The sequence below is a fragment of the Salvelinus namaycush genome, chromosome 2, assembly GCF_016432855.1.
Source record: "Salvelinus namaycush isolate Seneca chromosome 2, SaNama_1.0, whole genome shotgun sequence".
NCBI lineage: Eukaryota > Metazoa > Chordata > Actinopteri > Salmoniformes > Salmonidae > Salvelinus > Salvelinus namaycush.
The window spans coordinates 58,035,950-58,241,355 of NC_052308.1; the positions used below are offsets into that span (position 1 = coordinate 58,035,950).

Sequence of the window (205,406 nt, forward strand, 5' to 3'; positions counted from 1 at the left end):
CCACACAAAACATAATACAGAACATCATTAGACAAGGACAGAATTACATACATTTTTAAAAGGCACACGTAGCCTACATATCAATGCATACACACAAACTATCTAGGTCAAATAGGGGAGAGGCGTTGTGCCGCATCTGTTTTTTGAAACCAGGTTTGCTGTTTATGTGAGATGGAAGGAAGGTCCAATGCAATAAGGGCTCTATATAATACTGTACGTTTTCTTGAATTTGTTCTGGATTTGGGGACTATGAAAAGACCCCTGGTGGCATTTCTGGTGGGATAAGTGTGTGTGTCAGAGCTGTGTGTAAGTTGACTATGCAAACAATTTGGAATTTTCAACACAATGTTTCTTATAAAAACAAGAAGTTGATGCAGTCAGTCTCTCCTCAACTCTTAGCCAAGAGAGACTGGCATGCATAGTATTTGTATCAGCCTTCTGATTACAATTAAGAGCAAAACGTGCCACTCTATTCTGGGCCACCTACAGCTTAACTAGGTCTTTCCTTGCCGCACTGGACCACACGACAATAATCAAGATTAGACAAAACTAGAGCCTGCAGACCTTGCTTTTTTGAGTGTGGTGTCAAAAAGCATGTGTGTGTGTGCTGCGGGGTTGAGGCTACGAACCCATAGGCTTGGCTCTCATCCCTTCCAGGCTTCTGGGAGGGAGGGTGGACAATAATTCTGTTGTAGCGAATGTACGCAATGTCCCAACGTGCTCTGGCAGCTTTCATGGCTGGGATCAGTTCTTTCCTCTTCTGGCGCACAGCTTCAGGATAGTCCTTTTTGAGGAGGATATACGTTCCTCTCAAGTTCTTGGCCCTTTCCATAACAGCTATCTTGTCTTTGAACCTCAGGAACTTCACCACTATCGGCCTATCACCTGGGCCGGTGGTGGGTTTTCCAATCCTGTGGGCGCGCTCCACCTCAATCTTCCTGGGGTCCATCTTCAATTTCTCAGATCATTTCCCTTACTTTGTCCACAGACTCCATCCAGGTCTCATGTGGGTTTTCTGCAATTCCGTCCACAACCATGTTGTTTCGCCTTGATTGTCTCTCGAGATGTCCCTCATGGATTCACACACAGAACTGATGTCCTCTCTCAATGACTTAGAGATTGCTGTCATCTTGCCATTCTCATGTTTCAACTCGTTGAGCTGACCCTGAGAGAACTGCAAACTGCTCTTCAGGTCCTGGACCTCTCTGGTCAGGTTGTCCATTCTTAGTAGAATCCACAAGTATTTGGACAAAACACTTGACTATTTTCTTGTTTTTGTAACAACTGCTATAGGTCTCTTTTTTTTGTTTGTTTAAAGATCCTTCACGTGTGATAGACACCACTGGCACTGTCCTCAATGGTACTCCCACCAGCTTTGGTCTTTGTCATGGTAGCTAGCAAAGTGTGTTTGGCTGTTACTCCTTGCAGTTTCAGACAGGGAAGGTCACAGGGAAAATTGAAAAAATCAAACAGGGATCTAGATAGCCACAAACCCGGGCCAATCCGCGGTCCCAGCCACAATGGCTAACAGCATCGCGGGCTGCATTCAAGAACTCCTCGCTAGCTTGATGTCCAGCTGAATAACTCCTCAGACCCGTCCTTGGTCGGCAGGATCACTGGAAAGATACAAGCAATCCCAGCAACTGATGCAAACTGCGTCGTGGGATCCAACATAAGAAGCTAGGTAGCTACCAATATACTTTTAAACAACAAACAAAACGGAAATCTTCCTCGTTCTGAGTACAACAGGAAGTGACGATGTCATGTGCGGTGAGACTCTATACAAAAATCTATACAAACCCACTTCTCGTGATCCTCACAGCCTTTACTTTATCCACTGCCTCTTCCACCAGTTTGGATATCTGAAACAGCTTTCGCAAGTTTGATATTTTATCCAGGTGCTCGTCTTCAAAAAACTGTGCTCCTACAAGATAAGTGGGGACTCCGTCAGAGCTCAACATTTTGTTCTCCAACACAATTGTAGTGGCGATTCCCTATGAACTGCCACTGGCAAAGGAGAGAGCTGTCTATAACATGTCCACAAAAATCACCTTTCCAAACGTTATTCTTTTGGTGTGAAGTTCCCATTTATTGCGTATATAAATAGCTCCAAAACACATTCCTATACAAAAGGTGTAGAGGGATGCATTCTGTAAGCTGTATCTGTGATATGGTAAGAACTGTATGTTTTCTCCTTTCACTTGTGCTAACCCTTCCTGGTCACTTGTTTTATACACTAGAGGACACTATATGTTTGGGTTACTGGTTACGCAACCAGTGACAAATGACCCAAACATATATAGTGCCCTCTAGTGTACAAAACAAGTAAAAACAACCCTTGACAGACAACGTATGTGACACACCACCTGGATTCGGTCTTATGTAGCAACATTTTAGTTTCTGTTTTTTACATTGGATAAAAGTAGAGACGCAGAGCTACAAAATGGTATATCATCCACTGCATTTGAGGAAACAATGGGAAAGTAATTCTGCTTTGAAAGTTGATCAACTTGTAAAACTCACTTTTGAGAAAACAGTCTTTCAATGTTTTGGTACTACTATTGGAGAGCCCTTTGTCTACACCCATTCAGTATTGTTCACACCGTCTTAAGCCTTAGCCCCACCCATCTCTTTAAGGGTTGATCCAACCATTCTGTACTAACTTGCCAGGTACTTCCAGACATCTGAGAGGGCGAGTAATGTTCAGTGAGCTGTTCTCTCTCTATCTGTAGTTTCGCATTCAGAGCGCACACCGGACGGTCTCTGGCCAATAAGTAGGGTTGTTCTGAAAACTCTGAACTCCCAACTACAGTTAAGCACCCAAGCTAACATTGGCTAGTTACTTCCAGACACATAATGAGAGAACAACCCCACTCTGACCATTTTACTCGCCCTAGCAGAGCTGGTTAGGCTTTTTTCATGTTATCTAGTGTTGGTGACTAACTGTGCTGCTGGCAACAATTGAATTATTCTTTGTTGCCGACGTTTACTGACAACGGACATATTCAACGGGTGTTGAAAAAAATGCGTTCAAAGCGTTCAAAAATGCATCAGTTTTTCTGCGCTCTGGCACACTAAGATGAGTCTTTTGATAAGAAATGTAGCTAGTTAGGTAAACAATGAATCCCAACGCATGATGTAACGTTAGTTAGCGAGCCAGCTAGCTAACAGTACACTAACTTGAAATAAATACTTTTTTCAAAATTAGTGGAGTCTTTTGTTAAGACATTTAGCTAGCTAGCTAAACAATGGACCATAATCACAACTCATGATGTTACTACCCTGCATGAATCTGTAGGTAGCTAACCAACCAGGTTATATGGCTATAACTAGTCAAGCAAATGTGTCTGAGCTACGAAGAATAAGATCATACACATAATGTTAGCTAGCTAACAGTACACTTGAAATGAAACCACTTTCTGTCAAATTTAGAAATGTGTAATATCTGAAAATCTTACCAGTATACATTAGTTTGACAATGTAATCCAGACTGGTGTTCTCTCCATCTCCTTAGCTATCATACTCGAATTTCACTGATTTCAAAACTTGGTCCTCCAGAAAGTGGAGAGCATACACATAACGTTAGCTAGCTAGCAGTACACTTTAACTTGACATTAGGTTTATGCAGTTTTACTACGCAATTTGTATTTTTTAAAGCCACGTTCCACACGATTACCTAAACATACTGACCAGCTCCAATAGACAGACGTGTGCTATATGGTAGACCAATCCAAACTCATCTCTCGGCATGTCCAGCCCACTCATTATCTCAGGCTAGCAAGAATGTTGCTCACTTTTTCTGTGGGTAAACAAACTATGCTCTTTATTTAACAATTTTATTCTTATTTACAGATGGCGTGAAAGTTCACATGTTCCGAGAAGGCATTTCTGCCAAAAAGCTCATTTTGATCATTCAAACAGCTCTTCTGTGAAGTCATGACTTGCGACATATGCCTAGTTTCCTGAATCAGGTCACATATACGCAACTCATAAACAGGCCAAAAGGGCTCCTACAACAACTTCATCGATACGGCTTCCACCGCCATTAGACTCAAGATCCACATCTGCTTCCACCATAACTCAGCCTGTCCACTGACTGTCTGTAATCAGCCTCCTCGTTTGTCTTTCAAGCCACCCCATGGGTTTGTATCTTCGTGAAAACCATTAAGGAGGTGGGACTTGCAGCCTGTCGTGCATCTCAAATATAAGTTATTTATTAGCATTTGGCAACTCAGACGCTCTTTGACAAATGCAACGTAGTCAGGGTGATATTCTATTACTGTCAATGATTGTGACACCACTATGTAGCTATAACTAACCGGGCTAAAAAGTTACCCTTCTAATGTATTACAGTTGATACAGCGTAACAAAGTAATGCTTCTATGGGCATCAAACTACCCACCTGTTTCACTGAGAAATCGCAGGCGTCTCCAACCCTTTTTTCCTACGAATAAATACTACAATATTCTCTACTTTAAAGAGTTGGCAAAATAGTCCTATAATTCAATTAAATCACTGACAAATCTCTAATTTGTGAGGCTGCAGTGGTTACAAAGAAAACCCACGTCATTGATTGAACTCGAGCTGTCCAGGTGGTGTTGGGACAATGATGCGACATTTCAGAGCATATTGCCACCTACAGCTTAGAGTCTTGCCAGTTGCTTCTCCATCTCCCTTTCTCCATCTATCTCACTGCATGCGCGCACACACACACACAGGAAGGTCTTTCAGTTCTTTCTTTATTTGGTGTAAAGCGTAGTCTACAGTAAAATGATTTAGTTTCATTAACATGATATATGAAATGAAAAGCACACGGTTGGATAACATACAGTGGGGCAAAAAAGTATTTAGTCAGCCACCAATTGTGCAAGTTCTCCCACTTAAAAAGATGAGAGAGGCCTGTAATTTTCATCATAGGTACACTTCAACTATGACAGACAAAATGTGGGAAAAAAATCCAGAAAATCACATTGTAGGATTTTTAATGAATTTATTTGCAAATTATGGTGGAAAATAAGTATTTGGTCACCTACAAACAAGCAAGATTTCTGGCTCTCACAGACCTGTAACTTCTTTAAGAGGCTCCTCTGTCCTCCACTCGTTACCTGTATTAATGGCACCTGTTTGAACTTGTTATCAGTATAAAATACACCTGTCCACAACCTCAAACAGTCACACTACAAACTCCACTATGGCCAAGACCAAAGAGCTGTCAAAGGACACCAGAAACAAAATTGTAGACCTGCACCAGGCTGGGAAGACTGAATCTGCAATAGGTAAGCAGCTTGGTTTGAAGAAATCAACTGTGGGAGCAATTATTAGGAAATGTAAGACATACAAGACCACTGATAATCTCCCTCGATCTGGGGCTCCACGCAAGATCTCACCCCGTGGGGTCAAAATGATCACAAGAACGGTGAGCAAAAATCCCAGAACCATACGGGGGGACCTAGTGAATGACCTGCAGAGAGCTGGGACCAAAGTAACAAAGCCTACCATCAGTAACACACTACGCCGCCAGGGACTCAAATCCTGCAGTGCCAGACGTGTCCCCCTGCTTAAGCCAGTACATGTCCAGGCCCGTCTGAAGTTTGCTAGAGAGCATTTGGATGATCCAGAAGAAGATTGGGAGAATGTCATATGGTCAGATGAAACCAAAATAGAACTTTTTGGTAAACTCAACTCGTCGTGTTTGGAGGACAAAGAATGCTGAGTTGCATCCAAAGAACACCATACCTACTGTGAAGTATGGGGGTGGAAACATCATGCTTTGGGGCTGTTTTTCTGCAAAGGGACCAGGACGACTGATCCGTGTAAAGGAAAGAATGAATGGGGCCATGTATCGTGAGATTTTGAGTGAAAACCTCCTTCCATCAGCAAGGGCTGAAACGTGGCTGGGTCTTTCAGCATGACAATTATCCCAAACACACCGCCCGGGCAACGAAGGAGTGGCTTCGTAAGAAGCATTTCAAGGTCCTGGAGTGGCCTAGCCAGTCTCCAGATCTCAACCCCATAGACAATCTTTGGAGGGAGTTGAAAGTCCGTGTTGCCCAGCAACAGCCCCAAAACATCACTGCTCTAGTGGAGATCTGCATGGAGGAATGGGCCAAAATACCAGCAACAGTGTGTGAAAACCTTGTGAAGACTTATAGAAAACGTTTGACCTCTGTCATTGTCAACAAAGGGTATATAACAAAGTATTGAGAAACTTTTGTTATTGACCAAATACTTATTTTCCACCATAATTTGCAAATCAATTCATTAAAAATCCTACAATGTGATTTTCTGGAATTTTTTCTCTCATTTTGTCTTGTGTAGTGTTGAAGTGTACCTATGATGAAAATTACAGGCCTCTCTCATATTTTTAAGTGGGAGAACTTGCACAATTGGTGGCTGACTAAATAATTTTTTGCCCCACTGTAAGTACTCTCCATAGTGTTTGAATATGCTAAATATTAATAAATGTATATATTTTATGCACATGAGCTAAAAAAATGCACATGCCTTTCAAAACACCCATCGACACTGGCACTGCACGTAATGAAATAGAACAGAGAAAGTAAACAAAGTTCACAAACATGCTCTGATGTCTAGATTTGGATATGCAATTTAATTCTAGGTCTAATTTAACCACTCTTTACACATAAGGGTTATGAAGAGCATGACAGAGATGAGGTAGATGGTGAAGAAGGCGGCGTTGAGGCGCCGTGCCACTCTGGTCCAATAGCCAGGTTTCCCTTCCCTCCTGCCACTGGCGAACAGCGCTAATGTCCGCTCAACCGCCCGTAGGTCCCCCAGAATCAACAGCAGCAGGTGAGACTCTCCTTGCTCGCTACAGATGACCTGGAGATGATCAACATGAGATTATTATTAGTACTGTGAGATCATTAACATGTGAGAAAAAGGAACTCTACACGTGTAAAAAATTGTTGCTGAAGTATACTGAACAAAAATATAAACGCAACATGTAAAGTGTTGGCCTCATGTTTCATAATCTGAAATAAAAGATCCCAGAAATGTTCCATTATGCACAAAGATTGTATTTCTCTAAAATGTTGTGCACAAATTATTTTACATCCCTGTTAGTGAACATTTCTCCTTTGACAAAATAATACATCCACCTGACAGGTGTGGCATATCAAGAACCTGATTAAACAGCATGATTATTGCACCTTGTGCTGGGGACAATAAAAGGCCACTCTAAAATGTGCAATTTTGTCACACAACACAATGTCACAGATGTCTAAAGTTTTGAGGGAACGTGCAATTGGCATGCTGACTGCAGGAATGTCCACTAAACCTGTTGCCAGAGAATTTAATGTTAATTTCTCTACCATAAACTGCCTCCATCATTTTAGAGAATTTGGTAGTCCGTCCAACCGGCCTCACAACCGCAGACCACATGCAACCACGCCAGCCCAGGACCTCCACATCCGACTTCTTCACCTGCAGGATCGTCTGAGACCAGTCAGCAGGACAGCTGATGAAACTATGTGTTTGCACAACCGAATAATTTCGTCAGAAACCGTCTCAGAGAAGCTCGTCGTCCTCACCAGGGTCTTGACCTGATTGCAGTTCAGCGTCGTAACTGACATCAGTGGGCACATGCTCACCTTCAATGGCCACTGGCACGCTGGAGAAAGTGTGCTCTTTGCAGATTAATCCCGGGTTCAACTGTACCGGGCAGATATAGCAGAGTGTATGTTGTGTGGGCGAGTGGTTTGCTGATGTCAACGTTGTAAACAGACTGGGCCATGGTGCCAGTGGGGTTATGGTATGGGCAATGAACACAAATGCATTTTATCGATGGCAATTTGAATGCATAGAGATACCGTGATGAGATCCTGAGGCCCATAGTCATGCCTTTCATTGACTGCCATCACGATAATACACGGCCCCATGTCACAAGGATCTATCTATACACAATTCCTGGAAGCTGAAAATGTCCCAGTTCTTCCATGGCCTGCATACTCACCAGATATGTCACCCATTGAGCATGTTTGGGATTGACGTGTACGACAACTTGTTCCAGTACCCGCCAATATCCAGCGACCTCGCACAGCCATTGAAGAGGAGAGGGACAACATTCCACTGGCCACAATCAACAGCCTGATCAACTGTATGCGAATAAGATGTGTCGCACTGCATGAGGCAAATGGTGGTCACACCAGATACTGACTGGTTTTCTGATCCACGCCCCTACCTTTTTTTTAAAGGTATCTGGGACCAACAGATGTATGTCTATTCCCAGTCATGTTAAATCCATAGATTAGGACCTAATGAGTTTATTTTAATTGACTGATTTCTTTATATGAACTGTAACTCAGTAAAATCTTTGAAATTGTTGCGTATTGCATTTGCATTTTTGTTCAGTGTAGTTGGTAATCTGTAAGTGCTTGGCTACATCAAAAGATTTTGCACCCTGTTGATACCCAGGACCAATATTAAAGAACGTTGCTATAGATGTTTGCATCCCAAATGGCACCCTCTTCCCTATAGGTCCTGGTCAAACGCAATGCACCACATAGGCTGCCATTTGAGAAGCAACCAAAATAAAATAGGCAGTCTAACCTCTTCTGCAACAGGCAATGGTTCACGTGGAGCTTTTCTTCCAGACACATCACAGACACAGCAACCACGCCTCCTCTCCTCCTCTGAAACCAATCAGCAGCTCTGTCACTGACATTATCAGCTGATCATGTCTTGTCTGTGTCCCAAATGGCACCCTATTCGTGGTGCACTACTAGGCTTTTGTCAAAAGTAGTGCAATACATGGGGAATAGGGTGTCATTTGGTGATGCAGTCATGATGATTTTACTCATCACCAGTTCTATTTCCCCCTCTATAGGAAACTACCCTGCACACAAACGACAGTACAAAGTGAGGCACTTGTGTCAGTGGCGTACCTGGGTCACAGTCATATGCGGGGGCATGGTCTATACCTGTCTCTTGGTGTACAGAGTCTCTTTCCATCAGGTGAGTCACTAAGATGGTCTCCAACAGGCTTAGCAACATGAAGGCAAAGATCACTATACAGTAGGTCGCTGTGAGGGAGAACACACACAGACAATAGAAGATCACTACACAAGCCACATTGTTGGAGGTGACACATCCGTTAGACACCAATACTCTTTGTGTGTGTGCGCGACTGTGCATACTGTATATACATATATATAGATTTTTGTGCGTTTGTGCAACCTATGAGAGGGGTCCTGTTTGACATGGAGGGCAGTATGTCATTGAGGATGAGCAGCAAAACAGAGATGGCCAGCAGCACGGTGACCTTAAAGCCCAGTTTCTCCCCCCGCTGGTCTGAGATCAGGAAGGAGGCCAGGTCCAGACACAGGAAGAACAGGATGGGAAGCAGGAAATTGATGACGTGGAGGAGGGGCCTCCTCGCCATGGTGATCTAAGAAAAAGAGATGAGCCAGGAAGAAGGATAGGACAGTGATGTCAAATGTGGCATAGTAATGTCGGGCTTGGTCATAGATCCAGCTATATATGGAGTGTGTGTGTGCGTGAGACGTACAGTGTATGAGATCTGGTCCCACTCGCGATCTAAGATTAGTTTGCCCCTGGAGACAGTCATGTCCAGGAACTCCCACTCTCCCTGCGTCTGCATGACTTCACGAGAAGCCTGGGTGACCCGGGACGAGTTAGAGAAAGGAATGAGCTGTATATCTGTCACTGAGGGAAGGAGAGGAGTGAGAGGAAGATGGGAATAGACGAAGGGAAGAGAAGAGCCACTCAAATGTGTGTTGTGTGTGTATACATAGTAGGATGATTTGATGAAGAGAGCAGATGCAGTAGTTGCACGCCAATTGCACTAAACCTCAGTTTGTTTAGGATATACACCCCCCATCTCCCTTTCCCCTAAAGCCCCCCTACACCTTACACACACACATCACACTCACTAGGGTTGAGGACAGGCATCCAATCTCAGTATGGAGCGCAGTTCACAATGCATTGACCCCCCCCCCCCTTTGTTTTTACAATGCTGCTACTCGCTGTTTATTATCTATGCATAGTCACTTTACCCCTACATACATGTTCATATTACCTCGACAAACCTCAACACCCGCACATTGACTTGGTACCGGTACTCCCTGTATACAGCCTTGTTATTGTTGTTTTTTACTTAAGTTTATTAAGTACATATTTTCTTCACTCTATTTCTTGAACTGCATTGTTGGTTAAGGGCTTGTAAGTAAGCACTTCACTGTAAGGTTAGAGTGTTGTATTCAGCACATGTGACAAATAAAATGTGACTTGATTTTATGTAGACCTATTATTTCATGGTAACTTTCTTTCTTTGACAGGTAGGCCTGCATTTGCTATAGTAATATAAAGACAATGTGTGTCTAATTTACCAATCCCAATCTGGCTTTCGGGGGTTACCTTATTTTTATTTTTGCAAATATATATTTTAAAACAGCCTGTCTGTCACGCTCGTTGGAAACACTCGGAACAAAGTGCAGCATCATCTGGGGTTCCACAGGTTTATTAAATGAAACTCACAATAAAGAGCAACGAAACGTGACATTCACAGGCATCAACACAAAAACAAGATCCCACAAAAACCAGTGGGCAAATGGCTGCCTAAATATGATCCCCAATCAGAGACAACGAAAAACAGCTGCTTCTGATTGGGAACCATACTAGGCCAACATAGAAATAATAACCTAGATAGGAACACCCCCCCCCCTAGTCACACCCCGACCTAACCAAAATAGAGAATAACAAGGCTCTCTATGGTCATGGCGTGACACTGTCACTGGAATATCATTGCTTAAATCAGTCCACGCGCGAGCACACTCTCTCTCCATCAACTCCATTCAAATTGCATCAAATAGATAATCCTGTTCTAGATTGATATACAGTATAGCCCTATATTTATATATAGGTGTCCTAGCCTACCTTTCAGGTAATACATTCAATGCAGTATTATTACTCCGCTAGCCTCTTTTCTTAAATGCTCCTTAGCTCTTGAAGTCGCAGGAAAAGCAAGACTAGATTAGTTTGCTGGGAATTACTCTTTTAACATTTCTTATACCAATAGACTATTTGAAGAGGGACGCAAGTTCTTGTTTACTGAAAGTTAAGTACAGCAGCCAATAGAACTCACGGGTAGTTTGATAGAAGAGCAAGGGCTCATAAAATGTATTTAATGTATGGCTCAGGTAGCATCAGGCTTGAATGCCTGATCAAAGCTCGAATCAAATCCAGACGGGCCTATTCATATGCTTTATAATGCTTTTGAATGTCACTTCTGGTTTTGGCGGGAAATACTTGGTTACCCGGGAGAAAAGGGATTTATTCTCGGGATGGAACATTTTGTAAAATACCAGGAAAAAATTCAAACCTAACACTCACCGATGTGTATGGCGGAGCTGAATGTGATGTTACATCTCTGTGTGTCAAATGGAAACTTGTGGACATCCATCTTACAGGTGCTGACCACCTTCATTTCATCCTCTATTAAGACGATCCCATCATGAGACACATACAGGTATGGGCTGTGAGGGCCATCATCCTTCTCTGTCCTGAGACAACAAACAGACACACACGTACCAGTCAAAAGTTTGGACACACCTACTCATTAACCTCTTTGGGCTGCAGGGGCAGTATTGAGTAGCCTGGATAAAAGGTGCCCATTTCAAACGGCCTCGTACTCAATTCTTGCTCGTACAATATGCATATTATTATTACTATTGGATAGAAAACACTCTCTAGTTTCTAAAACCGTTTGAATTATATCTGTGAGTAAAACAGAACTCATTTTGCAGCAAACTTCCTGACAGGAAGTGGGAAATCTGAAATCGATGCTCTGTTCTAGGGCCTGCCTATAAATGTCCTTGATATTTATTAGTATAGATGCACTTCATACGTCTTCCACTAGATGTCGACAGGCAGTGAGAGAAGAAATGGAGTGTATAACTTGATCTGGGGTCGAATAAAAGCTCTTTGTATGACGTGTCACCAGTTTCCTGTAGAGCGTGAGAAGGGACCTGGTATTGCCTTCTGAAAAGCTGTCGTTATAGACGACTAATATCTCCGGCTTTGATTTTATTTGATACATGTGACTATCATCGTAAAGTATGTTTTTTCAATATAGTTTTATTAGATTATTGAAATTTTTTCGGGACGTTAGGCGTGTTGCTTTGTCTGCGTATGTTCAGGAAGGAGAGCTTCGCGCCACTTTGCTAGCTTTCCGTGCTAATTGACTGGAGAAGAGGACATTCTAAATCCAAACAACGATTGTTCTGGACAAAGGACCCCTTGTACAACATTCTGATGGAAGATCATCAAAAGTAGGACCCATTTTATGATGCTATTTCATATATCTGTCGAACATGTTGTACTAGTAGTTTGCGCCCAGATTTTGGGCACTCTCTCGCTATAACTAAGCTGGATGTCGTAATGAAGTTATTTTTAGAATTCTAACACAGCGATTGCATTAAGAACTAGTGTATCTATCATTTCCTATACAACATGTATTTTTTAGTAACGTTTATGTATAGTTATTTGGTCAGAATAGTTGAGTGTCATAAAAATATCCGCACATTCTGGGAAAAAGATGCTACATTAGCATAATGGATAACCACTGATTTCAGCTCTAAATATGCACATTTTCGAACAAAACATAAGTGTATGTATAACCTGATGTTATAGGACTGTCATCTGATGAAGCTTATCAAGGTTAGTCAAAAATTATATATCTTTTGCTGGTTTGTTACGATCGCTAACATTTGGTGCTGGTAAATGGCTTGTGTTTCTGGCTATTGTGGTAAGCTAATATAATGCTATATTGTGTTTTTGCTGTAAAACTTTTAAGAAATCGGAAATGTTGGCTGGAATCACAAGATGCCTTTCTTTCATTTGCTGTACACCATGTATTTTTCAGAAATGTTTTATGATGAGTATTTAGGTATTTGACGTTGGTGTCTAATTACTCTGGCTGCTTCGGTGCTATTTCTGACGGTAGCTGTGATGGTAGCTGCAATGTAAAACTGATTTATAGCTCAAATATGCACATTTTTCGAACAAAACATAGATTTATTGAATAACATGTTATAAGACTGTCATCTGATGAAGTTGTTTCTTGGTTAGTTTGGTTGGTTCTTGGTTAGTTAGGTTGGTTTTGTGCATGCTACCTGTGCTGTGAAAAATGTCTGTCCTTTTTTGTATTTGGTGGTGAGCTAACAAATATACGTGGTGTTTTCACTGTAAAACATTAAAAAAATCGGACATGTTGGCTGGATTCACAAGATGTTTATCTTTCATATGCTGTATTGGACTTGTTAATGTGTGAAAGTTAAATATTTCTAAAAAATATATTTTGAATTTCGCGCCCTGCACTTGAAGTGGCTGTTGTCATATTGTGCCCGGCTTCGGGCTTGCAGCCCAAAGAAGTTAAAGCGTTTTTATTTATTTTTACAATTTTCTACATTGTAGAATCCCAACTATGAAATAACACACATGGAATCATGTAGTAACCACAAAATTGTTAACCTGTTTTGGAGACTGGTTTTTGTTCGGAATTTCGGATGACTGACGTGCCCAAAGTAAACTGCCTGTTACTCAGGCCAAGAAGCTAGGATATGCATATACTTGGTAGCATTGGATAGACAACACTCGGAAGTTTCTAAAACTGTTAAAATAATGAACTGATATGGCAGGCGAAAACCCGAGGAAAATCCATCCGGAATCTTTTTTTTTTTTTTAGGTCACAGGCCATTTCAGTGCTAGCCTACGGGAAATACAAATAGATAGAACCCAGATTGCAGTTCCTATGGCTTCCACTAGATGTCAGTCTTTAGAAAGGGTTTCAGGCTTGTTTTTTGAAAAATGAGCAAGTAGTGTGCAAAGCTGTCATCAAGGAAAGGGAAAGGGCTACTTTGAAGAATATAAAATATGTTTAACATGTTTTTGGTTACTACATGCTTCCATATGTGTTGTTTTGATGTCTTCACTATTATCCTCTGGCAACAGCTTTGGTGGACCTTCCTGCAGTCAGTATGACAATTGCACACTCCATCAACTTGAGACATCATGCTGTTTAATCAGGTTCTTGATATGCCACACCTGTCAGGTGGATGGATTATCTTGGCAAAGGAGAAATGCTCACTAACAGGGATTGAAATAAATAACTTTTTTAAATAACCTGTTCACATGTTACGTTTATATTTTATATATAATGTGTATTATAAAGGCCATGTTTGAAAAAGAGACCTAGGTCGGTCTTTCCTGTTAAAATAAAGGTTACTTTTTTTTAATCAAAGATCCAGATGAGATTTAGGGTTGAGTGAGTGATTTGTCCCAAAAATAATGCTTTTCTTTAGATATTTAGTACCAGCCTATTGCAAGCTATTCTATGTTGAGGGTGTCAGTTTTTTATTTTACTGTTGCAGCCAAAGTGTATACTGTTAAGTCGTCAGCATACATGGACACACACAGGCTTTATTCAAGGTCAGTGGAAGGTCATTAGTAAACACAGAAAACAACAATGGTCCAAGCCGGCTGCCCTGCGGTACACCACACTCAACCGAATTTGCATTAGACAGGCTTCTATTAAAGAGGTAACTGTCCATCCATGATAAGGCAGAGGATGCTAATCCATAACACCTTTGTTTTTTCAGAAATATGTTATTATCAATGATATCAAAGGCTGTTTGAACCATTAAAGGGTGCTTTGCTATTTTGGGGCAGCGGAATGGCCTTTGCCATTCATCCAGACCTGAGGGCACACTTAGATTGAAGATGTTGCAATGTATTCCACTACCAACCTCAGTAATTTACCATCCAGGTTGTCAGTTCTGTTTTTTCCCCCCCTATTTAAAATTAACAGCACTGGTGCTCCCAACTTATAAAAGTTAGGCACACACCAAATTAGGAGCACCGGAAATATATTTTTAAATCAAAGTATTATAGCTACTTCTGAAGCACATGTTGTGCCCTAGAAATTAATATGTAACCCTGTAAATACATTTGTTCATTATAAAAAGTTCTAATGTTTCTAGAAATACTTGTCATTGAAATTGCAATGTAATTTGTTGAATGTTTGGTTTCTACATTGTGTAAAAACACTATTTTCCTATCAAGATGCATTTAAGGAAGCACGTTTTGGTACATTTTGCTGCCGACTAACCAACCATCGGTTAAATTCGTAATACTATGCATGCGTGGGCCTACAAGGAATGGAGCTTAATTGAAACAGGCGTGCTGCTGTCGCATATCGTCTCAGCCAAGAGGCTATATTATTGAACATACAAACTACTGTAATAAAGATGCCAATGTAGGCTAGTAGGCCAATGTAGGCTCAGTTAGAAACTTAGAAAGAGGGTAAATCTAAAGATGCAACAAACAGAATGGGTTGATTATAGGATTGTGCTTGTGGACAATAAAGGAAAGTTGATATTTAAACCAATAGAACAGGGAGAAAAGCTGGTTTCAATGGCAAAGGAGGTCAAAAAGTATTTACTAAATAATTCCCTCAATGTTTCTGGTAGGATTTTGGCTAGGCTACTTTGAAGCAAGGTAAAACATGCATCCCACTTAGACAAAACGTCCAGTTTTCCCAAAGTTAAGTATGTTTTAAACAAGCAAACTGCCAGAGAATATATTTTACTCATCAAAGAACCAAAACCACCAATTAATTCATTTTAAACTTAGTCATAGATCGTACTGGACACAACTTGTATGATTCCATGCAAAACAGGCTCACAGCCCGTACTGTGACCTATACAAACAAACTCCGGGATTGTCCGGAGATTTATGAGTTCTGGAGGAAAGTGTCGTATATTCTCTCTGACATGAGTGATAAAACTGTACCCCTTGAACCAATTACATTGTTGCTTAACGATGATACAGGTATGCAGCTGAATAGGAAACAGCAAAGATTTTGGCTGGGTTGACTGCTGCCAAATAACTTGTTGTTCAGCGCTGGTTGCAACCACATGAACTTCATAAGGAAATGGCTAGCATAATTTCAGGATGTAATTATGTTGGAGTTATGCACTGCCCGTATGAATAAAGCCATTCCTAGCACTCTGGAAACATGGAAAGTAGCCGCCTCAGAAATCTCTAAACTGTTGGATGTGATGTAAAATGCTTCCTTGGTGGTGTTGTATTGGCAAATTACTTTGCTTTGTGTGTTTATTTTGAATATGAAACACTTTTTTGTGGGGGGGGCAGGGGTACAGTTGATGTCGGAAGTTTACATACTGTCACGATCGTCGTTACTTGAAAGAGAGGAGGATCAAGGCGCAGCGTGAAATGAACACATATTTAATCAATGAAGACGAAGAACACTTACAAACTCAACAAAACAACAAACGTGAAGCTATATAATGACAAGTGCAGACACAGGCAACTTACACATAGACAATCACCCACAAACTACCTAATGACTATGGTTGCCTAAATATGGCTCCCAATCAGAGACAACGATAGACAGCTGTCTCTAATTGAGAACCAATCTAGGCAACCATAGACATACATACACCTAGACTAAACATTGCCCCATAAACATACAAAAAATCCTAGACAATACAAAACACATACATCCCCCATGTCACACCCCGACCTAACTAAAATAATAAAGAAAACAAAGATAACTAAGGCCAGGGCGTGACACATACACCTTAAACTCAGTTTTTCACAATTCCTGACATTTAATCCAAGTATAAATTCCCTGTTTTAGGGCAGTTAGGCTCACCACTTTATTTTAAGAATGTGAAATGTCAGAATAATAGTAGAGAGAATGATTTATTTCAGCTTTTCTTTCTTTGTTCACATTCTCAGTGGGTCAGAAGTTTACATTCACTCAATAAGTATTTGGCAGCATTGCCTTTAAATTGTTTAACTTAGGTCAAATGTTTCGGGTAGCCTTCCACAAGCTTCCCACAATAAGTTGGGTGAATTTTGTCCCATTCCTCCCGACAGATATGGTGTAACTGAGTCAGGTTCGTAGGCCTCCTTGCTCGCACACGCTTTTTCAGTTCTGCCCACAAATTTTCTATAGGATTGAGGTCAGTGCTTTGTGATGGCCACTCCAATAGCTTGACTTTGTTGCCATTTTGCTGCCATTTTGCCACAACTTTGGAATTATGCTTGGGGTCATTGTCCATTTGAAAGACCCATTTGCGACCAAGCATTAACTTCCTGGCTGATGTCTTGAGATGTTGCTTCAATATATCCACATCATTTTCCATCCTCATGAAGCCATCTATTTTGTGAAGTGCACCAGTCCCTCCTGCAGCAAAGCACCCCCCACAACATGATGCTGCCACCCCCGTGCTTCACGGTTGGGATGGTGTTCTTCGGCTTGCAAGCCTCCCCCTTTTTCCTCCAAACATAACAATAGTAATTATGGTCAAACAGTTCTATTTTTGTTTCACCAAAAGTACGTTCTTTGCCCCCATGTGCAGTTGCAGTTGATCTTCCAAGGTAGGCCTAGAAATACATCCACAGGTACACCTCCAATTGACTCAAATTATGTCAATTAGCCTATCAGAAGCTTCTAAATTGATGACATCATTTTCTGGAATTTTCCAAGCTGTTTAAAGGCACCGTCAACTTAGTGTATGTAAACTTCTGACCCACTGGAATTGTGATACAGTGAATTACAAGTTAAATAATCTGTCTGTAAACAATTGTTGGAAAAATGACTTGTCATGCACAAAGTAGATGTCATAACTGACTTGCAAAAACTTTAGATTGTTCACAAGAAATTTGTGGGTGGTTGAAAAACGAGTTTTAATGACTCCAACCTAAGTGTACATAAACTTCCGACTTCAACTCTATGTTTGGAATGGGTGGGAGGGTGTGTAATAGAAGAAAAAGGGGGCAAAAGTGTAATTCAATTTTTATGATTGTAGTGCCCTTATGACCCAATAAAAAACTATGGTTCACCTAAAAAAGAAGCAAACTGCCTCCAGCTGAAATGGGTGGTGGGTCATGCGTTGATAGCCTACTGTATTGACCACTTTAATGGAGAGTATGCACGTAAGTGCTTTTGTTACTCACATCTCGTAGATTGAGAGGTCTGGTATCCACAACATCTCTTTGGGAATGGAGACCCTGGATATTCCACAGAACTGACTAGGATCCCACCAGATCCGCTCATTATTCCAGGTCTGGAGGGAGGAGAGGTCATGAGAAGCAGGTACATGGATCAGTGGAAAACGAGTGGAACATAACAGTGGAAAAAAATAACTCACCAGTTGTATCCAGATGAAAGGAACAAAGGTCTGGGACTTCTCAATCTAGAAACACACACACACCATGTGAATATCACCAGATAACACACACCACCATCTCTCTTAAACACGCACATACTTACCCCCCCCCCCCCCCCTCCTCCACACACACAAACACACACACACTGACCACGGCGAGGATAGCGTATAGGTAGACATCCAAGTGCACCATGGTTGGGTGTGTGTGGTCAAGCACGGGCCGCGTGGAGGTGAACACATCGTTTCCTCTGGTCAGGTTCAGGTGGTCCAGAACATCCTGATAACTACACACCCTCTCAGGTGACACCGTACCTAGAGGGACAGACACACACTTCATACACACTCTCAGGTGAGACTGTACCTATAGGAGAAGAGACACACTTACATGTTCAGGTATTAAGATTGAACATAAGTACAACCTCCATGATCAAGGTTTGATTGAACGCTAACAAATAATTGATGATGATAATTTCCTTTACGTTCTTTAATCGTTTCCTAATTGCCACCTCTGTCAGATTTGTTGGTTACTACATGATTCCATATGTGTTATTTCATAGTTTTGATATCTTCACTATTATTCTACAATAAAGAAAAACCTTTGAGTAGGTGTGTCCAAACTCTTGGCTGGTACTGTATGTGACTTGCTCTATCATAATCAGTCACATTGACCCCAAAATACATGTTTATACAGTGCTGGAAAGAGAATGTTAGCTTTCTAATGAGACCAACATGATCACGACCGGAATATGTTAGGCCTATAAGTTTAGTATAGCTGCTTTTTCATAACATTTTAGTTTAAGTACAGTGGGGAGAACAAGTATTTGATACACTGCCGTTTTTGCAGGTTTTCCTACTTACAAAGCATGTAGAGGTCTGTAATTTTTTATCATAGGTACACTTCAACTGTGAGAGACGGAATCTAAAACAAAAATCCAGAAAATCACATAGTATGATTTTTAAGTAATTAATTAGCTTATTTTTTTTTTTTAGCAGTACGAATGTATAAGCAGTAATATTTCTAGAGGTAGTATCATCTGCTTTGTCTGATAATGAAATAATTGTAATTGAAGAAAATGTATTTAATGTTTTAAATATATTAACATTTTTCATCATACATTTCAGATTGGTTGTGACCGCTGCCCACGATGGTTCCACCAGTCCGGTATGAAAACCATACCATCATTGGAGGATTATGTCTGCGCTGCCTGTCAGGACTAGGTTAGGCTTGAGTTCCAGGCGACAGTATCACTGTCACGTCCTGACCTTAGATATCTCTGTTTTCTTTATATTTTGGTTAGGTCAGGGCGTGACTACTGTGGGTACGCTAGTTTTTGTATGTCTAGGGTTTTTGTAGGTCTCGGTATTTGTATGTCTATGGTGGCCTGATATGGTTCCCAATCAGAGGCAGCTGTTTATCGTTGTCTCTGATTGGGGATCATATTTAGGTAGCCATTTCCCTTTGGTGTTTGTGGGATCTTGTCTATGTGTAGTTGCCTGTCAGCACTCGTTTGTATAGCTTCACGTTTCGTTTTGTTATTTTGTTAGTTTGTTCAGTGTTCATTCTTTAAATAAATAAAAATGTACGCATACCACGCTGCGCCTTGGTCCGATCCTTATAACAAACGTGACAATCACCTGGAAAACTTTCCATAAAAAGTGGACTAAATGTTCAGTCGAGCTGTTGCAGCTTTCCAATATTTGTTTGTTATTTGTCTTTTTATAACTTATTATGCAAAGATCGAAATTTATATTAATTGTTTAACAAATGTAACTATCTGTGATGTTTTTGTGTTATTGTGTGATATTTGTGTATTATCTTTATTTTCTTAAACATTACAACATTTTTCTAAAATAAATGTATGTTTCTTTTTACTCTAATTTTGCTGTCTGTGGCACACACTATTGGTCAACATGAGCTACCAAAATGATTCTGAAGTGTGCCGGCCTTGCAGTCCCAAGATAGAAGGGGGAGGGGGATTTCAGCAGGCAAGAAAATGGCCTTGCCGATATCCCCCCCCCCCCCCCCTTCTAATTTCCATAATTTTGTGGCTAGAGTCAAATACTTTCTATAGAACAAACTTCACGTCAGGATAGGCAACCAACTACTAGTAGAATAAGACATGGGAGAGATGACGAATTTTGTCAAAGAGATTTATTTATAGACTAATACACTTGAAACAAATAGCCAAACCCGAAAACTGCAGACATTACTAGTGCCCCCCCCCCGCGATCAAACCGACATATAAAATTAAACGCAGCCAAACGTGATCAGAAATCTCAACTAGCAAGCAAGTCGCATCAATGAATAATTGAGTGCATGCGCGTTCACACGATGGGGGACGGGGGAGAATTCTGGCAAGGGGTAGCTTTTCGGCACAACACGGTCCCATCTAGGGGTGATGGAAGAAAGTGTCCAGTCTACTGGACGTTTTCAGTGCTTTTGTGGCTATCTCAGGATATTCAGCCTAGATTTTAATCCAGAAGGTCGGCAGAGGTGAAGTTCTCAAACATACTTTTAAGGCCACCGTCATTTGATTTGCAACCTCAAGGAGTTGATCTTCTTCCTGCACGGACATGGACGATTCACCTGGGACATTCACAAATGGGTCGCGGATCCATTCCTTCGCACTTCGTGGGTCTTTGGCAGTTGGGAAGTAACGCTCGAACTCCATTGACAGCGAAGCTAGGTTGATCGCGCACCAGCTGGGAGAAAGACAGCCCAGTCTCAGTCTCTCCCAAAATCCCCGCTAATGTTTGGAACATGTCAAATATGCCCCTGTCCACTCGCCGACCCCACAGTTCCAGTTTGACTTTGAATGCAGCCACTTTACCTGCCAACTTAAAGACAGTTGTTATTCTCCCCTGAAGTGACAGATTGGCTAGTACAAAGTTGGTGGGCAACACAGCTCACGCAGACCGCATTACTCAAGTTAAAAATCTATAAACTGTTGTAGGCGTGACAGAGATATTAGAGTGGTGAGAAAATGTAATTACTGCACAAATAGCCTATCATTTTGTATAATTATTATTGTATTTTACTGATTCAAAAAATGTATTATTTATCTTTTCCGTGCGTTTGTGGCCCGCTGGGTTAGAGTCTTTGTCGCTCGTCCACTGGCTTGAGCTGTTGAACGTTTGATACAAATTTAAGTATCAAGATTTAGGAAAACACAACATGGTGACACAATGCACTTCCGTGCTACCTGCCAAACTTTTGCTTTTTACTCTTTAACCATTTAATCAAACTCTGTATTTAACAAGATTACCAACACCTTAGTTTTGTCCTCACAGAACTTTCTAAATTAAACTTTGTCACCCCGGACGCTTTATCTGGACATGGATTTGCAGAACCTCTGAACAAAAAAGCTCAATTACATTATGCCTTGTCATTGCAGTCGCTGTATTCAAAATAGACAGGAGAACTATCGCCTTATGGGGAGGATAGCCGAGTTGCAAGCTTGGATTCAAACGCAATCATTATGCAAGGGCAATTTAAGTGTAGGAAAGCATGATACAGCGTCTGGGCTGTTAACGCAAAATGACACAACGACAAGGTTCCAGTTTAGCAACGTTTACTAAACTGTATTAGCATATTGCATGCAGGCCAGGTTCATCAACAACGAGACTGCTGTGCAGGCGCACTAATAACAGAGTGATAGCCCCATAATAACAGAAATATAGGGATAATTAAAGACAAAATAAAACATCAACAACATAATTAAATGTCCAAGTATTATTCAAGTCCCCCATTACAAATGGGTTGTGTGACAAAGTTTTAATTTGTATTACTCAAGCTGCCACTTTCCATTACTGAGTGCCTGAAGGAGCACAAGACTGGATGCTCCCTTTTGAGTCAGACAGTCAGCAAGCTGTTCCTTTGTGGTCGACCACAGAATCTGCTGGATTCTCTGTGTTTGAATAAGTTCCTTGATGCTGCTAATCTCAAGACGAAGTCTTTTCTCTGTGACAGACTTGGTTGACTTCACAGCATCAACTAAGGAGTAGTTGTCAGTGACACAAACTACAGGTAGAATGTGCCGTTTTGTCTCACCAGTGGTAAGCTCTCTAAACATCAAGAAAGATAGCATTGCAAGTGTTTCTCCAGTAAGTGTGCTTCGGACAACCCTTCTGATCCTTTTTGACTGCCAACAGATAGGTGAGAATCTTCCTCATTCACCCATTAACACGATTAGATGTCCACCTTGTGTGCCTCCATCTGTAAGGTTCCCTAGGGAAGCATCACTGAAGACAACTAGTTTCGGAGAGTCATCTTTTCCAACATGCTGAAACTTTAGAGTCACTTGTTGTGATTTCAGTTTATGAACAACTTTGTTTGCCTCATGAATGGTTTGTACAGTGACGTGTTTTGTGTTGGATGCCAAGTTGCAGCCATCAAACATTACATCAGGTCTACGCTGTCTAGCAACCCATAGAATTTGACCTATCTTTGACCTCAATTGACCAGCTTCAATTCCACAGAGGGGAGAATTCCTTTGTACAGCGCTTGAAGAATCCATGTGGATAGGTTGAAGATTCTTAATATAGCTCTCCTGTTGCATCAGTATTTTTCCATAAACTATATACCAACATAACAAAAATGATCATGCTCCTCACGGCCGACCTGGAAAACAGCTTTGCGGTGTGGAATCACAGTTGTAGCAAAGGTCTGTGACCCACCCCAGATGAAGTCATCAACATGACAGGCAAGTACTCCAGTCACATTGCAGTCTTGATCAAGCCAATAAAAGACTGCAGGATCCACTTGTGACATGTTTCCACCTGTACTCAGCATTGTTTCCTTGACTTTGTTGTACCAGTAGAGTGATGCATCTGCCAGGCCATACACACACTTTTTTAGTTTCCAGTGTTCCTTCGCTCTTAGCTTCAGGCCGAGGTCAAATGTGAATGTCCCTTGACAGCTCTGTTCCCTGCAAAAATGCAGATTTGATGTCTACGGCATGAAGGTTCAATTTTTTTCTGGCAGATCATTGTCATCAGCAATCTGAGAGACTCTGAGGCACATGTAGGTGAGTCTTTTGGAAGTTCTTTAGCAGCCAGCTCCTCAAAACCTCTAGCCACTAGACATGCTTTTGGCATTATTCCAGTTAAGTATTCTTCAAGGGTACACATCCACCTTGTTGAGACACATTTTTGGCCAATTTCTTTGACTTCCTCACACTCAATTTTTCCTCCAATTACTGAGCTCATCTAGCTTAGCTTAGTCAAATGACACATTCTTTGTTTCAAGTACATCATCATTTTGAATGTCATTCTGTTTTTCTTGATTTTCCATTGGTTCAATTCTGAGATTATCTACAAGTGACAGGCCAGCTGACCCTGTTGTACCAGAAAGTGTAGCTGGTTTAGAGTACTGGAAGTTGTACCAGTTCCGGTGTTTTCCTTTGTGTTCATGTTGTCTGTGACTGTCAGAATCTCATTTTTACATGGACTCTATGATGTCTTTGTCTAAAATGTTTACACAATAGTGGCCTGAGGTAGTAAGTTCAAGGCTCACTGGTTGCTTAAACATCACTGCCTTGTCATTTTTTATGTCTAGTACAGCCCCTTCCTTCTTGAGGGAAGTTTTGCAGGGACCACCTCTGTTTCAATGTGACTCTGACCAATTTTTGCTGGTATCTTAACTCTCTTGGTAGAATGGACGATTCTACAAACTAATTAAAAAGCAGACTAACTAAATGAAGCGCAGATATATATATACCATTAACGGCTAGTGTTCCTCGGTTGCCTCCTCGAGGGGCTCATCGGTGTCTGTTTAGTCTGTGGAGTCGCTGATGGAAATGCTCTCTGGCTCAGGTGCCAATAATTTGACGCTACAGATCGTCTGAACCAGCTCCCAGCACAACTTTACTATTTAAAAATCTAGCGATTTCTTTCTCCCGGGAATCCATCGATGCAGTAAAAAGCTAAACTAGCCAAGGTGTAGACAGTAGTGACAGTGTGAAGGGTTTTTGACAGATCTGAAGAGCGGAGAGAGAGAGAGTGTAGCCTGAGGTAAACTTTTTTATTTTCCCGTGGATGATGCGCTACAGTAGCTTTGATTGGGCAAACAGGAAAATCATGCAGTTAAATAGCCTATTGCAGTTTGATTCAAAGTATATAGCTAGCTAGTTGGTAACGCTAATTAGCCATATCAACTCTGACTGATTACGATACAGCACGTCACATATATAATGTATTATTATAAAGAGTTTAATTTAATGATAACATATTCACTTGGACACTTATTTTGGAAAAGGCTACAGAACTGAAAGTCACTGAATACAACAACCATGTCTCTGTAGCTAACAAATACAGTCATGGGTAGTAACTACAATTCGCTCTAAAGGCAAGGCACACAGGGAAATAATGTAGAATAAATTCTCAAGTAGAATTGTATGTTCACTCAACCTAAAATTCAAAGTTCAGTGAACATACAATTCAACTTGAGAATGTGTGTTGGTTCAGCTATATGCCCAAATGTTGGGCAAACTCACAATCCTATTGTAGCTGGTCACGTATTTTTTTTTACTACAGTGTATGTGAGAGTGCTCCCGAGGCTTCAAAAAGTATAACAACCACTCACCTGAAAGAAAGAGTAGATGGAGTAGAGTAACCCGGAGCATGACACCAGCCGTGAGTGTGGAACAGTGATACAGAGAGTGTGTGTGAAACAGCAGGACCATCAGAGAGTGTGTGTGACGAGTCCAATGTGCAGGCGTGTCTGAGTGTCCGTGCTGTGTGTGTGCAGAGAGGTGCCAGAAATGACAGTCATCCATTATCACCTGCAACGACATCACAGGGAGAGAGAGAGGGGAGGGGCTTTGAGACACTTGACCAGGGCACACTGATTTGGTTGTGTGGGCCAGCAATACTTTTGATTGATTTAAAATGATTAAAGTGACTTTTTATTGGTTTAGGGTGGTCTGAGTGAGAGATGGGTTTAGACACAGAGAGAAAGAGTCTGTATCCCAAATGGGCTGCAGCTGCCTGTAAACATGGATCCAAAAAAGGGCCCATGGGACTTTGGTCAAAAGCAGTGCACTATACAGGGAATGGGTGCCATTTGGGACAGAGCCCTTAACCATTGAGGGAAGGAGAGACAGAACTGTTCTGAGATCAGTGTCTGGTAAGATAAACATCATCCTGCTCAAACAGAGGAAGAAAGGAGTGAAAGATCATTCTAGGAACACTTACAGTAATATCAACCGACTACCCCCGGCAACAGCCCCTTCTAAACCAGCTGTACAAGATGGGTTTGTGTTGAGTCAACAACCGGACAACATAACTGCGTGTGTGTGCAGAGATGGGAAGTATTTCTGTTTACATGTATTTGAAATACCTATTTTGATTACTTTTGAGTTTTGTCATTTGTATTTCACTGACCTGAACTACAATCCAATGTACTGTATTTTGTAACAAGATACATGAAGTGCTTTGAGAGGCAAGTCAAGGATCATATCACAACCACCTTACCGGTCACCCTAGACCCACTTCAGTTTGCATACCACCCCAACAGATCCACAGATGACGCAATCACACTGCACACTGCCCTATTCCATCTGGACAAAAAGAATACCTATGTAAGAATGCTGTTCATTGACAACAGCTCAGCATTCAACACCATAGTACCCTCCAAGCGCATCATCAAGCTGGAGGACCTGGGTCTCAACCCCGCCCTGTGCAACTGGGTCCTGGACTTTGACGGGCCGCCCCCCAGGTGGTGAAGGTAGGAAACAACATATCCACCTCGCTGCCCCTCAACACTGGGGCCCCACAAGGGTGTGTGCTCAGCCCTCTCCTGTACTCCCTGTTCACCCACGACTGCATGGCCATGCACGGCTCCAACTCAATCATCAAGTTTGCAAATGACACAACAGTAGTGGGCCTGATCAACGACGAGACAGCCTACAGGGAGGAGGTGAGGGCACTCGGAGTGTGGTGTCAGGAAAACAACCTCTCACTCAACGTCAACAAAACAAAAAGGAGATGACCGTGGACTTCAGGAAACAGCAGAGGGAGCTCCCCCCTATCCACATCGAAGGGACAGCAGTGGAGAAGGTGGAAAGTTCCTGGGCGTACACATCACAGACATTGTGGTGAAGAAGGCACAACAGCGCCTCTTCAACTTCAGGAGGTTGAAGAAATTTGTCTTGTCACCCAAAACCCTGACAATCCTTTACAGATGCACAATCGAGAGCATCCTGTCGGGCTGTATCACAGCCTGGTACTGCTACTGCACCGCCCTCAACCGCAAGGCTCTCCAGAGGGTGGTGCGGTCTGCACAACACATCACCAGGGGCAAACTACCTGCCCTCCTTGACACCTACAGCACCCGATATCACAGGAAGGCCAAAAAGATCATCAAGGACAACAACCACCTGAGCCACTGCTTGTTCACACCGCTATCACCCAGAAGACGAGGTCAGTGCAGGTGCATCAAAGCTGGGACCGAGAGACTAAAAAACAGCTTCTATCTCAAGGCCATCAGACTGCTAAACAGCAATCACTAACTCAGAGGCTGCTGCCTACATTGAGACCCAATCACTGGACACTTTAATAAATGGATCACTAGTTACTTTAAATAATGCCACTTTAATAATGTTTGCATATCTTACATTGCTCATTTTTTAAATGTTTTATTTTTATTTCACCTTTATTTAACCAGGTAGGCAAGTCGAGAACAAGTTCTCATTTACAACTGCGACCTGGCCAAGATAAAGCAAAGCAGTTCGACACATACAACAACACAGAGTTACACATGGAGTAAAACAAACATACAATAGAAAAATAAGTCTATATACAATGTGAGCAAATGAGGTGAGACAAGGGAGGTAAAGGCAATAAATAGGCCATGGTGGTGAAGTAAATACAACATAGCAAGTAAAACACTGGAGTGGTAGGTTTGCAGTAGATGAATGTGCAAAGTAGAAATACTGGGGTGCAAAGGAGCTAAATAAATACAGTAGGGGAAGAGGCAGTTGTTTGGGCTATTTATAGATGGGCTATGTACAGGTGCAGTGATCTGTGAGCTGCTCAAAGCTAGTGAGGGAGATAAGTGTTTCCAGTTTCAGAGATTTTTGTAGTTTGTTCCAGTCATTGGCAGCAGAGAACTGGAAGGAGAGGCGGCCAAAGGGGGAATTGGCTTTGGGGGTGACCAGTGAGAGATACCTACGGGAGCGCGTGCTACGGTGACCAGTGAGCTGAGATAAGGGGGGACTTTACCTGGCAGGGTCTTGTAGATGACCTGGAGCCAGTGGGTTTGGCGACGAGTATAAAGCGAGGGCCAGCCAACGAGAGCGTACAGGTCGCAGTGGTGGGTAGTATATGGTGCTTTGGTGACAAAACGGATGGCACTGTGATAGACTGCATCCAATTTATTGAGTAGGGTATTGGAGGCTATTTTGTAAATGACATCGCCGAAGTCGAGGATTGGTAGGATGGTCAGTTTTACAAGGGTATGTTTGACAGCATGAGTGAAGGATGCTTTGTTGCGATATAGGAAGCCAATTCTAGATTTAACTTTGGATTGGAGATGTTTGATGTGAGTCTGGAAGGAGAGTTTACAGTCTAACCAGACACCTAGGTATTTGTAGTTGTCCACATATTCTAAGTCAGAACCGTCCAGAGTAGTGATGCTGGACGGGCGGGCAAGTGCAGGCAGCGATTTGTTGAAGAGCATGCATTTAGTTTTACTTGTTTTTAAGAGTAGTTGGAGGCCACGGAAGGAGAGTTGTATGACATTGAAGCTCGTCTGGAGGGTTGTTAACACAGTGTCCAAAGAAGGGCCAGAAGTATACAGATTGGTGTCGTCTGCGTAGAGGTGGATCAGAGACTCACCAGCAGCAAGAGCGACATCATTGATGTATACAGAGAAGAGAGTCGGCCCAAGAATTGAACCCTGTGGCATCCCCAGAGAGACTGCCAGAGGCCCGGACAACAGGCCCTCCGATTTGACACACTGAACTCTATCAGAGAAGTAGTTGGTGAACCAGGCGAGGCAATCATTTGAGAAACCAAGGCTGTTGAGTCTGCAGTGATTGACAGAGTCGAAAGCTTTGGCCAGGTCAATGAATACGGCTGCACAGTATTGTTTCTTATCGATGGCGGTTAAGATATCGTTTAGGACCTTGACCGTGGCTGAGGTGCACCCATGACCAGCTCTGAAACCAGATTGCATAGCGGAGAAGGTACGGTGGGATTCGAAATGGTCAGTAATCTGTTTGTTAACTTGGCTTTCGAAGACCTTAGAAAGGCAGGGTAGGATAGATTTAGGTCTGTAGCAGTTTGAGTCAAGAGTGTCCCACCCTTTGAAGAGGGGGATGACCACAGCTGCTTTCCAATCTTTGGGAATCTCAGACGACACGAGAGGTTGAACAGGCTAGTAATAGGGGTTGCAACAATTTCTTCAGATAATTTTAGAAAGAAAGGGTCCAGATTGTCTAGCCCGGCTGATTTGTAGGGGTCCAGATTTTGCAGCTCTTTCAGAACATCAGCTGATTGGATTTGGGAGAAGGAGAAATGGGGAAGGCTTGGGCGAGTTGCTGTGGGGGGTTCAGTGCTGTAGGGTTAGCCAGGTGGAAAGCATGGGTAGCCGAAGAAAAATGCTTATTGAAATTCTCAATCATAGTGTATTTATCAGTGGTGACAGAGTTTCCTATCCTCAGTGCAGTGGGCAGCTGGGAGGAGGTGCTCTTATTCTCCATGGACTACAGCGTCCCAGAACTTTTTTGAGTTTGTGTTGCAGGAATACATTTCTGCTTGAAAAAGCTAGCTTTGGCCTTTCTAACTGCCTGTGTATATTGGTTTCTAACTTCCCTGAAAAGTTGCATATCACGGGGGCTGTTCGATGCTAATGCAGAGCGCCACAGGATGTTTTTGTGTTGGTTAAGGGCAGTCAGGTCTGGAGATAACCAAGGGCTATATCTGTTCCTGGTTCGAAATTTCTTGAATGGGGCATGCTTATTTAAGATGGTGAGGAAGGCATTTTTATTAAATAACCAGGCATCCTCTACTGACGGGATGAGGTCAATGTCCTTCCAGGATACCCGGGCCAGGTCGATTAGAAAGGCCTGCTCGCTGAAGTGTTTCAGGGAGCGTTTGACAGTGATGAGTGGAGGTCGTTTGACCGCTGACCCATTACGGATGCAGGCAATGAGGCAGTGATTGCTGAGATCTTGGTTGAAAACAGCAGAGGTGTGTTTAGAGGGCAAGTTGGTTAGGATGATATCTATGAGGGTGCCCGTGTTTACGGCTTTGGGGTTGTACCTGGTAGGTTCATTGATAATTTGTGTGAGATTGAGGGCTTCAAGATTAGATTGTAGGATGGCCGGGGTGTGAAGCATGTCCCAGTTTAGGTCACCTAGCAGCACGAGCTCTGAAGATAGTTTGGGTGCAATCAGTTCACATATGGTGCGCAGAGCACAGCTGGGGGCACCATATATACAGTGGGGCAAAAAAGTATTTAGTCAGCCACCAATTGTGCAAGTTCTCCCACTTAAAAAGATGAGAGAGGCCTGTAATTCACATCATATGTACACTTCAACTATGACAGACAAAATGAGGAAAAAAAATCCAGAAAATCACATTGTAGGATTTTTTATTTATTTATTTGCAAATTATGGTGGAAAATAAGTATTTGGTCACCTACAAACAAGCACGATTTCTGGCTCTCACAGACCTGTAACTTCTTCTTTAAGAGGCTCCTCTGTCCTCCACTCGTTACCTGTATTAATGGCACCTGTTTGAACTTGTTATCAGTATAAAAGACACCTGTCCACAACCTTAAACAGTCACACTCCAAACTCCACTATGGCCAAGACCAAAGAGCTGTCAAAGGACACCAGAAACAAAATTGTAGACCTGCACCAGGCTGGGAAGACTGAATCTGCAATAGGTAAGCAGCTTGGTTCGTTGCAGATGTTAATGTGAGTGTATGTGACCATTAAAATGTGTATTTTTTTAGCCCCCTATTAACCCACATTTGCATCAATAGAGCATCTGCTAAATGACTAAAATGTAAATAAACTCTGGGTCCCCATCAGTCTCAGAAGGAAGGGGTGAGTATAAAAACCTCTACTATGCAGGATCAGCTCCGAGATCTACAATTGGGGATGATCTCACTCCTCAGTCAAAACAAACAGCAGAGGAGCAAGAGTCACCGGAGCACAGCCGGCCACATCCCACAATAGAGAGTGGTAAGAGAAAGGAATAGGCCACACTCAGTGAACAACTTCAACTGTTGTAGGCAGATGTGGACAGTAGGTGTGTGTGGGTAAAATCACTGGGGAACCCAAGACCTAAAAAAATGACGTAATTGCGTTGTTTGCTCTGCGACCGTGATATATAGGCCTAAGGCCGAGACAATAAGAAGACAGTAGCAGAATAAGCTTCATCACGAAACCGGAAAGCAGTGAAGTCCACAAAGTATATGCATGTAACAAACAGTTACATAACCTACTGCATGGTCAAGCAAGTTAATGTTTCCAACATTTTCAGACCACTAAACAACTATTGATTTAAAACCACAGAGTTACCGCATGTCGCAAAGAAAACAGGAGCTGCCTCCTATTCCAGCACCTTTTCAACATCATCAAATCACCTAATGCTTAGTCTAATACAGTGACAACTAAAAGATGCCAAAAACAATTTAAGCCAATCAATGTAAGCTAAATATGTATCTGTCCATGGTTCTGATTTGTGTGTGTGTGCGTGCGTGCATTTGTGCAAGTAGAAAAAACATGTTGACTCACCCTACTTGTAGAGAAACTCCAATGCCATCCTCCGTTTCTTTCATGTTGATGAAACGGCCTATGACTTTGTCAGACAGTACATGCTTTTATCTCTTAAATCAAGAGAAGCCAAATGCTTGCTGGCTTCCCTTGCGCTCAATGCTATGGGAGGCAAAACAATGTCATACTCTTTATGACCAGATAGCATCAGATAGATCGTCTACACATGCAGAGATAGAGGGGTGCTGTTTCGCTCGCTCAGATGCTTTCTCCGGTGAGATACAATCAGCCTCTTACGAATTGAAGGACAATTCTGAAAACACAGAGGGACGAAAGATCAATTATTTGATGTCTTTTTTTCTTGGTCAATTTTTGGGGGAAGCCTGGCTTCACTTCACATCCATGAATACACACCATTGTGTGTGGATATCATCAGGAAATGCCAATGAGGCACAGTAACTGAGCAGACTGTGGCCCCCACTGTAGAAAACAGCTCCACCTTGAAGGCCTTTCCCAGTTTGACTTCTTCAGCTCCACTGCCCAAGGGGCTTGTCGGGCCAGCTACTGTCGTTCCAGTTAAAATCAATGGGTAGTTCTTTTTACATTGTAGTCATAGTCTTGTGAGATAGTGGCTCCTAAGTTACTCAAAATTTTTTAGGACTGGTTCCAAGCACACTTGGGGCACTTGCCTGGAAGCCAGTAGTGTTTAGCTATATGGGGACTCAGCCACAATAAGGGTAACTACTGTCACTATGTGGTCATTGAGTTAGAATTCCCTGAGGACGTAGCTGGGGACCAGAGACGAAATGCCAGGACGGGGTTCCCATCCCATCTCTTAAGTGCCTGAGCCAGCTGTGTGAACAGCCTGAGTTATCCGGGGTATTCTACAAGGTGTCGGGGAAACGTTCCATAGGGATGTTGGTCCATGCTGACGCAGTTGTTGCAGATTGGACGGCGGTACATTCATGCTTTGAACAGTCTGCTCTATTGGTTTGAGGTGTGCTGGCCACTCAAGTTAACTGAACTCGCTGTCATGTTCCAGGCAATATTTTGTCTGCTGCAATAGCCCATCCGTGACACGGGTGGTGTACCTAATAAACTGGCCCTGTTTTGCTTAATCATGTCACATGACCCAGATTTTTTATTTACCCCCTTTTCTCCTCAATTTCATGGAAACCAATTGGTAATTAGTCTTCTATCATCGCTGTGAGAGGCGAAGACATCCTCCAAAACACAACCCAACCAAGCCTCACTGCTTCTTGACACAATGCCCACTTAACCTGGAAGCCAGCCGCACCAATGTGTCGGAGGAAACACCGTACACCTGGCGACCATGTCAGCGTGCACTGCGCCCGACCCGCCACAGGAGTCGCTAGTGCGCAACGTGACAAGTTCATACCTGCCGGCCAAACCCTCCCCTAACCCGGACGATGCTGGGCCAATTGTGCACTGCCCCATGGGTCTCTCGGTCGCGGCCGGCTGCGACAGAGCCTGGACTTGAACCCAGAATCTCTAGCGGCACAGCAATGCAGTGCCTTAGAACACTGCCGCCACTCCAGGCCTACATGACCTGGATTTGAACCTTTATTTAAAGCTTTTCCATGAAACTGTCCCCTTTTCTTTTTATGTCAGATGGTCCAGCACCATCCTCAGACAATTGCTTTAATTTTTGGTCTAATTCTCATTTCAGGAAAAAGTCATGTGACATGCTTAACCAAAACACAGGGCCCTACTTACAAATGCTTCCAAACAATAATGTAAACCATGTATAGCTTCCAAATGTTATAGGATGTCAGTCCTTACATCTAGAGCATGGTGTACATTTGAGGTGTTACAGCCATCACTCAGCGGAATTCGAAAACAGATTTAATGTCAAAATGTATCAAATGATTGCAGCTTCACGATAGAAAGAAAAATATTGCAAACTCAAAGTAAAGGCATTGTTAATCTTGTGGAGAAAAAAATCCCCACTTGAGTGGGAATATAAAATAAATCAAATATCTATTGATTTAACAAAAAGTGATGTGAAAACAAAACTGCAGGAAAGGTTGCTGATGAGTATATGTCTGTTGCTCTGCTCCAAGGGCCCAACAGACTGAGACAATGAATTTATGTAACTGCCACAATGAGATGAGTGGCATTGTGAAGTTATCAAACCAACTATGACGCAACAGAATTTTCTGAATTATGATGCCTTGCCGTTTAGAACTCTGAGCGACAATGGGACCAACCTTTTTACTGCAGTCACACACAAGCAGAGGTTTAGTTTATTAGGATTATCATGAACTACTGCACATGCAGCACTCTTCCTGGGGTCCACATAAAACATACAAATACATGACCAAGTACAGAAAGACAATAACATAAGATATTGCATTCAATTCAAAATAAGAGTTATATATATATAGGAAAGACACAAAGAGAAAACAAAAACACTTGACATTTGACACTATTTTTATATACAGTACAGTTAAATGTGTTAATTGGAAAGAGGAGAGACGCTTTGATACAAGAGGTTTTTTAAAGCTGAACTAGATTTTTGCCTGTGTAACCTCTTATGGCAGAGCATTCCATGATGACATGGCTCTGTACATAACTGAGCGACGCATTAAATCTGTTTTTGGTTTGGGTACCGTGAAGAAACCCATAGGGGCATGTCTGTTTGAAGTGTATGCAAATATATTATACAAGTGGTTAGGACTAGAAGAGAAGTAGTCAATTTCTCCTCAACCATGAGACTGTCATGCATGTTGTTGATGTAAGTTGTGTGTGTGTTAAGTGCAATGTGTGCTGCTTGTTTTGAGTTTTCTTTGCTGAAACCTGACCAGATGACCTGTGTTTTGTTCTTATTTTTCAGAGTAAATAACTCACGGACACTAGAGAAGCTTAACCAAGTTTAATTCTTCCCAAAGGGTCGTTACAGCTGTAATTCAGACAAAAAAAATACATTTCACACAAGCACTTATATTTAACCCTTTCTCCTAGGCTGAGTCTCCTCCTCCACAACTGAACAGCCAATGCATCCCTGTTGCTCGACAGAACCTTAGGGATATCTGTTCTTTCTCACTTCATCTGACCTGACCTCTACCCCAAAGTGCTCACCCCAACTCAAGGCTTTCATGGTTATTGATACCAGACTGTGTCTCTTCTCCTCCCAGAGGATCCCTGATGGCAACAACAACATATCCTGACACAATGTAAACGTTATACATTACCCTCTCTCCCTCAGTGACATTGTTCGTTTCTAAGATCTCCACCCATCTCCCCTTATCAATGCCTGCCACATGTAATCACTTCCCTGCACTCAACACATTCCAAGCTTAGTTGCACCCACTATATACCTTCCTCCTATAACCCTTAACTTCTGTTGTAGACCCTCAACCTTAGCACTCCATCAGTGACACGAATAAGTAACATTTCATATTCTCAACACCTGACAGTAATCAAGATGGGACAAGATCAAAGCCTGAACAACTAGTACAGTTGATCTTTGTGTCAAAACACAGAACATCTTTTTCATAAGACATACTATACCTCTCCGCATCCCCACGACTTGACCATAATAACTGACCATCCAATGTTCCCTTAGATAAATTAATAAGTACATTTTGAGTCATTATTTTGAACCCTGGACTCAACTAATCATGGATTTGATTCAATGCAATGACTGGCAGGCTACATGGCAGGCACATTTTTTTTTTTAAAGACACATAGTAATTCTACAGAATTTGGAAACCTACTGTAACCACCCAAACAACAAGCCTGACGTGGCAAGTAATAAGCGGCCATTGTGTTTTTAAAAGTCGGACAACTCTCACCCTATTGACATAAATATCTGCACAAATTCCCATTTACCCTTAAGTTGCTTTATCGGTTTGCTTCTACCCTTGAGTTCAGACAAAATTATGTAGGTCTATACCAAATTGCTGCTGTAATGTTTTCATCACAGCAATACCTTTGCATAGCTACAGCACTCATGGATAATAGTTTTAAGAGAAACTATTTCTCATCTTATCTACCAACATAGACAGGGCTCTAACTCCTCTAGCTCCACAATGAAATAGGGTGCAGGCCAGGCAGCAGGCTGTTAGCCAGCCTGCCAGCTTAGTGGAGTCTGCCACTAGCATAGTCAGTGTAGTCAGCTCAGCTATCCCCATTGAGACTGTGTCTGTGCCTCGACCTAGGTTGGGCAAAACTAAACATGGCGGTGTTCGCCTTAGCAATCTCACTAGGATAAAGACCTCCTCCATTCCTGCCATTATTGAAAGAGATCGTGATACCTCACATCTCAAAATAGGGCTACTTAATGTTAGATCCCTCACTTCAAAGGCAGTTATAGTCAATGAACTAATCACTGATCATAATCTTGATGTGATTGGCCTGACTGAAACATGGCTTAAGCCTGATGAATTTACTGTGTTAAATGAGGCCTTACCTCCTGGTTACACTAGTGACCATATCCCCCGTGCATCCCGCAAAGGCGGAGGTGTTGGTAACATTTACGATAGCAAATTTCAATTTACCCCCCCAAAAAATGACGTTTTCGTGTTTTGAGCTTCTAGTCATGAAATCTATGCAGCCTACTCAATCACTTTTATAGCTACTGTTTACAGGCCTCCTGGGCCATATACAGCGTTCCTCACTGAGTTCCCTGAATTCCTATCGGACATTGTAGTCATAGCAGATAATATTCAAATTTTTGGTGATTTTAATATTCACATGGAAAAGTCCACAGACCCACTCCAAAAGGCTTTTGGAGCCATCATCGACTCAGTGGGTTTTGTCCAACATGTCTCTGGACCTACTCACTGCCACAGTCATACTCTGGACCTAGTTTTGTCCCATGGAATAAATGTTGTAGATCTTAATGTTTTTCCTCATAATCCTGGACTATCGGACCACCATTTTATTACGTTTGCAATCGCAACAAATAATCTGCTCAGACCCCAACCAAGGAGCATCAAAAGTCGTGCTATAAATTCTCAGACAACACAAAGATTCCTTGATGCCCTTCCAGACTCCTTCTGCCTACCCAAGGACGTCAGAGGACAAAAATCAGTTAACCACCTAACTGAGGAACTCAATTTAACCTTGCGCAATACCCTAGATGCAGTTGCACCCCTAAAAACTAAAAACATTTGTCATAAGAAACTAGCTCCCTGGTATACAGAAAATACCCGAGCTCTGAAGCAAGCTTCCAGAAAATTGGAACGGAAATGGCGCTACACCAAACTGGAAGTCTTCCGACTAGCTTGGAAAGACAGTACCGTGCAGTATCGAAGAGCCCTCACTGCTGCTCGATCATCCTACTTTTCCAACTTAATTGAGGAAAATAAGAACAATCCAAAATGTATTTTTGATACTGTCGCAAAGCTAACTAAAAAGCAGCATTCCCCAAGTGAGGATGGCTTTCACTTCAGCAGTAATAAATTCATGAACTTCTTTGAGGAAAAGATCATGATCATTAGAAAGCAAATTACGGACTCCTCTTTAAATCTGCGTATTCCTCCAAAGCTCAGTTGTCCTGAGTCTGCACAACTCTGCCAGGACCTAGGATCAAGAGAGACACTCAAGTGTTTTAGTACTATATCTCTTGACACAATGATGAAAATAATCATGGCCTCTAAACCTTCAAGCTGCATACTGGATCCTATTCCAACTAAACTACTGAAAGAGCTGCTTCATGTGCTTGGCCCTCCTATGTTGAACATAATAAACGGCTCTCTATCCACCGGATGTGTACCAAACTCACTAAAAGTGGCAGTAATAAAGCCTCTCTTGAAAAAGCCAAACCTTGACCCAGAAAATATAAAAAACTATCGGCCTATATCAAATCTTCCGTTCCTCTCAAAAAAAATTGAAAAAGCTGTTGCGCAGCAACTCACTGCCTTCCTGAAGACAAACAATGTATACGAAATGCTTCAGTCTGGTTTTAGACCCCATCATAGCACTGAGACTGCACTTGTGAAGGTGGTAAATTACCTTTTAATGGCATCAGACCGAGGCTTTTCACATTGTTTGTAAATTATTTTGTACATTGTTTCTGATTCCGTCTTATGACCGAAAAGAGCTTTTGGTCATAGAAAACAATGGCGGAAACATTATGTAAAAAACCCCTCCACAAAATATCACAATTACGGAGCCCGTAAAGCGGCAGCCATCCCCTCCGGCACCATTCTCACATTTGAGATCGTGTCTCAATGTCATCAAGGTATGAAATTATTGTTATTTTCAAATACAATCTCTTTTTGGGCTTAGTTGGTCAATGTGCAGTGTAAAAAAAAAATGGCAGATATGGACGGGACATGAATTGCGGATGTGGTGATTTGTGCCTGTGCACATAATTAGGCCTACATAGCGGACAGTCTAGGCTCCACCAACAGAGGGGAGCAGAGACCAGACTTTGTGGAATCTAACTGACTACATCGATTAGCCCAAGGTCAATACTTCAAAATGTTATAATTATGAAACGCCTACCTTGTACTTATGTTTGTCCTCTAGTTGTGTGCCTTTCTTTGCTTAAATACATAATTTTTCAATAAAGGTTAATCAAATACAACCAGACTGTTGATTAAATTGGCACATGCGCTTTAGCGCTGAGTTGTCATTTTAGAGCAACAGCAATGAGCAAACAGTCAGTGGTTGCATTTGATTAAGCTGGTATTTTTTTAATTCGGCTTTCATATTGGCAGGTTAACTAACAACAAACTCCACAACCAAAAGTATGTGGACACCTGCTCATCGAACATCTCATTCCAAAATCATGGGCATTAACATGGAGTTGGCCCCACCTTGCTGCTATAACAGCCTCCACTCTTCTAGGAAGGCTTTCCACTAGATATCTGAGCATTGCTGCGGGGACTTGCCTCCATTCAGCCACGAGCATTAGTGAGGTGGGGAACTGATGTTGGGCGATTAAGCCTGGCTCGCAGTCGGTGTTCCAATTCATCCCAAAGGTGTTCTATGGAGTTGAGGTCAGGGCTCTGTGCAGGCCAGTCGAGTTCTTCTGTATGGACCTCGCTTTGTGCACGGGGGCCTTGTCATGCTGAAACGGTAAAAGGCCTTCCCGGAACTGTTGCCACAAAGCACAGAATTGTCTAGAATGCCATTGTATGCTGCAGCGTTAAGATTTCCTTTCACTGGAACTAAGGGGCCTAGCCCGAACCATGAAAAACAGCCCCAGACCAGTATTCCTCCTCCACCAAACTTTACAGTTGGCACTATGAGGGAAATTGTGCTGTAACTGGTATTACACTACTATTAGACTGGTCATTGAATATTGACAGATCATCTATTTGCTAGTCAGATTAGTATGGCCCATGTTCTTTCTATCTGCCCATAAATCATAGATTGAGTGTGGTGGATTTACTGAGAAATCAGTATAATATGTCTTCTAACCATGGTTCAGTCTGTACTCAGCATAGCTGACGAGAGGACTTGAACTAAGTGGAAAAACTGCAGGACCGATGGACCGGTTTCCTTCAGGTCCGCTTTTTCCTGTTAGTGACTATGACTCCTGACTGAAAGATCAGTACAGTAGAGGTCATGTATTCTAACCTGCCCACAAGTCTATGACTATGTTTGGGCAGAAGGGTGAGGGAAATAGTTCCTGTAACTAGATTACAGTGCTATTAGACCAATCATTGAATATTGACAGGATATTGAAGCATGAGCTATCTGAGATTAGTATGGCTCATATTCTGTTTATCTGCGCACTAGCCATTGACTATGTCTCTGGACTGAGTGGGGCGGATTGTACTGAGGACACAGTATATTGTGTGTGTCACAGTACTGTGGGACTTGGTCGCAGCCATTGCTGGGCCCGACCTTTTCATTAAGTGGGAAGTGTTAGGCTCGGCAGGGAGTACATTTTGGAGCGTTGCGCTCCACGATATAGAGCGATAGTTACTAGAGTTGTAACTCCAGTTGGAATAGTGGACCCGAGCCCCATAGGACTTAACGTCGCTATTGCAGAATGCAGCCATTTGACAGCATGTACTAAAGTCGATTTAATCACATTAGTCCCCACGTTTGGTGATTGTAATTTAGGCCATTTAAAAGCAGCAGATAGACCTACAGTATATTTTAGCATGAAGTTTTGTAGGGTGACCTGATTTGTAACTATTAAAATAATTTTGAAAAGATTGTGAACCTAAGTGTCAATTTCGTCCCCAAAAAAATCTAAGTCACAAACTCGTCAAAGTTTGAGTGTTAATTTAATGTTCAAAGCATCCTGAATACACCTGACCTATGTTTTTTTATTTTCCACCCTGGTCATAGGCCTAAGCTATGTCAAAATACGTAGAATGGCAGGAAATTCGCTGTAAAAAAAATATATTCCCCAATCTCCTGTCTAGGGGTTGTGCCAGGGGGCAATGAAATTCACATCGCAAATCTCACTCTAAACTTTCAAAGTTGGCAGCCCTGAAAGCAAACTTTTCTAGCTATGCCAGGAAGAATCGGGCATCATCCGCTCGTTATGGATGTGTCCAAATTAATGTGAATAGAAAGCAGCTTAAACAAACGCAAATGTAGCTACCAGCTGCAGAGGTCGTGACTGTGTTAGCCGTAGCTAGTTGGCTAGCTAGCAAGCAAGGGGCAAGAACGTTGCCAGCGACAATGGAACATAGCTATAGAACGAACAACTGCTTGGGCAGCGTCCTTAAAACTAAACTAACGACTGGGTCGCATCTTGTAACCCCCGGTAACTGTACTTTAGTATTGTTTTATTTGGCAACTGTGTTATATAAGCGGTATAAAGGCCTGAGTTCTGTACATTACCTTGGAAATATTGTCGGCGTTTATCCCCTTACATAATTACATAACCCTATCCCCCGGTAGATCTCTACAATCTACATACGAACCAATTCTACATAGTTTTATCTTCGGGGTGATCCTCAGCAATCTCCGTAGCCGATCATTCTCCTCCTGGTACTCTGCCACCGTTTTCTCAACTGCCGCGAAAATCTCCAAGGCAGCCGCTGTTAAACGCTAATTTAAAAACTCACGAAACGACTGTAGTTTAGACATTTTTCGACTGAGAGAGGTGGGTAGTCGGCGGGTCTTCAGTCCGCAAGGAATTTTCATAACCAAAACAAACCAGTCTCTACTTTCTCTCCCAAGAAAAAAAGAGATCTTCTGTTAAATCTGACAATTAATCTTGATGGTTGTAAAGTCGTCTCAAATAAAACTGTGAAGGACCTCAGCGTTACTCTTGACCCTGATCTCTCTTTTGACGAACATATCAAGACTGTTTCAAGGACAGCTTTTTTCCATCTATGTAACATTGCAAAAATCAGAAATTTTCTGTCCAAAAATGATGCAGAAAAATTGATCCATGCATTTGTTACTTCTAGGTTAGACTACTGCAATGGTCTACTTTCCGGCTACCCGGATAAAGCACTAAATAAACTTGAGTTAGTGCTAAATACGGCTGCTAGAATCCTGACTAGAACCAAGAAATTTGATCATATAACTCCAGTGCTAGCTTCCCTACACTGGCTTCCTGTTAAGGCAAGGGCTGATTTCAAGGTTTTACTGTTAACCTATAAAGCGTTACATGGGCTTGCTCCTACCTATCTTTCCGAGTTGGTCCTGCCGTACATACCTACACGTACGCTACGGTCACAAGACGCAGGCCTCCTAATTGTCCCTAGAATTTCTAAGCAAACAGCTGGAGGCAGGGCTTTCTCCTATAGATCTCCATTTTTATGGAACGGTCTGCCTACCCATGTGAGAGACGCAGACTCGGTCTCAACCTTTAAGTCTTTACTGAAGACTTATCTCTTCAGTAGGTCATATGATTGTGTAGTCTGGCCCAGGAGTGTGAAGGTGAACGGAAAGGCTCTGGAGCAACGAACCGCCCTTGCTGTCTCTGCCTGTCCGGTTCCCCTCTCTCCACTGGGATTCTCTGCCTCTAACCCTATTACAGGGGCTGAGTCACTGGCTTACTGGTGCTCTTTCATGCCGTCCCTAGGAGGGGTGCGTCACTTGAGTGGGTTGAGTTACTGAAGTGATCTTCCTGTCTGGGTTGGCGCCCCCCCCTTGGTTTGTGCTGTGGTGGAGATCTTTGTGGGCTATACTCGGCCTTGTCTCAGGATTGTAAGTTGGTGGTTGAAGATATCCCTTCAGTGGTGCGGGGGCTGTGCTTTGGCAAAGTGGGTGGGGTTATATCCTTCCTGTTTGGCCCTGTCCGGGGGTATCATCGGATGGGGCCACAGTGTCTCCTGACCCCTCCTGTCTCAGCCTCCAGTATTTATGCTGCAGTAGTTTATGTGTCGGGGGGCTAGGGTCAGTTGGTTATATCTGGAGTACTTCTCCTGTCTTATCCAGTGTCCTGTGTGAATTTAAGTATGCTCTCTCTAATTCTCTCCTTCTCTCTTTCTTTCTCTCTCTTGGAGAACCTGAGCCCTGGACCATACGTCAGGACTACCGGGCATGATGACTCCTTGCTGTCCCCAGTCCACCTGGCCTTGCTGCTGTTCCAGTTTCAACTGTTCTGCCTGCGGTTATGGAACCCCTACCTGTCCCAGACCTGCTGCTTTCAACTCTTAATGATCGGCTATGAAAAGCCAACTGACATTTATTCCTGATTTATTATTTGACCATGCTTGTCATTTATGAACATTTAGAAAATCTTGGCTCTCTCTAATTCTCTCCTTCTCTCTTTCTTTCTCTCTCTCGGAGGACCTGAGCCCTAGGACCATACGTCAGGACTACCGGGCATGATGACTCCTTGCTGTCCCCAGTTCACCTGGCCTTGCTGCTATTCCAGTTTCAACTGTTCTGCCTGCGGTTATGGAACCCCTACCTGTCCCAGACCTGCTGTTTTCAACTCTTAATGATCGGCTATGAAAAGCCAACTGACATTTATTCCTGATTATTATTTGACCATGCTTGTCACTTATGAACATTTTGAACATCTTGGCCATGTTCTGTTATAATCTCCACCCGGCACAGCCAGAAGAGGACTGGCCACCCCTCATAGCCTGGTTCCTCTCTAGGTTTCTTCCTAGGTTTTGGCCTTTCTAGGGAGTTTTTCCTAGCCACCGTGCTTCTACACCTGCATTGCTTGCTGTTTGGGGTTTTAGGCTGGGTTTCTGTACAGCACTTCGAGATATTAGCTGATGTACGAAGGGCTATATAAAATAAACTTGATCTACTTCAACTTCCTTTTACTACTTCTTTGGGTTTCATGACGAACTACACACACATGGTGTATTGTTGCCACCAACTGGATGGGGGTGAAAACATTTACAAAATAAACAATTCCATAGGGGAAGGGAAAATGAAGATGAATCCACACAAACTGCAAAAAAGTATTAATAAAAAATATATACATTCCCACATCTGCAGTCATGAAACTCAAATACCCTGCTCAGGATCTGGGGCCTGAGAGGGTGGGACTGCATGAGACAGTAACACACATGCATGCATACTCCCAGATGTTGTTGGTGTACCAGCCATACAATAACCAACTATTAACAAGTTTACCATGGCAGACAACCGTTTCCCTTCACACCAATACATATAAGCTGTTCATGTGACATCACCATAACTCATATTCGTTACAACATGTGCTTTTCCCATATTTATTTAAAAGCTCAAATTTTCTTTCTCCAAGGAATCATCTTTTATGCCGTGCAAGTGAAATGGATAATCAAACACGTCCGCTGTTGCTGCATTGAATAATACAGTTGCCATGCAATCTGATATCTTGTGCTTTCTGTCCATTCCTTTGAAAGAAAGTGGATTGTCCTACGGGAAATTCTCTCTGAAGGGATCCTGCAGGTTGTCCTAGAGGAAAATGTCCATGAAAATCTTGTGAAATAACCTGCAGGAATCTTACCTACAGGATATCCCAATGTATTTTGGTGCCAATTCCTGCAGGATTTATTTGACGACTATCTGCAGGATTGTTTTCCTGCAGGATTCCTGTAGGAATGTTTTTGTAAGGCCAGTTAAAACATTTTGCTCCTTGGTCATTCTCTTCTTCTAAACTAATTCCAGTTTTGTGGTTTTCTTCTTCTTTTGTGTTTAACAGCGGCAGGTGAACCCAGAAATGTGCAACAGCGCCACCAGTTGGATGGGGTTTACTAATGTACAAAGCAGGCAGACCAGTAGTAAAGGGAATACCATAACTAATTAAATCCAAGCAAACAGTGGTTATCATAGACTGGCTAGCCAGTTGGTTTGCTAAGACAACAGAGGCTAGTTAACTAGCTAGTTAGCTATTGTTTTTATTTTAACAAGAACAAAAGAATTGGCTTGGAAATGGCATAAGCTTGCTGAAATGGAGCGGATCTCCCGAGTGGTTACTCCAAGGTGGACTTTTCCTGTAACTGAGGTGCAGTGACCCTTTGCCGCCCTAGCTGGCATCACCCAGGTGGGTGCTAAACAATGTTTGAGAAGCACCTGCCCACAGAGCCTACAAAGAGGCTGGGGATGGCAATTAATTCACATGAACTCAACTAGTGAACACACAATGTCAGGACGAGGCCAGTAAGCCGTGGTCCACCTTCCTTATCTCCCACAGTGATTAGCCAACCCTTACCATCAAGGCCAGTACTGGGCCCGGCTGAGATATGTAGGTGAAGTCGAGGCCCCTAACAGAGTGCCTTCGGAAAGTATTCAGACCACGTGACTTTTCCCCAAAAATGTTACGTTACACCCTTATTCTAAAATGTAGTAAATCGTTTTTTCCCCCTCATCAATCTACACACAATACCCCATAATGACAATGCAGAAACAGGTTTTTATAAATGTTTGCTAATTTATAAAAAAATAAATATCAAATTTATATAAGTACTCCAGACCCTTTACTCAGTACTTTGTTGAAAAACCTTTGGCAGCAATTACAGCATCGAGTCTTCTGGGTATGATGCTACAATGTTGGCACATCTGTATTTGAGGAGTTTCTCCATTCTTCGCCGCAGATCCTCTCAAGCTCTGTCAGGTTGAATGGGGAGCGTTGCAGCACAGCGATGTTCAGGTCTCTCCAGAGATGTTAGATGGGGATCAAGTCCGGGCTCACTCAAGGACATTTAGAGACTTGTCACGAAGCCACTCCTGCGTTGTCTTGGCTGTGTGCTTAGGGTTGTTGTCCTGTTGGAAGGTGAACCTTCGCCACAGTCTGAGGTCTTGAGTGCTCTGGAGCAGGTTTTCATCAGGGATCTCTTTGTACTTTGCTCCGTTCATCTTTGCCTCAATCCTGACTAGTCTCCCAGTCCCTGCGGCTGAAAAACATCCCAGCAGCATGATGCTGCCACCTCCATGCTTCAACGTAGGGATGGTGCCAGGTTTCCTCCATCTAGAAGAAAAAGAAACGCACACCTATTTAGGCGAGGTGCTGGCTAGCGGAGTAGAAAACTTAAAAATAAAAGAGAGCCGCACACTCTAGGAGCTCAGATGCAAAAATATTTAATTTACCAACGTTTCGACAGGCAAGCTGTCTTCATCAGGGTACAATCACAGACACTGCGGGATGACTCGTTTATATATAGTGTCAAGGCACACAGGTGTCTGTAATCATGGCCAAGAGTGGCCTAATATCATTGGTTAATTTCTCAAATATTAAAATGGCATAGAAAGAGCAGCATACAACAAATACAAATGGATAGCACACGACCATAGACTCACCCAAGATCACGCAAGCCTACAAACAACCACAATGGCAAAGTCACAACAATCACAAGAATGGCTTCAGATCAAAGTCCACGTTGAGACCGAAGGGAGCAAGGGTCTTTAAAATGAAATGAGCTCTAAAAGGGTGTTCCTTACATAGAGCCTTATATACGGCTACCTAAACCTACATATACATGATTCATTGGATTGGTTCCTACATGTGACTGGCTCCATCTCCTATCTTAACTTCAAGAACATATTCTGCCAGATGTTCCTCTGGAGGGGGCCATGACCCCCCCCCCCCCCCCCCCCCCCAGTCATTTGCAGGAATTGTCAAATTAATGTTAATTTCTCTACCATAAGCCGCCTCCAATGTCGTTTTAGAGGATTTGGCAGTGCGTCCAACCAGCCTCACAACCGCAGACCACAGATCCGGCATCTTCATCTGAGACGAGCCACCCGGACAGCTGATAAAAAAACTGAGGAGTATTTCTGTCTGTAATAAAGCCCTTTTGTGGGGGAAAACTAATTCTGATTGGCTGGGTCTGGATCTGGCTCCCCAGTGGGTGGTCCTGGCTCCCAAGTGGGTGGGCCTATGACTAGTCTTGTGAAATCCATAGATTAGGGCCTACTGAATGTATTTCAATTGACTGATTTCCTTATATGAACTGTAACTCAGTAAAATTGTTGTGTTTATATGTTGGTTCAATACACTAATGGTCAAAAGTTTTAGAACACCTACTAGGGTTATTCTTTATTTTTTACTATTTTCTACATTGTAAAATATTAGTGAATACATCAATACTATGAAATAACACATATGGAATCATGTAGTAACCCCCCCCAAAAATATATATTTTATATTTGAGATTCTTCAAATAGCCACCCTTTGCCTTGATGAGAGCTTTGCACACTCTTGGCATTCTCTCAACCAGCTTCACCTGGAATGCTTTTCCAACACTCTTGAAGGAATTCCCACATATGCTGAGCACTTGTTGGCTGCTTTTCCTTCACTCTGCGGTCCAACTCATCTCAAACCATCTCAATTTGGTTGAGGTTTGGGGATTATGGAGGCCAGGTCATCTGATGCAGCACTCCATCACTCTCCTTCTTGGTAAAATAGCCCTTACACAGCCTGGAGGTGTGTTGAGTCATTGTCCTGTTAAAAAACAAATGATAGCCCCAGGTGAACAAAATATTGAGATTTCCTTCACACTTGAAGCCACATACCAGTTGTTATTTATGATAAAACACCTCCTTTCGACTTCTCCAAAGTTGCCGTTCAATCCTGCCACCGCATGGAGAATCCACCGCGTACTACGTACATAGCGTCATCATCCAGCCACATTTCAGCAAGACACATAATATTGCAGCTTTTCAAGTCTCTGATAGGAGACTCGACACAAAGCTCATCAATCTTATTTGCCAATAGAACGGAGGGGAGAGATGTTAGGTTTTCTCTTTGCCTCAATATCACCAAGACGCCACCTCAACTCCCGCGTCTACGCCTGCAACGTTTTGGTAGCCCATGAAACAAAGGAATAAGGTCAGGTATGAACAGTGGAACAGCTGAGTCAGAGTTGAAGTCGTATTTGAAATCGAGGTTAGTAACTATCGATCTGATCTCCAGAACTGCTTGACGGTCATATGTGATAACTTTCTGTAAAAACAAAGTAGAGTGCCTTCAGAAAGTATTTTCACCCCTTGACTTTTTTTGTGTGTTACAGCCTGAATTTGAAATGGTTTAAATTTAGTTTTTGTCTTACTGAATTATGTTTTTAGAAATGTATACAAATTAATAAAAAATAAAAAGCTGAAATGTCTTGAGTCAATAAGTATACAACCCCTTCATTATGGCAAGCCCAAATAAGTTCAGGAGTAAAAATGTGCTTAACAAATCATATAATAAATTGCATAATATTGTTTAACATGAATTTTGAATAACTACATCATCTCTGTACCCCACACATACAATTATCTGTAAGGTCACTCAGTCAACACAGATTCAACCACAAAGACCAGGAAGGTTTTCCAATGCCTGTCAAAGAAGGACACCAAATTGGTAGATAGATAAAAAGTAGACATTGAATATCTCTTTGAGCATGGTGAAGTTATTAATTACACTTTGGATGGTGTATCAATACACCCACACGCTACAAAGATACAGGCGTCCTTACTATCTCAGTTGCCAGAGAGGAAGGAAACCGCTCAAGGATTTCACCATGACGCCAATGGAGTTAAATGGCTGTGATAGGAGAAAACTGAGGATGGATCAACAACATTGTAGTTACTCCACAATACTAACTTAAATGACAGATTGAAAAGAAGGAAGCCTGTACAGCATAAAAATATTCCAAAACATGCATCCTGTTTGCAATAAGGCACTAAAGTAAAGCTGAAAAAAAATTGGCAAATTAACTTTATGTCCTCAATACAAAGTGTTATGTTTGGAGCATATCCAACACAACACATCACTGAGTACCACTCTTCATATTTGCTTGTCATTGGCAAGGACTAGGGAGTTTTTTAGGATAACAACAAATGGAATAGTGCTAAGCACAGGCAAAATCCAAGAAGAAAACCTGGTTCAGTCTGCTTTCCAACAGACTGTTTCACCTGTCTTTGTGCTTGTCTCCACCCAGGTGTCGTCCATCTTCCCCATTATCCCCCCTGTACTTATACCTGTGCTTTCGGTTTGTCTGTTGCCAGTTGTCTTGTTTGTCAAGCTGATCAGCGTTTGTCCTGTCAGCTCCTGTTTTTCCCAACCTCCCTTTTTCTCGCCCTCCTGGTTTTTGATCCTTGCCTGTCCGAACTCTGAACCCGCCTGCCTGACCACTCTGCCTGCTCGCCGTCCTGTACCTTTGCCTCTGTTACTGTATTAAACATTGTTACTTCGACACGGTCTGCATCTGGGTCTTAATAACTTACCCTGATAGTACGAACTGGCCCTGACTGACCCAGCAGACCCGGGCCAGCCGCGCGACGCCATCTCCTCCCAAGGAGCCACCATCAGGAGGCACGAGGAACTGCTTCGTGGCCTTATGGAGGGGGTCCAAATGTTGACTGAACGCCATGACCGGCCACTGGATGGTTGGCTGGAGCAATTCCACGGGTTGTCTGGGATGAAACCTACCACGGTGGTAACCCCACAGCCCCTCAGTAACCCAGCTGCTAGCAGTGCCGTCTCGGCCACTCCACCTTCTCAGAAGCCTGGTTTACAAACCCCCGGAATGCTTCAATGGAGAGTCGAGCACCTGTCGGGCGTTTCTAGCTCAGTGTGCCCTCATTTTCGAGCTTCAGCCCTCCTCCTTCCCCTCGGAATGCTCCAAACTAGCCTATCTCATCACGCTAATGTCCGGGAGGGCTCTCACCTGGGCTACTGCTGTATGGGAACAGCAGCCGGCCATATGCGTTAGTCTGGAGGGATTCGTGGCAGAGGTGAAGAAGGTTTTTCACGCCCCGTTCTCCGGGGGAGAAGCTGCCCGGAGGCTAATCCAGTTTCGGCAGGGCTCCTGCAGTGTGGCTGACTATGCGGTGGTTTTCCGCACGTTGGCAGCAGAGAGTGCTTGGAACCAGGAAGCACTGATAGATATATTCCTGCACGGCGTCTCGGAGGTGGTCAAGGACGAGCTTGCTGCCCGGGAGTTACCTACGGATCTCGATTCCCTCATTGCTTTGACCATCCGAATTGATGGGCGACTACGGGAACGAAGGAGGGAGACAAAATTCGATTTTGCTCGCACGCCCAGGGATCCCACCTTGCCTCCGAGTCAAGAACGGAATCTACCAACGGTCTTGTTGCCGAGAGGACCCGAGGCTTCCCGACCTGCCCCGAGGGCTGCTGAAGACGGCCGAAGCACCGTTTCCTGAGCCTATGCCACTAGGCAGAGCTGGGCTGTCGCCAGCGGAACGGCAATATAGGATCAACACAAAGAGTCTTTATTGCGGGACTCTTGGTCATTTCGTGTCCTCTTGTCCTCTAAAGAAGCCAGGCTCATCAGTAGGAGCAAGGACTCTGGTGGGCCATATTGAGAATATTCCTGCTTCCCCTGGTGGCACCCCTTTTCATAACATTCTGCTGTGGAAAGACCAGTCCAAATCTGTCCGGATTTTCTAGTAGAAAGAGGAGGAAGGGAAGCGCTACTTAGGTACACAATAGTACATTTTGGTAGACAGAAGGTGCTCTTTGGTAAAAGGGGTGAATTGGTCATCAAAAAGAAAGGAGGATCAAGGCACTCTTCATATAATTAATTAAAATGCCTTTATTTGTATGGCATGTTCAATAGAAACAAAGTTTTTAAAATCCAACGCGTTTCGGCTGCATGGCCTTCGTCAGGGAGTACAAAGAAATAATACAATGTCCTCTTTTGAACAGATTTTCCAATTAGCCCTAATTTGAAGAGGGAGTGGTTACAAAATTGATTGGACACACCTAGTAAGCAATACTATACACATTAAAAAGTGAAATACTGTAGCTATGTTATCATAAAAATACAACTCCAAGCTAGAAGTATCAGAACACTTAGAAAGGTAGTTCTAACCTTAAATATGACTGGGAGAAGTGTCAAGAATAAGAAAGCAATATATTCCATAGTACACAGCAAAACATGAACAACAACAGTCTAAACATAGCTGAGGGCATTGACTCTGGGGCCGACGAGAGTTTTTTTGGATGCTACCCTGGTGTCTGAGCTGAACATCCCCACTCAGCCCCTCTCCATTCACATGGACGTTAGAGCGCTGGACGGGCACCTCTATAGGCCGAGTCACCCACAACACCACTCCCATCCACCTACGGGTGTCAGGGAACCACAGCGAGTCTATCCAGTTCCTGCTCATCAAGCCCCCTCTGATTCCTGTGGTATTGGGATTCTCCTGGCTCCAACGACACAATCCCCTCATTAACTGGTCTACTGGTGCCATCATGGGCTGGAGCCCAGTCTGCCACGCTCAGTCAGCACAACCTGCCCTGGGACATCTTGCTGAGGGCTCGGAAGGTGCCCCTCACCTCTCCGTCATTCCCGCGAAGTACCAGGACCTCTGGGAGGTGTTCAGCAAGGCCCGGGCCATGTCACTTCCGCCACACCGACCCTATGACTGCGGGATTGACCACCGCCCTGGGGACGTCTGTACTCTCTGTTGGGACCGGAGACTAAGGCAATGGATACCTACATTGGGGACTTCCTAGCTGCTGGATTCATCCGTCCCTCTTCCTCCCCCCGCCGGCGCAGGCTTCTTCTTCATGGAGAAAAAGGACAAGACCCTGCGCTCGTGCATTGACTACCAGGGACTCAACAACATTACTGTTAAGAACCATTACCCGCTACCACTCATCTCCTCGGCCTTCAAGCCACTCCAGAGGGATACTGTGTTTTCCAAGCTGGATCTACGGAACACTTACCACCTGGTGTGGATACAAGAGTGGGACGAGTGAAAGACCGCCTTCAACACGGCTAGTGGCCACTACGAGTATCTGGTCATGCCCTTTGGCCTCACCAACACCCCTGCTGTGTTCCAGCCTCTGGTGAATGATGTTCTCCACGTCATGTTGAACTGGTTCATCTTCGTCTACATTGATGATATCATCGTCTTCTCCCGCTCCCCTCAAGAACACGTGCTCCACATCTGGCAGGTCCTTCAACGCATTCTGGAGAATCAGCTGTTTTCTGGGTTACATTATCTCTGCTGGGAGTGTCCAGATGAATCCCGGGAAGGTGAGAGCAGTGATGGATTGGCCTCAGCCTATGTCCAGGGTGCAGCTGCAACATTTCCTGGGGTTCGCCAATTTCTATTGCATCTTTATCTGGGGTTACAGCACCCTGTCAGCACTCACCTCGCCCAAGGTTCCGTTCACATGATCCCCAGCTGCTGATTGGGCGTTCCGGGACCTCAAACATCGCTTCACCACAGCTCCCATCCTGTTTCATCCGGACCCAGCATGTCAGTTCATGGTGGAGGCCGATGCTTCGGACATCGGAGTGGGGGCTGTCTTGTCCCAGCTTTCTGCCCTTGACCTCAAGCTACATCCCTGCGCCTTCTTCTCCCATCGCCTCAATGCCACGGAAAGGAACTACGATGTGGGGAATCGGGAGCTTCTCACGGTGAAGATGGAGTTGGAGGAATGGAGGCACTGGCTGGAGGGGGCGGAACATCCGTTCATCGTGTTGACTGACCACAAGAACCTGGAGTATCTCCGCACCGCCAAACGCCTCAACTCCAAGCAAGCCAGGTGGGCCCTGCTGTTCACACGGTTCAACTTCTCACTCTCTTACCGGGCCGGGATCCAAGAATGTCAAGCCGGATGCACTGTCCCGCCGCTATAGCCCCACAACTACTACCCCAGAACCCAAGACCATCCTTCCCACCTTATGCCTGGTGACAGCACTCAGCTGGGGAATAGGGAAGCAGGTCCGTGAGGCACAACATTCCCAGCCAAACCAGGAGGGGGCCATAATAACCGGATGTTCGTTCCCGACATCGTCCGCTCCGCGGTCCTGGAGTGGGCCCACTTCTCCAGGCTGGCCTGCCACCTGGGTGCCCGTCGGACCCTGGCCTTTGTGCGACAGTGTTTTTGGTGGCCTACCATGGTCCCGGACGTTGCCGCATTTGTCGCCGCTTGCACAGTTTGTGCACAGAACAAGACACCTCGGAAAGCTCTGGCTGGTCTCCTCCAACCTCTGCCTGTCCCCCACCGTCCCTGGTCTCACATCTCCCTGGACTTTGTCACGGGTCTTCCCCCATCTGATGGCAATACCGCCATCCTGACTGTGGTGGATCAGTTCTCCAAAGCCACACACTTCAGTCCTCTCACCAAACTACCCTCTGCCAAAGAGACGGCCCAGCTCATGGTGCAGCATGTCTTCCGGATCCATGGACTGCCCGTGGACATGGTCTCCGACCGGGGTCCTCAGTTCTGGAAGGCGTTCTGCGTACTCATTGGGTCGTCGGCCAGCCTGTCCTCCGGGTTCCACCCCCAGTCCAAAGGCCAGTCAGAGCGAGCCAACCAGGACCTCGAGATCACCCTGCACTGCCTGGTCTCCGCCAACCCCACCACCTGGAGCTGGCAGCTTGTGTGGGTCGAATACACCCGCAACACCCTTCCCTGCTCTGCCACGGGCCTATGTCCCTTCGAGTGTTCCCTGGTTTATCAGCCCCCGCTCTTCCCTGAGCAGGAAGAGCATACCTTCTGCCCAGATGTTTGTCCACCGCTGTTGTTGAATCCTGAAGGAGAGCCCGGTCGGGCCTCCTCAAGACCACCTCCAGGTATTAACGACAAGCGGATCGCCATCGCAGTCCGGCTCTCCGTATCATCTCGGGCAGAAGGTATGGCTCTCCACCCGGGATCTTCCCTTCTGGGTGGAGTCTCGCAAACTGTCCCCCCGGTTTATTGGCCCTTTCCCCATCTCCAAGGTCATTAGTCCCTCTGCAGTTCGTCTTCCGTTGCCCCGTACCCTTCGTATACACCCCAACTTTCGTGTGTCGCACAGTCCCTTGTCTTCCATTTCCAGGCCCGCCCCTCCTCCCTGTGTTGTCGATGGCCATCCGGCGTGTTAGGTTAGACGCCTCCTGAGGGTTCGACCATGGGGCAGGGGTTTCCAGTACCTGGTTGACTGGGGGGGTTATGGCCCGGAAGAGAGATGCTGGGTCCCTGCTAGAGACATCCTGGACCCAGCCCTATCGCCGACACCCCGGTATGCGCCCAGGTAGGATGCCAGATGGCGCCTCTAGAAGGGGGGAAACTGTCACGCCCTGATCTGTTTTACCTGTCTTTGTGCTCCACCCCCCTCCAGGTGTTGCCCATCTTCCCCCGTGTACTTATATAGTCCAAGATGGCGTAGCAGTAGGACATGTGTGTTTGTCTTTGTCACATCCCGTGTCTTATCCCGTGTAAATAGCCGGTCTTTTCGTATATATCTTAATCTCACTTTCTATCTACGAACTAAATATACTTTCCTGCAACCCGCCTCACCCAATGTGGTACGGATCTGCTATTTTTATTCCTTATTACTGGAACTTCCATCAGGAGCTAGCCAGCTGACAAGCTACTAGTCTTTGTTAGCCACGGCTAGTGGTCTTCACCTTTTTTCACTGTCACCAGCCAGCATGATATCAACCCAGAGCATATCGGACTGCTTCTCTCTGGGTCATTACACCGGATCATCGCAGCTAGCTAGCTGTAGCTACTGTTAGCTAACGCCTCTGTCCCGAAGCAAGCACCAGCTAGCCTTGAGCTAGGCCCATATATCAACTAACTCTAGGACTACAATACCTCCTTTGCCAATTGGCCTGGACCCTTTATTGTCGACACGGAGCCCCGCTGATCCATCACGACTGGACTGCCGGCGTGATTGCCTGATGTAGTCTCAACAGGCTATTCTGTTACGATGCCGCCGAAGAACCATCTACTAGCCCTGGCCTGCTAGCTTTTCTGAACCCTGTGTCCCCTGCTTGCCTAGCGTAGTAGTGACTACCGAACGGCACCCTGACTCACCTATTGCTGCTCTTTTGACCCTATGATCACTCGGCTACACAGCTGATGCCCCCTGGATTGTTTCAATAACACGGTACCTCACTTTGTTTACCGGTTGGCCCCAGCCTCGAACTCAGGTCCTGTATGTACCTAACTGACCCGCTCTTGCCCATTCATCGCCATTTACCTGTTGTTGTCTTAGCTCTCCCGATCAACACCTGTGATTGATTTATGCCTCTCTCTAATGTCAATATGCTTTGTCTACTGCTGTCTTGGCTAGTTCTTATTGTTTTATTTCACTGTGGAGCGCCTGGTCCCGCTCAACATGCCTTAAATAGCTCTTTTGTCCCACCCCACACACATGCAGAGACCTCACCTGGCTTAACTGGTGCCTCCAGAGACAACCTCTCTCATCATCACACAACGCCTAGGTTTACCTCCACTGTACTCACATCCTACCACACCATTGTCTGTACATTATGCCCGGAATCTATTCTACCACGCTCAGAAATCTGCTCCTTTTATTCTCTGTCCCCACCGCACTAGACGACTAGTTCTTATAGCCTTTAGCCGTACCCTTATCCTCCTCTGGTGATGTAGAGGTTAACCCAGGCCCTGTAGCCCCCAGTTCCACTCCTATTCCCAGGCGCTATCAATTGTTGACTAATGTAACCGTAAAAACCTTGGTTTCATGCATGTTAACATCAAAGCCTCCTCCCTAAGTTTGTTTTATTCACTGCTTTAGCACACTCCACCAACCCTGAAGTTAACCAATTAGGTTCAATGTTTGACAGCTAACATTATGCTATAACTAGCAATGCGAAATGGCAATCTGAGAAAACATCGCTAACATTACACACAGTTCATACACAATGTTAGCTAGCTAGCTAGCCATCTAACGTCTAGCTAGCTAACAGGAAGCTTTAACTTGGGGTCTTTTGTTGACACATGTAACTTTAACATAAACTAGCTAAACAATTAACTATAATCCCAAATCATAGAGTACTAGCAATACAAACCGATTGTCATAGCTAGCTAAAGTTAACCAAATAGGTTCAATGTCAGCTAGCAAGCCAGCCATCGAACTTCAGCTAGCTAGTTAGCTAACAGCAAGCTTTAACTTGCAATGAAAACAACTTTCTGACTAAATCAGAAACGTATAATAACAAACTGTAAGTAGACTCTCTTACCCGTATACATGGATGAAAGCTTCACGGCAGACTGCAACCCCTTTCATTAAATAAGACCTCCTGTGTCGTTTCCATTTTGTATGTACAGCTTGCTTGGTCCATTGTTCATGTGCAATGCCACAAGAATCATCTTAAGCTTTAGCCCCCACCCAAACTCTGGCCATTTTACTCACCCTAGCAGAGCTGGTTAGGCTGTTTTCATGTTCTCCAGGAAATCTTCCACATTTTGGAAAAGTCACTGTAGTCATGACAGATTACTCTGATGACGAAGTAGTGGATGTAGGCTAACATCACCAGATTGCTGCTTTCAATGTCACTTACAGCAGGTCTTTGTGCTGAATATTTTTGCTTATGAGTCACTTGACCGACAACATGGTAATTGCTTAATAATTTTTATTCTGAAAATATGTCTATGTACTGGTAGAAAAATGTACACACTCCAATCCAACTCATAAAAATGTACTTTTCTGACATGTTGCAGACTGTAGTTGTAAAAAGTTGTATTTTTGTCAAAGTTATTTCAGAGATTGGCAGCACAACTGAAAAAAAGACGAACTGCAGACCCTTCCATTTCGATCACAACCATTGACCTGACACTACCAGGAAGATCGATACCAAAGATTATTTATATATTGACAAGATATTGGACTGTCTGCTCAAACAATGGGCATACATGTCCGCAAAGGCAGAAGGGAACCTTCTAGCCGATGAGAGGGCATATAAGCATTGGCTCAACTTATATCAGTACATTCGTAACAACCTAAACATTACGAAACTTATATGCGATCAAATACGCCTCACTTAGCAATTACATTTAATATTGACCAAATTCGACACATTATACAAAAAATCCCCACTTGGTCTGCTTCTCGCGTAAAGATTTGGGACGGAGTCTGTCCTCTCGCTTCTCCCTTTCCGCCAGTCGATACCATAGAGAATGATAGAAGCCTCTAGTGTCCAAAAGGTCGTTTTAGCATGGGCGTCCACCTTGCTTCCGTCATTTTAAAGTAGTAAAAAAGTTGTCAACTGGGTGGGAATTCCTATGGGTTGTAGGCTCGATGGCGCTGCCCATTTTTGTCAAAGACGCTCTAATAGCACAGATATAACGATGAGTCCTCTGTCTATATGCGCTGCCCATGTTGTCAATGACGCTATAATAGCACAATTATAACGATGAGTCCTTCATCTATCTCTATGGCCAATACACTGTCGAAATGCTTGCTGGGATACCTGTCATGGCTGCGTCCTGTGAAGGGTTGAAATGGATGTTTGATATCGCTGAACGTGTAATGCTTATGGGATTGAAAACCACATTAACAATGTGGTGAAACGGGGTAGCCTAAATCACAAGGTGAGTTCCTCGGATTTCTGTTATTGCTAGTGGGTAGCTAGCTACACAAAATCATGGCATCTAGCTAACTCCCCAAAATGACTCCAGTTAGAGTTAGCTAACTTACTATGAAGTCCAGTGCAGTGAACTGTAGTGTTTTGGACACTGTCGCCACAGAGTTTGACAACCATATTTACAGTCTCTGTTATTAACTGCAGTGTAACAGAACAATTTTGTACGGGCGTGGCTAAAGTGCGTCAAGGTTTGATTTGCCAGATAACCCGGTTCAAGTTTCCCATTTCCTCCATCTTTGAAGTGGGTGCAACAACACAAGCTGTGCTAAGGTCAACCACGTCTGTTGCGTTTCAGGTTCTTTTTTTCTAGTGTCTTCAGGCATTCTATAAATCTTTGCAGCCTGACTGTAATAAAGACAATCTGGAACTCGATTTTATAATCCTAGCTCGATATTTTTTTCAAATGTTATTTGTTCCTTATTAAACTAAATGGGCAAATTAGCTTCCCAGAAGAAACTGACCCTACCGTTACACTTGTTTACACTGAGCTGCACTGGAGTCAGAACGCAATCATGGTTACATTAAGACACAGTGGAGTCAGCGTGAGATATGTCAGAAAACATACCTCAATGCAAGGCTGGAATATGTCACTGTACTTCAAATTTGATCTTTATCCGCACTGCTCCACCGAGAAGTTTGAAATGCTGCAAATTTTCCTGGAAAACTGCCCCTTTAGTCATCATGTTAGTTAATAGTAGCCACTGCTGCCATTTTGGAATGGCAGTGTTAGCCAGTATGCAAAGTTGATATTCATGTAATAATAAGGAATTCCCTTTGACCACGGCCACAAATTGGTGGGAAAGAAACATTATTTCCAAATGACCCACATTGTAAAAGAGCCAACTTCGTGTTGATTTTTATGTTATACAGAAATAACAAAACATGGTGAAAACCTACGGTTCGTAATGCTCCCACGTAGGGAAATAGAGGCACGGTGGCTTCAGGTTTTTCGATGTGGGAAATGTAGGGACCCACAGGCCCTGTTTCATGACGTTGCTAGCAAACCGCATGGCAAATGGTAGTTGCAGAGCCCCGTAGTTAACCTACTGTACAGCACGACTGCAGATGCCAATGTGAAATTAAAATAACAACTCTGTTTTTTTTAGCACTGAAATGAATCGGGCAACCTCCCTGATAAGGAGGGTGAGACTGATAACCCATACCGACCCTACACTGGTTGCAAACTACCTCCCTTTCCCTATCTTTGCTCCAGCTTGGACCCCTGCACCTCCACTGACCTGCCACCATGCCAGATTCCTTGCTACTAAGCAGGTGAGACATAGGGGCAAGTTTTAAGTTGAAGAAAAACATATTCAGACCCCTTGACTTTTTCCACATTTTGTTACGTTACAGCCTTATTCTAAAATTGTAATTGTTTCCTCATCAATCTACACACAATCCACAATTAAAGCGAGAAATTGGTTTTGAGGAATGTTTATAAAAACAGAAATACCTTATTTACATAACTATTCAGACCCTTTGCTATGACACTCGAAATTGAGCTCAGGTACATCCTGTTTCCATAGATCATCCTTGAGATGTTTATACAACTTGATTCGATTGATTGGACATGATTTGGAAAGGTACACACCTGTCTATATAAGGTCCCACAGTTGACAGTGCATGTCAGAGCAAAACCAAGCCATGAGGTTGAAGGAATTGCCGTAAAGCTCCGAGACAGGATTGTGTCGAGGCACAGATCTGGGGCATTGAAGGTCCCCAAGAACACAGTGGCCTCCATCATTCTTAAATGCAAGAAGTTTGGAACCACCAAGACTCTTCCTAGAGCTGGTCGCCCGGCCAAACAGCAATCGGGGGAGAAGGGACCAAGAACCCAATGGTCACTGACAGAGCTCCAGTTCCTCTGTGGAGATGGGAGAACCTTCCAGAAGGACAACCATCTCTGCTGCACTCCACCAACCAGGTCTTTGGTAGAGTGGCCAGACGGAAGCCACTCCTCAGTAAAAGGCATATGACAGCCCGCTTGGTTTGCCAAAAGGCACCTAAAGGACTCTGACCATGAGAAACAATATTCTCTGGTCTGTTGAAAGCAAGATTGAACTCTCTGGCCTGAATGCCAAGCGTTACAACTGGAGGAAACCTGGCACCATCCCTACAGTGAAGCATTGTGGTGGCAGCATCGTGCTGTGGGGATGTTTTTCAGCGACAAGGACTGGGAGACTGCTCTGTTCATCTTTTCATCGATCCTGACTAAAGTACAGAGAGGTCCTTGATTAAAAACCTGCTCAGGACCTCAGACTGGGGCAAAGCTTCACCTTTGCACACAGCCAAGACAATGCAGGAGTGGCTTCGGGACAAGTCTTGAATGTCCTTTAGTGGCCCAGCCAGAACCCGGACTTCAACCCAATCTAACATCTCTGGAGAGACCTGAAAGTAGCTGAGCAGCGACGCTCCCTATCCAACCTGCCCGGGTTTGAGAGGATCTGCAGAGAAGAATGGGAGAAAATCCCAAAGTAAAGGTGTGCCAAGCTTGTAGCGTCATTCCCAAGAAGACTCGAGGCTGTAATTACTGCTGAAGGGTCTTCAACAAAGTACTGAGTTAAGGGTCTGAATACTTATGTTAATGTCATATTTAAGTGTGTGGATTGATGATGGAAAAAAACAATCAATTTTAGAATAAGGCTGTCACGTAACAAAATGTGGAAAAAGTCAAGGTCTGAATACTTTCCTACTGCACTGTAAATGCAAATGATAAGAAATGTAATAGGCCTTGATCTCTATTGAAAATAGAGATCATGTGGTTGTGGTCTTTCCTTATGCTTTTAGATCCATTAACATTTTCTTTCATGTCTTTTTTTTCTAGGGTAAAGGCCATAGTAAAGTTCAGAAAGTCAAACCGAAGCAGGACAAACAGGAAGTAGAAATAAAGCAGAAGATGACGGTGTCTGCACTGGCTGAAGCTATGAACAAAGACTTTGGTAAGGCTGATTTAATTTAATGTACACTGTTCAAAAAAATAAAGGGAACACTTAAACAACACAATGTAACTCCAAGTCAATCACACTTCTGTGAAATCAAACTGTCCACTTAGGAAGCAACACTGATTGACAATAAATTTCACATGATGTTGTGCAAATGGAATAGACAAAAGTTGGAAATTATAGGCAATTAGCAAGACACCCCCAATAAAGGAATGGTTCTGCAGGTGGTGACCACAGACCACTTCTCAGTTCCTATGCTTCCTGGCTGATGTTTTGGTCACTTTTGAATGCTGGCGGTGCTTTCACTCTAGTGGTAGCATGAGACGGAGTCTACAACCCACACAAGTGGCTCAGGTAGTGCAGTTCATCCAGGATGGCACATCAATGCGAGCTGTGGCAAAAAGGTTTGCTGTGTCTGTCAGCGTAGTGTCCAGAGCATGGAGGCGCTACCAGGAGACAGGCCAGTACATCAGGAGACGTGGAGGAGGCCGTAGGAGGGCAACAACCCAGCAGCAGGACCGCTACCTCTGCCTTTGTGCAAGGAGGTGCACTGCCAGAGCCCTGCAAAATGACCTCCAGCAGGCCACAAATGTGCATGTGTCAGCATATGGTCTCACAAGGGGTCTGAGGATCTCATCTCGGTACCTAATGGCAGTCAGGCTACCTCTGGCGAGCACATGGAGGGCTGTGCGGCCCCACAAAGAAATGCCACCCCACACCATGACTGACCCACCGCCAAACCGGTCATGCTGGAGGATGTTGCAGGCAGCAGAACGTTCTCCACGGCGTCTCCAGACTCTGTCACGTCTGTCACATGTGCTCAGTGTGAACCTGCTTTCATCTGTGAAGAGCACAGTGGCGAATTTGCCAATCTTGGTGTTCTCTGGCAAATGCCAAACGTCCTGCACGGTGTTGGGCTGTAAGCACAACCCCCACCTGTGGACGTCGGGCCCTCATACCACCCTCATGGAGTCTGTTTCTGACCGTTTGAGCAGACACATGCACATTTGTGGCCTGCTGGAGGTCATTTTGCATGGCTCTGGCAGTGCACCTCCTTGCACAAAGGCGGAGGTAGCGGTCCTGCTGCTGGGTTGTTGCCCACCTACGGCCTCCTCCACGTCTCCTGATGTACTGGCCTGTCTCCTGGTAGCGCCTCCATGCTCTGGACACTACGCTGACAGACACAGCAAACCTTTTTGCCACAGCTCGCATTGATGTGCCATCCTGGATGAACTGCACTACCTGAGCCACTTGTGTGGGTTGTAGACTCCGTCTCATGCTACCACTAGAGTGAAAGCACCGCCAGCATTCAAAAGTGACCAAAACATCAGCCAGGAAGCATAGGAACTGAGAAGTGGTCTGTGGTCACCACCTGCAGAACCATTCCTTTATTGGGGGTGTCTTGCTAATTGCCTATAATTTCCACCTTTTGTCTATTCGATTTGCACATCAGCATGTGAAATGTATTGTCAATCAGTGTTGCTTCCTAAGTGGACAGTTTGATTTCACAGAAGTGTGATTGACTTGGAGTTACATTGTGTTGTTTAAGTGTTCCCTTTATTTTTTTGAGCAGTGTATAATCATTCAATAGTCTTTAAAGTTATTATTTATTTTACTGAATTATGGTATGGAGTTTTGAGTGTGTTCCAAGATGATTAAACTTGTCCAATAAGAAACGCTTGTGTTTGTTTTCCATTCCAAAACGTTTCGCTATGGTGTACACTAATGAATACAACGCAGGTCTAACGTGTAGTACTGATTTGAACAGCGTACCATTTCTTCCACAGATCATGTCTTTGAGGCTCTGCTCAACACCTCAGTGGACCTGGATTCCCTAGAGCCCCACTCTGTTCTGGAGGAGCAGTGGATCAAGGAGGTTGTGAAGAGGTCTGGGATGAAGTACAAGTGGGCCAAGCTGGTGGAGTCCAAAGAGCGTGAGAACAAAGACACTCAGAGAAGGTACAAGACCTGTCTTGTCGGCGGATTGTTAGAAGGGTGGTTAATAGAAGGGTGGTTAATAGAGTATTTTGGTTGACAGAGGCCCCGACACCATCAGCAAGATGTTGGACATTTCAAAACAACAGGACAACCCCTTGAGAATTGGTTGTTGGCCGTCTGTAGGCGTTAGGGTAGAAAGGGCTCAGTACCATCCATGTACTGACATTCCCATTCAAGCTCAAACCTGGATAAAACCCAAGTTATACCACCTTGAATATGAACTTTTTTTATTTTCACATGAATGAACATACAAAATAGAAGTTGAATCTGAATGTAAATCAATGTTTATTCTAGAGCTCCACCAGATCCGGCCGTCCTGGTGTCTCGTCCTCCTGTCGTCACCATAATGGGCCACGTAGATCACGGAAAGACCACTCTGCTGGACAGCCTTAGGAAGAGCCAGGTGGCTGCGGGGGAAGCAGGGGGCATCACCCAGCACATTGGGGCCTTCCTGGGTAGGGAAACACCTAGACTCCACAATATTTTTTTTTTTTTTTTGTGGAATGTTTAGTGATCATAAAACTAGCTGCTAGTAGTAGTGAATCTTACAGAATCTAGCTGAATGAATCAAGGGAATCATATTAATATTGTATGAAAATGTTGATTAACACCGGCAGCTCCCCTCAGACCTGTCCCCCATATCCACTCTTTGCTTGACGCTTGAGACCACCTGTCGATGCAGATCATTGAAAGGCTAAACTGTAAATGTTCTTTCTCTACCTGGTGCTATAATGCCTCATAGCAATACATATTTTGAATATACCAAACTTCTCGGTGAGGTTAGATTTATCTTCACAGATTTCAGAAGGTTCCATCCTGATTTCTCTCTGCAGTTCAACTTCCTTCGGGGGAAAAGATCACGTTCTTGGACACCCCAGGGCACGCAGCCTTCTCCGCCATGAGGGCCCGTGGAGCTTTGGCCACTGACATTGTCATCCTGGTTGTTGCTGCAGATGACGGGGTCATGAAGCAGACGATTGAATCCATCCTACATGCCAAAAAAGCCCAAGGTACTGTCATTTCATGTTGGTATTTCTCTGCGACTATAACACATTTTGGGCAACATCTTTGAGGGACATAATATTTTTTATAGATTAAATAACCCTAACTGTAACTTGAAGGCATTCAATCCAAACTGCAGCTGGCGATAGCATCATGTACAACACATATTCCTGCTGTTCACTTTAAATCTATATACACTGAACAAAAATATAACCGCAACATGTAAAGTTTGACCCATGTTTCATGAGCTGAAATAAAAGATCCCAAAAATGTTCCATGCGCACAAAAAACATTTATTTGTACACAAATGTGTTTACATCCCTGTTAGTGAGCTCCTTTGCCAAGATATTCCATCCACCTGACAGGTGTGGCATATCGAGACGCTGATTACACAGGTGCACCTTGTGCTGGGGACAACAAAAGACCACTCGGAAATGTGCCGTTTTGTCACACAACACGATGTCTCAAATTTTGAGGGTGCGTGCAATTGGCATGCTGACTGCAGGAATGTCCACCTGTGCTGTTACCAGGTAATTGAATGTGCATTTCTCTACCATAAGCCGCCCCCAATGTCGTTTTAGAGAATTTGGCAGTACGTCCGACCGGCCTCACAACCACAGACCACGTGTATGGCTTCCTGTGGGCGACGTCAACGTTGTGAATAGAGTGCCCCATGGTGGCGGTGGGGTTATGGTATGGGGAGGCATAAGCTACGGACAATGAACACAATTGCATTTTATCGATGGCAATTTTGAATGCACAGAGATACCGTGGCGATGTCCTGAGGCCCATTGTCGTCCCATTCATCCGCCACCATTACCTAATTTTTCAGTATGATAATGCACAGTCCCATTTCGCAAGGATCTGTACACAATTCCTGGAAGCTGAAAATGTCCCAGTTCTTTCATGGCCTGCATACTCACCAGACATATCACTCGTTGAGCATGTTTGGGATGCTCTTGATCGACGTGTACGACGGCGCGTTCCACTTCCCGCCAATATCCAGCGACTTCGCACAGCCATTGAAGAGGAGTGGGACAATATTCCACTGGCCACAATCAACAGCCTGATCAACTCTGTGAAGGTGTCGTGCTGCATGAGGCAAATGGTGGTCACACCAGATACTGACTGGTTTTCTGATCCACACCCCTAACCTTTTTTATTTTATTTTTATTATTTTAAGGTATCTGGGACCAACAGATGCATGTCTGTATTCGCAGTCATGTAAAATCCATAGATTAGGACCTAATGAATTTCAATTGACTGATTTCCTTCTATGAACTGTAACTCAGTAAAATCTTTGAAATTGTTACATATTGTGTTTTTTATATTTTTGTTCAGTATAAATCATCACTGCCTTTTCATGGCTAACGAGACATAACATTGTTGATCTGATCAAGGCTCCCAATGAGCTCATTTAATGACAGTTCATTATTGTATGACTTTTATGTACCTGAATAGTAAAATTGGTGTTTTTTTTTTGTGTATCTGCAGTACCAATCATTGTGGCAGTGAACAAGTGTGACAAGCATCAAGCTGACCCAGCGCGTGTGAAGCAGGAACTACTATCCCATGATGTGGTATGCGAGGAGTATGGAGGAGAGGTTCAGGCTATCCGCGTTTCTGCCCTTAAGGTTAGTTCCTCATCCGTAGGAAGGAGGTTTACTTTTTTAATATATCATTGAATATATAAAATGGACTCATTTATTACAGCAGACCAGGTGGGAAACAAAATGTCAGACATTTAGCAAGCCTAATGTGTGTGTGTGTGTGTGTGTGTGTATGCATATGTTTGTTTGTTAATTTGATTCTGCCCCTTGTCTCATCTTGGGGGTTGGGACAGTCCCACAAACATGGTTCAGCCTTAATACAAGCACTACTGCCCACTTAAGTCATTCCCGTCTGTTTGTGTCCGTCAATAGTTGTCTAAATGTGGATAAAAAATGTCTGGCCCCAGCCTAATTCACCTATTTGTGCAAGTCGGGGCATAATGCCAAAGCCATGTAATTTAAAGAACAACAATATGATTCCATAGGGGGACAATCTGATGGCGCTGGCAGAGGCCACGGTGACCCTGGCGGAGGTGATGGAGCTGAAGGGTGACCCGACAGGCCTCGTGGAGGGCACCATTATCGAGAGCCGCTCGGATAAGGGCAAGGGGTGGGTCTCCCCATGGCACAGCCACGGATTGAAGCATGAGCTTAGCATTTGGTTGTTGGAATGGTTGCACCAAGCCTTCTAGCTTGATTTAATCAGGTTACAAAACTGCCAAGATTCACACAAAATCACAACCTAAAAGCATTATATTGTCAAATGCATATAGTCCATTACAATATGAGTGAAATTATTGGAGTAATGGAGATTAAAAATAGCTTTGGTAAACATTTAAGATGTTTAAACTATTTTTAAATGAATGTCAGTTCAATAAGATGCTGCTTACAAATACATTTTTACAAATTATTTCCTGTTTTGCAGGCCAGTTACGACAGCAATTGTCCAGCGAGGCATGTTAAAAAAGGGCTGCACTTTGGTTGCAGGGAAGACATGGGCCAAGGTGCGCTTCTTGTTTGACGAGAACAACTGCACAGTGAAGGAAGCTGGGCCGGGCACTGCTGTGGAGATAGTGGGGTGGAAGGAGCTCCCCTCTGCCGGCGAGGAGATCCTGGAAGTAGAGTCTGAGGTAATCTCTCCTGGACAGACATAACATAAATGTAACGTCTGTCCTAGGACCGTGAGATGAGGAATAATTGTTCCGGTGCACCTATTTACGGTGTACCTCTCCCCCAGAACCTTATCCAGTAGCCAGCGTTTCGGCAAGATTTTGGTTGTGTGTTGCCGAGATTAAGTCTGAGGTGACATATATTGCATTATTAGAAGAGTAGAGGAATTCTAAAGCCTGTGTGATTCAGCCAACTCCGAATTTGGTAGTCATACAAGCCAGCCTCAAAGCAATAGCTGGATGTTTTATTTATTTATGAGAATGAGGAGTAATACAGTTGGAATAGACCTTATCTGATTCATTAATTGCTTCAGCCACGATCCAATACCATGCATTGTTGACGTGTCACGTATGCAGCCGGCCAAGTCAATCCCTGTGTTGACTACTCCCACTTCAATTTGCAGTGAAGATTGTTTAAAAACGGCTTGTTTGGATCCTGGATGCTGATTGGACAAGCAGCGTTCCATGCCGCGCTGTATTGGCCATCACAGGTGCACTATAGATACACACGGTGAGGTGTGGCTTAGTGTGACCACGCCCCAGAGCAGAGTACTCCCATGTAATTAGCCTAGCTTTGCCGTCAACCTAAGCAAACTACTGACACTTTTTGTTAGTTTCAATAAACGTTTTCAGTAGCTTCATTATTAACATAATTCGCTGTCACAACAAGTGATTTGAGTGATACTTATTCTGCCACTTTGCGTTACCCGACCTGCTAACACTGACAGTAAACCTGTCACGTTATACTTACGTCACTGTTTGTTTACCCCTAGCTTTTTCGCTGATTAGCCGGCTGGCTAGCGAGAGAAGTTCATCTCAGTCTAATTCGCTAGTTTTAGATATGCCAAATAACTACTTCCAGTCTTTTTGCATTAGTCAGTGCATTCAACTAAGTTTAGTTTATCACCGTGTAATGTTGATGTTCCTTCTGCACACAGCAGCATAAAACATAAGGCTAGTCATCATACACTGATAAAATATTAATATCAAATGTATTTATATAGCCCTTCTTACATCAGTTGATATCTCAAAGTGCTGTACAGAAACCCAGCCTAAAACCCCAAACAGCAAGCAATGCAGGTGTAGAAGCACGGTGGCTAGGAAAAACTCCCTAGAAAGGCCAGAACCTAGGAAGAAACCTAGAGAGGAACCAGGCTATGAGGGGTGGCCCGTCCTCTTCTGGCTGTGCCGGGTGGAGATTATAACAGAACATGGCCAAGATGTTCATAGATGACCAGCAGGGTCAAGTAATAATAATCACAGTGGTTGTCGGTTGGCTTTTTATAGCTGATCATTCAGAGTATCTCTACCGCTCCTGCTTTCTCTAGAGAGTTGAAAACAGCAGCGAGTCATCAGGCCAGGTAGTCCTGAGGCATGGTCCTAGGGCTCAGGTCCTCCAAGAGAGAGCATACTTAAATTCACACCGGATAAGACAGGAGAAATACTCCAGATATAACAGACTGACCCTAGCCCCCCGACACAAACTACTGCAGCATAAATACTGGAGGCTGAGACAGGAGGGGTCGGGAGACACTGTGGCCCCATCCGACGATACCCCTGGACAGGGCCAAACAGGCAGGATATAACCCCACCCACTTTGCCAAAACACAGGCCCCACACCACTAGAGGGATATCTTCAACCACCAACTTACCATCCAGAGACAAGGCCGAGTATAGCCCACAAAGATCTCCGCCAAGGCACAAACCAAGGGGGGGCGCCAACCCGGACAGGAAGATCACGTCAGTGACTCAACCCACTCAAGTGACGCACCCCTCCCAGGGACGGCATGGAAGAGCACCAGTAAGCCAGTGACTCAGCCCCTGTAATAGGGTTAGAGTCAGAGAATCCCAGTGGAGAGAGGGGAACCGGCCAGGCGAAGACAGCAAGGGCGGTTCGTTGCTCCAGTGCCTTTCCGTTCACCCTCACACTCCTGGGCCAGATTACACTCAATCATAGGACCTACTGAAGAGATGAGTCTTCAATAAAGACTTAAAGGTTGAGACCGAGTCTGCATCTCTCAGATGGGTAGGCAGACCGTTCCATAAAAATGGAGCTCTATAGGAGAAAGCCCTGCCTCCAGCTGTTTGCTTAGAAATTCTAGGGACAGTAAGGAGGCCAGCGTCTTGTGACCGTAGCGTACGTGTAGGTATGTACGGCAGGACCAAATCGGAAAGATAGGTAGGAGCAAACCCATGTAATGTTTTGTAGGTTAGCAGTAAAACCTTAAAATCAGCCCTTGCCTTAACAGGAGGCCAGTGTAGAGAGGCTAGCACTGGAGTAATATGATCAAATGTTTTGGTTCTGGTCAAGATTCTAGCAGCCGTGTTTAGCACTAACTCAAGTTTATTTTGTGCTTTATCCGGGTAGCCGGAAAGTAGAGCATTGCAGTAGTCTAACCTAGAAGTGACAAAAGCATGGATACATTTTTCTGCTTCATTTTTGGACAAAGTTTCAGATTTTTGCTATGTTACATAGATGGAAAAAAGCTGTCCTTGAAACAGTCTTGATATGTTTGTCAAAAGAGAGATCATGGTCCAGAGTAACGTATTGTCTTTCCTTACTTATTACTGGTAATGCCCCAATTCAGACTTACAAGCGTTGCATGCATATCTCAGACCATAGTCACTTCTGAGCTCTGAGTTATGTTTTTGTCTCATCTGTTAATATATCTGTTGTGACACCATATTACCCCATTCTATCGATCTTTATCCACTCAACTATAGAAAAGAGCAAGGGAGGTGGTGGACTGGCGGTGCTACCAGGAGGAACAGGACAAACTGAAGGAGGACATGCAAGCCATTGAGGTAAAGCAACGGGAGCACCAAGAGAGCTACAAGAAGGAGCGAGAGCCCCTGGCCCACCTCAGCTGGAGGCAAAGGAAGTCTGCTCTGTACAAGGCCAACAAAAAGCTCATGGCCATGCGGCCCAGCGAGAAGTTGGAGTCCCAAGAGCTCTCACTACCACTCATTGTCAAAGGTGACTAGATCAATTAATTAATCTGAATAACTCAATGACATGGCTAGACAATTCAATTACAGAATAGAAATAATCTTTCAATATTTATATTAAATACATCATGAAATAACTAAATTAATCACAAAATATAAAAAGAATCCATGAATAATATAATAAAGCATATGCCATTTCATACCGACTTGTCTTTTCACTGCAGGTGATGTGGATGGCTCTGTCGAGGCTATCCTGAACATCTTGGAGAGCTACGATGCGCATAACCAGTGCCAGATGGAGGTGGTCCACTTTGGCATCGGAGATGTTTCCGAGAACGATCTCAACCTGGCCGAGACCTTCTCAGGTGCATCTTCAGCACATCACACCATGTCATTGAAAAGGGAGATGTTTGGTCTCAATAGAAGACTAAAATGCCAGCATCACTGCTGTAGTTAGAATGCCCCATGAGTACATTCTGTCTAAGAATTATTATCCAATACTCAACTTAAAACACATCTGGTTTACTTTCACTTCAACAGACTTTCTTTGTAATGATTTTAACCCTTTACACTCATGGGAATTGGCCTATATGGATGTTTCTTACAGAATACATTTGAATGGTATAAGCATGTTGGCAATTGAAAGGGAACAGTTTGGTGATTATTGGGAAATTATTAGACCAAAGTTTAGGACAAAGTAATTCACCTGACAAAAGACTGAATCCAAACATTACACTGTTGATTGTATGTGTATTTTACATTTACTGTACTTTTCACAGCATTAGCCAATAACGAAATCTGAAAATACTCTGGATATATTCAGTAACATAATAAGAATATTAATTGAAATGGTGGAGTAGGTGCAACATAAGACAATAAAATGACAAAGGTTAGAGTGAGAGGACTAACTGGTGTCTCCGACGTGACCACACACTTCTCCAAAGTCATTTCAATGCACTTCCATGACATTGAGCTCTCCTAGTTGTGCCGTTGAAGATCTAGAGCAAGCATACTTGTTTTGTTTGGAACACAACCCTGCATCCCCGCCATCACACAATTACTGTTGTTTACACAATCCAAAAACGGACCATTTTTAAATCGCCGAAAGCAAACATGACTAGATAAGGTATGAAATACAATCTTACAGTGGTTAGACTTTCACAAGGCAGTTCAGAGAAACATAACCTAATTTTGGTGCACGTAGAAAGGAGTCATGAGTGCTGTCAGGTGTGTGTTCCGCTGCAAATTTTCTTCACAATAGACAAACAGGCTCATTCTGTTCAGAACAACCCAGGGTATGACGCCATGTAATCTTCTAACTACATCAAACATGGTGATCATAAATATATATGACATCAAATCAAATCAAGTTTATTTTATATAGCCCTTCGTACATCAGCTAATATCTCGAAGTGCTGTACAGAAACCCAGCCTAAAACCCCAAACAGCAAGCAATGCAGGTGTAGAAGCACGGTGGCTAGGAAAAACTCCCTAGAAAGGCCAAAACCTAGGAAGAAACCTAGAGAGGAACCAGGCTATGAGGGGTGGCCAGTCCTCTTCTGGCTGTGCCGGGTGGAGATTATAACAGAACATGGCCAAGATGTTCAAAATGTTCATAAGTGACAAGCATGGTCAAATAATAATCAGGAATAAATGTCAGTTGGCTTTTCATAGCCGATCATTAAGAGTTGAAAACAGCAGGTCTGGGACAGGTAGGGGTTCCATAACCGCAGGCAGAACAGTTGAAACTGGAACAGCAGCAAGGCCAGGTGGACTGGGGACAGCAAGGAGTCATCATGCCCGGTAGTCCTGACGTATGGTCCTAGGGCTCAGGTCCTCCGAGAGAGAGAAAGAAAGAGAGAAGGAGAGAATTAGAGAGAGCATACTTAAATTCACACAGGACACTGGATAAGAGAGGAGAAGTACTCCAGATATAACCAACTGACCCTAGCCCCCCGACACAAACTACTGCAGCATAAATACTGGAGGCTGAGACAGGAGGGGTCAGGAGACACTGTGGCCCCATCCGATGATACCCCCGGACAGGGCCAAACAGGACGGATATAACCCCACCCACTTTGCCAAAGCACAGCCCCTGCACCAGTAGAGGGATATGTTCAACCACCAACTTACAATCCTGAGACAAGGCCGAGTATAGCCCACAAAGATCTCCACCACAGCACAAACCAAGGGGGGGCGCCAACCCAGACAGGAAGATCACGTCAGTAACTCAACCCACTCAAGTGACGCACCCCTCCTAGGGACGGCATGAAAGAGCACCAGTAAGCCAGTGACTCAGCCCCTGTAATAGGGTTAGAGGCAGAGAATCCCAGTGGAGAGAGGGGAACCGGCCAGGCAGAGACAGCAAGGGCGGTTCGTTTTATGATATGGAAATGTGAAGTGCACATTTGGACTCCATTGGAGGGATGGGGGCAACTTCTTGTCACGTGCAGTGCTCATGTTCAGAATGGCTGTCAGTCAAAACCAATACAGCGCTGTGAAGCCTAAGCCCTGACGTCATTTATAATATTTTACTGTACAGCCACTGCGTTCCAATTTAGGCGCTTCTCAGTGCCCAAATGTGCCATTTTTCAACCCGTCCAAGGGTACAAGTTTTTAAAGGGCTATGTTTTAACCAGTTAAATATAATCGAAATATTATTTCCCTCACATTCCATTGTTTAATGTCACTTCAAGCATGTGCTCTTGTATCCCCTCGATCTGTCTGCTTACCTGTTATATAAGTGTTTTATTATATCCCCTATATTTACACTTTTGAAAATGAAAAATAAGTCTTTATTATTAGTAAACAAATGTTTTAAGACCTTTTTTACTTTATGTTGACAAATGTTTTGTTTATTGTTATAGTAACACTTGCTATTTCTTCCCATGACCAGGCACCATATACGGCTTCAATGTGGGAGTCAATAAGTCCATTCAGCAGATGGCCACTAAGAAAGGCATCATACTAAAGATGCACAAAGTTATCTACAAACTCATCGACGACCTAAAGGACGAGCTGAGCAGTAAACTCCCGCCTTCTGTAAAGGAGAATGTGATCGGTGTGTGTGTGGTATTTTAATTTAATAAATCAGGATAGTCAACACAGGCAATTGTTACCGAGTGTTCTTGGGAGTCCTGGGATACATCGAAATCAATAAACATACACATGACATAGTAATTGTCAAAAATGACATACTGTAGTGGTCAAATAAATTGGCACTTTTGCAATGGAGCAGAATATTCAGTTCTCTTTCAAAACATGTCATATGGCTATTTTTACTGTGTAGGCACCTGCAACTCACACAGGTGAGGTAAATTATACCGTTAACAAGAATCATTTAAGTCTCCAACCATATTAATTTGAATTCTGAGTAATTCAGTTCAGGAAAAAAAAATATTCTTTGAATTGAAAAACATTTTCTGTAACTTTTTGGCGATCCTATGCAGTTGTAAATCAAACACATACACGTGGGAACACAAAGTTTTCCCCATTTCAACTTATTTTAGAAGAAATAGTGAATCATGCAAGGATGTCTATTTGACCGCAATCAAAAATGTATTCCTGTATATCGGTAGTGTTAGTTGCTTTGTTTGCTGGTTTGCATGCTGTTTAAAAACACTGGATAACTGTCTTTTCACTGAACTGGGAATAGACTGTGCTAGAAACCCTAATGTATTGTTTGAATCTCACAACGTTTGGGTTACTGTATTGAATCCCAGTTCTGACGGGTGGGGGGAAAAAAGAAAAAAAAATCTGGTGGTAGTGATCTTAACTTAACCCCCTAAACTGGTCATTGGGCGCTGCATTGTGGCTGCCCTCTGCTCCAGCCTCTTCAACCTAATGTGTGTTTGTGTAGCGGAGGGGTTAGGTACAGCAGAAGACCGATTTCTGTCTCGTCTGGATTTAAAGTATTTTTCTTCGTCTTCTCTTTCCAGGAGAGGCATCTGTCCTGGCCATGTTTGACGTGACCGTTGGGAAGAAGAAAGTGTCCGTCGCCGGCTGTAGAGTTCAGAAAGGTCAGCTAGATAGAAAGATGAAGTTCCGACTGGTCCGAGGCCGAGACGTCATCTGGGAGGGTAAGCAAGATAGTGTGAAGACCTACTACCATACCGAATAGCTAAAGGGCATGTCACTCATCAGGGATCCTTATTGAGGTTCAATATCTAGCTGATACTTTTAAATACATTTTTTTTTTTTTAAGGAGATACCAACACCTCTGGTTCCATGGTTGCCATGGCACTAGCCTAGGCAGAGAGCTCTGTAAATATTGTACATATGTTTATTATTGAAGTTTTTTTTGTGTGCATTTTTTAAATGTATTTTGGGACGTTTTGGCTGCTCTAGGGTTTGATCACTATATCCTGTGGACTCTCAGACTTGCAGGATTGTGATAAAGTCAAAATTTGGGCTTGTTGGCTAGCTAGCTTGCTGTTTGGATTAAAATGTGACTTTTTGTTTAATCTGTTTGGAAGTATTACACCAAGGATTGGATGCTGTGTCCAGAGGTAGCTGAGGAAGTTCAGGGAATGCGCCTAACCACTGCCAAGATGTGGTGGCTTTTCATGCGTTTTTCAGACCTAATACTTTGTCTCCATTTCTATTTTTTGTCTGTTTTACTTTTTATGCGCTTTGAGATTCTTTGTAAAGCACTATACAAGTTCCAAAATATATGAATTATTATTAGATCTGTAACCCAAGTATGCCTAGTAGGCTAGGTCTACTGTGTAGCTTATGTTTGTAAATTCTTTGAGACATTTATTTAAGAGGACCACAATGGTAATATGTTTTTTGTCCTCGATTTTAAAAGCATTATCCACATGTGTGGTTGTATTGTGTTTTAAATGATCAAATCTATCTAACCTTTTCCTTTATGAAATAGGATTTTATCTAAATGAGCACCTCATTCCATAGAAGCCTTTTAGGAGCGTCTGCATATCTAAACTATACTTTCAATTATGTGAAATGCTGTATTTACTATCAATGCTCCATACTGGTAATTAGTCAAACCGGTTGCTTGGTGTATACAGATAATGTCGTGTGATAAACCTGTGGCTTATTTTGTATGTACTCTGACGACGGGTCACCCTTATTCTTGAGTCAGTCACAAATACATTTGGTGAAAGTTGGTTTCTTATTCTTGATTGAGTGAAAACTGTGTGGTGTCTTGTATTACCTGCAGGCTCCTTGACAGCACTGAAGCACCACAAAGATGATGTCCAGATGGTGAAGACAGGGATGGAGTGTGGCCTCTCTGTGGATCAGGACATCGAGTTTAGACCGGGAGATGAAATAGTGTGCTACGAAGAGACTGAGACTAGGCAAACAATTTCCTGGGATCCAGGATTTTAGGACGTGCTATAGATATTGGCCTCATCAGGTGAACAATCCATGATCTGAATTGAAGGAGTATTATTTATGCTAGAGACGGTTGAGCATTCCAAGACTTTGCATTTACATGTAAAATTGTGAATGTCATGACTAATTGAATTTGAGGTGTTATACTGACTACTCTGCTTGATGTAATAAAATTGTTTCTAGTAAGATAAAAAAAAAAATCTTGTGATATGAGAGTGCAGTACTCATATCTGTTCCAGCAGCGGCTTTATTTGTGTAATACAATTGGACAGATTTTCTTTGCTTTGGGCTCACTGATTTTGAGTTAATATTCTATAAGAGGAACAGGAGCTCAAGCAGTGGAAAATGAGGTGCTGGTACTCAGCTCCAGTGAGCTCCTGCTCAAGTCAAGCACTATATATATATATACAGCACATCATTTTCCAAGAGACAAGTGTAAATCTGTATTACAATAAAAAAAAAAGTAATAAGGTAATAAATATGCTGTTATGTTGAGAAGTTATGCACACACTACATGTAGCAGGGCCTCACTCCAATCACATCTCTCAGCTGTCTGTGTTTCTGGCCAGTTTTTTTAGCTCCTAAAAAAATACACAACTGCTGAGTCAAAATGGGCCAGCATCCCTGTGGAACGCTTTCGACACTTTGTAGAGTCCATGCCCTGTTTCGCCCTTGTAAGAAAAAAAAAGAACCTGCAGCAGATTGGCTAGTGAAACGCACACTCGGCACTCTGATTAGACCAGCAAGTTGTCAATCAACACAGGTCGGGTGAGCTAGCTGATTTGCTGTACAGCTATAGGATCGCGTGCAGCGCAAACTTCAAATTGTAGGAAGAGGGGATTGCCATAAATAAATACGCAGCTCCAAAAATTGGTCCCGGCGGGAGCGCAGGACACTGTGTTAGCTTAGCCAGCTAGTCCTAAAGAGGACTCCGTGTCCGTCGCTCCCGCCTGTCAGGAACGGTTTTCTCCTGAACACAGCAGGCAGGAGCGACACTGTGTGCTAGCTAGTTAGCAAGCTAGCACATGGTGTCGCTAGCTAGTTAGTTCGCTAGCACAAAGTGTTGCCCCACCCTCCCACCTGCTGTGCTAGCGTAAGGAGGGGATGACCCATAGACAGTGTTCTTCGCCCCCCTGTCTGTTGGGCACTGTTTTTCCACAGTTCTGTTAACGACGGTGAAGGCAGGCGGGAGCGAAGGACACTCTACCGGTATCGCTCCTGCTAGCTAGCAAGAATGACTGGTAGGTGGGAACGAAACAATTCAGATAATACTTTTATTGTCCGTTTGACCCACATTCAAAAGCGTCACACAAGCATGATCCAAAGATTAGGCAGAGACTCATTTAAAGTATAATAGTTGGGCCAAATTGAACCTCAAAATATCATGGATGAGGAGGACAAGATATCTCTTACCATTAAGGCCTGGCTGGAAAACAGACGGTCCCTCAGAGATTTTTGAATAAGGACTCTTACCTTCTTAGTTGTGGCCGGAGGGATGTTTGTGTCTTAGCCGAGTGAAAAGGGTCAAGAAGTCAGGTTGCTCTCATCTGGGTCACGGCACCAAATGTTGTTCACACTCATATTCGTCATGTGACCTTGTATTGAAGGCTGAGCTTCTTCAAATTACTAAGATATTGCATTATTAGAGTGCTATCTGAAAGCTGTTAATAACAAATTACCATTCACCATACTGTCAACACTCATTAAATGTGACCTCAACTGATAGATCCTGTCTTTGTTACTTTCACTAGTCTCCATATCTGTTTCCTTCAACTCAGATCCTTCTACTCTTTTCAATAGGAAAGCCCTCTCAATCACTACTGCTAATACACATAGATCACTTTCAAACAATGTTCTGCTTTTACCCCTATTGTACCAAGAGCTACAAACAAACAAAACATGATCATTTCTGTTCACCTGGATGCCGCTGTCCCCTTTTCCCCTTTTACTTTCTCCTTATTGGAAGTCATTGTCTGTATTTTAGTCTACCCTAACAATGTTACTGTATATATTTATGACCAATTTCACTTTATTCTTCACACTCATTGAAAGTCTAATATTTTGAGATTAATACTGTATGTAATGCGCACAAATTCAAAAATACATCAGCCAATTCAGAAGAGGAGAGAGAAACTTTTGAGGGAGCTTACTTTTTAAGGTAGCTTTTGAGACCAGAGGCAAGGATGGAATAGTCAGGAATCCACTGACGACAGTAACCTGCCGTTCCCAAAAATGCTCTCATTTGGCGGGTTATAGTTTAAAAAAAAATGTTTTAACCTTTATTTAATTAGGCAAGTTAAATAAAATATAGGACAAAACACGCATCATGACAAGAGAGACAACACAACACTACATAAAGAGACCTAAGACGACAACATAGCATGGCAGCAACACATAACACAGCATGGTAGCAACACAACATGGTAGTAGCACAAAACAGGGTACAAACATTGTTGGGCACAGGCAACAGCACAAAGGGCAAGAAGGTAGAGACAACAATACATCACGCAATGCAACCACAGCTGTCAGTAAGTGTCCATGATTGAGTCTTTGAATGAAGAGATTGAGATAAAACGGTCCAGTTTGAGTGTTTGTTGCAGCTCGTTCCAGTCGCTAGCTGCAGCGAACTGACAAAAACAAGCGACCCAGGGATGTGTGTGCTTTGGGGACCTTTAACAGAATGTGACTGGCAGAACGGGTGTTGTATGTGGAGGATGAGGGCTGCAGTAGATATCTCAGATAGTGGGGAGTGAGGCCTAAGAGGGTTTTATAAATAAGCAACAACCAGTGGGTCTTGCGACAGGTATACAGAGATGACCAGTTTACATAAGAGTATAGAGTGCAGTGATGTGTCCTATAAGGAGCATTGGTGGCCGAATGGTAAAGAACCTCTAGCCACTCGAGAGCACCCTAACCTGCCGATCTATATCCATAATCTAGAACGGGTAGGATGGTCATCTGAATCAGGGTTAGTTTGGCAGCTGGGGTGAAAGAGGAGCGATTACGATACAGGACACCAAGTCGAGATTTAACTTTAGCCTGCAGCTTTGATATGTGCTGAGAGAAGGACAGTGTACCGTCTAGCCATACTCCCAACTACTTGTATGAGGTGACTACCTCAAGCTCTAAACCCTCATAGGTAGTAATCACACCTGTAGGGAGAGGGGTATTCTTCTTACCAAACCACCTGAACTTTGTTTTGGAGGTGTTCAGAACAAGGTTAAGGGCAGAGAAAGCTTGTTAGACACTAAGAAACCTTTGGTAGTTGGTGCGGGGCAGTCTGAAATAGACTTAACTCTAGCATTGGTGAGTGAACGCTGACAACAGGAGAGGTGATGACCCAAATACAAAACCTAAGATTGGCACAGCTGTAATTTATTTTTGGATGTCATGTGGCCTTTGTGTGCTAATGTTTGTAATACCGTGGTAACATACTTAATGTGTCTTTCTCTGCTCCTAGATGCCACCAAGATGTCATCCATATAATGCAAACAGGTACTGACTATCCTTGTGCACTCAAACAGAGAAAAATGTGCTACAGAGATATATTACAGAAAACGATTCTGCCTCCGGGTGAACTGATGACAGGATGGTAACTGGGTTGTGTACCACGGGATTAACTGGGATTACCACATTATTTACAGATCTCAGGTCCTGAGCCAGACGCCACTTATTTCTTAACAGGAAAAATGGGTGTATTGCAAACACTTTTTGGTTACAAAATCAAATCAAATTTTATTTGTCACATACACATGGTTAGCAGATGTTAATGCGAGTGTAGCGAAATGCTTGTGCTTCTAGTTCCGACAATGCAGTAATAACCAACAAGTAATCTAACCTAACAATTCCACAACTACTACCTTATACACACAAGTGTAAAGGGATAAAGAATATGTACATAAAGATATATGAATGAGTGATGGTACAGAACGGCATAGGCAAGATGCAGTAGATGGTATCGAGTACAGTATATACATATGAGATGAGTAATGTAGGGTATGTAAACATAAAAGTGCATAGTTTAAAGTGGCTAGTGATACATGTATTACATAAAGATGGCAAGATGCAGTAGATGATATAGAATACAGTATATACATTATATTAAGTGGCATTGTTTAAAGTGGCTAGGGATACATTTTTGATCAATTTCCATCAATTCCATTATTAAAGTGAGCTGGAGTTGAGTCAGCATGTTGGCAGCAGCCACTCGATGTTAGTGGTGGCTGTTTAACAGTCTGATGGCCTTGAGATTGAAGCTGTTTTTCAGTCTCTCGGTCCCTGCTTTGATGCACCTGTACTTACCTCGCCTTCTGGATGATAGCGGGGTGTACAGGCAGTGGCTCGGGTGGTTGTTGTCCTTGATGATCTTTATGGCCTTCATGTGACATCGGGTGGTGTAGGTGTCCTGGAGGGTAGTTTGCCCTCAGTGATGCGTTGTGCAGACCTCACTACCCTCTGGAGAGCCTTACGGTTGCGGGCGTAGCAGTTGCCGTACCAGGCGGTGATACAGCCCGACAGGATGCTCTCGGTTGTGCATCTGTAGAAGTTTGTGAGTGCTTTTGGTGACAAGCCGAATTTCTTCAGCCTCCTGAGGTTGAAGAGGCGCTGCTGCGGCTTCTTCACAACGCTGTCTGTGTGGGTGGACCAATTCAGTTTGTCCGTGATGTGTACGCTGAGGAACTTAAAACTTACTACCCTCTCCACTACTGTCCCGTCGATTTGGATAGGGGGGTGCTCCCTCTGCTGTTTCCTGAAGTCCACAATCATCTCCTTTGTTTTGTTGACGTTGAGTGTGAGGTTATTTTCCTGACAAGCAGTATACCCAGTGCCAGCTGTGATTGAATAATTGGTGTAATCCCTTCTGGCGGGAGTTTCTTCTTGGGATCAACATTAATTACAACTGGGCTGGCACTATCAGTCCATTTTCATTGGAATGTTCTGTCCATAAGGTTTCTGGCAACTGAGACAGAATAGACTGGGAGGCAGTGTCAGAACCCCACTCCTCCTGGGGGAGTGGTTCAATTTGCCTACTTACACATTGGTTCAAGACCTCATCGTTTGGGATGTCAACGAAAACTCCATTAGGGGTACAATAAATTGTAGCATTAAGTTTAGTCAACAAGTTAAACGGTTGAGTAGGTGAATACAGAAAATCATGTTCAACATTCAGTGGTCCTATTGAACAGGGCATGGGTTTTGTTTCAAAATGTATTACCGGGGTGGAGGGAATCCCATAAGTGTTTGGTTAGGGGCAGGCCAATTCCGGTTCCACCAAAAGTGGATGCAATGGCTCCCGTATCTACCAACATAGGAATTTATTTTCATTGTATTTTTACCATAATGTCTGGGCCAGATTGATCTACATTAACCTGTGGATATTGTTGTGTTAAGGGTGTTGTTTCCCCTGAGGGGCATCCCTATTGTGGCTGGTTATTCCTTTAATTCTTGAAGTAGGCTCTGAGTAACTTGGCAATTACATTTTTAGTTGGAAGGTGTTTTAAAAGCATAGAACATTTGCCAATGTTTGTCTGAGACTTTATTTACATGCAGGCTATCCAATTCCTGTTAATATACTCTTCCAACACTATTTTTCACGTGATTGTAGGTAAACCAATCCCTACTATCAGAGACACAATGTCAATCAGTTTCCTTAGACCCTCTGAACCAATTTCCTTAAGTGTTACTGTGCTGCCATTGATCAATGTTAACTCTGGATCAATTTCCTTAAATAGTCAGGATTCTCTTCATGTTGTAAAGTACACTAAACAAAAAATATAAATGCAACATGTAAAGTGTTTCATGAGCTGAAATAAAAGATCCTTAAAAGATCCTGATCAAGAAGCTGATTAAACAGCATGATCATTACACAGGTGCACCTTGTGCAAGGGACAATAAAAGGCCACTCTAAAATGTGCACAATGCCACAGATGTCTCGATGCAATTGGCATCCTGACTGCAAGAATGTACACCAGAGCTGTTGCCGGAGACCATGTGTAACCATGCTAGCCCAGGACCTCCACATCTGGCTTCTTCACATGTGGGATCGTCTGAGGGGCGGTGGGGGTGGTGCTGAGGAGTATTTCTGTCTGTTATAAAGCCCTTTTGTGGGGAAAAACTCATTCTGATTGTCTGGGCTTGGCTCTCAAATGGGTGGGCCTATGCCCTCCCAGGACCACCCATGGCTGCACCCCTTCCCAGTCATGTTAAATCCATAGATTACGGCCTAATGAATTTCTTTCAATTGACTGATTTCCTTATATGAACTGTAATGCATGTCGCATTTCTATTTTTGTTCAGTATAGCTAGCTAGATGTGTCATTATCTCCATTAGCTATACATCCTGCTCTCGCATGAAAACATGCATTGAAAAAATATCTCTCAATATTAGCCCACAATTTCTCTGACATTTGTCTCATAGTTTTGAGCAGGAAAGAAGTGGAGACTACTTTCAGGGACCAGTCAAATCACAACAAACGGTGAACAGCGGGGAGGGAGAGGGGATAAAAGATGGTTAGAGAGAAATCAACTATACAAGAGACTACTTTCAGGGACCAGTCAAATCACAACAAACGGTGAACAGCGGGGAGGGAGAGGGGATAAAAGATGGTTAGAGAGAAATCAACTATACAACCACTAGGTGTAATCGTATCCCCACAAATCAAATTGATTTCAACAGTACTTGACAGAGTTCACTGGCTTGATGCACTGCTGTAAAATGTCACTATTGCATATGATTTGTATATTAACCAGTGGCGGTTGGTGCCGTTAAAGATAAGGGAGGACAACAACAAAAAATTCATGCGCATGGCCTTATTTCCATTACAGCATATTGGATGACTGTCATTCATATTCCATTCACCCTGTTCAATATAACAGTGATAGGTTTAGGCTACTACATGATAACTCATGAGGTTGTTACAACCTAGCCTATGAATGAAAGTTTACAACGTAGGTGCACACAGGTGGAGAGACAAATGTGCACACTCTTGCTTGCATCTAGCTGATATAAGGTGTAATAATAAACAGTTGCAAACAAGAGTTTCTATTGGACAAATTCTGGTATTTTTATCATTTAGTTTCGTTTTTCAACAGAAATCGGCGGAATGAATACACCCCTGATCACGCGTAAACACAGTTCACTTTCATAGCAGCCACGTTGTATTCCTTCTCGCATCCATGCCCTCTCCTCCTCTCACCTTTTCCCTTCACTTGAAGACTTCAATGCACAACACATCAGTTGTATGTGACCTGTTGAAAAAACCTTTCCAAGCCAAACCGCTACACACAGCCTACATCGTTATCACCATATTACCTAAAGTAACATCATAGTCAACAATCATGCAGTAACGTTAGTAATTATGACATATTCCAAAGGACGTCCTCCAACCTAACGTTAGTGTACAGTCAGTAAGCAGTTTAGCACTTAAACCGGCGGGCCCCGGTGGCAATAAATTAGTAAAACCCAAAAGCTTACCTTGACTTGGAAGAGTTACAGTGTTGTGTTTGATAGTCTTAGCCAGCTAGCTAACATAGCATCCCTCTGTTTGAGCAGGGTGTTTGAGTAGGCTAAACTAGCTGGCTGCATTTGCTAGCTAAGTAAGTGAAACTCTCTCTCTTGCTTCTCCTTCATTTTGGAATAAATGAATTTGTTCAAAACTGTTCAACTATTGTCCTTCTCTTTGAGTCAAATTCTCACCACATGTTATGCACTGCAGTGCTAGCTAGCTGTAGCTTGTGCTTTCAGTACTAGATTCATTTTCTGATCCTTTGATTAGATGGACAACATGTCAGTTCATGCTGCAAGAGCTCTGATAGGTTGGAGGACGTCCTCCGGAAGTTGTCATAATTACTGTGGAAGGGGGTGAGAACCATGAGCCTCTTAGGTTTTGTATTGAAATCAATGTACCCTGAGGAGGACGGAAGCAAGCTGCCCTCTGGTTACACTATGGTGCTACCCTACAGAGTTCTGTTGAGGCTACTGTAGACCTTCATTGCAAAACAGTGTATTTTAATAAATTATTTGTTGACGTGAATATATTTATAGTTTTATCTAAAAAGGATAACTTTAAATGTTTTACTATTTTTATGAAATTCAATGAGGAGGATGGTCCTCCCCTTCCTTCTCTGAGGAGCCTCCACTGTATGAAACAACAATCCCCAAGATTACTTTCTTGCTAATAAGTTGATAAATTGTGTCCCTACCCCAACATTGCCGTGTTCATATGTTATTCAAAAACGAACATCTTGCATGATGCTAGCTAAATAGTTAGCTAGCTACACTGAGCATGAAAGTTTGCTGTACAGTCGTGGCCAAAAGTTTTGAGAATGACACAAATATAAATTTTCACAAAGTTCGCTGCTTCAGTGTCTAGATCATTTTGTCAGATGTTACTATGGAATACTGAAGTATAATTACAAGCATTTCATAAGTGTCAAAGGCTTTTATTGACAATTACATGAATTTGATGCAAAGAGTCAATATTTGTAGTGTTGACCCTTCTTTTTCAAAACCTCTGCAATCCGCCCTGGCATGCAGTCAATTAACTTCTGGGCCACATCCTGACTGATGGCAGCCCATTCTTGCATAATCAATACTTGGAGTTTGTCAGAATTTGTGAGTTTTTGTTTTTCCACCCGCCTCTTGAGGATTGACCACAAGTTCTCAATGGGATTAAGGTCTGGGGAGTTTCCTGGACATGGACCCAAAATATCGATGTTTTGTTCCCCGAGCCACTTAGTTATCACCTTTGCCTTATGGCAAGGTGCTCCATCATGCTGGAAAAGGCATTGTTCGTCACCAAACTGTTCCTGGATGGTTGGGAGAAGTTGCTCTCGGAGGATTTGTTGGTACCATTCTTTATTCATGGCTGTGTTCTTAGGCAAAATTGTGAGTGAGCCCACTCCCTTGCCTGAGAAGCAACCCCACACATGAATGGTCTCAGGATGCTTTACTGTTGGCATGACACAGGACTGATGGTAGCGCTCACTTTGTCTTCTCCGGACAAGCTTTTTTCCGGACGTCCCAAACAATCGGAAAGGGGATTCATCAGAGAAAATGACATTACCCCAGTCCTCAGCAGTCCAATCCCTGTACCTTTTGCAGAATCTCAATCTGTCCCTGATGTTTTTCCTGGAGAGAAGTGGCTTTGCTGCCCTTCTTGACACCAGGTCATCCTCCAAAAGTCTTTGCCTCACTGTGCGTGCAGATGCACTCACACCTGCCTGCTGCCATTCCTGAGCAAGCGCTGTACTGGTGGTGCCCCGATCCCGCAGCTGAATCAACTTTAGGAGACGGTCCTGGTGCTTGCTGTACTTTCTTGGGTGCCCTGAAGCCTTCTTCACAACAATTGAACCGCTCTCCTTGAAGTTCTTGATGATCCGATAAATGGTTGATTTAGGTGCAATCTTACTGGCAGCAATATCCTTGCCTGTGAAGCCCTTTTTGTGCAGTGTTTCCTTGCAGGTAACCATGGTTGACAGAGGAAGAACAATGATTCCAAGCACCACCCTCCTTTTGAAGCTTCCGGTCTGTTATTCGAACTCAATCAGCATGACAGAGTGATCTCCAGCCTTGTCCTCGTCAACACTCACACCTGTGTTAATGAGAGAATCACTGACATGTCAGCTGGTCCTTTTGTGGCAGGGCTAAAATGCAGTGGAAATGTTTTTGGGGGATTCAGTTCATTTGCATGGCAAAGAGAGACTTTGCAATTAATTGCAATTCATCTGATCACTCTTCATAACATTCTGGAGTATATGCAAATTGCCATCATACAAACTGAGGCAGCAGACTTTGTGAAAATTAATATTAGCGTCATTCTCAAAACCTTTGGCACGACTGTACACCACGGTACACCACAAATTAGTTTACATTTGCTAATGTTAGTTAGCTATCTACTAGCCAATATTGCTACTCTGATGTACAGCAAACTCTTATGCTTGGTGTCTGCTAAATGACTGGGACATTTTGGAGTACACTTTTATGGATCTGTTAGACACATAAATGCATCTATGTATTTTCTCTGTAAACTGATTTGCATTTCTGCGGTGAGGTGGGGCTAACTAAATGAGAAATGGCAATCCAGGAGAAATTGAAGTACAGCATACTTTGTGATATCAAATGCCTTCTTTTCTTACATTTTAAGATTGGGTATGCAACCAAGCTCACATGAAACATGCAGGACCTTCAAGTTCTTCCACGCCGATCTCAAAAAACTATTTCAGTATGGACCTCGCTTTGTGGACGGGGGCATTGTCATGCTGAAACAGGAAAGGGCCTTCCCCAAACTGTTGCAGGAAAGTTGGAAACACAGAATCTTCTAGGATGTGACTGTCTGCTGTAGCATTAAGATTTCCCTTCACTGGAACTAAGGGGACTAGCCCAAACCATGAAAAACAGCCCCAGACCATTATTCCTCCTCCACCAAACTTTATAGTTGGCAATATGCATTCGGGAAGGTAGCATTCTCCTGGCATCCGCCAAACCCAGATTCGTCCGTTGGATTGCCAGATGGTAAAGCGTGATTCATCACTCCAGAGAACATGTTTCCACTGCTCCAGAGGCCAATAGAGGTGAGCTTTACACGACTCCAGCCGATGCTTGACATTGCACGTGGTTAGGCTTGCGTGCGGATGCTCTGCCATGGAAACCCATTTCATGAAGCTCACGATTAACAATTCTTGTGCTGACGTTGCTTCCAGAGGCAGTTTGGAACTTGGTAGTGAGTGTTGCAACCCGAGGACAGATGATTTTTCTACACTCGTCGGTCCCGTTCTGTGAGCTTGTGTGGCCTAACACTTCGGGGCTGAGCTGTTGTAGCTCCTAGATGTTTCCACTTCACAATAACAGACCTTACAGTTGAGCGGGGCAGTTCTAGCAGGGCAGAAATTTGACGAACTGACTTGTTGGAAAGTTGGCATCCTATGAAGTCACAGCCACGTTGAAAGTCACAGAGCTTTTCAGTAAGGCCATTCTACTGCCAATGTTTGTCAATGGAGATTGCATGGTTGTGTGCTCGGTTTTATACATCTGTCAGCAACGGTTGTGACTGAAATAGTCAAATCCACTAATTTGAAGGGGCAATCAGAGGTTAATCCCATCCTCTCTGACTCTGTCTCCCATACAACCTCCATGTGTAATTTCTTATATGTCTTCCCTGTAAGTGTGTCCTATATCTCTGCTACTAGCCCTCTTGAACTCCTATCTGGACCTACCAGGCTGCCATTGGGTGTTCTGACAAGGGCATATTCCAGGGTACACCATAAGCTTTCCTTGCTGACCTTAACTGCAGATACAGAAAGTATGAGGATCCTGGCAGGGAATAGTAGTCTTTAATATCTTGAAATGTGCGCAAGCCAATCTCACTATAAATGTCCTTCAAAACATAAACATCTTTTGAAGACCACGAGGCCTGTGTGAAAGGATGTCCACCTGTCAATAAATGGATATAACGGATGGAATTTTGTCTGACCTATGACCTTTTCCATCCTCTTCGATATATTCAAGGAGTTCAGAACTATGCTGCCAAACCTAAGATATTTTCTATCATCCCCAGCAAATACTAACTCTTCTAGTCTATGTGGTTTAACCAGAGCAGATTCAATAGCTCTCCAAGGTAAAACTGATTGACGGTCCAGCCACACTTGTAATGCTCTTATTTGAAAAGCTGAATAATAGAAATTGAGATTCGGAACAGCTAATCCTCCTGTGCATTTCGACGCAGCAAAGTAGTGAGTTTGATCCTAACCCACTTTCCACCCCATATAAAGTTATGCATGTGCTTCTTTTATAAACGTTGGAGGTGGTGACAAAGGGATCATGAAAAATAAAAAGTTAACCCGGGGCAAGTTATTCAGTTTCACTGTGATAACTCTGCCCTGTAACGATATAGTTAGATTAGACCACCTCTGCAAATCTATAAATATCCCCATTCTAACCGGTCGAATGCCTTTTCAGCATCAAGTGACAAAACAGTGCAGTCATGAGGTAAATTGTAATGTCAATAACATGCAGTAACCTGCGTACATTATCTGCAGCTAATCTCCCTATAACAAAGCCAGTTTGGTCATGGTGTATTAACTTACCAAGAGATCAATACGCATGGCTTATACTTTTGCACACAACTTTGCATCCCTACAAAATCAGGGAGACAAGGTGACATTCATGCGGGTCTTTTCCCTTCTTCAGTAACAGAGTAATTAAAGCAATGTTCTGGAGTGACCCAGTCTCAATTGCATAATTAATGGAGTCCAAAATCAGGGGACCAACTTTATCCCATAGAACCAGATATAGTTCAGGGATCCCATCAAGCCTGGGAGATTTCCCTTTTTGTAGAGTCCTGACCACATCCCCTAGCTCTTCTAAGGTTATGGGTTGTTCCAGCAGCTCACTGTCTAATAAATCCAATTTAGGTAAAGCCAAATTTTGCATAAATAATTTGCACCATTGCATATCAAGTGTAGCTTCTAAAGAGTAAAGGGCACTATAAAAACGTCATGTATTGCTTTATGCTCTGTGACTACTTGCCCATCACTTGAACGTAATAGCATTAATTGATGCCTTAGAGATTGCTTGCTCTGCGGCTGAAGCAGAATGAGTCTAAGGTCTGTCCCCATCAAAAATAATTTTTCTGTTTAGTTCACTGCATAATAAATTAATCTTTTTGCAATGAGTGTGCATTGAATTTGCCTCTCAATGCTAGGAGTTTATTTGATCCGTCTGCTCTTTCTCCAACGGTCAACCTCCGCCTCAATCTCTGTGTATCGCTTATTCGTGGAAGAGTTTCATCTAGAAGAAAATGCTATACAATTGCCTCTGATAAAAAATTTAGTTGCTTCCCATAATGTCTAAGGACTTTCACACTGCTCCCTATTGATTACCAAAAATTCCTCCAGCTGTTGACTAATCTGCGTAGTAAATCTTGGGTTCAACAACAAATAATGATTGATTGAAAAGCCATCTACGAACTCAAGGATACTTATTAAAGAGGGTTATTGTGCACATCACAGGAGAGTGATCAGATATAAAAATGAGCAACATCTCCAATGTTGATATATTTTCGATCAGTGAAGGTGTGACAAAACTATAGCAAATTCTAGAATATGATCTATGTCGAGAAGAGTAAAATGAGTTAGCTTTGACCTGGTCCTTATGAATCCACCATAGGTCTATTAAATTCAGTTCTGTAATAAATGTTCTCAGAGCAAGGGAGCAGGAAGAAAATCCTGACTATTTGAGGATCTTTCTGACGCTGGGTTAATCGTTGCATTAAAATCTCCCCCCACCATGAGATGACCGTCATGGAACTGTAGCAAAAAGTCGCTGATGGAAGCCAAGAACATGCTGTCATATTCATTTGGGCCGTAAATTGAAACTAAAATAAGTGTTGCATGATTCATGGTTGGAGGTGGCGACAAAGTGATCATGAAAAATAAAAAGTTAAACCGGGGCAAGATATTCATTTTCACTGTCACCTATACATAAACAAATCGCCCCCACAATAATCATTTCCTGAGAGCTCAACAGAGATCTGGAGTTTTCTATCCACCGAGATCAGTACTCCCTTTTGACTTATTTGCAGCACATGAATGGGCAATTACTTTATAGCGTCTGTTTTATAATCTGTGCTCATCTTTATCCAGCAAATGAGTTTCCTGAATCAATGCAATGGATACTTGCGGTGTAGATATTCGAAACATCATGTTTGATTGGTGCATTCAAACCCATTAAATTAAAGCTCACCACATTCAAATCAGTCATTGGGATATGTACATTAGATTGTGTTAGGATTTATGTTTATACATTATGGCCCGCTACCATATTGTTTGAAGATGAATATTGTTTTGTTACACACACACACAAACAATGCAGGTGTGTGTATGTGTGTAAAGACTGAGCAACATAGAGTGACTTGCTACAAAAGCTGTGGTCAATCTGGAGAGGGGAGGGGTGCATATCTCCAGGCCAACCAGGGAGGGTAGGACACTGGACAATACCATATTAGGAACTGTTTGAGTGTAGCATCTGGGGAGCGGAACAAGACAGATCTAATCTACCCAAAGACCAGATGCGGACACCTGCGAGCACCAAGGGACTGGGACAAGTCTGAGTGCCAGCGATAGGCTGAGCAAAGTTTAAACCACGCTCAGCCTCTACTGTGATAGGCCAACGGATGGCTGTCATAGTATAATAACTGTTGTATGCGCACATTCCAGAGTTCTCTGTTTTACCCTGCGCGGTGATATAGTGAACCCGTATATACGAAAATTGCATTTGCCATTTATTGCTTGCATTAATTAAACATAATTAAAGAAAGTTAGCAGACCTTGCTTTTTATTTATCCTGATACCGGATTCGATTAACGCAGTGCTTACAATTGACATCAGTGAGTAGCGGGCATGGCTGTGAAAGTGGAACAGTAGCTGACCAAAAAGATAACAAAAACAACGCATGTACTGTAATGACTAACTTAGGCATGAAGTATTGACAAAAACAACTACAGTATATACAACAAAAAGTGCAAACCGCCAGGGTAGGTTCCCTAACGTTAGCAAAACACAAAATGAACTCAAGAGTTGTGGCTTTTCTTTAAGATATCCTAATGTTGTTTGTTTTTGTATGCAGGGCAAACAATTGGCTACATGTATTTCACATTTTCGCAATATCAGAGCTTGCCATATTGGGTTACATGAGCTTCTGTGGCCAACTCCCCATCCAGCCAGTCACTATTCTGCACTGTTAGAGTTAAGGGGGGGTGTCACAATATCTATCATTTTAACCACATCTGCCGTAAAATACTTTGCAGTAAAATATGTTGAGTTTTGGCCACATGAGAGAAAAATGGAACCATTCGCACAATCATCCTAAAATCTCATTAGAAATAAAGGGATGTTAATTTAATTACATTTGTTTTACAGTAGCCTAATGTTATACTATGCTATTATATTCACTACTGTTATGTTGAATACTCATTATGTGATCATGCTTTGATCTAACTTTATTAAACGAGCACAATTCACCAGAGTAGCCTGTTCTCTATGAGTAGAGCAGACTGCGGGATTCTCTACTTTGCGCACACATGCGCAGAAGATTTGGGACCTTTAGTTATCGGGAAGAAAGGTCTGGAAGCCACTCCAAACAGAAAATGGGGTGGTGTGAGAAATTGAAATTGAAATTGGCTCTTTTCAGTTTGCTTTTACCTTTTTACTATTATGTTTAAACTTTTCTTTTGTCATTTTCACTTTACAATGACCTTTATTCATTTTCACTTAACAATTTCATTGTGGTGCAAATCATGCCCACTGTTATGAAAATATTAATGCGTCATTTTTGCATTTACATTGAGCATTTAAGCATTGCCTTTTCAATCTGGCACTCATCATTCTCTATAGAAATGGGTCTTAAAAAATACCCCAACAAATTTAAATTCCAGTGTGCAGGTCGTGCTTATGCTTATGAAAGGTAAGACAAGTAAAGGGAACATATACAAACAGGTGAAAAAAATATATAATAATAACGTGACAAAAGCAAAACACAACACACACAGAATGGGTAAGATGTACAGTTTCATTCCAGTTGACCTTCAATGGTTCTCTTCATAAAGAGGAAGAGGTCATTGATCAGACACAAACCCTAATCCCACTGATTCTCCATGTTCTCAGTGAGTAGTGACCATTTGTCCACAAATTGTTCTTGCTTTAACGTGAATTTAAAACGTACTTTTTTCCATTATGTAATTCTTAGAAATGACATCCACTCCGGCAATGAGAAGTATGTGTAACAAATACCATTCCATCCTATCTAGCACCATGTCCAACTTGGGTCTAAGAATGGCTAACATAGAATCTCTGGGCAATTGAAAACTCAAATAATTAATTCTGAATGAAAATTCAGACAATGTTTGGCTAACGTTACCTTATCAATCCAGTATGACAGTCTCTGTTAAACTAATGCCAGAAGGGCTAGACCATTTTTTTGTTGGGTGTGCTTGACACACAAAAATACTTTCTTAATAAAAAAATGTAAAATGTGAAAAGGCCGGGGTGCCCTGGGGCTCATAACATAAAAAAAGATATATACACTGCTCAAAAAAATAAAGGGAACACTAAAATAACACATCCTAGATCTGAATGAATGAAATATTCTTATTAAATACTTTTTTCTTTACATAGTTGAATGTGCTGACAACAAAATCACACAAAAATTATCAATGGAAATCAAATTTATCAACCCATGGAGGTCTGGATTTGGAGTCACACTCAAAATTAAAGTGGAAAACCACACTACAGGCTGATCCAACTTTGATGTAATGTCCTTAAAACAAGTCAAAATGAGGCTCAGTAGTGTGTGTGGCCTCCACGTGCCTGTTATGACCTCCCTACAACGCCTGGGCATGCTCCTGATGAGGTGGCGGATGGTCTCCTGAGGGATCTCCTCCCAGACCTGGACTAAAGCATCCGCCAACTCCTGGACAGTCTGTGGTGCAACGTGGCGTTGGTGGATGGAGCGAGACATGATGTCCCAGATGTGCTCAATTGGATTCAGGTCTGGGGAACGGGCGGGCCAGTCCATAGCATCAAAGCCTTCCTCTTGCAGGAACTGCTGACACACTCCAGCCACATGAGGTCTAGCATTGTCTTGCATTAGGAGGAACCCAGGGCCAACCGCACCAGCATATGGTCTCACAAGGGGTCTGAGAATCTCATCTCGGTACCTAATGGCAGTCAGGCTACCTCTGGCGAGCACATGGAGGGCTGTGCGGCCCCCCAAAGAAATGCCACCCCACACCATGACTGTCCCACCGCCAAACCGGTCATGCTGGAGGATGTTGCAGGCAGCAGAACGTTCTCCACGGCGTCTCCAGACTCTGTCACGTCTGTGAAGAGCACAGGGCGCCAGTGGCGAATTTGCCAATCTTGGTGTTCTCTGGCAAATGCCAAACGTCCTGCACGGTGTTGGGCTGTAAGCACAACCCCCACCTGTGGACGTCGGGCCCTCATACCACCCTCATGGAGTCTGTTTCTGACCGTTTGAGCAGACACATGCACATTTGTGGCCTGCTGGAGGTCATTTTGCAGGGCTCGGGCAGTGCTCCTCCTTGCACAAAGGCGGAGGTAGCGGTCCTGCTGCTGGGTTGTTGCCCTCCTACGGCCTCCTCCACGTCTCCTGATGTACTGGCCTGTCTCCTGGTAGCGCCTCCATGCTCTGGACACTACGCTGACAGACACAGCAAACCTTCTTGCCACAGCTCGCATTGATGTGCCATCCTGGATGAGCTGCACTACCTGGAGCCACTTGTGTGGGTTGTAGACTCCGTCTCATGCTACCACTAGAGTGAAAGCACCGCCAGCATTCAAAAGTGACCAAAACATCACCCAGGAAGCATAGGAACTGAGAAGTGGTCTGTGGTCACCACCTGCAGAATCACTCCTTTATTGGGGGTGTCTTGCTAATTGCCTATAATTTCCACCTTTTGTCTATTCCATTTGCACAACAGCATGTGAAATTTATTGTCAATCAGTGTTGCTTCCTAAGTGGACAGTTTGATTTCACAGAAGTGTGATTGACTTGGAGTTACATTGTGTTGTTTAAGTGTTCCCTTTATTTTTTTGAGCAGTGTATATATATTTGCACAATTTCTTTGTCATACTAATCTATAATGAGTTTTTGGCTGATGAGTGGGCAATGGCCGACTCTGTTTTCTGAGCTGAGGTCATGCGTCATCAGCTAGACAATGACAGAATTGCTGCAGCAAATGTCACAAAAAAACCTGCAAAATCCTGGATGGACTGACATGCACAGGCACTAATTTGCAATATAGCCTAAGTTGTTACCTTGGCTTTTAAAACATATAAGGCTTAAGCAGGCAGACAGACAGACATAAAACAAAAGAAGCACAGAATGACAGCAGAGAAGATGCTGAGACAGATAGACAGCACAGCAAGGAGGCAAACAAAATGGCCAGAGCAGAGGCACTGCCTTCAGACATTTCCACAGTTTCTTGTGTCACAGCCTGAATTTAAAATTGATTAAATTGAGATTTTGTGTCATTGGCCTACACACAATTATGTTTTTAGACATTTTTACAAATAAATTAAAGCTGAAATGTCTTGAGTCAATACGTATTCAACCCCTGTGTTATGGCAAGCCTAAATAAGTTCAGGAGTAAACATTTGCTGAACAAGTCACATAATAAGTTGCATGGACTCACTCAGTGTGCAATAATAGTGTTTAACATGATTTTTGAATGACTACCTCATCGCTGTACCCCACACATACAGATAATTGTAAGGTCCCTCAGTCGAGCAGTGAATATGAAACAGATTTAAGCTCAGTTGCCGGAGAGGAAGAAAACCACTTGGGATTTCATGATGAGGCCAATGGTGACTTTAAAACAGTTACATAGTTTAATGGTTGTGATAGGAGAAAACTGAGGATGGATCAACAACATTGTAGTTACTCCACAATACGAACCTAAATGACAGATTGAAAAGAAGGAAGCCTGTACAGCGTAAAAATAAATCAAAAACATGCATTTTTTTGCAGTAAGGCACTAAAGTGAAAACTACAAGACGTGGCAAAGAAATATCCTGAATACAAAGCGTTATGTTTGGTGCAAACACATCATTGCGTACCAATCGTCCTATTTCCAAGCATGGAGGTGGCCAATGGGTATGCTTGTCATCGGCAAGGATTGCAGAGTTCTTTTTAGGATAAAAAGAAACAGAATATAGTTAAGCACAGGCAAAATCCTAGAGGAAAACCTGGCTCAGTCTGCTTTCCAACAGACACTGGGAGACAAATTCACCTTTCAGCGGGACAATAACCTAAAACATAAGGCCAAATATACACTGGAATTGCTTCATTGAGTTAGCGACGTGTACAGTGATGTGGGCTGGTGTGGATAAAATGCCAGGGCCGAATTCTTGTCCCAGTCTGCCCCTGGGTTAAACTTTGGAACTCATCAGGGTAAAACACTAAGGTAATACTTTTGATTGCTCAAAATGAGTAACGTCATCCGATTACTTTCACTTCAAACACCCAGGATTTGTTTTGTTTGTTTTAAACATGCACCTAATAGGATTATTTAATTGAGTTATTTTGGGGACTAGTGAGAGCATGAAAATCGTATAGTTCACATGTTCTCTTCATGGTCTGTGTGAGAGCATACACAGGGTTGGTTCCATACTAACTTTTTCCCATTAACTAATTTTGGTCGCACCAAAATTCACGCGATAGAAAAATTAGATGCTTAATCGTATTATAGAGTGATTCAAAGTCCTTCATTAAGAAGTGGTCCTTTGTACTTTAGCTGGTAGAGCATGGTGCTTGTGACGCCAAGGTAGTGGGTTCAATTCCCAGGATCACCCATGTAAGCATGCATGACTGTAAGTCACGTTGGATAAAAGTGTCTGCTAAATGGCATATATTAAGTGTACTAGAGTACTATTTTATTTATTAGGATCCCCATTAGCCTACGGCCACCAATGGCGACAGCTAGTCTTAAAGTGCATTCGGAAAGTATTCAGACCCCTTGACTTTTCCCACATTTTGTTACGTTACAGCCTTATTCTAAAATTGATTAAATTGTTTTATTCAAACTACACACAATACCCTATAATGACAATGCTCCGTTCATCTTTCCCTCAATACTGACTAGTCTCTCAGTCCCTGCCGCTGAAAAGTATCCCCATAGCATGATGCTGCCACCACCATTCTTCACCATAGGGATGGTGCCAGGTTTCCACCAGACGTGACGCTTGGCATTCAGGCCAAAGAGTTGAATCTTGGTTTCATCAGACCAGAGAATCTTGTTTCTCATGGTCTGGGTCATTTAGGTGACTTTTGGCAAATTCCAAGTGGGTTGTCATGTGCCTTTTACTGAGGAGCGGCTTCCGTTTGGCCACTCTACCATAAAGTCCTGGTTGGTGGAGTGCTGCAGAGATGGTTGACCTTCTGGAAGATTCTCCCATCTCCACTTAGGAACTCTGGACCCCTTCGGGTTCTTGGTCACCTCAATCAAATGTATTTATAAAGCCCTTTTTACACCAGCAGGTGTCACAAAGTGATATACAGAAACCTAGCCTAGAACCCCAAACAGCAACCAATGCAGATGTAGAAGCACGGTGGCTAAGAAAAACTCCCTAGAAAGGGAGGAACCAGGCTCTGAGTGGTGGCCAATCCTCTTCTGGCTGTACCTGACCAAAGCCCTTCTCCCCCGATTCCTCAGTTTGGCTGGGCGACCAACTCTAGGAAGAGTCTTGGTGGTTCCAAACTTCTTCCATTTAAGAATGATGGAGGTCACTATGTTCTTGGGGACCTTCAATGCTGCAGAAATATTTTGGTACCCTTCCCCAGATCTGTACCTCAACACAATCCTGTCTCGGAGCTCTACGGACAATTCCTTTGACCTCGTGGCTTGGTTTTTGCTCTGACATGCAGTGTCAACTGTGGGACAGTATATAGACAGGTGTGTGCCTTTCCAAATCATGTCCAATCAATTGAATTTACCACAGTTGGACTCCAATCAAGTTGTAGAAACATCAAAGATGATCAATGGAAAAAGGACGCGCCTGAGGTCAATTTTGATTCTCATAGCAAAGGGTCTAAGTACTTATGCAAATAAAATGTATTTATTTTTTCATAAATTTGCTAACATTTCTAGCAAAACTTTCTAAACTTTTTTTTCGCTTTGTCATTATGGGGTAGTGTGTGTAGATAAAAAATAATGTAATCCATTTTAGAATATGGCTGTAACGTTACAAAATGTGGAAAAAGACAAGGGGCCTGAATATTTTCAGTATGCACTGTATTTAAAAACATTAACATGTGGTGTGCATCTGTCAGTTACACACACAAGTAGGTCACGCTTTAAAATGGTATGGTTCAATAAATAGTTTAATCTAACATGTTTTAGCAGGAATGCATGATTCAAGATACTTTGATGTGCAATATTTTAATGTCAAAATAGGGTTTAATCACTAACTCTAAATATAGCCTAATATTGATGTCTAACAGTACATTTCATGTATTGGCCTATACATAACTCAATGGTTCATAAATAAAATGTAGACCTACTGAAAGCTGGGACTCTTCTCTTCAACCGTAACAGTGGTTGCTTTCAAAATGGTGTTTTCCCAGTGATTGCATTGCACAATCAGAAAGCATCTTTCTCACCTGCTGCACAGAAAGGAGAGAGTGAAAGTGCACTGTAAACAGCAGAAACTCTGTAGGGGCCATACTTGCTAAGACAACGGTTTAAACCATTGATCTAAAATGGCTAGCTGCTAGCTTTTCTCATAGGCCAAACCTGGCCAAAATTAGCCATGATGCTTAGGATGGCCAGCTGAGCAGAAAATTATATCCGGTAACGAATCAACCAATCAGAGACCTTAAATGGTAGACCCACCATCCAATCGCATTTGTTCAACAGGTAAATTTGGCCACCAAAGGCAGATTGTTAAACCATCCAACTGCTTGGTTTAATTTGTTACCCATGGTCTAAGTGGTATGTGCCAATATATTTTTACATGATGTTCCTTGACTATGTGACAATAAAACATTATTACTGACGTCATAACTTTGTTGTCAACTGCAAGTAATTTACCCATTACTTCTAGCCTGTAGTGGTGAAGTGATGTTGGCATCTGCGAGTTTGAATCCCCTTCGGGGAAAGATTATTTTAGAGGGAGAAAGCCTCCACTGCTGGTCCATGAGTGAAATAGCAGATGATCAAAATGCTTAAAAAACCTTGTACACGTCTCAAGTCATTTCACCTATATTCATCGTAGTGACAAATATTTCTGTATTAGGCCTGTCCTATAATCTGTGTTTTGGTCTGAGTGACTCCAAGAAGCTCCTTTCATTATTGATTTTCTACAACATGTTGCCTGCTCTTCGATTCACAATACAACCACAATTAGTGTAGGCCTAAATTATTTGAAGTGTAGGCTACACTAAAGGTTATAGCAAGGAGGATACTATCTGGTGTGAAATTGTGCAACGTTCAACCTCTAGTAGGCTTGCCTATATCAACACCATAGCCTAACGTTGGTTTAGGCCAACGTGTCCCAAAACGGTGTTATTAGCTGTGCTAGCGTATATCACGTCTATAACCATGAAGATAGTTCAATTTTAATGGGCTAGGCCAGTCAGTCAATAGCATGTGCTACAGGAAAGCACAATCAGATTTACTGTATCAGCTTCAGAAATTGTGAAGCAAGGGGGCCAGGTTGGCCAATGAGAAAAGAGAACAGCTAGCCATTTTAGATCCTCGTTTAAACCATTGGTCTAAGCATGGTTCACAATTTGGAAGCCTTACCTATTCATTCAACCAGTTTGAATACAAAAGACATCATCCACCCTTGGTGGACAATCAGCAGGAAAATATCATGTGAGGGGGTCACTAAATGACAGCAATGCTGACAAAGTAATCATATTACTTTGTGGGAAATCATTACAGTACTTCCATTGTGGAAGTATAATTTTTTATGATTTCTCAATCACACGCGGGCCAGATCCAACACCTCTGAAGTAAAATCCTTTCCCTTAAACTGTATATTTAAATATGTTAAACTGCATATTGTGTTTGTCACGAATAATTCCTCTTTTCCTTAATGCATTTGTGCAATAAACAGTAACACACCCAAATAGATCTACAGTTTATTTGTTACAAATTCTCACATTTGTCAGCAGCCCACTACGTAAAATATAAGGCATTACATTGTATTGCATCTGCGTACCATGAAATAACCTCCCTTTCCAATGTCATACAAAAAGGACAGGCAAAAGGACAACAAGAAAGTGATTGCACTAGTTGCTGCACGTTTAACGCACAGGCAATAACACTGAACCGCTGCATGTTCTGGGAATGTCAGGACAAATAAACAAGTTTCTGACACAGCCAGAGACTCCAATTGATTGTTGGTTCCAAAATAATAATAAAAAAGGCATACAATATTAAAACGCTTCTGAACTCCCCCATCCCTTAACAAAATGATCATTTTTGACTACAAACTAAAGTAAAAGAGAAAAGAGGGGAAAAAAGGAATAAGTAAAATAATGACGGCATTTTGGAATGTTGTGGGATGTTCATTCGGTCTTAGACAGATGTCCCTTCCTTTGATTGCTCGGGCTTCTCCTGGTGGAGAGAAAGTACCAAAAACAAAGGACTTTAAATAATCACTGTCAAGAAACATAAAGACAATCTGATAAATAGTAACAGTCTAAACCACTGACAACTAGGGATGGGTGTATGTACAGTATACCAAAATATCATGTTCTGACATGTTATTCAGCTTTTAACCACACCTCTAAAGCCTGTTATGCACCTTAAAAAAAGGTACTCCAAATTCATGGACATTAATATGGAGTTGGTCCCCCCCCTTGCTGCTATAACAGCCTCCACTCTTCTGTGAAGGCTTTCCACTAGATGTTGGAAAATTGCTGCGTGGACTTGCTTCCATTCAGCCACAAGAGAATTAGTGAGGTCGGGCACCTGCAGTCGGCGTTCCAATTAATTCCAAAGGTGTTCAATGGAGTTGGGGGTCAGTGCTCTGTGCAGGTCAGTCAAGTTCTTCCACACCGATCAAGACAAACCATTTCTGTATGGACATCGCATTGTGCACAGGGGCATTGTCATACTGAAACAGGAAAGAGCCTTCCCCAAACTGTTGCCACAAAGTTGGAAGCACAGAATCATCTAGAATGTGCACTGTAGCATTAAGATGTCCCTTCACTGGAACTAAGGGGCTTAGCTCAAACCATGAAAAACAGCCCCAGACCATTGGCACTTTACATTGGAGTCAGTAGCGTTCTCCTGGCATCCGTCAAACCTAGATTCGTCCATCGGACTGCCAGTTGGTGAAGCGTGATCATCACTCGCGTTTCCACTGCCTGGCCGCGAGCTTGGCATTGCGCATGGTGATCTTAGGTTTAGGCTGACGATCTTAGACTCCCCTGACAAACAGTTCTTGTGCTAACGTTGCTTCCAGAGGCAGTTTGGAACTCGGTAGTGAGTGTCGCAACCAAGGACAGACGATCCCGTTCTGTTATCTTGTGTAGCCTACCTATTCGAGGCTGAGCCATTGTTTCTACTTCACAATAACAGCACTTACAGTTGACCGGGACAGTTCTAGCAGGGCATACATTTGACAAACTGACTTGTTGGAAAGGTGGCATCCTATGACGGTGCCACGTTGAAAGTCACTGAGCTTTTCAGTAAGACCATTCTACGGCCAATGTTTGTCTCTGGAGATTGCAAGGCTGTGTGCCCAATTTTATACACCTGTCAGCAACAGGTGTGGCTGAATCCACTAATTTTAAGGGGTGTCCACATACTTGTGTATGTATATATAGTGTAAGTCTTTATACCAACTACTGAGAAGTGTGTAATTTCCTATGTTGGAATCAGGCCTCTACAGCAAAGTGCATACTTCTTGGATCTGCAGAGCATTAAAAAAGGCCCATTATACTCTGTTGAATATAGCCACATACCACCAAAAGAGTTGAGCCCCCTACCTACACTGGCATTCAGTTGAAACCCAAACATGGGAAAGGGGTTTTCCATAAAAGAGTCTACACCCACACAGTGTAGGTCTAGGAGCTGTGGTGGGCCTGCTAAATAAGGTGGTGCAGTGTGGTTGGCCTACCTTCCCAACAAGTTGGCCCTGCAAGGTTTTGACGGTGTCCCGCTCTTTGACGAGCTGCTCCTGGGTGGCCTTGAGCATCTGCTGGAGCTTAGTGGCCGCCTGGCCAAGGTCCTTGGTTAGCTTCTTCTCTTTCTCCAGCCTCTCCTGGATCATTCAGACAACACACAAAATAAAGTTATTCTAATTCTTAAAATACTTATTTAAATATCAACGGAGAGGGGAGGTAGCCTAAAGATTAGATAGGTAGACCAGAAGGATGCATTATTGGTAATTATGTGGTATTTATTGTGAAATTATTTGTACTTTCAATCATTGAACCAAACTGGTAACAATTGTGACCGAGAAGTACTAATTGAGAAATATTTACCAGGTAATTAGTGGGGTAATACCCCAATTTCTTTTTTTTACTAAAAGCTGCCGGACTCACAATGGCAACTATGAATTTGGGATTTGGCATAAAGCCAGTAATTTCCCACCACGCAGTGGGGAACCATCACAGCCTAGGCCTAGGGGTTTATAAAAATGTATATTCTTTTTCATCCTTACAGTATTTGTAATAATATTCTGACTTAATCTCTTCAGTTTGTGTTAGAAAGAGAAGGCTTAATACTGAATATCGTTGTTTGGCGTTCTCTGGGTAGAAAAATCTAGCTCAGCCAGCCATTGGCTAGGCCTTTAGAAGCTGGACAGAAGGCCTCTGCCATTCAAATGTATTAGAGCAGAATTTTGGAGTGACAGTGGAATGAACCAATCATGTTGACTTGCAATGTGTGGGCCTTTTTTTATATATTTTTTGATAGAGAGAAGGCCTAGACATGTTACTACTGAGAGTGCAAGAGGTAATGAATTCATAATGGTTACGGCAATACACTAATAGGTTATCGTCTGCCAGAAAAACTTAAACAGAGAACAAGAGAAAATAACCAGTGTTGCAAGCAGTAGTTTTTCCACGCTAACGCTAGTAACGTTAGCTGCAATGGGAAGTAATAGCTGGTTTATTCATTTAATTTGGGACCTGAAATGGTTGTGTTTCTGTATTGGTATGATTTTATGGGTCCTACTGGAGTGAATGAGCTGCTTAATCGTTAACATTATTTGATGCTGTGAGACTTGTCGCCTGTCTATACGTTTGACAAAAATTCTCTCGTTCAGCGCAACGCAGTGCACAGGCATTAGAGCCGCTGTCCTTTCAGCATCATGAGCCTGTCACCTTTGATGTGACACTCGTCGCTATTGGTGATAGTGGTATTGGCTACTATAAGTTGTGTAAACAGTGCAATATTTTATACTTTTTGTCATGTGTCCATGCCGGTTGTCGCTGTGTGTGCGGCAGCCCAAAGCACGGCCAGGCCTGTTTGGTTAATTCCTAAAGTTATCAAAAAGTATTGCCCCTTCCTTCACTAGAACGGCCCGATTACAGAAGATATGATGTTGGGCGCATTAAGTGATGCTATGTTTTCTGTTAATTTCTAAATTTTTGGGGTTTGATAACATATTGGAAGATTTTTGGTCCCTCTGAAGGCCTAGGTCCTAAAGTCACGGTTCGCCACTGCCACCACCACACTAGCAGGTCCAGTTTGGTGTGCCATTACAGAACCATGTCGGAGTCTGTTGATAGCTTAGGAAAGCTGCCGCCGACTCAAATATATCTAATTGGAGGACCTATGAAGTCCATGTCGGTGAGATAGGTAGAGCGTAAAGGAATAAACGAAGACAGGGGTAAGCACCTTGACTTCTCCTGTGGAGCAGTCTCCTGCTGCCTTCATTTGGTCCATCTGTGTCTGTAGGTCAGTCACGCACTTCTGAGCCTGCAAGGGGAGCGCAAAAAGATTTGAGAACAAAGATTAAATAAACAGTCTTAGAAATAAAAATGCCATTGGCAATACATCCCAAATATAACGACTGATTCTATCCAAAGACTGACAGCCAAAGGATGTGGTGATATCAGAGGAGGTTCGGAATAATATCAGAATGTCCAATTCACATTGGACAATAAAGTTGTACTGTATTGTATGACCGATGGGTCACGAGAGAGCTGTTTGAGTTAAAAAAGCTGTACGATTTTTGTTCCATACTGTGCTCAACCAGATGTGATCACTGGTGCCCAACTAATGATGAAAGATGCAGCAGAAATACTGTGGGAATGCATTGATTGAAACATTGAATCAATTAACACTTATCTAATGTTCATTTTTTTTAAGGACATAGGAATTCTAACCTTATATGTTTATTTTTGGACAGCACAGCTGGAAATGTAGAGATGGAGACAATAGGGGCGTAGACAAAAGGGTGGCCGAGATAGTGCTCCAACCCCAGTTGACAGGGGTATATGTTGTTGGGAGTTTAGACTTCTACACCAGTCTCCGGCACATCTATCCTCATTCTTACCATGTCAGTTGTATGCTCGCTATATCGCGATTTGAAATTAGTTTCAGCAGAATGTCTTTATTATGACTTACCTGGTCAAAGTCAACGGCCAGCTGCTGTCTCATCTCTTCCTCCGTTTGCAACTTGTTTGTAACCTGCTGCAGCTGGGTTTGGACCTGAGATAATACACACAAAGAGGTCAGTCAAATCACCCCCCCCAGATAGATCACATTGGGGGGGTGGGGTACTGTAGGATACAATGTGGTGGCGTATGGGCCAGCCCCACTCCAGTGTGCAGAGGTTCTCCCAAACGGTTAGGTTAGAACAAGTAGACTCCTGAAGGGCAGTTTCTGGTTCAGGTGAAACAAGCAAGCTGCACTTGTCTTCCAAAGTGGTCCGTTACGCAATGTACCAAACAAGCATCAACAAAGACAACCTCACACACTCCTGAGCTCTGGCATTTTGAAAAATAAATTTGAAGGGTGCTAGCGTTTTGCCGTTCCCCCCCAAAAGTATTACAACAGCCACTGGTGCAGCACCTCAGAGCATAGCAAAACTCCAATGTCAACTCAGTAAGCATGGGACGTGCAAACACACACAGGCATACAGTTTCATGCAAGACAACGAGTTAAAATAGGGATTTCGTTGCTGTAAAACATTTGTTTTATAAAGCACATACAGTGTGGTTAGTGTATAGCAAAGGCTGCTGCCTTTGAGAACTGTCAGACTGAATAGATGTGGTGGGATTCTACTGCCTCTGATTTGAATGAAGTCAAATATGTGTCATAATTTAAATATGAAATATTATTTATTGTATACGGGCATAATTAGTATGCCATCATGCCGCACATTATTATTTAAATACGGATTGGCCTCTAATATGCAAGTGAACACTACATTGGTAGGGTGCCCTAGCCGAATCCTTAAAGGGATATTACAGGCGAAAATTAAGATGAGCACCACAAATCTGAAAATTACGCGGTGCTTATCGTTTCCACTCAGGATTGCGGCTTGTAGTCAGTTCGATTAATACATTCTGAGTCTGATAGTTCTCGGCTAGCTTGTGCAGGGTGCACCCCGTCGGTCAGGCACCCTGACCTGTGTTGACTCGGAGGCCTCCTGGCTCTGCACGTGCTCCGTCGTCTCGCTCAGCTGCTGTCTGACCTGCAACAGGAAGCAGTCTGCTGCTCAACACAAAGGCAACGTCGCAATGCTCCAATTATCTCTCCTTCCTCCCAAAGTGTGCACGTGTTCACTTCCCTTCAATGATTTGAAAAGAAATGACGTATGAGAAATATGGTGGAAACTCCCACTAGCCAATGCTTTTAGATTTGAAGGATGTAGTGAACAAATGCACCCTTCAGGAGGAAGGAAATATTATTGGGATGCACCCAAAGCCCTGGGTCTCCCTCAGTAGGGTGCTTTCACTGAACATTGCAGATAGAAGTACCACAAATTGAGCTGCCATTAACTCTACACATCAGAAAGCCATGTCTGTTCCACACAATGTCCTTCTATCAGAACATTCCATATCGTTGCACCCTTCTGAACTCAAACTTCTGTTCAGAGGCCGAAGAGCCTTGTTGATCATTGCCCCCCTAAGGGTGCAATACAGTTGGTAGAAGTGACCACTAATACAATATCAGATATTTTTCATAAGCATAATGGCAAAGGTTAGTGTAATCTGATCCTAGAGCTGTGGTTGAGGGAAACTTCTACTTCAAGCAGAAGGTCAATAGTAGATTGCTCATTTAAGCCCCCAAACAGCGGAGTCCATCACTGCTGGAGTGGAAACGGCATAATTTTATGGCACCAAAATGGCGACTGGCGCGTCAAACTTACCACAGAAAGTTCCTTGGCCTGCTTCTGTGCTTCCAATTGGGCCGTCTCCAGCCGACTCTGGGTCTTCGTTAACAAGGCCTTCAGCTGCAAAGGCAAACAAGATGTAGACTGTAGCTACAAGCAATCAATGGACACCCAAGTAGCAAAAAATGCATACAGGTGGATGTAAAAATCAGGGTTTAAACAACTATTGCCACAGTTGGAAGACTAGCCCCTGGTGGGCTACAAGAGATCCTAATCCAAAATAAAATCTATGAAAATAAAAGCGTAACGTAGGTTGTGTCCTTTAGGCACAGACTACAATGTGACAATGACAGAGTGAAAATATTTTCAACCTGAAAACATCATGACCCAGGTGTAATGGCGTGTTTTGCCTACCTGGGCGACCTCCTCGGCGTAAGTCTGGCTAAAGCTGATGGACTCCAGCTGTTTCTCCAACTGGGCCTCCAGAAGCATCACCTGCTCTTTCAGCTGCACAAAACAGGATAATAAATCACTCTTTAATATCAAACTAAAAACAATCAAAAAAGGTCTCATTGGTTTACTTGAGTCTGTGACTGGAAGTAAATCTGACATATTAAAGTTTAGATTGAGCTCTGTATACACCCATCCCCATTACAATACCGGTACTAAAGCTCTACCTGGTCTGTACTTTCATTGTTCATATCCTCTGCAGCTTGCTGCAACACCTTCACCTGATCCAAAGCCTGCAAGACAAAATAGCTTTTAACTTCGTATCAAGTCATCTTATAGGAAATCATCTCGTCTGCTGCTATTCAGTAAGACCAGAGAGAGAATTTTAGAAAAAGAACTCACTGCTTGCCCTTGCTCCTCAGCCTCTACAATTTTGAGCTTCCACACGTGCTCCTCTTCCTCCACACTCTTCTGAAGGTCTTTCAGCATGCCCTCCTAAAGGAAGGGTGATAATGTGGGAATGCAGTTATCTTACATCATAATACCTACTTCTAGGTGCAAAGCAGGAGTACAAGTATGTTAGTGGGGCTAGCGATTCTTGCCTGCTTAATTTAATAAAGCTTACACATTATTCATGTCACTCCACCTTCTGTATTACACATTCTATTCCATATAAAGTGCACATAGTAGGATATAGGGTGCCATTTTGGGGACACACGAGGGTTTTATCACAGACACCAAAGTCAAGCTGTGTCCCCCTCAAACGGACTGAAGTTGGATGGAAAGTCAGGCGTTCACACGCAGGACCATGGATTGACTTACCGTTTCAGCCAGGACAGTTCTGTACTGCTCACACTCCGCCTGTAGTGTTTTCTGAGACTCCTCGGCTTCTCCGAGTTTTGACAAAAGCTCCTAAAGAGAAAACAAGCACACCGTCATGACTGTCTGGGGATCATCTGAAACACCAGGGCAGGAAAAGCCAAGAAGCACTTTTGTTGTCTGTTTCCAGAGACAAACATGTAAGTAATGGTCAGCAGTAGGCAACTAAATGTCTTGATATAGCAACAGGTGTAGAGGAACCTCTACTGGTATCTTGAAGCTGTCCAACCTTACAATAATGTTGGTTACTTCAAAATGCAATGCATACACTATACCAGGGTAAAACACAGGGTCCTCACCTCAGAGTCTGTGGGTTGCAAATGCTCTTGCTGGACTTCTTGGCTCTGTGGAATTTCAGTAGCCTGTGCTTTCTGGATGAGTAACTCCAACCAGTTATTCTGTAATTAGTAATTGAGGCATTTTAACTACAGAGCTGGGGGGGAAAAATGGCTGCTGGTGTAATCATGTTTAAGGGGAATTCCATTTACATTGGCAAGTTTCCAGAGTGATTTTATTTTCCAAATCCATTCCTGCTAACATAATATATTACTGACCACCCTGTTGGTAACGTTTGGGTATATAAATAAGGAACGAGCTCCAATTCAGACTAGCAAAGAGTATCCACACTGAACAACAAGCTTTGTGGCGGAGAATAATAATTTGAAAAACAATACACCTTCCAACTCCAAGTCTGTGTCGGCGATTGCAAACCCAACTAACTTACCTGCTCAGCTTCTAAAGAGACGTCAGGGCAGATCATCTGAAGAGCCTTTTGAGCTTCTGTCTGGAACGAGCTCAGTGCTTCCTCGGCTACGTGCTACAAATAGACGCAAAGTCAAAGCATCATGAAAGCCATCCAACACAAACCGTATTCACAACAGTGTTTGTCAATGGGAGTGTAGCCAGAGTATTTAGCTAGAGTCCAAACAACCTTAGTGCCAGACATGTTGCTGTCTTTGAGCATTTCATTCATGAAAACTTGGATTTCGTTCCAATTTTAGCCATTCAGATAGCCTTTTTGGAAATTCGGAAGATCCCTGACCAATGGCCAATATTGATCAGGAGGCAGCACGAAGCAGAGCGCATATATACACACACACACGACTCTGGGTGTTGCATGCCACTGACCTGCGCACCCTTCGCCACAGCCAGTCTTCCCTCATTCAACTTCTCAGCAGCGGTCAAGGCTTCCATTGCCACCCAGTTCTTTTCGCGGAGATCCTGTAGGGTAGAGCAGAATTCAGCTAAGCTAACACAGTCAAGGGGCAACAAGCATACCTCTTTGAGCAACGCAAAACCCTCAAACCATTAAACTTACATTGCTTTTGTTCCTAACTTGTTCCATTTCCTCCTTTAGCCTTTGTAGCTCCTCTTCCAGAGATAGCATCTGGGAATCTCTCTCAAGGCTGAAAATATAACACTCATTAGGAGGGAAGTGGGAAAAGTCCATATCAATTCCAGTACCAGTTCAGGAATTGAAATTCATTCCTATGGGGAAATACCATGTCCAATTCTACAGACAGGAATAGACCCCCAACCCTGATTAGATAATGCATGCACTATGGGGTCAAATAATACACCTCAAGTGCTTAAAGACTTAGGAATGGACGCATACCATTCAAATGGCTGTTCCGCTTCGGTCTCACTTCCAGACTCCTGTGTTAGGGAATTGAAAGAATATGCATTGTTCAAGATGCCAATGGTTATGTTTTTCATCTGACAAAAGCACATGTGTAAAACTTACATTTTACACAGTAAGTCTAATTCTAGGCCTTACAGAGTAAGACTAAACCTTAAACAGTAAGGCTTAACACCAAGCACACACACACGTGCACATACACAGGAGAGAGAATAGAAGACTTACAGCGTTTGCACTCTTCCCTTGCTCCATCTCCTCTCTCAGCTGTTTGAGCTCTTCCTCTAACGAGGCCACCTGGGTCTCCCTCTCCTTCAGACTGCTCTGAAGCTGCTCTGTGTCCACCTGCACAACAGATTCAATACAATTCAAATAACTTTATAATACATTTGTCCCATGAGGGACCTTCTGGTATGGAACATATAGTACATAGACAAATATAGGATTGTAAGAGAGCAATGTTGAATTTGAACTCGAAAGTTGCCAACAGGTTTGCTAATTTACAGCATCAGTGATCTTCACCTCCATCTTGGCTCTCAATGTCTGCAGTTGCTCTTCGAGGGACGTCACGATGCTCTCCTTTTCCTTAAGGCTGACATGGAAAAACTGAGTTTAGGTTGTGATACAGTAAGACAGACTTATTTAAAGCACTACATAGTAGACAGGGCTAATCAATTATTGTCCTAGAGGGCCAAAACTAGGCAAATGTTGCAGATAGAATTGTCATGAATAGAGCTGATGTGATTTCTTATCCTTTGCGTGTACATAGTGTTACTATCTGAACATTACACAACATTGTGTTCTACTGAACACTGCCCTGGTTTCATTCAGGTGAGTGAACTCACTGTCTAGTCAATGATAAACTGACCAATTAACAAATACAGGCAGTACTTCTTCCCTAGAAGGCCAATAATTGAATACCGTAATAGGCTTGTCATTGGAGATTTGTGCGTACCGGCCAAGTAAAGTGAATAGTTATTAATAGTATTATAACCGGATAGAAATAGCAGATTCCTCCCATACCTGTTCTGTAAGAGTTCGATCTCTGCCGTGTTGTCTATCTGCACGTGCTGTTCTTTAACAGGTGATTGCTCCTCCTCTTCCTTCACACTGACGTGCCAGAAAAACAAAACTTTATGTTTTTAAACATATGACTTCAGATTCTTGACCAGATTTGATAGTTTTTGGTTTTGGGCAGGGATCCTTCCCATTTGTTCATTTATTGGTCTACGTATGTCGATAAAGCACCAGTAAGCTTTATTTCCCGAAGAGTGGGAATTCCAACTTTTGTAGAACAGAGACTGTAGTATAGTTAGAGACAGACAGCTAAGTGAGATGAGGCTAGATGTGTAACAATAGCAGTGGGGAGCAGAATTGGAACCCACAAGGACACGGTTGTACACATGCGCTGAGGACCGCGGCGCTAACCACTTGGCTAAACCAACCCCAGGCTACATGGTGTCCCGGTAAAAGTGAACATACCCGTTGACCTGTGGATCCTCAGTCTGGGAAGATTTCACCAGCTCCAGTTCAACCTTCAGCTGTTGGAGCTCCTCTTCTAGAACGGCCACCTGACTTTCTTTGGTTCTCAGACTGAAAGAGGGAGAGAAATAAATATCCCCATTCGGTAGAGAAAGTTGGATACGGAGATTCGATACATGGTATCTAACAGAAATATGACTCAACGTACCTGTTCCTTAGCTCTTCAACCTCTCCGGAGTTGTCACCCTGTTTAGAAACAAGATGGATAGACTAAACCTCTGAGCATGACGTGTGGTGTAACACTAGAATCGCTGGGCCACGAGGAACCCCCCCTTCAAGCTAATGAGCGGTCATTCTAACAAGGGTCATTAATACATTTCATATACAGTATATGCAACAACAAAAAACTTGAAGGCCTTATGTAACATTACAACACATTTTTATAACAAAATAGCATTTATTATTTTATGTTACTATAGGTAGGCTGTGTGTGTAAAAAAAATTAAGTCAATTTTATTTGTGGAGTGCCTTTGTTACAACTATGAAACAGAAAACATGTGTTGGCACGCGGTAACAGCTTCTTTTTATAACAAAAAAATGAAATAACCCAAACACCTAGACGCACGTTCGTCAAAACTTGCTTCAAATTATGAAAACATCATAGCCTAATCATTAGTGCCATGTGTGCGTGATAAAGTCAAAATCAGCAAGCAATAATGGCATTATAATGAATATGTTTTTTGCTTGCGATGTAAGGGATATGCGCTCAGTGTTTACATTTTGTGCTGATAATCGGCCGTGGCAATGTCGCCGGCTTGTTCTATCCAAATGGGCGTGGTCCCTTACTCTCTCCTGCCTCACCGTTTTATTTGGTGGTGGCGCGGACACCTGCTCAGTGCGCACCATTCTGGATTTTTTTTACGCTTAGGCGTCTGAGGTGTAGGTTCAGGCTGAAGCTCAGAATCAGAAGAATAATCAGACACGTCATGATTCATTTCTTCCACACCATAAATCGTTTTCAGATTTTGTAGCAATGCTAACGCAGCATGTGCAGCCATTCTTGGTCTTCTTGCCATTGTAAATTACGCACGCACTTACTGTGTACTCCAAGAAGACCAGAGGAGACTGATAAGACTGCTTGGATTCGGTGGACTGATATAGGGTACATAGCATTTTGAGATAATTAGAATAGATCAATGCAATAGAATAGCCCGTCCTGTTCTTCATTCACAATTGGTGCATTGTTCACTTCCCCTCGCTCATCAACTCACCCATTCTCCCACATCATACTTTACTTCATTTATATAATCTGTTATGTTCGAAATTAGCGTTGGTGTAGTTTAGGCAGTGGAGGCTGCTGAGGGGAGGACGGCTCATAATAATGAATGGAATGGTATCAAACACACAAAAGATGTGGTTTCCATATGGTTGACACCACTCCATTGCAGCCATTATTATGAGCTGTCCTCCTCTCAGCAGCCTCCACTGAGTTTAGGTTCAGAAAGAGGCAATTATCAACTGGGCACGGCACCTCCAACTGTCGGGAGGAGGAGGAGGGGAGCAGCCCTACTGTCGGGAGGAGGAGGAGCAGCCCTACTGTCGGGAGGAGGAGGAGTAGGCCCTACTGTCGGGAGGAGGAGGAGGGGAGTAGGCCCTACTGTCGGGAGGAGGAGGAGGGGAGTAGGCCCTACTGTCGGGAGGAGGAGGAGGGGAGTAGGCCCTACTGTCGGGAGGAGGAGGAGGGGAGTAGGCCCTACTGTCGGGAGGAGGAGGAGGGGAGTAGGCCCTACTGTCGGGAGGAGGAGGAGGGGAGTAGGCCCTACTGTCGGGAGGAGGAGGAGGGGAGTAGGCCCTACTGTCGGGAGGAGGAGGAGGGGAGTAGGCCCTACTGTCGGGAGGAGGAGGAGGGGAGCAGCCCTACTGTCGGGAGGAGGAGGAGGGGAGCAGCCCTACTGTCGGGAGGAGGAGGAGGGGAGCAGCCCTACTGTCGGGAGGAGGAGGGGAGCAATGGGAGAAAAACAAAATGGCATGCCCTCCTAAAACTGGTTATAACTCAAGTTGTTTGTGATATTAAGATAACAACGACAGTGTGTTAGACTTATTTAGGACAATCAATGACTTTAAAAATGGCAGAGTAATAAAAAAAAGTGTTAAAAACAATGGATACTGATAGGGTGTCTACAGGCTTTTAGTATACGGTTTAGGGTCAAAGCTGCCTCATTTATGAACCGTGAGTAAATGTCTTACTAAATTCTGGCATATGTCGAGATTCTAGGATTTGCGTGCGCCAAAATTTATTGGGATTTATCAAACTGTCACACGCATGTTTTCATTGATAAAAATCAGAGCTACAACACAATCAGGAAAACATTCACCTTTTAGGGTAACAAAAACACCCTCATTTGCGCTATTATTTTTAAATGTTGGCACTGAGCGGAAAAGCAAATATGATACAATTTCTGTTGAGGTGTGGGCAGAATCTTTTAAAGTGACTTTTTCAAAGATGCTGCCTATAGCATGCTGCCTATAGCGAGTTCCAAACACTGGCGGTGCATTCTGCAAGTTTGGTTGTCTATTGAAGAATTTTAAATGTAAATTCTGCCTACAGCTCACACTTCTATGCAAAAAACTAATTGTTTAATATTTTGTTTATCAATACATGGTGTTTCCATCTCCTGTCTTGCTATAGGCTCTTAGATTAAATATGCCATTATGTCACGGTCCTACAGCACAGCAATACTGTAGCCTACCGACCTACTTATTTTCGAGCATGGTTGGCTATTGAACGGGCGATGGATAAAGGGTAGCCTAATATTTGTTATGTAGTGGGTATAAACCAGTAAATTCATAATTACGAATCAGGCCTATATTCTAAAAGTAAAATAAATATATTAAGCATAGGGATGACCCCATTTAGTCGACTGGTCGGTCGATAGGCTGTTGGTCAACCAAGATTATTTTAGTCAAGCAGTGGCAAATAAATTATTTTTATGTATGGCATCTGTTAATGCATTCAATATATTATTGGAGGAGTGGACACATTGTTTGCAGAGCGCACAACCTAGACTACACAATTATTTTGTTTATTTTATTCCATTTATGAGTTGTCAATTTATTGTCTTTGGAGCGCTCCTGTCAATCTTGAGTAAGGACACGCACCTGATTACAAATAGAAGTAGCCCCAGGCTACCTACCTGGGTAGCCCCAGGCTACCTACCTATGCGCAAATGTCAGCCTATAAATGTGCTCTTTTGGGGATCTGGTAGTATTTCTGATTGGCTTACCTCAAAGTATTTTTTTCTTCACCTCAAACGGCAAGTAAACAAAGTCTGTTTTTACATCCGTTGAGAATGACAATAGTTCAACATAGAATATTTGAAAAATCTTTCCAGCAAATTAATCTGTTTAATCATTAGGCCTACATTTAAAATGTGTTTAATTAGCCTACCATTATTATAATTTGTGCATTAAACACCTCAATTTCCCCCAAAACAACAATATTTGCTTGCAATACAATTGATCAACCACCAGAAGTTGTGAATACTCATGATCTGAGATTTGAGTGGAGATGCGCACACTTTCGTCCAAATTTCAAGAGTAGATAAATACCAACCTTCGCGGGAAAACTGGCGCACACAAGGCTCAGAGTATTTTTGTGTGCATGCACCTTTGATAAATGAGATCCCTGAGCTTTGACAAAACAGGTAGATCTGAAAGTATTGGAATTGTAAGCAATATGGGTACAGCTCCACCTGTACTCTGACAAGTGGAATGTCGGCCATCTTGCTTACACCTATCCAAATCATTTCCGATCTACAAGACTGCTTAGGGGTTGATTTGGAATTGGGTCTACTGCCTAAACTATTTGCAGCTGAGGGAAAGAAAAAAAACAGGCCCTTGGAGATTACATTGGTGGCCTCGGTAACACCTTCCGTCACAGTCTCCTGCTCCTCGGGGGGAGGTTCTATGGGAGACTCCAGTGGGGCAGCCTGCTCCTTGGCAGCCTCCTCCACAGCTGACACTACTGCCTGTTGGGCCTTCAGGTCCTCCAGCTCGGCAAAGCGCTCCTTCAGCTCGGCCTCCGTGGTGGCCATGCGCTCCTGGAGCTCTGTGGAGATCAACGTTTTATTCAATTCAAAGCCAGAGCCTAGTCAGACACCTTTTTATAAATCCACACAAAAAGGACAAAAAAAAGGAGAAATTTGCATGTATCTAAATAATAAGGTATCGGGAACATAGCTGTGTGAGAGGGACATCTCTCCCACTTAGTGCAAGGGTTTTCCTGTGATGGTTAGTGTTAAAATAGAGGTTAGAGTGACTGGGTTAGCGAGACTAGCATGTTATCATGTGGTCAAGGTATGTAACCAGTGAGAGGTGGGTTCCACTGACCGGCGAAGGCTTTGGCCTCCTGTTGAGCCTGGTCTAGTTGGGCCTGCATGGTGTTGCTGGTGTCCTGGGACCTCTGGAGCTTCTGGCTCAACCCCTCCAGCCTCTGCTGCCAGGCCTGCTCGCTCTTCGCCTGGCACGCCTGTGGATGAGCACAGCAACAGCTTATTATCATGTGCAATGCATCTATTATGCATGCATATTCCTTATATAAGATATCTGGGTCTGTTCCAGAAAGCTGTATCAATGAGTTAGCCAAAAATTCCTTGAAAAACCTTAAATCATTGAGAAATATAGACTTAAAATATTTGACAGCAACAACCAATATACATATTTAGATTTCTTAATCAACCAGGAAATAAAAAGCTATTTGTGGTTGCTTAGCAAAGTTAGCTGGCTAATATACCTGCTTTCTGGAATACCCCACTGTATGACCTGGGCCCGGTTTCCCAAAAGCATCTTAAGGCTAAGTTAATCGTAAGAACATTGGTCCCAAAACCATTGTTAAAGTAGCACTTAAATGCTTGTTAATAACCGACTGCCGTAGAACAGCTAAGTGAGCCTTTAGAAAATAAAGTCTTTCCGCTAAACATAGAATCAAGACGTTTATCGGTTTCTCGGTGACCACCGATAACTTCAGAACAAAATGGACTACAAATACAACGCTGCAAAGGATAAAGACATGCTTCAAATTCAAACCGAGATGAATGCACTAATATATATATATATATACAGACAGGTACACCACACTAGTCAGGGAGTGACGTGGCCATGGCTTGCTATATAGAGCAGGCAGACATCGAGGCACGGTTTGATTGAACGTTAGACTGGGCAAAACAAGTGACCTAATCGACTTTGAGCGTGGTATGATCGTCGGTGCCAGGGCACGCCGGATCCAGGATCTCAGAAATGTCCACCCTCCTGGGCTTCACACACACGACAGTGTCTAGGGCTTCCCGAGAATGGTGCGACAAACAAAAAACGTCCTGTGGGCGAAAATAGCTCTAGTTGATGAGATGTCGAATTGCAATAATCTTGCAACCTAACAGGCGGGCCATAAACAGACAAATAACGGTGCAGTACAACAGTGGCGCCAACGGTACAGGCTGGTGGTGGTGGTGTATGGCCGTCCAAACTGCAGCAACTACACGATGCCATCGCGTCAGCATGGACCAACATCCCTGTGGAACATTTCCGAATGTAGAATCCATGCCCCAAAGAACTCAGGTCTTTCTGGAGGCAAAGGGGGGTCCGACTCTGTACTAGATGGGTGTATCTAAAACGGTTCAATCATTTTGACATCAATTTCATGTTCATTCAAATCGGCTTCTATTTTGCCAATTATAGGCTACCGTCTTGTGCCTCAACGTATTTCATGATGTGTAACGTGCGCAATGAGCTGTGTATTATTATAGGGTAAGCATTAGAATAAGCCGCCTCAATATTTGCAGACATAGGTGATAATACATCTATAGGAGCTAATCCATCGTCAGCATTGTGGAATAATTTGTAATGTTAAGGTAAGATGTCAACGGAGAATGCTGAACCTTTCCATCCTATCATGCTCCAACGACGCACCTAGTGAAAGTTCTAGCCTAAAAGAAATGTGAGATAATGCCTAGATGCTTCTTATAGTGGAGATCAAGTTCATAAATTGCCTGGTTAGGTTGATGAGACAGTGGATTGTGCAGTCAGATGGAACAGAGTAAATATGGATTTTAACATCAGATTTAGCCGGTGGTAACTTGTGGAATAGACACCGGCTGAAATGCGGTTTTAGGGGCCTCCCGGGTGGCGCAGTGGTCTAGGGCACTGCATCGCAGTGCTAACTGCGCCACCAGAGTCTCTGGGTTCGCGCCCAGGCTCTGTCGCAGCCGGCCGCGACCGGGAGGTCCGTGGGGCGACGCACAATTGGGCTAGCGTCGTCCGGGTTAGGGAGGGTTTGGCCGGTAGGGATATCCTTGTCTCATCGCGCTCCAGCGACTCCTGTGGCGGGCCGGGCGCAGTGCGCGCTAACCAAGGGGGCCAGGTGCACGGTGTTTCCTCCGACACATTGGTGCGGCTGGCTTCCGGGTTGGAGGCGCGCTGTGTTAAAGAAGCAGTGCGGCTTGGTTGGGTTGTGCTTCGGAGGACGCATGGCTTTCGACCTTCGTCTCTCCCGAGCCCGTACGGGAGTTGTAGCGATGAGACAAGATAGTAATTACTAGCGATTGGATACCACGAAAATTGGGGAGAAAAGGGGATACAATTTATAAAAAAAATAATAAAAATAAATTTTTAAAAAAGCGGTTTTAACCAATCAGCATTAGACCCACCCGTTGTATAATATGTCATAACAGCTGACAGTGCCATAAACTGTTATAATATGGTCATAACACATATAGACCTGATATTGCATTTTATGGCTGGTTATGACACCTACATAGTGTCACAACACACAACCTACCACACAAGGCAAAACATTCCATTACACCATACATGTGTCAACAGTACGTTTGTTATATATACACATTTAAAATAAATGTACCATACTAAATGAACATTGTAATTGCGCACATATTGATGTAGGACAAGACACCCTCTTTTTGACTGATGATTGACATAAGGGCATGTATGTAATAGGCCTATCTGGCTAATATGATTCGGACGGTCATAATGCTTCGTCAGTGTATTTTCTTCATCCAAGTAAAGTGCCACAGGACGGTCATAATATTTCATGACAGTGTCATACTTTATTTTCTACAAGTTGTTTAAAATATGAAGAAAAAGTGTGACTAAAGAATTCATTACAACAAAAAAGGATTTAACAAACTTTCAAATGAAATAAATTCTTGGCAGAAACGTTGACACTTAAATTAGGTGTCATAACCAGCCCTAAAATAACGCAATATATGTCTCAACAGGTGTAAAAATATGGGTAATGATAGTGTTATGACCATATTTTGACAAGTTATGCCAGCTGTTAGGGCATATTATGACAAGTGTTACTGCGGAAATCGACTCTAGGGGGTTAAGTAGTTTGTAGTAGTTGTAGATTAGTTGGTAGCCTGGATGTCAGTCTGTGCATGCTCAGTCAACTCAGCTGTTTGACATTACATCGACAGGAGTTGACAAAAGCACAAACCGACTGGAATCAAAGCTAGAATTTTGCAACGGAGTATAGAAACACGATAAGTGAAAAAAAATGTTTTGTCTCCATTCTAAACAACGTATGAATAAAGTTAGTAAGGCACACTGTAGCAAAACAACAGAATGGAAAACTAAAATATCTGTAATTATGCAACACATTTAGGTATTACCTCCATATTTCACTAAAATTCTCCCTACTTGAACACGCCTCAGTTGTCCACATCTGTTCTAGATTTTAAAAAACTGACTGACCTTAGTCCCAAATTAATTGCCACCCATGTTCTCATGTAGTCCACTACTGGACAAGCAGTGCACAGATGCAGGTGAACTGAATTGACTAAAGCCAATTGACTAAAGCCCAAATCATGATGCCGAGTTGTTACATTCTCAACTTGTTTTGCACTCCAACTTTTAAAATCGTACAATGCATACTTTCCCCCCTTCCAACTAAAGATAAAACATGAGGAATGCAAGGCCACACCTCTTTCTCAACTGTTGTCCTCCATTGTGATTGGTCCAAATTAAAGGTTATAGGTCACTTGGTGCAGTGGCGATTGGGGGGGGGGGCAACTTCACCCTACTCCGCTCACCTTGAACTGGGCAAGTTGCTCCACTGAAGCTGCCACTTTGGCCTCCAGCGCCTTCCTGTGCTCATCGTCAGCCTGCAGAGCTTCTGTCCTCTCGCCCAGGTCCCGGTTCAGACGAACACAGTCCTGCCTCAGCTTGGCCAGCTCCGCGTTCTGCCTGGAGGGGGAAAGAGAACAGAGGGAGACTTGTCAGACTTGATGAATTGGAGTGTGGCTAGGACAGTTTTGCATATGCAGTAACTGTATATCTCAGTTGCTGGTGTCCAAGAAAGGACATAATTGATGCTCTTTAGGCATGTTTTATTTCTGCATTATGTTAATACTTAAAATGAAATGGCATGCTAAGCAAATTGTGATACATATTGAAAATGCTAGATAAATCATGCTCATTTTTGGAGTCGCTTTACCATGTCTGTACAGGCTAGAATGAAATATTTATCCATCCAGCCAATACACGCACTTGGACCTCATTATACTTTATAACAAAAAAGAAAATATTTCTTATTGGGAAAAGTCCAGGTAGTTCCACCCTATTTTACTCAATTTGTTTACATTGGGTGCCCACTGAACAAGACTCAGATTTCCCCATTAAATAGAGAATAGGAGTTGTATTGTTAATTTCCCCATCTACCTGCTCTCGGCCTGGCTGGTGGCCTGATTGAGGGCGTCTCTCAAGATGGAGTTCTCCTGCTGCAAGCGGGCCAGCTGAGCAACTGGGCCATTGTCCAGTTGCTCCTGCAGGCTCACTATCTGTATGGAGGTGTTGGCAAAAAACATTTACATACATTTTTTTGCAGACAGTTAATAGTTCCTCATCTTGTCTGCCTTGTACTTTTATAAACAAGTCCAACACATTTTTACCTAGGGGTCACAATATGTCATTACTGTCAAATTCAGAGGCTGCTGTCAATATCACACAAAAAGGAAATGGTGGTAGCAGCAGCTCCATATTCAGTCAAGCACAGGAACATTGTGGAACGTTCAGATGGAAACACTGTAGAACAGACATGCCTCTGATGTGGAGTCAGGACTCAAGTCAGCTCTATTCATTGCATTTCTGTCAGGACTGTTCAGTACGTTTAATCACTCCACCCGAACACGACCCTGACGTTTATGGGGTCGTGAACTGACCTTAAGGTTGAGCAGCTGGGTCTCAGCCACGTGGTCCTGGGAGGAGGCCTGCATGCGAGCCTGGAGGGCAGTTATCTCCTGAGTGTGAGCACTCAGCTCTGCGCTCAGACGGGTCTCGACCTTCGCCATCTTCGATTTCTCTGCGCTCAGCTCCTGTGTGGGCATTGGGGATCGTTAGTGACATCAGCGAAAAACACTTGGTTAAAGTCGGTGTCCTGGGGTGCACATTTTTGTTCTGCTCCTTTTTTGGGGGTTTGTTAATCTGTTTCTCTTCCTGAGTGTTCCAACAGGCACAGTGTGAGCCAGTGGCATAAATACCACAGGAAGATAGTTACTGTAAGCACCAGCTACCAAATCCTGGCCTACTGCACTGAGGCCAAGACCTGTTTAAGATGCTACCTAGCCCAGCACTAGCACAGTTAATTAAATTCATCAACTTATCATTATGCGGTTTCATTAGTCGAATAAGGTGTATTATATTGTACCCTGTCCCTGGAAGTCAGTAGGATGTTTGTTTAACCAATTCTCTCCTTCCTCCCAAAGTGTGCCCTTCATTGATATGAAATTACATTACTGGTATAAGAAAAAAGGTGGAAAGTACCCAGTAGCCCATCCCTCCACCAATCAAATGCTTTTAGACTTGTGTACACTTCAGGAAAATTAAGATATTATTGGACCCGTGGTCTTTTACCTTGGTGAGCTCCCTCAGTCGATTCTTGGCGGCGGTGACACCCTCCTGCTCAGTAGACAACTGCTTCTCCTTCTCCTCTAGCTGTTTCTTCAGGGCAGCCGTGGGATCCCCCTTCTGAGAGGCCTAACCAACAGATACGACACAAGTTCACCACCATTGATCGGCTACAGTTGATGTTAAGACAAGCCAGAGAATGACTACACCCCAAATAGCAACCTATTTGCTATATAGTGCACTACTTTTGACCAGTGTCCACAGGGCCATTTGGGACTCAGCCAATATAATCTCTGTTGGGAAATATCGGAAAAAAGGTGCTTCCAAAACTACTAGGAAAAATCAACTTTAGAATATTAAAATTTGTTAACAAGTGTGAAAGGCTAGGGGGGGGGGGGAGCTACAGTGTTCTTACTTGAAATGTTGCTAAGCTTAATTAATTCAGGCTTCTGCAGTTTAGAAGTGTGTGTGAAGACAGTTTGACTCAGACAAAAGATATTCCATGTACAATCATGTCTGAGTCATTTTAACCGTAGCCAAGGTTTCTCAATCTTGTCTCAGAAAACACCTGTTCCTTTTTATTTATGCATGTATACAGTGCATTCGGGAAAGTATTCAGACTCGTTGACTTTTTCCACATTGTTACGTTAGCCTTAGTCTAAAAATGATTAAATTGTTTTTTTCCCCCCCTCATCAATCTATACACAATACCCCATAATGACAAAGGAAAAACAGGTTTAGAGTATTAAGATTTTTTTTACATAAGTATTCAAACCCTTTACTCAGTACTTTGTTGAAGCAACTTTGGCAGCGATTACACCCTTGAGTCTTGGGTATGACGCTACAAGCTTGGCACACCTGTATTTGGGGAGTTTCTCCCATTCCTCTCAAGCTCTGTCAGGTTGGATGGGGAGCGTTGCTGCACAGCAATTTTCAGGTCTCTCCAGAGATGGTTCAAATCTGGGCCACTCAAGGACATTAAGAGACTTGCCCCGATGCCACTCCTGCATTGTCTTGGCTGTGTGCTTAGGGTTTCTGTCCTGTTGGCAGGTGAACCTTCGCCCCAGTCAGAGGTGCTGAGCGCTCTGGAGCAGGTTTTCATCAAGGATCTGTACTTTGCTCCATTCATCTTTCCTTCAAATCCTGACTAGTCTCCCAGTCCCTGCCGCTGAAAAACATACCCACAGCATGATGCTGCTGCCAGGTTTCCTCCAGACATAACACTTGACATTCAGGCCAAAGAGTTGAATCTTGGTTTCTGAGTCTGAGTCCTTTAGGTGCCTTTTGGCAAACTCCAAGCAGGTGGTCATGTGCCTTTTACTGAGGAGTGGCTTCCGTCTGGCCACTTCACCATAAAGGCCTGATTGGTGGAGTTCTGCAGAGATAATTGTCCTTCTGGAAGTTACTTCAATGTCCACAGAGGAACTCTAGAGCTCTGTCAGAGTGATCATCGGGTTCTGGTCACCTACTTGCCCAAGGCCCTTCTCCCGCAATTGCTCAGTTTGGCCAACTCTAGGAAGAGTCTTGGTGGTTCCAAACTTCTTCCATTTTAGAATGGAGGCCACTGTGTTCTTTGGGACCTTCAATGCTGCAGAAATGTTTTGGTACCCTTCCTCAGATCTCAGCCTCAACACAATCCAGCAGACATTTTTTGGCTTGGTTTTTGCTCTGACATCTACTGTCAACTGTGCGGCCTTAAATAGACAGGTGTGTGCCTTTCCAAATCATGTCCAATCAATTGAAATTACCACAGTTGGATTCCAAGTTGTAGAAACATCTCAAGGATGATCAATGGAAACAGGGTGCACCTGAGCTCAATTTCAATTCTCATAGTCTGAGTACAAAAGGTATTTTTTATTTTGCAAATATTTCTAAAAAGCTATTTTCACTTTGTCATTATGGGGTATTGTGTGTAGATTGATGAGGATTTTTTTTTAATTTAATACATTTTAAATTAAGGCTGTAAAATAAAAATTGAAAAAGTCAATGGGTCTGAATAGTTTCCGAAAGCACTGTATGCCTGCATTTCTACTAAAGGGAATGCGGAGGTGACTTGGCCACGAGCCACTGTTTAATGATTGCGTGTGTCAGTCAGTGTCATTCTGGAGAGGAATACTGTACCAGTTGCCAGGAGTTGAGGCCAGCCTTGACACTGAGCACTTCGATGAGCCTTTGGGCCTCTCCCTCGCTGAATGTCATGCTGCTCACAGTAGACAGTAGAGTCTTGTATGGCAGGAGGAGGGGAGCATCAGCAGAGTCGCCGGCAGCAACCACTACAAGGAGAGAGAGTGAGTTGGATGATATGTGTGCCAGGGAGTTCCCTATGTCAGGGGTTACAGAATTACTACTTGCCTATCATTTGGATGACTTAATAGTTTATAAATTGAATAATAAACATACTTTTCTATAACTTGGATGGTTTACTTTATTACTTGGATGAAAGACCAGTTTTTAACTTCGATGAATTACTTGATTGTTTCTTACTTGTATGAGTTACTGTAGACTAGTAGTAAACAAAAAATAAGTTGGGGATGGTTAGAGGGGGAGGTCTTGGGAGAATGAAGGGCCATGTGATCTTCAATTCTATACTGAACAAAATTATTAGAACGCAACATGCAACAATTTTGAAGATTTTGCCGGGTTACAGTTCATAAGGAAATCAGTCAATTTAAATAAATGCATTAGGCCCTAATCTATGTATTTCACATGACTGGGCAAGCTACCCCATGGGTGCCCCCCCTCTGACGATTCCGCAGGTGAAGAAGCCGGTGTGGATGTCCTGGGTTGGCGTGGTTACAAGGTGGTCTGCTGATGTACGTACTGCCAAATTCTCTAAAAAGGTGTTTGAGGCGGCTTATGGTAGAGAAATTAATATTCAATTCTCTGGCAACAGCTCTGGTGGACATTCCTGCAGTCAGCATGCCAATTGCATGTTCCCTCAACTTGAGACATCTGTGGCATTGTGTCGTGTGACAAAACTGCATATTTTAGAGTGGCATTTTACTGTCCACAGCACAAGGTGCACCTGTGTAACAATAAGGATACAATCTTCACTGTCAGTGATGTAAACAAATTTGTGCACAAAATTTGAGAGAAATGAGCTTTGTGCTTTAAGGAACATTTCTGGGATCTTTTATTTCTCCTCATGAAACATGGGACCAACACTTTACATGTTGCGTTTATATTTTTTGTTCAGCATAGATGACATAGGGTCTAAACCAGAACCCATTGCTTTCAATTGACCTTTCATCATAATATCAATGCTTCACTAGAGAGACACTGTGCTAACAACTTCCTCTAGGAATGCAGAGGTTGTTAGCAGGGCTGGGGTAAATTACTAATTCAATAATTGAAAAAAAGTGCATTTATTTTCAATGACTTCTTGATTAACATAAAAAGGAGAATCTATTCATGTTAAGTTTTTTAATTCCTAAATGTTATATTAAATAACTTCCTGAATTGACTTAACTGAATTTGGCAAGTATCCTAGTGGTAAAGAGTGTTGGGCCAGTAACCGAAAGGTCGCTGGTTCAAAACTGAGCCAACTAGGTGAAAAATCTGTCGATGTGCCCTGAAGTAAAGCACTTATTGATCTTGTAAGTTGCTTTGTATTAGGGTTAAGAGCGTTTGCTAAATTACTAAAATACAAAAAAAAATGTACAATGTCATTCGAATTGACCCCAATCCTCATTTATAGAGTACATTAATTGCAATAGTTTTATATTAAGAGTTATCATATAAATAAAATAAAGTAAAAATGTGATCATAGCAAATTATTTACTACCAACCTGGCTCAGCCTTTGCTTTGGATTTTTTCTTCTTAGCAGGTGCCTCAGCCTTGAGCTCCTCTGCCTTGACAACGGGTGCGGCGGGAGTGTCACTGGACACCAGAGTGGGCGCGGCAGTCAACGGGGCAACCTCAATCGCCACAGGTGGCACGACCATGACAGGCACTTCCTTGGCGATGGTCTCCGGGACAACGGTAGGCTTGGCAGGGGCCGGCGCCACCTTAGCCACCTTCTTCTTCTTCTTCGGGGAGGGGGCGGCAGCCTCCACGGCCACTGGGGCAGGGGCAGCACAAGCGACCATGACAGGATCCGGTGTAGCAATGGGCTCTGGTTCAGGTTCAGGCTCAGGCTCGGGGGCAGCGAGAGGCTCAGGTTCGGGTTCGGGCTCGCTAGCAGACTCTCCGACCGGTTCTGGGAGATCCCCGTTGGGCCGCTCTTCCTTCTTCTTGGCTTTGCTTTTGTTCTCCAACGCCTTCTTCTTCTTATTCTTCATAGAGAGCTGGGTCTGGGCAGACTTGCCCAGTTCATGGCGGTGCTTGGCCAGGGCCTCCTCGTACGATGTCTCCTTCATGGAGAGCGTGGAGACCAGAGCAATGCCGATGGCGGAGACTACCATGAATCCACCAAAGACCATGAAGCCGAGGGTTTGGGGGTCGTAAACGTCCATGTCTTCTTTTTTTTAAATCTTGTCCCTCCGCAAAGCCTAGCACAAAAAAAGTAGAAGTCGCGATTAGTTAGGTGTCAAAGGATGCGAGCCATAGTCATCAAAAGTCACAACATAATGTTTAGTAAATTGGTTCAATAACGGCAAGTTCACGATTTAGTTTTTCCCCTCTCAATATATTTATCAACCACCAGGGTGACATTTCACAGAGAAGGATCAATGAGTTAGCCAGCTAACCGCTAAAATATAACTCCTATTTTTCTGGTTTATCAAGAAGGCTGATCTACGGCGATATAAATTAAGAAAACATGTGATTTCAGAATATTTACAAGAGTTACACAAGCAAAAATAAGTTGATGCTGGTAGCAAAACTTCCAAAAATGTGCTCGCTCATGTGTAGTAATGTTTAAAAGCCTTAATTTATTTAGAAAAATGTGTTGGCTGGCTCACTGATCTAATATATTACAATGATCAGTCAAATAGGAAGAAAATCACAAGCAGGAGTAGAGATGGCACGCATGAGTGTCTCGCAGAAGTTGAGAAGTTCATACCAGTAGGCTATTCATCCCCTGTGGTGCAGGAGATGACTGACACACGAAAGGCACTAATCACAATAATTATACATTTTACTGAATCTGTAACCCTTTGCATACTTTTCAAAATTAAGTAATTGATTATCATCCTAATCTAACAGTCACCTACCTATCCATTGATGAATTTATTGGGATTTTATAACAGTAACCAGATTCTTATAGTTTAGGGTTAGGCTTTCTTGTTTTAGTGGCTCAGTTTTGGTAGGAGTCTTCGAGGAAAGGTTAACATTGAGGGAATAATGTTGAGGATGGGCAAAAATAGGGATAGGGTCTATGCGTCTCACACATTCGTAAAGGTGGACCAAATTTTGCTGGGTAAAAACAACAATCTCTCCATTGCTATACGACCAGCTCCTGAACTTCTAGTAGGGTTAAAGAAAAACAGATGTCTGAGAAAAGCTTCACAGCCCTTAATTTCTCCCCTGGACAAAAAGCTCTTCTCACAGAGGACAGAGAGTTCAGCATGCAAATTTTCATCCACAAGAGAACTCATGTTACGCAACACCCTCGAAAGACATACACACCCCCCCCCCCTTCCCATCTACATTCATGTATATATAAAAAAAAGCACTTTGTCTCCAGTTTGCAGAGGATACACCTGTACGCAGTTGCACTGCACAAATTCCCTATGAGTTACTTGACCAGGAACCATTCCGGAGAAGGACTCCTTCAAGAGTGGGCTTTCAGCTACCCATAGGCCTGAGAGGCAATGCTGACTCTATACAGTAGATAAGGTCTGTGTACCAAATGGTACCCTATTCCTTATGTAGTGCTCTACTGTTGACTAGGGCCCTCTGTCCAACAGTAGTGCACTACATAGGGAATAGTGTGCCATTTAGGACATAAACAAGGCCTTCGGGTGAAGAAAAAAATGCTGACTCTAAAGGAGTGAAGACGTCCATGCTTTCTCCCTCTTCAATAGTCAAATGCTCATAATCAATCGGAAAGCAATAGTAGCAATCTTATGGAATACAAGCATTTGGGTATCCATTCTGAAACTGATACTTTGGGATAAAATGCTTTAGTGTTGAATTGAAAATTACTTGACAAGGTGATTCGAAGACATTCGATCAAACTGAAATAAACTCCTAAAGGAGCAAACAGTTGATTTACATCAACATTAGCCTATAGATAAAATAGGGTCACTGATCAATCTATCGGTTTTGCAATAGGCAACAACTAGTCATTCTAATAATGCTATAAAACAAAAGCGAACCACGTGGGTGTGCACTGTGCAGTGTCTAGCTACAGATTGTTACACCAGATAATGTGATTTAACAAAATATTTTTGGTGTCCATTACTGGGAGTTGCACGGAGAATTTGACCAACCTTAACTTGGCAATACTATTTTCATTCTCGATTTGGCCAAACATGTATCTTCTAAAATGTCCGTGTTCAGTTGCAGATGGTGGGTTTGAATTTAGAAAATGCTCCGTTATTAAAACAAAAATGTTGCTCCATGACATAATCCAACAATATGTACACGCCATCTTGTCCAGTTCAAATCTTCTTAGATCAAGACAGGTGAGTCTCATCATGACACTTTGGGGTGGACCCACCTGTCTCAATCAATGGTAGAAAATGATTTGTACTACACCAAACAGTACCTAACCTGTAACTCCCAGTAATGGATACCAAAAATCATTGGATAAATCACATTATCTGGTGTAACAATCTGTAACTAATCATTCTAATGTAAAAATGCCCAATGTATCAAAATACACTGCAGACATTTACCCTAACTGTAGATAATGCTGAATTCTCGAGAGTGTAGAAGGGGCTACGTGTCTCTACAAACAATTAACCCCTTGTGATGTACCCCTCTTGTTATGTAACAAGAGGAGAACAGTTGCCTTAACGTTTCTACCTATAGTCTACTTGACCACTTGCCAGTTTCAAAGTTTATTGGCACCATACAACTTTACAACTTACAGTACCTCAAATATGCTACTCATTACAGTTAAACAAGTAATCATTTAAAAGCGTTGTAGAGAATATTATTGAGAATAGGTTTATGCAGTGTTTAAACGTTTCACCACAGGCAGGCCTACAATAGACCATTCTCCTTATTCTCATTATGTAGTGTTTTAAATTTTAAAACATCTAGCATCCCCTCCACAAGAAATAAATGTCTAGCATCCCCTCCACACGAAATAAATGTCTAGCATCCCCTCCACACGAAATAAATGTAACTGGCCAATTTGTTTTCGTTGTCTCTAGCGAAGAAAACTTAACTCGTGTCCAGTGTCCTTAGCTACGTGTCCTCAAGAGACGGCCTACAACCATCATTAGAACCCGTTGATTGATCACTCATTGACCGCAGCATCTCAATGTGTTTGATGTTGAGCCCTTTAACTCAAGAATATGAGCGAGGAGATAAGGCTATCCCGATACCATCAATACAGCCATTACAATGCATCTCAATGCCAAACTTATGATATTTGACACGTCACTTGGTTAGACTACGTAATATTAAAAAAATATATACATTAGTCTGGGTCTACAGATGCAGTTCATTAGAATAGGGCACCAAAAATGAGTAAAAAGTAGGCTTAGGCTTCCCCAAACATTAATCAATACTGTCTACTCTTTCAAACCGAAAAGATCAAGCAACATTGTATCACGAAAAGTAACGATAGTTCCTAAGTCAAAGTTTCAAGAACATCATTTTTTTTCTCTCAACGTGAAAAATTATCAATTCATTTTCCGACATGCATTTGTCTATTCGTACGAGGCTGGGTTACGATACAACTGTTCCTTACACTACGCTCAGTTAAGACCATTTCCTATTCTTTTAAATGATTCATAAATTTTTTTTATATAAAGAATCTCTTACCCCGACCACCAATGTTCCCTCTTTCTGAATAGCCGCTGAGTGTGGAGTCGTGGCACTTTCTCTGAGCTGGCGAAAAGCCATCCCGTTGCCCAAAAAACTAATTTCAAAGAGCGATTTCATTGGGTAGAGGGAGATCAGTCAAAGGCATTTAAACTAACCACGTCACTTTTAGGGTTTCAACTAGTTACCACAGCCACAAAGTCAATATATCACAAAAAAATCATGAAAACAAATATATATTTTTTGGTCTTAATTTAAGGTTAGGGTTAGGCATACATTTACGGTTGAGGTTAGGGTTAGGTTTAATCTCAGATTTTAAAAAGATAAATGGTATAAATAGGCGGGGTTTATGACTTTGTGGCTGTGGTAAGTAGCGAAGACAGTTTTAGGCTGCACGAGACAAAGGAGGCGTGACTGTTCAATAAAGCCAGACTTTTGGGATTTGTAGTCTCAAATCTAGGTCTCCGTATCTATTTCTGTTGGACTGTTCCATCAGTATCTATTTATCGCTCTCTCTCCCACACACACACACACACACACTTCACTCTGTTCCCTCCTATTTAAGTGAACCTGAATACCCAAGTACTATGCATATCCACATAGCCCACATGCAAAAACACCTGTAACAATACACACATTGCAACACCCATACACATACACACGTACGCATGCACACATGCACGCACACTTAACTTTGTTCCCTCACATTTAAGTGAACCTGAATTCCCAAGTACTATGCATATCCACATAGCACACATGCAAAGACACCTGTACCAATATACACATTGCAACACACACACCTCACCTACACCCAACTGCAGACACACACCTTCAAAGCACAGCACACATCCTTGACATGTGTTTGCTCCCAATTGTAAGGCAAACACAGTTAGGCAAGCAGGCCAGGTAGAACCGGGAAACTCTTGGCACCAGTTAATCATTATCATCGGTTTCCAAACACAACAAGGAGTACTGGCATTGGACCTTTCTTGCAGGGAAGAAAGTAGAGTTGTATTATGAAAAAAAACATGCCAACACTTTACTTGAATAGACTATCTACAGACAAAATACTATATCCACAGATTCAGAGTCAGCTAATCAAGCAAGCCATACTCAATGTCTAATTCTACCTAAGTCTGGCCTACTAATCAAACACAACACAACTACTTTTTGGAGTGGTAAGATATCTCTAAGATGTCTGTGACATAAATTCCTGCATGTCAACAGACTTGCAGTTAGCATTTACTTTACCAATGTTGTCCCATTGCACCATAAGCAGTGGCGGATTTAGGTACAGGTGACATGGGCAGTAGCCCAGGGCGGCATCTTGCCGGGGGCGGCACGGGGCGCCCGCACAAAACATTTTGGAATGGTGACAATTGCGTGATCTGTTTTCTACCGCTCATTTGTATGTCATGTCAATGATATTATGTCTTACTCACATTGGCTGCGGAGAGCGTGATCACACAGTCCTCCGGAACAGCTGGAGCTCTCATGCATGTTTCAGTGGTATTTGCCTCGAAGCGAGCATAGAAGTAGTTTAGCTCGTCCAGTAGGCTCGTGTCACTGGGCAGCTCTCGGCTGTGCTTCCCCTTGTAGTCTGTAATGGTTTGCAAGCCCTGCCACATCTGACGAGCATCAGAGCCAGTGTAGTATGATTCGATCTTAGTCCTGTATTGACGCTTTGCCTGTTTGATGGTTCGTAGCGGGATTTCTTATAAGATTCCGGGTTAGAGTCCCGCTCCTTGAAAGCGGCAGCTGTAGCCTTTAGCTCAGTGCGGATACTGCCTGTAATCCATGGCTTCTGGTTGGGGTATGTACGTACGGTCACTGTGGGGACAACGTCATCGATGCACTTATTGATGAAGCCAATGACTGATGTGGTGTACTCCTCAATGCCATCGGAGGAATCCCGGAACATATTCCAGTCTGTGTTAGCAAAACAGTCCTGTAGCTTAGCATCTGCTTCATCTGACCACTTTTTTATTGATCTAGTCACTGGTGCTTCCTGCTTTAATTTTTGCTTTTAAGCAGGAATCAGGAGGATAGAATGATGGTCAGATTTGCCAAATGGAAGGAGAGGGAGAGCTTTGTATGCGTCTCAGTGTGTGGAGTAAAGGTGGTCCAGAGTTCTTTTTCCTTTGGTTGCACATTTAACATGCTGATAGAAATTTGGTAAAACGGATTTAAGTTCCCATGCATTAAAGTCCCCGGCTACTAGGAGCGCCGCCTCTGGGTGAGCGTTTTCCTGTTTGCTTATGGCAGAATACAGCTCATTCATTGCTGTCTTAGTGCCAGCCTCTGACTGTGGTGGTATGTAAACAGCTATAAGGAATATAGATGAAAACTCTCTCGGTAGGTAGTGTGGTCTACAGCTTATCATGAGAAACTCTACCTCAGGCGAGCAATAGCTCGAGACTTCCTTAGATATCGTGCACCAGCTGTTGTTTACAAAAATACATAGGCAGCCACCACTTGTCTTACCGGACGCCGCTGATCTATCCTCCAGTACATCGTATAACCAGCCAGCTGTATGTTGATGTTGTCGTCATTCAGCCACGACTCTGTGAAGCATAAGATGCTACAGTTTTTAATGTCCCGTTGGTAGTTTAATCTTTCGCTTTTATTGTCCAAAGATTGCACGTTTGCTAGCAGAATGGAGGGAAGTGGGGGTTTATTCGATCGCCTACAAATTCTCCGAAGGCAGCCGGACCTTTAGGCCCTCTTTCTTCACCTCCTCTTCAAGCAGATCACGTGGATCGGGGCCTGTTCCCGATGGAGCAGCGTATCATTCACATCGGGCTCGTCAGAGTCGTGAAAGGAAAAAGAGGATTCTGCAAGTCCGTGTTGAGTAATCGCAGTCCTGATGTCTAGAAGTTATTTTCGGTCATAAGAGACGGTAGTGGCAACATTATGTACAAAATAAGTAACAAACAACGCAAATAAGCAAACACAATCGTCTGGGGGCACGTAAACAGGTCAACATTCACAAGGCCGCAGGGCCAGACGGATTACCAGGACGTGTACTGCCTGTATGCGCTGACCAACTGGCAAGTGTCTTCACTTCACTTTTCTGGTTTGTGTGAAATCGTTAAGAACAATATAAAACCAGTCTGCACACCACCAAGGTGAATTGGTTTAGTCTTGACTCTTGGTTGACAATGTTGGGGGATGGGTAATGTATTGATGCTCAAGTGCCAAATCAACACATTTGTTTCTATTTGTCTTTGTTACTTCTTTTTGATATTTATTAGTCTTATTTTTGTTTATATTTATATTGTTTTAAATGTTAGGATTATTTATTTGTGTTGTTCCAAATGTCTGAATAAAAATTACCGTTAGTACAAGCTAGAACCGCCACTGAGCATAAGCCATCGGTTATCACCACATACAGTAAATCTGCAAGATAGGCTGTCTGTTGATAGTCAGTTTTGGGCATTCAGAAATCATTTGTGGGGCACTATCCAAAGGAAGTGGGACAACATTAACTTTGCAATCCAGTACAACAACATCCCAGAACTGGATATGGTTGTGTTGCTACAGTTGCTCAAATGTTGTAGTTCTTTAATACCAGTCTAGCCTGAAGTCTGGCATTGAGTACACTGGACTCAACAACATTTTTATTTCACCTTTATTTAACCAGGTAGAATAGTTGAGAACAAGTTCTCATTTGCATCTGCCACCTGGCCAAGATAAAACAAAGCAGTTCGACACATAAAACAACACAGAGTTACACGTGGAATAAACAAACATACAATCAATAATACAGTAGAAAAAGTCTATATACAACATGTGCAAATGAGGTAGCATAAGGGAGGTAAGGCAATAAATAGGCCATGGTGGCGATGTTGTCCACAGGACATTGTCCTGTGCCTACACAGCCTGGTCTCATAGACTAGACGTAACATAATGAAACTAAATCCGGGATACTCACTTTAGTAGGATATGTTGTTTGGTTACATAAGACAGATAATTACTTAAGGCAAAAATGAAAGTAGGGTGGTTGGTCGGGGTAGATGGGTAGGCGTATAATGCTAATGTCTAGCAACCTAAAGGTTGCGAGTTCGAATCTCATCACGGAACTTTAGCATTTTAGCTACTTAGCAACTTTTCAACTTATTACTACTTTTTAGATACTTTGCAACTGCTTAGCGTGTTAACTAACCCTTCCCCTAATCTTAACACTTTTAGCAAACCCTTCCCCTAACCCTAACGTTAACCATTTAGCCTAGATAACATTAGCCAGCTAACTAATGTTAGCCACCTTGCTAGAATTCTTAATATTGTAAATTTATCAAATTCGTAATATATAATATGAATTGTAATTCGTAACATAACATACAAAAATGAATACATACCATAAGAAACGTAACATATCAAACTAAAGTACTTGGGAGTATGGCTGGACAGTACACTGTCCTTCTCTCAGCACATATCAAAGCTGCAGGCTAAAGTTAAATCTAGACTTGGTTTCCTCTATCTTAATCGCTCCTCTTTCACCACAGCTGCCAAACTAACCCTGATTCAGATTACCATCCTACCCATGCTAGATTCATTTATAGATCAGCAGGTAAGGGTGCTCTCGAGCGGCTAGATGTTCTTTACCATTCGGCCATTAGATTGGGCACCAGTGCTCCTTATTTGACACACCACTGCACTCTATACTCCTCTGTAAACTGGTCAACTCTGTATACACGTCGCAAGACCCACTGGTTCGTGCTTATTTATAAAACCCTCTTAGGCCTCGCTTCCCCCTAAGATACCTACTGCAGCCCTCATCCTCCACATACAACACCCATTCTGCCAGTCACATTCTGTTAAAGGTCCCCAAAGCACACACATCCCTAGGTCGCTCCTTTTTTCAATTCGCTGCAGCTAGCGACTGGAACGAGCTGCAAAAAACACTCAAACTGGACCATTTTATCTCTATCTCTTCATTCAAAGACTCAATCATGGACACTCTTACTGGCAGTTGTGGCTGTTAGCGTGATGTATTGTTGTCTCTACCTTCTTGCCCTTTGTGCTGTTGTCTGTGCCCAATAATGTTTGTACCATGATTGTGCTGCTACCATTTTGTGCTGCTACCATTTTGTTGTAATGTTGTGTTGCTACCATGCTGTGTTGTCATGTGTTGCTGCCATGCTATGTTGTTATCTCAGGTCTCTCTTATGTAGTGTTATGGTGTCTCTCTTGTCGTGATGTGTGTTTTGTCATATATATATATATATACAGTTGAAGTCAGAAGTTTACATACACTTAGGTTGGAGGCATTAAAAGTCATTTTTCAACCACTCCACAAATTTCTTGTTAACAAACTATAGTTTTGGCAAGTCGGTTAGGACATCTACTTTGTGCATGACACAAGTAATTTTTACAACAATTGTTTACACAGATTGTTTCACTTATAATTCACTGTATCACAATTCCAGTGGGTCAGAAGTTCACATACAGCTTGGAAAATCCAATTAACTCAAATGATGTCAAATAGCCTATCAGAAGCTTCTAAAGCCATGACATCATTTAAGTTAATTGGAGGTGTACTTGTGGATGTATTTCCAGGCCTACCTTCAAACTCAGTGCCTCTTTGCTTGACATCATGGGAAAATCAAAAGAAATCAGCCAAGACCAAGGAATGTAGACATCCACAAGTCTGGTTCATCCTTAGGAGCAATTTCCAAATGCCTGAAGGTACCACGTTCATCTAAAAAACAATAGTACGTAAGTATAATCACCATGGGACCACGCAGCCGTCATACTGCTCAGCGAGGAGACACGTTCTTTTTCCTAGAGATGAACGTATCTTGGTGCGAAAAGTGCAAACCAATCCCAGAACAACAGCAAAGGACCTTGTGAAGATGCTGGAGGAAACAGGTACAAAAGTATCTATATCTGCTGTCACGCCCTTATCTGTTTCACCTGTTCCTGTGATTGTCTCCACCACCTCCAGGTGTCGCTTATTTTCCCCAGTGTATTTATCCCTGTGTTTCCTGTCTCTCTGTGCCAGTTCATCTTGTATGTTAGTCAAGTCAACCAGCGTGGTTTCCCCCGTACTCCTTTTCTCTTTTTGTTAGTCTTTCCGGTTTTGACTCTTGCCTGTCTCTGGACTACTTTCCCGCCTGCCCTGACCTTGACTCTGCCTGCCATTCGGTACCTTTTTGGAGATCTGAACTAGTTATGACCCTTTTGCCTGTCCACGACCATTCTCTTGCCTTACTCTATTGGATTAATAAATATTGTAAGACCCCAACCATCTGTCTCCTGTGTCTGCAGCTGGGTCTCGCCTTGTGTCATGATAGTACGAACTGGCCATGACAGACCCAGCAGACTTGGACCAGCTCTGCCAAGCTGTCTCCCTGCAGGGAGACACCATTGGGAGACATCAGGAGTTGCTACAGGGCCTTTTGGAAAGGCTCAGTTCCTTGACGGAACACCACGACCATGGGTTAAAGGGTATTATGGAGCAAATCAGGGAGTTAGCTCAGACTGTCTGCCACCTCTGGAAAAACCCCAATCACCCAGTAATTCTGTTATCTGTGGTGTTTGCACAGCCTATCCCGACTCCCCATGAACCCCGCTTACCACCTCCAGAGCAATATTCGGGGAATCCTGGTACCTGCCAGGGTTTTCCTTCTCAATGCTTGCTTATTTTTGAGCTACAGCCATCTTTGTTTTCTTCAGACCGATCGAAGATAGCGTATATAATTACGCTAATGCCGGTAAGGGCGCTCTCCAGGGCTACGCAGTTTGGGAACAACAATCTGCCATTTGCGGTCATTTGGAGGAATTCATGGCAGAGGTGAGAGGTTTTTGAGTCTCCGGTATCCGGGAGAAAGGCGGCCAGCAAACTGCTTGACTTACGTCAACTCCCGTAGTGTGGCAGACTACGCGGTGGACTTTCGGACGTTGGCCGCCGAGAGTGCCTGGAATCCGGCGTCTCTTTTCGATACTTTTCTGCACAGATTATCTGAGGAGGTAAAGGATGAGCTAGCTGCTCGGGAACTGCCGCCGGACCTCGACTCTCTTATCGCCTTAACCATTAAAATTGATGGACGCCTAAGGGAACGCAAGAGTGAGAGGTGGTCTGGTCTCGGGCACACTCGTGCACCCGATATGCGCGTTCACCTCCTATGGAATCCGGAAGTTTCCGAAGGCAGCCGAGCTCTCTCATGAACCTACAATGGGTGAGTTGGATACTCCTGAGCCTATGCAGTTGGGAAGAACTAGGCTATCAGTTTGGGAGCGCTCACGGAGGATGAATAATAACTGTCTGTACTATGGAGGGGCAGGGCATTTTATTGCTACCTGCTATATTAGGAAACCCTTGTCTCTAGTGGGTACCAGTACTATGGTGAGTCAGACTGGGAGTTCCCTAATTCCCATCACCCGCACACCCCTTTTTGCTCTTGTGCTGTGGGGAGACCAATCTAAGTCTCTCCGAGTGCTCATTGACTCTGGGGCTGATGAATGTCTTATGGATGCCACGACAGCTTGGTATTCCCACTCAGCCTCTCTCTGTTCCCATGGATGCTAGGGCACTGGATGGCCGCTCTATATGGGAAGTCACCCATAGTACTGTGCCTGTTCAATTATGGGTTTCTGGTAACCACAGTGAGACAATACAGTTCCTCTTCATTGCAACTCCCATGTTCTGGTTGTCTCCGAAAGCACAATCCTGTGATCGACTGGACCACAAGCTCCATCCTGGGTTGGAGCCCATTTTGCCATTCCCACTGCCTTCAAGCAGCACAGCCTTACCCTAGTAGTCTTCCTCAGGAGGTTAGCAAGACAGTGGATGTCTCTGTAATCCTCACGGAATACCATTACCTCCTGGAAGTGTTTAGCAAGGCACATGCTACTTCCCTTCTCCCGCACCGTCCTTATGATTATGCCTTTGATCTTCTCCCAGGCACTACACCACTTCGGGGTCGGTTGTACTGTCTGTCCCGACCAGAGACCATTGCCATGGAGGAGTACATATCAGAGTCTCTGGCCACTGGGGCTGTCTGTCCGTCTGCTTCTCCTGCCGGCGCAAGGTCCTTTGTGAAGAAGGACAAGACCTTGCGCCCGTGCATTGACTACTGGGGACTTAATGTTATCACTGTCTAAAATCGTTACCCCCCTACCTCTCCTCGGCATTTGAACCTCTCCAGGGGGCTACCGTGTTTTTTAAGTTGGACCTTTGGAATGCCTACCACCTGTTTCGGATACGCGAGGGGGATGAGTGGAAGACATCCTTCAACACAGCCAGTGGACATTATGAGTACCAGGTCATGCCATTTGGACTCACCTGTCTTCCAGGCTTTGGTCAATGATGTGCTTCGGGACATGTCCCGAAGCACATCATTGTGCTAAACCGGTTTGTGTTCGTCTACTTGGACGACATCCTGTTTTTTCCCCGATCTTCCCAAGAACATGTACTCCATGTCAGACAGGTCCTTCAGCTCCTCCTGGAGAACCAATTGTTTGTGAAAACCGAGAAGTGTGAGTTCCACCACTCTTCTATCACCTTTCTGGGATGTGTCATTGCTGAGGGCAGTGTTCAGATGGATCCTGGAAAGGTGAAAGCAGTGGTGGATTTGCCTCAACCAATGTCCAGGGTGCAGTTGCAACGGTTTATTGGTTTTGCAAACTTCTACCGCCGTTTCATTCGGGATTACAGCACCCTGGCAACCCCACTCTGCACTCACCTCCCCCCAAGGTACCGTTCAAATGGTCTCCAGCTGTCAACAAAGCCTTTGTGGACCTGAAGCATCGGTTCACAACAGCACCCATCCTCATCCATCCGGATCCCTCAAGTCAATTTGTGGTGGAAGTGAATGCTTCGGATGTTGGCGTGGGGGCCATCCTCTCCCAGCGATCTGCCCAGGACCAGAAGCTTCATCCCTGTGCTTTCCTGTCCCATCGTCTCAATCCTGCTGAGAGGAACTACGATGTTGACAACGGTGAAGATGGCGTAGGAAGAGTGGCGACACTGGCTGGAAGGAGCAGAGCAGCCATTCCTGGTCTGGACCAACCATAAACTTGGGATATCTCCATTCAGCCAAACACCTCAACTCAAGGCAGGTCCGGTGGGCCCTCCTGTTTACCAGATTCAACTTTACCATTTCCTACCGCCCAGGGTCAAAAAATGTGAAGCCTGATGCTCTCTCCCACCTATATAGTTCCTCTGCCACACCCTCGACCTCTGAAACCATTCTCCCTACCTCATGCCCTGCTGCCACTGTGGATTGGGTTATTGAGAACCTGGTTCGCGAGGCTCAATGCTCCTAGCCTGGACCTGAAGGAGGCACGGCTAACCGGCTGTTTGTCCCTAACCCAGTCCGGTCCCGGGTCCTGGAATGGGCTCATTCCTCCAGGTTGACGTGTCATCCAGGGTCCCGTTGTACACTAGCCTGCCTTCGACAACCTTTCTGGTGGCCCACAATGGTCCCTGACGTCTCTGCCTTTGTCACTGCATGCACTGTGTGCTCAAAACAAGACTCAACGGCAAGCTCCTACTGGCCGCCTGCAGCTACTACCTGTTCCTCATCGTCCCTGGTCTCGTATATCTCTGGACTTTGTCACTGGGCTCCCTCTGTCTGATGGCAACACTGTCATTCTGACGGTAGTCAACCGGTTCTCCAACGCCACCCTGTTCTCCAAGAGCCAGGGCGGCTATTCTCAAGACCAACTCCAGGTATCGTCGACAAGCGGACCGTCCCCGGACCCCAGCTCCCCACTACCGCATTGGGCAGAGGGTATGGCTTTTCACTCGGGATCTGCCCCTTCGGATAGAGTCCTGCAAGCTGTCTCCCCGGTTCATTGGTCCTTTTCCCATCTCTAGAGTCCTGAGTTTCACTGCAGTTCCACTGCTGTCCGTATTGTGTTACCCTGTACCCTCCGTAGTCACCCTACCTTCCATGTGTCTAGGATTAAGCCTGTGTTGTGTCTCACTGTCCTTTTGTCTTCTGTTTCCAAGCCCATCCCTCCCCCCTGGATTATCGGTGGCCAGCTAGCGTAAACGGTGAGACTGCTCCTGAAGGTTTGACCACGGGGCAGGGGTTTCCAGTACCTGGTTGACTGGGAGGGTTATGGCCCAGAGGAGAGGTCCTGGGTCCCTGCTAAACACATCTTGGAGCCGGCCCTCATCGCCGACTTCCACAGCCGACACCCCGGTCAGCCAGGTATGTGCCCAGGTAGGACACCAGGTGGCGTCCCTAGGGGGGAATACTGTCATGCCCTGATCTTTCACTTGTCCCTGTGATTGTTTCCACCCCCTCCAGGTGTCACTTATTTTCCCAGTGTATTTATCCCTGTGTTTCCTGTCTCTGTGCCAGTTCATCTTGTATGTTAGTCAAGTCAACCAGTGTGTTTTTCCCATTCTCCTTTTGCTTTTCTCTTTTTGATAGTCTTTCCGGTTTTGACCCCTGCCTGTCTCTGGACTACTTTCACCGCCTGCCTGATAATCCTGCCTGCCCTGACCTTGACTCTGCCTACCCTTCGGTACCTTTTGGACTATGAACTGGGTCTCGCCTTGTGTCATGATAGTGCTTCTAGTTCCAACAGTGCAGTAATATCTAACAACTACCTAATACACACAAATCTAAAGGGGTGAATGAGAATATGTACATATAAGTATATGGATAAGCAATGGCCGAGCGGCATAGGCATGGTGCAGTAGATGGAATAAAATACAGTATATACATATGATGTGACACATGTTAACATTATTAGTGGCATTATCTAAAGTGACTAGTGATCCATTTAAAGTGGCCAGAGATGTAGGCAGCAGCCTCTGAGTTAGTGATTGCTGTTTAGCTGTCTGATGGCCTTGAGATAGAAGCTGTTTTTTAGTCTCTCGGTCCCAGCTTGATGCACATGCACTGACCTCGCCTTCTGGATGGTAGCGGTGTGAACAGGCAGTGGCTCGGATGGTTGTTGTCCTTGATGAACTTTTTGGCCTTCCTGTGACATCGGGTGCTGAAGGTGTCATGGAGGGCAGGTAGTTTGCCCCCGGTGATGCGTTGTGCAGACCACACCACCCTCTGGAGAGCCTTGCGGTTTAGGGCGGTGCAGTTGCCGTACCAGGCTGTGATACAGCCTGACAGGATGCTCTCGATTGTGCATCTGTAGAAGTTTGAGTTTTGGGTGACAAGCCAAATTTCTTCAGCCTCCTGAGGTTGAAGAGGTGCTGTTGCGCCTTCTTCACGACAATGTCTGTGTGGGTGGACCATTTCAGATTGTCTGATGTGTACGCCGAGGAACTTAGAACTTTCCACCTTCTCCACTGCTGTCCCGTCAATGTGGATAGGGTGGTGCTCCCTCTGCTGTTTCCTGAAGTCCACGATCATCTCCTTTGTTTTGTTGACGTTGAGTGAGAGGTTGTCTTCCTGACACCACACTCCATGTGCCCTCACCTCCTCCCTGTAGGCTGTCTCGTCATTGTTGGTAATCAATTCCACTACTGTTGTGTCGTCTGCAAACTTGATGATTGAGTTGGAGGCGTGCATAGCCACGCAGTTGTGGGTGAACAGGGAGTACAGGAGGGGGCTGAGCATGCACCCTTGTGTGGCCCCAGTGTTGATGGTCAGCGAAGTGGAGATGTTGTTTCCGACCTTTAGCACCTGGGGGCGGCCCGTCAAAGTCCAGGACCCAATTGCACAGGGCGGGGTTGAGACCCAGGGCCTCCAGCTTGATGATGAGCTTGGAGGGTACTATGGTGTTGAATGCGGAGCTGTAGTTAATGAACAGCATTCTTACATAGGTATTCCTTTTGTCCAGATGGGATAGGGCAGTGTGCAGTGTGAGGGCGATTGCATCATCTGTGGACCTGTTGGGGCGGTATGCAAACTGAACTGAGTCTAGGGTGGCCATTAAGGTGTAGGCGATATGATCCTTGACTAGTCTCTCAAAGCACTTCATGATGACCGAAGTGAGTGCTACGGGGCGGTAATCATTTAGTTCAGTTCTTTGCCTTCTTGGGTACAGGAACAATGGTAGCCATCTTGAAGCATGTGAGGACAACAGGCTGGAATAGGGAGCGATTGAATATGTCCGTAAACACACCAGCCAGCCGGTCTGCGCATGCTCTGAGGACACGGCTAGGGATGCCGTCTGGGTCAGCAGCCTTGCGAGGGTTAACACGTTTAAATGTTTTACTTACGTCGGGCCACGGAGAAGGAGAGGGGGGGTGCACAGTCCTTGTTAGCGGGCTGCAACGGTGGCAATGTATTATCCTCAAAGCGGGCAAAGAAGGTGTTTAGTATGTCTGGAAGCGTGATTTCCTGTAGACCCTGCCACATATGTCTCGTGTCTGAGCCGTTGAATTGCGACTCCACCATGTCCCTGTACTGGCATTTCACTTGTTTGATTGCCTTACGGAGGGAATGACTACACTGTTTATATTCAGCCATATTCCCAGACCTCTTTCCATGGTTAAATGTGGTGGTTCGTGCTTTCAGTTTGGTGCAAATGCCGCCATCTATCCACGGTTTCTGGTTAGGGTAGGTTTTAGTAGTCACAGTGGGTACAACATCTCCAATGCACTTCTTTATAAACTCATTCAACGAGTCAGTGTATAGGTCAATGTTGTTCTCTGAGGCTGACCAGAACATATTCCAGTCCGCATGCTCAAAACAATCTTGAAGCATGGCTTCCGATTGGTCAGACCAGGGTTGAATGGTTCTCGTTACTGGTACATCCTGTTTGATTTTCTGCCTATAAGACGGTCGGACCAAGATGTGGTGGGATTTGCCAAAGGGAGGGCGGGGGATGGCTTTGTATGCATCGCGGAAGTTAGAGTAGCAGTGGTCGAGTGTATTACCCCTGCATGTAGAGCAATCAATATGCTGATAGAATTTAGATAGCCTTGTTCTCAAATTTGCTTTGTTAAAATCACCTGCTACAATACATGCAGCATCCAGATATATGGTTTACATAGAGTCCAGTGAAGTTCCTTGAGGGACGTCTTGGTGTCTGCTTGAGGGGGAATGTACACAGCTGTGACTATAACTAACGAGAATTCTCTTGGTAAGTAAAATGGCCGGCATTTGATTGTTTGGAATTCTAGGTCGGGTGAGTAGAAGGACTTGAGTCCCTTTATGTCGTTAATCATGAAGCATACACCCCCGCCCTTCGTCTTCCCAGAGAGGTGTTTATCTCTGTCGGCGTGATGCATGGAGAAGCCCGGTGGTTGAACCGATTCTGACAACATATCCCGAGAGAGCCATGTTTCCGTGAAACAGAATGTTACTTTCTCTGATGTCTCTCTGGAAGGCAACCCTTGCTCGAATTTTGTCTACCTTGTTGTCAAGAGACTGGAGGCCGCTCTTGTAGACTTAAGAGTCTGCTACTTCTGCGGCACAGTTGTTTTGGGTCGGCTACTGTGATTAGATCCACTGTCCTGGGTGGTGATCCGAACAAGGGATCCGCTTCGGGAAAGTCGTATTCCTGGTCGTAATGTTGGTAAGTTGCCGTTGCTCTTATATCCAATAGTTCTTCCCGGCTGCATGTAGACTTAAGATTTCCTGGGGTAACAATGTAAGAAATAATACATAAAAAAACGAAATACTGCATAGTTTCCTAAGAACTCGAAGCGAGGCAACCATCTGTCGGCACCATCTTGAAGTGTAAGAGATGGGTTAAAGAAAGATTTTTAAGCCTTGAGACAATTAAAACATGGATTGTGTATATGTGCCATTCAGAGGGGTGAATGGGCAAGAGAAAAGATGTGTCTTTGAACGGGGTATGCCAGGCACACCGGTTTGAGTATGTCAAGAACTACAACACTGCTGACCTTTTCATGCTCAACAGTTTCCCGTGTTTATCAAGAATGGTCCACCACCAAAAGGACATCCATCCAACTTGACACAACTAGGGGAAGCATTGGAGTCAACATGGGCCAGCATCCCTGTGGAGCGCTTTCAACAGCTTGTAGAGTTCGTGCCCCGACGAATGGAGGCTGTTCTGAGGGCAAAAGGGGGTGCTTTCTGGGCACGTTAAACTACATTTGGGATGGAAGAGGGATAAATAATTTAAGAACTAGCTTTTCTGTTCCCCCTGTACTACAAACATAGCTATGTGTACACATTTATAACACAGGGTTAAAGTTTACACCCAAGAATGGCAGGAACAGTGAAAAGCAAATCTCTTACTGTAAAAGTAATTTGCCTTTCTCAACCACACCACTGATGCAGTTATCAGTCAAGACTCTTAAAATACATTTTCTATCAGCAAAGATACAAAGAGAGCATATTACCATCCAGTGATTAAACCATTGTATTTTAGACCTGATTGAAGAAAAGGCAATGATTGACTTTGCCCCCCACACCCCCTTTGTCAAAACTCCCCAGTCATTGGGTGACCTCATTGATGGTGTGTTTTTGCACACGTCACAGTTTAAGATAACTCCCCATATCTGACCATGATCGCAGAAGATAAATTAACAAATTTGTGCAACAAGCTATGTTTGTGTTATACTCAATTGGGTTTTTAAAAAATGCTGTTGTATACTTAAACTATTTACTATATACACTACATATACAAAAGTATGTGGACACGCCTTCAAATTAGTGGATTTGGCTGTTTCAGCCCCACCCGTTGCTGACCGATGTATAAAATCGAGCACATAGCCATGCAATCTCCATAGAACCAACATTGGTAGTAGAAATGCCTTACTGAAGAGCTCAGTGCCTTTCAATATAGCACCGTCATAGGATGCCACCTTTACAGTTAGTAAAATGTCTATGCCTCAGTCAACTGTAAGTGCTGTTATTGTGAAGTGGAAACATCTACGAGCAACAACGGATGTCGATTATGGCAGCCCCCGCATCTCTCTGATTCAGAGGGGTTGGGTTAAATGAGGAAGACACATTTCAGTTGAATGCATTCAGTTGTACATCTGACTAGGTATCCCCCTTTCCCAATGGCAGCGAGCTTTAAACCACTTGCTTATGGTGATCTTAGGCTTGTGTCCGGCTGCTCGGCCATGGAAATCCATTTCACAAAGCTCCCGATGAACAGTTCTTCTGCTGACGTTGCTTCCAGAGGCAGTTTAGCGGTCCCGTTCTGTGAGCTTGTGTGGCCAACCACTTTGAGACTGATCCACGTCTTCGGCGCCCGGGGAACAGTGGGTTAACTGCCTTGCTCAGGGGCAGAACGACAGATATTTACCTTGTCAGCTCAGGGATTCGATCCAGCAACCTTTTGGTTACTGGCCCAACGCTCTAACCATTAGGCTACCTGCCGTTTGACTCTGGAGCAGTGGAAACACGTCTCTGGAGGGATGAATCACACTTCACCATCTGGCAGTCCAACGTACGAATCTGGGTTTGACGGATGCCAGGAGAACGCTACCTGCCCCAATGCATAGTGCCAACTGTAAAGTTTGGTGGAGGAGGAATAATGGTCTGGGGCTGTTTTTCATGGCTCGGGCTAGGCCCCTTAGTTCTAACAAAGGGATGCTACAGCATACAATGACACTCTAGACGATTCTGTGCTTCCAACTTTGTGGCAACAGTTTGGGGAAGGCCCTTTCCTGTTTCAGCATGACAATGCCCCCATGCACAAAGCGAGATCCACAAAGAAATGGTTTGTCGAGATCGGTGTGGAAGAACTTGATTGGCCTGCACAGAGCCCCGACCTCAACCCCATCGTACACCTTTGGGATGAATTGGAACACCAACTGCGAGCCAGGCCTTATCGCCGAACATCAGTGCCCGACCTCACTAGAGCTCTTGTAACTGAATGGAAGCAAGTCCCCGCAGCAATGTTCCAACATTTAGTGGAAAGCCTTCCCAGAAGAGTGGAGGCTATTATAGCAGCAAAGGGAGGACCAACTTAATATTAATGCCCATGATTTTGGAACGAGATGTTTGACAAGCAGGTGTCGACATACTTTTGGTCATGTTGTGTGTAAGAAGTTAAAGTTTTTAAATAGTTAAATGTACTTTAGTAAAACATGTCTAGTGAGATCTATCTCTCTTCAACATCAGATTTGCAACTTTTCTGTTCACAATCTAGATCTGTCTCTTTACACTACACAAGTATCTCTCCTGGACCTAGTTTGTGTCGTCATAGTAGTGTAAAGAGGCCATTACTATACATGGAACAGGCCTGGCATACAGACCTACCCTTGTGCTGAGTACATTGACACAGCCTAGCTCCCTCCCTGGGCCTCCCCGGGGCCATAGTGTGGATGACGTGCCAGTGCCCTACTGGGGTATATGTGATGTTCAGGGGGGTGAAAAAACAAACATGTTTGTGGGACCTTTTTCTCCTCCCTCTTTTGCGCTCTCTCTCTTATCCTCCCTGCAGAACTGGTAAACCTTTGCACCTCAGACTGTCATTCCACTTTAGAAGAGAATCTGTATTTACACTGATAAAGAGGTAGATTTTCATTGTTGTTAAAATGAACCTGAATGAGAGGCAGAGTGAGAAATACACTGTATGGGGGACTGTGGGTCATCTAAAGGTTTTCAAAAGTTGTTTTACAGTAAACATCCAGGGAAAAACTTAAGAAAAACAGTTGTGTCCTGAACAAGTGTGGTCTGCAGTTAATTGAAATGTTTATGCAATAATTATGAACTGATTCGGCACGTAGACCTCACATACTCAGGAATAGACCCAACACATTTCTCTAATAGAACATGGGAAAACAGATCATTGGGAAGATCATTTCTATTTCACATTTCTGAGGAGGACAAAGGACTTTTTTTTTATTTGCCCAGAGGCTACATACACCATGGGACATTAAATGTTTGCTTGAAAAACATATTGGAGACTCCTACTAGTTTCTATAATTTTTGGTGGGTGCAGATGGATGCCAAAAGAACCACATACCAACAAAAAAAAATCACATAGAAATTTATATATTGCGGGTTAGTATTGAATGGAATCATGAGAAAAGAAGTAGGCCTATTTTGTAGTGTCATTATTTAAAAAACATTTGCAACAGTGGAAATTTGGAGTAGGTTTATTTGTAATCAAGTTCGCCCACTCCTAAGTGATATCCTGCCAAAAGAGCAGAAGTTTGCATAGTGCAAACATGTGCCAAGAACACAATGACCAAATACTGTTGATAAACCGGTGAAACGTCAGCCAGATCCCAAATATGAGGCAGGATTTTGGCTCTGTATACAGTACACTGCATGCAGACCTGGGTCATGTTCATTATGCACCAAATGGAAGAAAACGGAAACGCTCATTTTCTGTTGCAAAATGTTTTAAAGAGCATTCCATTGCATGCCCTCATAAACATGACCCAAATCCCTGAGGCTCATGGGAAATGTGACATCTGGTAATTGCACTTTTAGGAAGTTAAATAGAAGAGAAATATAGTTGGGGGCGGTCAAATATATTTGGGAAGTCTGACTATTTGCTTTAGATGTCACAGGCGTGGATAACGCAAGGGAAAAGTTACCCCCACCAACACACAAAAGCAAAGGTGAGCAAACCTCTGGTACATAAATTGCCCTAACATGCCAAAGGCTTGTCAAGACAAGAGAAAGTTTAAGGTCTGGTGTCATCTTAGTAAACTGTCTACTTAGTGACTGCTTCGCAATCCTTTTTGAATATTAGATCAAACTTAATCTTTTACCAACAAATGCAACAATAGCAGAGAGAACGGTTCATTTAGTTTCTGAATGAAGCACTTTAGCAATGAGAAGCTTTCTTATTTGTTATGAACTTAAGTAGTACACTCAGTGTGATTCAGTGATTCCATCTATCAATTGGGCTACATCCAAAATACCAAAAACAATATTTACCAAAGTCATCCTGAAGCAAAAAATAATAATAATAAAACATCCATTTCTGATAAATAATTATTAGATGCTGCAACATCAGTCTTTGCAAGCAAAAAGTATACTCTTTCAGGAAAATGCTGAGTTCCTGTAGTAGTGTGATTTGGAACATTGTGCACTGTGCTGAAACATCCACTTGGGGTTTTAGCTCAAGACACATTGAGGGGAGGGAGGGGTATGTGGGATACATTACAGACACATTCAAGCAGAAAACTGAATTATAGGTAAAATGAGGTAAACAAAAATTGCATCTCAGACCTATCCTTTCAAAATTCAGTCAGAGCAGTATTGGATATTCTGGACGGCTGAGTGCATGAATGAACATTGTTAGATAGGGGAGGTGCTGTACATTCTTCAACTTTTCCCCGAAAGTGAGTTGCCACTGCTGCGTTTTATGTACATTATTATGTAATGTTACATAATGTGCAGAAAGGGGAGCTCCTGTGGTTACATATACCACTAGAAGCTCATGGGATAGGGGCAGTGATAGGCAAGAGCCAAATTTGAGGTCTTGTGAGCGGAAACTTGACCATTGTGAGAACTTTGTGCTTCTTTCGGCACACGTTTACAGTGAACACAGTTTTAGACAGTAGCCAATAGGCTATTGTGGTTATTTGAGCATAATGTAGGCCTACCAACAAAACCAATGGAGCAAATCACATAACATTTTTACATGGAAATAGCTTTTATAAAAGTTTTTACATTATGAAGGGCTTTAATTAATGATGTTTCCTTGGTCTGTGACACCATGGGCCAAATAGGTGACTGTAAATTGTATTGTGTTGTATGATGTAAGAAACCCCTTTACAAAAAAAAATATATATATTATTACCATACAGAGAATTAACCAATGTACAGTAGGCTACCCCTCTGCCTATTGGCTTATTTGCATATTCAAGCCTGTTTCAAAATACAACACTGCTCCTTTAATTAAGACATGAGCGTTTTACCTGACTGGCTTTTCAAAGACAGCTTGAAATGTAGCCTACACATTTTGTAGGAAGCAGTAACTCCCCATTGCTGACCTATACTTATCTATAACTGGGCTAATAACTCGTTAACTAGCAAAGAATATCAACAAATGTGCACACGCGGGGCTTGTGCGCTCTGATCTGGGCCCTGTTTCAGAAAGCGGGATGAGTGTATACTCAGAGTTAGTTGACTCAGAGTTGAAGGAAACTCTGGGTTTTCGGTTTCACAAAGCCAGTTCAGCTTAACTCTGAGTCAGTTACTATGGCAACATACTCCGTGAAGCTAATCTGCTCGCTGGCAGGTTTTCTTCAACTAACCCTGAGTTTCTCCTCTTTAGCTGAAGCCTGCAGACTGAAGGTGTAAGGGTGTGTCTTTTTCTTGAAGAGCCAGTTGATATTTAAGCACAAATACACCGCAGAAATCGCAGTCGGGAAAGGGTGATCAGACCCAGCTTGGATGTTTTATCATTCCCCGATGATTATCTATTTGAGCGTTTCCGTTTTTCTGCACAATTGATCATTCATCTGAACAATATTCTCAGCCCTCATATCGTTCATATGACACATCGTGGACATGCTCTCAGTTCGGAACAAATTCTTTGTGTTGCACTTCGGATTTTTTTGCCAACGAGTTTTCTATATAACATCGGTGACGCTGAGCATATTTCCAAGGCAACCGTCTGTCGGGCTGTCAGAAATGTGAATTGCACTGAAACGTTTACTGTACACTTTTGTGGTGTTCCCAAGTCACAGACCCACAAGACTCAAAGAATTCCACAGAATTGCAGGTGTCAGTCTACTCAATTATTTATTTAGTATGAAGCACTAATCAGTTAATTTTATATTTTTTAGGACTTCCATGTGTGATTGACTGCATAGATGGCACTCATATTCCTATCACAGCTCCTTCAGTAAATGAAGGAGATTATGCGAATAAGAAGTCTTTCCACAGCATTAATGTGCAGGTAGGCCTAAATACTAGCCTTTAGCATTCCAAATGAAAGATACTTCACAATACAGCTACTGCAGCTAATTACTGTTCTGCACTGTGAAGATCATATGTGATGCAGCCCACATCATCAGCAATGTGGAAGCAAAGTGACCTGGGTCTGTGCATGACTCGCACATTTTCTGTGAGTGTACACTGAGCGCTAGATTTGCCCATGGTGAGTTTATATACACTGCTCAAAAAAATAAAGGGAACACTTAAACAACACAATGTAACTCCAAGTCAATCACACTTCTGTGAAATCAAACTGTCCACTTAGGAAGCAACACTGATTGACAATAAATTTCACATGCTGTTGTGCAAATGGAATAGACAAAAGATGGAAATTATAGGCAATTAGCAAGACACCCCCAATAAAGGAGTGATTCTGCAGGTGGTGACCACAGACCACTTCTCAGTTCCTATGCTTCCTGGCTGATGTTTTGGTCACTTTTGAATGCTGGCGGTGCTCTCACTCTAGTGGTAGCATGAGACGGAGTCTACAACCCACACAAGTGGCTCAGGTAGTGCAGCTCATCCAGGATGGCACATCAATGCGAGCTGTGGCAAGAAGGTTTGCTGTGTCTGTCAGCGTAGTGTCCAGAGCATGGAGGCGCTACCAGGAGACAGGCCAGTACATCAGGAGATGTGGAGGAGGCCGTAGGAGAGCAACAACCCAGCGGCAGGACCGCTATGTTATGTTATGTAGGCCCTTGTGTCCTGGGGGGTGGTTGGGTCAGATGAGGTTCCTCCAGAGATGCCTTTAGCAATAGGTCACCCACTGTTTTGACTGAGGGCCATCTCTTTAGCTTCGGAGTGGTGGTGGACCCCACCTTTTTTCAGCCCTCAGCCTTTTTTCTATTGGCTATAATGTCCAGTAAGCACAACATTTGGAGACTTGTATGTATGAAGGAATTTAGGCGTTATTTTCAAATAGACAATATTAAAATAGTGGCAGTGTTGGGATGGCTGCAAAATGTAACTTTTTTTTGCTTAGAAAATTTCACTAACTACTTAAATATATCACATGTTGAATGTAGCCACTGGATGCTGTATAATTCGGTAGGGTAGGCTAAACATCACAATTGCTTGTAATGAAATTATACCTTACCTGTTTGAAGTATATTTTTAGATGTCATCTTCAGTTGATGCCTGTTGGGTTGCACCTGCATAAATATTAAACACACACACACACACACACACACTATATAAAAATTTGAAAAGTGGGACACTCGAGATACATTTTTTTTTTCTTCAATTAATACTCACGCATTGACTCGGTCAGCAATTTTCTGCCACGCCAGCTCACGTTCTTTTGCTGCTGCTACTGTATTGCTTTTTTTCTTAAATATATATTCATAATCTGCATATGCATTCATTAATATTTATAACTCCACTAGGGAGAAGTAGGAGGTTCGAGACATTTTTTCTCCTGTTGTGATGATGAATCATGTTATCTGCGTTCCATTGATGAGGGCTTTTTATCTCCTCATGCACATGCTTTACTCAGGGTTAATTTAACTCAGAGTTGATTGAACTAATTGATATCCGCTGTCTCAAACCGAAAACTCAGAGTTTGACAGCTCAGAGTTCAGGTTTAAACTCAGAGTTTGTAAAACATGCTTTCTGAAACAGGGCCCAGGTGCGACAAAACCAGGGCCTGTAGGACCTACCTTGTTGATAGTGTTGTTAAGAAGGCAGAGCAGTGCTTTATTATGGACAGACTTCTCCCCATCTCAGCTACTGTTGTATCAATATGTTTTGACTAAGACAGTATACAATCCATGGTTACTCCACGCAGTTTAGTCACCTCAACTTCCACATTATTCATTACGACTTGTCCCAAATACAATGTTTTTAGTTTTGGAAATATTTAGGACTAATTTATTCCTTGCGACCCATTCCCGAAACTAACTGCAACTTTTTGGTAAGTGTTGCAGTAATTTCAGTCACTGTAGTGGCTGACGTGTATAGAGTCATCCGCGTAATATAGACACACTGGCCTTACTCAAAGCCAGTGTGGATCACATTTAGCCACTTATGCAACTTATATTGAAGACAACACATTTTGTATGATATTTTGCATGACTTAATGCGTGTTTTATGTCCAGAATATTTGCTAATTATTAATTGCATAAATGTTTAGAAAGTCTATTAAATCGATGTGTTCGACTTTCTCCAGATTCGGTACTCCACTCTACAGCCTAAACTCGTCGACCTCGACGCATAACTGAGATGTCCTGTGCTAACGTTATCCAACTCCTAGTTTAGCAATTCCCTTTGTCTCCAAACTACATGCAATACTAGATAGCTAGCTATGTCTACAACCTCTAAAGTTGTACTGGGCGTGTCTGTGATACTTACGGTGAGCACCGTTGCCGGAGTGCATCTCAAGCAAAACTGGGACCAAGAGGTAAACAATTAACGTTAGCTAGCTAACTACTAGCTAGCCTACGGACCAGCTCAATTACTGTACACTCCAATTCCTAGATAACGTTAACTAGCAAGAAGTCATAGTAGGGTACAATGTGGCCCATTCAAAAGTCCGTTGCAAATTAGCTAGCTACATTGAGAAAGTTGTAAGCAGAAACATTACCTTTAGCTAATGTTAGCTAACTAGAGTTAGCATTTTCATACTTTTCTGCTAGCAGACAGCTAACGGTAGATGGCTACATGCAATACTAGATAGCTAGCTATGTCTACAACCTCTAAAGTTGTACTGGGCGTTTCTGTGATACTTACGGTGAGCACCGTTGCAGGAGTGCATCTCAAGCAAAACTGGGACCATGAGGTAAACAACACCTCTAGCCATAATTTGACAGCTTTTACAGTGTTTTTTTTGTTTGTTCTTCATCAGAGACTTCATGCGGGAGTACTTAGAGACATTGAACGTTTGGAGAGGAAGAGAGAGAACCTGCGAGTGCTCGAGCAACAAAGAAGTCTGACCAAGGAGCTCAAGGCAGAGCGCGATAGGAGAGAATCTGGGCAGCAGGGCTCCGATCAACCCCAGGCATAACAACTTCTTTGACAGCCTTCACAATTGTTATGTAGCCACGTGTAGTGTAGTATGGTTAATGTACGTGTTGAAATATTGATAAAGCAATGTAGTACACCATAGTTTGTTTTCGAACTGGGCTGGGCTGTCTTTATCCAAATTGCCTTTTACAATAGACATCTTTGTAGATTCTCTGGCCAATGATTTATCAATTACGGGTTTGGAGGAAATGTAAACTAGCTGACACTGCAGAAGCCATTGCCACCCTTCTGGATAGCTATTGATTGTCACTGGTTTTGAAAAACATATAGGGCAATGCGTGGCATGCAGTTCGTTCCCTAAAGGTAGGCTATACATAGTGTTTAGTTAGGTAGTAGGCAACGTTATGATTTCTCTCATAGAATAAGGAATCCCTGAATCATACTGCTTTTATTTGAAAATGTCCTTACCCAATTGTGGCTGGTAAAACTAAAACTCTTCACTCTATCTACCCAGGAGTAGACTGTCTGACTCCACCTGGTTATGATGGAAAGCGGTGGTGAGCAGAGGGGCCAAGTGGAAGATGAGGCCATGTGCACCTCTGCCTCGGAGGGGCTGGAGGAGGGTGAGGTGGAGGGTGAGACGCTGCTCATCGTGGAGTCGGAAGACCAGGCCTCGGTGGACCTCTCGCACGACCAGAGCGGTGACTCGCTCAACAGCGATCTGGGGGAGGATGCCGAGGGTGGCTGGAACGAGGACATGGCCTTCTACTGTGACAAGTGCCACAAGTGGATCCCCATCGGTGAGAGGAGGGCCAGGCAGCCCCTGGGGGGGGGGAGCGACCTCTCCCTGCGACGGGGCATCGTTCTTTCTCAATATCACTTAACACTTGCAAATTTGTCACTACAATTTGGACAGAGTATATTTTACGCTGTTATTTCCTCTTTCCCCTCAGTGGGGTTGGCCTTATCTGTTCATCCATAGATATTATAAAGGGCTGCTGTTCCGTATTTGGATGTCATGTCGTGTCCTGTTGCACCGTACATGCTTTTCAAATAAAGAATGAGAATGAAATGAACAGAATGCCTTGTCTCTTAGCAGTCTTTTTATTCTCCTCCGCACCATTCAGCACAGCTGCACGGAGAGCAACCCAGCTACCTGAAAGGAGACAACTTCTTCAAGTTCACCTGCTATGACTGTACAGAAGATGTCAAGGAGACCTTTGAGAGGATGAGACTCACCTGGCAACAGGTACATGTGCCACAATGAAGCACTTTGGCAGTTTACAATAAAGAACTGATTTGCAGTGCAGCTTACGTAAGATAATAACATGAACAGGGTCAAATGAGGAACACCTTAATACAAACATATGGGGCTAAATATATGGGTCAAGATCCTTATCTAAAGTATGACCAAGTATAAAATTGCAGAGTACTATATATTGTATATTGCTGTAGACTTTTTCATTGATTATATTTGTTCTGGGCAACAGCCCTCTGAAATGAGTACTGAACGAATGTCATATATTATTTTCCTGGTTTTCACTGCAGTTCAGTGTGTTTTCTGTTTTATTTCAGGTTGTTATGTTGGCCATGTACAACCTTTCGTTGGAGGGCACGGGGCGTCAAGGCTACTTTAGATGGAAGGAGGACATCTGTGCCTTTATTGGGAGACACTGGACCTTCCTACTGGGCACCAGGTTAGAAAGAAAACAACCTTAATTTGGTTGTCAGTTGGTAAGGTTTTGATAACAGTTTGCATACAACCCTAAAAATGTCAACAGAAAACCTGAATTGTTCAGTCAATTATCAGAATATCAAGAGTGGACATATTTGGAACTTTACCCAACTTTTGTGGAAAGAAGAGCTATGTTTGAGTTATTCTTTACAAGTCTAGTGTTTTGTAAATGGATAGAGTTTTTGATGCATCACCTTCACCTGCAGGAAGAAGACTTCCACGTGGTGGAGCACGGTGGCGGGCTGTTTGTCGGTGGGGAGCCCCACGTTCTTCCGCTCAGGGGCCCAGGAGTTTGGCGAGCCAGGCTGGTGGAAGCTGGTGCAGAACCGTCCACCCACCCTGCGCCCAGATGGGGACAAGTCCTCGGTGGCCTACCTAAAGTCTAAAGGTGAACTGCGGAACACTCATAAATAACATTAAGTTTTCACATTTTCAGACACAACCAAAGGATTATTTTGTGTGTTAAATAGACTTATTTAAGAAAAGTCAAGGGGGGACATGACTTTAAAAATGACAGAGATATTACAAATGTTAAATTATTGTTAGAGGTAGTTAACCCTAAGCAGTTTGCAGAATTGTGCAAAGTCTGTTGTGCGAATCAATTACATGTTTTTGAGGGGTAACCAGCTACTGTTGAAGTGGAGTCCAAATAAATTCACCCCTCCAGGCGACTGTACATGCATGTGTTTTTGATTGAGCATTTAGAGCCCTTTTTGTTTAACCATTTTTGCTTAGCTGGCGTTTGTTACTTTCTCAGCCGCCTCCAAGCCAACCCTGGAGCCCATCATCACGGTGGAGGGCTTACGGAAGCGTGCGGGCCGTAATCCGGTGGAGAGTGCCATGCAGCTGAAAGAAAAGCGCTCACGCACCCACGAGGCCAAGGACATCCGGCGGGCGCAGAAGGAGGCGGCGGGGTACATGGATCGCAGCACCTCCTCCACGCCTGTCAAGTTCAGCGGCCGTGGCGGTGGGAGGCGACCTGACTTTGTCCTGGAGAAAGGCGAGGTGGTGGACTTCTCCTCAATGAGCTCCTCGGACCGAACACCACTCACCAGCCCCTCGCCGTCGCCCTCTCCAGACTTCTCTGCACCCGGCACCCCCGCCTCCCACTCAGCCACGCCCAGCCTGCTGTCGGAGGCTGACCTCATCCCTGACGTCATGCCACCAATGGCGCTCTTTCACGGTAAGAAGTCGGGGTCCCCTTGATCTTGGAATTTTTAGTCTAGATAGAAAATGAAAGGAACCATTCAAAATACAGTTACTGTTTTAGTGGTAAGCAGTCCAAATTTGTCCCACAGGGGCAAGATGAGAAATGGTGTCAGATAGCATTTAATACCACAATGTAAGATTCGTGGGTGTGCCAACCAACAAAAAAACGTCAACAATGGAGCAATATTCCAAGGTGCATTTCATGCCAATATCAATTTATTTCTAGGATATACAGTATCTGTCTGTAGTGCTATAGGAATAAATTACTTTCTGTGAGAACAACGTTTCAGAAATCATATTCCTCAAACTAAATTAGTTGAAATGATCAGTGAATGGCTGGAAATCTCACAGAATGTATTGTTAATATTTCCCATTTCTGATTTGAAACTCCAGATGACGAGGAGCTAGACGGCGAAGGCTTCATCGATCCCGGCATTGAGTACATCCCCTCACCCAGCATGTCCCTGGGCACTGGCGCCCTTGTCGTTCGCAAGAAGCTGCGACCAGGAGCGCACATCAAGCAGGAAGCAGAGAGTGATGAAGAGGAGGGCCGTGACCGGGACGATGAAGACGACGAGAGAAGGGGGCATGGCAAAGGCCAATCCAACGTGGCCAGGGGGGCATGGGGTGGCGGGGAGAGGAGGAGGGGAGTCCTAACAGAGAAGGGGGAGGGTTTGCCTCCCTCAGAGCCCCGGTTTGCCCCCCTCAGCCTTTATGAAGAGCGCGTGCTGCTGCGGCGCCTGGAGGCCTGTCCGCAGGCGCTGGCAGTGACTGCGCAGGCCAAGCGGCTGCACAGGAAGCTACTGGTGAGGCAGGCCAAACGCCAGAGAGGGCTCCCCCTGTTGGACATCGATCAGGCGGTCAGCGCCACCCTCAGTCTGGTGGGAGGGGTGTACGGGGCCCAGGAGGGGGGACAGGGCCACTACGGGGGCTCCGGCACGGGGAAGTACCGCACCACCAGCCAGGATCTCCGAATCCTTGACCGCTTCCAGGTACACCTTCACTACCACAAGCACAGATGGCAAATCCGTTCACAGATCACACACACAAATGTATGCACTCTCTGTACTCTTGGTCGCTTTCGATAAAAAGTCTGCTTTGTGGCATTTATTATTGCGATTAAATTCTGATTTGTTATGAGCGGTCACGAACTAGAATAACGAGAATGAGAGGAATGATTGGAATATTTCCAAACACATTACATCACATGCGTGATACATCTTTTGCTTCGATCACACGTCTATGGAATGCATTTGATCCCTTTTAGACAACGGTGTCCAGCAGAAGAGGGTACCACCAGCCCACAGTGTCCTTCTGGCACCGGATCATGGGCTTGGACGCCAGCATAGACCAGGGCATCAAGAGCCCGTACACCTCCCGCACTCTCAAACCCTTCATAAGGTATGCCACACGCCCTTACCTCCTTCATGAGGCACACCACATGCAGCCTTATACCCCTAATATGATAAGAGACATTTGTGACCACCTGACCTATGACATTAACCTGTAATTAAACCCTGCTACTCAAGGTGAGGTATAACAATCACAGCATGGAAGGAACCAATATTATTGTGGCTCTATTCATGCGGTTTTTCTCTGTTACGTGCAGTATGTAGCCCTCCTGAACGTGCCCCTGAATGTGCCCAATATCTTTATTACGTTCAGATTGAAATGCATTGTGAAGAATAGTCATTCCTCTCTGACACACAAATAAAAAGATCATGTTGCCTCTATTCATGGCATTTGTTTTCTATCCAATCTCCTGGGTCATATTCACTAGACACCAAATCGAGAAAAAAAATGGACTGAAACGGAGAGTGACAATTTGAACTTCTCCAATAAGAAACTTGTTTTTGTTGCGGAATGTTTTCCATTGCAAAACGTTTTGCTACGGTGTGCACTAATGAATCCATCACCAGGAGGGACTACGAGAACAAGCCTATGAAGCTGAAGATGTTGGCGGAGATCCGTGCCTACCCCCACAGGAAGGACCCCCTCTGGGACCCAGATCCAGAGGCCCCCATCGACTACTGTTACGTCCGGCCCAACCACATCCCCTCCGTTAACTCCATGTGCCACGACATCTTCTGGCCAGGTAGGAGACTGAACAGGGCCATGCTATCATGTTTGGATTTTTATTTTTTATTTTACTTGATAATTTTTACATTTCAGACTAGGGCTGGGCATTATACCATATTTTACTAGATACCGGTATTTATGCGCATACCGGTTTGGATTTTTACTTTACCTTGTATAACGGTATTTGAATGTTTGGTTTGTTAAATGTGATACGCCGTGTGTAACGTCCATTTTTATAGTTTACTCCGCTACTTGAGTCATCCCTCTCTCTCTCTCTCCATGCTGCTTTCCACACAGACCTAGTCCCAACCCCTGTCATTCAAGGAGCGCATTTGTTGTTGCTTGACCACGAGACACTTTCGTTCAGTCTGCATGGTCAATGCAGCACATGCAACATGTTGATGACAACGATGTTTCCACTTTGATCTTAATATAAATCCACAAGTGTTCTATAATTACAATATTAGTTTGTGTTTCTACAATCTGCAAACAGCTAGTTTGTATTTTCTTAGCAAGTTAAGCTAAATCGTGTTAGCAACTAATGCTAATCGCTAGCTAACTAGCTAATAAAAGTATTGAGTCAGAGCAAACGTAGCTAATACAGCCTGATACCAGTACTGGTGGAGGCTTAAATCTGCATGTTTGTGCAACATTATCTTTAAATCAAAGAGGAATAGGCAACGCATGAATATGTTGGCTATATGAATAAAGATTTAATGTAGCCAAAGATTATAGGGTCCCCTAGGAAACACTGAACATCACTTTGTTTTTTTCCTACCATGTCACAATAACTCGTAAATGGCATTTTCACTCGTTGTCATGTCAAACAACTGTATTCAAAGTGCCCACTATTATTTATATTGTAACTATAGAATTATAATAAACATATTTACATGATTCCAAAAGTTCACCCAAGTGTTTTGATCTAAATCGCAATTGCAACATTTGGTTAAAAATATGGCATACTATTTTTGCCCATATCGTGGCAGAGTGGAAAGGATCTCAAATGAGGGTAGGAAATGCAGGAAATTATTTCAGGAAATTATTTTTGTTTGAATTGAACAGTATAAAACAATCCGAATGGAGATAGACCCATTGAAATAATTTAGAATATGTGTTGCCACGCACTACTCATGAAGCAAATGTATAACTTTTATTAATCAAAAACATAAAATACTGTCCAAAATTTGAAAAATACCTTGAAATTATATTTTGGCCACGTCTCCCCGCCCTATTTCAGACTGGGAACTTAAAAGGGACATTCATTTGGGGCTGAGGCATATTGCTGGATCTTCACAAACCATGTTGTGGGACATGGAGTCATCTTGACATTAGACTACTTATAAAATGTCTGACAAACATTGATTTAAAGTGTTGAAAGTGTAATATTCTTTTAAATATGTTCGTGTGAATGCAGATGGAAATATTGTCCTTGTAAAATAAATCACATGGAAGCATACAACATTGTGCATATTTATTCTACTTTAAAATATTCCCCTCAAAGTTTTAGATTGCTGGCTGATTTTCTCTCTGGCTCTCTTATCAGGCGTGGATCTCTCCGAGTGTCTCCAGTACCCAGACTTCAGCGTCGTGGTCCTTTATAAGAAGGTGGTGATCGGCTTTGGGTTCATGGTGCCGGACGTGAAGTACAACGAGGCCTACATCTCCTTCCTGCTGGTGCATCCCGAGTGGAGGAGGGCTGGAATCGCTACATTCATGATCTACCATCTCATTCAGGTATGGTATCATAATAACTAAAAACAACAATACTACAGTTGCAAGCAGCAATTAAAGGGTCACTATACTATTGTCTACATAAAAAGTGGTGAAGCACAGCTTTTATAGAGACTCTAAGCCACATTGTATAGAGCCATACTGCCATCATATACATGTCATTGTAATATACACTAAGTGAACAAATCATTAGGAACACCTGCTCTTTCCATGACAGACTGACCAGGTGAATGCTATGATCCCTTAAGGATGTCACCTGTTAAATCCACTTCAATTAGTGTAGATGAAGGGAAGGAGGTCAAAGGAGGATTTTTAAGCCTTGAGACATGGATTGTGTATGTGTGCCATTGAGAGTGAATGGGCAAGATTTAAGTGCCTTTGAACGGGGTATAGTCGTAGGTGCCAGGCGCACCAGTTTGAGTGTGTCAAGAACTGCAACGCTGCTGGATTTTTCATGCTCAACAGTTTCCCATGTGTATCAAGGATGGTCCACCACCTTAAGGACATTCAGCCAACTTGACACAACATTGAAGCATTGGAGTCAACATGGGCCAGCATCCCCGTGGAACACTTTTGACACCTCAAAGAGACCATGCCCCAACGAATTGAGGCTGTTCTGAGGCCAAAAGGGGGTGCAGCTCAATATTAGGAAGGTGTTTTGTACACTACTGGCGCTTAGTGCTTTTTAGACCAGAACTAACTTGACCCTACGGCTACATTAGATTTAGTCAAGTTAGCTCAAGACTGCTAGAAATACCTATAAATAAATAACCGTAAAATGAACTTAAATTGTTTGGATCGATCTACAACCGCACAGGTTAAGTGGTTGAAAAAAGGGAAGATGTCTTTTCAGGCAAGGTTCTCTTTTCCCCCACAGACCTGCATGGGAAAAGACGTCACTCTACACGTCTCGGCCAGTAACCCTGCCATGCTCCTATACCAGAAGTTCGGCTTTAAGACTGAGGAGTACATCTTGGACTTTTACGACAAATACTACCCGCTGGACAGCAAGGAGTGCCGACACGCCTTCTTCCTGCGGCTACGGCGGTGAGACAGGAAACGGGACAGGCCAGTATTCAAGCCATAGAAATAGAATTACTAGAATGTACAGTCCCAAGTAAATTAATGTTCCATTGGTGAACTGGTAGCCATATTGAGTGTACTAGTCAAATTGTCGTTGTCTGTTGTAGGGTTTGTATTTCTATACAGGCAATCAGTCAGAAGGAGTAAAAAATTAATCTGGAAGTGCCTGTGCTATTCAGTGTAGCCATTGTATGAACCTATGGTGAGGTGTATTTTTGTTGATCCACAGAAGAGACTGAAGGACGATATTTTATTGTAATTTTGTACACTCGCATTTCTGAATAATTCTGCAGCCCAAGTGGCAATTATATAAAGAAAAAAATCATTCACATTCTGAATTCTGTCTTTATTTGCTTGCTGGAATATACTGTATAGTGAGATCCAAAAGTATTTGGACAGTGACAAATGTTTTGGTTCTGTATTCCAGCACTTTGGATTTGAAATGATACAATGACTGAGGTTAAAGTGTAGACTGTCAGCTTTAATTTGAGGGTATTGTCATCCATATCGGGTGAACTGTTTGTCAATTATGTTAGTATTACGGAGTAAAAGTACTGTAATTTCTAGAGTGAAAAGGATGCCTGTACATAATAAAAAAAGTATACAGCAAAAAATGTGGCAAAGCAATACATTTTTTGTTCTGAATACAAAGTATTATGTTTGGGGCAAATACAACACATGACTGAGTACCACTCTCCATATTTTTAAGCATAGTGGTGGCTGCATCATGTTATGGGTATGCTTGTTATTATTACGGACTGGGGATTTTCAAGTTAAATAAAAAATGGAATGAAGCTAAGCACAGGTAAAATCCTAGAGGAAAACTTGGTTCAGTCTGCTTTACACCAGACACTGGGACATGAATTTACCTTTCAGCAGGACAATAACCTAAAACACAAGTCCGAATCTACACTGGAGTTGCTTACCAAGAAGATAGTGAATGTTCCTGAATGGGTGTGAATAGTTATGTAAATGAGATACTTCTGTGTATATTTTTCAATAAACCATTTCTAAAAACATGTTTTCACTTTGTAATTATGAGGTATTGTTTATAGATGGGTAAGAGAAAAATATGTAATCTATTTTAAATTCTGAGTGTAACAACAAAATTTGGAATAAGTCAACAGGTATGAATACTTTCTGATTAAGTGTATTTGTCCAAATACTTTTGGTTCCTTAAACTGAGGGGACTATTTACAAAAAGTGATGTAATTTCTATGGATGAAAATACCCTAAAATTAAAGCGAACCGTCTGCACTTAAACATAAGTTATTGTTTTATTGCAAAGCGCTGGAGTACAGAGCCAAAACAACAAATCTGTCAGTGAAGGCATTGGTTCGATTGTTTTGTTAGTATTAGCAATTTACAAGAAATTGGTGTTTTTCCTCAAACGGTTGTAGATGTTTGTAGCACTACAGTACATAAGGTTGGGGTAAATTCCTTATCAATCCAATTTCTGGAAATTATAATTGATTAACAGAGATTCAAGATAATTGATGAATGGTCAATTCAGAAAATAAGGCCACCATGGAGAAAAGGTTGCATGCCAAATGGGACCCTGTTGCCTATTTAGTGCACTGTTGAGCAGGGCCCATAGCAGTGAACTTTAGGGTGCCATTTGGGGGCCGCTCACAATTCTCTCTGTCATCAGAATGCATCTAGGCTTGGGTGAGTCCTAGGTTTGACCAGTCTGTCTAGCATGCCCTGACCCATCTTAGCAGCTAGTAGAGACACCAAAGGGCTGCAATCTGAAGTGACCGCCAAGTCATAGGCCGTCAGACCTCTGTCGTTCTTCTTCCGAATGCTGGCGTTGCATCTGGAAGGATTGGGATGGGATAAATTAATTGACCCTGGTTATGTACAGCAGGGTTTCCCAAAATCTGTCCAGGGGCCCAACCTGGGGGCACATTTTGTTTTTTTGCCCTAGCACTACACAGCTGATTCAAATAACCAACTCATCATCAAGCTTTGATTATTTGAATCAGCTGTGTAGTGTTAGGGCAAAAAACAAAATGTGGCCCAAGGACCGAGTATGGGAAACCCTGATGTACAGTATTTTGGAAATAGTAAATTCCTGATATGGGCTATGCAATGGCTTGGGGCTGTCCTACGTGCACTAAACCAGAGCATGCAGATATAAAGTATATAGCTGGTAGTCTCTTACCCTAATAGTGTCTCTGCACACTGTAAGCCCTTACTCCCAAGAGCAGCAGCCTCATGCAGAGCGGTGTTGTTCACCCTATGAAAGAAGAAAGAGAGAAACTTAACCTTTTTTAAAGTGGAAAGACACAGGAACGAGAATCCCAGGTCCAACACCTCAGAGTATTTTCAGCATGAAATTTATACCGGTGCGATTAATGGTTGGATGCAGCTCATGCACATGTAAAGGCTGCTACACACTACGCAGACGGGGCTTAGTTTGCGTAGAGTTTTTGTGTAGCACTTCGGGAGACAACTTCCGACAAGATTCTCCAGGGGAATCAATAAAAATCTGAATTACTTTAATCTGTTAGCACTGTACTTACGGCCCAGACTGCCGGTTGACGTCAGCTCCCCTTTGTACCAGCACAGGGAGGACCTCGTGGTGCTCGTGCAGCACAGCAACAACCAGGGCAGGGTGTCCGTCGCACCCCTGGCATGAGGGATCTGCACCCTGGCACAATATCGCAATGTTAGGGGCATTACAAGCAGGGGAAATTAGAATTTATTTTTTTACCATGCCGACCCGAAAGCTACAGTGCTGGCTCTGATATTCCTTTCACATGGATGTAACAAGATTCCAGAAACTCTGGAATCTGTGCAACCAGGTCAGCCTAGTACAGTTCGGTTCGGCTATATAAGTCGGTGTAGTTATTTCATGGTCCTTCAAGACAGAATCTTAAAAAGCATCTCAATATGAACATTCCTTTTACCAGCTTTGATTAAGTTACCTCATCAAGCAGTTGCTGGACCACAGAGATCTCCCCCCTCCCGTCTGGACCAACTTCCCTCAGAAGCAGACTGTCTTTGGATGGCTTGGAAATATAAATCAATTATTGTCATAACAAATTAAGGTAATTGGACATTAACACCATTCACTTACAGTTAGATATGCAGTGACCTAGCACTATTGTGAATGTGTGCATTGAAACAGATCATGCCCGTGAAATAATGCAGTTGGATTAAACTGAACTGCACTGCGGAAAGTTTGCACTTTTCCAAGGGCACAAACGACTGTAAACAAAAGTATAAAGCTATGGTTCGGTCCAGAAACAACCCCAATCCCTTAAACCTTCGGTACCTGTGGCGATCTGAAAGGATTTGACAGGGAAAAGCAATATGCCTAAAGTCCTACCAAGCCTATTGGAGAGCGGGGTGGACCATATGTGATCCTCTCAGATCTCCACAAGGGCTTGGGGTTGTTTCTGGGTTGTTCCAAGTCCGAGCCAAAGCCTCAGCTAAGAAAAAGTCCAACTCACAGGCGGTTTCTGTGCAACGTCAGAGGTCCAGCTCTGACTGAGGTTTTTCACTGTTCTCCTGGAAGCTGCAGACTTTGAGGTAGCGTTCTCACTCCCTAACAGCAACATCACAGCCAGACAACATGAATATACATAAAACTGTACCTAAAATAAATTCACATGAATATAAAGAATGATCTAAAACAAATAATAAACCAATACTTCTGAGATGTCAACGAATAACTATGGGTAGTATTCTGGCTTAAAAGTCAAGCATGTAGTGTCGTATTCTGGTGTATTGGTCTACACATGCCCCAATGCGACGGGGGTCAGGCACGTAAATTTAGTAAGTCTCTCGTAAAAAAATCTAAAGTCTCTGAATAAATAAAATATTGCGTCAGATGCTCAATTAGGGTCTGGCAGGAGAAGTTGAGAGAAAGGTACTAACGAAGTCTCCACCCCCCTAAACAGAAACGTAGTCTGTCCCCGAGATATAAGTATAAGATAGACAGTAGATGGTATTAATATCTCAAGTTGAAATACAAAGTAGGTAGGTTTACCTTTCTCACCCAGGCTGGTCTGTCTGGCTGATAGGCCGCTCATGCCTTCCGTCACACTGCTGAGGTTCTGGTTCTCTGATAGGATAAGGGGCTTCTCAGTCCCGTCTACCTGACAGGACTAAGAAAATATTTGTTGTGGGCCTTATGTTTGGCCTGAAATATGCTCCAGACAAGACAAAGAAGAATTTACTAAAGGAAAGATTTTACACAGGACAAGGAATCCCATAATGTTTAGCAAATTAAAAGTGATTGACTGGTGACATGTTACAATGTATAACAGAAATGTCTATTTAAATGTGTCCATTTCAAAGTGTCATAGCATAGCAAAAATGAAAGACCTTAGTTTTTTCAAGTCCAGCGGAGACAAAGTTGATCCTCAAACTGACTTCATAGTTGTCCTCCTGGATCACAGCTGAAACCATCTGAACCGAGGGGGAAAAAACAAGAAGCACATGAACATACATCAAAGATCATTTTCCCCTATTGTCCTGGGGATAAGGAATACTTTTATGAATACCTTCTTAGGGACATTTGCATGAATTGGAACCAATGCTACAGATAGTGTTAGGTTCCAGATAATGATAACACCTTACAGATATAATGTGTTGTAAGACTTGTCATAAACATCTATGACACACCCCCCCCCCCCCCCCCCCCACAATTTTGTCATATCCAATTGGTAGTTAGTCTTTAAAACAAAAATGTTTTATTTAAAAAACATATTTTTTGAATTGAATATTCGAAACATACAATATACTTGCAGTGAAGCCGCTCAATAACTACATCATACCAGTCATCCAACAGATTCGCATTCAGAGCGATACACAGAAGCATCCAGGGTCAATGCCCTGCTCAAGGGCATGTTGACCAATCTACCACCAGGCCAAAAAACGTGAACCCGAACCCTCCAAGATCCCCCCACAGTTCCCCAATAGCTGTCCCTCAACCATTTGAGACCCCTCCCACAGTCCCCCCCCCAGGAAGAAAAATAAATTAAAAATACAATTAATTCCATTCCCCACCCTCCAATGCACCAATTACAGTCCAATTACAGTCTTGTCCCATCGCTGCAACTCCCGTACGGACTCGGGAGAGGCAAAGGTCGAGAGCCGTGCGTCCCCCGAAACACAACCCCGTCAAGTCGCACTGCTTGACACAATGCACGCTTAACCCTGAAGCCAGCCGCACCAATGTGTCGGAGGAAACGATGTACACTGCGACACAGCCTGGATCAAACCAGGATCTGCAGTAACGCAGCTAGCACTTCAAAGCAGTGCCTTAGACGGCTGCGCCACTCGGGAGGCCAACACCCTTTTTTAACGTCTTAGTGACACTAATGATCTTATGATGATCCTGTCTAACTTACAGTTATAGAAATACAGTTGATGTGGGAAGTTTACATACACTTAGGTTGGAGTCATTAAAACTTGTTTTTCAACCACTCCACAGATTTCTTGTTAACAAACTATAGTTTTGGCAAGTCGGTTAGGACATCTACTTTGTGCATGACAAGTAATTTTTCCAACAATTGTTTACAGACATATTATTTCACTTATAATTCACTGTATCACAATTCCAGTGGGTCAGAAGTTTACATACACTAAGTTGACTGTGCCTTTAAACAGCTTGGAAAATTCCAGAAAATGATGTCATGGCTTTAGAAGCTTCTGATAGGCTAATTGACATGATTTGAGTCAATTGGAGGTGTACCTGTGGATGTATTTCAAGGCCTACCTTCAAACTCAGTGCCTCTTTGTTTGACATCATGGGAAAATCAAAAGAAATCAGCCAAGACCTCAGAAAAAATTTGTAGACCTCCACAAGTCTGGTTCAGCCTTGGGAGCAATTTCCAAACGCCTGAAGGTATCACGTTCATCTGTAGAAACAATAGGTCGCAAGTATAAACACAATGGGACCACGCAGCCGCCATACCGATCAGGAAGGAGACGCGTTCTGTCTCCTAGAGATGAACGTACTTTGGTGCGAAAAGTGCAAATCAATCCCAGAATAACAGCAAAAGACCATGTGAAGATTCTGGAGGAAACAGGTACAAAAGTATCTATATCCACAGTAAAACGAGTCCTATATTGACATAACCTGAAAGGCCGCTCAGCAAGGAAGAAGCCACTGCTCCAAAACCGCCACAAAAAAGCCAGACTACGGTTTGCAACTGCACATGGCGACAAAGATCGTACTTTTTGGAGAAATGTCCGGTCTGATGAAACAAAAATAGAACTGTTTGGCCATAATAACCATCGTTATGTTTGGAGGAAAAGGGGGGAGGCTTGCAAGCCGAAGAACACCATCCCAACCGTGAAGCATGGGGGTGGCAGCATCATGTTGTGGGGGTGCTTTGCTGCAGGAGGGACTGGTGCACTTCACAAATAGGAAGGAAAATTATGTAGATATATTGAAGCAACATCTCAAGACATCAGTCAGGAATTTAAAGCTTGGTCGCAAATGGGTCTTCCAAATGGACAATGACCCCAAGCATACTTCCAAAGTTGTGGCAAAATGGCTTAAGGACAACAAAGTCAAGGTATAGGAGTGGCCATCACAATGCCCTGACCTCAATCCTATAGAAAATTTGTGGGCAGAACTGAAAAAGCGTGTGCGAGCAAGGAGGCCTACAAACCTGACTCAGTTACACCAGCTCTGTCAGGAGGAATGGCCCAAATTCACCCAACTTATTGTGGGAAGCTTGTGGAAGGCTACCCGAAACGTTTGACCCAAGTTAAACAATTTAGGCAATGCTACCAAATACTAGTAGAAAGAGGAGGAAGGGAAGCGCTACTAAGGTACACTATAGTATATTTTGGTAGATAGAAGGTGCTCTTTGGTAAAAGGGGTAAATTGGTCATCAAAAAGAAAGGAGGACCAAGGTACTCTTCATATAATTAATTAAAATGCCTTTATTAGTATGGCATGTTCAATAGAAACAAAGTTTTTTTTAAACCGATGCGTTTCGGCGGAGTACTCCCTGACGAAGGCCATGCAGCCGAAACGCGTCGGTTTTTAAAAAACTTTGTTTCTATTGAACATGCCATACTAATAAAGGCATTTTAATTAATTATATGAAGAGTGCCTTGGTCCTCCTTTCTTTTTGGCTACCAAATACTAATTGAGTGTATGTAAACTTCTGACCCACTGGGAATGTGATGAAAGAAATACAAGCTGAAATAAATCCTTCTCTCTACTATTATTCTGATGTTTCACATTCTTAAAATAAAGTGGTGATCCTAACTGACCTAAAACAGCTAATCTTTACTGGGATTAAATGTCAGGAATTGGGAAAACTGAGTTTAAATGTATTTGGCTAAGGTGTATGTAAACTTCCGACTTCAACTGTACATAAAGGTTCATACAAGCTAATAAAACATTCTATATCTGTTTGTTTTCAGTAACGTATTACCAAGATTATAGCCCGGATTAGTTATGAGAGAGGCTGGTCATACCCGGCCCATGCGAGGCTCCCCTATGAGAGCTCGAAACTCAGTGTTGTTCTGAGTGTAGCTGCGCAGGTGAGCACACACATGGTCCAGCTGCTTCCTCCAGTACCCTAGAGAAGAGTGAGAGAGCGATAAAAGGGAGAACGAAAGTGTCAGAGACAGTTTCTAAAAAAAGAGTCCCCAGCATTTATTTTACTACTTCGTGGTGCAAGCAATAAAACAGTAGAAAAGATCCTTCCTTTCTATGGGAGATTTTCCTAGCCACCGTGCTTCTGCATCTGCATTGCTTGCTCGTTGGGGTTCTAGGCTGGGTATCTGTATAGCACTTTGTGACAACTGCTGATGTGAAAAGGGCTTCATAAAATAAATGTGCTTGATTGAGAAAGTGGTCAGCTCTGTAGCGTTGGTTAGTCCTTGTACTGTATAACCTCCGTCTATGCAGGTGTCTTACTAACTCTGCCGGGAGGCCTGGGCTTTTGGGGCACAAAAAAATGCTCTCGCCCTGTGCTTTTGCCCTGTAACCACATGGTCGCCAGTTCAAGCTTCACTGCGGCTTTTCTCCCTCTATCGCCACATTAGGGTTAGTAGTGCTCTAGGATAACGTTTCCCCTAGGAACCGATCTAGGATAAACTTCCTCTCCCCCAATCCTAACCTTAACCATTATTGGGGAAAATGCTAAATTGACCCAAGATCAGCATCTAGGGGCAACTTCACCCTACACCAGTTAGCCGTTATTTAGGCACTGGCAAGCAGTCACCTCTGCCTGGGCTTATAGCTGTGAGCAGTGGTCTGCGGTCCCTCATCTGCTCCTGTCTCCTCAGCTCCAGCGCCACCTGCTGGCCCTTCCTGTGGACTTCAGTGCCCGACGGGTAGAACAAGCCCACCGTCTGAGTCTGCTGGTCCGCCCGTGCTGGTGCCGGGGCCAACGCCACACCGGGGGAAACGGAGGAGGGCACAGCCTGCCAGTTGGCAGTGGCACCGTCAGAGGTGTGAGTGGACATCTGTTGAGAGAGGGAGAAAGAAAGAAAGATGGGGAGGAAGAGTGATAGACAGAGAGAGGAGGGGGGTGAGAAATAAGGAGAGATTGAGAAAGATAGAAATGGAGAGACATTTTTATTTATTTAATTGTGGGAAGGATGGCTCTCACAAAACACTCAGAGAATGTACCACTGTATCACATTTGGTGACTAAGAGTGCGTGCACACACGTGTGCCCTTTTAACAAGGGTTATTAGAATCAGGGAGGGGCTCAATATCATTTAAATTCAGGAAGTAAACTGAAATTCCAATTTTCCTCAATGATTCTCTGTGAGAAGAATATGGAATTGGAATTTAAGTTTACTTCCTGAATTGACTGAATTGAAATGAAATTGACCCCCCAACCCTGTTTAGATATGAGTAAATATGGCAAGGTGAGGGACGTACTCGCTCCAACTCCAGTTTCCCCCCCATGGAATAGGCAAGGCTGGCACGTGACTCCCCCCTAGGTGGCCCCTCCAGAAACACCCCACAGGAGCCACAGAAGTTGGCATAGGGGTGGCTGCTCGCTCCGCACCGGGAGCAGATCAAACAGCTGACTGAATGGCCAGGCTGGCAGGGAGGGGTACCAGTTTACAACAGAGAATGAAATGGACAGAGGATGAAAGGTACACTTTGTGAAGAAAATGTGCGTGCTTGCTTCAGCTGTCTAAAAGTATGTTTATGGTAGTGGAAGAAGTTTAAATTGCTAGAGGCTAATGTTAACCTGGTGGAACCAGTCTCATTGCTGCTTTCAACATTCTGTTTTAGTGAAATGGATGGAAGGTTGAATGGATGGAGGAACAGATGGTTGGGGCAGGTAGTATGCTTACCTTGGAACCGCACCAGTCACAGAAGCGCGCATCCGAGTGGTTGACCCGGCTGCACTTAGAACAGGACATCATCTTGCCTGCTCCAGATGGAAGTGGCGGGGCACTCTGACCACCCAAATCAGCCTAGACAGAAAAATGTCAAAAAACCTACGGTAGCACCTTGACTTCTCAAGAAATAAAATCTAATGTGTACAATCACAATATGTAGGCCAACATCTGATCATGCACAAGAGTCACTACGTCTCTCACAGGGTGGGTGCTGGAGAGCTAGTGGATGTGCAGGCTTTCGTTCCAGCCCATCACTAACACCACTGACACCAGTTGTCCAAACTGAAACCATGACTAGATCATTATTTGAAACAGGTGTGTTAGTGATGGGATGGAACAAAAGCCTGCAGACCCAGTGGCTACGTACTAGTAATAGTAGGAGCGGAATGGGAGAAACCTGGTTGTATAAACTCCTCGTGGTAGTTCACGCTCTTAATATGTTGAGAGAGATACTTCTCAGAAGGTAAGTGTGATATTCAACTATAAAATATTTGAAGTGTAGTTACATTAAACTGGCTGTCTGGAGCATATTATACAATAACTAAAGTATATATGTACAGTATATATGTTTTATTGTCACATACACCGGATAGGTGCAGTGAAATGTGTTGTTTTATAGGGTCAGCCATAGTACAACGGCGACCCTGGAGCAAATTAGGGTTAAATGCCTTGCTCAAGGGCACATCAACAGATTTTTCACCTTGTTGGCTCGGATATTCAAACCAGGCAGCAACCTTTCGGTTACTGGTCCAACGCTCTAACCGCTAGGCTATCACGAAAATCTTATGTCTCGCAAACTAATGTAAACGCCCTCTTGAAACACTAGCTGCACCCTTGAAAGGCTTGTAATTATATGCTGCGGGTGGAGGTTTTTCAACTTGAGAAGTGAGTTTACCCAATTCAACTTGGTTACATTTCTTTGTAGTTTGCTTGCTTTCTGACTAATTTCATACTACAACAAAAACCTAGGCATTTATACAAGTCTAAACTAAGCCTAATAAGGATAATTAGGCTACTATAATACAATCAATGAACTCTTACAGTGGGTGGCTGCAGTAGTTTAGTTTCACAGGTGACACAATTTGAGATATGCGGAGGGTTTCCAGTTCCACATGACGGACAGATCACCTTGTTCTACAGCACAGAAAAAGGAAGCGAGTGGACAGGTGTACACACACACACACACACACACACACGCACACACAGAGTGCAAGTGAAAAAAACTATCCATTTACACTGCTTTGGATTGAAAAGGTAAATGTTAACACACCTGCAAATAAAGTAATCTATATTCAAACGTGTATATGTGCAAAGTCACAAGGTGTTTGAAAGCGGAGTGTTTGTGGCAGTAAACTTGATATTTACCTGGAGTCTTAAGCTGGCCTGAGGCTGGAGCTGGGGGCTCATGGGGGCCTCACATACCACACATGTGGGGGTGTTGACAGGCACCATTGTTTTACAGTGGACACACAAGCCCATCTAAAAACAAAAGAGAACCCAAACCTGGGCTGGTAAACATTGAATTGAAATGCCAGAATGAACACACAGGCCAAATTGAACATTGAATTGAAAGGCCTGAATGAACATACAGACCTGTTATCCTTGGGTGACTTAAGGGGGGGAAACTACTGAAAACACTGAATAACACTAAACTGCATTTCAATTTTGCAGCTATATACTGCAATATTCAAAAGTATATCCAAATCCTTTTTGTGATTTTCCCTGAAATCATATTATTTTGTGGTGGCATTTTTCTGCATTTTAAAACAAACACAGTCAAATTAACCTAATGTTAAATGCCACACTGTAAAATGTGCATACAATCAAAGAGTAGGCCATCAACAAAATGTTAACAATAGTAGCAGTATCAATAGTAGAAGGTGGTTTTAGAACTGGGGTGATACCTGTCCACCCTCTGTGGGTGGCAGCCTCTGGCCTGGCACAGGCAGCACAGCGGTGCCACACTGCAGACAAAAGCGGGCAAAGGGGTCTGAGGGGCGATGGCTCAAGCACTTCGCACACCTGGGGAAAGGTAGAAGTTGCGAGAGATCATTCGCTTCTCCATTAGAAACAATCTCTCTGCATCTTTGTCTCATGCTTTTTCTCTTTCTTTCTCGCTCGCTCGCTTTCTATTCACTCACCTCAGAAAGTCTGTCTCCCTTTGGATCCTTGACATTTGAGTGCTGGTTAGGTTTTTGAAGGGACTGTCTTCCAAGCTTGCATTCTGAAAGACCATTTAACACCAAATAATGAATGTTCTGTGGCGTTCTAAGTAAGGAGCTGTATTTGCTCATATGATTGTCATACCATCTATGCATGGTATGACAATGACAATAGGCTAACTTGGAACACCAGGGTTGTGGGTTTGATTCCCGCATGGGTCACAATGTATTTGTTAACGCTTAGCAGATTCTGATAATTGACCATATTAACACCAGTCACCATCATCCCCGTAATAATGATATAATATAATTGATAATATAAATATAATTAGAAACCGGGTGGTTCGAGCCCTAAGGGCTCTGCGTTGGGTCGTGCCTAAGAACAGCCCCTAGCCGTGGTATATTGGCCATATAACACACTCCCTCGGGCCTTACTGCTTAAATAATATTCACAATATATTTTTGCTGAATGTACCAGTGTCTGAGAACGATGTGAAGACATGGGCTCCGGAGCAGGGGACACAAGCCCTAGACGGCTGCTGAGGAACCGTGGACCTTTAGGGGGCCGGTAGGTCTTTGGCACTAAAGAGGACACACATGACCTATTACCAAAACGTACACGCTCTTACACTGCATAACATTCATAAACTATCAAGAATCCACTTCATATTATAAAGGGTATTATTGATAGCTTATGACAGTTATAAGGTTTATAAGTATTATATGAATCTCCATATATATAGTAAATGTCCGTTTGACAGTGTTCGCACCATTGAGATCCTATTCTAATTCCCAATTCTATGGTATGCACTGACACAGCAGCTTGCACTTATTGAGACAAGCATTTCGAAATGCTGATATTGAGTTTATAACAGTGTTTCACATTGCACATAAATATGATATTTAGTACTTACATTACAGTATGACAATTGTATGGTCAAGTAAACACAAATATTTTTGTGACACTAATATTTTTATAGGGGAGGGGGAAATAGCCCTTTAGGGAAATTGGTATTGAGCTATCTTTGTGATGTTGTTGAGGCAGTGTAAATTGCTCATCAGTAAAAGTTATTCAATTAGACATACCTTGAAGTTTCAGTGAGGCATCTCCAGAACCGTTCGCTGTCCCCATCTCCTGTGAGAAACAGTACAATACAATAGACCCACAGTAACAGTATACTCAGCTTCCCCTCAGCTTGTTCAGAACACATATTGATGCAGATGACAACACATTTGTTTGAATGCTCCATCATTGTAATGCATACAGTTTTCATGAGAATGCCTTAGCGCTTGATGTAGCCTAACATGCAATAACAGTTGTGTCAGTTATGTCACGTCATTGCTAGGCTTCCCCAGAAAATCTGTAAAGAAGCATGACGTTTTAGTAAAGTTTTAGAGATTCATAGCGAATTTAATGCAGACTGGCAATGTGACATATCTTGTCATAAGCTGTCGTTACATGTCAAACTTCACACAACATTGAAATGAAGTGTTAGCATGCAAATATGCCTGACTATACCTGCCTAGGGAGGTCTCGTTCATACTCCTTCAGAAAGTGATCTTCCTTGTCCTCAATGGAAGGTGGCTCGTTTGAGGGCACATACTCCACCAGAAATAGCTTGGTGACAATGGCACTCTCTCGACCATCCCTAAGGCAGATAAACATAAGGTCAGTTGCAGTCATCAATTATCCATAATAGCAATTATTATAACATAACAGCACCAGACCTCAGTCAAATAAGCATTTAGGGTACCCTTGATTTTGCTTGGGAGTTTGCACTTTTGGGACTATTATGTTGATTCAATTGTACAGGGAAAACGAAATAATATTTGACCCAAGACTGAATGGCAATGAAACAATAAATGTCTTTGTGTGATATATTTTTGTAGAATCCTTTCACAATCCAACCTGGTGATAGCCAGAGCTTTGACTGACACTTTGCCCTCAGGTAAGCGTATTGGTCCGCTATACTTCAAAGTGCTGTTCTCTCCAAACCCTGGTCTCTTCGTCACCTCTGGTTTAGTACCATCCAGAGTGTAGTAGATAGTGACATCTGGGGTATCTAGGCAGCAATATATGTTGTTTGTCAAAAACCTTTGAATCTAGGGCAGATGTTATCTATCAGTGCATTGTGGATCTCATTTTTAAAAATGAAACAATGTTCAAACATAAAAGTGGTACATAATATATATTAATGTTTACTCTAGCAACATCCACACATTATGGATACACGCATGTTTTCACCTGATTTGAGCTCAACAGGAGTTGTGGTGTCTATCTCATGCTTGGCTTTACCAGGAGGGGGGATTCGAATCGGTATGATGAGAGGCACCACAATGCAACCGGCTGCCATATTCGGTCCTATAATAAAAATGCATTCGGCTATAACAACCTTTTCATCAGTACATTGCAAAAGTCACATGTTTTATTATAAAATGTTTAAGCGGGATAAAGGCGTTTTTCTACCTGATATAGATGCGTTGATCAGTGACCACTGATGTTTCAGTGCCTATTCGACGCAGCAACGGAGAAACATACTCCTTAGCAACCACCACAGCCAATGGCAGGATTCACAATGTTTTCATTGTTTATTCTCAACTTTCATTATATTAGTTATAATTTTGCAATTCCTGAAATACTTGTTGAACTTTGAATGCTCGCGCCATAGAAATGTAATTAACTGCGTTCTATGCATGTCTTGCAGGCTCTTTCATTATATTCAAGTCAACCAATATCTAAGCATCTTTGTTATTGTTACAAAATGCACCGACTGCTTTGCTATCACTCACTAAATAGAAAAATACTGATGACAATAGGCTGAGGAAAGAAATCTAATTATAAATTAATTTAACTACAGTGAAAAGTATTTTCTACAGGCAATTTCCGGCCTTCTATATAGCCAACCGAATGCGACTTGGACCCAAAGTCACATGTTCAAATGTGGATTAATTGCATTGCTAGCTAGCTACCTAACTAACTAAACAAACAAACAATATTTTACAATTCTCCACGATGGCGGATGTTAAAGTAAAGAAAGAATCCACAGATCCTGTAGACATTGAAAACAGGTTTGTCGCTATCAAGAAGGCCCTAGCATAGGCTAGCTCGCAACCTAGTTACCTAGGTAGCTGTCTATTTTCACTTGCTCAAATGGGCTACATTTGACCAACTATAGTAGCTAGCAAGACTTAGACCAAGGGACTTAACATTAGCTACTTTTAAATATGCCTTATACAACTAAACAAAGCTGCTAAAGAAGGCGTTTCAATTAATTCAGCCATGTTTTTAATCCTAAACTCCTAGACCCACAAGTTTGACAATGACAGTTTGATTCATGTAGCTAGCTAGCTAACTACTGTATAATACATGAACTAGCTACTGTAATGCTCGTCATCTACTAGTTAGACTAGCTATCTAGCTACGTCAATCATTATTTCTGAATAAGCAGTAAGACATTTATAGTTGAACTTATAGTAAATCTGATGTCCTGACTACCTAGGTTCCTAACTAACGTCAATGTTCTCCTCTATTATAAAGGATAAAGGCACTCTGTCAACAGTTCCCTCATGGAATAACAGACCAGGTGATCCAGAATGACATGCCTCATTTGGAGGGTCAACAGAGAGCCATGGCCATCAACAGACTACTGTCATTGGTAAGTGGCACAGGTGTAGCCGTGGTGCCAGTCCGTTTCTGCTCTCTTAACGACTCCTTATGAAATTGTGATGCCAATAGGCTCAATAGTTCTGGTTGATAGCGCAATGCTGAGGATAAGAATATTGTAAACAAGTTTGTTTTTGTGCACACAGGGTCAGTTGGACCTTCTACGAAACAGCTCAGGACTACTATACCGCATGAAGGATGCCCAAACAGCAGGGTAAATGTCAGCATCGTCATTTAACAATGTTTTTTTTTAAGGAAGCCTTTAGGAAGGACTTTTATTTTTGGATGATTGGTGACTTTAACTGTGTTTTATTATGTCCCAAAGCAAAATGAAAGGCTCTGACAATCAAGAGAAGCTGGTGTATCAGGTCATTGAGGATGCAGGGAACAAAGGTAGCCCCTGTCCCCTTAGGTAGCCTACTTGGGTAGATCAGACGGAATTGGATAGGTATAAGCTAGTCTAGGTGACTAGGCTTGGTGACATTTTCCCCATATTGTTTACATCTATCCAATCCTCTCAGATCTACCCAAGTGCTATGGGGTAAGAGATGGGAGTTGTCTTTGGATGGGGCCATCAAGTTCATTCAAACCTGGCCAACTCACCCAGTTCACACTTGACACTTCACACTTGACACTTCACAGTATCCACAACCACATTATTTTCCATTAGTGTATTTCTTTGTGAAATGTTCTTTCTTTTAGTATATTTATGAACTGTCCTCTTGCTTTTACACAGGGATCTGGAGCAGGGACATTAGATATAAGAGCAACCTTCCTCTGACAGAGATCAACAAGATCCTCAAGAACCTAGAGAGCAAGAAGCTGATCAAGGCTGTGAAATCAGTGGCTGTGAGTCGAGCTTCAAACACTAAAATATTCTGAAATGCATGTTTTAAAAACCAGCGATAAATAATTGAATCAAGAAAAGCACCACTTAATAATATGAATGCATCAGCAGTCATGCTATCCAAACTCTGTATAATTGTTTAGTCTCACTTATAATGAGTTATTGTTGTTGTTTGTCCAGGCGTCAAAGAAGAAGGTTTACATGCTATACAACCTGCAGCCAGACCGCTCGGTGACTGGGGGAGCATGGTACAGTGACCAGGACTTTGAGTCTGAGTTTGTGGAGGTTCTCAATCAGCAGTGTTTCAAATTCCTTCAGAGTAAGGTGAGGGTTCCACTGAATGGGAGTGGGACAACTGTCTTACAATGGACAAGTCACAGAAATTAAAAGGGTGTGTTCTGTACTGAAAATGTTTGGAAATAAGCTACTAATTACACTGATTTTATATGAGCACATCAACGTTGGGAACCGTGCAAAGCATGCTTCAACCTAATAGATTATGCCATGAAGAAAAACTTTACGGCTTCTGGAGCACTTGCATTTGTTTTGGAATGCATCCTACAATTCTTCCAATTCTAAACGCAGGGCTGGTTGACATAGCCAGAAACGACTCTGGCTCTTAGTTATAAGCTATCTGGTAACCAAGAGTTTACTAAGACATAATTTCTACGGTCATGTTGGTTTGTTTGTCACCCTCTAGGCCGAGGTGGCGAGGGACAGCAAGCAGAACCCCATGGTGCAAAGAAACAGTTCCTTTGCCAACTCTCACGAAGTGTGGAAGTATATTTGTGAACTTGGCATCAGCAAGGTGAGACTGCTGCTGGCTACATTCTGTTTGGTTTTGACTGCAATTTTGTCACGTTTTTACAGGTAATGGCCAAAGTTGTCAAGACCAGGGTGGAATCCTCCACTGGTTGGTCAGGACCGGGGCATATTTGTCCATACTTAGTACTATTTTCACACTATTGACCAAACAGAGCTGTACTGTCTGCACTGGCCTGGTTATGAATCTGCTATAGTTGCAGGAAATGGTCTGGAAAGGTCCATGCAAAAAGAAAATATCAGAGCCAACAAAGTATGGTTGGTACTCTGTACAAATAAGGTGAAAAGGGTACAATGTGAGGAAGTGAAATGTAACAACTGTCTCACCTTTTTAGCATACAGTTGCTATGTATTTCCTATGGAGGTTGTAAGTCTGAATATTGCACTTTGTGTACAGGTGGACCTGTCTATGGAGGACATTGAGACTATTCTGAACACACTCATCTACGACGGCAAGGTGGAGTTGACCATCATCGCGGCCAAGGAGGGCACTGTGGGCAGTGTGGACGGCCAGATGAAGCTGTACAGAGGGGTCAACCCCATCATCCAGCCCACGGGCCTGGTCAAAGCGCCCTGTGGCCTCTGTCCGGTGAGCCCCCCTTCACAGGCAACAGCAGCCAAGTGGCTCCGTTTCAATATCCATACCAGCATATCACTTGGTATTAAACATCGCATTGGGGACATACACCGAGTGCACAAAATATTAGGAACACCTTTTCCGTGACCGACTGACCAGGTGAAAGCTATGATCCTTATTGATGTGACTTGTTAAATCCACTTCAATCAGTGTAAATGAAGGGGAGGAGACAGGTTAAAGAAGGATTTTTAAGCCTTGAGACAATTGAGACATGGATTGTGTGTGTGCCATTCAGAGGGTGAATGGCAAGACAAAAAATGTAAGTGCCTTTGAACAGGGTATGGTAGTAGGTGCCAGGTGCACCGGTTTGTGTTAAGAACTGCAACGCTGCTAGGTTTTACTCGCTCAACAGTTTCCTGTGTGTATTAAGAAGGGTCCACCACCCAAAGGACATCCAGTCAAGTTGACACAACTGTGGGAAGCATGGGCCTCTGTGGAATGGTCTTGACACCTTGTAGAGTCCATGCCCAGATGAATTGAGGCTGTTCTGAGGGCAAAAGGGGGGTACATCAATGTTAAGGTGTTCCTGTACACTGTGTATACCAGTGGTCACCAACCGGTCGATCTTCACGGCATTCCTAGTCGATAGCCAAATATTTCTGTAGAAAAGCCAACGAACGATAAAGGCTTGCGCTCCTTTTTTAAAATTGTGTTGAGCTGTTGCCGGTAGGTGCACTTGATTCAAAGGTCCTGTGCACCGGGTAAGCAAAGTGTTCCCATGAGACAAACTCCGCCTACCCGGCGGACCGGCAAATCTGTGACTAAATCGAGTGTACCTACTGCACTGCCCAATCGGATAGCTCAAATCACCGTGGCTACAGAGCTTCCATGACCCTGGCCACAGCCAAGTTTAATAGGCTGCTAGCCTTCGTAATATTGAATCACATTTAAAACCATGACCACAGAGAGACTGTCAACGAATTCAGCAAAGAGCTGCTGTTTTTATGAGTGAGTTCATGTTTAAGTTTTTATTCAACACTATTACAAAACGCGCTTCTCGATACTTTCGCTCGGGCTGCAGCTGCAATGAATGAGTAGCCAAATATTGATAGTCCTGCATTTTATTATTATTATTAGCAGCTCGTGTCGATTTTAAGATGATGGAATATTTAACTTTCTCTGGTCATAGGAACAACATGAATTTGTGCATGAGGCAGATGCGGTGCGACTTGAGTTTTGCCATCAGGTGGAAGACTGTGTCCCCTCTCTCTGGTCAGTCTCACCGGAGGAAAGGAATGAGAGAGCAGGAGGTTGGGGGAAATCGTTTTGAACGGTCATCCAACTCGGAAACTCGGACGCCTTTCTTGAGCTCCGACTTTTCGACCTGAAGATCACTGACGTCGTGATTTGATCTCGTTGACCATCGGATGCAGGTACCACCAGTCCAGTAAAATTAAAAAGCAAATTATTTCAATTCATGCTCCACAGTGCCTCACAAGTGCTAAACCAACTGATCTCTTTTGTTATCAAAGCTCGAGTTTTGAAATATAATATAGTCTGATTAACAGTATTGGCAGGCCAATCATATAGCCAATATGCTGTGATAATGTATTAGGCCTACTGCCCAAACCTCATTACAAAACTGTTTGTGTGAGGTTAATGTAAAAAACAAACATCTGAGGAGTAGATCTCAGCTTGCTTTTTGACTGCGAAAGTGATCTTGACTCAGAAAAGGTTGGTGACCACTGGTGTATACTAACACTGAAACTACATCACCAGTGTTGCGTTTTCCTTCATTAGCGTTGTTTATAGTTTGCTACACCAAAAGCAGCAAACGGCGGCACAAATCAAAAGCGCCAGCCACTTTATCAGTTGAGAATGCTTCAGAGACACATAAACACACATACCCTGTATAGTTTGGCCGTAAGTGGTATGCTAGTGTGGACATTGGAGTGCCCGGTCACTCGTCAAATACTAGAAAGGCATGTTTTGACCTTGGGCTGGGCAGAAAGAAAGCAGACCTGCAGAGTTCTGATCCTAAATGTTTTACTATTTCTATTCAAAGTACTTTACCTGTAGCCAGATAGCCAGCAGGAAATGCTAGAAAAAGGTCAAGTAAGTATGGTGATGCAGGAGTGTACTTTTTTAAAAATTTAACCAGGCAAGTCAGATAAGAACAAATTCTTATTTACAATGATGGCCTATCTGAGAACAGTGGGTTCAGGGACAAAACAACAGATTTTTATCTTGTCAGCTCGGGGATTTGATTCCGCAACCTTTCGCTTACTGGCCCAACGCTCTAACCACTAAGCTACCTGCCACCCCTAATCTCTACTAAATCTATTTCTCTCTTCTCTTAGGTGTTTGATGATTGTCATGAAGGAGGCGAGATATCCCCCTCTAACTGTGTGTATATGGCAGAGTGGCTGGACATTTGATCAGTGACTTAGCTTGTTTCGTTTTTTTTCCTCTGTGGAAAAGTTTCATGTAATTTTTTTTCTTCTAGCAACCTTTGATGCATCTGAAGATATTTTTATTCATACAGGGCTTAATAAATATTTTAAGGCTGACTGAGAACGTCTACTCTCCTTGAGAATGTAACAGGCTCAATTGTGTCCTGCCGCTACATTTATCTATAATTTTTTAAATAAAATGTTTAATTTAACCTTTATTTATGTGGCACTCATGAAAGTGGTGAAGATGGACAAGTTTTGCAAAAGCATTCCTTTTGCTCTGGAAATAAACATAGAAATTGTTTAACTTCTTCAGCACACATGATATAACACAGCATTGTTATATTATAAAAAGCCTAAAGCTTTTTGTCAGACACATTTTTAAACCCCTTGTGCCAATGTGAATATTACCCATAGCAATTTTACAGCTGCCTACATTGCAGTTATGTAGATATCAGATTGTTAAATCATATTGATGATGAGCCTTCTTAGCTTCAAATGTCAAGTCAGTCATTTAGTATCTATAGCAACTATAGGGCATTTAATTAAAAGTAAATCACAATTGCAGGTAAAACTTTGAATTATCAGCAAAATCTTGCGTAATTGTGTCAGATGCTCGATTAGATTCTGGGGAGAGATGTAAGAGAGAAGCCACTAGCAAAGTCTCTACCCCCTTAAACGGAAACTCTCAGCCAAACACCTCAATCTAAAGCTGTTAGTGTAATGTGTCTGCAAGAACAGATCACTCGAGGCAACTCTTAAATAGACTGAGCGTTATGACGTTGCTGCAAAGCCCTTGCTTACAGATTGAAGGGTAGTGCTTCAGACAATCCCACGCTTGTAATTTTGGAGGATTGTTGGGAATATGAAGTATCTCAGAGGGGTTTTGGCTTGGTGATTGGAAAAAGGGTAGAGGGGTATGCTATCAGGGATCTGGTAAGGCTGACTGGTATGTTCCTTCATGTCTGAAGGCCTTATGTGATTAAAGAAATGATTGAAGAAAATGAGTGGTATGATGTAGATCATTTGGGTACACTAGATCACTGTAATCAGTTTTATTCCTGTTTGGCAATGTTGGATTGAAGGGTCCCAATAGCATGTGTTTTTATACCGGAGTTCAATGTTAGCCTGTGCAAGCGATTACCCTAATGTTTGTCTGTAAATCCTGTTTGAGTTTTTGTGCCAAAACCATCAACATAGTTAAGGGATGGAAACACAAATGACTTCTGTCTTTTCGCACAGCATTTTATTTGCAAGAAGCCAGTTTGATGGAAACTCACGGCTGTCAGTAAAATGCGCATTTGTGGGTGAATCTTAATATTTGCTGAACTCTTTCAACAAACTGCTGGAAACACAGGTGAATCAAAACTGGCGAGTCTTACGTAGAGCACTCAAAGTAATGGAGCAAAAGATAAGCACATTGATGACATTGTGAACGACACTTGATAAATTGGAATCTCCATCATATCGTAATCATAAGGGTCCACGAGGATTCCCCAGAGGGACACCGAGTGAAGGGAGCAACTGAACAGATATTCGTAATTGGGCTATTGTCCTCATTGCGTGTCATATTCCAATGGCGGACAACTCTGCTGCTTTTTAAGCAGCTGCCCTCAGCTTTCGCACTGCGTCAATGAGCTCAGGGAATTGTGTGTTCTGGAAGTGTCCTCGGTCTGTGTATTTGTGCAGCACCGCGCCCAGGCCCTCGGCCACAGCTTGCTGCTCCTCCCAAGGCAGGAAGGGGTCATCCGTGGAGCCAAACTGAACGATGTGCCCAACGTTTCTTCTCATTTGCTCCCACTCCCATGGCCGGCTAAAATATCCTGAGTGAAGAGATACACAGGGAGACATAACGGTGTGTTCCAAACTGCCTACATTGCAGTCGCATACTATCAGATCAATAAATTATATTGATGGGGTCTCTGCAATGTCAAACACTACTTCCACATTTGCAGGGATCGGATACAGATCTGATTGGTCTCATCTCTACAAATGAGGAAATGGAGTTGTACATTAAAGCAATTACTTTACGATATGATAATCTGCACAACCCGACTGCAATATAGTCATACTGGGATGCAGCCACTGTTTCAGTGACTTGAGGTGGGGGATGGATAAACGAGTGGTGATTTACATTAAACTGGATTTAGGGACACTTGACTGCAGCTTTTCTGTGGCGCTCTTGTATCCCAATTCAGAAATTAACACTAGGCTAAACACCTGGGCCCAGTTTTTCAGAATCAGAATGATCTGGATTCTGTAACCCCCTATTTTGCTTTCCAGGATCAGATCAACCTGGGTGATTTGGAGCCAGAAAATGATTGGATAGGGTTATTCTGATCCAGACATTAAAATCTCAACATCACAGAATCTGTATTTTCAGTGCTTTGAATAGGCCTACACCTTGCCATGTACTGAACAGGCAATGTTACTACAGATGACTAAACTACATGAATAAAGATATTCATATAAATTATGGAGCTTGCTTCTCGTTTCACTTGTAAGTACATGCTTTTATTTGACACTGCTCAATACAACAACTGACCACATACCTATACTCCAGTCAATTTAACATAATGGAAATATTTAATGAAACCTTTTTTATTTCTCTGAAATTCCACTATTGTAATGCCTTTCACCTTTCTAAATCTACCCTTCTAGTGAGATCAAGATTATCCAGATTTTCATCACTACACACCGAATGATCAGAATTGAAATACCCAATTCAAATATTTAATCCAACCCGAATCCAATTAGAAAAGTGGTTGTTGTAGTTAATTGGAACTGACACTGGTAAGTAATCTGTAAACTCACCACTCTCTCTCTCATTCTCATCTCCCAGGTCAGAAGTATAGGCACCCACCAGAATGAGGCCAAACACGTTGTGTGTTTCTGCATACCTGCATGGTACCACAAAGTTAGGTATAGTAACTTTCCAACAAACAAAAAGGAAGAGTTTGCATGAGGAATATCCTCAAATTCTTTGTAATCACGATCCTACCTCATGGCTGCAGCTGCCCCAGAGCTGTGGCCAATGATGACAGTCTCCTCATCACATTGGAGCTCCTCCTGAATGAATGGCAACCATATGCTCTCTCTGGCTGTCACTAGAAAAAGAAAAATACAGTACTAGCACCTCACAGTAATGACATTGGAGGCCCAAAATGAATGGGTTTAAATACTGAACTTCATTCTACATACCTGGGTCAGGCATGTTGCTCAACAGGCAGGTCATATCTGGAATCTATAGGACAGCAAGTTAACTATTAATACCAAATGAAGTATCAGTAAGTAAAGGTTGAAAATGGGCGATTCCACGCCAGGATAGCCCAAAACATGTTTGGTATTTCAGATCGTTATGGCAATTCTCACATAGAATCTTCTTTGGTAGTAAGGATGTTATGATTTTTACATTTGCATCACAAACCATTTCTGAGAAAATTATGATGAAGATAGTGGCAATTTTAGGCCCTTTTTAGACCTATACCTCTCGTAAGACCCTATGATCCGTGAACTGCACATGATACAGACATCTTGGTTTCATTATACTCCTTATAGTGTGCTCTAAAATATGGAGTTTGTCGGAATTATGAAACGCAATTTTTCACATTAATTTATTCAACATTGGAAATATGAATATCTCAAGAGTACCCTTTTTAATATAGCTTATTTTTTGTTTGAAACAATATACTCTTCAAACACGTCACATTTCCAGAGTGGGTGCTTTGCTACTTATAAAGATATGACCCATTTTATACATAGAAATTGACATTGGTTAATGACCTATCATATTTCAGCAAATCACCAGGAATTTACCTTTGAATTCATTTTCCCCATTCAAAGTGTCATAACTTCAAAAGTAGCAGAGCACCCACTGGACATGTGATGTACTTGTAAAGTATATTGTTTTAAACAATGTTTAAAAATTTACAAAATCAAAAAGGGTACTTTTGAGATATTCACATTTTTAATGTTGAATAAATTCAGGTGAAACATTTTATTTCAAAATCTAGGACATACACCATCATACTCTTCCATCATATAATTCTCAGAAATGATTTGGGATACAAATGTAAAAAGCATATCAAACATTCTTCCTCCAAATGAAGTTTCTATGGAATAATTTCCAGAACAATCATAGACCATATCTCTTCCATGCATTGCACTTGTCAATTAGAATTCTGTATGGAGGATATCCTCCATCCAAAATGCAGGGCTCTGTATAGAGCTAGCTTATAATGTGATATCTGAGGAATCTAGGCTAGTTTATAATGTGATATGTGAGAAATATAGGCATTTGTGGTCATCTGTCACTGAATATAATAATTCATTATTTGGTGTGTATTAATACGCATGTGTGAATTTGATTATTATAAATGTTTTAATCCCAACTCCCCTAGACAAAGCCACCTTGTCATTCCATAATTGCTGCTGTGGCTACTGCTGGCTAGCATGAGGATGAAAAGGGCAGTTTTTCAGGAAAATGTAAGTATTTAAATCTTCTCCATGTACCATATCTCGCACTGGCACAATGCTGTCTTAATGTAACCATGATTGCGTTCCGACGCCCATGAGCTCAGTAGGGTCAGATATCTTCTGGCAAAAGTAAAACAAGTGGTTCCTACCGTTTAAAGTTCATGAGGCATTTATAAGTTATATTCTTCTTGATGTTTACATATCATTACTCTAAAAGTCCAAAAATGTATGTAACAAGCAGAGTAACCAATACATGAAACAGTTGTCAAAATCATAGGAGCCACAGTTCGCACATCCCTTGTTGGGAGCATGCGGGCGCAAGCTCTTAGACTTTCGCATACTTTAACAGTGCGCACCTTATTTATCTGTTTTTTGGCCCATCCATACCAATTGGACCGCTCTACATCTCCAGCTCCATTTCCTGGGACAATTATCGCTTTCGTCAGTGGCATTTTCTCTTATCCACGTTGTCTTCTGTCGATGTTTGAATACACTTCCCTAAACAATGCTGACTGTGAGTAGTCATATGACGCTCATCAGTGCATGTTCGAGTGAGTCAATTTTGCGCAGCGAATGGTTGTGTTCCAGATAGACCATATAAATATTAGAGGACTTAACCAGTTTTAGCATGTACATGGCCATTGAGGGCTTCCACCATTGAGTGAGTTCGACTAAGTGCACCAGACTATTGCCCGTGAACTGAACGGGCAAAAGCAGCGAGGGAGGAGCACCCTTCTCAAATCGAACAGTAATCTGTGCGGTCATGTTGTCAACATGGCAGCATGGTGGATCGTTCAGAAACATACAACATATCTTTTCCATAAAATATATGTTCTAATTTTTAAACTAGTTTTCATTGGGAAGGCAGATAAAGCAATTACTTTTGCATTACTCCACACGCTTAACCTTCGTCACTTTTGTTTTTGGCCGACTCCGCCGTCGGCCAAAATGGGGAACATGGATCACCCCTGGGAGGCAGCCCGGTTCTGAAACCAATGCAATCAACGGTCTGGGGCATTAATCGAACCCCTTCATTTTGAAGTAGTCAACTGGTTGGGAGCGATCAGCCATTGATCCAAGCATCGTCTTAATCTTCAAATGGTGTGCTATGGTTTGTAAATGGATGTAAGCTATATCACCGCCATCTTGTGGCCACAATAAATTAATGCCACACAAGATTTGGTTCAGGACTCCAGTACTGCAGGTGGGCTTAAATCACCAATATTAGCGTTACACTTTTTTCAAACACAAAATAAGAAGAAAGTGGGCCAATCATTTCTAGGGAACAATTAAGTACCGTACTGTGAGTGTTTTCAAATAAAATGGTCAAAAAGAAACAACTTCTTAGCAAAGAACAATTTCTCAAGCAAATATTTTTGCTAGGACTCTCTGGGAGTGGTCTGAGTGGGGAGGGGGAAACTGAAAACCAGCTGTTATTGGCAGAGAGGTTTGGAACTCTTTCAAATTGGAGAGGTCTATTAACTAATTTACCGCCTGGTGATGCCAAAACCACATCCCACCAAAACGGACAGAAATTTTAGGTTGTCTTTTCAAACAGCTCTTACACTAAACGGGCATTATCCTAATTTTTACAATGTCACAGTATTATTCCAACCTCATAGTGTGGAAATGTATATAAAACATAGGAAATCTAATTTTTTGTCTGCACTGGGCCTTTAAAATGGAGACTCAATGGCGCTGCCCATGCTGTCACAGACGCAATAATGGCACAGATACAAAGATAAAACCTCTTTCCATCAAATGACAAAATAATTATATAATTCCATCACAAATTACCAAATATTTCAACCATACATTATGGTAGTCATACAGTAGATCCAGAATACATTGGTATAGGTTAAAATAAACTAAAAAGTGCTGTAAGTCAGCTATTCATATGGAAGTTTAGTTGCTAATTGTTTGTGTCACATTTGGACTTTTGAACAACAGATTTTTTTACTTTGTCAGCTCAGGGATTCGATCTTGCAACCTTTTGGTTACTAGTCCAACGCTCTAACCACAATGCTACCTGCCGCCCCTGTATTTAAATATAAGTACAAATATGGTCACATTTTGTATAGGGAACACATCTTAAGGTACTATGCCCTTATTAATCCAACATACTAAGAGTCTGTTTCTTGTGTAACTTGCCCTTTATTAACTATTAGTACGCCTTTATTATGGCTATGAGGTTATTACGGATTGACCAATAAATACATTACTTATAATGTTTGAATAAGAAACACTTAATTAAGGTCTACTAATAACACATAATAAATGCCTTATTAGCTATATACACACTTACAAATTAGAAAAGAGGTGAATATATATACCTTTTTTTCATCATATTTGATGTATCAGCTTTCGTTGGTTGGCCCTCGCTTCATACTCTTCGCCAAACCCACTGGCTACAGGTTATCTACAATTCTCTGCTAGGTAAAGCCCCGCCTTATCTCAGCTCAATGGTCACCATAGCAGCACCCACTCGTAGCACGCACTCCAGTAGGTATATCTCACTGGTCACCCCCAAAGCCAATTCCTCCTTTGGTCGTCTTTCCTTCCAGTTCTCTGCTGCCCACGACTGGAACGAACTGCAAAACTCTCTGAAGCTGGAAACACTTATCTCCCTCACTAGCTTTAAGCACCAGCTGTCAGAGCAACTCACAGATTACTGCACCTGTACATAGCCCATCTATAATTTAGCCCAACAACTACCTCTTCCCCCACTGTATTTATTTATTTATTTTGCTCCTTTGCACCCCACTATTTCTATTTCTACTTTGCACATTCTTCCACTGCAAATCTACCATTCCAGTGTTTTACTTGCTACATTGGATTTACTTCGCCACCATGGCCTTTTTTGCTTTTACCTCCCTTATCTCACCTCATTTGCTCACATTGTATATAGACTTATTTTTCGACTCTATTATTGACTGTATGTTTTGTTTATTCCATGTGTAACTCTGTTTTTGTATGTGTCGAATTGCTATGCTTTATCTTGGCCAGGTCGCAGCTGCAAATGAGAACTTGTTCTCAACTAGCCTACCTGGTTAAATAAAGGTGAAATAATATATATATATTTTTTTTAAATCATCATCTTATATTAATTTCATATGTTTTAACAATGCAATGTGTGTTTAAATGTATCAATCGAATTTGCATTAATCAACAAATGCATATTTGCCTATATGTACGGAGTATGCTTCATAATGTCATATTAATCTTAGAAAAATAAGTATTTGAAAGCAATATACTTTTCTGTCTGAAAATAAAACTATTTTCCTCAACTGCGTTATGCACTCCAGTCAGCAGATGGCGATGTGTGTCTAGTAGTGGACTGCACTGTTCTTTTGGCTGTTTCGAATACAACAACAGATCCCACCTCGGTAGCTTGCTGCTATCCGACATTGCCGAAACATTTAAGCTTCTTAGACCATTTCGGTATACTAGTCGCTGTGTTTTAAATACACTTTTATCATAGTTACCTCGTGATTTCATATGTTCATATTAATCAGCAAGCTGGCAGACACCTGTAGGTTATCTTCAAACTAGATTAGCACTAGCCAAGTTGCTACTGATAGCTAGATAGCTAACTAGTTAGCTAACATCTCCGACCATGAGCTCACTGAGCTACTTCCCCCCTGCTAAAGAAGAGGATGTCTACTGGACAGAGACAGACGTTCTCGTGAAAAAGGAGAAGGAAGAGGAGGCTGTCACAGTAAAAACATTTTTTGAAGAATTAACAATGAAAGAAGAGGAAGAAGCTTTCAGAATGAAAGAGGAGGAAGAGAATGAGGAGGATGCAGTGGTTGGTGTGAAAGAGGAGGGTGAGATGACTGTCTCATTGAAAGAAGAGGAGAAGGGTGACAAAGAGGAGACTGGAGATCTTAACACCAGTGAGTACAGTATTAAAACGGGGAGAGTCTTAAACTGATGTGTGATTTTAAAGTGACATCCCACTGAAGTTCTACACTTGAATATGTTGTTCTGTACTGCAGAAATTGTTAAATCCACACTCTTGTGCATTTTGCTATTTGCCTCATGACTCCACGTACTTTGTTGACTATGAACTTTCTTGTTTACCCTACCGTGGGACAGACTATGTTTGTTCCCACACTCGGGACTCTCAATTGGTTACACAGACTTTTAGCCTCCCATCCTATTCTAACCACCTCTCGCCGGCTTTGGATTCATGTTACCTGATGAAATTGCTGTATAATATGATCGTAATGCACATTCAAATGCCATAAATCAACACTGCAGCGCTCTCCCTGTCCTCTGCCGTGCCTTGATTGTATGTAAACCTTGTATGTGCATGTACACCCTGGCCCATCTACTGTTGCTAGCCCAATTCTGACTTGTGCTCTGATATCTGTTTCACTGATTTCTGCTCTCGTAAAAGCCTGGGTTTTCTGCACATTAACACTAGAAGCTTATTACCTAAAATGTATCAATTGGAAGTGTGGGTTCACAGCTCCAAACCAGATGTGTTGGTCATTACTGAGACGTGGTTAAGAAAGAGTGTTTTGAATACTGATGTTAACCTTTCTGGCTATAACCTTTTTCTGCAAGACAGATCTTCCAAAGGTAGGAAATGGCAATCTTTACCCAGGATCACCTAGAGTGCTCGGTTGTCTCCACCAAGTCTGTCCCCAAACAATTTGATTTGCTGGTTTTAAGTATTAAACTTTCAAATAGCTCATTGTTGACTGTTGTGGGTGTTATCGTCCTCCATCAGCACCGGCCTGTACCCTACCTGCTCTAATCTCTCTCCTGGCCCCTTACATTACGTCTGAACTTGTCCTGCTAGGTGACCTAAACTGGGACATACTTAAAACACCTGACAAAGTCCTAAAGCAATGGGACTCCCTAAATCTTTCTCAGATTATTACCAATCCTACAAGGTATGACTCCAAACACCCAGAAAAGGCTACTTTCCTCGATGTTATCCTCACAAATAATCCTGATAGGTACCAGTCTGGTGTTTCTGTAATGACCTTAGTGATCACTGTTTTACAGCCTGTGTTCGTAATGGCTGCTTTGTGAAACGTTCTGTCCTGATTTGTCATACACGCTTGCTAGAAAACTTTAATGAGCAAGCCTTCCTTCATAACCTGGCCTCTGTAAATTAGTATAGAATCAGCCTGATCCCCTCTGTCGAAGAAGCTTGGACCTTCTTTTTTTGATATCTTCAGTGATCTTGTTAACAAACACACCCTCATAAAGAAAATGAGAATTAAAAACAGGATCAGCCCCTTGTTCGACCGTGATCTTGCAGAGTTACTCCACCTCAAGAATTGCATTTGGTAAAAGCCTCGGCAAACGGAAACTCAAGCTGACTGGCTCTCGTTCAGGCAAATGAGAAATAAATGCACTCAGGCTATCCGGAAGGCCAAAGTGAGTTACTTTAAGGAGCAGTTCTCTCTCTGGGTTTAACCCCAATACATTTTGGAAAACAGTTAGACCTGGAGAATAAACCCTCCTCACAGCTGCCCATGTCCCTGAAAGTTGATGTGGTTGTTACTGACAATAAGCACATGGCTGAGCTCTTTAATCACCACTTCATTAAGTCAGGATTCCTATTTGACTCAGCCATGCCTCCTTGCCCGTCCAACATTTCTTAATCTCCCACCCCTTCTAATGCGACTAGCCCCGATGCTCCTCCCTTTTTTCCCCCTGCCCCGCTTCAACGTTTCTCCCTGCAGACATTTACTGAGTCCGAGGTGCAAAAGGAGCTCCCTAAAATTGACCCTAAAAAAACATCTGGGTCAGATTAAACTTCCTTCTTTAAGGTTTCTGCCACTATAATCACCAAGCCTATCTCTGACCTTTTTAACCTGTCTCTCCTCTCTGGGGAGGTTCCCATTGCTTGGATGGCAGCCACGGTTAGTCCTTTATTTAAAGTGGGAGATGAAGTTGATCCTAAATGTTATAGGCCTATTTCTATTTTGCCCTGTTTATCAAAAGTGTTGGAAAAACTTGTCAATAATCAACTGACTGGCTTTCTTGATGTCTATAGTATTTTCTCTGGTATGCAATATGGTTTCCGCTCAGGTTATGGATGTGTCACTGCAATCTCAATGATGTCACCATTGCCCTTGATTCTAAGCAATGTTGTGCTGCTATTTTTATTGACTTGGCGAAAGCGTTTGATACGGTAGACCATTCCATTCTTGTGGGCTGGCTAAGGAGTATTGGTGTCTCTGGTATGCTAACGACCTCTCTCAAAGAGTGTATAAAGCCAGAACATCTGCTGACTCAGCCACTGCCTGTCACAAGGGTGTACCCCAAGACTTGATCCTAGGCCCCACGCGCTTCTTAATTTACATTAACAACATAGCTCAGGCAGTAGGAAGCTCTCTCGTGCATTTATATACAGATGATACAGTCTTATACTCAACTGGCCACCCCTGTATTTTGTGTTAAATGCTCTACAACAAAGCTTTCTTAGTGTCCAACAAGCTTTTTCTGCCCATAACCTTGTTCTGAACACCTCCAAAACAAAGGTAATGGGGTTTGGTAAGAAGAATGCCCCTCTCCCCAAAGGTGTGATTACTACCACTGAGGGTTTAGAGCTTGAGGTAGTCACCTCATACAAGTTGGGATATGGAGCACATATCAAAGCTGCAGGCTAGAGTTAAATCTAAACTTGGTTTCCTCTATCGTAATCGCTCCTCTTTCACCCCAGCTGCCAAACTAACCCTGATTCAGATGACCATCCTACCCATGCTAGATTACGGAGATGTAATTTATAGATCGGCAGGTTAGGGTGCTCTCGAGCAGCTACATGTTCTTTACCATTCGGCCATCAGATTTGCCACCAATGCTTCTTATAGGATATATCACTGTACTTTATACTCTTCTGTGAACTGGTCATCTCTGTATACCCGTCGCAAGACCCACTGGTTGATGCTTATTTATAAAACCCTCTTAGGCCTCACTCCCCCCTATCTGAGATATCTACTGCAGCCCTCATCCTCCATATACAACACCCGTTCTGCCAGTCACATTCTGTTAAAAGTCCCCAAATCACACGCATCCCTTGGTCGCTCGTCTTTTCAGTTCGCTGCAGCTTGCGACTGGAACGAGCTGCAACAAACACTCAAACTTGACAGTTTTATCTCAATCTCTTCATTGAAGGACATAATCATGGACACACTTACTGACAGTTGTGGCAGCTTTGTGTGATGTATTGTTGTCTCTACCTTCTTGCCCTTTGTGCTGTTGTCTATGCCCAACAATGGTTGTGCTGCTACCATGTTGTGCTGCTGCCATGTTGTGTTGCTACTGTCAGGACGTGGCCCTTTCTGGGTGTAGAACGCCCCCCCCCCCTCACTTTCTCTTACACTCAGGTTCTGTTATCTCCGGTCATAAATTCCTGGCGGAGACTCTTCCCCCCCTGGTCATACAGAAATTGAGAGCGCAGAGAAAGAACGATGGACTTCACTTGGAGACGCCTAAATCCACAAAATGGGAGAATTAAAAAATATATATATGTTTATGAGAATGTAGGAATAGTTCGTGGACACTTAAGGGACAGTTGTGACGAGTGTGTTTCATTTGGCGATCTCATGAAGTACAGGAAACACACATAACAGTATCTCTTGAAGTGTACATTTCCCAGCTGTCTGGTTTACATCTAAATATTGTGAAAAGTATGTGATTAAGCATGAAACTATTTGTGAAAAGATGTAATGTGATATTAACTGTCTAAATGAGAGTATGGATTTTCATATAAAGATGAACTAGTCAGTGGCCACAGCCTCGTGAGCCCAGACATCACATTTGGCGTCATGGACTGCCCTTTTCTACCGTTACATATAAAACCCACTCCTGATGAAATTCACTTAAGACTAAGCAAACCCCAGCGTGAGCTGAGGTTGCAAATGGTTGAATTTCTGAGACCAAAACATGCCGGGTGACGATGGTGTGTGACTATCGATCCCTACAGAATAGGAGCAAATCTTAGACACAAATTACTAGTCTGCAGCTATAAATTATGTAAACTGAGGACAAGAATACAGACAACCGCCGAAACATCTATTCTATGAGGACATTTCTGAATGGTACTCTGAAGTATCCATTCTAACCACAAAATACTTTGATCTTCGTCGAAACGCAACCAGAGAGACTCTGAACTCTCCAGCAGACAGACCGGATTCCAACAGAGAAGACAACAATGACATACGGCGTACAGTTGAAGTCGGAAATGTACCTACACTTAGGTTGGAGTCGTTAAAACTAGTTTTTCAACCACTGCCCAAATTTCTTGTTAACAAATTATAGTTTTGGCAAGTCGGTTAGGACATCTACTGTGTGCATGACACAAGTAATGTTTCCAACAATTGTTTACAGACAGATTATTTCACTTATAATTCACTGTATCACAATTCTAGTGGGTCGGAAGTTTACATACACTAAGTTGACTGTGCCTTTAAACAGCTTGGAAAATTACAGAAAATGATGTCATGGCTTTAGAAGCTTCTGATAGGCTAATTGACATCATTTGAGTCAATTGGAGGTGTACCTGTGGATGTATTTCAAGGCCTACCTTCAAACTCAGTGCCTCTTTTCTTGACATCATGGGAAAATCAAAAGAAATCAGCTAAGACCTCAGGATAAAAATGTAGACCTCCACAATATTTGTGGACCTCCACAAGTCTGGTTCATCCTAGTGAGCAATTTCCAAACGCCAGAATGTACCGCGTTTATATGTACAAACAATAGTATGCAAGGAAGGAGAGGAGACGCGCTCAGGAAGGAGACGCGTTCTGTCTCCTAGAGATGAACGTACTTTGATGCGAAAAGTACAAATCAATCACAGAACAACAGCAAAGGACCTTGTGAGGATGCTGGGGGAAACGGGTACAAAAGTATCTATATCCACAGTAAAACGAGTCCTATATCGACATAACCTGAAAGGCCGCTCAGCACGGAAGAAGCCACTGCTCCAAAACCCCCATTAAAAAAGCTAGACTATGGTTAGCAACTGCACATGGGGACAAAGATCGTACTTTTTGGAGAAATGTCCTCTGGTCTGATGAAACAAAAATAGAACCGTTTGGCCATAATGACCATTGTTATGTTTGGAGGAAAAAGGGGGAGGCTTGCAAGCCGAAGAACACCATCCCAACCGTGAAGCACGGGGGTGGCAGCGTCATGTTGTGGGGGTGCTTTGCTGCAGGAGGGACTGGTGCACTTCACAAAATAGATGGCATCATGAAGATGGAAAATGATGTGGATATATTGAAACAACATCTCAAGACATCAGTCAGGAAGTAAAAAATTGGTTGCAAATGGGTCTTCCAAATGGACAATGACCCCAAGCATACTTCCAAAGTTGTGGCAAAATGGCTTAAGGACAACAAAGTCAAGGTATTGGAGTGGCCATCACAAACCCCTAACTTCAATCCCATAGAACATTTGTGGGCAGAACTGAAAAAGCATGTGCGAGCAAGGAGGCCTACAAACCTGACTCAGTTACACCAGGTCTTTCAGGAGGAATGGGCCAAAATTCAACCTACCTTTGTGGAAAGCTTGTGGAAGGCTACCCGAAACGTTTGACCCAAGTTAAACAATTTAAAGGCAATGCTACCAAATACTAATTGAGTGCATGTAAACTTCTGACCCACTGGAAATGTGATGAAAGAAATAAAAGCTGAAATAAATCATTCTCTCTATTATTATTCTAACATTTCACATTCTTAAAATAAAGTGGTGATCCTAACTGACCTAAGACAGGACATTTTTACTAGGATGAAATGTCAGGATTTGTGAAATACTGAGTTTAAATGTATTTGGCGAAGGTGTATGTAAACTTCCGACTTCAACTGTAAATATAAGGTGTATGTAAACTTCCGACTTCAACTGTAAATATATACTTGCAATTATTCTTGAATGAGGATTAGCATTTCATTGTATATAATTATAGACTGTGTGTAAAGAATCCATTTGTCTTTCCCACCCCTTTCCCCTTGTCCACCAAGCACTCATATTGGTTTAGCCCACTAGGGTCTCTTTCCTATCATTGTTAGTAAACAATATCTTTGTTATTTGTTTGTGTATTTCTGTGATTATTTAGTTAGTTAGTAAATAAATAACTGAGCCAATTGGTGTATGGATGATTCATAGCAGACACTGTGTTCGTGCAGATAACCAACAATTTATGATGTTCAGATGAGACTGACGAAGGTAATAATAATAATTCATTACTAGAAAACTATTTTATCAGATATTAAAATATCTGAAGAGTTATATTCAGAAAATTATAGCTTTTTAATCTTAACATTTTCCGTGGTGCCCCGACTTCCTAGTTAATAGAATGTAAATGATTAGTTTAATCACCTAATGATAATTACAGAGAATTGAATTGATAAAGTAAGTTTTCACATATAATGATACGAAAGACACGACACTACCATGTTGTTGTTGTGTTGCTACCATGCTGTGTTGTCATGTGTTGCTGCCATGCTATGTTGTCGTCTTAGGTCTCTTTATGTAGTGTTGTCTCTCTTGTCGTGATGTGTGTTTTGTCCTATATTTTTATTTAATTTATTTTTGTTTTTAATCCCAGCCCCCATCCCCGCAGGAGGCCTTTTGCTTTTTGGTAGGCCGTCATTGTAAATAAGAATTTGTTCTTAACTGACTTTACTGGTTAAATAAAGTTGAAATAAAAACGTATAAATAAATAAGATGTTTTGCCTATACCATCAAAGAGGGCTACCAACAAAATATTAACAATGGATCAAATGCGTCCTATGCCATTGATTTAAATATTGTAGTTCACAATATCCATTTCTGCTCAGCCAAAATACATGACATTTCATGAGAGAAGGATTAGATTTGAAGCTCTACATCATTTGTTTATGAAATCTCAACAACAAAAAATGAACCTAATAGTTCTGAAAAGACAGGTTATTGAGGGATCTGATTTGGATTGAACCTAATAGGAAGACGGATCTATCATGTGGAGGTTTCATTCAGGTCTCGCTGTTTAACGGAATTCTGTGTTTGTCTTTGGCAGGAGAGAGACCAGCCTCTCGCTCTGAGAGTGGGAAGAGTCCTTCAGAGGAAGCAGACGTAGAGAAGCCCAAACCAGCCAGACCACATCAATGCTCCCACTGCGGAAATAGTTTTACTTGTTTAGTGGACCTGAAAAGGCATAAAAGTATACACGCAGGAGAAAAGCTTTACCACTGCTCTCAGTGTGGAAAGAGCTTTTCAACGTCACAGTCATTACAATTGCACCAGAGAGTACACACAGGTGCAAAACCTTACCACTGCTCTGACTGTGGGATGAAGTTTGCGCTGTCAGGTAATTTGAAAAGACACCAACTGGCACACACAGGAAAGAAGTCTTTCAGATGTGATCAATGTGGGAAGAGTTTTACTACATTCAACTCCCTGATAAACCATCAGCGAATACATACTGGAGAGAAACCTTACCACTGCCCTGTCTGTGGGAAGAGTTTTAATCAGCCAAGCAACCTGAAATCACATCAGCGGAGACACTCAGGACAGAAGCTTCACCACTGCTCAGATTGCGGAATGAATTTTACTACATCTGGGGAATTAAAAATTCACCAGCGAACACACACAGGAGAGAAACCTTACAGCTGCTCTGACTGTGGGAAGAGTTTTGCTAGATTAGATGGATTGATGGTACACCAGAGAATACACAGAGCAGAAAAACCTTTTAACTGTGATCAATGTGGAAAGACATTCACTCAGTCAGCACATCAGGCTATACACAAGAGAATACACACAGGGGAGAAGCCTTACCACTGCTCAGACTGCGGGATGAGCTTTAATAACTCAAGCCACCTGGCAGCACATCAGAGAATACATACAGGAGAGAAGCCTTATGGCTGTGATGAATGTGGGAAGAGATTTGTTCATTCAGGATCCCTGGTTAAACACAAGCAAACCCACACTGGAGAGAGGCCTTTCCATTGCTCTGAGTGTGGGAAGTGTTTCGTTAGGTTGGCACATTTAAAATCGCACCAAAGAATACACACAGGAGAGAAGCCTTACCACTGCTCTGACTGTGGGATGAGTTTTACTCAGGCAAGCAACCTTAACACGCACCAGCGAACACACACAGGAGAGAAGCCTTACTACTGCTCTGACTGTGGGATGTGCTTTAGTTTCTCAAAAACCTTGACCATACACCAGAGAACACACACGGGAGAGAAGCCTTATCACTGTTCTGACTGCGGGAAGAGATTCACTCAGTCAGGAACTCTGGTAAAACATAAGAGAATACACACTGGAGAAAAGCCTTACCACTGCTCAGACTGTGGGATGAGCTGTACTTCTTCTAAAGATTTAATAGTTCACCAACGAATACACACCGGAGAGAAGCCTTATGGTTGTGATCAGTGTGGGAAGAGATTCACTCAGTCAGGAACCCTGGTTAAGCACAAGAGAATACACACAGGAGAGAAGCCTTACCACTGCTCTGACTGCGGGAAGGGATTTGCTCAATCTCAGCAGCTGAAATCACATCAGCGAACGCACACTGGAGAAAAGCCTTATTGTTGTGATCAGTGTGGGAAGAAATTCACTCAGTCAAGAAGCCTGGCTGAACACAAGAGAAAACACAACAATTGTGGGTAACCTTCCCACTTTTGTTAGCTCAAGCAAGTTGATGGTAGACCAGTGGACACACATAGGAGAGAAGCCATGCCTTGCTGTGACTAGTGGGAGTTTTGCTACCTTAAGCTTTCTTAAAGTGCGTCATTGTGGCCTTCATCGGTGTGATCTAATGCAGGGTTAACAAGGTGCCAGCCCTCTCAAAACTTGTCAGCCTTTAAGAGTTACAATATATTGCACATTGGGTAATAAACTGTGTATGTACAGTTGAAGTTTACATACACCTTAGCCAAATACATTTTAAACTCAGTATTTCACAATTCCTGATATTTAATCCTAGTAAAAATTAATTGTCTTAGGTCAGTTAGGATCACCACTTTATTTTAATAATGTGAAATGTCAGACTAATAATAGAGAAAATGATTTATTTCAGCCTTTATTTCTTTCATCACATTCCCAGTAGGTCAGAAGTTTACATACACTCAATTAGTATTTGGTAGCATTGCCTTTAAATTGATTAACTTGGGTCAAACGTTTTGGGTAGCCTTCCACAAGCTTCCCACAATAATTTGGGTGAATTTTGGCCTATTCCTCCTGACAGAGCTGGTGTAACTGAGTCAGGTTTGTAGGCCTCCTTGCTCGCACACGCTTTTTCAGTTCTGCCCACAAATTTTCTATGGGATTGAGGTCAGGGCTTTTTGATGGCCACTCCAATGCCTTGACAGTGTCCTTAAGCCATTTTGCCACAACTTTGGAAGTATCATTGTCCATTTGGAAGACCCATTTGCGACCAATCTTTAACTTCCTGACTGATATCTTGAGATGTTGCTTCAATATATCCACATAATTTTCTTCCTCATGATGCTATCTATTTTGTGAAGTGCACCAGTCCCTCCTGCAGCAAAGCACCCCCACAACATGATGCTGCCACCCCCGTGCTTTACGGTTGGGATGGTGTTCTTCGGCTCGAGATGACTTTTCTCCAAAAAGTACTATCTTTGTCCCCATGTGCAGTTGCAAACCGTAGTCTGGCTTTTTTATGGCGGTTTTGGAGCAGTGGCTTCTTCCTTGCTGAGCGGCCTTTCAGCTTATGTCGATATAGGACTCGTTTTACTGTGGATATAGATACTTTTGTACCCGTTTCCTCCAGCATCTTGACAAGGTCCTTTGCTGTTGTTCTGGGATTGATTTGCACTTTTCGCACCAAAGTATGTTCATCTCTAGGAGACAGAACGCGTCTCCTTCCTGAGCGGTGTGACGGCTGCGTGGTCCCATGGTGTTTATACTTGCGTGCTATTGTTTGTACAGATCAACGTGGTACCTTCAGGCGTTTGGAAATTGCTCCCAAGAATGAACCAGGTCTACATTTTTATCCTGAGGTCTTGGATGATTTCCTTTGATTTTCCCATGATGTCAAGCAAAGAGGCACTTAGTTTGAAGGTAGGCCTTGAAATACATCCACAGGTACACCTCCAATTGACTCAAATCATGTCAATTAGCCTATCAGAAGCTTCTAAAGCCATGACATAATTTTCTGCAATTTTCCAAGCTGTTTAAAGCCACAGTCAACTTATTGTATGTAAACTTCTGACCCACTGGAATTGTGATACAGTGAAATAATCTGTCTGTAAACAATTGTTGGAAAAATATTTGTGTCATGCGCAAAGTAGATGTCCTAACCGACTTGCCAAAACTATAGTTTGTTAACAAGAAATTTGTGGAGTGGTTGAAAAACGAGTTTTAATGACTCCAACCTATGTGTATGTAAACTTCCGACTCCAACTGTATCTTTGTGTGTGGCGGGGTTGTTTCACTCTCAGCGGGGTCGAGGAAACCAGAAGCATCCGGTTTTCAGGGGGAAAACAGAGAATAGGCGAAAGCCCGAAAATCTGATGGTTGCAGTGTCTCCGACCCCACTCAGGCGTTTATTTTACAGCTGCTATGTTAGGTTAGAGTTGTTGAAACATTGTAGTAGTCTGTTTTTTCAGCATTGCTTTAAATAGTTTTTATCAATAAATGGCCTCAGGCAGTTTTCAACACTTGTGATATAGGTTGATGCTTGCTATTGTTGAGTGGAGATCAGGCACGCCTCCAGGATTACATGCCTGAAAGGGCATTTTAAATCCATGGGGGGGGGCACAACTAGTATTGCTTTAGAGCCCTAATATAACAAGGTTGATTGATCCTACTGCTGTTCAAATGTGCAAAATATGATCTAAAATGTAGCCTTACACAACAACCGTTGTTTTATATTTATTTAACCTTTATTTTGACAGGGAGTCAATGCTGAGACCACGGTCTCTTTTCCAGATGAGCCCTGTATAGCACCACAATACACATCGAAATACAATAAACACAAACTACACATTGATTTACACAATAAAATACACGTTATTATACACAACAATAAACAAAAAGCATAAGAAAATCATAAACGGACACATTGTTCAAGAAAAAGGTCCCCTAACGACCGTCTGAAATGCCATAGGCACCAATTCCTCCAATTTTAAAGTGTATTGTAGATCATTCCACATGCAAGGAAATTAAAGGCTGATTTTCCTAACTCTCTGGACACCAAAGGAGTCTCCAGAGTTAACCAACAAATGTTTTATCTTAACAGTGATGTTAGGTAAGTCAGAAGTTTGTTGAGCAGGGCTTTGTGTGAAAAAAGAGAGCATAATGATGTGATCTATGTGACTTCAAAGAGGTCCAGCCAACCTTTCGGTAAAGAATACAGTGATGAGTAATACAACTGTCTCCTGTGATAAAAATGAAGGGCGCTATGAAAAACGGCATCCAAGGGTTTAAGAGTAGAGGCAGCTGCTCCATTCAATAAAATAGCATTATCAACAGTATTGAAAGCTTTGGACAGGTCCACAAACAAAAGCATTGACAAGATCATAAACACATGAAGTGGTTGATGTAATAGTGCAATGGCCAGGCCTAAACCCAGACTGGTTTATCTTCAAAATACATTTGTAAAAAATATTAAAGTTTGACATTTTACCAAGGATTCAAGAATCTTAGCTAGACAAGGAAGCCTTGAAATGGGGCGATAATTATTCAGACAACTACTATCCCCGCCGTTATGGAGTGGCAGCACGAGCTGATTTCCAAAATGTTTGAATATTTCCTGATAACAATGTTGAATAAAAATGTGGGTTATTGAGCCAACAATGATGGGCGCTGCACACTTAAGCAGACCGGGATCCAATTGGTCGGCCCCTGTGGAGTTCTTGTTGTCTAAGCTAGCAAAGCATCCAGGACTTTTTCTGTAAATAGCCTAAGAGAAAAGCTTTTACTGTAATTTCTCTGATCATTCAGCAAGCGTCCCCTATCAGCATCCAGCCCAATATCATTGTGAATAGGCTTAGAAGTTCTTTCAAAGAGAGAGCCCGCTGAAATAAAATGGTGATACAGTAAAGGAGTCAATGATGGCATTTTCTTCTGTGAGGAGTCCCATGTCTGAATTAATTTATGGCAGTTAGGAGGAAGAACCATTCAGGGATTTGACAGTTTTCCAGAATTTAGCCGGGCTCCCTTTACAATCCGAAAGAGCGGTTACATAATAATCAGATTTAGCCTTTCTGATTTGTCTTACACAATGATTCCTCAGTTTCTTAAAAGCTTGCCAGTCCGTGCCTAAGCCTGTGTTCCTGGCCTTGACCCAAGCATCATGTCTTTTATGAATGACCTGATAATTCCGGAGTGTAACAGGCATTCGATCTACCTTTAACTCTTAATTTTATGAATGGAACATGATTATCCACAATAGTAGTGAAGACATCTGCAAAAAAGGCTGAAAGCTAAATCAGCTTCAGGGATAGCTGAAATACAACCAAGGTCACTAAAATAAAGATAATGTATAAAAAAAAAAAAAAAAAAAAAAAGCTTGTTCACTGAAGTTTTGTGATGACAGGGGGCTTAGATTTTTGTATTCTCACATCTCTAACACAAACAACTGGGCAATGGTAACTAATATCTTGGGCGAAGACACCAGTAGAAACGTCGTTATAATAACACAAGAAAGATACGCGCTTCACTACGACATACAGGTGTATCCAAAATGCAGCAGTAGCCGCTGTAGACGTACACGTAATTTGCGCCCACCAACACTCACAGATCAGCTCGACAGAATGAGCACCACTAGGCTATCAAATATTCTTACAGGCTTCATAGCTTCAACTTCAATCATTATAACTCTAGGCTACATTTCTGTCAAATTTGTGACACTACGCAATGAGCGTAACCTACAGTAAGCCAAGGCGCCACTTCTCCAGGTGCGCAATATTTTCTGTGGGAGAGTTTCAGAAAAGCAAACTAACTCAAACAAAGTGTATATTCATAGCTGATGTGAAATTTCCTACATGACAGTAGCCAATTTGAGTAAATGCCCATTCAGAAAGTAACACACACACACTATAGCAAGAGAACAGGGAAGAGGCGAAAAAGTTGGCTATGTGTTGTTTTCATAGCTTTCATAGCTACTGTAAAACTGATGTGAATACTATCACACAATGACTGTGGAATGCAAATTAATGGTAAGAGTGAACGTTTGCCTGCTTCCTTTTGTAGGCTACACACGGTATTGGTCCTATACTACTACGACATACAAAATGTACAAAAATGTAGGCCTATATGGTACACAATAACGTTATGACTATAACTACTGTTCCCTGAAGGAGGGAAACGAGGTACAACATACTATGGGGGAGTCACACACTCGCAACTTCGGATGAAAGATATACAATCACGCCTGACAAGGCCAATGAAACCTGCGCCTTGCTGGAAGTCTCGCCTTCCACAGGTGATAACCGTGAGGCTCAGAATCATTCCTTCAATTTAATACCGCTCTTCACCGGGGCCAAACAGGCATTGTACCTCGTTTCCCTTCTTCAGGGAATAGTAGTTATAGTCATAATGTTATGTTCCATTTCAGTCAGTCTACTTCTGTACAACATACTATGAGGAAGTATAATCACGCCCCAAGCCAACCCCAACGAGAAACAGCCCATGGCGGACAACCCAGACCTGACCTCATGGCGTGCTGCCTAGTGACTTTCCCCAGTCCCATCAATAAGCACGCTGTGGGCTACACTGGGAGCAATGACATCCAAGCCATAAAACCTCACAAAAGTGTGTGGTGATGCCCAACTCACCATAGCACAAATATCTCCTATAGTCAACCCTTTAAACAATGCCCAAGACGCTGCCAGTCCCCTGGTGCAGTGGGCGTGTACAACGCTAGGTAACTCTTGTCACTTGCTGTTATATGCCTGGGAAATAGCCTCCACAATCCAGTGGGAGAGACGCTGCTTAGAGTGCGCTCTGCCACAAACTGAATTATCAAAACAGACAAAAAGCTGGTCACATAACTGAATATCCTGGGTCCTTCAATGTATGTGCATAAAGCTCACACCGGACACAGGGCATGTAACCTCTGTTGCTCTTCAGAAGCAAACGGAGGAGGCGAAAAGGGACATAGTTCAAAACCTAAAGACCTGTAGGACATAGCCATGACTTTCGAGGCGAAGGCCGCATCATTAAGGCCATAAAGGGGGAGAGAGAGACACAGCTGCATGTGAGCTCTGCATTTTTCAAAATATTTTTTACAATAACATAGATTTGGAGTTAGATAAACTTGGATTTTTCGGCCGGGACATATACAGGATGCTTCCCTCCACAGCATAACCTTCACTCACGATCAAAACCCCAAACCTACAAACTAATTTTGGACAAAATTACCTGGAAGGATTATGTTGGGGGTTACCCTGAGTGTCAGGTGTGGGGCTACACCAATGCCATGATTACTGTATATATGTGATAACCTTTGTATGCTTGCAATGCGCATTCATGGAAAAGTACTGGGTAAATGGAGATGTACTGCTTTAGTTCTCAGGCTGAGAACTGCCTGCACCTGCTGATAGTCACGCAGCCTCAAGGCCGAGATAGTCTAGACATGTTTTTCTCATCTTAGATACTCTCATCTGGACACCATCCAACCTGGACTGAGACAGACCAGATACAACTTCAATTAGCACTGAGGTGTTGAATCCTTTGAGGCCAACAAATGGCAGGAGTCTCACAGGCTATCCACCCAAATCCAGAGACCTTTGAAGCCCTCTCCCGCTGTTCAGAGATCATCCACTGGCATTTTCTACAAGAAATCTGCCTCCAGAAATAAAAGCTTCTCCCAAGTGGGTGTGACATCTACTCCTGTTGCCTGCTGCACTGCTGCTTGGATCCCACATGGCGATCTGTTCACCGTCTGCCTTGGCTTGTCTCCCCCTGTCTGGTACAGGTACCCCCACCACACTCCCCCCTCTCTCCCGAGCTTTCGCTCAACTCCAGGACACAGGCACTGTTGGGGCGAGTGACTCTGAACTTACAATGGCTAGCCCCAAGTCATATTTTTTTTCTTGTGCATTTTGCTATTTGCCTCATGACTCCTGCATGCTTTGTTGACTATGAACTTTCTTGTTTACCCAACCGTGGGACAGACTATGTTTGTTCCCCCACTCGGGACTCTCAATTGGTTACACAGACTAACCCCCTCTCGCCGGCTTTGGATTCATGTTACCTGATGAAATGTCTGTACAATATGATCTTGTTGCCATCTAATGCACATTCAAATGTCATAAATCAACACTGCAGAGCTCTCCCTGTCTTCTGCCATGCCTTGATTGTATTACTGTTGATGATATCTGGAAATGTGCATGTACACCCTGGCCCATCTACTGTTGCTAGCACCAATTATGATATCAATTCTGATATATCTGATATCTGCTTCACTGATTACTGCTCTCGTAAAATCCTGGATTTTCTGCACATTAACACTAGAAGTGTATTACCTAAAATGGATCAATTGAAAGTGTGGGTTTACAGCTCCAATCCAGATGTGTTGGTCATTACTGAGACGTGGTTAAGAGAGAGTGTTTTGAATACTGATGTTAACCTTTCTGGCTATAGCCTTTTTCTGCAAGACAGATCTTCCAAAGGTGGGAAGTGGCAATCTTTACCCAGGATCACCTAGAGTGCTTGGTTGTCTTCCTCATGATGCCATCTATTTTGTGAAGTGCACCAGTCCCTCCTGCAGCAAAGCACCCCTCAACATGATGCTGCCACCCCTGTGCTTCACGGTTGGGATGGTGTTCTTCGGCTTGCAAGCCTCCCCCTTTTTCCTCCAAACATAACGATGTTCATTATGGCCGAACAGTTCTATTTTTGTTTCATCAGACCACAGGACATTTCTCCAAAAAGTACGATCTTTGTCCCTATGTGCAGTTGCAAACCGTAGTCTGGCTTTTTTATGGCGGTTTTGGAGCAGTGGCTTCTTCCTTGCTGAGTGGCCTTTCAGGTTATGACGATGTAGGACTCGTTTTACCATGGATATAGATACATTTGTATCTGTTTCCTCCAGCATCTTCACAAGGTCCTTTGCTGTTGTTCTGGGATTGATTTGCACTTTTCGCACCAAAGTATGTTCATCTCTAGGAGACAGAACGCGTCTCCTTCCTGAGCGGTGTGACGGCTGCGTGGTCCCATGGTGTTTATACTTGCGTACTATTGTTTGTACAAATGAACGTGGTACCTTCAGGCGTTTGTAAATTGCTCCCAAGGATGAACCAGACTTGTGGAGGTCCACAATTTCTTTCTAAAGGCACAGTCAACTTAGTGTATGTAAACTTCTCACACCCGGAATTGTGATACAGTGAATTATAAGTGAAATAGTCTGTAAACAATTGTTGGGAAAATTATTTGTGTCATGCACAAAGTAGATGTCCTAACGACTTGCCAAAACTATAGTTTGTTAACAAGAAATTTGTGGAGTGGTTGAAAAACGAGTTTTAATGACTTTCCGATTTCAACTGTAGGTCTAGAATGGGACACAAAGCTACGTAACTTTTCGTAATCAGGAAATACCACATGTACCAGCCGTCCCGGATCTTCGACATAGGAACCACTTAGATTGCCTGATTCTGGAGACTGGAGGAAATTTCCGCCCTCAAAATGGTCACTGAGGCTTCGGGAACAGTCGACGAGATGGTCAATCAATCAAATGTATTTATAAAGCCCTTCTTAAATCAGCTGATGTCACCAAGTGCTGTACAGAAACCCAGCCTAAAACCCCAAACAGCAAGCAATGCAGGTGTAGAAGCTTGGGGGCTAGGAAAAACTCCTTAGAAAGGCCGGAACATAGGATTAAACATAGAGATGAACCAGGCTATGAGGGGTGGCCAGTCCTCTTCTGGCTGTGCCGGGTGGAGATTATAACAGAATATGGCCAAGATGTTCAAATGTTCATAGATGACCAACAGGGTCAAATAATAATAATCACAGTAGTTGTAGTGGGTGCAACAGGTCAGCACCTCAGGAGTAAATGTCAGTTGGCTTTTCATAGCCGATCATTCAGAGTATCTCTACCGCTCCTGCTGTCTCTAGAGAGTTGAAAACAGCAGGTCTGGGACAGGTAGCATGGTTCCATAGCCGCAGGCAGAACAGTTGAAACTGGAGCAGCAGCACGGCCAGGTGGACTGGGGACAGCAAGGAGTCATCATGCCAGGTAGTCCTGAGGCCCTAGGGCCCAGGTCCCCCGAGAAAGAGAGAAAAAGAGAGAGTGAATTAGAGAGAGCATACTTAAATTCACACAGGACACCGGATAAGACAGGAGAAATACTCCAGATATAACAGACTGACCCTAGCCCCCCGACACATAAACTATTGGAGCATAAATACTGGAGGCTGAGATAGGAGGGGTCGGGAGACACTGTGGCCCCGACCGACGATACCCCCAGACAGGGCCAAACAGGCAGGATATAACCCCAACCACTTTGCCAAAGCACAGCCCCCACACCACTCGAGGGATATCTCCAACCACCAACTTACCATCCTGAGACGAGGCCGAGTATTGCTCACAAAGATCACCCCCACGGCACAACCCAAGGGGAGAATTTATAGCACGGCTTTTGATGATCCTTGGTTGGGGTCTAAGCAGATTATTTGTTGCGATTGCAAACGTAATAAAATGGTTGTCCGATACTCCAGGATTATGAGGAAAAACATTCAAATCCACAAATTTATTCCACAGGACAAAACTAGGTCCAGAGTATGACTGTGGTAGTGAGTAGGTCCGGAGATATTTCGGACAAAACCCACTGAGTCGATGAAGGCTCCGAAAGCCTTTTGGAGTGGGTCTGTGGACTTTTCCATGTAAATATTAAAGTCACCAAAAATGTGAATATTATCTGCCATGACTACAAGGTCCGATAGGAATTCAGGGAACTCAGTGAGGAACGCTGTATATTGCCCTGGAGGCCTGTAAACAGTAGCTATAAAACGTGATTGAGTAGGCTGCATAGATTTCATGACAAGAAGCTCAAAAGACGAAACACAGTGTTTTTTTGTTGGTAAATTGAAATTTGCTATCGTCAATGTTAGCAACACCTCTGCCTTTGCGGGATGCGCGGGGGATATGGTCACTAGTATAACCAGGAGGTGAGGCCTCATTTAACTCAGTAAATTCATCAGGCTTAAGCCATGTTTCAGTCAGGCCAATCACATCAAGATTATGATCAGTGATTAGTTTATTGACTGTAACTGCCTTGGAAGTGAGGGATCTAACATTAAGTAGCCCTATTTTGAGATATGAGATATCACAATCTCTTTCAATAATGGCAGGAATGGAGGAGGTCTTTATTCCAGTGAGATTGCTAAAGCGAACACCGCCATGTTTAGTTTTGCCTAACCTAGATTGAGGCACAGACACGGTCTCAATGGGGATAGCTGAGCTGACTACACTGACTGTGCTAGTGGCAGACTCCACTAAGTTGGCAGGCTGGCTAACACCCTCCACTAAGTTGGCAGGCTCCTGCACCCTATCTCATTGTGGAGCTAGGGGAGTTGGAGCCCTGTCTATGTTCGTAGATAAGATGAGAGCACCGCTCCAGCTAGGATGGAGTCCGTCACTCCTCAGCAGGCCAGGCTTGGTCCTGTTTGTGGGTGAATCCCAGAAATCTTCAAATTCTATCTTTTGGGAGGGGCAGAAAACAGATGCTGCAGAAGCGTGGGGGATGCACAAGAAATGGTAGCCTGCACCCTGAGTTCACTGATTGCATGATCCAGGGCGACACTGTGCATGCATGCCATTGGTCGAAGCAGGCCGCAAAACTCCCGTGAAGTGCCATCTGAAGGGGCAGGACACCACCTTGTGTATTGGGAGAGATTCTTTGTCCACTTCCACCACTCTTGACAATCGTGTGTCTGAATGTGAAGAAGGAAACACTTTTCATCGAACTCACATATGGGAGACGCAACACTTTTGACAGCCGTGAACACTGTGGAACTCGGTTGAAAGGGTTCAAATGGCCTAAAATCCTGCCCACTCTGGGTACACAGTGTTACAGCAATTAGTGACGTACCCTGATTGGCAGTGCCACTTTTGGGTACTGTTGTCACAACAAGCCTCACTCGTTTAAGGCTGTAAGATGCGTTCCGGTAACCATCTGGCACCCAGCGCAGTACCACATGCTTTAAAAATGTTTCTTGTGGAGGTTACCCTACCAACCAGCCATAGGTACTGGCGACAAAGCGCCTTGTAACCTAGCTGAGAATGGGACAGACAACTCTGAAAAACGGACCCCTTATGTGGCAATAGACAGGGGTGATTTGTGATTGAATCTAATTCCCAGGAATGAAATGCATTGAGCTGGAGACCGACAGCGCATTTCGGGTCTCATATGAAACACAGAGACTGTGGGATAATAGCGTGGTCGTGTCCAACCCTGCTCGTTCCCTTGACTCCGCTACCAACAACTAATACGTCTATAGAGCCACTAGACAACTTATAGGGACTAGTGAGCTACAGGCAGGAGTCAGCAATGAATCCCAGTAATGAGCCACCCATGGGGGAGGGGCGTCCCCTTGTGGACAGAGACCCAACTTATTACTCTCACCCTAGGGAGATTGATATACCCCTTGAACCATGTGAATACCGTGGAACGCAGGATAACAGAGGGGTCAGCTTCCGTGCTTCCATGAGAGTGTATAGCCTGCATGAAGCCCGGTCCCTTTACAGTCACAGGGGGCTCTGGCAATGGCTGACGTAGTATCCCTTTTGGACCGTAACCAAACGTTGGGGCACTGTTGTCACTGAGACCTGTGCCAAGGCCCATCACTCAGGGGGTACGCCAGTCAAGTGCTCGGGGGCTGCTTCCTCATCGGAGGTGCCCGCAAATCCTGCTTCCTCCACTCCCTCCAACTCCAGGAATTGAAAATGGTTTCACTAGCCGCAAGTTAAGCATGCTAGCCAATGTTAGCCAGGATGTATTTTAGTATAAGCTAGGTTAGCTAGCCTCTTTGACCGCAGCACGGTCCGTTTAGAATAACCAAGCGACTTAACGCTACGTATACTAAGCAAGAGAGCCACCTCAGCAACTACATTGTGGGGAGGAAGGAATAGCTAGTAATAGCTAACTCGCCTTGTTGAGTAGCCAACCTGGCTAGCACTCTACACAGTGCTTGTTTAGTTAACCCGGTTTCAAAAATCCACGTAGGAACGGATCACTGAGGTGGGGCCCTTCATCAACAAGTCTGGGAAGAGAGTCAAGCTGTGCTTGACCGTGGCAGGCACAGGCGGCGGGGGGTACCTACCAAACCTAGCCGCTCTCTCTTTCCTGTAGCCTACCATAATCGGTGACAGAATACACAAGAGCAGGGTTGGGCGTGGGCAGCCACCGCATACCCCACGCCCAGGCAGACAAGACATTTGTGGCTGCATTTGTTGGCTGCTGCCAACATACTGACTCAACTCCAGCCACTTTAATAATGGGAATTGATGGAAATGTATGTAAAAATGTATCACTAGCCACTTTAAACAATGCCACTTAATATAATGTTTACATACCCCACATTACTCATCTCATATGTATATACTGTACTCTATATCATCTACTGCATCTTGCCATCTTTATGTAATACATGTATCACTAGCCACTTTAAACTATGACACTTTATGTTTATATACCCTACATTACTCATCTCATATGTATATACTGTTCTCTATACCATCTACTGCATCTTGCCTATGCCGTTCTGTACCATCACTCATTCATATATCTTTATGTACATATTCTTTATCCCTTTACACATGTGTGTATAAGGTAGTAGTTGTGGAATTGTTAGGTTAGATTACTCGTTGGCTATTACTGCATTGTCGGAACTAGAAGCACATGCATTTCGCTACACTCGCATTAACATCTGCTAACCATGTGTATGTGACAAATAAAATTTGATTTGCTTTGATTTGCTTTGACCACCCTATCCATCTCCGCTTCCTGCTCTTCGGCTCAGCCGAGGTACCGGCATCCGGGAAAGGAAAGTCGCCATCAGTAATTCCAAGCTTCCTTAAGAATGCTACACGTCTTTCCAGGGAGTTTGTACGCAGTACGTGACAATGCATACATCTTTCAAAGAAATACTATAACCGCATGACTTGGGGTTGATCTCCACCCCGAACCCAGCTTGACCATCGTCATCTTGGTCGTTCTCTTAGCCATCTTACTCATTGCACCAGCAAATTGAAGAATAACTAATTGTTCGTGATTAGAAGGATTATGAGTACAAGTACAAAATTCAGCACACAACGTCCAAGGGGTGAGCACACTCTACCACTCCGGGAAAGTTTAGGTTGGCGCAATGTGAAACACTTGTTTTCCAATTATTTGTTTTAGTGGCGTGAATAGTTCCTTTTCACACCGAGGTGAATAGCGGAATAATTGACGGAATGAATCCGAGCCTCACGCTTATCACCTGTGGAAGGCGGGACTTCCAGCGGGATTGGATATCCTTCAACCGAAGTTGCGAGAGTGCGTCTCCCCCATAGTACACAACATGACCAAAAGTATGTGTCGAACATCTCATTACATGGCATTAATATGGAGTTGGTGCCACATTTGCTGATATAACCACCTCCACTCTTCTGGGAAGGTTTTCCACTAGGTTTTGGAACATTGATGCGGGCACTGATGTTGGGCGATTAGGCCTGGCTCACAGTCGCCATTCCAATTCATCCCAAAGGTGTTTGATGGGGTTTTGGTCAGGGCTCTGTGCAGGCCAGTCTCAACAAACCATTTCTGTATGGACTTCGCTTTCGGCACGGGGGCATTGTCATGCTGAAACAGGAAAGGGCCTTCCCCGAACTCTTGCCACAAAGTTGATAGCACAGAATCGTCTAGACTTTCATCGTATGCTGTAAGGTTAAGAATAGTTTATCTATCAACAGCAATTAGAGCTGCAAAAGCAAGCAATGACATTAAAAATCACAGATAAATCTAACATGCATTGAAGTAAGAAGCAAAGGCCTAAAGTAACTATACATTACATATAAAAATATGTCAAACAACCAGGCTTCCATGAGGGAAAACCAATTAATTATTAATTTCTGGCATGGCGGCCAGGGCCTTAAAGGTTGTAACTTACCATTTAGAAGAGCTGCAGCCTCCTCGATGATGTGCTGAACATCATGAGAAGTTTCTGATTCCATTCTCCTTCCTGGCAAAATGTTGTTGTCAGTTCCCTCTCAAATGCCAGCTGAACAAGCTGTGTCTGTGTTCACTGAATACGTTCTTTATGATGGAGAAGGAATTTTACACATTGCTGTAAATGCCCCCACATGTTATTCCATGTGCAGTACCAATAGTGCAGTCTGCATTACTGACAAAGGCCCGCAATATCTCTGAAGAACACTGAGTGTGGTACATTTGTTTTGTTGCTGGCTGTGGTAGCGATTTCACTTTACAAGAATGTGCACGCCACAATAAACTCCTCTTCCACTGTTTCAGTTTTGGTTAGATCCAACAATGGCTCGACCATGTTCACATCCAAACAGTTTGGGTTCTCAGGATCCATGGCACATAGAGCTTCCCACCAGTTGACTATTTCCTTCGCTAAATCGTGATGACATTTCCCCCAGCACTTCATCTAAAGTGCTCAAAAACAGTCATTTACACTCCCTCTCTTCTCTATCATGCTGACCCAGTGTTCTTTCAACTACATACTCTTGCAGAGTTTTACTCGTGAGGCTCTGTCGTTTGCTTGGAGCTGGTGTGCTTGTGCCTCCTGGCATGCCTCCCAAGGATTTGTCAGCACACTCATACATACTGCGGAGAAGTTTGACACCGGTGTGCAGATCAATAGCTTCATACTGCAGTAACTTGTTAGGAAGG

At 43.1% G+C, this 205,406-nt stretch overlaps 9 protein-coding genes across 12 annotated transcripts; 5 read left to right on the plus strand and 4 right to left on the minus strand.

The window, feature by feature from the left end:
* Window positions 1-6,621: 6,621 nt before the first annotated feature.
* LOC120022389 (5-hydroxytryptamine receptor 3A-like) lies at window positions 6,622-47,664 on the minus strand. Its single transcript, XM_038966281.1, has 9 exons — window positions 47,548-47,664; window positions 18,391-18,600; window positions 18,028-18,137; window positions 11,374-11,543; window positions 9,530-9,687; window positions 9,199-9,409; window positions 8,907-9,044; window positions 8,572-8,576; window positions 6,622-6,843 (listed from the first exon to the last, which is right to left on the minus strand). The coding sequence occupies exons 1-9, from the start codon at window positions 47,662-47,664 to the stop codon at window positions 6,622-6,624; spliced, it is 1,341 nt and encodes a 446-aa protein (XP_038822209.1).
* Window positions 47,665-55,466: 7,802 nt separating this feature from the next.
* On the plus strand, window positions 55,467-73,082 carry mtif2 (mitochondrial translational initiation factor 2). 2 transcript variants are annotated; one of them, XM_039015511.1, is made up of 14 exons: window positions 55,467-55,601; window positions 56,761-56,926; window positions 58,479-58,593; window positions 60,384-60,555; window positions 60,889-61,049; window positions 61,428-61,604; window positions 63,091-63,230; window positions 63,632-63,756; window positions 64,072-64,276; window positions 67,040-67,292; window positions 67,489-67,629; window positions 70,161-70,325; window positions 71,203-71,343; window positions 72,447-73,082. In XM_039015511.1, exons 2-14 carry the CDS (start codon window positions 56,768-56,770, stop codon window positions 72,614-72,616), a joined length of 2,124 nt encoding a protein of 707 aa, XP_038871439.1. In that variant the 5' UTR covers window positions 55,467-55,601; window positions 56,761-56,767; the 3' UTR covers window positions 72,617-73,082. The 2 variants fall into 2 exon arrangements, with proteins under 2 accessions (XP_038871439.1, XP_038871447.1); XM_039015519.1 differs by lacking the exon at window positions 55,467-55,601 and adding an exon at window positions 55,844-55,924.
* A 22,186-nt stretch (window positions 73,083-95,268) lies between these two features.
* rrbp1b (ribosome binding protein 1b) lies at window positions 95,269-123,819 on the minus strand. 2 transcript variants are annotated; one of them, XM_039015532.1, is made up of 29 exons: window positions 123,691-123,819; window positions 119,597-120,299; window positions 117,930-118,081; window positions 115,815-115,937; window positions 115,124-115,276; window positions 114,624-114,742; window positions 113,996-114,149; window positions 110,280-110,418; window positions 109,799-109,998; window positions 106,099-106,136; window positions 105,891-106,001; window positions 105,432-105,518; window positions 104,931-105,000; window positions 104,637-104,753; window positions 104,388-104,428; window positions 104,091-104,178; window positions 103,901-103,993; window positions 103,497-103,589; window positions 103,072-103,170; window positions 102,716-102,805; window positions 102,296-102,388; window positions 102,121-102,186; window positions 101,858-101,950; window positions 101,480-101,563; window positions 100,736-100,801; window positions 99,730-99,813; window positions 98,998-99,078; window positions 97,271-97,414; window positions 95,269-95,760 (listed from the first exon to the last, which is right to left on the minus strand). In XM_039015532.1, the coding sequence occupies exons 2-29, from the start codon at window positions 120,261-120,263 to the stop codon at window positions 95,722-95,724; spliced, it is 3,384 nt and encodes a 1,127-aa protein (XP_038871460.1). In that variant the 5' UTR covers window positions 120,264-120,299; window positions 123,691-123,819; the 3' UTR covers window positions 95,269-95,721. The 2 variants fall into 2 exon arrangements, with proteins under 2 accessions (XP_038871460.1, XP_038871469.1); XM_039015541.1 differs by lacking the exon at window positions 100,736-100,801.
* Window positions 123,820-145,613: 21,794 nt separating this feature from the next.
* On the plus strand, window positions 145,614-147,029 carry LOC120064954 (protein PET117 homolog, mitochondrial). Of its 2 annotated transcripts, none has more exons than XR_005478630.1 (3): window positions 145,614-145,842; window positions 146,287-146,505; window positions 146,920-147,019. XR_005478630.1 is itself a non-coding variant. In XM_039015565.1 (3 exons), the coding sequence occupies exons 1-3, from the start codon at window positions 145,747-145,749 to the stop codon at window positions 146,923-146,925; spliced, it is 255 nt and encodes an 84-aa protein (XP_038871493.1). In that variant the 5' UTR covers window positions 145,616-145,746; the 3' UTR covers window positions 146,926-147,029. The 2 variants fall into 2 exon arrangements, 1 of the variants encoding a protein (XP_038871493.1); XM_039015565.1 differs by having other exon boundaries at window positions 145,616-145,842; window positions 146,287-146,439; window positions 146,920-147,029.
* On the plus strand, window positions 146,404-154,576 carry LOC120064945 (cysteine-rich protein 2-binding protein-like). The gene is made up of 11 exons (XM_039015554.1): window positions 146,404-146,505; window positions 146,920-147,205; window positions 147,533-147,654; window positions 147,981-148,102; window positions 148,347-148,528; window positions 148,898-149,323; window positions 149,743-150,341; window positions 150,617-150,750; window positions 151,269-151,444; window positions 152,975-153,165; window positions 154,040-154,576. Exons 2-11 carry the CDS (start codon window positions 146,947-146,949, stop codon window positions 154,211-154,213), a joined length of 2,385 nt encoding a protein of 794 aa, XP_038871482.1. The 5' UTR covers window positions 146,404-146,505; window positions 146,920-146,946; the 3' UTR covers window positions 154,214-154,576.
* Window positions 154,577-155,149: 573 nt separating this feature from the next.
* On the minus strand, window positions 155,150-168,105 carry dzank1 (double zinc ribbon and ankyrin repeat domains 1). The gene is made up of 20 exons (XM_038966292.1): window positions 167,997-168,105; window positions 167,661-167,814; window positions 167,271-167,400; window positions 166,838-166,886; window positions 166,227-166,333; window positions 165,731-165,813; window positions 165,494-165,611; window positions 164,955-165,068; window positions 164,631-164,723; window positions 163,542-163,664; window positions 163,117-163,281; window positions 162,450-162,693; window positions 161,698-161,801; window positions 158,581-158,664; window positions 158,243-158,360; window positions 157,704-157,798; window positions 157,176-157,259; window positions 156,771-156,898; window positions 156,410-156,484; window positions 155,150-156,061 (listed from the first exon to the last, which is right to left on the minus strand). Exons 1-20 carry the CDS (start codon window positions 168,103-168,105, stop codon window positions 155,893-155,895), a joined length of 2,346 nt encoding a protein of 781 aa, XP_038822220.1. The 3' UTR covers window positions 155,150-155,892.
* A 566-nt stretch (window positions 168,106-168,671) lies between these two features.
* polr3f (polymerase (RNA) III (DNA directed) polypeptide F) lies at window positions 168,672-174,331 on the plus strand. The gene is made up of 9 exons (XM_039015581.1): window positions 168,672-168,820; window positions 169,290-169,407; window positions 169,562-169,629; window positions 169,741-169,808; window positions 170,152-170,264; window positions 170,443-170,586; window positions 170,963-171,070; window positions 171,482-171,673; window positions 174,022-174,331. The coding sequence occupies exons 1-9, from the start codon at window positions 168,765-168,767 to the stop codon at window positions 174,097-174,099; spliced, it is 945 nt and encodes a 314-aa protein (XP_038871509.1). The 5' UTR covers window positions 168,672-168,764; the 3' UTR covers window positions 174,100-174,331.
* A 1,012-nt stretch (window positions 174,332-175,343) lies between these two features.
* On the minus strand, window positions 175,344-179,166 carry rbbp9 (retinoblastoma binding protein 9). Its single transcript, XM_039015591.1, has 5 exons — window positions 178,947-179,166; window positions 177,316-177,358; window positions 177,116-177,221; window positions 176,929-177,014; window positions 175,344-175,937 (listed from the first exon to the last, which is right to left on the minus strand). The coding sequence occupies exons 1-5, from the start codon at window positions 179,040-179,042 to the stop codon at window positions 175,714-175,716; spliced, it is 555 nt and encodes a 184-aa protein (XP_038871519.1). The 5' UTR covers window positions 179,043-179,166; the 3' UTR covers window positions 175,344-175,713.
* A 2,807-nt stretch (window positions 179,167-181,973) lies between these two features.
* LOC120064981 (gastrula zinc finger protein XlCGF57.1-like) lies at window positions 181,974-191,502 on the plus strand. The gene is made up of 2 exons (XM_039015605.1): window positions 181,974-182,486; window positions 189,614-191,502. Exons 1-2 carry the CDS (start codon window positions 182,207-182,209, stop codon window positions 191,206-191,208), a joined length of 1,875 nt encoding a protein of 624 aa, XP_038871533.1. The 5' UTR covers window positions 181,974-182,206; the 3' UTR covers window positions 191,209-191,502.
* The last annotated feature ends 13,904 nt before the right edge of the window (window positions 191,503-205,406 follow it).

Coding starts and splice junctions, on each gene's coding strand:
- LOC120064981 (XM_039015605.1), top strand. CDS start 182,207: ATGAGCTCACTGAGCTACTTCCCCCCTGCTAAAGAAGAGGATGTCTAC. Junction 182,487..189,613: donor GACTGGAGATCTTAACACCA/GTGAGTACAGTA, acceptor TGTCTTTGGCAG/GAGAGAGACCAGCCTCTCGC.
- rbbp9 (XM_039015591.1), bottom strand. CDS start 179,042: ATGCCACTGACGAAAGCGATAATTGTCCCAGGAAATGGAGCTGGAGAT. Junction 177,015..177,115: donor GGGGCAGCTGCAGCCATGAG/GTAGGATCGTGA, acceptor GGTACCATGCAG/GTATGCAGAAACACACAACG. Junction 175,938..176,928: donor TGAGAATGAGAGAGAGAGTG/GTGAGTTTACAG, acceptor CTCTTCACTCAG/GATATTTTAGCCGGCCATGG.
- LOC120064954 (XM_039015565.1), top strand. CDS start 145,747: ATGTCTACAACCTCTAAAGTTGTACTGGGCGTGTCTGTGATACTTACG. Junction 145,843..146,286: donor AGCAAAACTGGGACCAAGAG/GTAAACAATTAA, acceptor GTTCTTCATCAG/AGACTTCATGCGGGAGTACT.
- polr3f (XM_039015581.1), top strand. CDS start 168,765: ATGGCGGATGTTAAAGTAAAGAAAGAATCCACAGATCCTGTAGACATT. Junction 170,587..170,962: donor TCAAATTCCTTCAGAGTAAG/GTGAGGGTTCCA, acceptor GTCACCCTCTAG/GCCGAGGTGGCGAGGGACAG. Junction 171,674..174,021: donor CGCCCTGTGGCCTCTGTCCG/GTGAGCCCCCCT, acceptor CTCTTCTCTTAG/GTGTTTGATGATTGTCATGA.
- LOC120064945 (XM_039015554.1), top strand. CDS start 146,947: ATGATGGAAAGCGGTGGTGAGCAGAGGGGCCAAGTGGAAGATGAGGCC. Junction 147,206..147,532: donor CCACAAGTGGATCCCCATCG/GTGAGAGGAGGG, acceptor CGCACCATTCAG/CACAGCTGCACGGAGAGCAA. Junction 147,655..147,980: donor TGAGACTCACCTGGCAACAG/GTACATGTGCCA, acceptor GTTTTATTTCAG/GTTGTTATGTTGGCCATGTA.
- rrbp1b (XM_039015532.1), bottom strand. CDS start 120,263: ATGGACGTTTACGACCCCCAAACCCTCGGCTTCATGGTCTTTGGTGGA. Junction 114,743..115,123: donor CCCAGCTGCTCAACCTTAAG/GTCAGTTCACGA, acceptor ACCTCCATACAG/ATAGTGAGCCTGCAGGAGCA. Junction 99,814..100,735: donor AGGCCTCCGAGTCAACACAG/GTCAGGGTGCCT, acceptor GTATTATCTCAG/GTCCAAACCCAGCTGCAGCA.
- LOC120022389 (XM_038966281.1), bottom strand. CDS start 47,664: ATGGCGTTCAGTCAACATTTGGACCCCCTCCATAAGGCCACGAAGCAG. Junction 18,138..18,390: donor TATACGCTATCCTCGCCGTG/GTCAGTGTGTGT, acceptor TCCTCCCTCCAG/ACCTGGAATAATGAGCGGAT. Junction 9,410..9,529: donor GGGACCAGATCTCATACACT/GTACGTCTCACG, acceptor TCTTTTTCTTAG/ATCACCATGGCGAGGAGGCC.
- dzank1 (XM_038966292.1), bottom strand. CDS start 168,105: ATGGCAGCCGGTTGCATTGTGGTGCCTCTCATCATACCGATTCGAATC. Junction 166,887..167,270: donor AACGAGACCTCCCTAGGCAG/GTATAGTCAGGC, acceptor TGTTTCTCACAG/GAGATGGGGACAGCGAACGG. Junction 156,062..156,409: donor TGTGCAGAGACACTATTAGG/GTAAGAGACTAC, acceptor CAATCCTTCCAG/ATGCAACGCCAGCATTCGGA.
- mtif2 (XM_039015511.1), top strand. CDS start 56,768: ATGAATCGGGCAACCTCCCTGATAAGGAGGGTGAGACTGATAACCCAT. Junction 58,594..60,383: donor AGCTATGAACAAAGACTTTG/GTAAGGCTGATT, acceptor TTTCTTCCACAG/ATCATGTCTTTGAGGCTCTG. Junction 61,050..61,427: donor GCACATTGGGGCCTTCCTGG/GTAGGGAAACAC, acceptor TTCTCTCTGCAG/TTCAACTTCCTTCGGGGGAA.